We start from the raw sequence: 229,458 nt of genomic DNA, 5'->3' as shown, positions 1-229,458 counted from the left end.
ATTTTGTGCACGTATAAACTGGGAATTCGAATTTGGTGATTTTAATAACAAATAACTGATATTACATTTATTTTTAATAGTTTCTTTTATTAATTTTTATCAAACTCAGTGCACCACTTTTAATATAAAATTACCATATTATACATGTTTATTTTTTTTTTACTAATTAAAAATATGTTTTACTTTAAAACATAATTTCACTACTTATCACTGGTTATATGAAATTATTTTATGCTTATTCATAGAAAAGTATGTTTTTCATAACAGTACTACTTCCAAAATTTTGTTTTTCTATTTCTAACATTAGAGCATAATTTCACCACATTGGTCAAATGAAATCAACTTCCTTTTTTAATTAAAAGTTGTGTGTGTTAATTTTTATGAGTGTAGGTATAATCTTGTAGAGAAAATCGTACTAATTTCAAAATTATTCTATTTACTTACTTTATTAATTGAATGTTGTTCAGCAAATGTTAAACTACTTGTATATTAATTTTTATGAGTATTTTAATTAATATTCATTAATTGATGACTGGAAATTCTCTAATCTGGAAATCGAAAACTTTCTTAATTTATGGAAAGAAACGAGAAGAAAATCTCTAGAATTTTTTTTTTTTAAAAAAAAAAATTATTGTCTCTGACGTTTAGAATAGTCTCCATATAAATAAATTGAATTGTGTAATATGAAACGACTGTTGGCCATGTGTAAGTTCCAATATGTGGTTAATCCAATGTCAATTAATGAAATTTAAAACCGAAATTTTTTTTTTTTTCCTTTATAATCTAATCTATAAATGTTTCATATTCATGGAGTTTATACAGAAATTACGGATAAAATTTTTTATCGTTTCTTTCTATGAAAAAAGTTGTACAATTCTAATAATAAATAATCATAATCCTTTTGTAATAGCTTGCAGCCGCTTATAAAAATAGATTTTACTAATTAAACAAGTCCCAACCCGTCCCAACCCGTGACCGTGGAAAACAACACAGTGATGACTAATTGTGTTACAAATAGGATTTTGGCTAAAAACTTGTCCTAGAAACGCGAATGGGTGTGATGGTAGTGACAAATAAAATCTATTTTTAGAAGCAAGGACGGGATGACTGATCCTAAAAAAGTCGTATAAATCTGCGGTACCATGTGGTATCAACTGATTGTCCTTTTGGTTTGGTAACACTAATCACGCTGTACGTTGTGCGACTATTATGGAGGGAAAAAAAATTATAAAATAGAAACCTTAACAATTCATTTTCTCTAACTTTACTGTTAACTTATTATTATTCAATACGTTACGTTTGATAATATCAAAATGCAAGATACTGAGTATACAAATGAATGGGTCAATTGGATTGAGGAAGCTGTTGATAAAGAATATTTTAAATATTATGAATACAATCAATTTAATAATATCCAACCTATTGGTACTGGAGGTTTCGGAAAAGTATATCGTGCAAATTGGAAAAATTCAGAAAAACAATTTGCGTTAAAATCATTTTTTAGTCTTGATAATATCACCGTGAAAGAAATCGTCCGTGAGGTAATTTAATATAAAATAATGATTATATTTATTTAATATATTTATTTTTAAATATTTGAATTTTATTTTAGTTAAAAATTCAACGAGATGTTGATTTTCATGATAACATTATTCGTTGCTATGGGATAACAAAGCTTGAGTCAGGTATTATTGACCGAAGTTATCTTAATAAATATAATATTCTTGTTAATCGTAAAATTCAAAGAAATGCATTTTAATGATTTTTTTTTTTTATTCATTAGATAATCATAATAATTATTGGTTAGTAATGGAGTACGCCGACGGTGGTAGTCTTCGATGTTATTTGAAGAAAAACTTTACCAAACTTTCTTGGGACGACAAATATAAAATGGCATACCAGTTATCTTGCGCTTTATCATGCTTGCATAACGAAGGAATAGTACATTGTGATTTGGTAATTCATTTAACATTATTTAATCGTTAATAATATTATTCTGCATATTCATTTGAAAATGTATTTCTTTCGTAGCATTCTGGTAATATACTTGTCCGTAATAATACAATCAAATTAGCAGATTTCGGATTATCAAAAAGAATTGGAGCATCATCCAATGTTCAATCTAAATTATTTGGTGTGGTTCCTTATATTGATCCAAAAAGCTTTAGTAAACGAAGAAATAATAATAATAATAATGAATCAACACAAGCGTACTCATTAAATGAAAAAAGTGATATTTATAGTGTTGGCGTATTATTATGGGAAATATCTAGTGGGCAACCTCCTTTTTATGTTGAAGGTGAACATTATGATATTAGTTTAGCTTTGGATATTTTACAAGGTCTTAGAGAAACTGTTGTTCCTGATACTCCTGATGAATATGTTAAAATTTATACCAGTGAGTAATATTTTAAATTTTAAAATTTTGTAAATGAATATTATTTTTATTAATCTTTAATTACATTTGGTTATTAGAATGTTGGGATGGGGAACCAGATAATCGTCCAACAATATATCAAGTTGTTGATTGGCTAAATGCAAAGATTGCAAAAATAGATATAATAATAGAAAATCGTCAAATATCAAATGAACAAGAGGCTAATTTAAGTACTAATAATTCAGAATTACCAGGAGATTTATCTCAACTTATTCAAAATTTCGATAAAATGAATACAAAAGAAATTGATTCTCATCAAATAACAAATGAATTAGAACTTAATGAGACTTCTTTAAGTACTAATAATTCAGAATTACAAGGAGACCAAAATTTTGATAAGATGAATACAAAAGAAATTGATTCTATATCAATATCAAGTAAACAAGAAAATCATTCAATTGAAAAAGATTTTAACGTTATAATCGATGAAATAATTGATTTTATTTATAAATTAAATAATAAAGGAATTGAACGGAAATTGGAAAAGAAGCAAGTTATTGAATATTTTAATAATCATAATTTAAGTTCACAAGAATTTTATAATTGGTTATTAAATAATCAAAATAATTCAAATTCTATTTTTATTCTTGGATATTTCAATTATTTTGGAATTGTAACAAGCGAAAATGATAAGGAAACATTTAATTTGTTTATTAATGCATCAGAAAATAATCATACATTAGCACAATATTTTGTTGGTTTGTGTTATAGACATGGATATGGAACTATGAAAAGTGAAAAATTAGCCTTTGAATATTATAAAAAAGTAGCTGATAAAAATTTATCAAATGGACAATTAAATATTGGTTATTATTATGATTTTGGAATAGGTATTAACGAAGATTTAAAAAAGGCTTTTTATTGGTATAAAAAAGCTGCAAATAATGGAAATCTAATAGCAAAATATAATCTTGGTAAATGTTATGAAGATGGGATTGGTGTTAAAAAAGATTATAATAAAGCTTTTGAATTATTTAAGCAATCAGCTGAAGGAGGATATTTAGATGGAATAGTAATGTTAGGATATTGTTATAATAATGGTATTGGAACAAAAATTGATAAGAGAAAAGCATTTAAATTATATAAAAATGCTGCAAATTTAGGAGATGATGTAGCACAAAATAATCTTGCTGTAATCTATAGAGATGGAATTGGAATTGCAAGAGATGTAAATAAAGCAATTTATTGGTTTGAAAAATCTGCCAAACAAGGAAATGAGAAAGCAAAAAATAATTTAAAAAGACTTCGAAAAAATCAATAATTTTAATAAAATTTTTTTGTATATTTATTTTTTTCTAAAAAATTATTTTTATATATCAGATATATTTTCTTTTATTCTTAAATAAATTTGCATCCATCATTATAATTCGCCACTTTTAAGATTCAAATGCATGATCGTTTTCAAATATATTTAATATATAAAAGGTTTAATAATGATGAAATATTCTTACTTATTATTGTGTGATTATAAATTTCACTTTGCCCTATAAAAAGAGTTTGTGCTAAATTTGTGCCAAATGGGTTAATCATACGATATTTGTTTAGAATTTGTTCGAATTTTATATTATTTTTTAGTACAAATTTCGAATAAATGTTGTATGATTAGCCCGTTTGGCACAAATTTAGCACAAACCTTTTTTATAGGGCAGGAAAACTTTTTTAATATATTTACCTTTTTACATTAATAAAATTAATTTTCAGAATTGTAAACAATGTTTTTATTAATTTTAATACACGTCTATAATCGTCTAATTTAATCGCGCAAAAAAAAAATGTATTTATTATTATGAACATCCTGGGCGATCATCGCCTTTACCAGCATTAGGATGGAACTTGGGCAGAATTAATAATATGAATGTAACTCCGCTAAAAATGCCATCCTAATGCAGTAAGGGCCAGGCGATGTTTAGCAATTAGAGTTGGATTAGTCCGGACCGGACCGGACCGGACTGGTCTTTTGACCAGTCCTTAATGTTTTTAAATTATCTTATTTATAACAGCGGTATTCTTGGGTTGTCAACAAGATAATGAAATGCAGGTCGCACTAAAATTATGACATTAATTTATTATTTATTACCTTTGTTTTCATTGTAAACTAAGTATTACCCAAATAAAATCTTAAAGTTTAAGAGTAAAAATACTGGATAAAATTTTAAAACCTTATACAACTATCGAATATGAAAAAAAATTGTAATGGATGCTGATCATGTAACACAGAATAATTGCATATACGAAAAAATTTTGTTTCTCGTACTTTAACGCATCAATGAGAAATCAAATGATATTGATATTTGAGAATTTTGATATTTCAAAATGAAACTTTATTAATAATATATAATTTATCATTTTTATATAATTATATTAGATAACAAATTTTATATAGTCGGTCCCGGTCCGGTCCAGACTTAGACTGGTCCCAAGACTGATACAGGACCGGTCTTTGCTAGGACCGATCCAACCCTATTAGCAATACCCTATTATTATTGTTCTAAAATAATATAGTACACTTATATGTAGACAAAATTTATACAAAGACGCGAAAAGATTATTGAAAAAATCAAAATATTATTGTTACGTTCATTAATGTTTTATGTCGAGGAATAAGAGTTTAAAGTCGCCTGTTGCAGCTTTAAAAATTTCCAATTAAATAATTTTGCAACATAAAAATTCGTGTAAATTAACTGCCCATAATATTACCTGTTTTACCATTTTAATAATAAAAATTCAAAGTATGTTCCAATTTTCTCAACCTAATAAATAAGCTGAAAAATAAAACAATTCTTAGAAAGGTGATTTTAGTTATCATAACCTATTTCATATTTACTGCATATTAATTTTTTTAGTGCAAATAATGTTATTTAATTTCCCTTCATACATTATTTTCGGGTTTCAATTAGTTATTAGTCCTGCTCAGGTCACTCATAATGAGGAAAAAAAGACAAAAATAAATTCTTTATTATTATATTTCTTTCTTATTAAGTTACCAAGTTACCTAATTTTAAAAATTTTGTTAATCGTTTGATCAAAATTAGTTGAATCAATCGCTTTTATCGTTAAGTTTATTTTTTATTAAGTAATAAACAAATAAAATCAGTAAAATAAAACTAGACAATTAATTAAAAAGCATAATTAAATAAAATAAAGAAATATAAGTAAAAAACATAAAGATTAATTAAAGCAATATAAAAACAAAGGATAGATTAAATAAAAAAGAATATAATCCGATTACACTGTTACGGTTAGGCGTAATTATAAATAATTTTTCCATTTTTCCATTTTTGATATCACTTTCAAAGATTGTATTGTACTACTTAAAGAAATCTTAAGGGAAATAAACTGAAAAACTATTAAATTCATGTTTACTCATTATTATTAACATTTTTTAATAGATCTTTTATATTTCAAACAACATTTTGTGAGATTTTCCATATATTCAGTTAACTTTTCAAGAGTAATAAATGAATTAATCAAATGTGTATTTGGTGATATTATAAACAATTGTTAAAAAAAATATAAAAAAAAAAATTTTTTGCATATTTTCGAATATTCTGTATTAAAAAAAATCTTTATTTTCATTTTCAACTCTAAAGTTTAATATTATATTCTGTCCTGAATATCGAATTTTGATTGGATAATATTAAATCTGAAAATTTATCATTATCAATTGTTTGAGGAAAGTTAAAATTTGATAACAATATACTGTAAGTACTATAATTCTCAAAAAAAAAAAAAAAATATTTTGGGAGAAATAAAATTCGTAACGTCAGAAAGATGACGATTTATTTATCAATTCAAAAGATTTCAAATTTCATTAATACAATAGAATTAAAAATTTGTCTTCATAATTTTGATTATAATGAATAAAATGTTAACGATAATAGAAGCTTATTTACCAAAAACTTCAAATCTTTCTTTACTAAATTTTAGAGGTTAAAGATCTGTCATTTTTTGCTAAATTAAAAGAAACCACAAAAATTCTCCAATAGTTCTTAATATTTTATCTCATACGAATAATGCCAATACAACATTGTTATTGCGAAATATTTCTTCATCATCAATCGAATAACATACTCAAATATTACGGTATGAAAGATCGTTTTTTCAAAAATAACATTTATTACATTTATATTAAATCAAATTATATTTTAAATATTCTAGATGTAAGGATACTTTTAATAAATTAATATATTCTTATTTTTCATCGTATAACAATACATTTTAAAACTTCAATATGTTGTTGGTATTATTGTAGATGAGATGTCTTGTTCAATTTTATTCAAATAACATCCTCCCTTTAATAAAAAAATTTTTTAACTTAATTGTTATGTAGTATATATTTTAATGGTACGTACTCTCTCAAAAATTTCATAATGACATCATTGTGTATATATTACATTTACTGCGTGCGTTACTGACTTTTTTCTTTGTTTGGTAATACTAAAATTATTAAATTACGCTGTACGTTGTACTACATCAACTTCATATAAAAAGCATACACAATTAAACTTTTCTTTTTTTTTTTTTAACTTTCTGTTAACTTATTATTATTAAATACGTCAAAATGCAAGATATCGAAAATACAAATGAATGGATTAATTGGATTGAAGAAGCTGTCGATAAAGAACATTTAAAATTTTATGAATACCAGCAATTTAATAATATTCAACATATTGGTACGGGAGGTTTCGGAAACATATATCGTGCCAATTGGAAAAATTCAGAAAAATTATTTGCGTTAAAATCTTTTTTTAGTCTTAATAACATCACCATGAAAGAAATCGTTCGTGAGGTATTTATAATGTATAATACACTTTTTTCCTGTCTGAAATTTTATCTAATATCTTTATTTCAAATATTTTATTTTTTATTCAGTTAAAAATTCAACGCGAAGTTGATTTTCATGATAACATTATTCGTTGCTATGGAATAACAAACCTTGAGACAGGTATTATTAACATCACCTTGATAAATATGATATTCTTTTAATCGCAAAATTTTTCAAAAGTTTATTTAGTAATTATTTCTTTTATTCATTAGAAAATTATAATAATTATCAGTTAGTAATGGAATACGCCGACGGTGGTACTCTTCGAAGTTATTTAAAGAAAAATTTTAACAAGCTTACTTGGGATGACAAATATAATATGGCATACCAGTTATCTTGTGCCGTATCATGCTTACATAACGAAAGAATAGTGCATCGTGACTTGGTAATTTACTATTTAATCATTAATTATAATGTATTTTGTATCATTAATTTAAAAAAAAATTTGATTATATATATGTTTCTTTAATAGCACTCCTGTAATATACTAGTCCATAATAACACAATCAAATTAGCAGATTTTGGATTATCCAAAAGAATTGTAACATCATCTAATCTTCAATCTAAATTATTTGGTGGTGTGGTTCCTTATGTCGATCCAAAAAGCTTTAGAAATAATAATAATCAATCAACACAAATGTATTCATTAAATGAAAAAAGTGATATTTATAGTATAGGCGTATTATTTTGGGAAATATCCAGTGGTCAACCTCCTTTTTATGTTGAGGATGAACATTATGATGTTGGGTTAGCTGTGGAAATTTCACAAGGTCTTAGAGAAACTGTTGTTCCTGATACTCCTGAAGAATATGTTAAAATTTATACTAGTGAGTAAATTTTAAAAATTTAAATCCTTATATTTTATAATTTAAAAATATTATTTAATTAACCTTATTTACATTTATTTCTTAGAATGTTGGGATGGGGAACCAGATAATCGTCCAACAATATATCAAGTAGTTGATTGGCTAAATACCGTAATTACAAAAACAGATGTAATAGTAAAAAATCACCAAATGTTAAATGAACAAGAACTTAATGAGGCCTCTTTAATTAATAATAATTCAAAATTATATAGAGATTTAATATCTCAATTTATTCAAAATTTTGATAAATTAAATATAAAAGAAATTGATCCTATGATAATATTAAGCAAACAAGAAAATTTTGATTTCAACATTATAATTGACGAAATCAATGATTTTATTTATAAATTAAGAGATAAAGGAATCAATTGGAAATTAGAAAAGAAACAAATTATTGAATATTTTAATAATCATAATTTAAATTCACAAGAATTTTATAATTGGTTAATAAATAATCAAAATAGTTCAAATTCTATTTTTATTCTTGGATATTTTAATTATCGTGAAATTGTAACTAGTTTAAATTATAAGAAAGGATTTAATTTATTTATTAATTCATCAGAAAAAAATCATATATTAGCACAACTTTTTGTTGGTTATTGTTATTTTTATGGATATGGAATTATAAAAAATGAAAAATTAGCTTTTGATTATTTTGAAAAAGCTTCAAATAATGGAAATATAGTTGCAATATATGAACTTGGACTTTGTTATAAAAATGGAGAGGGAATTGAAAAAGATTATAATAAAGCTTTTAAATTGTTTAAACAATCAGCTGAAGGAAAATTTCCAAGTGGAATAATGATGTTAGGATATTGTCATAGTAATGGTGTTGGAACTAAAATTGATAAACAAAAAGCATTTGAATTATATCAAGATGCTGCAAATTTAGGACATGATATAGCACAAAATAATCTTGCTGTATTGTATGAAAAAGGAAATGGAATTACAAAAGATATAGATAAAGCGATTTATTGGTATGAAAAATCTGCCAATCAAGGATATGAGTTAGCAAAAAATAATTTAAAAAGACTTCAAAAAAATCAATAATTTAATAATAATTTTCTTTAATTAGTATTAACTGAAATTGTAAAAACTTTATATCATTTATTTACAGTATTTATTATTTCTTTAATTTACAAGATAGTAAATACACTATTCTAAAAATACCTATTTATGTAATTTTCTTATATATATTTTCTATTATAAAATAAATTTTCATCTATCGTTATATCATAAATTATCTTTTCACATCAGCAATATATATATATATGTACTAGAAGTTTAATATGAGATGTTATTTTAAAGAATTTTATGAGATAAACGAGATAAACTCAATTGAAAACCGTAAAAAAGTAACAAATAAATAAAAGCGTATAAAATAAGAAATAAGGTTAAGAGAATTTTTATTTTTATAACTGTAATGCGAGAATGATAAACGAGAATTAATTTATTTATAGTAATTCAACTTCCAGATTTTATTGCAAACTAATTTTATAAAGCATCAATTCAATAAGTTTTAACAAAATAAAAATTTTTTTAATTAAACCTGCCTTGCCGATAGTACATTATTTATAAAATTCCATTTATAAATTTTTTACCAACAGGTTATCATTCGCCATAACTTGAACGCAGATAAAAAGTATAATTTTGTATAAAAATTTAAACTTATATTTATTTATGAAATTTATTCATCATTATGGTACAATGAAACTACAATTAATTCCCATCCATCAAACTATATAATGGGAGTAATCATGCGTATCTTAATTTCAATATCAACAATTATAGTATTTACTAAAAAACTTTTTTAGTTGACAGAATGACAGTTGTCAATAATCATGAAATGATCGACGACACTCCAAAATGATGAAATATAAAAACTAGATATAAAACTTTAATAATAATGAAATATTCTTATCGTCTAGCACTGCATAAAATACCTCTCTTTGCGAATATCCCCACTTTAAAAGACCCGGGTATATTACATGGCCTAAAAATCTTAATTCTGGTAGAATTAGGCTAATTTTGGTCATATGTGGTATATCTCACAAAGTACCCTCACTACCCTGGTTATTATTCAAATTTTTAAATCAGGTATTTTGTAACCCGGAGTATTTTATGCAGTGCTAGACGATACTTCATGATTGTGATTATAAATTTTCATTCTGAAAAAATAATTTACCTTTTTACATTAATACAGTTTTCAGAATTGAAAACTATTTCGGAATTTTGATTATTTTTTTTACACATCTTGTAATATATAAAATGTCTTATTAGTTAACAGTATGAAAATTGACGCTATTCTCCTATCGTTTATTAATGCCATTTTGCGAATCATTACTTGGTATTATTGGTTCCAACAAACCATAATTTCAAAGTCACTTATGATTGCTTTATTGTGGTTTGCATAAATAAAAGAATTACGAATCTGGACAATTCACATTTCAGAGTTTAACTTGTTTATTAAGGACCAGTCACTTATCTTATGCATGAAATCACGAGTCACGACATATTTGGTTAAAATAATTTGCTGATAAATTTTGCTGATATACAGTGTAACGAAAAAGTTGCTATTTAAATACGTTTAATTTCTTTCTATTTAACATATTTATAAAAAAGTTTTAAATATTTTAAATATGCAAATATATTTATTTTATAAAACAATGGTTAATAATAATATTGTTTAGCTTTTTTCAAATAAATTTTATTTATATTTATTGTGACATATGCGACATTTTGTTACGGCGATTTTTTTCGCTACACATTATAATTGTTTCATTGTTCTTAATCGTTCTATTAACTATTCTTTGAGTTCATCCATATTTATCTGTTACAACCGAATTGTTGACAATATCAGTTTCTGTTTCTTTTCTGTCCTTGTAATTTTTTCCTCGAGATACTCATTATTTTTTTCTATATTTATAATTTGCGTGCATCTTTCTTCCACATTAGTCCCGCGAATTATTTATACCGCGGCACATTACTCTTTATTACTAGGAAACAGGAACTGTTGGAGCGAAGCGTTATAATCACATGATCATCAATTACATATTACAAAAAAATTAAAATTGTCTGCAAAAAAAAATGTCTTGCTAAAGTTAAAACAAAATGTATTGGCGTATTGCTAAAAAATGTATAGTTAAAAAATGTATCGCTAAAGTTATAGTTAAAAAATGTTAAAAATGTATAGCTAAATAATCTAGTTAAATTCTTCGTTGTACTACGTTACAGATTTTTGATTTATTTCCGAAATGTTGTTCGATAAAAAAAAATTTTCACACAAAAAGCGTTTTGTTTAATTTTTGTTTTAAGCTACGATTTCAAATTTTTACAAGCAACGATTTATTAACACTTTAGAAAGCCAACGATATAATTTTATTATAATTTATACAGTCAAACCTCTATGTACCGATCCCCGGTGTACTGATAATTTCCTGTACCGATAAATTTTCATTGTCCCATTTCACGTATAATAAAAAAACCGCGTTGTATCGATATTGTATATAATTTCGCGATGTAACGTATACCGATACTTTTTCTTGGTCCCTTTTCAATAACATATAATATTAAGATGTACCGATATTTTAGCTACATTAGTATTAATTCGGGCCAGCACTATAAAGTTGGCCCGAGTAAAAGATTTAATTTGAACTCTTTTGCGGTTTATTTTGCCGAAATTTAATTATTTTGGCCCATTAATCGGGTGGTGTCTGTCCGCATTATGTTACTCGTAATATATTCAATGTATTGATATTAGAAGCATCGGTATCAAGGTCTGACTGTCCGCTAATCTGATAATAGACGTGATTTACAATACCGATAATTCAATGTACCGATACTTTTTCCCTAATACAACCTCATCGGTACATAGAGGTTTGACTGTAATTCGTAATTAATGATAAGGATCAATAAAAAAAAAAATCAATTATCACTAATTTATATTAAAATTTTTTGTATTTTTCTATAACTTTAATATAATAATATTTACCAGTAATTATTTTATTGATTTTTTTATTAAATAATTTTTGGTTAGATTTCCACATATTTCCACAATATTCAATGTGAATTTCCAACGTAATATAAATTCCATCGTATTTATTTTTATTTTTATTTTTAATATCCATGTGAACAAGATTACAGAAAGATAGACAAGAACTAATTAAAATAAAAAGTCAAACGCTATCTAAACTACGCTATAATCAAACCGCCCGAAAGACAGCGCCACCCTGGTGCGAAAATTTAATAGAAACCGTGGAGGATCAACCGAAGCATTTCCTACCACCTTACACTAGAGAAAAGGTTAAAGGAAGAAAAAAAATAATAAGAAAAAAATGTGAACTATGGGGATCTAAGAAAAGTGAAATCTGGTAAATAATTGCAATCCGCGAATAATAGAGTATCTCTATAAGATTCCCAAGTACCACTATGTAAAAAATTACAAGAAGTCCACCGAATACTGGCGGAATCGTCTATATTGACGATATGCTTAAAATAGGGAAGGGTTTTGTTATAATAATAACCCGTATAATTGCCTCGAGAACCACTCGAGGGTATATAAATTCCATCGTATAAGATCTGTATTTATAAATAAATAGTCGTTCGCACTAACACGTGAAAATAAAGAGTGACGAAATATATGTGTAGTCACGTGTCAGCCACTTGGCTAGGGCTTTTTATCCGTCACAATGATCAATCGAATTATACGATTAAAATAACTTTTTCAAATATTGAAGTCTTACCAACTTAGGCATCTTTGAGGAATTATTGAAATCTAGTTCAAAAATAAAAAAAAATCATTACTCAATGCTCATGTCAACAAAATCATTTGGTAATATATTAATCAAATTATCAAAAAAATTTATTGATTATAAAATCATCAAAACCATCATCTTTTTTTAATCAATATTCATTTAATTGGAAATTTTCTTGAAAATTTCTTAATTTTATGGAATTTTTCTAAATAACATTTATTACATTTATATTAAGTCAAATTATATTTTTAATATTCTAAACAATATAAATGAAATGAATACACGTTGACAATCGTTAAAATTGTCTAAATTAATCACAAAAAATCAGGCGTAGACCGATATTAGAGAATTATTATCTTATATTAAGTTCATTATATAACATATTTTTAACCTCTATTTGAAGGTTTCTCATAATAATAGTAATGTTTTATGTTGAGGAATAAGAGTTTAGAGTCGTGGATTGTAGCTTTAAAATTTCCAATTATTAATTTTGCACATAAAAGCACATAAATATTTGTGTAAATTAACTGACCATAATGAAATAATAATAAAAGAACTCTTAACTGTTAAGTAAGTGATTTATTTTTAACAATAGACACGATAGAAAAGTGTTTAATTATGATGATACTCTTTTTTACAAATTTATTAAATCCCGCATAAAGCTCGGGCACGTGATTCACTGATTCATGTGTAGAGTTGTCAACATTTAACTCTAAAGGTAATCTTTCAGCCATTCAGCCTACCCTAATCCTATGCTTAAAACGTCAGTGGTACAGATTTTAATTTATAATTAATTTAAATCTACTATATAATAATTGTTTTCCTGTGTGACAGTCACGTTTAGATTACATATTTATATCTGTGATCCCGTAACGTTTAGACTACAATTTATACCTGTGTATCCGTAACGTTTAGACTACGAATTTATACCTGTGCACCCGAAAGACTGTATAAAATCGCGTATAACATTTGACCGTCGTACCAATCACGTGTATGTTTATCTGACGTTGCGGAGCAACGGGGTTCAACGGCTAGTTACAATTAAAAAAAACTAAATAAAATAATTTACAATGGTAAATTACTGTATTAACAAGTGTTATATTAGTATGGCCTTCCATGTTAATGAATACTGTAGTACACTTTTTTAAAATTTTTCAACATCCTCAACTAATTTATTAATAGGTCTTTACTGCTTTATATTACTGAAGTTTCTGTTCTTCTAGAAGTGAATAATTTTCTGGCATTCAAATAGAATTCTATTATCAAGCCAACTTTTCATTTTAAAAATTCTTGGTAATGTGGACTGCTTGAATAATAGCTTAAATGATACACGAAATATGTTACGCTTGCTGCATCATCACTATCGGGTGAACTACATCCATATGGACTTTGTCGTATATGATATGCTGCTGTTATACTTTGGAACCTCGTCGTTCCATACTGCTTTGTGATCTTCGCTTATCACCGCTGCTAAAATATCCGCTATCACGTGAAACCATCACCACCTGATTCTAAGTGGAAACCCATGCTTATTGAACTACTTTGTCGATTATGTGCAAGAATTGTTGACCCATCACAAAGCGAACTTCGTCGTGAACTTAAAAGTTGAACACCAGCTCTGGCACGTTTTAAATGTTGGTCACTGGATCTAGTACGTTCCAAAGGTTGACTAATGGACCTTGTACGTTCTAAAGGTTGACTATTGAGTGATTTTGTGCGTTCTAAAGGTTGACTATTAAGTGATCTTGTACATTCTAAAAGAGAAATGTTTTCATCTTATGGTGTAGATGGTGTAGATGGTGTAGATGGACCATTAGATGGTCTCTTTAATCTTCGACCATTTGAAATCCTTCTCTTTACATTATTATTGTTATCACCACTAGATTCACTATTACCAGAATCTTTTCTTCTTGGATTTGTTGGAACATCTGGCATCGTTTCATTAGTTTGTTCGAGCACATTTTCACGTGGTTGAAGATTTAACCAAGCGGGAGGTATTGGTGGTCTTAAGAAATTTGCACTATTATTACCAGTATTCATTGGACTTGCAAACAATAGTGAAGAGAAGTAAGCTGCATCATCGTCAAAGAGATATGAATTGCGTTCCCAGTTGACCAGAAGTTCCAAGAGTTCCTGCTGATACTGCAGCTTCGACTTCTGCATAAGCTTGATCTAATTTATGATCAAATAAGGAAATGGCATTGAAAGTACTATTTTCAATATCATCCATCTGCAATTCTCTCTTTTCCAGAGTTGATGGACTTGGTGATCTTTCACCGAGACGTAAAGCTTCTTCAAGTTCTCTGTTTTTCTTTTCATATTCACTTGTTGTAAGAACTGCAGCTCTTCTCATGGCCAATAAAGTTTTTCTTAAATCCATAATTGTCTTTTCTTGTTGTTCTAAGGTCATTCATCAAGACCAATCTCCAGTTCGAGAATCAACAATTTCCTTAAAGAAGGATTCCAATATTGTATAACTTTCATATTCATCAAAATTTCGTTCAATTTTACTAGACTTGATACTATTCTTTCGTGATTTATCTTCAGATTCTTTGCTATATTCACCGGCAATACTTAATTGTAAAGAATGAATCTTAGCATTAATATAAGCAATTTCCGAGGTGATCATCTCAATCTTATCATCTAATGCTTGAGCATCTCCTCCTAACTCATTTCCAATTTCACTAGTAATTATCTTTTCACGTTCTACAAATAATTCATCCTTCTCCTCTTGTAATTATTCTTTTAACGATCCATTCATCCATCATCATTGTCAATGTTTGACGATCACTAATATATTTATAGATTTCTTCATCAAGAAGTTTTTTCTTATCATAACCACTGGCAAATACTTCATCATAGATAGGACTAAAATCATCAGAGGATCGTCCCGATTCCTTTCTGTCTTCATCATTTCTAGATATTGATTGTTTTCGTATGTGATTACGGAAAGCCTTGGTAAATGACTTTGGAGTAGTGGTTCGTTTGAGTAATTCCATAACTGATTTAAGTTTAATGTTCGTTAGTGAAACTTCTTCCTGTCTCTTTTCAAGCATAATTTTTTTGCATTTCATTAGTTCTTACTTTTGTTCTTGGGCAGCTTTTTCTTTACGACGAAGACTTTGAATTTCACGTTGATTATGTTCAGTTATTTCACGGACACGTTCAGCTTCATCTTTCATACGCTTCATCATTCGCATCTTTTCACTTTTTAGTTGTTTAATTTGAGCACGCATACTCTTGAGTATTGTTTCAATTTCGATTCCACGTTCAACAGCAGCATGTTCTATTGAGCTTTCATATTAGTATATTCTTGTTCAGCACGTTCCAATTGTGAAACGAGTTGTTCTTTAATGGCAATATCAGCTTGAATTTGATGTACCGTACGGGTAAGATCAATAACGGTATGTTCTTGTTGAGATTAGCAGCCAGTGCCACCTTGAGAATATTTAGTTGAACCATTGATCGGAGAAATCAATTTTTTCTTTTTGATGATTGCGAATCAATTGATCAACATAACTTTCACTCTTAAGTAGTTCTCCTAGTTGATGAGGGTTGTTTTATTAATTGACTTAAATAGGACCATCATGTAAAGAGCCTTCACTCCTTATTATCATGTAATCTCGTCTGAGTTGTTCCTTGTCCTTTTCAAGCTTATCTCTGGTCTTTGCTACGTCTTCTTAATTTTTGAGTTAATTTGAATAATTCAACTTTCAAATTTTCATCATCTCCTTCTTCAGCGTTTTCTTTATCATCATATTTTGTGAATAAGATTTTAGTTTCTTCCAAATTTTGATCATTGACGACATGTCCAAGTTGATGAGATGAAGAAGGACCAATAGGTGAGATTTTAGTAGAAGTCGAATTGGAAACTAGGAAGTGACCATCAGATCTTATCTTACTTTCCTTTGAAGAACGTTTCTTCTTCTTTTTTACCTTTCTTCTCAGCATTCTCTTTATTATTATTATTATTATTGTCATCATTATTATTAAGACGATGAATAACATCATCAAGTGAATAAATATGAGGATCGAAGAATCTCTTCCTGGTGGTGTTCCAGCCAAGGAAGATTTACGTGGATGATGAGAAGCTTCTAAAAGTTCAGAAATCTGATTTTAAGATTTTTAATTTCTGTTTCATAACCTTGAACGATAAAATGAGTTTTAATTCTATGTTCACGGTCAGTATCTGATCATTAAAACTAACGGTATTATGATAGCAATGTATATTCTTAGTATATGTTATAAAAATGCAATAGATGTTGAAAAAGATTTTTGAATTATTTACAACTGAAGAAGAGTATTCAAATGGAATATTGATGTTGGGATATTGTTATGTATGATGAAGGTATCGGAACTAAAATTGACAATCAAAAAGCATTTGAATTATATCAAAATGCTGCAAATTTAGCAAATGATGTAAATCTTGCTTCAATATATGAAAAAGGAGATGGAATTACAAAAGACATAGATAAAAAGCAATTTATTTGGTATGAAAAATCTGTAAAACAAGGAAATCAGGAATAAATCAGGATGCGACGATTGCGACGCGTAGTCTCATGTAATCATATTTATATTGATCACAAAATAGGTCAAAAAAATCAGCAATTATTAATTTACAACGCTAATTTTTTAAAAAATTCAAGATAATGAATACATTACCTCAAAAACATAAATATTCTATATATCTTTATTTTATAATATATGAATTAGGGTTGGATCACAAAAGACCGGTCTTTCAGCCCAAGTCCTTTATTTTATTTATAATGGCGGTTTATAGTTGATCAGCAAAACAAAAGAAATAAAGGTCACAATTTTTGAGCTTAATTTATTATTGTTTTCATTGTTATCTATAAAGTATGGTTCAAATGAGAATAAAAATACTGGTCCATTTTAAAAAAAAAATTGTAAATCTGCACATATCGGCGGATATGTTCGTTTGCATGTGATAATTTAATAGTGTTTGATTCCCCATTACTATGTATGCAATGAGTCATATCGGCCCATACGAATGGTTAAAAAATTATTTTATTTCTCGTACCTAAACCTGAAAATCTTGATATTCCAAAATGGCCGAAACTTTGATTAATAATATGTAATTTGTCATCATATAATTGGTCTGATGACTGATGATCAAACCCTACTTATCTTTTGGAAGAAATTTTTAAATATAATAAAAAAAAAGTAAACCGCAAATCTAAAGCAAAAATAAAAAAAGTCAGTTGATATCAAATGTTTTTTGATCAAAAACAGTTCCGCCTCTTTCACTTTTCCCTACTCAATAAATAAATAAATAAAATTTATTTTAACATTAATTACAATTATTTTTATTACAAACAGATAAAATGTAATGTTTACTGAATTATGATCGAATACTGTAATAATAATGTTACTAATTGTAACTTTTCATTTATTTCTTAATTTACAATTTAACATTTAATTTTTGAATACTTTTCTTCGCAGGTAATTTAATTTAAGAGTTTCATAACTAATTTAGACAAAATAACATAATATATTATCGTATATACTGTAGGTTATTTTTTAAAATCAATTTATTGGTTTGAAAAATCCGCCAAACAAGGAAATCAAGGTGCACAAAATAGTTTAAAAAAAATCAATAATTTATATAATTATTAAATTGTAAAACTTTAAACTATTTTATGTAAGTAATTTTTCTTATATATATTTTCTTATTATAAAATAAATTTTGTGTCTATTATTATGTCATTCATTTTAAATTAAATCATCTTTCCACATCAGTAATATAAATATGTAGAAGTTTAATAAGCTGTCATTTTCAGTGAAAAAAAAATAAATTAATAGAATTTAATGGGATAAACTCAATTGAAAACTGTAAAGGGTAACAAATAAATAAAAACGTATATCGAAAACTAAAATAAGAAATAAGGTTAAAATAACTTAATATTACTGTAACGCGAATGATAAACGAAAGTTAATTTATGGATAAGTCAACATTTCGGATTTTTTTGCAAACTAATTTTACGAAACATCAATTAAATTTTAACAAAATAAAAATTTTACTATTTATGATTTTTTTTTTCAACAGATTGTCGTTAGCAATAGTAATAAATGATCGAAACACCCATGCGCCACTTGCGCCACTTTGTAGGATTAATGATCATTTTTCAAAATATAAAATGATATAATTATTTAATAATGATGAAATATTCTTATTTCACAATTAATAAAATTAACTTATATAATTTCACTACTCGTATTATATAAAATATGTCTCTACATTTTGACAATCGCTAAAATCACAAAAATCTAGACCGATATAAAAAAAATGTATTTATTATTCTAAAATAATATATGCAAATATGCGAAAGGAAATGAAATTATCTTAGTATATAACAAGCTAGCAGCAAAAGTTTAGATTCTGCTATTAAGAAAAAAATTCGAAGTCAGGTGGTTCTAGACAACGAAGGTTATTGATTTGTTGGAATACTAGTTAAGAATCTTTCCAAGTTTATTTACGTTAAGTATTTTTAGAAAAATTTAAATTTTTTTTTTGTTTACGGAATTTGGTTTCAATTCGTGGTAGGTTTTATCATCTTTAGTTAGATTAGAATTTATCGCGAATAATAACTTTCATATCTTGTTATCGTATGCAAACGAAACTTTGTCGTTGAGATAATTCTAAGTGTATTATGTTGGGTACGTTAGAACTTTGCTATTTATTTAATTGAAAGAGTAACTTACCGTTTACATTGTTATTGTCGTATATAGTTAATTGGTATCAATATTGTTGGGACAGATTTTCAAATCTTTCAACCAAGATAAATTTTATTATTGGAACATTGCAATAACGATCTCTATACTCATTCAATGTCTTATAATATAAAAATTGAAATAATGTACAGTCATTATACAATATATATATTTTCTGTTTACTTTTTGTTATAATTTGTAATGTTTATTAATATGTTACTATATGTTTAACGCATTTTGTTCTATTTAGGACTTCTTTACTCAAGCTAATATTATAATTTTCTAAAGTTCTTGGAATATCTTACAAATAGAAAAAGAAAAATCATTATCGCATACATCAAAATTTGAAATTTAACTTAGTTAATTGGTTTAAAAAATATTTTACATTTTATCACTTTTCATTATGGAATATATTTTACAATAAGTCCTACTTCATATTGCGTCGATAATTATAGGAAATAAAAGTCTGCTTTTATAGTTCATATATATTAACCAATTCTTCCAGGTAAAGAGGTGCGCCAAATATATATAAGTCCTTCCCAGGTGTGTCATTAATTCCAAAAATCGCCCATATAAAAGGTGTAACATTGCACATTTACGCAGTGCAAGAGTTCTGGCGAAATTTCTGAAACCTGGATAATTGCACAATGACTCATTATGAAACCATAAAAATAAACAAAATAATATGCTGTGAAAGAAACATAGTTTAGTTTTCTATGTTTGATACCTTATTTATAATAAACTCTTATTTATTGTTGCATTAGTAGAAATTTTGTTTGAAAATTATTTATAATGTTTTTTTTTATTGAGCAAATCATTACTGAGATCGTAATTTCGGTACTGCAAAAATTACGTGTCCCTTAAAAAAAAAAATACTAAATGCAATTATATTTTTACATGAAATTAAAGACTTATGAAAAGATTTTCTAATTATATTCTATCAACTTTACTTTTTACCATATAACCTTGATATATTGTAATTTTTTGAAGAGTAGAAAACTAACAATAAAAAAGGAAATTACCCGGCATTATCAGGTACTATCCTGTTGACACAACTTACACAACTTTTACATGCCGTTGCATAATCTGAACTATTTTGGTATCCATATCCGTGATTTGGTGTTCCATATGGTGTTCCGTGTCCGTGGCGGCACAACCATTTTTCTTTCGAAATATATAAAAATATCTGTCATGATCCTAAAAATAAAAATAAAATATATATTATAAAAATAAACGAAAAGTCAGTATTGTTCATAATCAGTATAAGTTTTTATATGATCAGCTCCTTTTCAAGTGCATTTTGATCTCCAATGATTTTTCTAAAAGAAAATTTTAAAGTGATTTTTCATTCTGGTTAATTATATGCTTTAGTAAAGGCGGTTAATAAGGAAATATAAAGCACTGCATATTTACCTGTTATTTAAGAATTTTAATATAATTATTCAGCAATGGCTCAAAGTAATGAGAAAGGTAAAAGCATATAACATGAATTTAGATATTCGACACAAACTGTAATCATTCTAAAATTTTTAAAACAAAATAAAACTAGTTTTAAGCGCCGAGGAAGATAAAGGTAAGTAAATTTGTTTAAAACAATTCAGTCAGCTCTCCATACATGCACTCCATCGGGACTGGGCACAGGTGAGCATAAATTTATCATGGGATTTATTTATATAATAAAGTCAGTTGGATATTAAATATAATATTCATTTATTATTAAATTACATTATCTACATATATATATATATGATATTTATGTTATTTATTTGTATAATTAACAAGTAATTTCATCATTATTTGGCAATATTTATTATGAGTAGTAATGAAAAAAAAACAGGTCGCACAAAATCACGTGTGTGCATTTGTAGAATTATTGCGTGTAGTCGTGGATTTTCCTCATCCCATAATTTATCATTTTTCTACAAATCAGATGACAGTTTCATTTCGTGATTACTATCACGACTATTTATATTTATCAACCAACTAGTCAATGCTGTACAGGCATATTACTAAAAGGTGTGGTATAAATCTAAGTGATTTGTTTAAGCGGGTTGGGATTGGTGAAACGTGATAATGTACCGTTAATTTCGATGTGTGCTATGAATCAGAATTATTCAAGCGGGTAAAAAAAACAAATAAATATTATTATTGTAATTGAAAAAGATATAGTAAGAAATAACTATTTTATTTGATATACGTAGAACAACGAAGTATCTCTTGTTTACTAGTATCTAATTTGTTTATTTAAATTTATATTTAATGTCTAGCTATAGTTTTCGCTATTATTACTATCGACGCGCTAAAAATTTCTTTTGATCACCATTTATTAAATTTTATAATAAAATAAACATATCTGAAAAACTAACAAACAATAGTATTTTATAAAATGCGAGTATGTGATGAAATTAAAAAATGATCGGCGTTTATGTGATAATTAAGTAAGCCCAGAGTATATTATATTGTATAGTACGATTTTGTAAGTTAGTATCATGTTTGTGGAATTTTACTTTGTATGATTTTTTATGGTACATATACTTATCACAATATATAATAATATGTATGTATGATAGTATTTATTTAAAGATAAATGCACATAAATAACGATATGCTAGTATAAAAAATAAAAATATTAATTTAAATTTTTATTTTCATATTTTAAAAAAGGAACGAGCGCCATCGAAAAAGTGTATGACGAGGCTGGTAAAAAAGTATGATTTATATACGTGTATATGATTTTTTTTCACTACATACGTACAATTTTTCTATATTTAACAATCAAAGTAGTACGTACAATTTAAAATCATACGTACTAACAAAAAATGCAATATACATACTATTTTACAAAATCATACTACTATACTAAGATCGGATACACCGAACATGATTGATATGTAGCACGATGATATAGATACTAGAATTCTAGATTTGCAAATTAATAAAATTAATACGAAAAAGAAAAGATGAAACAAAGTAAATCTTTTGGTTGTTGTTTTTTTCTTATAAAAGAAGTAACTGATTTAATCCGAATTCAAAAAAAAAAATAAAAAAACATTTATTTTAATAAAAATCTAATTACATGAAAATTTAAGTAATCATGAGTCGAATTTTTATTTTGGCATTCCTTTTATTTGCTACGCTTTTTGCGGTCAATGCAGCACCACTTGAACTTGAAAAAAGAGAAACTTAATTTCAACCATGTCCCAATTTGCCACCAGATGTAGTGGGACTCAATATAAAAATGACACCTGATCGGCTGATCCTGTCGTTCCTAACACAGAAGAAACGTTTGACATTAAAGGAACAATGAAAAAGATATTGTCGCTGGAGATTGGCTTGGGATTGCATTCGTCGATGTTGTCGCGAAAAAACTAATAGGAGATACCCATTTTGTGGATATGCCTGGAGTTACTTGTCCGATTAAAGCCGGAAAAGCATTTTCTATAACGCAGAAATGCACTACACCAGAATTGACAATACCATACGCTATTGGAATTTTAATTGGACATCATGAACAAACAAAACCATACGCCTGTTCAGTTGCTTTTGATAATTCTTCTGCTGTACCTGACTTTTGGAGTTTTTTATAATTATTTGATGTACCTATTTTAATTTACGCGAATTTTAATTAATAATAAGTAAATTAATTAGTTAATTAATTAATAATAATTTTATTGTTATTTAAAATTTTTTTTTTTTATATTTATTAAATTTGCGTTTAAATATTTTAAATGTGAAACATTTTATAAATATTATCTCGTTGGTACTCGGTATCTGAAAAGCCAATTACAACGCGTCAACACCAAAATTATTAATTTAGGAAGATAATTTTGTGATCGTATAGTGTAATCACTAAATTCTCTAGGCACTATACTGTACTATACAGATGCTATTATTCATTTAAGTACTGTGTTCTTACTTATTTTACCCAAAAAAAGATATATGCAGTTTTTGAACTAGTGCTTTATCCGAATGTATTATATACCGTATTTTTTTATGGTATCCGATCAAAATCTCGACAGTCACTTGCACGAGCACAAGACGACAACAAAATCTCGACAATCCATCGACAATTTTGTAAATCTAATGATGAGTGTTCTAATAAAATAATTTGTTGCAATATGTAATATTTAGTTAAATGTGGTAAATTTTATAATTTTGTTAGAATAATCAACTTGTCGGTATAATGATTTGTCGGTATATTGACTTGTCAGGATTTTGACTTGTCAAGACTTTGGATTGTTGAGATTTGTTGTCGGTCTTGTCTCAGTCGTTTCGAGATTTCGTACAAAAACCAATTAAACATATTTGGTTTATTCTGCTGATAGATAAATTTTAAAATGAAAAAGAAATGAAACCTACCTCTTACTCCTAAATTATAGTCCTAATTTTTCTCTTGTTTTAGTTAGAAATAATTTTTTTAAAAATAATTTCATATGCTTTGTTATTAGTATGTTAGCTGATTTTTAAAAAGATAAAAATTTTTTACTGATCTACAAAATTCAAATTTCTACACTCCTCCCATATCCTTTTTTAAATTCTGACGGCTGAAATTTCATCATTACTTCTTATGTTATAAACAAAGCACAGCCGCTTTCTTATCTAAAGAAACAACGACCAGATATGTCTAAAAATTTTTTTTTTTAAACAAAAACGAAATTAGTTAAGATATCCAACGCAGTAATACATAATTATTATTTTAGTATGCCCTATAAAAAATATACTATTCGGTTTTTTGTTCGGAAAATCGCGGATCCCATTCCGAACATTTACTTGACATTTATTGGACGTTAATCATGATATTGTACGTTTTTTATTTATGTGTTAAAACTTCTCAGTCTCCGCAACCCCTATAAAAAAACTTCTGGGAAAAACTTTAATAAATGATCATTTTTCTAGTTTTTATTCCAAAGAAACTCAGACATGTGATCATTTTTCTGAAAAATTTTTTATAGGGATCTTGTATTAAATTGTAACAAACATTGTATAATAGCGTGCGAGTGTCCGGAAAATTGACCCCATTCCGAATATTTATCGGACAAACATTTTTTATAGGGATGATTTTCTTCTAACATGATTGATGTATAGCATGATGATATAGATTCTAGATTTCTAGATTTGCAAATTAATAAAATTAATACGAAGATGAAACAAAATAAATCTTTTGTGGTTGTTGTATTTTTCTTATAAAAGATAATTATTTTAATAAAAATCTGATTACAAGAAAATTTAAGTAATCATGAGTCGAATTTTTATTTTGGCATTCGTTTTATTTGCTACGCTTTTTGCGGTCAATGCAGCACCACTTGCACTTGAAAAAAGAGAAACTCAATTTCAACAATGTTCCGATTTTCCAGATGTAGTGGTACTCGATGTAAACATGACACCTGATCCTCCCGTTTCTAACACAGAAGAAACGTTTGTTATTAAAGGAACAATGAAAACCAATATTATCGCTGGAGATTGGCTTGCTTTTATATTCTACGATCTTTACGAGCAACGACCCATAGGAGATACCCATTGGTTTGATATTTGTACAAGACCTGGAGTTACTTGTCCGATTAAAGCCGGAAAAGCATTTTCTATAACGCAGAAATGCACTACACCAGAATTGCCTTTATTATACACTATTGGAATTTTAATTGGACATCATGAACTAACAAAACCATACGCCTGTTCAGTTGCTAAGATTATTGGTGATAGTGAATCTTCTGCTGTACCTGACTTTTAGAGTTTTTTATAAGTATTTGATGTACCTATTTTACACGAATCTTTAATTAATAATAAGTAAATCAATTAGTTAATTAATAATAATTTTATTTTTATTTTAAATTTTTTATTTTATATTTATTAAATTTGCGTTTAAAATATTTTAAATGTGAAATATTTTATAAATATTATCTCGTTGGTACTCGGTATCCGAAAAGCCAATTACAACGCGTCAACACCAAAATTATTAATTTAGGAAGATAATTTTGTGATCGTATAGTATAATCACTAAATTCTCTAGGAATTATACTGTACTATACAAATGGTATTATTCATTTTTAAAGTATTGTGTTCTTACTTATTCTACCCAAAAAAAGATATATGCAGTTTTTGAACTAGTGCTTTATCTGTTTGGTATCCGATCAAAATCTCGTTGCACGAATTTCGATAATCCAAAATCCTGACAATTGTTGCAATATGTAATATTTAGTTTAAATGTGGTAAATTTTATAATTTTGTTTTAAAATTGTCAGAATAATCAACTTGTCGGTATAATTTATTTTGACTTGTCAAGATTTTGGATTGTCGAGATTTGTTGTCAGTCTTGTGTCAATCGTTCAGATGATTTTCGAAATTTCGTTTAAACATATTTGGTTTATTCTGCTGATAGATAGATTTTAAAATAAAAAGAAATGAAATTTCTTTATAAATATGAAACATTGACGAAAGAAAGATTTGAAATTGAATAGATACCATTCTAATTTTTAAAAAATAATTTCATATGTGCTTTGTTATTAGTATTGTTATCATAGAGTAAAAAACAGACAATAACCTTTTTCCTATTTGGTAATCTGTTGTACTCTTTAAAATACTGTATTACAATTTTTTTTTATATTTTTTAATAATATAAAGTGACCCAGGTAAACGATCGTCGGTCGTGATCTACATGAAAACTTTGCTCGCGAATTTAATATCTTAGATTTAGATTATTGGATTTAGGATTAGTTTAGTATTTTTGTTTATATAGTATTTCTATAACTTGTATCAAACTAATGGCATATTTGTAATTTCTTTAATAAATAATTTTGTTAACCGGAAAAAAAAAAGATTATTGGATTTAGGACAGCGCCAAATGCTATCGTCCATATGAGAGAATTATATAATCTGAAAAATATTAAAGACAACCAAATTCAATCCAAGTTAACTAATTTCGGCCTTCAAATTAATGATCAAGAGATATTAGTGAGGTCAAATCACGAATATAAGATTGTTTAATATTCAAGAATTGCTTTTATTAAGAGATAATCCACTGATAGTTTTAACAGTCGAAGATATTAACCAATACAAAAATATTTTGAAAAAAGAATTAAATAATAATTTCATTGTTGATAATATTAGACTTATGAAAAAAAATAATTTTAATATAATAGAAAATTGCAAAACTAAAAAAATGGAAATTTCAGGGGGGAATATATATAACGTTAAAGGAGACATTAGTACTAGTAATTCACTTTTCTTTAGAAATTTTTTGTCCCTAGGAAATTAAAAATAATATTTTTAGACCTAATGATAACGATTGACGGTAAATTTATGTTAACTTTTTATGAAATATTTCAAAAGAAGTTCGTTGGATTTAATTCATCTAGAAGGAATTTGATTGAAAAAGCCTGGATGGATCTAGAGTCTGAATTGATATAACATTCTGAGGTGGATAGGAAAATCAAAGAATGTATATTTATAAAATTGACGAACAATTTTATTGAAGACTTAAAAGGTAGCGAATTACAACAAGTATCACATGGGCCTTTGTTGAGGAAAAAATATTTTAGCAACGATGAAAGAATTTAATAATGGTCCAAAAGTAATGGGAAAAAAATAGATGTAGATCAAAATTGGAGTAATAATCGTAGAAAATATTATGATCGATATGTGTGTTTAGTATCTGCCGTGACAAATCGTACTTTCAGTTTTATTTAGAAAAGCAAAGAAGAACATCGTCGAATTTTAAATTGATTTATAATGATGCAATAATAATTACGGAATTTAGTCAATATCATTTCGAAAAAACTATGCATCAAGATTACTTGTTTTATAGAAATCCGGGATTATATAAACCAGATGATTATAGAATTAAGTATGAGTTGATTGATGATACGTCATCAAATTCGAATTTAATTGATCAATATATATTGTTTAATAACAATAAAAATATTGATAAACTAAAAGTATAAATATGAAACTTAAACAAATTTAAACAAATTAATAGAGAAAGTAATATAAGTATATATATAGATGGATCTGTAATTAATAGCGGTAGTGAAAATATAATGGGTCTTTGGGAATAAATATTTATAACAAGAACTAGCAGTTACCGTTGCTCCGCACCGGGACCAATGAGTTTGTTTAAATAGAAAATTTTAGTATTAAAATTATTAAAATGTAATACTAAGTAAATTAAAGATGGTTACAGCAGTTTTTGTTTATAATTAGGAATTTAATATAGGTAATAATTAGTTAACAAAAATTAATAAAAAATTATAATTATAATATTAGAATGATATAAATTATATTGGGAATGGGTCTTCGATCATGCGGCAAATTTAATATTTTTGATTGGCCAGATTGGCCACATGATCGCGTCATATTTATTTTGTTTATCGAATCTCATTTTCAAGGTTCGTTTTCTCAGCTATTTCGGTCTCGAGGTATTTTTCTTTTTTTCTATTTATTTTTATTTCTAACTTACATCCTTACACTTTGTTTCTTACTAACTCTATTTCATTATTTTTAGGTCTTTTAGTCCTTCCGGTTCTGCAATTAAGGTTCAGTTGTTTTCACTTTACATTTCGTTTCTTATTTTTTTATTTTTTTTTATTTTGTTTCTGTTTCATATTTCGTTTTTCACTAATTTTATTTCATTTTTTTTAGATCTTTTAGTTCTTTCGGTTCTACAATTAATAAAGGTATGTTTTTTATTTTTTTATTTTGTTTCTATCTTATATTTCGTTTCTTACTAACTTCATTGTTTTTACTTTATGGTTTATTTTTTACTTGGTTTCCTATCATTACCTTTTGCTACCCAACCTCCTATCATGATCATTTTTTTATTTTTTGTCTCTCATAATTTTTCCCCTCCTATTACTTCTCATTATTCCATTCTTTTCGTCTCCCATTATTTTCTATTACATCTTTTCATTTTCCGTTATTTCTTTTTCTCTCCTGTTTACTTCCCATCATTTCTTTTTGTCTCCCATCACTCCTTTTTGTCTCCCGTCACTCCTTTTCGTCTTCCATCACTCCTTTTCATCTTCCCATCACTTCTTTTTGTCTCCCATCACTCCTTTTCGTCTTCCATCACTCCTCTTCGTTTTCTCATTATTCCTCTTCATCTTCCCATCACTCCTTTTCGTCTCCCATCACTCCTCTTCATCTTCCTATCACTCCTATTCATCTTCCATCATGCCCTATTTCTCCTTTTTGCTTCCTATCACTTCTCATTACTCTTTTTTACTCCCTTTCATTTTCTATTACTTCTCATTACTCCATTGTTATTTTGTTTTTTTATTAGCATCTTTTTTCTTGATCATTGTAATTTACTTATCTTTTCTTTTATTTGTATCACTTCATTAAAAAATAAATACAGTGATTTTTTTAAATGTGTGATTTAAATTTTAATATTTGCAAATAAAATTTCATTAGATAAGATTATTTTGGATAAATATGTTTGTAAAAAAAAAATTTTTTTAAAATATAAAAATTTTTAAGTTTAGCCGATCAAAATTAGCCAAGTTTGAAAAAATCAGCCGTCAGCCAATTAATAGTAAATTTACTCTTTATATATTGTACATCATGTGACATATTTAAAAAAAACTCAGGCGACAATCGCCCAGGCGACGTTTAGCATTATATTTACAATAATGTAGCTATTAATATTAATGATTTGACGTTTAAGTTCTTTGCCTTTTAAGACGTGTACGTGTTTCTGTGTACATAAAATAAATTTTTTTATTAATACAATAAAAGATAAATACAAATTTGGGATGCGAGCTACGCTCTTTCTATACGACTCTACAGTGTCTGATTTTACTGTGATTATTCGACACCCTTTTTATTTACTTTTCTTTATCTACTTTAACAGCTGAATCCGCCTTTTGTGACTCCTCTAACAGCCAGATAATATGACCAAGGACCTTCTACGCCATGTCTTTCATACTCGCATCATCATACGATTCAATCTCTGGAAACTACTCTTACGGAATTTAGCTAAAATCGAAAAATTTTATATAATCTGTGTAGGTGAGAGTGATTTAGATTGGCGAAATTTCGTAGATATAATTCATTTCGTTTTAGTAGAAAAGGAGATGGAATCTAGCTAGCAATAGTTACAAGAACAAAACAAATAGTATACAATAAGCCTGAGAATAATTGCACTAAATGGCCTAGGATCCACGTACTCCCTCCCTCTTTGATAGCATCATACAAATTTCTCTTGCTACTCTACCATTCTTCACTTTGTAGCTTTTGCTAAATGTTCCATTAGTTTTTATTTTTTCCGCTAAATAATTTTGATTGCAAAAGTGAGACAATAAAATTAAATAAAATAAAAATTTAAAAAGGTGAAAAAAAAAAGCCTAAGAAGGGGTTCCGAAAAGTAGTCAGTACCCTCAGAAAAAATTCTTTTACATATGATATTAAAAAATTTTTTGCATGTTAAGAAAAGACTGTAGTAGTTATGTAGATTTGTATTTAATATTAGACTAACAATTTAATTTTAAGAAGACATTGTATAATTCTGAACATACAGTAATTTATATTTACAATATTTACAATACAATAATGTGAAGTGTATTTACAATATGATGAAATTAGAATGATTTAATATTACAATAACTTTATAGTACAAATATTATAATATTAAACAAATGTTTGCAGTATTATAGAATTTATGGTTTATCAGACTCATCACAAAATCAATTCTGAATAATTAATTGTTACAAAAAAAAATAATAAATTTCTCATCACCAAGAAGACATCAACTATTACCAATTAATATTAGTAAACGTCAGTTACCGAACATAAAGAAAGGGCAAAGTCCGATCTATTGTTGGAAAAAAAATTAAAAAATAAAAAAAAAATTCTAATGAAAAAAAATCCGACCTGTTAAAAAAAATTTCTAAATTGAAAAATCCTAAAAAAAAAAATAAAAAAAAATTACTAAATGAAAACAAATTCCGATCCATTGTACAAAAAAAAGTGTAAAAAAAAATAATAAAAAAAGTAAAAAGAGCGATAGTTTTAAAAAATATTAATAAGTTTTACCAAGAACTTAAAAATAATTGGATTTGCTGATCAACTATATGAATACGGAATACATGATTACGTAAATGATCATCATTTTTTTTGAAAAGAATCACGTTTTTTTAAATATATATTAACCTGCCATCTGTAGAGAGGCTAACTGCGGATCCAATACTTGAAGCTTGAAGCTTGAAGCTTATGCTTAAGCCTACACTTAAGTATATGCTAAGCTTCAAGCTTCAAGCTTAATATAATAATGCTGGAAAAGTTTAAGTTATATTTAACTATATATTGAATTTCATGGTTAGTACGATCAACGAATTTATTAAAATAATACTACGATTAAAGCTAGACACATTACACAGGCTTTTGGCATTCTTATGATTCTTATCTCCAAGCTAATTATGTATCACGTGATTAATGTGACAATTTTAACAGATCAGCCACTTTTTTTTTTAAACCTTTTTCCTTTCTCACAATCTCACCCTTCTTTTCTCTTCCTCTTTGTTTCACCTTCTTCAGTTTAATAAAATCTTTAGCAGCAACATTTTGATATTTTCTTTATTAGACAAAATCATTGCATTATGCAATGAAAATTAAGAGTTCATAATGATGAAATTTTTTTTCTTAAAAAAAAAATAAGTATATTATAACTTAAATGACAAAATGACTTCGGTAAAAAAATGGATTGAGAAAAAGCTAGAGAATGAGTATATTCGTTATTTTAAATATGATGAATTTAAATTGATGAAGAAGAAATAAGTAGAAAAAGGGATATCAGGATTCTGGTAAGATTTTTTTCATTTTTTTTCATCTTTATTTTTTTAATGAACGGTTCTAATGGTTCATTTTTTTCTTTCTTTAGATGGTTCAGTTCTTTCAAGTTACTTTGGAAGACATTTGGTAAAATTTTTTATTTATTTCTTACATTTTTTAACAAACGGTTCCTAACAGTCCATTTCTTTATCTTTTTAGGCGGTTCTTTTGTATTTCTTGCGGTAAGTTAAATTTTTTTCATTTTTATTTAACGAAACGTTTAACTAACGTTTCATCATCTTTTTTCTTTTTTTAAACAGTCATGTCTTTTTCTAGGTTCTACATTTCAATACTTCTCAGATGTCCAGACTTTTTGACATGTGAGGCTTCAGTGCGAAAATTTGACTTTTATTCTGGATACAGAAGAGCGGATACAAGAACTTAAAATGCTCCCTCATCGCGAAAAATTATTTACTTATAGGTTCTGTAAAGTTTCGAATAGCGGAATAGGGTATTGGAATCTTGAAATAGTAAGTTATGTTTGGAAACATCCTTACTTTTTACTTTTTTTTTGTAGTTATAGAAGGGCTTTGATAGATTTGAGACGGTAAGTTTCTTTGCAAAACTTACTTTTTATTGTTTTCTTTAATTAGAAACATTTTTAATGTTTATTTTATTTTTTTTTTAGATCTCAGCTTCTTCAAACCTTCTTGTTATTGGACAGATTGCTTTTTGAAGTCCTTAAACGTGTAGAATTTTTGTAGGAGGCTCCCTTTCTTCGGATTATTTCGTTTAAGGAAAAGTTTCATTTTTTTGGACTTTTTCAAATTACCTTTAGCGAAACATGTTTATTAAATAATTTTACTTTTATGCATAATAATGTATAATTTAATAGTTAGCTAGCGTAGTAACTAGTAATGTACTAATATATAACATAGTTTGCTTTATTAAATATATATGCAAATAAAGTGTGTTTACAATGTTGTAAAAAATAAATTACAATAGTAAAATAGGTATAGTAATGGTGATACATTTTCCCACCTTTGCAACGCGTTCGTATGACGTTCAATAATGACGCACAAACGACGGTAATCACGTGATTTTGGCGCAGTGTCAACGTTGTTTAAAAATAATATGAAGTTTCTGCAATGTTTATAAATATTATCTCATTGGTACTTGGTATCCGAAAAGCCAATTACAACGCGTCAACACCAAAAATTATTAAATTTAGAAAGATAATTTTGTGATCGTATAGTATAATCACTAAATTCTCTAGGCACCATACTGTAATATACAAATGCTATTATTCATTTAAGTACTGTGTTCTTACTTATTTACCCAAAAAAAGATATATGCATTTTTTGAATAGTGCTTTATCCGAATGTATTATATACCGTATTTTTTTTGGTATCCGATCAGTCACTTGCACGACTAACTTAAGATCGACAACAAAATTTAAACAATCCAAAATCTCGACAATCCAAAATCCTGACAAGTCATTTATATCGACAATTTTGTAAATTTAATGATGAGTGTTCCAATAAAATAATTTGTTGCAATATGTAATATTTAGTTGATTTTGTTCTAAAATTGTCAGAATCATCAACTTGTCAGTATAATGATTTGTTGGGATTTTGACTTGTCAGGATTTTGACTTGTTATCTTGGATTGTCGAGATTTGTTGTCAGTCTTGTGTTAGTTGTTCAGATGATTTTCGAAATTTCGTTTAAACATATTTGGTTTATTCTGCTGATAGATAGATTTTAAATTATAAATATGAAACATTGACAAAAGAAAGCTTTGAAATTGAATAGATACTACCATTCTACTTCTTATTCCTAAATTATAGTCCTAATTTTTAGTTAGAAATAATTTTTTAAAAAGTAATTTCATGTGCTTTGTTATTAGTATTGTTATCATAGAGTAAAAAACAGACAATAACTTTTTCCTATTTGGTAATCTGTTGTACTCTTTAAAATACTGTATTACAATTTTTTTTTATATTTTTTAATAATATACTATAAAGTGACCCATAAACTCCCAGGTAAATGATCATCAAAACGCACAATTGTATTTTATTTGTCCGGAAGAATGGCTGGAAGGAAGTAAGAGGGAGAAAAATATGCGATATAGTGTTACAGAAGAGCAAGTCGAATACAATCAATAACTTAAATTCTTTATCTGTGGACGTATCTAAAAATTCAGTTCAGAGAAAGATCAATCAGGTGATTGTTCAAATCACGTTCCCACCTTGTTTATAGTTGTGTTACCAGGGGCGCTATGTCACAACGCGCTTAACAATCCGCAGCAATCCAATTATAATAAGAGGAATTAATTTTTAGACAATTTGACAATTTTACATTAGATAATGGATTTGTATTGTACTGTATTTTATAATTAAATTTACAATATTTTACAATTAAAATTTAAAATATGTGTTAATAATATATAATAATATTGGGTTTGGTACGAAATCCTGAAACTCGAAATCCTGAAGGTACATTATCCCGACACTCTAAATCCCGAAATGTCAAAATCCAGAATTGCCATAATCCTGACATTTCATAAGTCCGACACATCATAATCCCGAAATTCAAATACTGACCGAAATGAAAATCTTGAAATTTATTAATAAAAGAAAGAAAATCAATATGATTATGGGTCAGGATTATAAATACGGGATTATGACAATTTGGGATTTTGACGTTTCAGGATTTAGACAAGTCAGGATTTTGACATTTCGGGATTTAGTGTGTTGGGATAATGCACCTTCAGGATTTTGAGTTTCAGGATTTTGGACAGATCCCATATTCATATTATATATTAATAATAATCTATATCTATAAAAAAAAGCATTGTGCGACCGTGACGTTAAGACTACCCTGCATAAAAAGGCGGATTTAAATTGGATCGTCCATCATCATGTGTCTGCGCCCTGTGCTACAGATTTTTATATAGGGATTCGGAGTGGCGCATCATTTGACATTGATTAGCAGCTCTAATCCTTGAATTAGGCTGCATAAATGATTGGCGTAAAAACAAATTATAGCAATTAGTACTAATTGTAATATAAAATATAAAAAATTTATTGAGCAATCATCATTGTTTTTTTTTAAAAAAAAAAGTTTTTTGGATTTTCCCATACGACACATTTTCTTTCTTTTTTTTTTTAAAAAAAAATATTTTTCAGTTTCTGAATTTTCCCATATGATGAAAAAAAATCCCTTTCTTTTAAAAAAAATACACCTTTTCTTTTACATTTAATTTTTAATTTCTAATGCCTGCACAGCTCTCAAAGTAGGATTTTACCAGGGGAATTGAACATTTCTAATAACAGCAATTACAGGTATTTAATAACTATGCAAAAAACCAAAAAAAAACCCAAAAAATAAAGCTTTCTTTTTTTAGGTATCAGTGGTTTTCTTGGTTTGTCTTCAGACGCGTGGAAATTTGGTAAGGAAGGATTTAATACATTTCTTTTAATCAAACATTTCTAACAGTTTGATTTTTCATTTTTTTAGATAACTGAATAAGGAATAATTTATACACGAACAGAATTGTGGTGAATATTTTTTCTTTGAAAAATTTTTTATCAAAACATTACTAACATCATGTTTCTTCCTTTTTTATATGGTTTGTTCGTGATTCTGGACATGTGAAATTTTAGTAGGTTCTTTTAAAATGCTTCTTTTAACATAATGTTAGTTAACAAAATGTTTACTAATGTTTATTTTTGCATTCTGTAGGGTGGTTCTTTGGCTTTTTCCAGACATGGAATTTGTAAGTGTTTTTCATTAATTTTTTTTATTTTTTAATGAAATGAAACATTAAAACTAACATTTTGTGTTCTATATTTTGTAGTTTAGACAGTACTGCAACACCTTGGACAGATGTAAATTTTGGTAAATAATATTTTCCTAACATTATTTCTTTAACAAAACATTATTGATGTTTCATTCTTTTCTTTTTTTTAGTAGATGATCAATTTTTGAGAACTTTGGGTAAGTTCTGAAAATGAATTTTAAACTTTAAAAAATGTCCCTAATTTAACTTTTTTTTTGTAGGAAACAACCCTTTTCTCTTTTTTAGGTTTTGGAGGTACCTTTCAGAGTGAAGGTTAGTTTGAATTATATTTTTAATTTTTTTAAAAAAATTCTTTTTCATAATTACTAATCATTTTTTCTTTTCTTTTTTTAAATTTTGGTACCTTTTTTTAGGTCTAATGATTCTTTGAATGTTTTTTAGGTTTGCCGGCTTCCTAATGAACCACTATAACTATTATAATAACTATTATAATAAAAAATGTATTGCATATTATTTATACTGACACTCATTATCTGTTATACTTTGTAATGATTAATATTCCTATTAATATGTAATAATTTTTAAAATATTTCGCAAGGATTGTGAGCGCTGTAAAATCACTTGCCATACACAGCCTATGATTCCCTATTTACCACAAAATTCCAAATTAATGCTAATAACCATTCTAGACTTTATATAACAGCTTAGCAGAAAGGTATCTGATTTTCATAATTTTAATTAGCCAGGCCCGCGTGAAACGCGGGCATCCAGCTGGTATATAATAATATATATGTTAATGAACAATTAAAGTTAACTATCATACGATGATTAATAATTTACAATGATTAAAAAATTATGTAATTTATTAAAATTTAAATAATTAATAATGAGCATCTTATTATGGTTTGTATACAACTTATCACCTCTTTATATCAGATATGAAATGAAATGATAGAATCTATAATTCCATATTTTTTTATGTTTTTTTTAAAAAAAAATAATCATATTTTCCAAAATTAAAAAAACAATTAAGGTTTCATATTACCTCCATGTAGCTAGCATAAAGTAGTGAGGTAGAAATTAGACAGTCAAAATGAAAAAAATGCCACTAGCAGTCCTATAGTCACGTGATAGTCACATGCAAACAACATTAAAGTTGCTAAATCAAAGGTTTCAGCAAAGCCGGTAGTAGGTTTCTTACATGCTTCATAGGTAGGGACTCTTAAACTGTGAATGTTTAGGTTGAAGGACAAGAAAATGTTGGGTATATGTTGTTGTAAAGGTCAGGAATTTTATTGAATTTTATGTCTTAAACATAATAAACAATAAGTAATGACTCTAATAAAATAATTGTCTATGGTTTACAACCTTTATTTCTATTATTTTCAATTTTTATTTTCAATTTGTTTCATTAAAAACTTATTACATATTATATACTCTAATAAATATTTTTTTTTAATATCTCATTTTATTACATAAAATTCCTAATAAATTAAAATAAATTTACTAATTTGTATACGTTTGCCTAACAATCTGCATGTTCTTACAATTGAATAATGCACCACCTAACATAAATTGTTCATCCACAACTTGTTTTTATTAATAGTTTCATATTAAATTTTCGCAACAATTCCTCTGCCATCATACCTTTCTAGTATAACGTGCGTGGCCGTTGAAAATTTCACACATCCAAAGGCCTGACCTGTCTAAAAACAAAGAAAGAAAATGAAATGATAGTTAACATCTTACCAAAATAAAAAAATTTAATTCAAAAGAATTTAAAAAAGTAAAAGAAACCAACCGTTGGAAATTTCACACGTCCAAAGGCCTGACCATCTAAAAAAAAGAAAAAGACAAGAAAATATTTTAGTTAACCACCAGTTAACGTTTTGTTAAATAAAAAAAAGAAAGAAAAAAAATTTAACTTACCACAAGAAATACAAAAGAACCGCCTAAAAAGAGAAAGAAATGAACTGTTAGGAACCGTTTGTTAAAAGATGGAAGAAATAAATAAAAAACTTTACCAAAATGTCTCCCAAAGTAACTTGAAAGAACCATCTAAAGAAAGAAAAAAAATGAACCATTAGAATCGTTTATTAAAAAATAAAGATGAAAAAAAAGAAAAAAAATCTTTCCGGACCCCTTCCTCTACCAATTTCTTCTTCATCGATTTTAAATTCATCATATTTAAAATAATGAATATACTCATTCTCTAGATTTTTCTCAATCCATTTTATTACCGAAGTTATTTTGTCATTTAAGTTATAATATACTTATTTCTTTTTTAAAAAAAAAATCGTTATGAACTCTTAATTTTCATTGCATAATGTAATGATTTTTGTCTAATAAGGAAAATTTCAAAATGTTGCTAAACGTTCTGCTAAAGATTTTTATTAGAGAGAGTGAAACAAGATGAAGAGAAAAAGACGGGGAAGGGAAATTGAGAAAGGAAAAAGGTTTGTTAAAGTTTAAAAAAAAACGGGGCTGGTTTGCACGTTAATCACGTGATACATAATTCATATAAATAAGGGGCTTTTCCTTGAAATTTGATTTTTTTTTCCTGCTTGACATACTGTAAAATAAATTTGATTTTTGATATGTATATCCATTAGTGCCTATAGGGAGAATATAAAATAATAAAAAAAACAAATGGCATTCAGAAATATTTTAAGAAATTATTATTAAGTTTTTTTGTCTTACATTAGCTGATACTTAAGTATAAATATCTGCGCAATAAAACAATTGATTATTCAGTATAATATAGCATCATCATCGTTACTATGCAATTATAAGCATTGTAGTCGTATATTCAACATCAATATTATGAAAATGAAAAAATAATACTTAGAAAATTTTAATATAAAAAAAAGCCATATTTATGATATTGTCAATGTATCAAACAACGCAATCACAGTATTGAAGATGTATTGCAATTTCGTATTAACGGTATCAGAACATTTCGCCGAAAGCCATTTCGCCGAAAAATAATCTCTGGCCTGAGTTATTTATAATTCTGCATAATGTTGGCCCTATTTTTCGGCGAAATGGCTTTCGGCGAAATGTACCGTAACCCGTATTAACGTACAATGCATTGTTACGTTACTAAAATAACAACGTGATACTATAGTGGAGGCGATGTCATAAAATCACAAGTTTCAGCAATGTTAATTAATTAATAATAATTTTATTTTTATTTTATTTTAAATTTTTTTTTTAGAGAATTACTAAACTTAACCTGGGGGAATTTTCCTCCTTTATTTCAATTTTTAATTAAAATATTGACTTGTATAGTAATCTAAGAATAAGATTACATGTAAATTTATGAGAAGAAAAGGTTTTATTAAGTTAAAAAAGGTAGTTGTTCAGATGGTTTTTGAGAAAAGTACATAATTTTGATTTTTATAGTTAAATTGTATTTTTCATGATAAAAAAGTTTATTTTTTTTAAATTTTTAGGGGGGGAGGAATTATCCTCCCGGTTAAGATTAGCAATACTCTTTTTTTATATCTTTTTTTGCGTTTAAAAATATTTTAAATGTGAAATATTTTATAAATATTATCTCGTTGGTACTCGGTATCCGAAAAGCTAAGCAATTTCACCAAAAATTATTAAATTTAGATAGAAAGATAATTTTGTGATCGTATAGTATAATCACTAAATTCTCTAGCTAGGCGCTATACTATACTATACAGATGTTATTATTCATTTAAGTATTGTGTTCTTACTTATTTTACCTAAAAAAGATATATGCATTTTTTGAACTAGTGCTTTATCCGAATGTATTATATATACACTGTATTTTTTTTTGGTATCCGATCTGTCGGTCTTGCGTCAGTCGTTCAGATGATTTTTCGAGATTCCGTCCAAAAACCAATTAAACATATTTGGTTTATTCTGCTGATAGATAAATTTAAAATGAAAAGAAATGAAATTTCTTTATAAATATGAAACACGAAAGCAAGATTTGAAATTGAATAGATACCATTCTACTACTACTTTGCTCCTAAATTATAGTCCTAATTTTTTTCTTGTTATAATTAAAAATAATTTTTTTAAAAAATAATTTCATGTGCTTTGTTATTAGTATTGTTATTATTGTTATTATGATCATCATTTTACGTTAGCTGATTTTTAAAAAGGTAAAAATTTTACTGATCACTGTTGATGGCTCAAATTAATACACAATAAATGTGCCACAGGAAAGACTCGCAATTTTACTATGAAGTTTAAATTTATAATGTTCATATTTAATTAATATTTTATTTGACATAAAATAAAATTAATTTTAATATTAATAATTTTCACGTTTTCATATGAATATTAATATTGATAAAATGACATAATGACAAAGCAACCTCCGGACGATCATTATTTTGAAAAAATTACCCAAAAATCGGGATTAAATTCCAGAATTATGCAGATTAACTATTTAATTTCTAAATTTATTTATTTTTTTTTTTACATAAATATTGTATAAAAAAAGAAATTGGTTACCTTTTTAAGAGTTTTGCTAATTTGCCCTGGTTAAATAACCAACCCACATTTATCTTCCCCGCATCAAAAATCTCGGGCATGTGATTTTGCTAAACTCTTCATTCCTGGCCGAAACTTTTGGAATCTATCTAGACGAAACTTATTCTCGCCTGGTATGAGTTTTTTAACCCTTTCTAACGTTTGAACGAAATTCGGAACTTCTTTATTATAATCATCAGTGTTTGAGAATAAGGGCATGTGGAATGCCGAATGTTACATTGAAAATCTCGACATTTAGAAAAGGCGATGGGACAATATTTGCCATTATAACTCTGTTTATGTCTAAACAAAAGATTCTCGTGTAAGTTTCCAAGAGAAACATGATCAAATAACCCGTTTACCTTAGCACTATTATTCCCCCTCGGGATACTCTCGGGATCATATGGTGATGCCTCTTATGTTAGTATGCATTCGAATAAACCTTACGATTTATTTTGAATGACATAATTTCATTTTAAAATTAATTTTAGAATGAAACTTATGGCATTATTATCCCCCTATTTTTTATTTCCTTTTTTATTTTTTTTATTTTACTTTTATTATAGACAATTTATTTCCTTTTTAATACAAGCCCCTGAAATTTGTATTCCTCACGTGATCTCAAATTTCTACACTCCCCATATCCTTTTTTAAATTCTGACGGCTGAAATTTCATCATTACTTTTTTATTATGTTATAAACAACAGTCGCTAAGAAACAAAGACCAGAGATGTCTAAAAAATTTTTTTTTTTTAAACAAAAACGAAATTAGTTGATATCCAACGCAGTAATAATACGTAATTATTTATTTTAGTATGATTTTCTGATGTATAAGCATGATGATAATCGTCTAAAATTCTAGATTTGCAAATTAATAAAATTAATACGAAGAAAAAGAAAAAGATGAAACAAAGTAAATCTTTTGGTTGTTGTTTTTTTCTTATAAAAGAAGCAACTGAATCCCGAATTCAAAAAAAAAAAATAATAATAATAACAAACATTTATTTTAATAACAATCTAATTACAAGAAAATTTAAGTAATCATGAATCGAATTTTTATTTTGGCATTCGTTTTATTTGCTACGCTTTTTGCGGTCAATGCAGCACCACTTGAACTTGTAAAAAGAGAAACTAAATTTCCACCATGTCCCAATGCGCCACCAGATGTAGTAGGACTCGATGTAAAAATGACACCTGATCCTTTCGTTCCTGGAAAAGAAGAAACGTTTGACATTAAAGGAACATTGAAAAAAGATATTGTCGCTGGAGATTTGCTTGGTCTTGGATTCATCGATCTTGTCGCGGAAGCACCCATAGGAGATCCCCTTGTTGTGGATATTTGTACATTACCTGGAGTTACTTGTCCGATTAAAGCCGGAACTGCATTTTCTACAACGCAGCAATTAACTGCACCAGCCGCTTCAGATTTACCTAAATCATACGCTATTATAATTGCAATGGAACATGGAACACCACCTGATGTTGAAGCATTAGCCTGTTCAGCTGCTATTTTTGGTGCTGATAGTGATTCTTCTGCTGTACCTGACTTTTGGAGTTTTTTATAAGTGTTTGATGTACCTATTTTACACGAATCTTTAATTAATAATAAGTAAATTAATTAGTTAATTAATTAATAATAATTTTAATTTTATTTTATTTTAAATTTTTTTTTATATTTATTAAATAAATAAATAAATTCTTTTTTTGCGTTTAAAAATATTTTAAATGTGAAATATTTTATAAATATTATCTCGTTGGTACTTGGTATCCGAAAAGCCAATTACAACGCAAAAATTATTAAATTAAGGTGATCGTATAGTATAATCACTAAATTCTCTAGGCGTACTATACAGATGCTATTATTCTTTTTAAGTACTGTGTTCTAACTTATTTTACCAAAAAAAGATGTATGCAGTTTTTGAGCTAGTACTTTATCCGAATGTATTATATACCGTATTTTTTTTTTTTTATTTAGATGATCAGCGAATAACCTGATACTAATTCGAAAACTGCTTAGAAGCTCCAATTGATCCAAACCGAGCATTTAGATCGTTTTTAAAGAAATTTTAATACATTTAAAGGTTTATTCTTATGCATGAAAATCTGTTTCACGAAGATTTTGCTGCACTCGATATTTTTTTATAAAACAGATACCTCCTAGAAAATCTTCTCAACTATGGAGTATACGGCGCAGTTGTGGCAACTGATCTACTAAATATTTATTATTTTCCGATGTCGGACAATAATGGACATTATACCGACATGTTAGTTTTCCCGACATGACATTATCCCGATATGATTTACAAAAAGTAATTTATTAATAAATGTATCATGTTTATAAATATAAATATAATTCTCTTACATACTATCACAACCAAAAATTTCAAAAAAGATTAAATTTGTAAGAAAACAATTTGAAAAAAAAACAACAAATCTTGACACAGAGATCCTTTTCACGTCAAGATATGTTGACCCTTTAAAAAAGCCATTTTTTTATATATTCCATTTTATTTCCGTAAAAGGCTCATATTTCTAGAATTAATAACCTTGTTATATCACGAAATTTATCGAATTATTTACATTTTCCGTGAATGGATCCGGGAAAGGCTCATTTTTATGGAGTTTTTTTTAGAAATAATAGATAAAATTTTTTTTTATAGAGGCAACTTTTCAAATATTGAGAAATTATCATTCCAATTTTATAGAAGAATTCGTGAGATACTTAAATAAGAAGAAATCACTATCAAATGTTGCTAAATCACTTTATAGATGATGAAATAAGAGATAATTCTAATTTAATCATGAATTATTATTTAATTATATTAGATATTGTAAAATTTGGAATTATGCGATATAAAAAAATGTTAAATCATGAAAAAACTGTTATAAATGAAATAATTAATAACTTTATTCAAAAATACAAGAATTAAACAAATATTATTCATATTCTTAGTATAAATTACGTGCAATGGATGACTTTGATAATTTCATTGCTATAAAGTTAAATTTTTCCACAATGATTAATTGAATTCATATGAAATCCGTTAATAAAAGATTTCCATCCCTGTAAAAAATCTGATCCGTGTTTTATCTTTCCATGTTTTTTCCGTGAATGTATCATTTTCATGGAATTTATAGCCTTAAATCATGGAAATTTTCATCTCGCTAACACGGATATCCGTGAATGTATCATTTTCACGGAATTTTTACGGAAGACACGGAGAAATAATGGAAATATTCGGATAAAAATTTTTTATAGGGCATAAAGGGAAACCAGTATCTTTATTAGAAAATAATTAAATTTTTGTCTTACGAAAATTAAAACTTCATGAGGTTTTGATTACAAAAATGGTAATAATAACAATCTTTTAATTTTAGGAATTTGTTTGATAAAATAATTTACTATTATGTGATTATGGGGAAGAAATTTGATTGGCTTTAGATAGATAATTAATTGCTAACAGATCATCTGTGATTAAAGAAATTTATTTTGACCCCCGTTTTATTTATACTTTTTTTTTTATCTCTACTTCGAAATTTTACGGATTTTCAGATTTTTGGAGTTTTTCACTTATCCATTTTTTTAAAATCCAAATGAACCGTATAGTATGCAATTTAATAAATGCAACTAAAATAAATTTTTTAGGGACGCAACGAGTTGCTGCTAGTTATTTATTAAAAATTTGCACTATAAAAATGAAATATAGAGCATACATGAAATTGCGAATTTTTAATAAAATAAATATATGAATAAACAAATAAAAAAATTTTCTCCATATGTTTTATTTCAAATAGTTGAGTAATCGCTCTTTTTTTTCGCGTCTACATTACCAAGAATACAAAATTATTTTTTAAAATGAAAAAGTTGACTTGATTTCTTTATAATGGAATTCTATTTTGAATGCCAAAAAAGTATTTTCTTCTACTTCAGTCGGTAATATAAAGCATAAATTAGTTGGGGATATTGAAAATTTTTTTAAAAAAGTGAATTATACCATTAACATGGAAGGATCATACTAATAACACTTTTTAATACAGTAATTTACTATTGTAAATTATTTTATTTAGTTTTAAATACAAATTGCAATAATTCAATATTATATTTAATTTTAATTTAAATTTAAATTGCTTTACTTATAAATTAAAAATCTATATAGAATGTACCTGAAATACAGAATTATATATTACACTCCGGGAAGCTTATTGTAGAAAAGTTCGAACAGTTTCCAGCGTATTCATAAAAAAAAGTTAGACACGTGGTTCATTTGACTGTGGCCAAGTGTTAACTCTCACTTCTATGTTAATGATATAGTTCACTTTTCTTAAAATTTTTTGACATCAACTAATTTATTAATAGGACTAAATGATTTTTTTATTTGGTGATTTCCAAGATGTTAGGTTGTCAGCAAGTTTTGACACCATAATAATAAGTAAATTCAAATAATCATTGTAATAAGCATCTTTTAAAATAGAGTCCTCTTGTAAACATTAAATATGTAGATCAGTTGCCATAACTGCGCCGTATTAACAAAATCACATGCTCAAAATTAGTATCACCACTTTTTCGTGTCTATTGTTGTTACACCACTAAAATATATATATATATATATATATATGTACATGTCATACAGTTCAATACTGTCGACCCACCCCTAGTACCCGCCAAGTAAAGACGCGCCCATATAGTATTTTTTCTTTTTTGTAAAAATTGTGGGATAGTGATTTTAAACTATCTTCAATAAGTTAGTTAACTAAGAACAATTGTAATTTATTACTATTATTGTATTTTTTTTTTAAAAAAATATCTTAGATTTTTTTCGTCATAAAATTAAGCTAAAATGACCATCAATTATGCCAAAAATAATCATAGAACTTTTCTCAATTAATTTACATAATCTTTATTAACTAAATTAGGTAATTAAATAATAGTATATTATTCTTACAATTCCAGTTTAACTAAACAAAAAAGATAGTATGAGTTCTCTTAAAAAATTTGTAATCCAATGCTTATAGAAGAATGATCGGCATAATCATGTATTTTATACGATCAAATATAAATCCTTTTACTAAACCATTAGATCAAATTTAAATTTTTTCACTAATAAAGAGAATGAGTAAAAATAAAAATATTGATTAAAAAATTTATGATAGTTGATTTGAAAAATTAAAAAGTACAATGTGATAGATTTTTTTTTATCAAATATGAGAATTTTATCTGCAAAATTAATGATAAATCTTATCTAAGATACTGTATTATTTATTTAAATAAAACAAAAGTCAATTATTATAATTGTATAAGATCTTTTTTTTTTTCGTTAAAGACATACTAAAATGATCAATATACAGTTATGAAAGATTTTTTCAATAATTTTAATTAAACAATTAAAAAAGAACACAATAAAATAGATTATTTTTTTATTAAATATGAGAATTCTTTTCTTGAAATTAATAATATAAAACTATATAAGATTTTCTTTATTAAATTAATAAAAGGTATAATTATAATTAATTTGAGATCTTTTTTATTCGTCAGAAGTCATATGATCAACATACAGTTACGAAAGATTTTTTCAATAATTTAATTAAACAATTAAAAAAAAACACAATAAACTAGATTATTTCTTTATTAAATAGTATGAGAATTTTTTTCTTAAAATTAATAATAAATAATTATCTAAGATTTTTTTTATTAAATAAATATAATTACAATTGTTCAGATCTTTTTTCCATACTAAAATGATCAACATGATACAGTTACAAGGGTCTTTTTTTTTTGAAGTAATCTAAATAATTAAAAAAAATACAATAGAACAGATTTTATTTTTTTTTAATATAAATATATATATATAATTATCTAGGTTTTTTTATTAAAAAACCAAAGGCATAATTGTTTGAGAACCAAGATTTTTTTTTCATCATAAATTTAAAATTGATCAAGTTCAATTTTACTTCGCATAAGTTAAACTAACTGAATTAAGTAAAGTAATAATTTTTTAGTACTTAGATTTATTATGATCTACTAAACTAAAAAAAGAAATTAACTTCCTTTTAAAAAAAAATTAGTAGTAATCCGGAAATAGCCGTTTGATTTAACATAATATATTACTTTTTGATTATTTACGTAAATAAAATTTTTTTTTCATAAATTTAACTACCTAAATTAAGTAAAATTAAAATTATTTTTTATAACATTATTATAATTCCAATTTATCTAACCAAAAAATGAATTATCAGAATTAGTAATCCATGATTGGCATATAACTACTTTAATCATAATTTTTTTTTATTGGTAGAAAAATTTTTATTATTTAATTTTTTTTGCAAACAAATAAAAGATAGAGATTAGAAATAATTGACTATATTCCTTGCCACATTTAAATCGTAAATATTAATTTAAGACTTGTGATGAATTATAAAAATTAATTGAAATTAAACCTTGATGAAGAGATTTTTTAAATATTTTTAATAATAGATTATATCATCATTTGGATTTTAGTTTTATAAATACAAAATTTGACATTTCTTAAATCTTAATACAATGTATAGTTATTTATTAGAATTATTCATACAATAAATATTCAGTTACAAGTTACAACTCCTGTTTCTAATTTCGAATAATTGCCTCACAGTGAACAGTTTAGAACGCCCCGTCAGGGACTAAGACAACTTGTTTAAAACAAATATATTATTCAAAAATAAATCTAATAATACTCTTCCCTTCTTTTTTTCCTATAATAAATAAAATTTTATCATTATTTCATATTAAAAAATAGAGAAAATTTGATAAATTCAATAATAAACAAAAATCTTATTGGGTGACCGACCTTATTAACTTAATAAAAGCTGTTTCTTTTGAAAAGTTACACCTAAAAATAAAATATTTATTATTAGTTAAAGGATTCTCATTAAAATTTATTGAAGTAAAAATTCTTTTTTTTATTAAAAAATCAATTTTTTTGTGTTTATACAAAAACTACCCGAATAACTACCATTAAACCCTTAGAAAATCTTTTTTCTCTTGCAAAATTACATATATTTTTGCTATTAAAACTATATATTTGTCCAAACTTTTAAAAGGATCTCAAAAAAAGTTCATTTTTTAACGTAAACTTCTTGTATATGCGAAAATGGAAAATTAACTAGTAAAGCACATGATGTTCTATCAAATTACTTAATTTGTATGGGAGTTACATATTAAAATTGACGGTTTATCATAAAATGAAGTGACTCAAATATGGTTACACGAATTTTTTTTAATATGAAAATGATTTGCATATTACATGCGCGGTGATTGATATCTCACAAATGTATCTGCCTTTCTAAAGTAAAAATAAAAAATAAAAAAAAAAATAAATGAAGTGCCTAATAACGGTTATAGGTTATATTCCTGGTAGCTTTACGTGATCATGATGAATTGATCAATCTTGTTTCCAGCAATAAATGACGTAACATGCCAGATATGAGCAAAACAATTGGTATCATGATCTTATGGGAGATATAATACTCTAATAATCGTTAAAAAATAACAATTTTTCATTCAAATTGAGGTTTAAATAAGCAAAAATGATTATATTATGATTTTTATAGTAATTCAGATATTCTAAAGAACTAATTTATTGATTGTTGGATCTTCAATAATAACAAATAAATGAAAACATATTAGTAAATTACAAAGTAAATTAATGTAAATAAATTAGATAATTGTGAATGTGCCTTCATACTAGTAAATATCCGTATTTGAAGATGATTGTTAAATTTCTTATTCATTTTTAGAATCTAAATATGAAATAAAATTTTTTTTAAAAAAAGACTTTAAATATAACATATCCAATATACAAACGTGTATAAAGCAAAATTTATGACAACTATTTTGCGAAATCAAAGGATGTGGAAATTCTTAATTCATTAAACTTGCTTAATATGGTTAATCCTTTTATACCTTAAGACTAATTAACCTCGTTAGTAGTGCTTCATGGGACTACCACACAAGAAAAATTAACAAGTACAATTCATGATGATGCAAACATGGCTAAATTTAACCATATCAAGCGGATTTGTTTAGAGATGATTTTTTTGTAAGGTACAGTATGTTACTCGAAATTATTTGTAATACAACATTACAACTAGGAAACGAGACTATTATTAAATCCGAATTGTACACTACCGCGTGTTGAACGGCATCCAGACATTCGTACAGTATACTTTGCGTAGTAGTATTAGATAGTTTTTCATTCGCTTACTACGGACAGTTTCCCGACAGGACATTTCAGTTAGAAAAAAAAATTGTCCGATAGATGATCACCCGGTTTAATAACAAAAATCTAGAGTCTGAATCCGCTAATCCAGATATCTGATTTGAGTTTATCCGTTCAATCCGGATAAAGAATAATTTTATCTCTATATAAGAACGAGGTTTGGCTAAAAGAAATGCTTAAGAGGTCCAAAATAGATCTTGATTTCATTAACGAAGTAATTCAACGCGCTTACAAATCAAAGCTTCTCCTAAGATTTGAAGTTCTATATGAGGCATTTATTATGAAATGTATTTTAGGTTAAAAAAATATAATATGTTATCTGTGTGGTGGCGAAATTATATATAATATCAGTACAATAAGATTTTTTTATTAATTGTGTAATGGGACATAGCGGAAAATTTATCAGTCGTTGCTACAACCTTGGTAACAACTGACGAATGTTCAAAGGACGAAGAAGAAAAATTATCAAAGTTCTTGGACATATCGCAAAAAGTAAAGGCTCGAAAGCTGGAAAAATGAAATTGTTATATATTGGCATATTGCTATTGAGAATTCAAGATTCGTAATTATGTAAAAATATATTCTTAATAATTTTATTTTCGTTTGTTCACAACTAATTACATATAATGTTTTAACGAGTAATAAAACGTTATTGCTAATTCATGGCTGAATTTTTATCGACAACTGAAATTGTCATATGACTTAATTTTTACTGACTTAGGTTTAACTTATAAAAAATTTAAATCATTATTTTCCAGGTATGTAATACGAATGACCAAAAATTTCTATAATGTGTCACCTGTTAATCATTAGTTTTTTTTGCCTAGCAATAGCGAAAGAAATTAATTTTTCTCAGGTCTACGAACGTCTTAAAATAAAAATTATTTTTCATTAACCTAAATATGAAAATATTTCGAAATAATTTTAAGTACAGTAAATTAATTATTACAAAACTATTATATGCCAATTTTCATATCTTCCGTTAATAATAATTCAAACGATGTTAACGTGTTAAAATGCAACACCAAATTTACATTAGATTTCTTTTTACCTTTGTTTTAACAATGATAAATAATCATGGTTTAACTTGTAGTATATAATTACTTTATACACAATACACATAAAAAAAAATAATTAAAATATATTTTTTTAAAAGAATAATTTTATTTTACTTTGTTTATAAATTGTGAAGAACAAAATTTTTTTTAAAAAAAAAAATGATCGTGAAAATGTTATTTAAATGAAATATTATTAGTTCTTGTAGTGTCTCTAAAAAAAAAACTATATATTAAATGTTCGAAAGTGACATTATCTATCTAATTATTTACTTGAAACTAAATGAAATTGTTCAATAAATCATATCCTCCTTGATTATGGACGAGTATCCTCTTATGCTTTTTTACTGATATCCATATCGTATCTTTTATTGTCATATAGTTTAATTCCCTTCGTTTCCATATCTTTACGAAGTTTTTCATATGTTTTCGAAAAATATTGAGTATATATATATGACCTAACACCAAATGGAAGCAACCAATCACCATCCCTATAAAGAAGATCTTTTCTTAAAAATTTTTGACTAGAATCTAATTCTAATGGAATAGTTCTATCTTTAACCAATATGGCTGGAAAAATAGAACTGATATGATCAAATATATAATTCATAAGGTTCCAAGAAGGTCCAATATCAGGAGAGAAACGATTACGATAAGTCTCGATATCATCATGCATTAATAAACCGCCAACTTCTACGATATTTTCTATCATCCACAAAAGAGTTGCATTAGTTATTCTTTCATTACCTTTAAATGATAAAAAAGCTCCACCACCTATTTCACTATGTACACCCGGAAACCAAGTTTCTTTTACGATAGTACCAGATTTGTTCGGAAGTATACGACAAGGTCCAAAGAAAGCATTGTTTTCATGAGTAGCTAAAGCTTGACAAGCATTTTTAACTATACTAGGTACAGTTTGATCATAGAATTCCAAATATCTAAAACCATCACCAATTACATAACCGGGTAAACCATGAGCGCCAACAGTATCCCATAATCCAAGGAATTTTATAATTGGTTTTTTAGAATCAGGATAACTGAAAGATTTTTTAAATTCTTCAGAAGCTTTTGCTTTCGGGTGCTTAGCTAAATCTCTATCACGATAAAAACCATAAGCGAGATCAACACTTTTGTCAATTTGATCAGGGTTGATTTCTCGATTTAATATTCCACAATTTCTTAACATTCCAGCAATACATCTCGCAGTATAAGCGCCACGACTAAAACCAAAAAGCCATATATCATCATCAGGATGATAATGATCAACTATAAATCTGTAACCTTCTTTGATTTTATTATCAAGACTTAGAGCCATAGCTCCATCAACGATAAAATTCCAGGCCAATTCACCAATTCCAATTCCGTCTATATACAAAACATGTTGTTCATAATCTCTCTCAATTAATTCTTTATATAATGTAAAAACGTTTGTTTGGGAATTTGGATTATTCCATGTTCCATCACACATTACGACAATATTTCTACCCATTTTTACAAAATTTTCTTGTTTTTATTAAAGATTTGTGGTTTTTTTTTATATAGAAGAAATAACACTGAAAAGAAATATGAATGGTTTTTATTAAAGATTTGTGGTTTTTTTTTTTATATAGAAGAAATAACACTGAAAAGAAATATGAATGGTTTTTCTTGAAGGTTTGTGGTTTTTTTTTTATTTAGTAAAAATAATACTGAAAAGAAATGTGAATGAAATTTAAAACGAAGAAATTGGGGTAATATTTATAACATTTGAAAAAATAACAAAACTTATGGTTTTACGAAAATACTTATGATGATCACCCAAATGACGACAGACGGAATTCAAATTCCAGTAAAATAAATTCCCTGATTTGTTTCAAATAACGTTTTTTCATTCAAAACTATAATTAGAAAACGGCAAATTTTAATTTAATTGTCTTTTCTGAAAAAGTTTAAGTCTATTTGAGTTAAAAATAACTTTAAAGTTGAAACAACAAGATTAAAAGGATGATCACTAACAAAAATCAGATTATTGATTGAGAATGATTATCCTTTATCAGTTTAGTCAATTTTTTATCGGCTTAGTTGAATTCATTGGCAAAAAAAAAACAAATCTATCTTTTTTCTGATTGGTTACAATTGTTTATTTTTATTTATAAATTTTTTCTTAATCCGTTTTTAACCATAATTTTTTTTTTGGCGTTATAATATAATTTCAATCGAAAAATCGGTAACTCGTGCGACATAAATAAATCAATGAAAATATGATTATCATATGACATCGTTAATAATTAAATAAATTATTTGGTTATATAAAGTATATTAAAATTAGTAATTTAACCTTTATTCAAATTATAAGTTAACTTATAACTTACGAGCTAAATATTTTTAAGAATGCAGTTAGTTTAAATTTTAAAATTATATGTAAATATAATTTACAAAATGTAATACAGTCAATTCTCCATAATGCACTCACACCTACAAATGCACCATTCTGTTTAGGGACCCCATTAACCATAATTTAACTATATTTGGAAAATGTTCATCAATTCCATACGGAATTTAGCTGCAACATTATTATAATTCGGAGTGATGGTCATTGAATTTCCAATACTGTAATTTTCACTTGGTGGTTATATTATACCACGTGATCGATGCGCCGCAGTTTAACGGGGAAAAAAACTTAATAAATGATCACACAATGAAATTCGATATAATCATAAGTAAAATCTTGATATATCGGAATTGGGTCTGGAACGGATCATAACGTATAATTAATTTACCCTCGATATAACGGAATTCTTGATATAACGTATTTTTGACAAATTTTTACTAATGGAACGGATGGTTCCATTATATCGAATTTCACTGTGTATGCCCAGCGTACCCTTCAAAAATGTCACGAAACGGCCGGCATTAAGAAATTAAGAAATTAACTATGTGACGAATAAGGGGTGACGAATAAGTTTTTACCTACTCGATAGAAAATGGAAACAAGGAAAGGTGTGACGCATGTGACAAAAAACAGTCACGTGGATTTTAATGACATTTAATCAATGCAGTTAAATGATTCTTCTTTTACAGTTAAATAGACTGTATAAATAACAAGTGAATAACTATGTACAGTCGGCCCTCGATATAACGAAGTAGGCGTCTGGGCCGATCAGGCCTTCGTTTCGTTAATACTATAACGAATTATTCGGTATAGCGGGAAAATTTGGTATAATGCAGTAAAATAGAGGAAAATCAAAACATTTGTATGTCATGCTTATGTAGGCAAAGGAAACCTCGAAACATAAATCATCCATTGATTGAATTAAAAGTGGTAAAATTATTTGAGAAAAATTCCATAAAACCAGCATCAAACTGCCCTTTATAAATAAATACCAACTTACCTACGCGTACCATTTTTCCCCAAAAAATCATTCTCATAGGTCTCATAGGTCTCACAAAAAAACTTCCTATCAAATATCACCTCTCGCGAATATAATTAATAAACCATGTCAAAAAATGCTGTGTCATCAATAAATACAATAATATTTCTTTCTAATTTAATTCAACATACCTAAATTTTCACTGCTGCTGTCTCAAATTTATACGAAGAATGTCATATCGTCATTTTAATTGAATAAGGCAGAAATAAATACACCTCCTTGAGGTAAAGTTACTCAAATTGGATATAACGGCATATTAGGTTATTATGTTATTATATCTAAATTGATCAATCTTTTTTTATTCTTCATGAAGATTTCATTTATGAAAGATTCAAAGTTATTCTAATAAACAGAAAATATTATATGTATCAAATGATATTGAAATTTTTATGATTCTTTTGTAATAAACTAATAGAAGAAGGCCGACTATATAATAATTCTTTTCAAATTGAATAAATTGAGTAATAATATTAAATTGTTAAGAATAGAATAAGTAATATATTGAGTGATCCCAGCAAGTTAGAAATAGTAGATTTTTAGTGATATCATACGTAAAATTATCATAAATATGTTTCTTATTGGTCATAATTTTATACAAATATCGAATTTAAATTAAATTCTTTATATGAAACGGAAATGAGACACAAAACAAAATAACAAAATTTAGGAAATTTTAAGTGCAATATTTAATGTTAAAATTATTCGTATTTTTCTTTTCTTAACTTTTTAATCTTTATATTTCTTTCTTGATCGTATTTTTTCCTTTTTTTCCTTTTAAATTGCGTATTTGTTGTATTCATAAAATACAAATTAACACTGGTCTTGTAGAATAATGCTTTACCTGTTTCCTAGATTTATTGGGTTAGATCAAGCTGCGGATTCAGTAATTGATCACATGATTTTTCTCACGTCCTAACTAATATTAATCGTTTTTTTTTTTCATATTTCTTTAGCATTATTACTCAAAAGACAATTGAATTATTTTCATTTTCTTTTAGGTTTAATTGAGAAACAAGAACATACCGAAACAATTTGAGAAATCGGCAAGTATAAAATATTTTTCTATTTTTTTTCCATTTTTTTAATTGATTACTAATCAATTTTTTGATTTTTTTAATATATTTGATTTTTAGATTTGGCCAAGATTTGTAAATGATATAAAACAACATAATGCGGGATGTTATTAAACGTTCTTCTTCTTATTTTAAGGGGTTGATAAATAAAAATAAAAGAATGGAAAGAAATTTAAAATACTGTATCCACAACTAAAAAATAAAATAAATATATTGAAAAAAAATATTTTTAAAAAAAAAGACATTAAACCTTTTATTTAAAGTATGAAGTGTAAAATATAAAAGAATGAAAAGTAATAAATTCGAACGTCAACTCCACTTTCAAAATCTAGATCTTTATTTTCTCTAATTCAATTAAAACAAATATTAAAGAACGAGAACGTTTAGTAATAGTATTGATATATCATTATTAAATATAGGAAGGTATGGTATGAATGTACTGGGTGTTATTACTTATTATTGGTTTTAATAAACTGAGTTCGTAATTTAAATATTATAATCTATAAAAAAATTTTTTAACGTTAAAAAGTGATCAGGTGATCATCAAATTGACGTTGATAAATCATAATCCCGATTTTTTTTTGGACGTAATAATCTATTAATATTCCTATTAATATGTAATAATTTTAAAATATTTCGCAAGAATTAATGTTGAGTAATAGCCAGATATTTTATATAATATGAATTTTAAAATATTTTCGCAAAAATTAATGTTTTTATTTTAAAAATTCTATTTTGAATTTAATAACTTTATATACATGAGGATGAATTTTCGGGATAAGACATAGTGATAAGTTTTAGGTTTTATTAACTAAATTAAGTAATATATCATTTTTTTACTATTTTATCACTTTCTTTTTTAATAAAGTAGTAGATATATTTATTTGTCTTATATGATCAGATAAATTTTTTTCAACCATACGATCAAATTTAAAAAATTGAAAAAGGTTACAAATTGATAAAAAACTATCTATTCACATATTATGTTTAAATAATTAAAAAATTTACTTAGAATTCCCCGTTATGGCTAACTTGTTTTATAATAAAGGATTACCGAAATTTGACAATTTAATTAAAATACATTATATTTTTAGTAAACCTGACAAGAAAATTTTTTATATGAAAGATTTTCTGATGATTGACACATGATCATCGTCAATTTCAACCAAATCAGATGATCAGTGCAGTGTATCACTTCGGAAAAAATACGGCTTCATTACGGAAACCGGTTTTCCTTAATATGCAGTAACTGTATTGTAACTGCATCGTAGTCATACAGTAACTACAGCATAGAATAGTAACCGCATAGTGAAAATATTGTAAATACGCAGTTACTGCATATTAAGGAAATTAAGTGTAATTTTTTATTATCGCAGCGCATTTGTAATTTATTAGTATGACCAAATAAATAAATAAATTAAAATAAATAAAAATAAAATAAAAGTTTTTTTTTTTCAGTAAATTTCTAAAATAACAAAATGGAAATCGAATTTAGCGAATCAAATATCTCAAATAAAGATACTAACACCAAAAATTGTTCATATTGCAATAAACCTTTTACTGAAGTATGGTGTAAAGAATGTATTAATTCTTTAGAAAAATTAGCAGAAAATGGTGATGAAGAAGCAATGTATAATTTGGCCGTATGTTATCAGGATGGAGAAGAAACAGAAGAGTTTTCAGAAAAAGCTTTTCATTGGTATCAAAAAGCAGCAGAAAATGGTTATGAAGAAGCAATGTTTAGTTTAGCCTTATGTTATCAGAATGGAGAAGGAACAGAAAAGAATTTAGAAAAAGCTTTATATTGGTATCAAAAAGCAGCAGAAAATGGTGATGAAGAAGCAATGCACAATTTAGCCTTATGTTATCAGAAAGGAGAAGGAACAGAAGAGAATTTAGAAAAAGCTTTTCATTTGTATCAAAAAGCAGCAGAAAATGGTTTTGAAGAAGCAGTGCACAATTTAGCTGTATGTTATAAAAATGGAGTAGGAACAGAAAAGAATTTTAAAAAAGCTTTTCATTTGTATCAAAAAGCAGCAGAAAATGGCTTTATTAATGCAATGCTAAATTTAGCCATGTGCTATGAAGATGGAGAAGGAACAGAAAAAAATTTAGAAAAAGCTTTTTATTGGTATCAAAAAGCAGCAGAAAATGGTGATGATGATGCAATGTTTAATTTAGCTTCATGCTATGGAAATGGAGAAGGAACAGAAAAGAATTTAGAAAAAGCTTTTTATTGGTATCAAAAAGCAGCAGAAAATGGTGATGAGAAAGCAATGTTTTCTTTAGCCATGTACTATGAAAATGGAGAAGGAACAGAAGAGAATTTAGAAAAAGCTTTTTATTGGTATCAACAAGCAGCAGAAAATGGTGATGAAGGAGGTATGTTTAATTTAGCCGTATGTTATGAAAATGGAATGGGTACAGAAAAGAATTTAGAAAAAGCCTTTTATTGGTATCAAAAAGTACCAGAAAGTTATAAAATAAAAATAAATTCTGAAATTGGAGTTGAATTATGTGATGAATGCAAACAACCATATATTGATTACCTGTGGTGCCAACAGTGTAATACTAAACGATTTCAACAAGATATTACAAATTTGGCTAGTAAAAATGAATTTATTAATAAATTCATTGAAGAAGCACAACTGGAAGCCAGAAATAGTTATGAAATTTTAGAGTGGATACCTTATAATAAATTGGTAAATATTAATTATTATGGTAAAGGGGGATTTAGTGAAATATATAAGGCTATCTGGTTAGATGGACCTATTTATAGTTGGAATTTTGACAATCAACGATGGAATAGGCAAACAAATTATGAGGTCATTCTTAAAATTCTTAATAGTTCATCAAGTTTAGACAGTAAATTTCTGGATGAGGTATAGTATTTATATTTATATTTAATAGCAAATATTCTTTTTTGCAAAAATTTAATAATTTTTTATTATTCAAATAGTGGAAATATCATTATAATTGTCAAAAAAAATCATTTTCAAAATTTATTCAATTCTTTGGATTTACCCAGGATCCAGATAATTTAAATTATATGATAGTGATGAGTTATGCAAAAAAAGGAACTTTGAGAAAATGTTTGTCTGATATAAATAAATTTAAGTGGCAAGACAAATTAAAATTATTAAAATTAATTATATTAGGACTTAAAGTAATTCATGAATCAGGTTTAACTCATGGTGATTTTCATGATGGTAATATTTTAATGTCAGATGATTTCAATGAGGTATTTATTATTGATCTAGGATTATGTAAACCTATAAGTGATTTACAAGATTCTGTTAATGAAATTTATGGAGTTTTACCTTACATGGCGCCTGAAATATTAAGAAGAAACCCCTATACTCCAGCAAGTGATATTTATAGTTTTTCAATGATAATGTGGGAATTTACATCAGGTATTCCTCCATTTAATCATGAAGCACATGATCTTGACCTTATCTTGGATATTTGTAATCAAGAAAAACGTCCTAAAATTGTAGAAAATACACCAAAATGTTATATAGATTTAATGAAAAAATGTTGGGATTCAGAACCTTCCAATAGACCAACTATAACAATGCTTGAAACTATTATATCTGAATGGATTAGATGCATTAATGAACATTATAGAATGAACAGTGATGAAAGTGATATCTATGGTAAAGCAGTACCTTATATTGATAATCAATTAGAATATGATATGACGGAATTTTTAAAAGCAAACGAAGCTTTAGTACAAAAACAAGAAATTTCTTCTATTATACAATCTCATCCACAAGCATATTATATAAGTCGCAGATTTTCTGAACTTTTAGATAAGTATGAAAGTGTTATATATAGTACTGTAATTCCAGATAATACATTTGAATATTGATTCAAAATTAATAGTTCTATTGTTATTTATTCCTTTTATTTATTAATTATTATGTAGAAATATATATTTGTATTATGTATTTTTTTGATTTTTACAATAAATGAACATTATAACTAATGATAATGCAAGTTTAATATCCAAATCCATACTTCAAAAATTTACTAATAGTATTATTGCCTTTAGTTAGTGATTTATATTTTTGAAATTTATATTATGTTAACGGTCCATGGATTAGAACTGATTGGTCTAATAGGACTGATCAATTATAATTAATTATTTGTTGTATAATGATGGCTCTGAAATTATAATTTAATTTGTCAAAATTTTCAGCAGCAACTATTTCGGCTAGTCCAGCCTGAATTAAAGCTAATCCTAGCCAAAATTTTATAATTCCGGCTGAAATTTCATAATTCCGGCCAAATCCGAAATGTGCTGAAGAGGTTGTACGATATTAACGTACAAATTGTACACCCCCACTGTACGTGACGCCCAATAATGCTGAAACGCGTATCTATGGAACGAGTAACACCAAATGGATATGATCAACATTAACATTTTGTGTAATGTTTTTGACTTACGCATCATGTGTACGATATTAACGTACACACTGACCGGAGTTAAGTTTAACGCTATCACGTGTAAGTGCATAACTCCTAAACTCTGGTGCGATACGTTAAGGAACCTTTGTGTTTTTATTGGCTAATTGCTTTGGTATTTCAAGTTCGACTAAATATTTCAGATTTGGGGACCATCTTTATTGTAATTTATAATTTAACTTACTAGAAAGAAAGAGTTTTTTTATAGGACCGCAGTTCAGACCTCAGTCTTATGTCCTGATCCTCAGTCCAGTCCCGGACTGTAGACTGATGAAATGGACCAGGCCGGACCATTAACATTCCTAATTATCAGCAACTATGACTTAACCCCAGTCCCGTAAAAAAAGCTTGGGCACGTGACTGATGTGGCTGTGCATAAATATTTTTTTTTCATAGATTCTCTAACGTTGTCTTCTTTTTTATGTTTTTGTTTTAGGGACGCATTTTTTTCCTATTCTTCTGAACATTAATTATTTCTTTCACTTATAAAAACACTTTGAAGTGCTTTTTAGAGTAAATTTGAAACACGTTTATTTCTTTTTTTTTTAATAGTCTCTTTTTCTGGAACACTTTAGAAATTCTTTTTTCTAAAAAAAATAAAAATATAAAATTTTATTATTATAAACATTAGATGAAGTTAACAAGTTATAAGCATTTTATACATTTTATAACAGTACAAACTTGTATTCAAATTTTTTTATTTTTTTTCTTATATATATAAAAATTTGTTACATTTAATATTATTAAAAGTGTAAATTTTCTTCAATAAAACGTGAACAAAGTTATTTTTAAATACAAGACACCATCTTTACTATAATTTATTAATTTCCGTTTAAGCTTTGCGATGTTTTGTTTTTCAATTTTTTCAATAAAAACGAAGTTAAATGTTACGCAAGATAAAGCCAATCAAACCCGGACGCCACATCACAGGTCACGTGCTCGAGCTTAGTTATGAATGAGCATGTGACTTATCAAATGATCAATCCCTATAAAAAATTTTTATCCGAATATTTCCATTATTTCTCCGTGTCTTCCGTAAAAATTCCGTGAAAATGATGCATTCACGGATATCCGTGTTAGCGATATGAAAATTTCCATGATTTAAGGCTATGAATTCCATGAAAATGATACATTCACGGAAAAAACATGGAAAGATAAAACACGGATCAGATTTTTTACAGGGAATTATTGGTACAAATCCGAAGAAACTTTTTTCTTCTTTATATAGAACGAATTTAGATAATTTAATTCTTAACTCGTTATTGCATGATTTATATGGTTCATCAAAATTTAAATCTATACAATTTTTTTTTTAAAAAAAAAGAAAAAAAAAGGGATCCGATATAAAACTGCTAACAATAAAAAAGAAAAAAAAACTTGACAAAACAAAAACATAAATTTTGGTTATTTTTAATTGTTGAAATATTGTAACGTAATTATTGAATGCATGCATAATCCGTTTAAAAACAGTTGTCCATGAGTGATCACACTAGTCGAACTAAGTTATATGTATTAAATATTAAATTAATCAAAACACATTTTTGCAAGCGAATATGATTGCGACTAAATCAAAATCGGGACGACGCGATTTTTGGCACATTTTTTGTTTTAGGATAAGTTTTTAATATTGATTTTCTTTTATCCTTTAGTTTTATAAAATTTACTCTTACGATGTTGTCAGCCACCGTAATGTTTTATTTATTCTTTTCAAAAAAAAAAAATAATAATTTTTATGTGGTATCACTCATTATCCTACGTTCTATAAATTGAGTGTTAATCCGTAATATTACGGAACTTAATTATCAACTTTCCTTTGCAGTAAATACGCATATATTAAATTAATAATTCGATTAACAAATTATGAACTACTTCATCGTTATATTGTTTATGGATTCATACAATGCTACTATTTCTTCTTTGAAAAACTTATAAATTGAGGCTCTTTCAATAGTTATTTCTTATGGTTAATCTTGTTTTCGCTAAACCTATTTTTGTTAATCTTATTGTTATTTTTAATTTTTTTAATATTATTATTTCATTATTTTTTGTCACTTTCATTATCTTTTTGTTATTTCTTATTATTTTTTTGTTATTGTTTTAATCTTTATTTCTTATTTTTTCGGTTGTTAGCTACTATATAATTTAAATGAAAAAGGACTGTATATACATTTTTTTTTATTTCACGAGTGATTTTTTTTTTGAGGCTGAGAGGGCTGAGCTTTTTTTATAATTATCATCTATTTTCAGATAATAAACTTTCTTATATTAAACGTTCTTCTAATATTGATTATATTGATCATGCGATCATGCATATTTGTATTTCTAAGAAGTCCAGATAATGGCTAAGATTTGATTCTCCGCCATATTTAAGGCAAAAAATGATGATTGTGACTAACCGATATGGAAATTTACTATGGTTTGAACTTTGAGCTACTTGTTATTTAACGTATTTATTTCAAAGAAAAAAAAAATTACTATGGTTTTAATACTGTCGTCAGAGTCATACGATAGCTCGGCTACTAATTTCTCTAAATCAGAGTTAGTAAAGATGACTCATAGACTATTTCACGTGATAAGAAAATAATATAAAAAGGGGATCTCTTCCTAACAAAATAGGCCACTACCTAATCAAAAAAACTCTCCTAACAAAAAAAACCTCGTATGATCATGAACAAAAGGCTAATAATAATGTTGTTTCCGAGTTCTAAACTCTCCTAGCAAAAAAAAAAGATTACGGGACGGTTCATACGAACAACAAAAGGCTTTTATGGATAATAACGTTGGCTCCGACCTAACTGGGAGAAAATAATAGAGTAGGGTTTGCATACAAAAGTCTTTTTTGAGTGGAAAACGGATCTTAGAATGTTCGTCAAAAGATAATCAGAATAATCTTGAAGTTAAAGCCTACTGCCTAACAAATGTTACTGTCTACTGGAATTTTTAAAGAGGTGGGTTAAGAGTATTCTATCACCCACTGGCCATAATCCTTGACTGCACACCGCGAAAGCAACGGGCGAAGGTTTATGAGGGCTGACCGGACGGCTTTAAAGGGTTGCAAATAGATGACTGGGGCCCATCGTACGAGAACCCACCCCAAGGTTATATCTTTGAAAGTGGAGCCTTGATTAAGGTACCTGAATATAAGTCATCAGGTTCAAATTCACCGTCTTGAAGATATAGTAGTTGGTCTTCCAAGTGCTCTGGAGTCACTCTTGCAAAGGATCTGATAGTCATAATAGAGAATATAGACGGTGGTGAAGTATGCTTATCCCTAAGGTAGTTGGGTTATGGTGTACAACCACTTGTCAAAATGGTTACTGTTTACAATACCATTTTGGTATTCACTATTATGACCTGAAGTGAATGAGCTAGAACTAACATAAGCTTTCAATGTTAATTTATAGGAACCTGTGGAATGGCATGAGTGGAAGAAATGCAACAAAGAGAATTCCACTTCCACTGTATTTTATGGAGTTAAACAATGTACTCTATCCAATTTATTGGACACTATGGACACTATAATACTTATGTGCAGAACTGGATGTTAATGTTTCTTCTTTACTTAATAATTTGTTAAAATTAATTTTTTTTTCTTATTAGGATTTTTGAAGATCTTATTAATATAAGCATAAAATTGGAGACTAGAACTTTGTAACACTGGTAATTTGCTATTTTTCATAATCAATTCTTTTTGTTTTATGTTGTAATAAAAAAAGATCTTGAGTAAATAAACACAACGGACTTTAATGGTTAAGTATATCCTATAAGTAAAAGTATATTAAAAAGCAAAAAAAAGGAATATTTTTTTCTGTTTTTAATCTCTTTCCTCTTTTTTCTTACCAGTTTAAACAACTTCAACAAAAGAATCAAAGAATTAATAGTAATAAAAAAGTCCATCAATAATCTTTTTTAATTATTATTTGGAGACATATTAAAGTATTAAAACACGAAGAATACTTCTGATATACAATGGACTGTTTTTACTTTAAGGCGTGTCTCAATTTATGTAAGTGAATACGCGTTTAAAAATATATATATATATATATATATATATTTCTTTTGACGATAATTCACTTCTTTCTTTCTAGTTGTGCTTAGAAATTTCTTCATTAGCAATTTTTATGATAGTATTATAATATTTAGATGTCTGTTTGACGTAAGATACGCCGGCCTACATTATCGGCCTGATATTGCTCAATATTATAATGCTTGGTAGTAATTGAGCTTAGAATAATGATAGACAGACCCGATAACTTGAAAGAATGTCAGTAATAACAATTTTGTTTTTTTTCTTAAAAAAAAAAAAATAGGTTACATTTATACATATTTTAAACGTAAAACACTAAAAAACCAGTTTCTTTGTTTCTTTGGTCACATTCTTCATAAGTAAATACATTGATGCATTGGAAGTTTTTCATATGTATATCACGTGAACCCAAAAGATGAAAATTATCAGAGTAAATATTTCTGTTTAAATCTCTGCAAAGTGCAAACACAAACAAATGCTATAAAAAATAGACTAAATCATCGAAAACTTTTTAAAAATTATTACTACTCTCTTTCAAATTCTTCGTCTTCTTCAGTATTATCTTTTTTACTAATCATATCATGTGACATAATATTTGTAAATTTCCTGCGCCACGCGTTGAAATCTCGAAAATTATTTGAACGACTGACACAAGACTGACAAGTCAAAATCCCGACAAATCATTATACCGACAAGTTGATTATCCCGGCAATTTTAGAACAAATTATAAATTTACTCCATTTAAACTAAAATATTACATATTGCAACAAATTATTTTATTGTAACTAACTAACTATTCTTTTAGGGTTTGGTACGAAATCTCGAAAATTATTTGAACGATTGTTGAGATTTTGGATTGTTGAGATTTTGGATTGTCGAGATTTTGAATTGTCGAGATGAATTGTCGAGATTTTGTTGTCGATCTTGTGTTAGTATCGTGCAAGTGGCTGTCGAGATTTTGATCGGATACCGATTTAATTGATTCAGCACCCTTTTGTGTAAGAGATTTATGAATAAAATCTACTATATAACCACGTTCAAAATTTTCCTCTTACATTTCTACTTTCTTGCTTGGCAAGTACAATTTTGACCATATTTATTTATACAATCTAAAAAAGTAGTTTACATAGTTAAATTAGTTTATATGTTTTATTTTTATTTTTATTATTTTTATTTTCATTGCTAAAGTGAAAACAGCATCAGCAAAGAATACATAGAAACTTTATACAAGAATCATAAAGTAGTACATAAAATAGCTAAAGGCTCAGACCACTTCAATTAGGTGGTGTGTGTTAAACATAATATATTATATCACGTGCCCCGAGAAGTTCACAAAACAGCCGTAAAATCTAATCGGCTAATCAGCCGATTAGTCAAGTAATTTACGCTATCTTCGTATCCGAAATATAGGGAGCGGTGCTCATCCTACTCTCATAAAAAAGGGCAAAACCAATAATTCAAGGATAATATTAATAATGATATTAAAGGGACGATATTAATAAATTATTTTCTAATATTAGAGCAATTCTAAAAGCGGAATTTACCGAAAATTCTACCAATAGTAAAAAGATGTATGAATAATATTAATATTTTTTAATTACGTAATTAGTTATTTAAAATGTTTAATATGCAGGAGTTAGTATACTTCGTTAGATGTATTATTTTATTATAAACTTTAGAATAAAAAAAATGTATCAGCCGAACTTAAACTCCTTATGTGAAAAGTTCAGTTTTTTTAACCTGATTGTTGAATACCCTATTGTTTTTTGTGGTGGTGGAACTGTGGAAGTACCGAATTTCATGATGTATTCCTTTTAAACCGCAATTCTCCGGAAAAGCCAACGATAGACGATTTGCATTGCGTTAAAATAGTTTTAAAAAATAGATGATTTTTTTTTTCCACAGAAACTAATAAATCAATATGTAACCTATTACGTCTTAAAAATTAGCAAGAATATAAAATAAATATGTTTCAAGTTTCGAGATTTTAGCGAAGTAGTAATTCTTTGATCGATGGCGCAGTAATGAAATGTTCGTGAATGTTTTCCCGATATTATTCTTAATATTTACAATTGTTCTCGGCTTCTTGGCTAAGGCTAACTTTAAAGTTTAATAGGGGTAGATTGTTAATAATATGCGTACTCTCTTGGCTCAAAAAGCGTTCATGATCTTTGTGATCTACAACCGATCTACAATAATATTTTGGTTCGGAATAAAATTTACGCAGACCTAGACACCCTTGTACATATTGTTGGTAACCATATATAGACAAAAACACGATTTAATATACACAGGGCCAAGAAAATGAAAAAAATATTGGTAATATCGCGTTAAATTTGACGCGAAAGCAATGTAAACAATGTCAAAGACGATTGATCGATTTCTTTTATCCACAATCTTAAAAAAGAAAATTAATTTTTAAAAAAAGAAAAACATTAAAATATTACATACGCCAAGGCCCAAGTGACTTGATTAATAATTTTATTGGATTAATCATGAAAAATTATTTTAGTTCTTAAAAGGACTTTACCGATAAAATACTAATTTTGATTTTAGTAAGTTATAACATATATAGCATATTCAATTCTTATAACGAATTTTTATATAAATACAAAGCTTCTTTTCCTTCATTTTTTTTCAAGTCAATCTAATATCTTGATAAAAAAAAAAAGTTTTGTTTTATATATTACAACAACTTTTATATATATATTGTATCTTTTTGTAAAATATTTTTCTAGTAAAAATCTCGTCTAGTAAAAATGAAGTTCTCTTTCTCTTTAATTTTGGCTATAACTTTAGCCTTTCTCGCTACTAGTTCGTTTACTACACCAATTGATAAAACTGAAAACGATATTATTAGTAAAAGAGAGGAACATAACCATAAGAATAAACCAAAAATTCCCCCACCTCCTCATGGTAAATCTCTCAAGAAGCCAAAAAAACATGACCATGAGAAATTTAAACGTGGAGAATCCGATAGTTCAGAAGACCCTAAGGATATTGGGAAATTCGATGGTCCCAAAGATGGTCCCAAAGACGGTCCAAAAGACGGTCCAAAAGATGGACCAAAAGGTCCTGTAGATGGTCCTATGGATGGTCCAAAAGGTCCTGTAGATGGTCCTATGGATGGTCCAAAAGGTCCCAAGGATGGTCCAAAAGATGGTCCCAAAGATGGTCCTAAGGATGGTCCCAAAGATGGTACCAAAGACGGCCCAAAAGATGGTCCAAAAGGTCCTATAGACGGTCCTACAGATAGTCCAAAATTTCCTGATTTTTAATTTAATAAGAATTTTATAATATTTACTTATCATATGCTAGATGTTTTAAATGTATCCCAATTTATCATATTATATTTATATTATTTATATTTATTTATTTTTTAATTTTGTTAAAATTTTTGTAACTACTTATCATTTATCTGTATAAATTTAAATTGCAACAATGCAACAATAAATAAAATTTATAAAATTTGAAATTTGAACTTAAATTACAATAAAGTAAATTTTGATTTATACAAATGATTTAATATATAAAAGTATCCCAACGAGAAGGTAAGAATTATCATATAATTTTACTATTTTACTATATGTATATATATACTGTATACTTAGTTAAACAAATACAGTCAAACCTTTATATAACGATATGTCGGGACATATATGAAATTTTTAGAAAATATCGTTATATCAAAGTTATACCGATATTTATATGTCCTCACATATAGTGGGAAAATAAAATTTTATCGGTATAACAAGTTTTTAATAGTATATCGGTATATCGAATATCGGTATATCGAGGTTAGACTGTACACCTTACTCGGTTACTCCTAAAAGAAACTATAATACAAATAATCATAAAAAAAATAATACACGAACGCCGTAAATATCTTATTATTGTGTCGTTCGATTACTATTATTTCTTTCGACTACTAACTGAAAACTTTTACATCCTACAATCAACCTATAGCGTACCCCGATAATCCATGTGATTATTATCCATATAAGAAATAAATAAAACTTTATATATATATTCTTTTACAATTACGTTGTTAGGAGAGAAGTTCATTATGATATTCTCCAATTAGTATAATGGTTGTTCCTTCAAAATCTTTTATATCACAAATTTGTATTCTATAAAATTACTAATACTGCAATCCATTTTTTATGACAAACGTAAAACCAGTTATTTTAATTGAAATCATCAAAAAAATATCTTTCTACTTTTTGCCAAACAATGTTGAAAAATAATACCTAAATCTCCATAGATCTATAGGACATAAATCTCAACAAGCATAATGACGATTCTTTAAAATTCTGGTAGAATATGTAAATATAGTGTCTGCCTGCCCCACCGATACAACATTTCTTCTGAAAGTCAACGATATTGAGAGGGAGAATAAAAATATCAACCTGTTATACTTAAGAAGTAAAACGACGTTAATTGTCGCTTTAAATTTTACTTTAACCTCTAGTTGATGTTTGACCCTGTTGTTACATCAATCACATCATCACAATTTTACGCCTTGTAATACACAGTATTTAATTACCTCTCATTTATCACAATTTTAATTAAAATATATAATTAAATCAAATTTAAAAAAGCAAGACTTCCCCAAAGTAAGTACAGTATATCACGGACCATAGTACCCGGGTATCTCAAATTTTAGGGGGTTGATTGACGCTATTTATTTAGGGGTGTAAAGGGTTTTAAAAACTTGTAGGATATCCAAAAAATAATAACAAAAGAAAATGGAGATTTTTTTTTTCATAAAAAGAGGGGGTTACTATACATACTATACATGGGTACGATGACTCGTGATATATGGTAATTACGTAACAGTAAATACAAAATTAAAATCATTTTTATTAAAATATTTAAAATATTAACTTTTTTTGGTTTTTTTTTTTTTGCGAATTTCAAATTTTATTGATTTTAATTTTTCGACTTTTTTCCCCAACTTTGAACTGCAAATCATTTTGGGGTAAATGGTTGTAGTATTATGATGGCGTTTTTTGTCCTACGGAACCAATTTTGGAAATTACTCAAACTCGAGAACTGGGGCAAATTCCAATTTTGGGACAAACAATTGTCAATCTGTTTTTTAGATCTTCAAAATGTAAATGTGTGACATTCCATTATCGGTAGTTGAAGAGAATGGGGTAACTTTAGTACAAAATTTATTTTATTGATGCTGAAAATCAAAAAATTTCTGATGCAAATTTGCAAATTTATTTTCGTACAATATCAATGTACAGTATATATTTACTACTAATTGAAATGGCCATATTTGAAATCATTTTACATCACACAAATATAATCTCTGATTCCTTCCTTAAGCAAATAGAACCGCAAGTGATCCTCGTTATCCGACAGAGAGGGAGTTTACCCAACATTTTTTGACCTACATTAAAAAATTAATGTACAGTAGGTCAAAAATGCTGGGTAAACTTCTTATCTGTCGAACCGGCGAAACTCTATAACTCTTTTTAACGAAAAATATTAAATTTCTGTCTCTGAAAAAAAAAATGATTTTTGACTTAATTATACTTATAATGGTTTCTTATAAACTGAAAAATTTTATGAGAAAATTCTTATATTTATTTTAAATAATCGTAATCGTTTAAAAATTTACTATGTATTTGTTATTTTTTCATGAAACATAATTTTTCCAATCCTTAACTTTGTTTTTTTATCCTTTTGATAAAATATTAATTTAAAAATATCCATTATTAACTTATATTATTATTATACAGGGCGTATTATATACACTGTAGAAATAAATGTTTTCGATTATGAATAGTTATAAAATTATAAAGTTCCTGACATCGAAATTTCAATAATCGATAAGAAACTCTAAACAAAACACTTTTTTTTTGTTCTTTTTTATTTCACGCTTGGCCTCATTTAAAAAAAAAAGAACTTCATAATGCCTTTGAACATCATTTCTAATTAAACGAAAGTATCTACGCAAACTAATGTAAAATAATTGGTTTAAATTTTTAATTTGGTATAAAAGTTTCGAAACAAACAAAAAAAATCTTCCAAATTCTTTAAATCAAAGTATATATGTGTATTTATCGTGGAACTTATTTTTTGATAATTTTTTTATGACGAAATCACTACTTCAAATCACCATCACGGCTTTAATAATTCTTTAGGGATATAAACAACGACTTTTAACTTTTAGTAAAAAAAAATTATCTAATATTATTTATATTATATTAAACCATGTATATATTGACCGGAATAACCGAATAACCACAGCGAAATAAATCATGATATTCGAATCATATATTATCTTGTTAGAATAATCATAAATTTTGATTATTTAACATAGAGGTCAGTTTATTTATAAGCGACAACTAATGTAATTAATATAAACGAGAGATATTTAAGATTGTCTTTAATAGTCGTATAAATTCATAAAAAAACTAACAATACAAATTGTAATATAAGTTTTAAATTCCATTATATTTATTATATTTACAAGTTATATATAGACTAGTCATAGCATATTTTACTTTAACGATATGTTGCCATCTCCAGAAGATACTTTTTTAAAAATATTTTTTTTTTAGAAAAAAAAAATATTTTTAATTAAACACTTAAAACCAGGTATTCAATATTCTCACGAAAAAAAAAGTCATGATGACATGATCATGGTAATAAAATAATAATTGGAATATTTATTGGCAATTTGGCATAATAAAGAAACCTACTTCAAACTACTATCGTCCGATTTGATCTTAAAAATCACGTGACAAACTCCAAGAATCCCAATATTTACCGAGATGCATAATAGAACGGCTTAATAAAGATAAAACAATTCTCTTCTTATAAACTGGAAATTTCTTCATGGATTATGGATAATTATCAACGCTTTCTTAATGTCGATATGTTTTATTTTATTATAATATTAATTGATGAATCTTACATACGGAATATTCATTATTTAACAATTTGATTTTTATTTATTAAATTTAACTGTACATTATATATACATCACAATATATCATCTAAAGCATTATTAAAAGGTTATAATTCTATTAATTAGCTCTGTCGCCCACCCATCAAAATTCGTTTAGCAACGTCACTCATGGAAGGTCGTTTATCTGGTTCATCGTCCCAACATTCTAAATACAGTAAATAAATAAATATATATCATTAGTAAAAATTAAATATAAGAATAAAATATTATTATTATTATTATTATTATTATTATATTTACCGGTATAAAGTTCAGAGTAATAAGTGGGAGTATTAGGTATTACTTCTTCTCTAACACCACTTATTATTTGTATGACCAATTCAACGGAACAATCATCACCGAATGGTGGTTTCCCACTTGATATTTCCCATAATAGAACTCCAACACTATACACATCACTCTTCTTATCAAGTTGAGATGTTACATTTACTTTAAACATCTTGGGATCCGTGTAAGGGAAAATGGAGGAATCAGGTTGAAATTCTTTGATTTTTTTATTCACCTTATTAAAAAACTTTAGTTTCACCGTATTCTGATGAACCAATATAGTGTTGGGATTCTATTATAAAAAAAGTTAATAAATAGTAAAAATATAAATTATTTTTTTCACTATAAATAATAATATTAGTTTTAAATTACCAAATAACCATGCACAATTTCTTCATCATGTAAGTCTGATACGACGGAAACTAATTGAATCGCTAAATGGTGTTTATCTTCCCAAGTTAATCCTTCAAATTTTGCTTTCAGATATTGGCGAAGGGTACCACTGTCAGCATATTCCATCACCAAATAACAACGTTCATTTTCTGATCAAAAGAAAGAAAGAATAAAAAAATAAATATATATAATCATATTTTTTACAAAAAAGAAACTTTTTTTTTAAGATAATTATTTCGGTTTATACCTGGTTCAAAATTTACAACTCCATAAAACTTTAAGACGTTTATATGGGCATTAAATTTACGTCTTGTTTCAAGCTAAAAAAAAAATAAATAAATTTTAGAATTTTAGTTTATTTTTTTTAAAATATTATAATACATATTAAACATAATTACATCTTTAATAAGATCTTTGACGATAATATCATTAGTATTAACACATTTTAACATATAAGATCTGGTCCCCGAATTTTTATTTGCATAATAAGCCTTTCCAAGATTCCCGTCACCAAGTTCTTTATCATTGTGAAATTCGTTAATGTCAAAACATTTAATATTCTTTTCATTAACCCACTCGTGAAACATAGTTTATGTATATATATATATATATATCACGTATTAATAATTTACGTAAGAAGTTACAGAAAATATCTAGAATAAAAGAGAAAAAATCTCAAAAAAGCACATACCGGCAGGCTGCATATTATACGCACCAAGTTTGAATACATAATCATCACGTTATACATATTGATCGGCAACATACTTTTAAAAAAAAAAAAAATTTTACAAAAAATGCAAAGCTCTCACGAACCCTAATTCTGAAAATAACATATTTTGGTAGAATCAATCTAATCTAAGATGAAGTTTTGATAAGAAATATTCCATCAATTGAATCATAAATAATCATAAATAATCATAAATAATTACAAAAATTAATTATAATTCATTGATGGTCTTCCTGATAAAGAATTCATTTGAAAAAAAAATTAAAAGGAAACATAATGAATTTGGTTTAGTGCTTTATTTTCTCACACAAATCGAGGTATATCATTCGTGTTTTTTGCATAATTATAGTTACATAATTCTTATCAATAGATTACTCTATATGGAGAAATGGCTTTATCATCTCATCTTAAATCAGAAAATACTATTTATGATCTACCTATCTCATGCTCTAGTTCGGGAACTTTCTATGCAGATTTTACCAAAAGCTTTTTCTTTAAAAAAAAAAAGAAAGAAAGAAAAAATTATTATACGATGATTATCTAATTATTTATGAAAGAAAACCAACGTGAAAAAAGCATGATTTCCTTGATTTGATCAAAGAAAATTTCAGTGACTATTGGTACATTACATTAGGTCCAACACTACCTCATTAATCATATCGTGATTTTTGAAATAGGTGTTGTATCACGGGAACTAGTTTTACCCAGGTAAGAATTGTTCGCACACACAAAGTTTCTTTAATAGTAGTTCACGCAATGGGATAATAGCTTACATTATGCTTACATTATCGTTCGTTTTAGCAATCTAAGTTGTGGGAAATTCCAAATACAAATTTGGGTGATAAGACACCCAACTAAAATTGGCAGTGAAAACGAAACTATACAGTACATTTCGTCTATTTTACCGGTAAAAACTCGACATTTCCATAGGACCGCAACTAAAGAATTGATGGATCACTAAGGCAAACAACAAAAGCGTTTGTGAAATTCTCATGCAACGAAAAGCGAATCGTGACATCATTTAACTTTAATAACTAAAACTGCTGCGCTATCAATGGTATGATTTACAGAAAAATTAATGGTTGTTAAGGAGGGACTAACAAGTAACAACTTATATTCTAATATTTCCTTCTTGAATAGTTTCCGTTACGTAATCAATGTGCAGTTATTCTACGGAACTACATGCACGCCATTTTTTTATTTATATCAAAGATTTGATTTGAATGTCTGGGATAATAAGGGGTAGTTTATAGAATTTGTATAAGGATGTGGTCTATACGATTTCCGTATTCGGGATGAGAAGCTTTACGTGTGACGCATACTTAAAGTTTAGAATCTAATATAGGTATATTTAATCATTAATCTTGTTCTGATTTCTGAACTGATTAATGAATCTTATTTCAAGTTAATTAATCATTTTTGAAATTATTTTTTATTTATTTATTTATTTTTTTTATAGCAATTATATATTTACCTGTCGTACGAGAATGTCATTGGTTAGTATAATTTCGAAATACATTTATTTTTACCGAATTGTTGAAAATATTTGATGGGCATGATATAGCTGATAGGCTAATTGATGTGTTTACTGTTATTCCCAGGCTATTAAACAACGGAACTTGATCGCTGATCAAATTACTCGCAAAAGGGGTAATTGATTTGCGATCATAACAAAGCGAGGAAATTACAATTTCAATTAAGAGTGACATGTATAGTATCAAGGTTTATACCATCATATCACGGAGATGATGATTTGGTATAGTTAATACTCTCAATATCTCTAACATTCTTTACATTCCTAATTTTATACTCTCAAATCTCATTATTATTCTACCCTTTATGTTGTAAATACAATGATTATATTTTATTTCAATAAATTAAATTGATCCAATGAATTGAAGGATATACAATTATGCGTGATGTTAAATCATATGCTCAATTACATAATAAATATATGAATATGGTTTATCATATATTATCATAGAGTAATCAATTATTTATTTTTTGATCTTGAGATATTTGCAATGATAAAAAAGATAAATAAATTTAAGTTATTTTAAGTAGATTTTTTAAATTAAAATTAATGTTCATTTAGTCTTTTTTGGGTAAGGGTGTAAGGGATGTTTTAAGGAGTTATATTTTTGGATCATGAGAAAGAAATATTTTATGGTATACATTTTCAATAAGGTTAAAAAGGGGGGGATATCAAATTGATTATTTATAGATAATTTGAATGATATACTAGGCAGTATAATTCCATTTTGGAATTTGGATACATGAGGGAAATATAATGAACGGAACATTCTTCTTAAATGTCAATTTTTATTTGAATAAATCATTAATTTTTCTAAACTAAATCAAAATTGCATTAAAAGAAAAATCTGAAAGTTAAAATTTATAAAAATAGAATTATAGATTCTTGATGGTTATGATAAAATATATTTTTTTTTTCAAATTTGGCCTTTGATGTAAATTTTTTTTAAGAATTCTTGAGAATTAATTTTTTATTACAAACATTACAAACTATATCCTCTAGAAAGACTTTTTTTTTTTGATGAATCATCTCCTTTTGTTAATAAGCATTTTATCATCCTGATTATATATAAGTCTAGTGATTAAAAAAATTAACATTAAAATTTTTTGATCGCATATTTGATCGCATATTTGTTCTATATTTGTTCTATCATACTTGATTATTCTTACAGTTAACTCGCAAAGCTCGCCTGATAGTTAAAATAACCCAAACTCGTTATACTTTTATAACAAAGAATTTGTTTATATCATCAAAGATTCGTTATAAAGTAGGATGACTATAATTTGATGGAGGGATAATTGAAGGTAGAAGGACAGAATAGGTAGATGATTCATGATGGTAAATGGTATAATACCTTCTAAATTCTTTTTTTCTATGATTTTGGAGGTGGATTCAACTATAACTTTAATTTAACACAACTATAACTTAATATAACACATTGTAACCCTATTTTTATAATTTCCCGCAACGTATAGGTCAACGGATCTGCGTAATAAGGTGCCTGTACCCAAAAAAACAACAATGCACAATGCAGAATCTGTAATTAATTTTAAAAAAAAAAATCAGAAAATCAAAGGCGTAATAACTCTACGTACAATATAGTTAATTGAAAACGGAGAACAACTGAACAAGACCTACCTATTCAATGAATTAAAAATCGCATTAATTGAAATCCTAAAAATAAATGCGTTTCCAACAATTTTTAAAATTTGATCGCTAATATTTTTATAATGCAATGAATAAATTTTGAATGATCTTATTAATTCCAACTCTTGTGAATTCTAATTACTCTAACACTTGAGCAGAATTTTTTTTTTTAAAAAAAAAAAAAAATTACTTAACATATATTGTAAAAAAAAGCAATAAAAACCGCCATAGAGTTTTTGGCAAACAATTTCTCTCACCTCTCACAGGGTCTTGTTACTCTTGTATTCCATTTCAAAAGAATATAATTTGCTTGTTTAAGATTTTCAACAAAGAGAATATAATTATTAAAAATGTATATTAAAAAAGGGGGGAAATCTCTCCGAAAATCCTCATCGTATACAAAAGTTTTACAAAGATTGTTTTAAAACCAACAACAAAATAAATAATAATAATAATAATAATAATAATAATAATAATAATTAATAATCAAAAAGATAAGGTCTACTAAATAAGAAGAAATGAATATTCAGTAATTTACCTAACTTGTGAAATTTGATGAGGAGAACACTTTTTTTGTTAGATGATCATGTAGTACAAACTTGTGGAGAATGGATTTAAATCGAACTAACCGAAATAGTAAATATGTGTGGGGTATTACTATATTGACATACGAAAAACGATATTACAGTATGAATGACGCTATTCTCCTATTCGTTTAATTATAATGACATTTTTGTGAATTATCACTTTATATTCCGGTTAATTGTATTTGGCCAGTCATTGTAATAAACTAAGAAGTAAGAACTAAGAACTTCCAAATTAAATTAATTACATTTTTGGGTTTTATACGTTTTTGATTTTATACGTTTTTTTTTTTTGATTTTAAAACGTTTTTGGTTTTAAATCAAATTAAATTAAAATCCAAAATCAGCTGATGAACAAAAACCGTTAAAACTGGTTCACCTCTTTCACCTATTACATCTCATTCCCCTCAAAAATAATATACTTAAATAATGTAAATAATGTACTAATTATTCTAAATTATTGAAATTCTGGATTCTGTTTTTCAAATTATGAATTTTCTTTTTCTGATTTACAAACATTTAATTTAACAAATTTTCGTCTTATACAAAATTAAAAATATTATTATTATATAATTTCGGGATGAATAATAACATCTAAATTGATTTTAAAATTAAATAATCAATTATTATTCGTTTTTACCGATGGAATTTTATTTTTTCTAATTTAGCATCTTATTCAAAATATATATACAGGTGATTTTATAAAGGGAAGATAAGGTAGATCAAATTTCGGCGAAATTAGGGTACAAACCAAAAAAAAAAAAACACTATAAAAAAAGCCCATATTATTTTTTAATTTAAGATTATCACGGAATGATCAAATAAAGAAATATGATCCGATTGCACAATGTGATATAAATTACATCGCGCGTAATACGGATAAGATCTGTAATCTATAAATAAACGTTCGTTTCTTCGTTTTTTTTTTTTTTCCAACAAATAATATTTTTTTTTTTTTTTTTTTTTTTTTTTTTTTTTTTTTTTTTTTTTTTTTTCATCATCTTAAAAGAAATAAACAAAATTAGAAGAATGTCACTTACAGAAGATTGTATTAGAGAAATCTTGGAATATCTTTCAAATGATAAAAAATCATTATATTCATGTTTACTTACAAACAGATTATTTTTTCGATTTATTGTACCAATATTATGGAGAGATCCATGGATAAATATTAATTTGGAAAGTGTTAATTTAAGAGAACAAATGTACTGGAATTTTATTGGAAGAACGATATCAAAATGTTTTTCACAAGAAATCAAACAATTTCCAATTCTTTTAAAAAATCATAAACAAAATTATTTATTACAACAACAACCATTATTTGATTATATATTATATATTCAAGTAATTTCAGCAGGAGCAATTAATAATTTAACCAAAAATATATTTGAAGATAATAATAATGAACAAATTGAACAAAAAATTAATAAACAATTTTGGACATTTTTTATGAAAAGATGTTTAAAAATCAAATCACTTGATATGCCAAATTTTAATCTTCTTTTATATCCTGAATCAAAAAAATTCTTTTCAACAATTTCTACTTTAAAAATTTTTTCATCTTATCCAAAAGATTTAATTCTTGAATTATCAAAAAAAATTCATACATTAAATCGTATTGTATTATGTTTAGATAATACAATAGAAAATTCTAATGATGATAATAATATTAATAATTTAATTCTTTCACAAAAAAATTTAAGAGAATTAAAATTTATACATAATACAAGACAAATATTTCCTTTTAACAAAGATTCTATTAATTATCTTTCAAAATCTTTAAAAATTCTTGAACTTTGTAGTTGTGATTATTTACCTATTCAAAAAATTTCACCTTTTATTAATTTAATTGAATTAAAAATTTGTTTTCGTATTTTATATGATGATGAAAATTTTAATATAAATTTTAATCAAATTTCTTTACCAAATCTTGAAATTCTTTCTTTAATAAATGTTAGAGAAAAGGATTTATCAACTTTCACTAATTTAATAGAAACTACACAAGGTTCTCTTAAAATTCTTAATATTTTACTTAAAACAAGATCTTCAACTTCTTTATCATCTTTTTCAATTTTATCTTATCTTCAAACAATTAAAATGATATGTCCAAATATTGAAGTTTTACCTATATGGTTAATTTCTGGTATTCCTTTAAAAGAATTTGAAGATTTATTAAAATCTTGTAAAAAATTAAGAAAAATTATTATTCATGCTATAATACCACTTAATAAGACGGTAGCAAAATCAATTTTATATTTATTAGCTACAAAATCTTCTTCTAATTATTTAAATAATATTCATTTAATTGGTAGTTGGAATTTTTCTAATTTAGATCAAGAAATTTTTGATTTATGGAAAGAAAAGAAAAGAAAACCTTTGGAACTTATTTTAAATAATAATAATATTCATTCAAATTATATTATTAAATTTTTAGTAACAAATGGTAATAGGAATGTATATAGATATAAATGTAATACTTGTTTTAGAGTATTTTGTCGAATGGAACATGTTAATCGTCATATTAGAATTCATTTTAGACATTGTTTACACAAATGTTGGAATGATTGCGAAACCTCAATATTGAATTATTAATTAGTTGTTTAAAATTTAATTTAATTTTTAGTTTGTCAGTTTCATCGTACAAAGTGGGAGCGTAAGGAAGTAATGTAATTCGTAATCCGTAATTCGTAATTCGTAATTCGTAATTCGTAATTCGTAATTCGTAATTCTACAAGTATTACAAGTATTTACCAACGTGTCATGTATTTTATATAATAGACTTTTTAACTCCTCTTTATAATTAATATATGTAAATGTAACAAAAACTTTTTAAGAATTGAAGGAATTTTTTATTTAATTTTTAATTATTATTAACATTTATAATTTTCTATAATATAATAATAATAATAATATATAATATATAAAATAAATTATTTGATGAACCAGCTCTAATTTTTATGGAATCCCCATCAGAATCATTATCGCACTATTTTTACAACCTTGTTCACCCAAATTTTTAAGGTCTTCGAGAACACTGGGATTTTGGCTTAAAATTTTCAAATTCCTGTGGGCAACATCATCCCCAAGGTCGGCTGCTTCTTTAAACCAGATAATCGCCCGTGCCAAGTTCTCTTTATTTTCATCGCTATCTTGAAATAACATTTCACCCAGATTATTAGCAGATTTGGAATCTCCTAATTTTGCCGCCTTGGTGTATAACTCTTCCGCTTTCTTAAGATTAATCATAGTTCCAAGTCCATTTTCATTGCAATATCCCAATGCATTTATTGCTTCTACATATTCTCCTTCCGCCGCTTTTTCGAGAAACTTAATAGCATTTTCGTAATCTTTCAAACCAAGATATTTATTTGCAAGATTATACATTGCCATAAGATTTCCATTTTCTGCAGCTATTTTATACCAATAAATAGCATCTTGATCTCGTTTAAGGCGCTTATAAAGATAGCCTATCTTAACCTGCCCCATGGCAATATTTTTCTTGGCCAAGAATTCGAAATATTCAAAAGCTGAGTTCTCGTTTTTTTCAACCCCATGTCCATTTTGATAACAAAGTCCAACATAATATAATGCTAATGTGTGGTTTAATTCTGATGTAAATAAATTGAACGCTTTCTCGTAAGAAGCGTCTACTCCGATTCCATAATAATATAAATACCCTAATAAAAAAATAGAATCTGAATTTGGCTGATTATTTAATAGCCAATTATAGAGAGCTTTTGGTTCAATTTGATTATCATTAAAATAATTAAGAACGTACGCATCAAACCTCTTCCCCTTCCCGAGGTTTGTAATTAAATATATATTATAAATTATATTACTTATTAAATTACATTTCATAATAATTTTTTTTAATTCCTCCGCAACTTTTATCATAGTTGGTCGTTTATTTGGTTCACCATCCCAACATTCTAATAAAAAAATTACACACATTAAGTAAAATATCAATAAATTTAAAACAATGATCGTGATTAAAATCTTACCTTGATAAAGGTCATAATAATCTTTAGGGGTACCAGGAACTATGTTCTCTCTCTGGCCTTGATAGATTTTCAGTGCTAAAAAATTGCTATTTAATTTGTAAGGCCCGTCTTTTTGGAGAAAGTTAAGAGGTGGTTTTCCACTTGATATCTCCCATAATAGCACGCCAACACTATATACATCGCTTTTTTCATCTATCGGGTACTTTTGGTCAGCTAATCTTTTTGGTTCAATATAAGGAACCAAATCAATTGATTCCTTAATCGACATAGCTTCCCTAAGCTTTCTCGACAACCCAAGATCGGCCAACTTGATATTACCCCGATGGACCAATACATTACCGGAGTGCTAATTAAAATAAATAATTTTAATTTATAAGTAAGTAAATTATAAAAAGTTAATTAACAATTAAATAATAGTTGAATAAATAATTACCAAATCACGATGCACAATTCCTTCATAATGTAAGTATGACATAACGTTAGTCAGTTGGTATGCCAATTGGAATTTATCTTTCCAAGTGAGTTTATTAAAGTTATCTCCCAAATATTGTTTGAGAGAACCACAGTCGGCATAATCCACTACTAACAAATATTTCTTAATACCTGAACCTAAATTAAAAAAAAAAGAAAAAAATGTTAATTATTTATTTTAATTAAAATTTTTTTTATGATAATAGCAGATTAATTTATACTTTACCTGAGCACGCCTCACTTACGCCATAGAAGTTGATTATATTATCATGAAAATCAACTTTACGATGAAGTTTAAGCTAATTTTTAATAATAAAATAAATTATTAGTCCAAGAGTATTCTAACCTACGGGCCAAAAGGTTTAGCAAATACTAATTAATTATTAAATATTACCTCATTAACAAGTTCCTTAACAGTGGTGTCATTAATATAAAAAAGATTTTTTAACCCGAAAATTTGCCTCCAATTTTTCCAATTAGCGCGATAAGTAGTCCCAACATTATCGCAAGTACCAACCGATTCAATATTCTTGAACTCCTCGAATTTATAATATTCAAGATACTTATTCGAAATAGCTTCTTCAATCCAATTAACGCATTCATAGTTAGAAGAAGAAGACATGTTTTTTATTAGAAAATGTAAAAAATGGTATATATGAAAATTTTAAAAAAATGTGAACCACAGTGTCGGTTTTTAAATATAGGATTATTCGGTTGGTACTTTATTTTATTTTTATTTTTTTATTTTTTTTAACGAAAAAAAGAAAAGGGAAAATTTTTGAAAACTTTTTTTCTATCTATTTATAATAAAATTATTGATAAGACATTATTCCCATGTATGAATTTTGTACCACAAATTCAAAGGTCACGATAATATTCTTAATTTTTTGATGCATATCGATCATATGTGATTATGAACAAAACTTCTTTTCTCACGCCAACACTGAATTAGAAAATAATCAATTTCCATATATTGGAACTAAAAAATGACAAAAAAACGTTATTCATTCAAGTTGAATTTTATTTGCCGTACAACAAACACTGGGTACGACTTACAACAACGAACCAATGAAACGTAGAAATTTCTTTGTTAAAGAATCTTAATCAAAAAAAGACAAATTGAAATTAAAATTTATAATCATATTAAAAAATAAAATGATAAAGTTTGATAAAATGAAATAGTAGATCATACCCATTGTTAACGGATGTGATGATTTGCCGATAATCATAACGTTGCTCGGGTTGTCCTATCAGGATTTACTGCGAGTCTGCGACACGTTAGATGGATATTTCGACGCTCACTATACTTTTTACAAACTTTGATGATTTATTAAGGCACTCTTTAAAAAGAATTAATCTTTTAATTTTATTTCAAGTCAATTTTTTTTTTATTATGATGTAGTTAGTTCGGGTGTTCTTATTGTGATGCTCTGGTATTTGTTTTACTTTATTTGGTAATAAAAGAAATGTGAAACTCGGCTTTATTATATGCCGTACAAATGTAATTGTTATGCAGAGATTATCTTACGATTTTGTTTCACATGGATTGATTTATCGTTTCGTGGTTTTTTTTAGACATTTGTTGCGAGTAATCGATCAATTAAAAACAGGAGCAGAGAGCGAACTGCGAACGAGAAAGGAATAAATTTCGTGAAGAGACTGAAGAGACTTTGAAGATAAGCTCAACAGCACATCTAATGAACGAAAAAAATATTATCGCTGATCATTGTGATGGGAACAAATGGTAAAACGGTAAAAAATCAAATTTTAATTAACGTTTCATCACAGGATGTTTATCTTGATGAATTGAATTGAAACCGGTAATCTTTTTATTTTTGTGGCACCATTTTTTTCTTTGTTTTTTTTCTGATTGAAAATAATTTATCCAAAAGTGTTTTTAGTATTGGGGAATTGGGGAGCCTCATTTCTATAACAGTGCGATTCTTTAAAGAATATTTTCTTTTCGCAACACACATTTTGTAATTTATATTATCAATTTGCGTTATCTGTTATTGCATTTATAAAGAATTTTCTTTTTTATTCTTTATTAATAGCTTCAATATATTTTATTTAATATAAATAATAATATTTTAGTAATTAGATTAAATAACAACAAAGAAAAAGTAATCGGAATAATCGGAGATGAATAATGAAAATGAAACCGCAAAATTAATTGATTTGTTTATAGATTTTTATTTATATATTTATTATCGCGTACGATCCGGTTAGCGATTTAATCTTCAATGAGACCAAAAATGGTACTTTAAAATATGACTGGTTGTTTTAAATTTCTTATAATACTATTTTTTATTTTTTCATTGATATTAGTCTAGCTAAATTATGGTAAATTTTTTTTCTAATTTTTTTTTTCTTTTTAATAGGAAAGGTTGGATGTTCATTATCATTGAAAGATATGCAATAAACAAGTTTTTAAACGCCGTCGTAACCAAACTTTAAAAAAATTTTTTTTTTTTTCTCTTTAAAACATGAATTAGTAATCTTTTTGTTATCTTCTCAAATTATTTTGCAAATTACGTTATCGAAGTATATTTGGTCCAAAATTTCAGGGTCCGCGAGAGTACAGTAATAGAGATGTTGTAAGAACTTTGATTATTACTATTCATGGTTTATAGTGTGATGATAATAAATATGAATTTATAAATTGTTAAAATGATGAAATTTTTGGAAATATTATTATACTACTGCAGGTCTTCTGATCAGGACAACTTTTTGACCTACATTATCTATTCGATCAAAATACAGTCACACTAACCAAATGTTCAATAAATATAGTATGTTACTCAGATTTTAGTGATCAAGTGATCCAAGTGACCAGGATCCAGGAATCATTTTTTTTTTAAAAAAAAAAAAATTTAAAAAAAAATCTTTCGTTTTATTTTTCGTACATTTAAAACTTTCCCACGTATATCTAATTTAGGGTTGCAGACATAAGAACATGAAATAACATAAGTCATATAGGTTAATTCGGTAGTTAATATGTCGTTCACCTTTGACTTGATAAATGTCTGCAACTCTAAATTATTCTTTACTTCTTACATTGCAATTCAAGAAAAAATTCGCAAGAATTTGGTATTAAAAATACCTACAATATATTACGTTAGCATGATAAGGTACAGTATATTTCACCATATTGTTTGTGCCTTTTTTTGAATGAACTCTTTGACTGAAACCTTGACTAAAAATCATTTTTTTTTATAATTTATTAGATTAAACGTCATTATGAGCGTTGATTATTGTGAGCGTTAATTCTGTTTAACCTCTTTTTATGAGATTAAAAATTTTTATGTAAAGGTACAAATTATTTTGTAATAATAAGTTATTATTATAAAGATTTGATGAATTTCAACTAATAAAATTTTCTCATTATTATTATATTTCAGAAAATCCAAATGATACAATTGAAAAATTACTTATTAGCAGTGGGATATGCTGACGGTGGTTTTCTTTATAAATATTTAAAGGATAATTTTAACGATCTTTTTTGTAAAAATAAATATAATTTAACATTACGAGCTTACTCACGCTATATCAATTTAAAGAATTTTTTTCATCGTGATTTGGGTAATTATTCATTAAATAATTGTTGAAATTAATTATTTTAAATTTGTATTTATTTATATTATTTTTATTTATTTTTTTACTTTTTTATTTTTTTTTTAATAGCACTCCAGTTCAAGTCGGGTGATTGATTTTCAGAGAATTGAAGAAGCGTCTATGGTTTCATTTTATTTATTCAGTGTAATTCCTTACATTGACCTAAAAAAAAATTTCCTAAACATACCGTTTAAAGAAAAGAATAATGCTACCTTTTCATGATGGTAGTTTAGTTGTGTGATGGTAAATAATATTTGAATTTTAGTTCTAGTTATTACTTTGATTAATTAATAGTCTACTAAAATATTCTCTCCATTCTCTCCTTAGATATTCAATCATCTATGTGCGAAGTTACTATAATCAAGTTGAGAAACTAAGAGTCAGAAGAATTCTTGTGGCAAATGTAGATTTTGTCGCTATTGCGATATAAAGTATAATATATATATATATTGCCCTAAAGATTCCTCAACATATAAAGAATTCTTGCTTTAGATGTTGGGAAACGATATCTCTGAAAATTTATCGACAACAAAAATGGTCAAATCATAACAATCTTTGACTATGCTACATACAAAAATTCATTCTTATTACTCTTCCTTAATTTATCATTTAATTCCTATTACTTCCTTTAACCAAATTTTAAAAAATTTCATTCATTTATAAATTAGAATTAGAAATGTCGAACAATAGTTATAAAACCATATATTATTTACTATTACTCGTAATTATTAAAGTTTATTTTTGTCCGGTGGAGGGGGATTTTAATTTTATAAATACTTTTCCTGCAGATACTAGTCATAAGTTCTTATAAAATTATTGGCTTTATAATGAACTTGTCACCTGATAGCATCACCTGGTAGCATCACCTGATTATTTCACCTTATTGAATATTTCTTTTTGTTATAATTGAGCATATATTGGAACAATATTATACTTGTAAATTTTATTATTATGAGTATGAAAAAGGTTGTGAATAATAATAGCGTTTTAGATTTATAGAGTTCATCGAACGAAAGATTTCGAAATATTGATGATATAGTTCAGATTAATTGTTGTGTCTAAGATATATTTAATCTTCCAAAAAAAGTATTTAAATTTTATTTTTAAAATATTTATGAAGATAGCCACCATCAGCATATTCCATTACTAGTAAATCATTTCGATTTTCTGAAAAATAAAAGTTTTTATTATTTTGAAATATGTTAATGTTTTTTGTGTGATAAAGTAATATTTAATAAAGTACATAGATTAAACGCAACGCAATAAAGATAATGGGATGCATTCAATTCATTCCACCGATAAACGTTTCGTCGACAGGAATCATCTATATGGTAATTTTTATAAAATTAAATATAAATTTTTTTTTTTAACATATATTAAAAATAATAACTTTTTTTTTTAATATTGTCCTAATTTAGTAATTATTAATATGTAACCTCAAACAAAATATTAGAAAAAAAATTAAAAGGTGATTGACAGTGGAGTAATTGTTAACCAGGCCCAAAGTAAGTTTAATACTCGTTACATATATTATTTATTGTTCCGGTTTTTTCCAATTTTTTTTAAATAGTAAAGTCATTAAATATTTAAATATTTAAATATAATTATTTAATAACAAAACGGATCTTCTCCTGATAGTTATATACTGTATATACATACACATGAATAAAGATACAATTTTGATTCGAAGAAAACGCGTATTTCATTTCGATCCTTAAAAAAAAAAAGGTATGAAATCGAAAGTAAATGTATAAGAATAAAATCGTCCTTCTTCTAAAAATAACTTTTTGTAAAAAAAATAATAATAATCGGTCTTAAATACTTAAAACAAACAACAATAAATAAATATAAATGATCAGATTTTATCCCAATTTTTTTTCCATCGATCATCTTATATTTTTATTATATACTTTAAAAAGAAAATATTGATTTCTAAAAAAGTAAAGTCTTATCAGAATTGTTAAAATTTTATCGTTAAATGATAGCACATGAAAATTGATATGAGCCATAAATTTAACTTTAAAACGACACATGAGAGAAATACTCCAAAGAATCAATTCAACGGGATGATAGCCAAATCAGTCAACCTAATTCAATTGTTTTTTTAGTTGACAATGATTTTTAGTTGACAATGATAAAAGTATAAGGACTGCTTGATTTATTCTGCCAACTTCTTTCATCATACTAATATTTAATATCATTATAAAACCAAAGCAAAGACCTTCTTAAGGATCGTTTACTTGAACAAAATCCATCTTAAGAAGGAAAAAAAACTTGCCAGAGTCCGTTTAAATAATGGAGAAGTTATAGATCTCTAGGACCTCATTCAATCACGCCGGCTCAGCCAATAATGATTTTACCTAGCTATTAAAATTTATCACTCTCATGCTGGTCAACATAGTGGAAGCTTAGGAAAGTGCCTCCAAATATATCCACCGTTTGTGGATGAATTGGAGATAGATGTGCGAGGACAATTGACTGACGTTATAACGTATCTGGAAAGGAAGAATAATGCAACATTCAATATTGAAGTAGGAGACGGCAGCACTGATATAATACGCAATCCCAACCCAACTAGGGTATATACTGTACAACTCCACAATATTAATTAATTTAGGTATCACTGATATTGAAAGACATGAATGTGATTTCATCTTCCGATTATCTCAGAGAACTAATCGTGACGACCTCTGATATAAGCCAGATAAGCATGCCACTTGATTGAGTAAACGCGGAAAAATTTGAAAGAAAGAAGCACACTCATTGCAATACTCTTAATATGCCAGGAACAGATACTTCTATGTTGAATATGCTGAATGCTGTAACCAACAATCAAATAAAACCAAGTTCATACTATTGTTAGACAAGAGTATTTTTTTTTCTGATACATAAAATTCAAAAAATATTATTAAGTATAGTTTATAATATAAAGCTATATTGCATTAAAAATTGATTTGAAAATTCTTTAGATCATTATTTAATATTATATTAAACGTTATATTATAATAATAATAAAAATCAATTGTAAGTCATGAATTCCACTACTTTATACTTAATTACCAATACTTTATTCCAAAGTATATATAAGTATTATTTATTTCATGGGTAATAGGGTTTTTCCCGAATGAAAAAAACTTTAGTGTTCCCCTACCCATGAAATAAATGAATAAATGGGTAATCTCCCGGAGCGTGTCACATAAGTATATAACATGTGATTACGTAACTAATTAACTATTTTAAACTAAAATTAGAGATTTCCCGGCTATCTATATGAGACTTGGGAAATATGTAAACGATTCCCAATCATTTATAAACTCAGCTAATCACTTATAATTTTCATGAAGGTAATCATGAGTAACACACTTAGTGCAATTCTATAACTTCATCGTATATTAGTGACGTAAAGATGAGAAAATAAGTCTTACGTGATACAGACCTGTATATGGAAAATTATGGAGCAGCAGAATCGCGTTACAAGCTCATATGAATTCGGTATCATGCCAATCCATCCAACGTCAAATTGTACTCTTAAATGAGTGCGCCAAACATCTCTTACCTATTATATTTTATCCTTAGGCCCTCCCTAACTCTAGTACTGTTGTATATTTAAAGGGAACGGATAAAAAAAGAGTATGAATCAAAAATCAAAACTTATAAAGCTAACTAACAATCCATCTGACCACTAATAAATGATTGTATTCGATCAGATGATCATAAAGTTCAAACATCTATCGCGTTATTTAGTTATGTCAATGCAAATCATTTTCAAGTTAATAATGGAATTTTTGATCGGCTCATGTTTATTTGTTTGATTGTAAAAAAAAAAAATCATGATTCGTTTCCTGTTTTTTTTTTTTAAAAAAAAATTTTTTTTTTTTTTTTCTCCTGTTCTTTATTTATTTATTTATTTTTAAATAAAATAGATATTTACGAGTTACAAATATCCAAATATGAAAATTTTAGAAAACTAGAAAAAAATAAATATGTATATATATAATTATTATTTATTATTTATTTTTTTTAAATATCTTACTGTGTAATATTACTGCGGTATATTAACGATTATTTTTTTTTTCATTACATTGTGTAATCATGTGTTTGAGATGATATAAATAGATTCAGTTTTTTTTTAAACAAGCCATATTTTTCGTTTTTTTTTTTTCTTTTCTTTTTTCCCTTCTTCATTAAATCAATTAAATTCTTTAAATAATTCAAATTTCATAATTCTCACTCAAAAAAAAAATGATACTTCCAGAAGATTGTATTAGAGAAATCTTGGAACAACTTTCGGAAGATAAAAGAACATTATATTCGTGTTTAATTACAAACAGAACATATTGTCAATTTGTTGTACCAATATTATGGAGAAATCCATGGCCAACATTTAATTCATTAACAAATGAATTAGAAAGAATTTATTGGAAAATTCTTGGTAAAACAATAATTAAATGTTTAACATTAGAAACAAAACAAAAACTTTCAAAACAATTTCAAATTTATTTAAATCCTTCATTATTACAAAAACCTTTGTTCAATTATGTTTCATATATTCAAATAATTCCTGTTGGTGTTATTAATCAATTAATAAGAAACAATTTTGAAGAAATAATAAATTATAATAATGGGGAACAATTAGAACAAATATTTAACAAAGAATTTTGGGAATTATTCATTAAACAATGTAAAATTAAATCTCTTGAAATACCAAATTTTAATATTTTTGAATATCCAGAATCAAAAATTCATTTATCATCACTTTCTATTTTAAAAATTTTTATTTCTTACCCTAAAGAAATGATTATTGAATTATCAAAAAATGTTCATACTTTAAAACGTATTGAAATTTTTTTAATTTATATATATGAAGATACAATGAATGATATTGAAAATTTATTTATTTCACAAAAAAATTTAAAAGAAATAAATTTTATGTTCATCGCTGGACAAAAATTTATTTTTAATAATAAAAAATCTATTGATTATCTTTCTAATTCTTTAAAAATTCTTGAACTTTGTAGTTGTATTTGTTTATCTGCTAATATTATTTCTTCTTTTATTAATTTAACTGAATTAAAAATTTTTTATCATATTAGTTTATATCATGATGAAGGTATTGAAATTTTATCTAATGTTATTTTACCAAAACTTGAAATTCTTTCTTTAGTAAATGTTAAAGGTGAACATTTATCAATTTTTACTAAATTAATAGAAAATACTAAAGGTTCCCTTAAAATTCTTTATATTCATATTCAAAAATCTTCTCCAATACCTTCTTCTTCTATTGATTATTATTTTAATATTATTAAATCAACTTGTCCTAATATTGAAGTTTTACCTATTTGGTTAATTTCTGTATTTTATTTAAAAAATTTTGAAGATTTATTAATTTCTTGTCCAAAAATTAGAAAAATTATTATTCATTTTAAATCTATTTTTACTCCAAATAATAATTTTATTCCTATTGATATTGTTTTAGCTAAACCTATTTTGATTTTATTATCTTTAAAATCTTCTATTCATTTAAATAATATTCATTTAATTGGTAGATGGAGTTTTTCAAGTTTAGATTTACAAGAATTTTTTGAATTATGGAAAGAAATGAAAAGAAAACCTTTAAAATTTGTTTTTAATAATAATATTTATTCTCATTATATTATTAGAGTATGTGAATATTATCATCAAAAAGGTGTTATTAAAAAAGGTACCATCAATTATACAACTCCATGTACTTATTATGATGATGTATGTACTACTACTATGGATATATTATCTTTGTAGTTATAAGATTTCTGTATATATACATTTTTATATACCTTTTATAGAGTAAATAAAATATTTCTTTTTTTTCTAAACACATTGGTATTTTTTTTTTAACCTGTCAACGTAATTAACGTTTAAATCGATCAGTTGGTTGCCCGACCTCCACGGAACTACGGAAATGACGGAACTTAATGGACAATCCGTCAATTCCTTAGGCTATTACACTAAAGGAATTAACAAGGGGATATTCGCCATCCGGAACATCCGCCATCCGTCAATTCCTTAGGTTATTACACTAAAGGAATTAGCAAGGAAGCATCAAATTGTTGACACCGTCATAGCACGCCACCATATCTGATGTGATTCAAGATTGACTAGAAAGTGGTCCTTTGGAGAGAAAATATTTTATTTTCTTATCAAGTAATGCAAACTTTTATCAAAAGTCTCTTCATAATATCGCATCACATAACATGTTTAATTTTGAAGTCCCTTGAGCAAGTATCACGGGAGATAATCAGTTGCTGTAAATTCTTCGGCTACTACTCCGTGAAAATTAAGAGTTCTTTTTCCCATCAGGTAAACGTTTTCGGCGAACAACAATTTTACTTTTCTACCTTCCAATTCTTCTTTCCACTTCTGTAATCAACACTCAAATAATTAGTTCATGATGCCATTAATGGAGCATATGCATTAATAAATTGTAATTATAAATTCCACGATTACAAAAAAAGGGAACTTCATTCTCGTGTAAGCAATTGCTCCTTGGTCGAACTTGATCAAGTAGCCATGGTCTACTCTTAAATGTATGATGATGCGAGAATCTTATTTTTTATTTCAATGAAAATAAAATGTACTGTATATGTCCCTAAAAAATTTATTCCGTGTTTTTATTCCACGTACATGTATGGAGTTTTACAGAAATTACGGATAAAATTTTTTACAAGAGATGTACAAGAGAAAATAGAAAAAAAATTTCATGTTGATAGAATATTTTATTTATTGAAATGATTCAATCAGGTCCACCAACAGTAACACCCCTCTAAGTGCACCCCCTTGGGGACCATAGTAAAAAATGGTAGAATGTGCACTTAGAGAGGGTGTGCATTTATAGATAGAGAGTAAAATATTAAGAGCTCTTATAAGTTGGGACCACGCCAACAGTGCACTTAAAGAGAATATATATAGTGCGTGCACTTATAGAGGTGTCACTGTATTTATTACTACAAAAAGTGTAAGGAAATTCACGTGATATGATGCGGCAAATCCATGGAATCTTTTGAGTCTAATCAAAATATAAAAATGATGTTTTATGTATTCCACTAGAATTAGCTGATTAATGTAATCTAGGACACCCGTATTAAGTAGCTAATATTATTAAATTTGTGGTTGATTTATTTGTACTTTAACGTCTAGTTGGATCCGAATGTATTTTATTCATTTACCTTCACTTCTTTGTAATTAGTTTTAATTAAAAACTAGGACTTTAATTACTAATTTTGCCAACAGAGCCCGTCGGGTATAGCATATAACACAGTATGAATTGACTATAAAATAAAAAATTTATTTGATTTCAAATAAAGAAATATTTTAAAAACCGCTCGATAAATGTGAGAAAAATAATTTAGACGCTATTGTACATACAATTAATCGTAAAGTATTTCCCAAGGCAAGTGGCCTTATTCGTCGATTAACATACAATTTATTATGTACGGATCAAGGTTCATGATTATATCTATCATACTGTACTTCATTCAAAAAAAAAAAATCTTCACGTCCCTGTTAAAATTGAATCTTGCGACATCACAGTGAATTTATATTGATATTTTTTAATTATCGAGTCCTTGACTTTTAGAATACTTATAGAATAAAAAGATTAATACTGCTCACTTTCGTCAATCTAACTAGCCCAAACTTAAATATGTTTTCTGTTAGGTAAGAATTTTTTTTAAAAAAACAAAATTAGATTCTGTTTTTCATATTTACGTTTACTAAAAGTTTTGGAAGAAAAGAAAACCAACGGTGCTCTAGCGCAGTTACAAGCAAGCATATTATAAATAGTTAAAAAATGTCACCATAAATGGCTTGCCATAATAGGTTGTCAAAGGAAAACGAACTAGAACGATAATGACTGCAACCATAACAAAGGAAGTTAAAACAGTAAACAGTTCAAAGGAAACAGCTATTACAAACCTAAAACACCAAAAAATACTATGACTGACTAATCGAAGACAGGGATCTGCTATGTTTCTAATAAACAAAAGTTATCTACAACCGTTTTGCGGTCTATGAAAGGATAAATCAAGAAAAAATTAAAATTTCTATTACATTTACAATATTACATTTATTCAAGTTGCTTTTAATAAAATCAGCCCTCTTATAAACTCTTGTTTTCTTGTCGGTATCATTATTTTTAACCGATCTTTTAACATTTGAGCAAATTGAACGTTCATCAATCTCATTTTTTTCTCTTTTCCTTTCTAATGATGCTTCAATTTCTATCATTGTATTTACAATGATATCTTTTATGACTCTTCTATGGTGTATCTATTTTCCAAACTTTATCCAGATTTCTTCTTCTTTTTGACATCTAGGGTAAATTGGTGAATCTAGATAATGATGATTTAATGCCTTCAATTTTGGATAATAAATTAGACTATTACCGGCTTAAACTATAATTACCTTTTGTATTAACAAATAATCACAGTAACATTTTAGCATGCGAGTCTACACTTGGGAAGGTAGTGACCATAATTGTAAAAGAATAATTGTCAAGCGATGTTTCGTTTATTAAGACGTGCTGATAACGGATTAAGCATTACTATCTTTAAAGATTACCGAATTTGTTCTTTACGGTAGTTTATATAAAAGGATATTATAAATATTATATCGTATTATCTTAAGCTTAAGATATTCCATCGAGTATAGTTGCGTTGCTGTGGCACAAGAAAACTATTGCCGCGGTACAAGTATGATCATGTGATTAAGGGGCTCAATATTTTATATTTAAGCCGAGTTTCAAAAAAAAAGAAAAAAAAGATGCTAGAGTCCGCTACATAAAAAAAGATTACTTTGTAATGTGCTATAAACAATATTAAAATTTTATTTATAATGTTAGAAGAAAAATCACAAAACTTTTTTTTGATAATATTTCAAATTACAGGTTACTCGAATTACATTGAATCCGAAGATTCATCAATGTAACAAGTAATCTCAGTGAATTGCCAAATTAATATAATGTTAGATATATATATATATAACTTTGTCACATTTGCAAAGACTGTTCTATCCTTCACTTTTATGAGTTGCCGCTTAGAGACCGTATATGTATTCATGTTATACTTTTCATATATATTCTAATAAACCGGTGATGGAGTTAAAGAATTAGAGAATTTTAATTTTGTGCTTACATCTATGGTCTTTATGGGTTCGAGAAATTAATATTCTATATATTTTATACTTATGGTCATCATCCGATTGGCTTGAGTTATCAGTTTATACATGTTAGGCTTGTTCTCCTTTATTATTAATATTATTCGAAAATATTTTGATGTCTATAGGAACAGATGTTGTCAAAAAGGTATGATCAATTGCATAACACCATTGTCCTTATACTTTTGTTAACAAATAGATGAACAGTTAAACAGATGATTCTCGCAACCATAATTATAATAATTATCGTAAAAAAAAAAAATTTAATCATCTCGTTAGAACACACACATTGGAAGAAAACACACAAATGTATCTGGAATTACCGCTGGAAAGAATACGCGGGTTCAAAACAGATGTATTTTCGTTATCAAAATTTGATACAAGTTTAACATGAAGATTACAACTTAATCTGTATGACAAAAACACAATTAATGAATACTAGATCCTACTTTTCTTACGATCAGAAGATTGTTTAAGAACAATTTATTTACAATTTTTCATCAGTAAAAACATGAAACTCACTCTTTATAATGCATTTTTTATATTTTAACGAAATTGATTGCATTTTAGTATCCAGTATATGTAATATAATGATTACTGTATGCCTCTCTCAATTTTTCATATATACAAATCTTTCAATCGAAGAAAAGAGATAGTCAAAGTCATAGTACAAAAAATAATTTTGCAATAGTAAATAACTCGAGCTTATTATTAATGTTATAATAAATTAATAAATTATAGAAAATATTTTTAGTTAATTTAAAATTATAACATAACTCGGATCAAATATAACGTCTGAATATCTGAACAATACGAGATTCAAAAATCTTACATGCTAATATTTATTGTAATCAATTTTCTCGTGCATTCACGAGATTAGAGAAACTTATTTAAAAAAATAAGCCTCATTTTAAATAGAGAAAATAAAATAATGCCATAGTCCTTGTAATATTGAGAAGAAAGGAGTATGAAAGATTTAAAAAATGACATCTCCCTGATGATAAAATCAATTGGAGTCATGTTTAAACTTTCTCATTAAAATATTATCGTGTGGTATTAAAATTGCTTACTAGACATCTATAGTGCAGTTAAGTGCAACGATCTAGATCTTTAAATTGGCACAAATGTTTTCTATGATAAACACTCATCATAATTCATAATTTAGTAAAAATTGATTTTTGCACTAAATATAATAAAAAATTTAGTATCATTGACAATGAATTTATAATATTTATAAATCAAACATTCGTTGAAACCTTTAAAGTAATAAAATGTGTTTATTATGTGCTTTAGAAGAATTTCTAATGATCTTAATTTATACTTGGATAATCCCGATTGAATGTATTATTTATGTTAAGTATTTTATTAACCAAACACTATCATTTTAATTAGATTTGCATAAACATGGCACATGATGCAATTCCGCCCATTTCGGCGGAAAAAAAATAAATTTAGTTTATCATTTAGATTACATGAATCAAGCCGAAAGTCGCCGAGTCGCCGATTCGGTCATTTGCCAGGCTATTTTTGAAAGCCATAAACCTAATCTATGCTTTAAAAAAAAACTCTAATATAGCATGATTTTATTTTAGTAATTTATTTTCTTCACACGTGAATCTTTTATATTTATTAGCCAAAAGAAAATTGACATGAGTAATTTTTATTACTGATAGACAAGGGATCGACCAAATTCATTATTAATCGTACTTATTTGTGGATGTACGAATTCCGAATGTTACATATAAAAAATTACATATATAGAAAACAAATTCTTTTCTTTCTTTTTCTTTTTTTTCAATAAAAAATATAAAAAAATTTTTTTTTTTAATGTCATATATAAAAATCCCCTCTCATCTTGTACCATCCGATCCCCAAGGGTCGGATTTACTAGCTTTAGAAAGAGAAAAGGCTACATTTAATGTTAAAGAGCTTACACTCGCATTATATGGATCAAAGGAATTGGAAAAAGATAATAGAATCTTAAAAATATTAGAGAATGATCCAGTATTTGACAAATCGAATTTATATTTTATGGGAAGAACAGAATTATTTGAAAATGCTTTGAGAAAAGACAAAAGACTCGTACAATTAATTAAGTATGTAATCCTTTATTTTTTAAATTTTATATTTCATTATTATTTAAAATTGATTTTTTTTTTAGAGAGCACAAATGGAATATGGAAGAAATTCAAGCAGCAGTATCGTTTATAGATTTACCAGGTCCCGTAAGTACTAATAAAAAGATTTTATTCCTTTATTGTTTAATTGATTATCAATTTCTTATTACATTCACAGTATGGCCTTCACAGGGGAATGTTTATCCCTACAATATTTGGTCAGGGAACCGAAGAACAAAAAAAAAAATTCCTAATCCCAGCACTTAAATATGAAATAATTGGGTGTTACGCCCAAACGGAGTTGGGACATGGGTCTAACGTTCAAGGGCTCGAAACAACTGCAACATATATTCCGGAAACAGATGAATTCGAAATAAATTCGCCATATTTGACCGCATCAAAATGGTGGATTGGAGGTTTAGGAAGAACAGCGTAGGTTTAATTTGACATTGACGTAATCATATCACGTGATCTTTGGATACTAACCTTTTTGATGTACGCAGCAACCACGCAATCGTTATGGCACAATTAAAGAGCAATGGAAAGGACTATGGTCCCCACCCATTTATCATTCAAATAAGAGATTTAGAAACGCACCAACCTTTACCTGGGATAACAGTCGGTGACATCGGTCCTAAATTTGGCTATAATGCTACTGATAACGGATTTATGCTCTTTGACCACGTGAGAATTCCACGCTTTAATATGCTTTCTAAATTCTCTCAAATAAAAAAAGGTACAGGCGAATATATAAGCCCGCCGAATGATAAATTATCTTACGGTACAATGGTATTCATTCGTGCCATGATTGTCACAAGTGTTCGAACTTCACTTGCACGCGCTGCAACGATCGCAATTCGTTATTCGGCTGTAAGAAGACAATTTGTTGATAAAGATCAACCAAAAAAATCGAAAGACGGGTGAGTTAGAAATGTATATAATTTTAATTTAGTTTTTTTTTCGTTTTTACTAATATGCATTTCTAAATAATTTAGACGTATAGTAGAAACGTCAGTGCTTGATTACACAATGCAACAGTATCGATTATTCCCAGTAATCGCTCAAGCTTATGCGTGTTTTTACACAGCAAAAGCAATGATTGACCTATATATGAAATATCTTAAACAGAGTTCCTCAGGTGATTTCTCCCTGTTAGCAGATTTACACGCATCAAGTTCAGGATTAAAATCCTTAACTACCACGATGGCAGTAGATTCAATTGAAGAATGTAGAAGGGCATGTGGCGGCCATGGCTATTCAAATTTTGGCGGGTTTGTTACATTTTATCAAAATTATTTGCCAAATATAACTTGGGAAGGAGATAACTATATTTTAACACACCAAACTACTCGTTATGTAAGTAAAAATTTAAAGCTTTCTCGTTTTTTCAACTTTCTTTTAACAATTTTTTTTCTTATTTAGCTTCTAAAAACCTTCCGAGAAGTGGTGTCAAATAAAAATCCCGAAATATATGCCTCTCAATCAAAAAAGAACCCAACGTTAACTTACATTCTTGATTATATTAATAATCCAAATCAAGTTTGTAACGCAACAACTTCATTGGATTTTAAAAATAATGAACTACAGTTAAGGGCATTTGGCCATCGTGCGGCATACCTAATTGCAAATGCAGTAGATCAAATCGATAATCAAAATAAATCATGGAATTCGATGTTGATCGAAGTAAATAGAATCTCTCGAGCTCATTGTCAATATCTTTTAGTAAAAAACTTTATAACAGCAATTCAAGAGCAACCACAACCAATTACAGATGAAAAGTTGCGTATATTACATAGTAGTCCAGCATTGAAAAAAGTTATGGAATCAGTATGTAATTTATTTGTATTACATACTATGGAAAAAGAAATAGGCGAATTCTTTGAATGTAGGTTTATAACAGACTCTGAAGCTAAGTTGCTTAGGACTCAAGTATACGATTTATTACAAGAAATAAGACCAAATGCTGTGAGTTTGGTTGATGCGTTTAACATACCAGAATTTGTCCTACAATCAGCTCTTGGAAGATATGATGGAAAAGTATACGAGACGATGATCGATTGGGCTTCTAAAGAGCCCTTAAATGGGATAACTTTGGATGTTAATCCTAATAGCGAAGTTTTATTTAGAAATAAGAACAAAGCTAAACTTTAAAAAAAAAATTAGAATTAAATATAAATTAATTAAAGTAATTTATTTCCTTTACATAGAAATATATTTAAATAAAAAGTTTTAATAGAATAAACCCTCTGTTTTATTAGTAGTAATCAAGATCTTTGTTCTTGTAGAAATTTCCGTTTTAAATATTTGCATTTTCTATATTTTAATTCAATGTGTCAATGTAGTATCGATCTGTTTATTGTTTTTGATTTCTATTTTGTAGTTTTATAGCGCATTTGTTTATTATTTATTATAATTCAAATTCTTTTTAAATTAAAAAAAAATTTTAATCGATTATATGGACGTTGGCGTTCGTGTCATCATATACACAATATCAAAATGAAAGAGAGTAAAAAACAAAACAGGATGAGAAGAGCTAAGAAAAAACACTAGAATACAGAATGTAAATTACAGAATGTAAATAAACATTTTATGAAAAATTCAGCTAACTATATTATATTTTACCATTACATTATTAGAAGAACAAAAGCAACAGATTATTTAATACAAAGTGATAACAGATATATTCGATGATACTTTGAAGGAGATTTAGTAAAGATATTAAAAGACTCAGGTTATCATTCCGAAGAGTGGGAAGAGATGGATGCTGATGATGATGATATAATTACCGAAGAATCTGTTGACAGTAATTTAATTTATTTATTAAGCTTTGCCATTTGTTACATGAACAAAATTGCGTTTATACTAATTGGTTCAATCATTCATTTTTGTTGTTAAATTAACTAATCGATCAAATAATCCTTTTTCTTGCGTCTTGCTGACTCATATGCACTGTCTACCCCAACGAATTAAAACAATCCTTTTACCTCCGCGGATGGCATCATATCTGGCTGCATCCCAAACACTTTTGCTAATAATGCAGTTCTCTTCCCGTAACTTCTATAAGCCCGTTGGATGATCGTTGCAAAGATTCCTCCAAAAATTCTTTCAAACCTTTGATTCAAACATTGTAATGTGAGATCTTCCTAATTTTTTCATATTTTTCCGTACAGAATCGAAATTACCAGTTCTAATCATTTCTATGATTGCTTACAGCGATTTAAGCAGCTTATAGCGGTTTTAGCGATTTAACAATTTATAGCAGCTTTATCAATCTTATACTATAAATTAGACGGATTCATTTTTCGTTATGATACAGTGATCAGAAACGATAATTTATAACAGCCATATATATATATATATACATAAATCCCGCACTCGTACATATGTTTTGATTACATGTATAAGGAACACACTAATTTTTGATTGCCAAGCCCTAACGTTCTAAACTAGATCATAAACGGCAATAATCATGTAGTGATTTATGTTACGAGAGTGAAACGAGGAAGTAACGAGGATGTAAATTTGTGCGCAGTAAACGTCATTGATTTTCCTATAGACCGGCCTCCGGAGCAATGATCAACAGCTCGGAAGAAGTTTGTTAAACCGCTGTATGCATTCTCGTGCCACAAAATGATCACACGGCAGATCTGTGCATTGTGCAATAGGTTACTTTTTCCACTTTTAAAATTTTTCACACTTATCCTCGTATTAGTCGTATACAGCTGTTTAGCCAATAACATTTCGCAAAAAAACAGTATAAAATCCGATAATGTCTATCACGTTACTCTGCCTAAATACACTCGCGAACGCTTTCCCTGTCTACATAGAATGGAAATAGTCTTGTTGGCGACCTCAAGGAGGCTATAAATGTGAAAAAGGCACCACGTTTTAATGATATTGCTGCCGACGAACTCAAGCTATGGAAGGTGGAAATTCATGACGATTGCGACGATCTCTTGAGCACTCTCACACTCGAGAACAATGCAGAGCTGTTAGCAACAAAAAAGATTTCGAAGTACTACACCAGCCGGGGAACACATTCATGTCTTAGTTGAACCGCCTGCTTCGACCGCCACTTCGAACCGTGAACAGGAATTACTTGACCGCATCGCAGTGTTGGAGGAATCACTTAGCAAGTCCGTGTATGGTACGTATATTTTGCCAAGAAATTTGGGCGAACAATGCTCGCTGAAATCTTCAAGTTATGAAAATACTGGTAAAGGAGAAGACAACTAAAAGGTCAGAAATTGATCAATCTTCAGATTAATTTGTTATCAAACAACGCGTTTACAAGTTATTTCACAACGTATTATAATTTGGGGTTATCCTTTGCTGAGTTTGACCAACCAGTATACATTATTATATACTAAGGTATTTATCTGTCTTGCAATTTGTAAACTAGCTAAAATTGAACTGTTTGCTAACTTGCTTTCAATTTTTTTCTTTTCATTAGACAAGAACGTGTTGGAATTCGGTGAGTTCTTTGTTTTTTTTTATTTTACTGTAACGAAACGTTTACTAACGTTTCGATTTTTTCTTTTTAGATGGTTTATTATTCAGATTTCTTTAGATTTGGTAGGTGAAGGTTTTCTTTGAATCATTTTTCTTTGAATCATTTATTTTAATGAAACGTTTTTTAACGTTTCAAATTTTCATTTTTTTAGATTTTTTTCATTATCTGCTTTATTGGTGACAGCTTATGGTAAGTTTGTTTTGTTCTTCGTAATTCTTGTTTTTGTTTTTTATTAACTAATTTTTTTTGTATTATTTGTACTTACATTTTTTTTTTTTTTTTTAGGAATTTCGCAACTAAAACTGGAGGATGTTTGAATTTTTGAACTTTAACAAGCCTCCTTCTCATAATTTTAATTACATAAGGAAATTTAAGTAAAGTTCCACTGTCCTTTTTTTGGCAGAATTGGTAATTGAAAAATAGAACTGTTTCGTTTATTAAAATATTTCGTTTTAAGATTTAGATTATGGATTTGAATAGGATAGTGAATTACATCATGGCATGGTTGAATATTTTGAATATCGAAGTTTTTTTACTATTTACAAATTTATTCTTAACATTTTGTGATAAAATATGTTAGATTAGGACGTTTAATTTAATAAAATATTTTTTTCTAATTGAATAATAAGTTGATAAATTATATAAAGCAAAATAAATATTAGATAAAAATTATGCGGCTTAGTAAAATTTTTTGATTCGCTGAGGTGGGAAGGATCCACACGAATCTTTACTATTTACAGATAATAAGGATTTCACGTGGATACTGATGTTGATAACAGATTAAAACCGCCAAAGGTTCGATTCTTCCACTAATAAATCAAAATGAATCGCAATATTCGATGAACATGATGTTGAAGTAGAAATTAGTAGTCATACGGAGGTATTTTGGTATTGACTATATAATAATTAGGCTCGTAAGTCGAATTTCCGTACTGGCATATCATATGCGTTGTGATCTAGTTGAATTTAGCAAATGTTGATACTCCCGATTATGAGACTACAACTTGAGAATGTTCAAGTGACGAAATGGGCGAATCTAGTGTAATTATCTTATTAAGGATTTATACCGAGATAACCTTGGATTACCTTGCTGAATATTTTCGCTCTTGCAATGACAATGTTATCAGGAAAATAATATTCCCAATGATAGTGATTCCAACGAAATAATAGAAATCAAACATGATGATCTAGAAGAATTAGAACAGCAAATAATATTCAGTTCATTAAATGAGGTATATGGTAGTAACTGAACTTTAGATTCCATTTATTGTATTTAAGTTATATTATTTTTGCGTTTTAGTGGGAAGTAGGCATGGAGAAAATTACAGATAAATTCTTGTTAGTAGCATATCATTTTACTTTTTTTAGTTATACCCTTAAATATATAAAAATTTAAGGAGTATCAAAGACAATTGATAGCAAGTGTTAGGCGGAGAGAAACAAATTAATGTGGAATAACACATTCGAATTGTTGAAAGTATTCCAAAAAATATCTGTTGTGAATATGTACTGAATTAATTTCTCCATTATATTTTAGATCCCTACTCTGAATGGTGTCAAGTTCTTAATTCGAATCCACATAAAATTATACAACCTATTTTAACGGATTCACTCTTAATCACCTTCTATAAAGCAACAAACAACTTTTCATTGGATTGAATTATAACTTTGTAACTAAACAATGATGGTGAATTGGAAAAAAAAGCTTATCGCATATTTAACTACATGTAAGCTTACAGAAAATTATCAAAAAAACATAGGAATTATCTGTTAGAATAATAATAAATTTTATTTTCTTTTCTCTTAGTAAAGACAAGCTTCTGGTATCATCAAAACAAAAAGAAACCAAAAATAAGCATAAGGTTTTGGTTTTGGACAAATGTTTATTACTTAGATCCATTTATAAAATTGTTTTTGGAGGAGAATATACATCTTACACTCTGGAATTAAATAAAGGTGTAAATGAAAAAAAAACAAGAAAATTCTAATCTATATTCATACATCAGTAAATTTTTTGGGACATGGAACCCTAGGAATTCCAAAAATCTTATAATAAATAAATTAACTAATAAATCTATTAATAAATAAAAAAATATATAATGATAAATATCCTTAAGGATTCCTTAATGGTAAATTTGGGATTCTTAAAGATCCCTTAAAAAGATCCTCATTTATTATAGATTTAATAATGTATTTATAATATGATTTAATTAGAAATAACATACATTTTTAGTTGTATTAAGGTTATTTTAATTAAGATAAAATAATATTTTACATTTTAATGGCCTTTTTAATATATAAATATGATGTTAAAAATATATTTTAATAATAATTTAATAATAAATCATCTACATTTTAATAAGTATTTAATAACATTTTTAATATATATATACAGTAAATATAACATTAAAAATATGGTTTAATTATATTTTAATAACAGTTTGTATATATATTTGATTCTATATGAAATGAAATAAATAAATTTTAAAATATAAAAAAAAAATTACAATTATACAATTATTAAAAAAACTTATTTTGATATTTACTATATAATAATAAGAGGCAAAATTTATCAAAAAAATATTATACAAAAAGATATACTATTTATATGAAGTAAAAAGATATAATTAGTAATATTATAAAATAAAAATAACTTTATAAATCTTATCTACAATATATATATATATATATATTAAAGATTGATAGATATCTATTGAATAATTTAACCTTTATTATTCTTTAAAATACTTGTTATTAATAGACGCAAAAATTACATTCTTGGCCCTTCTCATATTATTATCTTTTCAACTTTTTGAAAAATCACCTATTTCAGTTTATTAAGATATTTGCAAATAAGAAGCATTATGTTGTATAATATATATTTCTTCACATCTGCTTCTTTTCTATCAGCCATTCTATTATATTATGTAAGTTAAGAAAGTAAGTTGTATAGATAGGGTCAAAAGATATTTTTTGCCTAACAAATATATTTATAGTTGATCCCAATTACACTAAAATTGAAAATAATATAAAACATGAGGATATATTTTAGCGTAATACCTGTTTAATAAACTATTCTACTGTAAAAAATTCTTTCTCAAAAAAATTAATAAATAAATATTGTTATACTTGTTTACAGCTTTATTTAATTATGTAGAAATACATAATTACATATATATTTAGATAAAAATATGTATCATATTTAAGAAAAGTAAAAGTATTTTATTAAAGTAATAAAGTCCTAGAAGAGAAAAGTTTAAGGTTGAAAAAATAAAGAATAAGTATTGTGAAAAAATGAGAAAGAAATGAAAAACAAATAATAAATGATAAATATAAATAAATTTATTATCTGTATTTAGTTATTTTTAGATATAAGTGACAATATATATTTATACTAAGCTATTTTTAGATATCATAAAATAATAAATCTGATTAGCATTAAAAATCACAATTATGTAATTAAAACTTAAAGTAAATTTTTCTTTTTGTTATTAATTATATTTTTTTGTTAAAAATTAATAGTTAATTATATCTAATATGATATTATAATTCTAAAAAAACTTAAAAAGTGAATTTTCCTTTTTGTTATTAATTATATTTTTTGTTAAAAATTAATAGTTAATTGTATCTAATACAATATGATTTATTATTATTAATAATTTGAGTTTTTTTTTCGAATATTAGTTAATTATCTTGATTTAGATTTTCTACTTCTTTTTCTTTAAATATTATTCTGATTTTCTAGATTATTATTATGTTATTTTGATCTTACCTATTTTTATTATTAGTGGTTCTAAAGGTCAAAGGGTGAAGTTTCTGATTTTTCTAATTATATTCTTGTTTATTTATATTATTATATGGTTCTAAAGATTAATTATATGATTTTAAAGGTCATATGAAAAAGAAGCTCTTTTGATTTATTTTTTAAATCAACTTTCTTTTTTTTTCAAATAATAATCTATTATAAATAAAAAAACATGAAATAATGGAAATAAACTGACCACCAGTACCACCTAACCTGCATCTGTTTTGATTAGCATCTCTTTTATAGCTAAGATTGAGAAGAAAAAGGAAAAAGCTGCAGCTAAAAAACAAAAAAGATCATATATTCGGCAAATATATGAAAATCGAATAGCCTAATTTCTAGTAAGTTACAGAAAAATCTGGCACTTTTTTTTTAAACTGCAAATTGCAATATAATAATAAAGTTAATTTTTATATACTTTTTTTAAAAAAAAAAATTAAAATTTAACATTAATAAATTCTTTATTAAGAAAATGTCTTTTTATAAACTTTTCAATAAAAATTAAAAGTTTTATTGTTTTCCATTTTTTAGAATAAGTAGAACACAATAATGAGATTAACTTTAAAATTAGTTAAAAAATTTTTCAGAAGGTTATTTTCTTAGCAAAGAATCTATTTACAGCATAAATGATTTGTAAAATTATCATGTATTTTTAAAATCTATAACTGAAGTTAAAATTAACATTCTTTTTATAAAGATTTTCTCTCATAGTTTTCTATTATAAAAGAATAATAATAATTAAAAAAACAATTTTATTTATTAAAAAAAGTAATAAATAATTATCAAATATAATAGCCAACATTGTTTCTTATTTTTTAAACCTAATACTTCTGTAATTTATATTTATTTTTGAGCTTATATATCCACCGATTTGCAGAATTTGCTAATCATTAGTTATGTGATATAGTACTAATTAAATCGATTAAAACCCATTTTTACATAAGAAAAAATGTCAAAAAATATATAAAAAAAACTTTTTTTAAGACCTCTTTCAAAATATTTACCTCTTTAACCTAAGTTAGTTTATTAAAAAAAAAAGAAAAACTTTACAAAATCCAGAATATTTAAATTGTCAATTAATCAGATCATCTAAATGATTCTATATAATCAGATTGACCAAATAATCAATTAACAATAAATTTAATTGATTTGGACCTCTAGTTATATTATTATAATATGCCATTTATAATATCCTTATATCTTATATATACTTGTAATGACAAAATAGTTTCAGTTGATATAGATAGTGTTAATTCTATTTATTTCATTAATTATATTTTGTCCATAAGTATATTTGTGAAATCTGACATTGAAAATATCAAAGTGGAACAGGATAATATAGGTCAAATTATTTGTATTTTATTTTGTAATACCAAAATAAAAATAACAAAACCAATATTTGAAGAAAAAAGGGAAAATTTGGTAAGATAGAATTGCTAAGGAAGAAGCAAATGAATTTAGTAAAAAGCAACATAAGATTATAAAAAAATACCTATAAAATAATACTAACCTTATTTTATACCACATTTATATTTTATCTAAATTGCTTACTTTTCTTATTTAGTATTTAAATTTCTTCTTTGCAAAGTAGGTGGTTGTTACCATAGATACATATTACTAGTTGTAAGAATAAAAGAAATTCTGTATCACATTGCTGAGTCAAATAAAATTGGGTCATTTGTGGTTTACTATGCAAAACATATTATGTTAGACTCTATTATTACATAGTGCTATTCCTTTAGTATTGTATTTTAATGTAAAAATTTTAACATAACAGAATAAACACAGAACTTCCACATGATGTAAATTATAGTCAGAATTTCTGGAAGGAATTCCCAAGGGGATTTCGAGATAACACCATATTTTTCCATGATTATATTGATACAGTACAAAAACTAGTAATTCTTGAAAATATTTTCGAAATAAGACTATATAATATTTATTAACTAACATGATGGGATTGATATTTAATATTTTGACGATATTTATTCTGACAAATAACGTCATATCTAGGGTAGTAATTTCGTTGACAAGAAACATATGGGAAGACATTATTATATTTTACTGATTCTTGTATATATCTAAATAAGCCGTCATAAAACTACTACTAACCAACATATTCATTATGTTTTAATGATGACACTTGTAATGTAGGCATCATCATTTTTTTCGTTACAGTTAATCGTTCGTTATGACCAACTTCGGATAAACTTAGAGAATAATGAAGGCGTTAGCGATAATCAATAGACCATAATGTGGCCCAGATTATAGTTTGTGCTAAGCCAAAACTGACCGGAATTAAGATGGCGCAAAATTTTTTAAATTTACTATAACAAAATATCGGTACATGTTACTTATACATTATTATAAAGAGACAGAAGAAAAGTATCAGTATATGATACATTGAGAGATTACATATAACATCGGTACAATGAGAATTTTTTTTATTAATTGTGAAATGGGATATGGAAAATTTATCGGTACATGCAATTTTTGGTACATAAGGTATCAGTGCATCGAGGTTTGAGTTGTAATCCTTTAATTAATCCACCGCAAATAAATTTTGCCGCGCCTACGTACAAATTTTATTCCATCACGCTTTGATACTACGCCACAATAAGTATTAGTTATTTACTGATCTAGTAGTATATAAATGGGTTATCATCCGAAGCCTACATTAACTTTAATTCTTGGAACTAAGATTTTTGGGGTGGTACATCTCCGTATAAAACAAATTGATCAACTAGGAATAAAAATTTTCCGTGGTCAAGATTACCATTAATATTTTGACGAAATGTTGAAATTGCCAAGAAATCTCTTGGCCGTAGTTAAATGCTAACATCTTGTTCTTTCAAGTTCACAATACCCCTTAATATAATTTCTTATAATAGATTAGTTATCAACTCATTTAATGTATCTGTTCTAAAACTGGTTACATATTATTAGTATGATAGTAATTAATTTCGTTTTTAAATGTTATTAGAATTTGGATAAATCGAGTTAACCAATCGATATAATATAATATATATATGTATGTTTATACTTTTACATACAAGTAAATATCAGCAGTATATTTTATTGTCAATATTATCAATATAATCAATATAAAAATCACAATAAAAGCGAACGATAGTAATATGTACGTACATATATATATATACGGTACAGTATATATATATTTGATAGAGATGGGCATATAACAGTTGTATAACACATAAACCGTTACGTAACGTCGTGTTATATAACAACATTATATAACGTGTCATTATATAACATTTGTTATCAATTTTGTGTTATATAATATCACAACTCTACAAATTGTAATTGTAAATATTTCATTAAATTAAGCATATTTTTTCGAATTCTTCTTTATCAGATGTTGAACTAATTTTAATAATTTCGCCTTTAGGTTACTTCAGGAAAATGGAACCAACTTGGCAAATTTTGAAATGGTAGTAAACTCTCAGGAACAAAGTTTTTGCGATTATTAAATGCTCATTAAATTATTTCATATTCCATATTACTGAAACCGTTTAAAGTAATCTGTGATACCTGATGGTATTCTAGCTCCTGTAACTAAAGTGTAGCTAGATCCGGTTTATTCAAAAGGAGTGGATAAAATTCCTCTACATAACTATTTTTTTTTAAATTGATTAATTAACAAAAAGAAAATATTTTAAAAACAAACTTACCAAAAATGAGGGGTAACACTGACATTATTCTATTGTTCAAGTACATCATACAAATGATCAAACTTCTAGAACAAGAAATTGCGGGATCAATTTCTCATCTTTAGAGGTTCCACGCTAACGCATGATAAAAAACGGCAGATCACGACAATCTGATTTCTCTCCGAAAGTATTTCCATATTTTTATTTAATGCTCGACTAAAGTGCCCTCAGGCGCTACCTCGCCATGGTTGAAAACTTTATATGAAATAATGAAATTATGTTTGTTGAAACTTTAACTTTAATTCGATATTTTCTTCTGAATACTTGTGTAAAAATTATAGAGCATTCAATAAAACCAATCATTGTCAGCAGTTATTGAATATCAATCAAAAAAATGCAATTTATGTCATGTGGATACTTGATAATCAAAAAATTTGAAATAACAGATAACAAATTGAATGTAAACTGTGATATGACAATCAAAAGTTTTTCTCAAAGGTAAGGTACCACATTAGACTATTATTTGATATCATAGGGTTAAATTATTTCAATTTACAAAGATGGTTTGACTCATTCGTTTTATTGGTTCAATAATTTCTACTGCATAACATCAATTGATTTACATTTGGACAACAAAAGTTTAATTACGATCAAGTATGATGATCAATTAATTCGCCTACATTCACTCTAATTTTGGACCAAAGATTACATTTATTGATCAACTAGAACTAGATATTTTCTTGCTAAAATATAAATTCCGTAATCAAGATTTCCAATAATAATTTTATTAAGATTCCAGTTGCATGTTGATACTTGGCTGTTTGGCCAGGCTTGGCCAAAACTTTTATATATTATTAATACCAATGTTTAAATATTGTATTATTAATAGAATTGGATAAATTGAGTTAATCGATCATATTTGATAAACCAATCGTAATATACTTTATATATAGGTATCAAGAATATATATCAATATAAATGATATTTGCTTTATTATTTTAATTTAAGAAACTAAAAGAGTGAACAATATATACGTACAATATATGCATAGTATATTGTAATTGTAAAATATTGTATGTTAAACTAAGCATATTTTTTTTCGAATTCCTCTTTTTCGGTTGTTGAAGAAATATTAATAACTTCACTTTTAAGGTTACTTTTAGCTATCTTAGGAAAAATTGAACCAAATTTCGAAGAAGAAGTAAGTTTATCAGAACTTTTTCCCTCAGAAACAAGTTTTTTATAAGTATCATCATCTTCAATACGATAACTAATTAAAAGCTCATTAAATCTAACCGCATTATTTCTTGTTTCATATCGAGCAACTCTACTGATACCGTATAAAACAGTCTGAGAGATTCCCGTAATACCCGATGGTATTTTTTCAGGACCAATTTCGTCGACGAGGCCACTAGCTCCCGTAATTAAAGTGTAGCTAGATCCAGGTTTATTCAAAAGTAGTGGAATAAAATTCCTATACGTAACTAATTTTTTTATAACAATAGAAATTAATAAACAAAAAAGAAAATATTTCTAATTTTATTTTAATAAACTTGCCAAAATGGGGGGTAACGTTAGCATTCATAACTTCATTCCATTGTTCAAACGTAACATCATACAAATGATCAAACTTCCACCAAGGTCCAGAACTGGAAATTACGTGGTCGATTTCAGGCAGCGTCTTTTCACGAATTTGATTCGCAACTTTACCAAGTTCTTGATCATTTGAAATATCGACTGTAATTGGAATTAATTTTTTGGTGGGAACTGAATTTTCTTGCAACCTTGCCGTTAATTTATCTAATGATGCTTTGGAGCGAGATGTTGCAATAACACTTGCCCCTAAAATTTAATGGCCCATTATTAACTTCTTCCGCTAGACATAATCAATTAACAGTATCTGAAATACGCAATATGTGACAGAAAAATACCTTGTTCCAGGAATTCCTTAACCGCGGAAGATCCAACGTTTCCTAATTAATATAAATACAGACAATTCATCTTTACTGAGAAATTAAACGTAATAGCGCAAATATAACGTACCTGTAGCACCAGTTATGAGGATGGTTTTTCCATTAAATGCCATTCTTTACTCAAACATTCGTAAAAAAAAAACTTTACAAGAATCCTTGCAAATTGCGCAGATTAGAATCTTTTACAACAAATTTTTTTTTATATTTGTATTTTAACGTTGATTATTAATATTATTAATAAAAGTTCAGTTGGTAAAATTATGATCGATTCAGATAATCTGTGATCTACGTTTCTCAATCAAGGAATAGTAACGTCCACAAATCTTTTGTTCTCCAAACTTAGTTTAAATAAAATGAATTTCTTCGGTAATATTATATTAAGCTGACAAATTAATGATAACATAAGTGTAATAAATAATTTTGGAAACTTGTATTTCTAATAATATATAAACATTTAACTGCAGATCCTCCTCTTTTTTGCAGTTATTATTAACATTAAAAATCATATTTATAATTAATTCTCCATAAAGCTGAATAATCAAAGGTACACTTTGTGTCTTAGTCCTGACTCCTGATTTCTGACTCCTGACTCCTGAATAGATAGTTCTTAGAAAAGAAATTTAGTATGTATTTCTCCCGCAATTTCATTTTTGTCGCTATTTATTCGTAATATTCTTTCAACATCGAAAATTTTCAATAAATTCTAGACCCTGCATTCACTTCCACGTGATCATATAATCGTAAATCACGTCACAGCCGTCACACCCCTCCGCTTATTTCCGAAGACAATTTTTCGGGTGAAACCCTATTTGTCACCCGTCACATACCACATTTCGATCGAAACATTTATCATTTATAAGAAGTTTCCAGTCTTTAATATAATGTTATTTGACAAATGTTTATGATCAAAATCTTAATTGCTAGGCTAAAATTTTTTCAGAGGTTAAAGGTGTGAATGGAAAACTTTATATAAATTCGACCAAAAATTATTCAAAATAACTTCGTCATGATGTCTTCTAAAAACTTGTGTAAACATTCAATAAAAACAAATCACTAAGTATTATAAAAAGACGAAAATAAAGCAGTTATTGAATATCAATCAAAAAATGCAATTCATGCCATGTGTATAATTGATAATTAAAATTCGAAATAACAAATAGAGGTAAAACTGGGATCACTTCAGTGACAATCAAGACTTTTCTGAAGGTAAGGACGCTATTATTTGATATTGTAGGTTATAGACGCAGTTAAATTATTTTTAATCTTGCCATTCTTTTGTTAAATTTCTACTGTATAACATTAATTGATAGCGATAGGCATTTTCAAGAAAAGAAAATCAATCAAATATGATCAATTAGTAATTCATTGCAAATTTTTGCCACACCTACATTTACTTTAATTTGGAAAAAAGATTAAAATATATTTATCGATCAAACTAGGCTAAAGATTTTCTTTCTAAATATAAAATTCCGTAATAATAATTTAACTAATTTTATTAAGATTCCAGTTGCTTGGCTGTTTGTCCATTGGTCGTAGCAAATTGCCAAGAAATCTCTTAGTAGACGAATTACCTTTAAGTTCATAATGCCCCCTTGATATAGTTCTTTTATCGTACCTGTAAAAAGTGGAACTGTGGAACAAATATTATCGGATTGACACCATTAATGAATTCTGTTCTAAACTTGTATGTATTATTAATATCAACGATCCCACTACGTTTTAAATACTATATTATTAATAGAATTATTTGGACAAATTGAGTTAATTAATCAACCAATCGCAATATACTTTATATACGGGTATCAAGAATATATCAATATAAATAATATTTGTACGTCTTTATTATCAATTTAAGAAGATAAAAGCGTAAAAAGTGAACGACAATATATATGCATAGTACATGTAATTGTAAAATATTTACATTAAACTAAGCATATTTTTTAATGAATTACTCTTTTTCAGTTGTTGAAGAATTTAATAACTTCACCTTTAAGGTTACTTTTTAGCTATTTTAGGAAAAATTGAACCAAATTTCGAAGAAGTTTATCAGAACTTTTTCCTGAGAAACAAGTTTTCTATAAGTATCATCGTCTTCAATAAGATAATCAATTAAAAGCTCATTAAATTTAACCGCATGATTTTTTGTTTCATATCGAGCAACTTTACTGATACCGTATAAAGTAGTCTGAGAGATTCCCGTAATATCCGATGGTATTTTTTCAGGACCAATTTCGTCGACGAGGTCACTAGCTCCGGTAACTAAAGTGTAACTAGATCCAGGTTTATTCAAAAAGAATGGGATAAAATTCCTAAATATAACAAATATTTTTTATAATATTAATTAGTTATGATAATTTTTTAAAAAAAAGAAAATATTTCTAATTTTTATTTATAATAAATAAACTTGCCAAAATGAGGAGTGACATTTGCATTCCATTGTTCTCATACAAATGATCAAACTTCCAGAACTAGAAATTACGTGGTCAATTTCAGGCAGAGTTTTTCACGAATTTGATTCATAACTTTACTAAGTTCTTGATCATTTGAAATGTCGACCGCAATTAGAATTAATTTTTTGGTGGGAACTGAATTTTCTTGCAACCTTGCCATTTAATTTGTCTAATGATGCTTTGAAGCGAGATGTTGCGCCCCTAAAATTTAATGGCTTATTATTAGCTTCCTCCGTTAGACATAATCAATTAACGGTATCTGATGGCAATATGTGACAGAAAAATACCTTGTTCCAGGAATTCCTTAACCGTGGAAGATCCAACGTTTCCTAATTAATAGATACCAGTAAATATATTTAATTCACTTTTACTGAAAAATTAAACGTAAATAGCGCAAATATAACGTACCTGTAGCACCATTTATGAGGATGGGTTTTCCATTAAATGTCATTCTTTACTCAAAAATTCGTAAAAAAAACTTTACGAGAATTCTTGCAAATTGCAGAGATTATATAATGAAGAATATGAAATTCCGATTAATTTTGAAAGAAAAAGAGAAACTAGGTTTAAAGAAACAGAAATGAGAGTGTAGATTCCTTCTTTTTATATTTGTATTTTAACATTGATTATTAATATTATTATGTTGGTAAAATGATGTCCCGATTCCCCGACTTTAGATAGTCTGTGATCCACGCAAGGAATAGTAACGTCCACAAATTTTGTTTCCAAGCTTAGTTTAAACGAACGAAATAAATTGCTCCTAAAGAATTTCGGTATTAAGTTTAATTAAGCTAATAATTGACATTAGTGTAATAAATCTAATGATAGGATATAATATTTAATTCCTCGCTATGTAATTAATGACGTACTACCATTTTATTGTAGATCCTCAGTTATAGCAATCACATAATTCTCCATAAAGCTGAATAATCAAAGACACTTGGTGGCTTAAGCTTAGAATAGAAACTTTAACATGTCACCCCTCCGCTCTATCTTTACTATTCTAGGGACAATTTTTTCGATGTGTGAAATCCTGTCTGACTGTCACATACTTCGCCACTCTTAATTCCAAATGCCATAATTCCGGCTAAAAGTCACATGATAGGGAATTTTTTTATGCGTATTTGATGTTATGTTGCAGATCACACGACAATCTGTACGACAACATAATAGTTTAGAGTGTGCGTCACATTTTGGTTCATATGAAGTTTCTGGCTTTTAATGTTATTTGACAATTCTTATTGTCGAGATCTTAATTGCTAGGCTAAAGTGTCTTCAGGCGTTACCTCGCCATGAATAAGTGAAGGCGTGAATGGAAACTTTATATAAATGCGACCAAAAGTTATTCGAAATATCTTCGTCATTGAATACTTGTGGAATTTTCAATAAAGCCAACCATATCATGAGTGCCCCGATCATTTATCAAGAATATAAGAATCCATAGATTAGTAACGACGAATCAATAGACGTTGTAAAATCGGTAAGAGGTCTATATATTACAATATGACATTAAATCATGGTCCAAACTACCTTTTCGATCAATTCATAATTATCATAATCGTGAAACAACTTAATAAGATAAAATGGAAACAGATATTGATAAATGATGTAAAAAAACTATCAAAGCGAAACTGTTGATTTCTTTTAGGAAAAAGTTAAAGGGTTATATAGCAATGAAACTAACCTTGAATGGTAGAATTCCCAATAATCATGGTGATGTTATCATTCTTGATTAGGAATTTGACGTAAAGAAATTCAGAATCATACACAAGTACCAAAGAAATATCCGAGTGCCGGTAGTTAAATCAATTCGGCATGAACATCATGACGTATTATGACATGTCAGATATTTGTGCATCATTTCAAACACAAGGTTCGTGCAATTTTCGAAATGTTTCTAATGATATCGCCACAATTTTAGTTGTGATTTAATCAAAGTTTAGGTTATAGTCGTATTCAGAGGAAAAACACCTAAATTCAGATTTTGTCCAAAATCAAAATAACCGTGCTTAAGTCGCAATTTTATATCTCGGATTATAGATCATGAAAAACTAATTTTAACGGACGTCCTGATAAAGGTGACATTAACAGAATCTGATGGCTTGCGTAATAGTATGTTAATTTATTTTAACTTCCATCATTTGCCATATATTCGAGTCTCTCTACACACCACTCCTAAAGCAAAACGTATGATGCATCGACATCAATATCATTATAAGATCAGACTTCGATTTACCTTAACTCAGTCAGAGAGAATCATTAACACAGTGTTGGTTACAAAAGTGGAGTTTATAAGAAAATATTGCAGGAGGGAAGGTGAAATATTTGTTACCAAAAAAATTTTTCTAAAAGTTATAAACGCTCACGGAGTGTTACTGGAGAAATCGAAGATGGATAAAATATAGCGCTATAGTCAGTTGTAGATTTGAATTTTAAAGCCAAATTTATCTAGAGAGAACACTATGTGTTCAATTCACCCAATAATTGAATGTATGGATTGGCCGCAACAGCCTATTGAAATACTTTATTTTACATTGACTAATATTAATCCTTCTCAATCTGTCAGTTTACCACTGCCAACTGGATATGCATATGATTTGTCATAGGCGTATTCAACAGCTTTTTTGGGATTGAAAGTATATCAGCAGGAGAACTGCTAAATATTGCATATGCTGCCAATGTCCAGTAATAGATAGAAGATCCTCTTTGCATTCTATCGTCGACATTATAGGTTTTGGATAGTCTTACTCCATAATTATGAAGATAAAATTTCAATGTGTTGAAATTCATAGGGCTGTCCCGAAAATGCTATCAATGCGCCGGTGCCATCAATATTTCGATCGCAAGACTTAATAGTTTGTTGATGAAAATATCTACTTGCTCAAGTTACGCAAATTGGAACAAGACAGACTTATATTAGCAAATGGATTCAACTTGGATCTTCATAAAATAGAGAGAGTTTCAAGTGACAAAATCTATTTTTATATTTGAATATTAAAAGTGGGTTAATGTTTTTTGTAATTTATTATTAAAGAGATATGTTTAAGGACCCTTTGATTTGTTATATTCTCTCCTGTTAGTATAATCTTTTTCTCAGCAAATTTTTTGTATAAATATTGCTACCTATTTAAACATAGTATTAATAAAAATCAAATATACTAAGAGGCCTATTCACCCCAGTATCACCGCAATTCTATCATATAAATTATTAAACCAATAAAACCTTAGAATTTATTATTATATTTGTTAAACCATTAATTAATTAACGAGATTTCTTACCTAGTCATAATTCATTGTTGTTAAAGTAAATAAATACTGCAGAATTATTTATTTATTTAGTTTAATGCGTGAGAACTTGTAACGCAAATTCTTTTGTAATCAAACTTGTCTCTACTTAAATTAATGATGCATACGGTAATAATATTTTTAATATTTTTTAATTTTTTAATATTAAATAATAATAAATTTTCGAAAATTCTTCGATAATAATTACCAATCAGCTCGCTATGTTGTGTACCTTATAAACAATTTCAATTCGTTATAAATAAAACACTAATTAAAATGAATTAATAATTATAACATATTGTAGTCATAAATTTAAGACAAATAGATAACTAAGATAAGCATACCAATAAATCAAACATTAAATATAACAATGTTAGAAATAATTATAAGATTCAAATTAGATTACGAAAGGTAATCGTGCTTGTTTTATTTAAGATATCAATTTTGAATTAATTTACTTTTTTTAAACAATATAGTACCAAAAAATCAATGAAAAAAGGAGAGAATGAAAAAACAAATCTAAAAAAAATAATATATATATATACACAAAAAAGAAAAATAAAAGAATGAAAAAAATTATTTAACAAGAAAATAAAAAATAGGAATCTACAATGTATTAATAGAAATAGAACTGAATGTATAATTTGATCATTTTCGCGTTGATTCGCATATAAATATTTAAATACTACATGTAGCTCCAAATAAAGATAAATATGAATAAAAAAAAATAAAAGAATGAAATCTAATAACGTACAAAAAAGTCTATTAAAATCAATTCCCACAATTATATTCCCAAAATTATAAATATAAATTTATTTTTTTTTTCTCAATGATTTGAAGGTACTAGATAAAAATAATATACATACTTTTGATTTTTTTTAAAAAAATATAAACAGTTTAAATTGTCTTTTTGATTTAACGTTTCCATAAATGGAAACCATGCAATTATTCAAAAAAAAGGAAAAGAAAATTTTGATTTCTGTCAAATTTAAAATGAAAGAGAGAATGAAGCTAATATCTTTGTGGTGTAGATGTATATATCATCCCTTGTATTATAGTAGATGAAGGAATGGGAGGAGGCAATACCATCTGATGATTATTATAACCGCAGTATGGTGGAACAAATTGATTGACGCCAGCGTCTTTTAAAGTGTTTGATTTTAATGAAGGTTGAAAGTTTAATTGTTGTTGAGATAAATAAGATTGTTGAAGGTAATATTGTTGTTGATAATATTGTTGATATTGCAGTTGTTGTTGTTGTCGTTGTTGTTGTTGTTGTTGTTGTTGTTGTTGTTGTTGTTGTTGTTGATGTTGTTGTTGTTGATGTTGTTGTTGTTGTTGATGATGTTGATGTTGATGTTGATACGCCTGCGCTGATATGGGAGTAGCTATTGAAGATGATGATGATCCTGAAGAACAACTTGAAGTCGAAGAAAGCCTTCTTCCAAATTGATCTCTTTTAGGTTCAGGTGGAATAAATTGTTCAAGTATTTCATCCATTGTAATTGTAGTTCCATCATCTCTTTCTTCATCAGTATCCATATCATCATCTTGACAATAATCGTCAATATAAGATGCGTATGAAGGTGTAGATCCATATGATGGAGTATTTTTGTTTGATGATGATGATGATGAAATTATTGCGGGTATTGACATGGAATTAAGTCCTGTATTATAAATTGAAAGTGAGGAAGTAATTGAAGTCTGTGAATCTTGTTGTAGAGGATAAGAATTTTGTCTTTGAGGAGGGGTTTGATTTTTATGATGTGTTGTTGGAATATGTGGATTTGAATAAGTGAGATGATGAATGTGTTGAGGAGTTGGAAGTTTTAAAGTATCCATCATCGAATTATTATTGTTAGGTTGTAAAAATACTTTAAGATGAAATAATAGATCTGACTCTTGAACTCTAAGATCGTAGTCTAATAAAGAAAGTAATTGTCTTTCCATTAGATTAACTTTGGCAACAGAGTAAACGCCAGAGAATTTTGCCCAATATTTGTTTCTTGGTGATGAATCGTTTAGATATTTTCTAGATAAGATAAAAATAGGATATGGTTAAAAAATTTTTTCTTATGAAAAAGTAGGAAAATGGAAATATCATTCGATGCAATAACATGCCATAAATAAATGTAACGACGTAAAAAAAAAAATTATGGCATGTTACACAATAAACAAATAATAAATAGACGGTTCAAATTATAAGAAGAAATGCCGAAACTTACGATGCGACTATTAAAGTAGCAAGGAAAACTCTATGACGCGTACAGTGCATTCCTATAAATTCAAAGAAAGAAAAAAAGGTTAGTTAAATTCTGGGAAATAGCCATAATAACCAGTAATAAACCAGGTTGTCAAAATTTCATTAAACACAGATTTGGAAAAGTATCAATAACACGGAACTGCACAATTCCACAGAAGGAAAAATAATATGCAATACTGTCACTCTTATATATATAAATCTCATATAACTATAGCATAATACCATAATACAAACTCATTGAAACAATGAGCCTTAACCAACTCTAATTTAATCATTGTTGATATGGGAAATTTTTTTTTTTTTTTTTCAGACCATACTCCTGTAACCCCCGTCATATTTTTTTTTTATCATTTCTCTTGATTTAAATAAAATTCGGCCGATGTCGTGTTTCATGATCTAAAAATTTTAACATTATCCGTGACCACCAATTAAAAAACTCCATGTGTGTCGATCAAATGGGCTTTTTTTTACTTATTTAGTATTAAAATAAGGACCGCCACCATCACATGACCAACACATGATAAGATCAATATATTCTTTGAAATTTGATTCGTAATTACAAAAGGCCGTGTTTAATGAAATTAATTGACAATAGTAAATTATAATGAAACATACCTCTCGCAAGTTTTGGTAATTTTGTTCGTAAACGATCCAAATAAACAATTGTTGTAAGAAAAGTTGCAGTCGATACGTTTGATTTTGTTACCAAACGTTGTATGAAATTGTGTAAAAGAGGTAAAGGTTGTTGATCGTCGTCACCGATGTTTTGAGAATGTGTTGTTGACATATTAAGTTGTGTTGGTGGAGGATCGCAAGGAATGACTGACGCAGCCTTTTTAGCAATATATGCTAAAAGGATAAAAGAGAAAAAGAAATTTTTTAGGAACAAAATTCTTTCTGAGCGTTTAAGAAATAATAAAAAAAAAAATTGAAAATTTACCAATCATTTGAGGAGTAATAGGACCGCTAACCAAATTTTTTAAAGAAGCACTTGCCATGATTAACTAAGTTTCTTTATTATAAAAAGTTTTTTTTTAAAAAAAAAGTATAATAAGAGTTAAAAAAAAAGAAACGAAGTAATATCAAGGCAGTGAATTTTCTTTTCACAAAAAAAGTTATTCGTGACAAAATTGTAAAAATTTTTTTTTTAAAGAAAAAAAAAAGGATATTGATATCACCAAAAGATTGTAAAGTAAATTAATACTATACAATACAAAAAAGTATATCAATAAGATTTATAAGTTATAATATCGTGAATGAGTAAAGAATTACTTGAAAAAAGTAATTATTTATAAAGAATTTGATTAAAAAGAGAATCGCGTAGTTTTCAAAAGATGTTTTTTATCGCGATTTGAAAAAGAAGCGGGGTTTTATATAGAATTTACAATTATAAAGATTATATATATATATAATTGTCTTAAATAATTATATAAAGTTTATCTTTATATAAAAAAACCAAATAATAAAAAAAAAAAAAAAACTTTTTAAAGCAATTGAGATAAAAAACCAAGGAGGGCCTTTATATTAAAAATGAAAAAAATGAAATTGATATTTTTTTTTTGTTGCTAAGACCGGAAATCAGGAGAACCTAAAAGTATTTATTTTAGTCAGTTCAATTGTAAAAAGATATACTGTGATACATATTATGATGATAGATTATTTATAAATAAATATATTTAATATACAGTATAATAGTATAAATAGTTTAAAATAGTTTAATATATTTATGTAACAAAATCGGTAATGAGAGACAAAAGCAAAGTCACCTACTTTCTCCTTTTGTTTCTATTATACAAAACTCCTTTCATACAGGGAAATCATCATATAAGGAAATGAATACATTAAATCGAGTTAAATCACTTTATTTTATAATCATATGAACCTATTATGGAAATAGATTATAATTTTATTATTTCATTGGCATAATTCAATAAATTAATTTGATTATTTTAAATGGCCGCTTTTTGCCGTAGTTTTCAATAATCACTTGGCATATCGGCCGCAGCACAACATTTAAATAATGGTTCACAAACTAATTTAATTTTTATTATTTTTATTATTATTATTTATTTTAATAAATTTAACTCTCATCCTTTGTCATAATTTTGTGACTTATTAAATTCTTATTGGAAACAAATGAAAAAATAATAATAAATAAAGAGTAATATAATTTACATGAATACCATAGGGAAAAGGAATGAAGAAGACGGGTATGCAAAATTATGTACATAAGACTTGATATGATTTTTTTTTTTTTTTTTTTTTAAGATGAACTATTAAAAAAAGAATCATTAATTTGTGTAAATTTATTTTAATTTTTTTATAATAAATTTCCATAAATAGAGGGATGATAATGGATTTTAATGTATTATAATGTATTATCAATATTAGAACTCTATTAGAAACATGTGTTATGCTGTTTGTTAAGCTTTTTTGGGTAAAATTTATTGTTCCCCAATTTATTTCAGGATTAAAAATGTGAAAAGGAGTTTTGTGACGGAACGGAGCCACAATACAACGGTTCATAACAACGGCAAATTTCTTTTTATCACTAAACAAGAAGATGTTTTGGTTCGGATGGATCCGAGACTCGCATAATTTCTCTTACTTTTGATTCCTTATGATTTTTATGATTTTTGTATTCAAATATCACACGGTTTGATTTATCATAATGATGATTACTATTTCTAATTTGAGAAATGCTTTGCCACATTTAATCAATTATTAAATATATCTTACCCAATTATCATCAAATCCTGCATTAGAACATTTCAAAAGAATTAGGAAAGCGCCTAAGAAATTTCTACCGTTCCGTCATTAATATATAATTATACTTAATATTACCGGCCGCAATATCCTTAGCCTTTTTACTTTAGTAAGAAACCAGTTAGTGTCATTATTGCCAAAATTATGTTGCATAATAATTTTCACTATCTTTAGAATTATCCGATTGAATTTTCCACTTTTTCTAAAGGCTGCTGGGCAGGGCCTGGGCTACTAAGAAGAAAGAATTCTTAACAAAATGGTATCACATTTGTTTTTCATTTTAATAATATTTTTAAAACTTATTTTTTACAATTTGGCGCTTTCATCTTAATAAAAAAAGAATAATTAAAAAAATCCTTGTTTATTTTTCAAAATTAGGATTAAAAAGAAAAATACCTCACATACATAATGAAATTAAATATCCGAACCTCGGTTATAACATTTAATTCCTAAACATGGTAAAATTTATTTTCTTTCCCCTCCTTTTCCCCCTCAAATATAGTTTATGTGTTTAGGAATTTTTTTTTCTCACGTTTTTTTCTTTGTTATCAAAATCTCAAACATTTAAAAAACAATAGGTGAAACTTTTGAAATAAGCGCAGAAAATAAAAAAAAAAAAAAGGAGAAAATGTGTTACAGATCAAATGATGTTTATATTAAAATAATTAAATAATTTTTTGTGAGACCTTTTTAGAAATTGAAACGTATTATTTATTATTTGGGCGGTTGGATTAGATATATAAAATTTCTTGTTTATGTCACAAACATATTTTTTATGTAATATTGCGACAATTTGTAACATAAAAAATAACATATGACTCAACGATCGAAATCCATTTTTATTTCAATTTTACCATTTTTGGTTATCTTTTATTTTAGTTTCAATTTATTATTTTATTATTATTATTTATTGTTATTATTATTTTTATTATTTTTATTATTATTGGAAATTACGTATACTATTATTATTTTACTTTTTTCATTTGTACAATAACGAATACTCATTTGGTTTTTTCATTTAGTTTATTTAGTTTCCAAAAAAAAATTTTTTTTTTTTTTGTTATTATTATCACTTATCAGAGTTATCAGTTTGATTTCCGAATCGGAAATTTTACAATCTCTTGTACTACTTTATAATAAATTTTCTATTGTTCATTTTTAAAACATCTTTTTTTAATAAATGTTATACAACCGGAGTTGAGTTATCGATAACAACGGCTAATTCAATTTATCATATTCCCGCTTTATAAATTTTATTCTTATTTTATAACTCCGAATTGGGTCCGTTGGGGATAAAAAAAACAAACAAAAAGAATTTTCACTTCAATATTCCGGCCCGAATGTTTTTTATTCTCATTTATTTCATTGTATTAAAATAAATAGAATGTTACTTCGAGAAATGGTTTTTGCCGAACGGAATTTTCCTCAATGATAAATAAACTGGTTTGGTCAATATAATAATAAATAAATAAATAAAAAAAGAGTCCGGGAGTCCGTCCATTTTTCTTTTTTTTTTAGTAAAGGTACTTGTATATTTTCTGGGAAACATGTGATCACAATAATTCTGGTAGGCATTAAGCGATCATATTCACGTGATTTAATCGCTTTTTTATGAGCACCCTGTTTACATAACATCTTGAAATGACGCATTTTTATTGGTCAATTCATATCATGTGATATTACACAAATCCAAAATTTTGCTCCGGCAAAAATTGAAATTGAGTTACACAAGGTTATGCAATTTTCAAAAAAGGAAATTTCTTTGCCAATCACTAAACAAAAAAATGGTTTTTATCAAGTAAATTAAAAATGACATTCAAAACAACCTTTGTCATCTTAAGTAAATTTGCAAAAGAGGCAAAAATATATTTTATTACTCATATTATAATGTAATAGAAATTACATATACAGTCAAACCTTGATATAGCGAACCCTTGATATAGTGAATTTTTCAGATAACTATAATAAATTTCCCCTTACTATAACGAATTAACCAATCAAATCTCTTAAAATCTTCACTATAGTCTTATAGTGAAGTTGAGGTCTGGACCCTAGGGTTCGTTATAACAAAAGTTAACTGTATATTTATTCTCTTTATTATTTATTATTAAATATACAGTCAACTCTTATTTAATATAATGAACCCTAGGGTTCAAACTTCAACTTCGCTATAAGGTTATAGTAAAGATTTAAGAGATTTGATTGGTTAATTCGTTATAGGAAGGGAAATTTATTATAGTTGTTTGAAAAATTCACTATATCAAGGGTTTGCTATATCAAGTTTTGACTGTAATTAATTATAATTTTATTTTAAATTCAATTTTAAATCATTAGACCACTCCAATTTAATAGTTTGTTTAACGTTCTAACTTTATATAAAATTGAGGAGGGGAAGGGATCAAATTAAGTAAATATTTAAAAATAAACATAGTTTTTTCTTTATTACTTAATGCATTTTTAATAAAAATACATCTTAGTTTATTACAAATAATGCAATTAATAAATTTACGTATATTACTTTCATTAATTATACCACTAGGAATATTTTCTTTGGTAGATTCAAATGCACTGGAAAGAAATTCTTTTAAATATTATACAGATTGGTAATATTATTATAAGTTACGTGATATAACATATGTTTATTTATTTTTAAAAATTTTTCAAAAACAAGGGGGTGGGGTACATTAAACAAACTATTAAATTGGAGTGGCCTTATTTATAATTAATTTAATATAAAGAATTTGTATTATTAGAATATGATTAAAAATTAGAATTAGAGATTATAAAAAATTAAAAAATTAGAATTAAAGATTAGAATTGAAGTTACTTATTAAAATTAGTGAACCAAAATTTCCATCAATTTTTACACAAATATTGATATTATAATACAATTAGTTTGCTATCTGATAATCTAATTTGCATAAACTTTTTTTTATTTTATAGCCCCATTTATGTTTTATAAAATAAAATAAAAATTCATTGAAATTGGACTGCTAGATGGTGAAATAATTGCAAAAAAACTTGTTAATAAATAAATTACCATATATTATATATCTTCATTATCAAAATTATTAAAAATTATTTTTTTAGTATTTTGATCAATTTTAATAATAAAATAATTTTATTATTTCATCATAGTTCATGAAAAATAATTATGAATTCATATTACAAATTTTTGAAATGATAGGTGAAAAAAACTTTATAAGTTTTATTTTTTTTATTTATATATACATGCAGATTATAGTATACATATAAATACTATATAGAAATTCATTTGAAAATAATTACTTATATAAGATCAACAAAATATCTATAATAATTTATAAGTTATTTAAGAATTTTTATTTTTTTATAATTTTACAATATTTATAAAAATAAAAATCAAGTAAATATTTTAGATTATACTATGAAAAGTACATATACAAAAGTTGATGTAATATTAAAAGTCTATGGTGCATATCACCTAAACTCATCAATAGTCCGAATTTTTATTTTATGATGATCATTATTAAATTAGGATTTATTACTTCTAAATAAGGCAATAGTCTAACTTTATTTAGTAATTAAAATCTTGATCACAATTTATTATAACAAATAAATCAATATAATTGGTTATAATCAATATCACATGATAGAATAATTCTGAAATTTTCTCATTTATATATAAGTTAATATAGAGATATATAAAAATATGCTAACTTTAAACTTTAATAACTTTTGAAATATGTTAGATAAAGAAAAAGTAATCCAATAATTTGAAAGACAAAGTGTAATTTTATCGGTTTACATTTTTAATTATCATATAATTTTAACAAGTAGTTAGCTTTTTAAAATCACTAATTTTATTTGATAAGATTAGGTGATATGCACCATATATATAGTATTAAGAAACTTATTCAAAATTTTAACAAAGTTTAAAAATCTGTTTAAAATCTAATACTACTTATATATATATTATTATTGAAAGGTTAACGTTAAGCAAGAATCTTATAATATATTCAAGATGGTTAGTTATATCTATTCTAAATAATATAGTTATTTTACAAGTTATAATTTATAATTTATACAAATATAAACTATATTAATAAATGTAAATGTAATATTCATTTCCTAATAATATTAGAAATTGATACTAAAGAATAGGATTTTTTTGTAAATGCAAAAACTATAATAACAAAAGTAATTGATAATTGATACTATTCTAATTAAATAAACTAATCAATATTAAATAATTTACTGAAATATTAAAAAATCATTTTTCTAGTTAAAAAAAATTAAATAAAATACATTTATTCAAATAAAAAAAAAATTTATTTTGATAATCTAAAATATGTAAAACTATAAAAAATATAAAAATAACATATAACAAATTTAATAATATTTTTGATGATAATAATATAGTTAAACCTATTACTTATAATAAATACAATATATTTGTAAATTATGATGACTTCCAAAAATAATAATTTATAATATATAATTAAAACTCAATAAAATTTAACTTAAATTCAAAAATTTTAGTTTAACATAATTAATTTATAATTAGGCAGTTCCAAGCCAATTCTTTGTTTAACATAATATAGAGGATCCTAATCTAAGAGAAAAAAAGGAATAAAAAATAAGATATAAAATAAAATACATGGCCACTTAGAATTACCATTAATTTTGGCATTAAAAGAGTAAGTAAAAATTTTGGATAATAATTCTGACTAAGATTTAAAGATTTGTCTAATTTTAGCTTAAATTACATGTATTTTTTTTATATAAAAAATCCAAAAACAAAGGAAGGGAATATATTAAATGAAAAATTAAATTAGTGCAGCCTATACATGTAGCCAAAACTTCCATGAAGCTGGACAGGGTTTCGGACTTTCAGTAATTTAATTATAATAAATTATTAAAAACTATTCAGTAATCCATCCGAAACTCCAAAAACTTTATATTATAGTTTCGGCTGGATGTAGAGATTAATTTTTATCATTTTTTAATTTAATTTTGATTTAAAGACGTGGCCGAAAATCACGTAAAAAGGTTTCGGCTACAAGTATAGTGCAGCCTAATAATATATCATATATATATTAGATATATCAATGAAAATTAATAAATTATTTAGCTTTATTTTTTTAATATGTAATTTTTAAAAAAAAAAAATTTGCATATATACTATTGTTAATATAATCAATTACTAAATGATTGATATACTAAAATAAAATACATATAATTTTTTATTGCTAATAAAATGTGATATAAGTATTATTCTTAACTATATATTTATAAAGAAGTAAGTTAAGTAACTTCTAAATTTGCAAACCATTTTTTTTGTGCAGAATTCTCAAGAAATTCATTAATATTATAGGTAATAAATATTTTTCTTAACTAAAAGTTTATGATTATTTTTATATTTATAAATTTATAGTAATAAGTGAATTTATTTCTCATCTTGATGAATAATACTATTTCTCATTTAAATTTATAATTAAAAAAAAACTTTAATTAAAAAAAACTTAATAATTAAAACTCAATTTTTACTTTCATTTATTTTATAAATAAAATAATAAATTATTTATTTTACAATTAGTTATAAATTTTTAGCAATAAAAACTTATTTTAAAAAACATTAATCAAAATTAAGAAATATATATTATGTTTAACAATAAATAAATAAGATAACAAAAAATTATAAAAGATAAAAAAAATATAAAATATAGTGATCACTTTATTATAACTTATTTTATTAGTATCTAAGCTTAAAAAATATCTTTTATATTCCAATTATTCCTATTATGATATATTTTATTTTAATTGTCTTGTCATAAAAATTAGATGTATTTAAAATATTTACTGCAAAATTCATTTTTATAAAGCATTTATATATATCTGAAAAAATAATAGTAGTGAAATAAAATAATAAATGATAAGAAATGAAAAATATTAAAAAAAAAATAAGATAAAAAGAGATAATAAAAGAACAAAAAAAAAGATAAAAAAAAATAAGAAAAGAAAATAATGAAAAAATATAAAAAAAAAATAATAAAAGAAAATTAGTATTTTCAAAAGTTATTTATAAAATACATTTATCTTTTAAAAATCAATTAGGGTTATACTGTGACATAAATTAATTTATGTAAAACACTACTTAGGGAAATAAAAAAGAAGGAAAAGAAAGAAAAAAAATAAAATAAAAAAAATAAAAAAAGAGAAGAAGAAAAGAATATAAAAAATAATAAAAAGAAAAAGAAATAAAAAAGAATAATAAAAAAAGAAGAAGAAATAAAAAATAATAAAAAAAAAAATAATAAAAGAAAATAAAAAAAAAAGGAAAGAAAAAATGCAAAAAAGGAGAAGAAAAACAAAAAAAATTCACAAAATTTAAAAAAAAATGAACAATACTTATAAATAAAATTACGAAAGAGCTATAAAATAAAGAATAGAATATAATTAGTATTTAGTATAAAATAAAATATAAGAAACAAAAATAAAAAAAAGTAAAAATACACAAATTTAAAGAAAAACCTATTATTAATCTAAATTAAGATTTTTATAAAAATTTAATATTTTAGTAAGATTAATATTACACAAATCTAAATTAAATATGTATGTATTACTTATCTCCTGGCTAATTAGGAATAAGTAAAATTTTACTAGGATTGGATAAATGATCAGCCGAAAGTCCATTATAGTATAATCAATAGTTAATTTTTACCGCAAAATTTCCTAGAAACGGATAAATAAATACATATAAATTTTGCTACCCAGTAGATATAACTACATTTGCATAATCGTGTAAATGGTGCCGATCAGGGGATAATACATATTTATATAACTCAGATTTAATAAAAAATAATGAAATTTTTTTAATTAATATTCAAAAATAACGTTAATAACCACTTCTTTTTTCCCATTACTACCCATCATTTTTCCATCATTTTTCTATTCACTTTTATTAAATGTGATAAAAAAGTTTATAAATATATATAGCAGTTATTTTTAAGTGGTAAGTAAAAGAAAAAACTTAATATTTTATTTGTTTTTTCTTTGTAAAAAATATATACAATAAAAGTAATTATAATGTAAAATAGTTGTAAAATGAATAATAAGATATATACAGTATTTTTTTTTAAAATAACTAATTATATATTTGTTTTTTATCTTTTAAAATTATTTATTAGAAATATGGGAGGACTCTTTCTTGTAGATCTCATTTTCAAAATTTCACACGGAAAGCAGAATTGGTTTTTCAATGAAAGTGCTTAAAAAAAGTTGACGCAAGCAAAAAATAAACCACATATTTAAAGAGTTCAATATTTCAGCTTTACAACCATATTAGTATTAGATGTAGCAGTAAATTATTTTACTGAAGAAATTGAAAAAGAAGTGAAAATCCTTCTATACAGATAAGTAATGCTTAGACATTTTATAAGAAGACTTTAGTTCTATACTGAAATCCTTTCTAGAGGAAAAACACAACTCTTTCAAAGGCTCTAGTTCAAATACAGGTGATAATATGGAAAATAATATTTTTGCCCATATTTTTTCATTTTTCGAAGATTTCTCTATTGGGGCTGCTGCTACAGCTTTTTGACATATTTACCCAAAAATTGCTGGAAACTTCTAGCAGGAATAAGATCAACAAACCCAACCAATAAAAGAAAAGAATGATATGAGTTTTGAACTGGATTGTGATGACACAGATTCAGCTGATGATAACTTAGAGTCTCAGACTCTATAGATATAGAGCATAGTGGGCTTTCTTATTTATCACATTAATTTGCTGATCATTTTCCGATTTTATCACATGATATAAAATGCCGTTACAAGACATTGCATAAAATTCTACATATTAAAATGACTTCAAATAAATTTATTGCACTTTAAATTTTAATCATACAAAGTTTTATTCATTTAATGCATTTTACGTAATTTTTTAATATAAATAACTGGCAGATTTAAAAACTCACATAATAATCGTACTTTAAATCTTGCAAACTAATAAATATTAATAAAATATATTTGCAAAAAAAATTTTATTAGAATCTGAAATAAATTCAAGAATTTTAATATGTACCTTCCATATAAATTAAAAATCCATTATAATTCCTGTTGTAAAATCATAAATAACTCAACATATATGCATGCTAGAAAAATGAATTTATATTTATTTGAAAGGTGAGAATGAGATCTATCCAAAAAGTTAAAAATCGCATTGATTGAATTATTGGTTCATTAATAAATACGCTCAACACATTTACTATCAATTTGACATAAACTCTTGCATTTGAACGTAAATATCTTTTTATCTAATGATTCAATTTGCATGATTTTTAATTCCAAAATTAGAGCCCATTTACATCTTTCAAAGGAATATAAAATTATTCATTTAGCATATGTGTATGTTGATAAATTAACGATAATGTCATTACAATCAAAACCTGACACAAAATTTAAATTATAGTTCTTACCAATAATTGTAACCATAAAACTCCTTTCACTTTATTTAAAGGATGTTGTTTAAGCTTTTAATAGAATATACTGATGAAATTCATAAGTCAACTCCTAAAAAAGAGAAAGAAATAATTAGTTTATTAATAAAGGAAAAAAAAATTTTAAAAATCCTATCTGATACTTTAAATGGTAAGGAGTTCTATCAATAAAGAATTTTTTTGACACTAAACTTATTTAAAACTTTATAACTTACACTTAAAAAGAACCTGAAGTGACAAAATATATCTTTATTTGATTCCAACTATTTTTTGTCAAAAATTCTTTGTAAAGCCAAATAATATAAACGTACTATACTTATTTTCGTTTTATAAGAAGGTTTCAAGTGTTTATAACTTTTGGATTCCACCTCTAATAGCCAGATTCCTTTGTAATATGTTTAAATAAGACCTGACGAATCAATTTTTTTTATCGTCCTTCGCTATTAAATTTTTTGTGGCACAATTAAAATAAATTAGTACAGCTATCATATGTGCGATACATATGATACTCAGCCAATAAAATGCATATCTATATACAAACAATTATGTCAGTATTACATTATTTAAAAATTACTAGAAAATGTGAATTTTACTTATTTATTATGGCGCCATAACAGATAATTTATTAAATAAAAAACTAAAAATAACACATATGCTGATCATCATGTGATTATTCAAAAATCAGAAAGCCTGCTATGTTTAGATATAGTAATTTCTGATAACATATCGCATCAATCACAACATGTACAACCTTTTATAATGGTAACTACCATGCCACTTCAAACACCCTTTAGACGAAAATGTAAAAAAAATAAAAAGCTTAAACAGAAAGCTGAGACTGCTGATTTCATCAATAAAGCCTTTCTGGACCAGAAAAAGCTTTTCTTACAAAGTTCCCTAGAAGACTTGGAAGTAAGCGGATCTGTATCTAAGCCTAAACCTACACCTATAGCTAAGGTGAAGAAAAATAAAAAAGATAAAGATATAGAGGAAGAGGCAATGTACATAATAACGGGATATCAACTAACAGGACTGGTATTAGCCAATGTCAATGATATCATAATATATGATATTCCTTTGACTTGGAAAAATGTAGAGTTATTACACCATCTGGAAGTCTGGAATAAAGTTATCTTCATTAAAGTTATTTGGAAAATAAATCAACTTTGCAGACAAACATGAAATAATGGAGCCTGGTTAGCACCATTAGAAAATATTCCAGTGAAGTAGTTTCCTACCACTTAGTCTCTTTATGAAAGAAAAGAAAGAGAGAGATTTCAAGTAGCTCTCTATAACATTTTAGATTTAATGACAGCTGCAACACTGTTTTATCAAAACCAAACCTATCCAACTTTAACGGTAATTAACAGTTTTAAAGCATTTAAAGTTATTACAACAGAAGAAAAGAAGCACATTGTAATTTACCTGGAAAAATGAGAAGATCTTAACAATCTTATAGGTAAAATTTACAATATTGATGGCAATACTCTGGATTAATGCTGCCACGCTTCTTCATACTTTACCCAGAAATCTAAGGATAAATTAAGTAACAAAGATAAGTCCAAATTTCCCAACAACTTTTAGAAGAAGAATTCCAACCTTAAGGATAAAGCCACAGGTACCAACAGAATTCCCTAAATACTTGAACACAGATTGATCAAGAAAAAAAGAAAGACAACTCAAGAGATACTTCGAACCAGAACTGCAAATCTGAAGATAAAAAGGATATCTTTAAGCGAAAACTTTATAAAAAAGTAACAGAATTAAAGGAGATGCTAAAGAAGCTAACAGACAGGATCTGAAATGGGCAATCTACTTTTGGTCTATATATGAAGAGTTAGTTTATTATTTTTTGTGAAGGATATAGTTTTAATTTTTATTTTTTTTAGATAAAAATTTTTGTTTCTTTCAGAATCTTTATTTACTCTGTTTAGTTAGTATATGAATTTAGAATAGAGTTTTTCTGCTTTTACTGCTAGCTACTGATTCCTTTTTTTTAGCATAGTGTGTTAACTCATGGGATATATTTGCATGCGAGTAGGCAACTTTTTTGATCATTTAGAGTATATCAAAGATCTAGTCTTCTCTTTGTATTGATATATTACGATTCTTTTGAGTATAATAAATAAAAAAAAAAATTATTTTATTAGATTTATTCTACTAAAATTCTTAAATGACAAATAAAATCTTTTAAATAAAGTAAAAGAATTTGGAATTATTTTATGAAGGCATTTTTTGGTAAGAAATAAAATTTCAAATCAGACTTTATGCAGATGACAAAATCGTGTATTATTATTACTAAAGATATACTAACATCATTATTTTACAGTTCTATTGTAAGAATTAAAAATCAGGAAAATTGGATCACTGGATGAGACGTAGTGCTCTAAATGAGTCGAGTCAACCCGTCAAACTGAATCGAGTCAAGTCAAATTAAATAATATGATTTTATTCAGCTATGCTAATCATTTCCTTTTTGGCAATAGCCGTTTTACAAAATTCCATTATTGTAATTTCAAAAATTTTTTGTCTTAGATTTTGTGTAATATAATTTCCAAAAAAGGAAATTCCATAAATTTGGCCGGAATTATGTTTAATTCAGCTTAACTCAACTTGACTTGATTTTATTAATTTATTAACTTAACTCGAATCGATTCAATTTGATTGTAAATTTCAATTCGACTCAACTCGACTCGACCAACTTGTAAGTCAACTTGATTCGTTTCAGAGCACTAATGAAATGTAATTAATGACCAAAGTTAAATCAAATTTAATAAATATATTGGACATAATTATTCACAATTCAGTGATTCAATTCATTCAACCTTAATTTTCTCTTTTAAATGAATATAATTTCATTTATGTAGCTTACATCTACAGATATTTAATATATCAGATTTTATCAATGATTCCTGAACATCTACATATATTAAATGAATTATTTTAAATTTATTTTAAAGATAAAAGTTGGCATCACTTTAAAGAGCAAAGATCATTCAAATTGAATCACTACATGTGAAGTAATTAATGATCAAATTTAGATAAAATTCAATAAATATACTGAATGTGATTACTAAACAACTAGTGATTCAATTCACTTGATTTTAGATTCATTAGATAGATCTCGATTTTTTCTTTCAAATGAATATAAATTCATTGATATAGCTTATTTCTATGAAGAATTATCAATGATTTTATCATGAGAGTTATATTGATTTTTTAAATTTTAATGATATCTTATATTAAAAAAAAATTAAAAATTATATAATTAATTAGTTTTTTTTGCATTATCTAGTATAAATTTATTATTCTTATATAAATAATAATTTATATTTGCTTTAATAAAATTATTTTTGTGTAAAAAAATTAGATTCCAAGAATCAGCCCATATAAAAAAAAAAGAAATATTAGAAATAAAAAGCAAGAATAGTAAAAACTTACCTTTAAGGCTTTAACTATAAAGTTTACCATTTTCAATTTAGTTAAATTTACACTATGTTATAATTTTGTAAAGTAGCACATATAGAACTCGCTTTAAAAATGGCAAGTAACTTACTATTAATTGTGAAACAACTAACCTTTATATTAACAAGTAAACTATTAAGCTAGAATTATTATAAATACCATTTGAAGTCTATGATTTCTTATGATTATAATTCTTTGAAAAAAACTTTACTATATGATGATGAATAAAACTCCAATAGAGGTTTCTGTGAAAAATTTTAAATTTATTAGTAATTTTACTAGCCTATTATTTAATTGATCTAAAAAGTAATTTTACTAATTTATCTATATATAGTAAGATCTTTAAAATTCTTAATTATGAATTTTACTTTTAGTTAGATTTCTGATGACTTATATAATTAATATTTGTTAATAAAAGAAAATAAAAATTATTATTATAATAATAAATACAATACATAAGGGAAAACTATTGCAATTGAAATAATTAAAATGAATTAATTTAAATTTCACCTTAGGTGATTTTACTAATAAAAATTAATTAATTTCACCCTAGGTGAATTTAATAATTAAAAATTTAATTTAACCCTGGGTGATTTTTAAATTTTTTCACCCTAGGTGAATTTAATAATTAAAAATTTTTATTTCACCTGGGGTGATTTTCACCTTATTTTGTATTACATTTGTATTGATACAAATGCGTAAAAATTTTTTTCTTGTAAAGTTACTATTACCCCTATTAATATTAATGTGATAATTTACACGGTGATATTTTATATTTACGCCTCTTTCACCATAATGGAATTGGACTGGGAATCATTTATAAATTTTCCAAAAGATATTGAAGATGTTTTTACACCACCACCAAACTTTTTTATTGAAAGTGGTGTAAACTGTGACATAGAAGATACTATTATATCTCCTAACGATAATGTTTTTATTGAACTAGAAGTAGAACCTATAAACCCAGTTATTGATAATACAAATACTTTTAACTATTCTAATAATAATTCAAACTTTCCTATTTATCAATATAATCTTCATATTGGAGATATGTTTGATGACTGGATGTCTGTTGATAAGTTTATGTATAATTACTGTTTGGAAAGAGGATTTGGTTATCAAATATATCGAAATGATAAAGACATAAATGATCATTCTATTATCCATCGTAAATCATTTCGTTGTTCCTTAAATGGTAATTATGAAGGTCGAAAAATAATTAATCAAAATGTACATCGTTTGCGTAACTCTAACAAAACCAATTGTGAATGGCATTGTAATTTTAAATTACCAAAAACTGAACAACATATAAGATGTACAACATTAATAGATTCCCATAATCATGAATTAAACTCAGCCCAAATAGCTCATCTTAATGCTAGATATAGACAGTTTAATGATGACATGATGCAAGAATTAGCATTTTTTACAGATTGCAAAGTTGCGCCTATTGTACAATTAGAAATTCTTAAAAAAAAATACCCAGAACATGTTTTTCACAAACAGGACGTCTATAATTCAATTTACAAGTTACATGGAAATAATAAAGATGAAAACCTTGATTCTGGTTTATTACTTAATGTTCTTTTTGAAAAAATGACTAAAGATTCAAATTGGAAGGTATTTGTTCGGCATTCTGGTAATGAAAGACGTTTATCTGGTATTTTTTGGATGTCACCATTTCAACAGGATTTGTATCAAAGATTCCATGATGTGGTGTTAAATGATAATACCTGTAAGACTAACAAATATAATATGTATTTGAGTGTCTTTATGGTGAGAGATAATTATGGAAAATTTCAAAATGTAGCTAATGCTTTGGTAGAAGATGAGATGGCGTTAACATATATTTGGATTTTGAAATGTTTAATGGAAGCAACTGATAAAACAACTCCAAAAGCATTTTGGACAGATTCAGAACCTGGTTTAATTAATGCTGCATCTCATGTTTTTCCAACAACACCACACTTTTATTGCCTTTTTCATATTTGGCAAAATATTATCAAACATCTTAAAAATAAATTAGGTGAAGCATTTCCATCTTTTAGTAAGGCATTTTATTTATGTAGAAATACATTAAGTGTTGAGTTATTTGAACAATATTGGAAAGTTATGATGAGTACATTTCCAGAAAGCTGTTCATATATGACTAAAGTATTATATTCTAATCATTCTAGTTGGGCCAAATCGTATTCACCATTTCAATTCATGCGGGTATCCAAAGTACTCAAAGCGTTGAATCATTTAATGGTATTATTAAAAAGGCAGTAAATAGTACTAGTTCTCTTTGTGATGTTGAAAAAGCAATCAATAAAAGACACGATGATGAATCTCAATATTGTAAATTAGTTGACCTTAAGGCACAACAAACAACGGTTGGATTACCACATTTAGCTTCACAATTTTTCTCTAATATTGATGCAATTCTCAATCATTTTTTAACGCCTCTTGTATTATCCTGGCAAAGATTTCAAATTTCTCAATCACTTACTTATGAAGGTCAACTAGTTTTATCATTTGATAATGTAAGTATTAAATTTATTTGTTGAATTACATAGTATTTTATTATTGTTAATTAAGTTTATTTATTATATTATTATACATAATATATAGGTTTTAGAATCTGATACTGTTGATAATTATTTTATAGAAGATGTAGTTGATGAACCACAAATAATATTACAATCTTTTTTAAATGGTATTGATTCTATAAATATTATTGAAACATGGAGAATACGTCGTGTAGGTGGACTTTCAAAACGTGAAAATTTAGTAATATTATTAGATGATGGCAGTCATCTTTGTACATGTATGGAAAGTGTAACTAAAGGTATAATTTGTCGACATTTTTGGCGTGTTATGTTATATTCAGGTATAGCGAAGTTTCATATTAGTATTATACCAAATAGATGGTATAAAGATAGTATTTTAACAAACTTAGAGGGTAACGTTGAAAATTCGCCAATTCTTACTGCAATAGAATCAAATGATAATTCTTCATCATCATCATCTTATCAAATTAATTTTACACTTCAAAACATGCGACAATTTCAAGGATTAGATGATAATAAAAGTATTCATCAGCAAAATACTTCTCAAAGAAATCGATTTGGTATAGCATTTTCAATAGCAAAAACAGCTGTTAATATTGCTTTAGAAACTAATAGTGATTGTGAATTAATTCGGTTATTGAAAGAAGAAGTTGGTGATGATGATAATTTAGAAGAAATTAATGGTATAGAAAGAGCTGCACAGAATGCTAACATAATTTCATTACAAAAAGATTTAATTGATCAGATTACTGATCCTAATGTTACTAAAATTCGGGGAGCTCCTTCTAAAAGAAGATTAAAGAGTGTATTAGAATTGTCAAAAAGAAGAATTCCAATGCGAGAAGTTACAGAAATAAATGATAATCAAACTACAAGAGTACAGCGAAAATGTCTTTTATGTGGTCAATCTGGACATTACCAAAAAAAATGCCCAATTGGTAGAAGGTAGATGCGAAAATATTAATACAAAACATAGTATATGGATATTAATACAAGATATAAGGATATTAATACAAGACGTAGTATATGGATATTAATACAAGATGTAGTATATGGATATATACAAGTTCGTCAAGGTATTTGTTGATTTAATATCAATAAAATAATGTATATATGTGCGTTTACTAATTTATAATTTAATTGCGTCACAAATTATTTAATTAGAGCGAACACGAAAGTGTATAATGGTGCAATGCATTTTTTTTAATTTTTTAAGGGGTTCGGAAAAAACTATATAAAGACTATCTGTCTTATGGTGGGTGGGAGGTTTGGGAGGTTTGGGGAAAAAATATAAGTGTTTTTTTTTTACACAGTTACTTCTAATGAAAGTTAATCATTTTTTACTTAATAATTATAATAAAATATTCATTAGAAAGAGAAAAAAATTCTACACGTTATCAATTAATTATTTATATATTTTATTATGTAAAAATGTAAAGAATTTTTTAAATTACTTTTAAAATTTTAAGATTTTCCATATAAAAAAAAGTTAAACGAAATCACAAAATTTAAATCACGTGATCAGGTGATTTTCACCTGGGGTGAGCGTTAAAATTTTCCAATTAAAATTATAAATTATAAATATTAAAAATTTAAATCAAATGTAATAAATATTAGTTGTAATAATTTTATTTACCAATAGGTGGGTTCATTATTTAATTAAATTTATCTGTATTTAATTAAATTTACCCATGTTTAATTAACTCACTTCAGACTTTTAATAATTACCATTCCCTAGTTTATTTAGTTTTGAAAGCAAATTTATAATAGTTATAAATAGTGTTATCCTGTCAATGATTAAAGCTGACTGAAAATCTTTAACACTTTAATAGGTTAACTGGAGTTTAACTTAATAGAAAAATCTTAAGTTGATCACAAATAATTACGTGAAATAACATTAGATGTTCGTTTAAAGAAAATAGGTTTTTATTAAAATAATGTAAGATGATATGATGAAAAATATAGATAATCTCTTGGTTGCGAAATTAATTATCTTGAATTATACTAGAAACGGGAACCGTTGGAGCATCTGAAGCATTATAATCACATGATCGTCAATAATTGTACATAAAAATGTAACAAAAAAAAATGTATTACTAAAAAATATATATAGTTAAAAACATACATTGTGATATGTTACAAATTTCTGATTTATGTTACAATTTATTTTGATAAAAAAATTTTTCCACAGACAATTCAATACAATTATATAATTAACGCAAAAAATTTGTCTAATGTTAATTACAATATCACAGTAGTCGTTTTTTTTTTTTCTTTCTTTTTTTTACTCTATCACAACTTCCGATTCAGTGAATCCTTTCAAATGAAAATGGCTTAAAAAGAATGTTTTTCAGAGCACTAACCCATGATATTGCAACAAATGTGAGACCAGCAGAATATTCCTTCTTTCCAATATCTATAAAAGCTTTTGGTAGCATCAGTCCTTGGCTTTTATGTATAGTATTGCCCACGCAAGTGTGAGAGGAATTTGCAAACGTGAACAAGCTACCATTTTGATTTCCCAGGAACGTCGAATTAGTGTAATGGGGACAACTTTGTTACCCTTGGTAGATATAATTGTGAGACCATTATAATTATCAAATTCTACAAGGACAGCAATTGGAAGAGAAGGTGGACCTTGGTTTTCTTGGAAGAGTATATCATCAATCATTCCTACTGAGCCATTTACCAGCCCTGTTTTCACAGACAAATTTGCTCTAAGCATAACTCGTGCATTCTTGGACAACAATAATTGTGCTTTAAGGCCTTTTGCAGTGTTAGAATCTGCCTTAAAAGCATCATTTCCACCAGTATGGACAGCACGAACTCAGCATTTAACAATTTGAATTTAGCAAAGTTAATCTCATGAACGTCACCCTTTCGAGGAGTTATATGTATTGCATCCATAAATTGATTGTTTTCTGTAGTGGATGAATTATCAAAACATATTGCAAGTATCCTCCAATCATCTATTGTTGATTTGCCATCATGTAATTGCATCAAAATATCTCTAAAAAGATGCTGCTCAGGCAAATTTCCTGATTGACAGCAAACTGCGTCAAGCTGATATATCTCTCAAAATTGGTTGTATACATTCATACCATCATTTGACAGTGAGTCATGTCTAGGTTTCTTAGAATACATTGGCTCATCAATTACTGGAGGAAGTTGACCGAAATCACCTACTAAAATGACCGATCGACCACCAAATGGTTGATTTCGATGTTCAGGAAAGGCCGCACGTAAATGTGAGTCTACCACAAAAAGCATATGGCGGCCCAACATACTTTTTTCATCTATAATCACATAATTCACTCCATTCAATTTTTTTTGTAGGGTTTTCAGTCGTTCACCCTCTATACTAAGGTCAGAACTGTTTATCAGAATTGAAAAAGTTGAATGGATCGTTGTACCATGAATATTAAATGCAGCAACGCCAGTAGGAGCAAGAACAATCACAGGCGAAGTTTCAGCTCTATTATTCATAGCTATCTCTTGAAGACATGCTCAAATTGCGTTAATTAGATAAGATTTACCAGTTCCCGCTGTACCTATAATTATAAGTAGTCTGAGTGGCTCAACTTGATTATGGTTTGTAATAATAGCATTATAGTGTGTTTCAATTCTTCTAAAAATAATCATTTTTTCTCATTCAATGTTTGATAATCTACTATAATAGAATTCACTGTACTAACATCGTCTTCAATCCTAGACTGCTGCACAAAAGTGTTTAAGTCTATAGAATCTATGTTGGAATAGCGATGTCTGACACTGCCAAACCAATCATTATTTCGATCAACATCACGTAATCCTAAATCAGAAGAACCGTCAATAATTGCATTTGGACCCATTTCTGCTAATACCATCCAATCCAGACGTGTATCATCTCTAGATTCATCCGCTTCTTGCTGGCCTTCATTGTCATCACACTTATCTTCTAATTTATCAACAGATGGACCAAGTATATCTTTAAATTCATTTTCTGAATTGGCAATATTGTGATTAAAAAGGTCAGACCACGAGATAGAATTATTTTCAGTCAACTACTCCAAGCTTCGATGGGGAACATGGAGTATATATAACCTTTATACGGCAAAACTCATTCCATTGTAGACCATTGCGTTGAGGTGATGGTCTTGGCCAAATACGTACCACGTTCTCACGTTCATATATTTTCCATTTACCATTATAAAACTTGTATCCCAAATAGAGCTGAAACATTGAGAGATTTTTTAATTCAACAGGTCTATCCCAGTACTTTTGCAAAGGTGATCATTCCGTTCTTCCAATATCGCTATTTGGCATTACATTTTCGATTCCAGTTCCACAAAGCCACTGATGAGATTCATTATTAAGATTTAAAATAACGAACGGATGACTGGAATGGTATAGAGGTAATCCAAGGAGTAAATAACAGGTTTCTTAGGCGGAATAATTATGTTTCAAAACTGTATGAAGCAATAAACGTTGAAATGAAGGAAGAGAAGAACCAGATGAATCACTTTCGAAAAGAATCTTATTTAGAATTTCTGAAAATGAAGAATGCAGTTCTGATTTTGTAGCATATTTAGCGACGTACTGAAGGGCAGCATGGATATTAAGAACTGGTTTAAGGTCAACGTTCGCACGCCAACCTTGAAGCTGAACGTGATTATAGGAGTTAACATAAGGATTATTTCTTAACGTAATCAGCTCTGGTTGTCCACGATCATTTTTATGTATAAAACTATATTCAACATTATCTTTAGGGAAACCAAATCTACAATACTGCTGACCATTTTTAGTCCTAAGACAGTATGAAGGACTACATCTTGTATGTTTCTGTAATTTATTAACTAGTTCAATATAATCCTGTAAGTCATCACATAATTCATCATTAGCTTTTTGGCAAGGATGGTGAACAGGTACAGCTGTACAGGAGCATCAGGACATGGATTAATCGTAGTAACCAATGAGTCAAAATGCGACAAAATCCTGGACATCTCATCTTCATTATCTTTCATATTATCCCAATCAAACAAAGGCGTGTCTCGCATTATTCCTATTCCATGGACATGCACACTACCTCGGTGTTGCCACTCATACCTATACCAATAGTCTTCCAATCTCCACTTAGGAATCAAAATGGTTTTCAAAAATGTCTCAAAACGTTTGTCAAAAAACCAGGCAGCGATATGCGGGTTATTAATCAAATCTTGACATCAATGCTTACACCGATCCGTCGGCTGCGCTAAAAGTAAAAAATATTATCCCTTTTGCCCCCAACTGCTTGATCATGTCATATAATTCAGAGCTGCGTTTTTGCCAAAATTGTCTAGTGCCGCGCAAACCCTCACCAAAACGCATGACACGATCTACCATATGATTATCATCTTTCATCATTTCCTGAATATCCCCAATCGTCAGTTGACTACCATTTAGACTTTGCTTGACATAAATTTTCCCTTCCTGTAAGGCATGCTAACGCATCTGAGAATTTAAAGCAAAGTATCGCCATCAGGGATGATGAGCAAACCTTCCATCCTTATATTTGAGTAAATGCTGGAAGTATTCGGCTGGTTTAATGTCCCTGATATGTTCTGCTTGAAGGTCTGCACTACCTGTTAGATATAGACACGAGCAATATACCCAGGCGTATTAAATTTGTTAATAGCAGTATCATTTATGTTTGGCCACATAACAGGACCAGGTTCAGATTGCATATGAGCAAGGGCATCATCAATGACATGATTTTCACTACATAAAGGGAAAGGAGCTGGAATAAAGTTGCGTATAATCGTATTGTCAGTTTCACTATTTAAACGATTAGCATCGCGAAGTTCGTAATTAACATGATGGATCCTGTTCTCAGCATCACGAACTTGTGGAAGTAAATCATCAATAGATCCTTCGTCAGGCAACGTACGCAATACATTGTCATCAATAATAATATCGGCATAGTATTGATCAGCCAACAAAGTGCTTTTCTAACTTTGTCACGACGAACTGTAAAATCCCTGAACTTTCAGCAGAACTGTGATAGACAATAAGTGTATCTAACGTTGAAGGGTATTATGGAAGGCGAGATACAAACTCTCCTATATCCTGTGGAAAGTGCAAAGATAATAAACTGATATGATTGGAAAAGTTTGTGCGATCAGCATTTCTTCTATTTCGGTAAGATCCTTTAACTCTTCAGGTACATCACCAGGATCCATATTATTTGCGTGTGAGAATTTTTTTATCTTATTTTTATCACTGTAGCAGTAACGACACATTCCCAAAATGAGATTAATTGAAGGAAAAAGTTCATTGCACATGGGACAAATTTTATGTTCCAGCTTGTTCATTTTATCACGAAATTTTTGCAGAAGCTCACGGTCAGATTCAGAAAGAGGTTGAATAATATCGGTATGCTATTCATCATTCTGACGATTAAGCCGTTCATCAGCATTTTCCAAAACTCTTCATTGTCTTTCATGTTGCTTCTGCGCTCAGTTTCTATTCAAACGAGCTTCACGTTGATTTGAGGTTTCTAAAGACCTTTTTATTTGCTTATTTTCATAATCATTAGTAAGACGAGTTTCACGTTCATCAAGTGATTCTGCAGTTCTTCTTTTACGTTGTCTAATTGTGGCAGCAGTTTGGCTAAGATTCTTTTTATTTTTCATTGTAAATGACAATTTAAAACAATTCAAACAAATAATTTTTTACAATATTTTTAATAAAGCGAATGTATTTATTGTATATTTATTATTTTACTGAAATCATTGTATATTTATTTATGAAAAATGTATTTGTAACAGCCTGTTACATATCTTATTTGTAACATCCTTTTTTATTTTTTTTTAATAATAAATTTAATATGTGTTTCACAAATAAAATTATTATATGCAAAATTTAATTTGGAAAACTTTTACTTAATGTACTTAAGACAGTTTCATAGACAAAATTTTAAGTTATAAGCAATTTCTTAAAATTTTTTAAAAAATTCTTTTGTCTTAGTTACACGACCGATCTTTTGTTTTTGTTTACAATTACACCTGATCTTAAATTTTAATTGGATAAAATTGGGGTTGTTACAAATAAGACGCGTAACAGGCAGTTACAATTAGATTTATCCTTTATTTATTTCTTAAAATCATAATTAAAATCATATTTATTTATTGGGTATTGCTAAATATCACTAGTGGTGATTGTCACTACATGTAAAATATTTTTTGAATTTTCAAAAATTTTTGACTGAGATATTATTATAAATATCATTACTATATGTAAATTTATGGGTAGAACAAGTTTGCCTTAGATTATAAAGGCTGTTGTTTAGATAGTTTTTGAGAAAAATAGGAAAGTTTGATTTTATAAGCAAAATACAATTTTTTGTTTTAAAAAAGATTTTTTTTAGTCAAATTTTCAAAATTTTAGTGTGATTAGTATCTACTCAGGTTTGTTTTACACATTTATTATTTAAATTGAAATTTTTGAAAAAAAATTTACAATGTGTTTTTTAACTCTGGCCAAAATTATAAATTTCGGCCAGAATTAAGTAGTGTGGTGACGATCACCACTGGTGATATTTAGCAATACCCTTATTTATTTATTATAATCATATTTATTTATTTATTAAAATTATTATTTATTTATTTATTTATTTATTAAAATTATTAAAATTATCTTTAAAAGTAAAGTTTTATTTGCATATGATATCATTTTTATTAATGTAATAACACGAGTTATGTAATAAGTGACTACATTACACATGACTACATTACACGTGACTACATTTGTTTATAAGTAATACGAAATTTCATTCATTGATCAGGCTATAGTACAGAATGACATTGCATTAGAATTGCGTAGAAGTAGAATGTCTTCATGCTTCGGACAACTACTGAAAATGAATACTACAATACAATTCTTAACTATCTGTAAAACTAACTGTAAAAATTGGCTAACTGATAAACTACTCCTTCAACTTGATAAAATCCTAACACTATTTATAATAAAATAAAAATCAAGTATATTTGATAAAATAAATAAAATAAATAAATGAAATAAAATAAATATATCAAATAAATAAAATATAATAAATAAATAAAATATAACAAATATAATAAATAAAATTAATAAAATGGGTTGATCACCCTTGGCTCATTGGTTAGTCTGTGAGTCCCCTCATGAAGCCTGAGTATGGTGAGGTCACAGGTTCGATTTCCACAATCACGGAAATTAAAAGAATTTTACTGCGGACACTACTACCAATAGTGTGAAGGTACAGGGATTAGTGTAGGCTGGACTGCATCATGGTGAATTAGTATGTACCGGTCGGTAGCATATTTCAACAAAGGGCTACTTTTTATTCTACTCTATAAGCCCTTGGCTTTAGAGGGGGCTTGCCCCAGTTTCTTCTTTATTTTTACCCAGTTCGTTTGGGTTTGTCTAGGCGGCGAAGTTTCACCTGGGTCGAGCCTTTCTCTTTATCAAAGGGTGAGGTCTGGTGGTATGGGAATTTAGTTTCCAGTGCTGGATGAATTTTCCTACTCTAGACACGGTTTTTAGTTTAATGTATTTCGATATATGATAACTATTATTTGTACTAGTTAGGATTAACTACTCTTGGTGGAATAAAATAAAATAAAATAAATAAATAAATAACAAACGGATATATGATCTGAATAGGAGATCAGGGGTTTACTTTAGCGGATCACCCATCTTTTATCTTGTGATAGATGTTGATGTACCACAGAAGGACCTTGATAACAAAACTCAATGCATGCATAGACATCCTTTATTTAGATCTTAAGTATCCACTTTACCCAGAGTAAAATTAAAATTAATAAAATTAATAATTAAAATATTGTTCTAAAAGTTTCTAGTCTAAAATTCTATATATTAATAAATGTTTGTAAAGAAAATAAAATGCATAAAAAATTCTAAAGTAATAAAGGGAATCAAAAAAGGGCTTCCTTTAAAATTTGCCTAGAAACATTATTCTTTTCTAACATAACGTGTACACCCCTTTGGTAAAACCTTTGAAAAGTGATGTTACTTGTCCAATTTCCTAATGCTAAAACTGTTGATAAATCAATGCCTGCATTTTCGAACATCCAAATGCTCTGTTTTACTTAAAAAAACCTTTAACGTTGAAAAAGGACAAAGTAAAAGGTTATCTGCATAAGATCCTATAAAAATACATTACCGAAGCAATATTATATTCCTTTGGAGCTACGCAATCAAATGAATAACTATTATCCGTTGCTTGCAATGTCATCAAATCCATTCTAATTATATCAGAAGGATGGCTAGCCATTACAAAAAGCAGTCTTGACCGTTAGTTGTCGAAAAGACATAGATGACAATGAGATATCCAAATTATCATTTTGCTTAACTGTAAGCGGATTTAATATATGAACAGCTAAAATAGCCCTAGAAATATCAGTATTACGGAAAGGAGTGGTGTCAGGTTGAGGTGATGAGTATAGTATGGTGACATTTGGCAGGAGTGATACGAAGGTAAGACGAAAAGTAGTAGAGTAGGGCCGGTGTGTTGAGTAGAGTATTGTGATGTTTAGCGGTGTGTAACATAAAGGGTGTGAACTATACTCAAGTGATGAATAGACACCCGGCCAAAACGCTGGGCTGAGCTTGGGCTGAGGTGTTTATTTATCACTTGAGTATAATGCCACATCCACGTTATACTCTACTCAACACCTCCACCATACTCTACTACTATTCGTATCACTCAATGTAATTCTGTGGTAAGTTTTTTTTATGTAACTGTTAAGTATATGGTAAAATTAAACAGGATTTTAAAATGTAACTTGTAATTATAAAATTTATTACTAGTATATATTATTTTTAGCATAAAGTTTATTACACAGACACGTAAAATTTATTATACTATTTTTAGTTACAAGTTTATTACACGGACACGTAAAATTTATTATACTATTTTTAGTTACAAGTTTATTACACGGACACATAAAATTTCATTACACAAACACGTAAAATTTATTATATTATTTTTAGTTACAAGTTTATTATACGGACACATAAAATTTCATTACACAAACACGTAAAATTTATTATATCATTTTTAGCATAAGTTCATTATACGGACACGTAAAATTTCATTACACAAATACAGACACGTACAAATTTATTACACAAACACATAAAATTAAAAAAATAAATATGTAAAAAAGAATTTTTATGGATATCCATGTAATATAAAAAATTATAAAATAAAGCAAAGAACAGAAAGGGTAGGTGGGATAAATATAAGTTATTTTTTTTATTTTTTTTTTGCCAAAAAATATTTGTAACTATTGATCAATTTTGAACTTATTTTAAATAGGAACTTTTTACATTTTTTTAAAATAATTATATCTAAAAATTAGGCCAATTTTAAAAGAAATAAAAAGTACCAAATGTATAAAATAAATTATGTTTTATATAATCTATAATTATAAATGTTACTGAACTTGTAAGGTAAAAATATATGTGATTTAAAAATGTAACTGGAAAGGTGGTAAAATTACTTAGTAGAAGGAAAATTTGGAGTAAGATATTATTTACATATAAATCTTAAAATTTTACAGTGACCTCTATTAAAAGTAAGCAGGGTCCTGTTTGAACTGTTGTTTTTGGTGACAAGACATTCATGTGTAGGCTCGATATCATGTTCAATCCTATAGGTTTGAGTACACAAGTAGGTAGGTTTTATAAGTTGTGAAAATTTCTGGAAGAAAATAGCACTTTATACTTTTCGTCAAAATGACAAAATACTAATTAAATTCATTTTGACAGACGTAATGTATTTTGACAGACGTAATTAATTCATAGTAATTTTATAATAAATAGTGAATTGGTCCGTTCGCTGAAATACGACATAATTAATTAGCGGAGAAGTATATAGCACTTACCAATAGAATAATATTTTATTTGTAAAGGCCAGTTTTGTTCAATTTCATCAATAGACATAACACATCAATTATTTTGTTGATGCTAATGATTAATTGATATTATTATAATACATGAATTAAAATAAAATATTGCAAATACTGAAAAAAAATAAAAACAACTTACAAATCCATCAACACCTTTCCAATGTATCGTATCATGGTGTCATCAAATTCATTTTTTGCAGTATATAGACTCAAAATTTTTACCCTGATTTTCTTTATCGAGGACTGTAAAAAAGTATAATCATTTGACAATTATTTCTCATAGGTAGTCATTTTACTGACGTCTAGAATATTCTCTAACCACTTTCTCCAATCAACATTCTTGTTACCTTTCTCCTCTGAATTTTTTGATTCAATTGAGTTTTTATCTTCAGGTGAGTCTTCTTCAATAGTAAATTTGACTTTTTTCATAAACGAAATTATGAGGATACAATTGTTTCATTTCTGGTCGAATTACTGGTTTATTCATTTCTGATCATAACAATAGTAAAGCATTAATAATAAAAATCAATGATAATACAGGAAAATACTTACCCTAACAGGTATTTCAGTGACAGCTCAATCTACAGTAAAAATATTTTTAAGTAACATTGAAAGAACTACAAAATCATACTAATTAATAAATGGCTTACATTGGTCATAGTTGATGTTGAATGCGCAGAACTGTATCATGATTTGCTCAACAAGCTAGAATATAAAGCATAATTTAATTTTAGAAATCACGAAACTATAACTCAAAAATACGTGAAATAAATATACAGCTTTTTTTTCTTTTAGCCAAGTCTCCCAATCTCTTTGTAAAGTTACTTCCTATTTAAGAGAATAGACATTAAAAATACTTTGTTTTACGTCAAAATTGTCAACATACTTAAATACATACGTCATTATTCACAGCTCTAAGCTTATCGAGCTTATCGTCCTCACAATGATCCAAAGCAAGATTAAAACATTTCTTATATTTTTCAAACGCGCTGTTGGATAGGTTAATCAGAAAAAAGTGATTGGAGTTGGTTCCTGAGAACATTTTCTTTTTCTCCTTTCATTATTGCTTTGTTAAAAAAGAGATTGTGAGTATTATCATAAACAAAGGCGTCAAGTAGATAATAAAAAGTGGGCAGTTATTCAATTAAGACTGGCCACCACTTGAAGGTGACTCGCTATAATTAGCTTCTGATAGACCCAACTCTACACCAGACATCTTTCATGATAACAAACCCCATAATAGTCCTGATGCAACAAAGTCAGCCGGCCACCGCTTGATGGTGACTCATTATAACTGGCTTCTGGTAGGCCTCAATCCTACCGCAGACACTTTCTTCATGTTTAACAAAACTATCGATATAAGTATTACTTATATCCTGGCTAGGAACATGATCGGCCTATCGGCCGATCATTTATCCGATACTAGTAAAATTTTACTTATTTCTAATTAGCCAGGATATATTGATTTATCCCCTGTCATTTATGTAATCAAAGCTTACTAATAGTCTAATAGTCTAATATTGTATAAAAAGCCCAAATTTAATTTTAAAAGCTTATTTCTCCTTTTCTCTATATTAACATGGCTAGTTTTATAAAAGCTTCCGAATTATTGATTTTAAAAAATAATACTGTTATTTTAGACGAACTAAAAGAAAGTTAAGTCATATAGAAAATGCACAACTTTCTGAAATATACAAAGAACCTTTAAAATCATCCACTTTTAAAGAAACATATAACCGTCCTTGTATAGAAACTTTACAAAAGTATGCTACAGTTGTAAAACCTAAAAATATTCAACAAAATACACGTTTATGGTTTTCTAGATTTGACAAATTTGTAAAAAATACACAACCTGCTATAGATTTACTTACTCTTTATGATAAAAAGGTTATTGCACTACTTTTATGTGAATTTATAATAGTTATAAAAACAAGGGAGAATAAAGAATACAAAGCAAACTCTTTATACAATGGAATATGTGCTATAAATAGGTTCTATCAGAAAATATTTAAAACTAATGAATCATTTAATATACATGAAGATCATGAGTTTAGATCTGTACGTGATACTTTACATGCTAGAATGATTGAATTAGAAGAAATTAATAATGGCAGCTGATCCTCTTACTAATGAAGAAATGATCCAAATATTTGAACATCCTGATATGTCAAATAATATGCCAGATGGACTATTAAGAAGGGTCTTTTTATGGGTTGGATGTTGTACAACACGGAGAGGTGGATCTTACCATAATATTATAGCTGAACATTTTAAAGAACGAGATGATGGTGGATTTAATGTTATAACAATTCATGATAAAACTCATCAAGGCGGGTATTACCATAAAACAAATTCTAATCAACATCCTATACATAATATTCCACCAGATGAAATAGGGGTACATGGCGCATGCTGTGATATCAAGAAATATTTAAAATTGCGTCCAAGAAATGCTGAAGCAAATTTTTTTCTTCGCATAAATAAAGATCCTAAAGGTATTAATTTATTTCCTAAATTACACATTTAATAAAACTAGTAATCATTGATTAAAAATTATATTTATTGTTTAGAAATTGAAAATGGAAACTGGTATACTACTTCTTATATGGGTCGAAACAAATTATCTGGAATGTTAAAAGAGATCTGCAATATTACAGGAATTGATTGTACAAATAAAAGAATTGTAAATCATTCATTACGAAAATATACTGCTCAGAAATTAAATGACGAGGGATTAGATTCACAAGCAATAATGAACGTAACATTACATTGATCTTTAGCAGGATTAAATGTGTAAGTAACTATTAATTTATTAATTTTATGTTGCTACCAAATTATTAATTTGTCTTGCTTATTAGATATCGAAAACAGAATGAAAAACAAAAGCTAACTATCGCTAAGTTAACCCTCCCAAGTGTTTCTAAGGTTTATTGACTATATTGTTATTAACCATTGAAATAATTTTATTTAAATATTATTAATTATTTTGTATATTTTATTTACAAGGATGTGCCAGAAAATTTTAATACAACAGAAAATTCAAACGCGAAAAAATCCAATGCAAAAGAAAACCTTTAATGAAGCAGCAATTTCTAATGCTGAGGAAATTGATATATCATCTGAAACAGAAAGGGAACCACTATCTGAAATCCAAAATACAGTTCCTTCAAAACGTAAAAATGACTTACTTTTTAACAATAGTAAACTTAAATTTATTAAATGTAAAAACATTACTATTAATATCACAAAATAAATTATAGTTATTATATGTACTGGAAATGCATAAATAAATATATATGAATTGATCGTCTAGTAGGCATAAATCACTTGCATAACCACGTAAATGATGTCGATCAGGGGATAACTTATAATGAGAATTTATACTAAACTTACTTGGTAGTATAGTTGCGGGCTAAACTAGTTTTTGAATTTGGCAAAACGTCTAAACCTCAGTTTCGACAATTTTTTTATAAGAATTTATTATAGTTTCACCTTTTTATAGTTAGGTTTTACCAATTTATTATTAAGTTTTTAATATAGTTTTACCAAGTTTCGCATTTATTATGGAGTTTCGCCTGCAACCTTACAGTTGGTAGTAAAAAAAAAATGTTGAAATTGTAAAAAACAGTAGTTCAAACTTAGCGAAGGTAAAAATAGAGCAAAAAAATCAATGTTTACATTGTCAGATGAACACCTGCTGATCTGCGGACTGCATATGATGTACAGTCAACTCCCTCTATAGTCATTCCCGTTATAGTCACATTCTACTATATAGTCACACCAGTCAGATGTTCAAAACACTTTATTATTAAAATCTATCCTATATAGTCACAATCTATCCTTAAAAATCTTATATTAAAAAGTATCGTGTAGTCACATGAATATTTTTTACTGATATAAATTTGATTTCTAGATTATATAATGATAATCTTTTTTAATATCTAAAAGAAGTTTAGCATTTTTAATATCTAACACGTTTTTACATTATATTTTAGTATGCCACCTTCAAGACATACAAAAAAAACTCGCTCTTCTCTAACTAAAATACAATGTAAAAAGATTTGTGTTTATACTAGTAAGCATCCTGGAAAAAGTCAAACCGAAATTGCTTCATTTTTTAATATACAATGGGCTAAAAACATGGATAGATCAACAATTTCCAGGATATTAAAAAAGAAAAAGGAATTTTTGGCAATAGAAGATAATAGTGTTTATGCTCTTTCAAAATGTTCACGTCAAGTTAAAGTTCCACAGCTAAATGAAGCTTTGAGAATTTGGGTTGGTCAGGCTCTTAGTAGCCGAATGTTTATCTCAGACGCAATTTTAAAAGAGAAAGCTGTGTTTTTTGCACATGGTTTAGGATTGTCTGAAAATACTTTGACTTTTTCAAATGGCTGGCTCGTGCGTTTTTTTAAAAAAAAATGGCCTTTGATGTCGTAAACTTTATGGAGAATTGGCAAGTGCTCCATTAGAAACTTTATCTCAAGAAAAAGAATGGCTTCAGCGCATCTTAAGACAATATAATCCTGATGATATCTATAATGCAGATGAGACAGGACTATTTTTTCGTATGTTTCCTAATGAAACTCTTGCACAAGAACCCGTCAGTAGAACTAAAAAGGTTTATTAGTTTTCTTTTTTAATTTTGGGTTATTTCCGAAACGGAGTTAATTTAAAATTATAATAATTTTTGTTATTTTTATTGATAATATTTATCAATATTTTTTTTATCGATAATATTAGAAAAAAAAATTTTTTTTGTTCTATTTATTTTAATTTTTTTCTTTATTGATAAACATTGCTTTTTTTTATCCTTTATATTGATAAAGTATAAACATTTCTGTCTTTTTATTCTTTTTTTTATCAACCATTCTTTTTTTATCGATACATTATAAACATATTCTTTTTTTTTTATTATCGATAATCATTTCTTTTTTTATCAATAATCATTTCTTTTTTTATCTCTTTTTATCGATAAACACTATTTTTATTTCTTTTTTATCGATAAACATTTTGATAAATTAGATTTTTTTATCAACAAACATTTCAGTATTTTATTTGTTGGTAAATATCTTATTTTTTTATCGATTAAACATTTTATTTTTATAGATAAATTAGAGGAAAAAAAATTTAATTTTAAATTCTGGCAATCTTTTATTATTAATAAAACTTTAAGATTGATTATTATATTAAGATTATTACGATTTTTATTTTATTTTTCAATATTATTTATATTTACATTTAATAAAATAAAAGTTGGATGTTCTAAATTCAAAATTTATTGTTTATTTTATAGGATAAAACTAGGATAACTGTGATGTTAGCATTAAATGCATCTGGAAATCATAGTTTTAATTATTGATAATGCTGCATCACACAAATTTGTCATTTCTTCTGATAAAAATGATGAAATTGATGATTGTGAGCGATGATGATGATGGTGATTATAATGATGATAATGATAATTATAATGATGATTACAGTGATGATGATGAGAATGATTTTAGTGATGAATCTGAAGAATCTTCAAATCAAAATTCAAAAAGAAAAGAGATAATAGAGGAGGAAAAAAAAATAATCTTCAACTTACTAATATTCGAATCGTGTTTCTTCCACCAAATATAACATCAAAACTTTAGCCAATGGATGCCGGAATAATTCAAAACTTTAAGGTATAGTTATATCATGCATAGTTACAGTCAGCCCTTTCTATAGCGAATTTTGATATAACAAATTTCACGATATAACGAATCTTTAGTGTGGTACGCATTTAGTCATATGAAAAAAAATTCGGTACACCGAATTTTACTAATAAAATGCATTATAACGTTGAATGAAGAAAATTTTATGATTTCACATATGTAAATGACCCTTTTTATAATGAATTTCTTTTAAAACGAATTTGTTTTTTAGTATAACGAAGATTTTTGCAAGATAAATTTTAATATAAAAGATAATTTGATGTTGCTTTCATGAAATTTTTCCCAAATAAGCAATTTCAGTTTACCATTTTAATTCATTTATCAAAAGATGGATGATTTATGCTTTGAAATTTCTTTGCCTCCGTGATCTGACATTTTACAAATGTATTTGATTTTTCTATATTTTACCGCATTATACCAAATTTTTCTGCTATACCGGATAATTTGTTATAGCATTAGCAAATTTTCTCATAACGAAGGGCTGATTGGCCCGAACGCCTATTTATTTTATTTTATTTTATGTAAAGCCGGCGGGGGATATACAAATGAGCATGATTCCTAAGTAATAAAACCTAAGTAATACAACCCAACATAAACCTACCAACGATTTCCGGAGGAGCCGGAAGCCAACCCGAGCTAATTGGAAAAAAGTGACCTGTACCACTACCACGTCCGGTAAAAGGCCAGGTGAACGCACTGGGTAAAAAATAGGAGCGGGAAAAAAAGTGGAGAGGACAAGTCCCCTTTCCAAGAAGTTGTGGTGCTAAACATAAATCTATTCTATCCTAAAAAATAATACAATTCTGAAATTCGTAAAACCGCTAATAAAAGCGTAGGCTAAACTAGTTTCTGTAATAAAGTTAAAATCTCTGCTAAAACCGCCTTGTTATCTTTATTACCACCCTTTTTCTTCGAGGTATTCTTTGCCTTCTTCTGATTCTTCGGGTGTTTCTCCTCCTGGTTATTATTTTTCGGGACTTTCTTCGAGGATGAAGGTTTATCCTTCTTCTTAGGCTGATTACTTTCCAAATTCTTATCAGACTTACCTGATATTTTCGGATTCGGTGTATTTTTAGCCTTCGGTTTGTTTTGTGCTTTCTTCAAGGTAGGAATGGAGTGTCGACACCATTTCAACTCCTTACCATCAGGTACGAAAAACTGTGGCGTATCTAAGGCCCTTAGTGTGGTCTCCCAATTCTCGAAATAGGCCACAAGTTTCCTCCTTCCTTTGCTTGTTTGTATAATTTTAAATGAGCTAGCACCGCACTTCATTAAAAATTCACATGGTTTACGGTCCATCCACAAGGTAGCCATCGTCATATCCTCCGGAATGTCATGAATAACGGCTTGGAACTTTTCACGTTGTTTTCTTTCTCGTAAAGTCCAACTCGCAGGGAACCATCTAACGGGTATACCTCCCAGGTCTGTCGTCCAATATTTATTAAACTGGGGAAGGGCAAATGAGGAAAGTGCTATTTTGACTCGAAGAGTCTGATACTTATGTTGCCGTTTAACGGAACATTTAATAGCGTTCCCCCAAAATTTTAACTCTGCTATTATTTTCTGCAGGTTCCAGGTATACGGGATATCGTAAACTATAATGTCTCGGATTCGCTCTTGCTCCTCTCCGACAGCTTCGTATCCAGTCAGTATCTGTGTTGCCTCCAGTTCAGATGATTTCTTTCCCTTTTGGGAATTTTGGGCTGATGTTTTCACATCAGGTTTTGCCTTTGTTGATTGGTTCGCGACTTGTTTATCATCTGTAACACGCGCCTTTTGTTTATCTTTCTTCCGGGAATTTTTGGGTATCACAGTTTGATCAACAGGGGTCATTACTATATCAGGCATTGATGGAAGCTTGATAGGTACTGGATTTGGTGGTTTTTGGAATCCTCGGCGTAATAATTCATCTTCATCGGGCTCAAGCGGAAATGACTCATCCATTAGATAATCATCAGTATTCTGAGAACCATCGTCATCGTCATCATCATCAACACCCGTATCGCCAAAATTGAGATAGAATTGGGTAGAAAAATTATCCCAAGACTTGGACGCAGAATATAGCGCTATAGAAAATATTAGCGAAAGGGTAGTGGGTTGTATATTCGTAGCTTGAGCTTGTGAAGTGAAGTTCGTAGGGTTGGCTGTTTCGCCAAACCACTCTATCAGTATCTGGGCTTTATCCTTAGGTACTGAAGGGTTTTTTTCAAATAAGTCCTTAAGAAAACCGTCTGTAACAAAAGAACTTAAGTTGTGTGTAAAAGTTTGAAAATAAATTTCGTTAAACTTAGAAACGAAGTCTAAAGCTTCTTCGTTTGGTGTTAGGCTCTTATCTATAGACATTTTTATATTTATGTAATAAAATTTAATAAAGGGGATTATTTTTTAAAAAAAATTATTACGCAGAAATTTTCGTAAAAAATGTATTCGGGAAAGAGTTCTTAGGCCCGAACGCCTACTTCGTTATATCAAGGGCTGACTGTACGTGATGTGTAATCATGTGATCAATTTTAAATTATTGCATAAAATAGGTTAAATACAAGCAGTTATATGTTCGACATTTAAAGAAAAACTCTTTCCCGAATACATTTTTTACGAAAATTTCTGCGTAATAATTTTTTTTAAAAAATAATCCCCTTTATTAAATTTTATTACATAAATATAAAAATGTCTATGGATAAGAGCCGAACACCAAACGAAGAAGCTTTAGACTTCGTTTCCTTGTTTAACGACCAATATTTTCACACCGTTACATATCACTTGAGTTCTTTTGTACAGGACGGTTTCCTCAAGGACTTATTTGAAAAAAACCCCTCAGTATCTAAGGATAAAGCTCAGTTACTGATACAGAAGTTTGGCGAAACAGCCAACCCTGCGAACTTCACTACACAAGCTCAAGCTACGAATATACAACCCACCACCCCTTCGCTAATATTTTCTATAGCGCTATATGCTGCATCCAAGTCTTGGGATAATTTTTCTACCCAATTCTATTGCAAATTTGGCGATACTGGTGATGATGATGATGACGAAGATAGGGAATCTCAGGATACTGATGATTACCTAATGGATGCGTCTCCATTTCTTGATCAAGATGTAGATGATCTAATACGCCAAGGATTCCAATCACCACCAAATCCAGTACCTATCAAGCTTCCATCAATGCCTGATATAGTAATGACCCCTGTTGATCAAACTGTGATACCCGAAAATTCCCGGAAGAAAGATAAACAAAAGGCGCGTGTTACAGATGATAAACAAGTCGTGAACCAATCACTAAAGGCAAAACCTGATGTGAAAACATCAGCCAAAAATTCCCATAAGAGAAAGAAATCATCCGAACTGAAGGCTACACAGATACTGACAGGATATGAAGCTGTCGGAGAGGAGCAAGAGCGAATCCGAGACATTATAGTTTACGATATCCCGTATACCTGGAACCTGCAGAAAATTATAGCAGAGTTAAAATTTTGGGAGAACGCTATTAAATGTTCCGTTAAACGGCAACATAAGTATCAGACTCTTCGAGTCAAAATAGCTCTTTCCTCATTTTCCCTTCCCCAGTTTAATAAATATTGGACGACAGACCTGGGAGGTATACCTGTTAGATGGTTCTCTGCAAGTTGGACTTTACGAGAAAGAAAACAACGTGAAAAGTTCCAAGCCGTCATTCATGACATTCCGGAGGATATGACGATGGCTACCTTGTGGATGGACTGTAAACCATGTGAATTTTTAATGAAGTGCGGTGCTAGCTCATTTAAAATCATACAAACAAGTAAAGGAAGGAGGAAACTTGTGGCCTATTTCGAGAATTGGGAGACCACACTAAGGGCCTTAGATACGCCACAGTTTTTCGTACCTGATGGTAGGGAGTTGAAATGGTGTCGACACTCCATTCCTACCTTGAAAAAAGCACAAAGCAAACCGAAGGCTAAAAATACACCGAATACGAAAAAGTCAGGTAAGTCTGACAAAAATTTGGAAAGTAAACAGCCTAAGAAGAAGGATAAACCCACGTCCTCGAAGAAAGTCCTGAAAAATAATAACCAGGAGGAGAAACACCCAAAGAATCAGAAGAAGGCAAAGAAATACCTCGAAGACTAAGGGTGGTAATAAAGATAACAAGGCGGTTTTAGCAGAGATTTTAACTTTATTACAGAAACTAGTTTAGCCTACGCTTTAATTAGCGGTTTTACATACAAATTTCAGAATTGTATTATTTTTTAGGATAGAATTGATTTATGTGTTTGCACCACAATTTCTTGGAAAGGGGACTTGTCCTCTCCACTTTTTTCCCCCCCTATTTTTACCCAGTGTGTTCTCCTGGATTATTATCGGTAGTGGTAGTAATGCAGGTCTTTTATTTTCAAAAAGTTTGGGTTGGGCTCCAGCTCCTCTGGAATTCGATGGTAGGATTTAGTTGGGTTGTATTACTTCGGAATCACGCTCAGTTTTGTATCCACTGCCGGCTTCACATAAAATAAATAAATAAATAAATGTTCGACATTTAATTGAACAATTTGAACAAGGTTTTGATGTACATAGGCAAGTATTTATTTTTTTTTATAATTTTATATTTTTTTATGTTTACTGATAATTTTTTTAAGTATAGAAACAAATTAAACATTAAACAAGCAATTGACTTCGTTGCTGAAGCCTGGGAAAGTGTAGAACAGAAAACTATATGCAATTGCTGGAATGAAACCAGAATTGTATCTATTTCTGATTCTGAATTAATTCAAGAAACACAAGATAGTACTGTACGAGGATTGGGTGTACTTGTAGGACCCCGGATATCTCCAAAACAGGTCATAAGTCACACTTTCGGCAGATTGGCCCATTTTTCAGGGGCTCAAAAAATCGTTTTTTGTAAATATCTCAGCATCCAGTAGTTCAATTTTGATGAACTTTTTTTTAAATTGTAGAGCTAAATGAGGGCTACAAAATAAAAAAAGTTCATTAAAATTGAATTACTGGATGCTGAGATATTTACAAAAAACGATTTTTTGAGTTTCAGCAAAAAGGGGTGTTTTTGGCCAAAAGTCCATTATGACCTTTATATTAGATATCCGGTGTCACCGGCACCTGCCACGTACCGATAGACGAAATCTTAACATTTATAAATATATATGTATCCGTGCTTGGTTTAGATTTTATCATTTTAATTTATTCAAAATTTCAAACTTCGATAATTTCCCTTAGTGTTATCATAACATTATTAATTATCATTATATTTTCCTAAGTTCCCAATATTATTTTCAATTTCAAGTCGAAACTCCCTCTCTTCACTTAAGTCCAAAATCTCGATCTTAAATAACTTTTCTTATCTTGAATATCTTTTCTTATCTCTTGATCATCTATCTAAAACTTAACATTCCCCAACAATTTACTTGTTATTCCATTATACATTCCCCAACTTAACATTTTCATTATAAATCTGTATCCATGAATTATTTCCCCAACAATTGATTTGTCTGATTCCCTTTTAATTTATCATTTATAATTTTCCCATTCCATCAATTAAACTATCAAAGTCCTCCCAACGAAATAATAATCTATTTATGCTAGACTACTAATAACTAATCTAATAATATAAATAATTATAAATAACTGAATTATAAATAAATATTATTATAAATAACTAACTATTGTACAACTATAACAATGTATTTCTAATTATTTCAGTTAAATATTTTTTCGTCGGTTAAATGTTTATCCATATTCCATTCGGTATTTCATTCAGCCTTCGGATAATTATTCCTCTGTTCACGTGATTATTTCGATATCTAGGGTTACACCGGGGTCCTGTACTTGTTAATGAAATTCCAAATATCATTCCAATTATTTTTATTGATAATTATAATAAGGTTCAATATGATTTAATGAATTATATTAATGATGAAATTTCTCCACATACCGAAGAAATCTTGAATGATACACAAATTATAAATCTTGTGCAAAATGAAGAAGTGCCTACTACAGAAGATAATATTGATAATGAAGAGGAATTAACTCCATAAGTTTTACCAAAAGAAGCTTTTGATGCAATTAAAAAGGTAATTCTTTTTTATGAACAACAACCTATTGATAATAGTTGTAAAATGGAAGATCTTAAACGTTTTAGATATTATGCTTCTGATTTAAAATTTCATTATATTAATTCTTTACAACAGAAGTCAATTGACAATTATTTTTCTTATAGTTAAATACTATTAATATTGTATAAATTGATTTTAATAACTAACAATAATATAATTAGTATAATTAGGTTTTAAATTTTAATTTTATAATAAATTACAATAAATATATTAAAATAAATTATTTCCTACGTTTTTATAATATGTTTATTATTGAAATATGCAAAAAAAAAAAATTTTTTTTGTTTATAGTCACATCTCTTTATAATCACGGAAAATGGGTTGTCCCAAATGTGTGACTATAAAGAGAGTTGACTGTACTATGACGAATAGATTTTTATGAAATGGGAAAAATCTACACATGAATTAGAAAATGATAGAGAAGCGAATGAAATATATGATACTATTAAAGAGGTAGGGAGCACACAGATCCTAGGCCATTTAATGTGAGTCCCAGCATCAAGTTATTCCTTTGCTCTCTCTGACTTTTTATAAACTTCTACACCTAATTTATTCTATCACTATTGCTAACTAAGCGTTATATCAATTTTTTTATTGCTAGCACAATGCTGTGCCAAATTTTGTTGATGGGATAATAGGAAAGCTACAGCAATTTTTACTGTGCTGATGAGATACGTGGATTCGATTAGATTAGATAATATTCTCGTAATACTGCTAGTTATTTCACTGCGCCTATTAGATGCATGATAATAGTCAAAGATTTTCTTGGCAATGATTAAAATGCCAATATATAACAAGAAGATTAAGATCGTGTTAAGAAGCTAACCAAGCAATAAACTAATTATTTACTTTGCAGAACATTTGATTGTAAATATTGATAATGCAAATAATGGCAGTAATAATTTTATTAGAATTTTCATTTGATTTTTTCTTAATTCTTGCTTATATTCACACAAGGCAGATAAAAAGATTTACTAACTAGAACATCACCTTTTTATACAATTTGCAGGATCAATATTAAAACACACTTAAGGAAAAATTACGTATCACAAAAATCTGATCAACAGCATTTTCTTAATTTAACAATAAAGAATTTAACGCTATCTATATATAAAGATCATCAAGGGGCTATATATAATTTGAGAATATACGAGAAAATTTGAGAATAAATTATTTCAATTTCTTTTCATTTATTTTTGGAAAGTGACATTTATGTTTCATAATTTATAATTTAGGAACTGCATTCGATGTAAGATGATCAGACTATGCATTATTTAATTAATTGAACATAAAATAAATGGGCAGATTGAAATTTTCATTTATCAGATGATATTTTAATTCATTCCTAATTTCTCCTCACTTTCATTTTTGAAAAGAAAGTTTATTTATTAAATTATATACTGTATTATACTAGGACCCTGGACATTACATATACAACTTAGTGGCAACTTTTTCGCAGATTGACCTAAATTTCACAAAAAAAAATCAGTTTTTTGCGATTATCTTGGCATCCAGTGGTCCAATTTGTATGAACTTTTTTTGTTTTGTAGCTTACATCGAGCTCTACAAAATAAAAAATATCCGCATAAAATGGATCACTGGATAGCAAAAAATGGAAAATAAAAAAAAAGCAAATTGGGTCTTTTTTTGGTAAAAAGTCAGTTGTGAGTTCTATAAGAGATGTCTGGAGCCCTATTATACTCTTAGGATATCCTTAAAAAAAATGCTTTTTTATATTAATTAAATAAGCATACAACTGTCAAAATGTGATTATCTGTCAGATAACAGATTGGAACTCTATTATTTTGCACAACTACTTATTACCATAATACATGTAATGATTACTATAATATTACTGTGCATTTATTTATCAAGCTACAATAAAACTTAATCGAAAAATAGTATATATTATTTTACATAATTCCACATCCCACTCCATGCAAAAAAAAAATTATAGTGAATTTGCACTATTGCTTTATTGATCAAATTATCCAAGGACATTCATATCACTTACATATTCTTTCTAAGTGATGATCACATTCCTCACAAACCTGCTTCCATTCCCTAAATATATGCCATTTTTCAAAATAATTCTAATATTCTTTTGATCTGTTGATTTGCAGAAGATCTTTTGTTATATATCAGTATTTTGATCATTACTGACTATCATACGTGTGAAATTCCTCGACACATGTGCTGAATTCTTAAAACTTTGCGCAATGTCATATCAGCGATAGAAATAACTTAATACTAGGACTTGCATTAAATGGTCTAGGATCCTCCCTCTTTGATAGCATCGTCCCTCAAAAAAGACGTAGACAAAACCAGTTTCAGGAACCAAAAGCCAATAAGAAAAGCAATGAACCAATTAATGAAGGTGACATTTCTCCAGAAGACAAGATTTTGACAAAACTCTTTCCCGAATACATTTTTTACGAAAATTTCTGCATAATAATTTTTTTTAAAAAATAATCCCCTTTATTAAATTTTTATTACATAAAATATAAAAATGTCTATGGATAAGAGCCGAACACCAAACGAAGAAGCTTTAGACTTCGTTTCTAAGTTTAACGAAATTTATTTTCAAACTTTTACGCACAACTTAAGTTCTTTTGTACAGGACGGTTTCCTCAAGGACTTATTTGAAAAAAACCCCTCAGTACCTAAGGATAAAGCCCAGTTACTGATACAGAGGTTTGGCGAGACAGCCAACCCTGCGAACTTCACTTCACAAGCTCAAGCTACGAATATACAACCCACCACCCTTTCGCTAATATTTTCTATAGTGCTATATGCTGCGTCCAAGTCTTGGGATAATTTTTCTACCCAATTCTATCTCAATTTTGGCGATACAGGTGATGATGATGACGATGATGACGATGGATCTCAGAATACTGATGATTATCTGATGGATGAGTCATATCCGCTTGAGCCTGATGTAGATGAACTTTTACGCCAAGGATTTCAAATGCCACCAAATCCAGTACCTATCAAGCTTCCATCAATGCCTGATATAGTAATGCCCCATGTTGATCAAACTGTAATACCCGAAAACTCCCGGAAGAAAGATAAACAAAAGGCGCGTGTTACAGATGATAAACAAGTCGCGAACCAATCAACAAAGGCAAAACCTGATGTGATAACATCAGCCAAAAATTCCCATAAGGGAAAGAAATCATCCGAACCAGAGGCTACACAGATACTGACAGGATACAAAGCTGTCGGAGAGGAGCAAGAGCGAATCTGAGACATTATAGTTTACGATATCCCGTATACCTGGAACCTGCAGAAAATAATAGCAGAGTTAAAATTTTGGGGTAATACTATCAAGTGTTTTGTTAAACGTCAACACAAGTATCAGACTCTTCGAGTCAAGATAGCACTATCCTCATTTGCCCTTCCCCAGTTTAATAAATATTGGACGACAGACCTGGGAGGTATACCCGTTAGATGATTCTCTGCAAGTTGGACTTTACGAGAAAGAAAACAACGTGAAAAGTTCCAAGCCGTTATTCATGACATTCCAGAGGATATGATGATGGCTACCTTGTGGATGGACTGTAAACCATGTGAATTTTTAATGAAGTGCGGTGCTAGCTCATTTAAAGTAATTCAAACAAGTAAAGGAAGGAGGAAACTTGTGGTCTATTTCGAGAATTGGGAGACCACACTAAGGGCCTTAGATACGCCACAGTTTTTCGTACCTGATGGTAAGGAGTTGAAATGGTGTCGACACTCCATTCCTACCTTGAAGAAAGCACAAAATAAACCGAAGGCTAAAAATACACTGAATCCGAAAAAATACGGTAAGTCTGATAAGAATTTGGAAAGTAATCAGCCTAAGAAGAAGGATAAACCTACATCCTCGAAGAAAGTCCCAAAAAATAATAACCAGGAGGAGAAACACCCGAAAACTTAGAAGAAGGCAAAGAATTCCTCGAAGAAAAAGGGTGGTAATAAAGATAACACGGTGGTTTTAGCAGAGATTTTAACTTTATTACAGAAACTAGTTTAGCCTATGCTTTTATTAGCGGTTTTACAACTTTCAGAATTGTATTATTTTTTAGGATAGAATAGATTTATGCGTTTGTACTGAATTTCTTGAAAAGAGGACTTGTCCTCTCCACTTTCTTTCCCCCTCCTTTTTTTTACCCAGTGTGTTTGCCTGGACCTTTATCGGACGTGGTAGTGGTACAGGTCTTTTATTTTCAAGTAGTTAGGGTTGGCTTCTGGCTCTTCTGGAAATCGATGGTAGGATCTATTTGGGTTGTATTACTTCGGAATCATACCCTTTGTTATATCCCCTGCCTGCTTCGCATAAAATAAATAAATAAATAAATAAATTTCTCCAGAAGACAATATGGATTTGAATGACGATCCTGTTGATTTAGAATTCACATATCTTAACACAAATGTTAATATTGCAGATTCTTGGATATTAACATGGATATTCAAATATCAAGCAAGATTTTTCTTGCCGGATGTTGCACTAGATTCTTTGATAAAGCTTTTTTATCAAATATTAATGGATGCTAATCAGACGAAATTCAAGTTATTATGAATTGACAACCAATCTATGACTTATGCAGTATATCCAAGCTGTAATACATTATATAATATAGCTAAATGAAGGATTTAAATGTATACATATAGAATGAAAAATCTTGCAGAATGGAATTAAATGTGCAAGTACCGCATGGTAATGAAAATAAAAGATGCTCCAAATTGTTATTTCCATTGTAGAATTTGAAAATACAAATAAACAGTTTGTACCAGAGACCAGAATTCAAGCAATAACTACAAAATGGACCAATCGGGATGTAAATTATGGTATGTTAGCAGATATTTATGATGGTAAAATCTGGAAAACTTTTTTAGACACTTCAGATGTCCCATTTTTATACCGGAGACTGCAGATTCTCACTTAGAAAATATAATTAATCTTGATTGGTTTCAGCCTTTTGAGTCATACCATGTGAAATTAGATTTAAAAAAGAAAATATGTTGATGCTTGGTCTACTACCAGGACCAAGCAAGGTTAAGTTACACAAAATTAATCATTATCTCGCTCTGATTATTGATGAGTTATTAGAGTTCTGGGATGGGATTAAGATTCCCGCCGCTGAAAAAAATATCTGATTTGCATTAATATGCTGTTCAAATGATATTTCTGTGGCGAGAAAGCTCTGCAGTCACACATCAGCATCAGTGAGCTGCCATAGGTGTTATAAAACAGCAAATTCATATGGAAATGAAAATAAATCAAATTTTGGCGGCTTTGATGATATGGTTGACTGGTTTGTAGAAAGAGATATGGATGAACATCATGGAATGCTGAGCTTTGGAGACTATGTAAATCTGAGGAGGAAAGAAAATGTCATGTGAGTTCGACCCATGTTAGATGGTCCAAATTGCTTCGATTGTCATATTTTAATCTGATAAGGTACCTTGTCATAGATCTAATGCACTGTTTGTTTTTCAGAATAGCCCATTAGATAATTAAAAAATTATGGATTGATAGCAACAAGATCACAATATAAGATCTAGAAAAAATGGAAAAGCGAGCAAAAATTATACAAATACTTGCAGATTGAGGCGTATTCCTGAATTAGGTGATTATTTAAATAATTAAGATATTTAAATTGTTAGGCAGATTAACAATTTCTCTTTTTATTATATAGAACCTAAAACAAATACGTTAAAAAGACCTTTAACACAAGATACACAAAATCTGAAAGAAAAAATTACAATTAAAGGAACTAAAGAAAAAGCATCTATTAACATTTCTTAATTCTTAACTGCAATTTATTCAAATAAATGATACAATTATACTATTATATTTTATCTTACAGCAATTAAAGAAAGTAGAGCAGATAAGTGAAATTCTTGATGATAAAAAAAAAGGTCTGAGATATTAAATCATTTGCGCAATGTATTGTTCAGAACCATCATTTTGTTAATTTCACTAAAATAAATACTGTTTAAGTATGTATTATTTTCCATTGATTTATTGTTGAAAATTGATTGGTGTTAAATGATTAGTAAACATCATGTTTGCTTCTTATTTACTTGAATTAATTGAATTAATTAATAAATTAAATATACTTATAAGTTGATGATTCTAAACCAGAAAGAAATATACCAGAAAACAAAAGAACATCTTTGTCAAAATCACCTTCTTAAACATCATTTTTACCACCAGCAATCCAATCAAAAAAGCAAAAAACTAATGCTTTACCAAAAACAACTGGAAATAATCTTAGATCACAACCTATGATCATTTATCAAATGTCACCACCAATGCCACCAATGTACAATTCTTATCAACATGGTTATTATTCAACGAAACACCATTACAATCTAAATATAAAGAAAGGAGATTTTCTTATGAAATTTGGTGATTCTTTTCTAAAATATGAAACTAATTTTATTGATAATGGATATACTGTTGATTTGTTGGGTCAATTAAAAAATATTGGAGTTGACTTAGCTGGACATCGTATTAAAATTTTAGTAGAATTAGGAATTAAAATTCCAAATTGATCTTTTACTGTAGTTTATTTGAAACATTTTGAAATATATATTAATATAATAAACAATTTGCTTATTTTTTGTCCATTTTGATAGTTTGTCAGATACATTAAGGAGTCAAATAATAAATTATGCATAACTCACATAAGTAAAACATGCTTTAGCTTTATCTGATTCTATTAAATTTAAATGCCGTATTCAATACATAATAAGCATCATGTTCTAGAGGTTGGCATTTGCCCATATTTTAAAACCTGGCCCAGCCCGGAAATAATATATGAATATATATGCCAGTCCAGGCCTTAAATATATATTTTATGCCAACACAGCCCAGCCCGGATTCATAATATCAAAACCTGGCCCAATCCGGAATTCTTATAATTATTTAGTATATAAATGTAAATCATTTTGGTATAGTGATTTTGGCAAATTTATATACAAAAAATTCAATAATAATATTTATTTATATAAACAGTTGAAACAAAATTCACTTATTATTTGAAAATGTTGATATTTAATATAATAAAAATTGTGAATATTAAAAAAGTTTTATAATTATAACGTGAAAATATAAGGTAGATCACAATTATAAATTTTGTGTCACAGCTATTTGATAATTTAACCAACGCGAAAACTAGTGATTTGAAATAACAGATAATGTATTTATTTATAAATAAAAATTTTGTATAGTAATTTACTATTTTTTTTTTTAAAAAAAAATAATTTTATTATAAATAATTTAAAAATTTATTTATTTATTTTTTAGCAAATCAACTATTTTTAACCATTATTTTTGCTGATCGTAATTTGTATTATGATACGCGGTTTTATTTTTTTTTTATTAAAATTAAAATAAACACAATAAGAATTCGGAGCAAGGGATCTGAGTAGTGGTATACTTGGACGATGTTCTGATAATTGCGTCAACCAAGGAACAGGCTCTGGCACATGCACAATTTATGATTTCCTCTCTTCAAAGTCTGGGCTTCACCATAAATGAGGAAAAATCTTCTTTAATACCTTCTCAAGTAGTTGATTATCTAGGATTTCAGATAGATTCCAAGACTATGATGATAAAATTACCAAAACACAAGATCAAAGATTTAATACAAGAATGCAAGAAGATAAGCCAAAAGCCAGTAATTCTGATCCGCAAATTAGTTTCTCTTATAGGAACTGTGTTTCCAGTCAGATTACATTCTCGCGTACTGTTAAAAGACAAGAACATTGGTCTGAAGATGCAAGGTTGGAATGGTATTATAGAACTTTTCCCAGAAAGCATCGCACAATTGGAATGGTAGATCAAGAACCTATTTCTATGGAACAGACGAAGTCTTATTCCAGAGGAACCAAAGACAATCCTATACACTGACGCTTCAACCTCCAGATGGGGCATGTCCCAGGAGGATTATGTAATACATGGAAGATGGCTAAGAATGGAACAGCATCTTCATATCAATATTCTCGAGTTAAAAGCAATCTTGTTCGCTCTACTAGCCTTCAAGGATTTAAAGGACCAACTGATTATGATACGCACAAACAATACAACATGCGTTGCTTACATAAATCATCAGGAGAAACAACATCTACTTTACTGTCAAAGATAGCGGAAGAGCTATAGACAGTTTGTCTGGAGCGGAATGTTTACTTGAAAGCAGAACACATCCCAGGAATTTCAGAATTCAATGGTGGATCGAGCTTCTCGAATGAAGATAGACAGATACGATTGGAAGTTGAAGACCAATTGGTTCAAGATGTTCAATTGAATTTGGGGACCACATTATATAGACCTCTTTGCAAATCGCCACAACTCACAACACGCAACTGATGAGGTATTATTCTTGGACACAAGATTCCAGAGCGGAGGTAGTAAATGCTTTGGACACACATGAATTTATGGGCCAATCCTCTATAGATATTTATTCTGAGAATATTAACCAAAGTAATTAGAAACAAGGCCATGATAACGATATTAGTACCTTATTGGACGTCAGCACCATGGTTTCCATTGTTGTTAGACCTTTTGATTGCCCCGCCAATTTTAATTCGTTCAACCAACATTATGGATTTCAGGATTAAATTTCCTCTAATTTCTGAGTATAGTTTCGTTGGTATGAATCAAGGAATGTGGATCCCATTACTTGCAATTTAAATTCAATTTGTGAATTTTTTGATGATAAACTTAAGGATGGAAAAAAAGTATACATATAAACTGTACTGTACGGTTAGCTAAACTGTACTGTACGAAGTGAGAATTCACCAATCAGATTTTATTGTACGATAAATAAAAAATGAGTTATGATTGGCTAAAATATTTTCATACAGTACAGTTTAGCTGACTGTACAGTACAGTTTATCTATTTACCTATGGAAAAGTGGCTAATACTATCGCTGGAATTGTACAGCCATAAGTGAGATTCACGAGCTAGTTGATGGACAATCTGTAGGATCTCACCCAGATATTTCTAGAGTGCTATGGAGATGAGTGGTGTCAACTCAGCGTGATGAGTGAGTGATACGAATAGTAGTAGAGTATGGTGGAGGTGTTGAGTAGAGTATAACGTGGATGTGGCATTATACTCAAGTGATAAATAAACACCTCGGCCCAAGCTCAGCCCAGCGTTTTGGCCGGGTGTCTATTCATCACTTGAGTATAGTTCACACCCTTTATGTTACACACCACTAAACATCACAATACTCTACTCAACACACCGGCCCTACTCTACTACTTTTCGTCTTACCTAATTACATTTACTTTTTTTAATTTATAAAGAATTTTACCTTATGAATTCAACCAGTTTTTTTGACTTTTCTATGTAATTTTTACTTTAGGCTTGTGGGTGACCTCTATTAGAAGTAAGTGGGATCCTGTTCAAACAAAAAAAAGAATGAAAGTGGACATAGTAGGAGTTTGTATGTCAGATGGCCGTCAGGTTGTGTTTCTAGAAATGAGCAGTGCACCAACTGACTTCTTAAATACTCATACTATGGGAGATTTCAAGAAAGAATTGATTCGTTAAATTCTATACTCCTAACTTTTTGAATTATGATGTAAAATATGCGAAAAAAATACATTCATTAACAATCCAAGGAATCAGTAAGTATTATTTTTTTTGGTTAATTATTATTCAGATCATATCTTCTTTTGACTGTTATTTTATAGAAAATCGTTTTACACTCAAAACTATTTTCCTAAGAGGAAAGAAAGACTACGTTGATGAGGAAGAAATGTCTGTGGTTTTTCCGCTTAGTTGGGAATTGCTTTCAATTTCTTGAAGTCTTTGAATTTATGAAAAGTGTGATACAATACATTTTAGAGTACCCTAATGTCGTTAAAAAATTAATAAAATATCTGGCAAAATCATCTGAATTTTCCATTCGTCAATATATTTCATATGTTACTGACCAAATCTAACTATACTCTATAACATTCACTGCATAATAGTAAACCATTAATAATAATAATTCAATATGAATTTTTTAACTGTCACGAACACAAATTTTTTCTTGGCAAAAGTGATCTGTTCCAAAGTGGAACGGAAGTGTAATATAGTGCATTTCTATCCCAATTATGCAATATTTGAAGCATAATACTGCGCCTCATTCTACTGCACCCTGGTGACATCCTCAGCAATTAGTAAAATAGCATTTACATGTATTTCAAATATAATAATAATTTTATAAAAGTTTTGCCAATATCGTCCTGGTGACATGTGGCAATTAAAAAAATAAACACTGCGCCATGAGTTATGACAGTTATGACATTTCTTTTTTAGGATCTGATTAGCTGATCATCTCATGATTTTGAGAAACAACTTAGGTACCTGTCACCTGTAATACAAATTTATAGTTTAGCTGTTTACAGTAATCATGCCATCAGAGAAAAAATTATGAATCTGTTTTCACCTGAACAATCGAATAAAAATGAATCTGATATTTATTAGAGTATAGTATTGCTAAATCAGCTAAAATTGCTAAAAACAGTATAAATCAATAAAATCATTATATTCTGTTATAATCTACCAAAACGTTAATATGAATTTAGATAGTAGAACCTATTCTAAGCTACATCTAGCAAGCTATGGTGATGAAAACTTTGAAAAATATAGAAGAATAGTTGATAGAAATGTGGTGCTCTTGTATCCATGATTCATTTAGGAAAATACTTAAAGAGAATCCAAGAATCCTTTCTAAGAATGAATATATTACAATGTATAGAAAGTTTATGAAAATGATAAAGTCTACACTCATCCAACAAATTATATATATTGTAGTATATGTGACTCCTTAATTTTCATACCTGGAGGTAATTATAGCACCCATCTCTACCATGATAATCACTTGAAAAGATGTATTTCTGGAAATACTATTTTGAATGAACATGCAAGAAGAAATGAAATTCTCAAATATATTGATAGAAAGAAATTTCAGATCTGGCAATATAAACAATACATATTACAAGAAAAAGCTAAAATTAATCATCTTCGTTTAGAGTTTTTCTCTCAATTTACCTCACATTCAGAAAAGGATAAATTGGCATTGATATCATATGATTATGATATTTGTTCAATCAGCTATAAAGCTTATGCGCAGGCTAAAGTAACTATAGCAGAAAATACTATGCCAAATACTCCAAATTTTGTATTTCACCTGCCAGATGGGAAATGATTTCACAACTTCTTATCAACCATCAAATTGTAAAAGTAATACAAGCAAAATATTTATCTTGTCTCTATATGTTAAACAAAATAATTTACTAGGTCCTTTTGGGATCCTATTATTTATAAACCATCTTAATTGGCCTGTGTTAAAATTAAAAGATGGAACTTTTGTTAAAAAAATGAAAAAATAAAAAAAATTGGAATGTTAGCTAATGTTCTAATTAAAAAGAATGAAAAAATTTGAACGTTAGTCAATATTTTGATTAAAAAATAAAAAAAATTATGTTTCAAAACATTTTTTGATGTTTTATTAAAAAGGTAAAATAAAAAACAAATTGAAATATTAGCCAATATTCCAATTAAAGAAATTAAAAAAAACAAGAATATTTGCAATGTTTTTTAACATTTCATTAAAAAATGAAATAAAAAAAATAAAAAATAATCAAAATGTTAGCCAACATTAAACAAATAAAATAAAAAAATAATCAGAACGTTAGCCAATATTCTTATTAAAAAAAGATGAAAAAATATTTCAAAACATTAATAAACATTTCATTAAAAAATGAAATAAAAAAAAATCAGAATGTTAGCTAATATTTTGATTATAAAATATGAAAAAAAATGATTTTTAAAATGTTTTTTAACATTTCATTAAAGAAAGTACAGTCAAAACCCGATGTACTGATGCTACTGGTTTTGGAAAAAATTATCGGTAGATCGAAATATCAGTATAGTATAAAAATTTTATATACCGATATTAATATAAAATGTTGAATCAGTATTGGTACAAAAAAATTTTTATCATAATCGTATATAAACCTTCAAAATTATTGTTTTAATGTAATTCTTAGCATTAATATCCATTTATTATATTATTATTTGAAAAAATTGTATTACAAAATTTGAATAAAACTATCTAATGTAATCTGTTTTGAATTATCAATGTAAGATTTCAATATTCAGTGTCTCAATTTTTTTAATAAATTTAATTCAGTTGAATCACTAGAAATATTCAATGAATGTTCAGAAAATACAACAAGATCATCCAAATATTCTAAAGCCTCTCTTTTAGAAATTATTTCTAAAAGTTCTCCCTCATTTGGATCTGTTTCTGGTTTGTTATTATTTGATTTTACCATAGATATAACTTTTTCATCACTTAATCCTTCATTTCTTTTTAAAAAATCATCAATATGAAGGAATTCTTTTATATCCATAGGATCATCAAATAGGAGCTGGTTAATTAAATCTTGCAACTCCATTTCATCACGAACCGCTTGATCATCATAATCCTCAATTTTATTACCTATTTCATCCTATGCAAGGATTCCTGTATGCCGCCAACAATTATTAATTGTCTGTTGACTTACAGAGTTCCAAGCATTTGTACTGAAATTAATAGAATCATAAATATTCAAAGGAACAATTTCTCTGTTTAATTCTTGTGAAATTTCATATGCTTAAACTCTGTTTCTAACAAGTATTTTTTGATATTGTGCCTAAAAATCATTATGATTTATTAAAAAAGCATTATCTTGTAAAATTATTAATAACACTAACTTTAAAGAGTTAATGATTCCCGCATCACAGAGTTGCAAATATTATGCTGTAATATTTGAAGGCAAAAATTGTATAGTCACATTTGTTAAATTTAAGTCTTCTTTTAAGGCATGTACCAAAGCATTATCAACAAGTAGTAGAATGTTACGATATTGTAGTCGCATTTGTGTATCTAATTTTGTGAGGTAATCATTTCATATTGAAACTTACATCCAAGCAGTCAAATTCTAGTAATAATTAACTGGTAGATCTTCCTTTTTTTTCCCTCGCAATATCTGTGAATTTTCATACAGTGCGGTACCTCTATAATAGGTACCTCTTATATCTTGTGATCTAATGGTCAGAATTTTATAAAATTTTAAAATTAGATAGCTTTTAAAAAGATAAATACATTAAGCAAATCAATTTTTTTTGCTGACATAATATAAAATCACATGACTTAATATAAATTTGATTGGTTAATGCAATACTTAATGTTAAATAGAATTATGCATAATTTTTTATATATAATTTATAATTATTTAAAGTAATTTGATTAAGTATATCATCAGAACCTTTTCTATGGGATTTATATTTTTTTAGCAAGTTTTCCTGTAATTCCTTTTTGAGAAATAGGCATAATATAATTTGTAATAAATAAAAACTACCAAAATTTTTTTTAATTTTTTTTCAAAAATTTTTTAACAAAGTATGGGTAAGTTTATAAGCTAAAATGATTTGTTTGAATAAGCACTATCAAATGATTATCTTTTTTTTATGTTACACAAAAATTACTTATTCTCGAAATTTTCCCATTATAATAAATTACCTGAACTTCAAACTTATATAACACTAGCAAAATTTATTATTTTTTAATCTAACCCGATAAATTTAAAAGCTCTTGATATACTTTATTAAAATTATTGGTTAGAATTTTAAAATATTATTTTTTGCTAATGCGACATTTTTTTGAAAATGTCACATTATAACTATAAAATTGGGTTGGTTATAGAGGTACTGCAGGACCCTGGAAACTTCATATAAAGGTTACTGGTAAACTGGGTAAAGTTATTATAAAAATCAAAAATTGTTATTGCTTAAGTCAGGTAATTTTATTATAAACACGATTTAGGTTTTTTGTTAAATTGGGTAAGGGCCAGATTGTTATTATATAAAATGGGTAATGATCTTATGATTCATTTTTCGGTTGTTACTATAGTGGGTAACGATTATATATATATATTTTTAAGGGGGTATTTTATATATATCATATAAATGTTAAAAATGATCGAAAATTTTTTTTTTTTCATATCCTAGAAAATTAAAATCATTAGAATCATATTCATTATTGGGTAAAAATATTCTAAACTTGGAAAAGTAGAACTATTTTTAGAAATTTCGGCTTGCATTTTTTAAAATAAAATCAAAATTTTGTTAATTTCAGAATTTTTCCGAAAAGATGGTACTTCAGAACTAACAATTAGATTGCGAAAAGAAAGATGGATAGGAAGGAAAATTTTAGAAAATATTGGATTACCTCAATATATTAATGGTATATTTAATGAGTTTTTAATAGTAAATAATTTATTCTATTATTTATTAGATTTTCATTATAGTCCCAAACATTTCTCGTGCAAATATAACTGATAATAATCCATTAAAAGAAAACTGATTTATTTTATATATATCAAAGAAAAGTATATTTTTAGGAAAAATATTATCACTATATAGATCAATATTTATGCGATATGCTTATGTTTCAAACATAGATTCTTTATTTTACATTTCAGTTGCTACATTTGTCAATACCGATGGCAACTTATTTTCTCAAATATGTAAATCTGGTGGTAATATATTTGCTTATATAACTCCAAAGCAAGTTATTTATCATTTTGATAACAGTTGCTTGGATATAAATAATGTTGCAAGTTTACCTGGTTGTCTATGTTTAGAAGGAAATTCTTGGGAAATTTTTAATTTTTTTTCACAAAAACATGTAATTAGTGTTATAGTAACAATATTTGGTTAATTTCTATAATAATTAATAATAAAATCAGGTTATAAAAACTAAAACAGGTTATTTTTATTTTGGGTAACACTTATAGGAAAGATTTAAGGTTACTAGTAAACTGGGTAACGTTATTAGTAAATTTTTGGCTTAACTTGGGTAAAGATCATAGTAAATTTTTAAATTTTGAAACAACCTATATATATAGTTTCCGGGGTCCTGGTACCGCACTGTATGTATGGATAAAAAGTGGTTTTAACTTTTCAGTTCCGGTTGCATTATATATAAGAAGAAGAGTAACCCGCTTTTTAGATTTTTTTTTGCCAGAAAGTGGGCTGAAATAAATAGAAAGATTAAATAATAATTAATTATTTTTAAAAAATTAACCTTACCTGTTTCATCACAGATTCACAGTTGAAAACATTATTTAAGTCATAATTCTTAATAATTTTATGTAAACGTCTTCTTTCTTCATCTAATGTCTCTAATGACGCACTTTTAGCTTCACCTTACTTTACATATTCTTTCAAATAATAACGTTATTTAAATTTATTAATCCACCCATTTGAAGTCACAAAATTATCAATTTCAAATTCTCTTGCAAAAGTTTTTGCTTTTCACGTAAAATATTACCATTAATAACAAGTTCAGCTGCAAGTACATTTGTTGTTCATATTGCAAGAGCTTTTTCTACTTGAGAAAAGTAAGGGGCTCTTTCGCTTTGTTTATTCGCTTCTTCTGAATCAAGATTTATAAACAACCACTCATCTTTTTTTTAAAAAATATCAGAAATGGTATTTTGCTTGCATTTATATATGGCATCAAGTTCCTCCTGGATAAGCCATGATGTTTTTTGATAATCCAAACAGAGTTGATGCTTTTGCGTATGTGTTAAAACAACTCTTTTTTTTTATTGTGAAGAATCTTGAGTAGCCTTTCTTTTTTCATGTGATTGAGACATTATATGTAAAATAATAAATGCGAAAATACCTTTCTTAATTTATTGAACCTTTTTTTAAATACATATTTAAGAATGGTATAGGGAGAAAAAATTTATTTTATTTTATTTATTTTATTTTATTCTGCAGAGAGTAGTACAACCTATCTAGTACAAATAATAACTGGCATATATCAAAATACATTTAAGCTAAAAACTATGTCTAGAATAGAAAGTTAATTCAGCGCTAGAAACTAAATTTCTATACCACCAGACCTTACCCTTTAATAAAGAGAAAGGCTTGACCTAGGTGAAACTTCGCCGCCTAGACAAACCCATATGAACTGGGTAAAAATAAGGAAGAACTTGGGCAAGCCTCTCTAAAGCCAAGGGCTTATAGAGTAGAATAAAAAGTAAAAAAAATTCTGCTGCTAAAAATGCGCTATATTCTAATTAGAAAAATAACTATCTAATACTGGTATAGGAATTTAAACTAATTTAATTTATATAATAGGTCCAAAACTTCTGCTAAAATCTCTTTATTAACAATATTACGCCCTTACTCTTCAAGGATTTCTTTGCCTTCTTCTGAGAATTCAGGTTCTGTCCAGTATTTCCTGACTTCTTGTTCAGAGTATTTTGAGCCTTCGGCTTGTGCTATTTCTTCAAGTTAGGAATATAGTGTTAACACCATCACAACTCCTTATCATTAAGGAAAACTTGAGGCGTATCTAAGGCCTTGAGTGTGGTCTCCCAATTCTCGAAATAGCCTACGAGTTTCCTCAATTTCTTTGCTTGTTTGTATGATTTTAAAGGCACTAGTACCGCACGTCTGTAAAAATAATTGTGGTTTACAGTCACTTCACAAGGTAGCCATCGTCATTTCTTCTGGAATGTCATGAATGACAGCTTGAAACTTTTCACGTTGTTTTCTTTTTCGTAAAGTCCAACTTGCGGAGAACCATCTCACCGGTATACCTTCCAGGTCAGTCGTCCAAAACTTGTTAAATTGGGAAAGAGTAAATGAGTTCAAAACTATTTTGACTCTAAGAGTCTGATATTTGTGCTGCCATTTTACTGACAACTTGATAGTATGACCCATAACGTTAATTCTCCTAAGATTTTTTCAACGTTTCAGGTATGTAGAATATCATATACAATAATGTCTCTGATTTGCTCTTGCTGGTCATCGGCTTCTTTGTATCTTGTCAGTATTTGAGTAGCTTTGGGTACAGATGAATTCTTCCTGTTTGTGCACTAGGATTTGCTGTTGTTAATTGGTTCTTGACTTGTTTATCATCTGTAACACGTGCCTTTTGTTTATCTTTCTTCCAGGAAGTTTTGGATGTCACAGTTTGATTGACAGAGGTCATTTCCACATCAGGCAGTATTGGAGGCGTTTCAAGTACTGGATTTTGTGTAGTTTTCGTATTTGAAGAGCTAGTAGATGTAAACAATTTGTCATCGGTGGAGGGACATTCTGATTTTGTATCATCACCACGACTTGGACGAAGCGTAAAGTGCTATAGAAAATATTAGTGAAAGGGGGATAGGTTGTATATTCGTCGCCTGTGCCTGTATAGTAAAGTTATTTTCTCTACTAGAAGCTGAGCTTTGTTCATAGCCTGTGGACTCTTATCAAATAAAGTTTTAAGGAAACCATTTTCTACAAACGAACCGAGCTCTGCAGTAACTTCATGTAAATATTGGTATCCATTATACGAGATAAACTTTAAAAAGTCTTCTGCGTTATTGGGATTTCCAACTAAGTCTCCTATATTCAACATTTTTATTTTATGTAAAAAATTTTAAATAAAGTGAAAAAAAATTAAAAAAATTTTTGCAGAATTTTTTGTAAAAATGAAAAAGAGAAAGAGTTTTTTCCTGTCTTATAGGGAGAAAAAAGCATATTTTACATGCAAAAAGGTGTTAAATTATAAGTTGTCATGTGATTTATCAGTACAAGTTATTATGCATTACTATAAAGAGCAAAGGGGATTATTGGTATATAGGATGAAAAAACTGCGTAATAATTTTTTTTAAAAAATAATTTCCTTTATTAAATTTTATTACATAAAATATAAAAATGTCTATGGATAAGAGCCGAACACCAAACGAAGAAGCTTTAGACTTCGTTTCTAAGTTTAACGAAATTTATTTTCAAACTTTTACATACAACTTAAATTCTTTTGTACAGGACGGTTTCCTCAAGGACTTATTTGAAAAAAACCCCTCAGTACCTAAGGATAAAGCCCGGATACTGATAGAGCGGTTTGGCGAAACAGCCAACCCTGCGAACTTCACTTCACAAGCTCAAGCTATGAACATACAACCCACCACCCTTTTGCTAATATTTTCTATAGCGCTATATGCTGCGTCCAAGTCTTGGGATAATTTTTCTACCCAATTCTATTACAATTTTGGCGATACGGGTGATGATGATGATGACGATGACGATGGATCTCAGAATACTGATGATTATCTGATGGATAAGTCATATCCGCTTGAGCCCGATGTAGATGAACTTTTACGCCAAGAATTTCAAATGCCACCAAATCCAGTACCTATCAAGCTTCCATCAATGCCTGATATAGTAATGCCCCATGTTGATCAAACTGTAATACCCGAAAACTCCTGGAAGAAAGATAAACAAAAGGCGCGTGTTACAGATAATAAACAAGTCGCGAACCAATCAACAAAGGCAAAACCTGATGTGATAACATCAGCCAAAAATTCCCATAAGGGAAAGAAATCATCCGAACCAGAGGCTACACAGATACTGACAGGATACAAAGCTGTCGGAGAGGAGCAAGAGCAAATCTGAGACATTATAGTTTACGATATCCCGTATACCTGGAACCTGCAGAAAATAATAGCAGAGTTAAAATTTTGGGGTAATACTATCAAGTGTTCCGTTAAACGTCAACACAAGTATCAGACTCTTCGAGTCAAGATAGCACTATCCTCATTTGCCCTTCCCCAGTTTAATAAATATTGGACGACAGACCTGGGAGGTATACCCGTTAGATGGTTTTCTGCAAGTTGGACTTTACGAGAAAGAAAACAACATGAAAAGTTCCAAGCCGTTATTCATGACATTCCAGAGAATATGACGATGGCTACCTTGTGAATGGACCGTAAACCATGTGAATTTTTAATGAAGTGCGGTGCTAGCTCATTTAAAGTAATTCAAACAAGTAAAGGAAGGAGGAAACTTGTGGTCTATTTCGAGAATTGGGAGACCACACTAAGGGCCTTAAATACGCCACAGTTTTTCGTACCTGATGGTAAGGAGTTGAAATGGTGTCGACACTTCATTCCTACCTTGAAGAAAGCACAAAACAAACCGAAGGCTAAAAATACACCGAATCTGAAAAAATCAGGTAGGTCTGATAAGAATTTGGATAGTAATCAGCTTAAGAAGAAGGATAAACTTACATCCTCGAAGAAAGTCCCGAAAAATAATAACCAGGAGGAGAAACACCCGAAAACTCAGAAGAAGGCAAAGAATTCCTCGAAGAAAAAGGGTGGTAATAAAGATAACACGGTAGTTTTAGCAGAGATTTTAACTTTATTACAGAAACTAGTTTAGCCTACGCTTTTATTGGCGGTTTTACAACTTTCAGAATTGTATTATTTTTTAAGATAGAATAGATTTATGCGTTTGTACTGAATTTCTTGAAAAGAGGACTTGTCCTCTCCACTTTCTTTCCCCTCTTTTTTTTTACCCAGGTGTTTGCCTGGACCTTTATCGGACGTGGTAGTGGTACAGGTCTTTTATTTTCAAGTAGTTAGGGTTGGCTTCTGGCTTTTCTGAAAATCGATGGTAGGATCTATTTGGGTTGTATTACTTCAGAATCATACCCTTTGTTATATCCCCTGCCTGCTTCGCATAAAATAAAATAAATAAATAAATTGGTTATCAGTACATCGAGGTTTGACTGTGAAAGAAAAAAGTAAAGAAAAAAGTAAAGAAAAAAGTAAAAGGAAAAAGTAAAAGAGAAAAATAGGACAAAAGGATAATGAAAAAATGAAAGTAAAGAGGAGAATAAAAGGAAAAGTTAATATTTCATCTTTTTTCTGTAAAAGGCTAATATTTTCAGAATTAATAACTTTATATTACAGAATTTATCAAATTTTTTTTCCATGAATGGATCTGTGAAAAACTTATTTTTACAGAGTTTTTACAGAAATAATAAATAAAACTATGAAAGAAAATGGGAAAATGAAAAATGAAATAAAAGAAAAGGAAAGAACAAAAGAGTAATGGAAAAATAAAAGAAAAGAATGAATGAAGAGAAAAATGAAAGAAGAATGAAAGGAAGAATGAAGCAAAAAAAAATTAAGCTTTGCTAAAAAAAAACTTAATTTTTTTTTGCTATATCGCAGTCCATGACAGTAATTAGTAATCTAGTATCACATGATACATGTAATATAGAGTAGTGATACCTGGCTAAACTCTTTTTGCCAAAAATTTTGGTTTCGTCACCAACTAGTTTCGGTTTTATCATTGACTAAACTATATAGTAATATTTTTTAATTCAAATTTTATTTATATAAAATTATAATTTTATTATAAAAATATATTAAATTATATTATACATAAAATAGTTTTATAAATTCCTTTAAAAAATATTATATTTTAATATAAATTTATTATTTTTTTTTTTATAAGTAATTATTATAATTAAAAATCCATGGAAATCTATAAAAATCCATGGAAATACTATGAAATATTGAATTTTGGCATTTCGTCTTTATATTTTAAATGTCTAAACTATTTTGGTTTAGTTAAATGACTAAATATTTCAGTTTCGCCCAGGATCTCTAATATAGAGTATGCTAAACTCGTTATATATAATTGCACAGCAAAAGTCTGATGTAGTATTTTTTTGTTATAAGCATTTTCATGTGCCAAATTCTTGAAACTTTGTATATTATTGTTCTGGCAATAATGCTGAAAAATTAAGCAAACAATTCCTTGTACTAATCTTCTGAATTTATACTGTAGATTCAAAATTACTTTATCTCAAAAAAGTTCTCTTGTGAGAAATGATCTTTTACATAGTCTGTACAGATGATAGTGTTATAGATAGACAAAAATTCTGTAGATATGGGTGGGTAATTTATTTCTGAAATCTAGTGTAGATAAAGGTGAGAATCTCGTAGTTAATAATAAAGATAGAAATAAAACAATTACAGTCAACCCCCTTTATAGTTACACCTCTCAAGACTAAAAAAAAAGGTGTAATTATAAAAAAAGTCATATGTTGTGACTATAAAAGAGGTTTTTCTAATATATTTATTAGTACATTGGGCCAAAATATGGTGTGCGTGCTTATAAAGGGGAATTTTATATGATGTGATTATACAGGGGGTGACTATATAGGGGGTCAACTGTAATTATAAAAATTATTTGAGAGCAAAAAAATAACTTGATGTTGGAACTCGCATTAAATGGTCTAGGATTCACGTACTCCCTCCTTCTTTGATAATATCAGTTACATCATATATTTTACTTGCCTCTCTAGCATTTTCTGATTAATTATGTATCTAAATAAAGTTTCGTCCATTTCAGGATATTTGCATTAAGTTAAAGATTAGAGTCGTGATTTCAAAATATATCTGCGAAGTGCAAATCAATTATTAGTACGATATAAAATTATAGCTATATTGTTGATACTATTAATAATCTCTTTTGTAAATAATCTTTTCACTCTTATGTCTAAAAATAATTATTTCAATCGTACTTCTTTTAAATGGAGTATCTTAGGGTTTCTTGACGAGTCAAACATTGAGCCATTTGATTTAAAAGTTGATTTCTACATAAAATCTCTTGAAACCATTTTTGATTGTGAAAAAGGCGCTCAGAAGGAAAGAGCATGAGTTCTTCTTGATGGCTATAGAGAGACAAGTAAATTGTTTTTTACTGAATTTAAGTAGAAAAAAAGTGACGTGACAGGAGCTTACTGGGTTGTCGTCATTCAAAGTTATTGGCTGAGTCACAAAATCAGTACTGGAGCACAGATGGCTTATTGGGTTGCCTGATGTTCAAGACTACTGGCTGATCTAGTGGTAAGGTTACTTGTCTAAACCTCTTCAAAATCCTACGATTAGTTTCGTCAAAATTTTACTATATATTTATTATAGTTTCGGCAGAGTTTTGGCAGTTTCGGCATTTATAATAAGTTTCGGCAGTTTCACCTTTCTCCAAAGTTTCAACTTTAATATAGTTTTGGCAGAATTTCACTTTTCGGCGAAATGCCATCTTGCTTAAACCCCTAGGTTTCGGCAAGCAACCTTATCTAGTTGAATAAAAAATTGAAAAATGGATGATAAATTGTAGTTGAACATATTTTTAATTTTCCAATCGTTTGTACTAAGGTAATGATCAGAAAATCGCTAAAAACTGGGATAAAGAGCATATGTCAGGCAAAACGAATGTCCTTTCAATTAACATTAACCACTCAACAATTTCGGAAAGTGAAATTGGAACCATTGAACATGAAACTTTCACTTCTAAGAAAAAAGACCAGAAAGAGGTATATAAGAACCCTGGAAAATACTTATATAGGTAAGATCCCATAAAATATTTTTTATTAGTAGCTCTAAGCATAGGTTTTTACTATGATCGCTAAGCATTGTTAATATCTAACTTTAAAAATTATATAAAAATAAGCAAATCAATCTTTTAACCTAATTAAATTTTTATTATAACACATATAATTTATAAAATATATTTATTAATTAAATATATTTTATTAAATCCAATTTTAAATATGATCAATACATTGTGAAGCTAAACTAAACATAATATACAAGTAGATTAATAATATTCAATTAATAAAGTTAATAAACAGTAAAAGAAAAATTTGAAATTAATACTATTACATAAAATGTAAATTTCTCCATAAGTATTATACTTATATCCATAAATATTAATAAGTAGGTAGTTTCGATCTTGCTGAACAATTTTCAATTAATTTAGAAGGTCAATTTCATTTGACCAAAGGGGTGTAATTACGCTCTGAAGTTATAAACAGAGAAATGAAAAATTCAGAAGTTAGTACCATTATGAAAAATGCACATTTCTCCATAAGTATTATATCCACACTCATGAAAATTAATATATAAGTAGTTTCGACCTTATCAAACAACTTTCAATTAATTTAGAAAGTCAATTTCATTTGACCGAAGTGGTGTAAACACGCTCTGAAGTTGTAAACAAAAAAGTGATTCTGAGTCACCGAATCAAATTAAACAAAATCCAGTAATCTGATTTTGATAAATTTTATACCATTAGAATCATCTCATTAAGACAATTCTAATGGTAGTAAAATCATCTTTCTAGGTTTAATATTGACTGAGATAAGGATTAATAAATTTTATTAATTAATTAAAAAATTATTAAAAGATTTTCTATGCTAAAATGAAGTAAAATTAGTTATTTAATATAAAAATAATACTGAGAAATTACAAAATTTTTAAAAAAATTTATGGACTTATAATTTTCTCCACCCTTACCCCACCACCACCCTGATTTATAATTTTCTCTACCCTTACCTCACCACTACCCTGACTTATAATTTTCTCCACCTTTATTCCACCACCACCCTTTTATTCTAAAGTTCTTTATGTAAATTTTTGTCATTACACTATCACGTCTAAAATAATTTCTATTTTATCTAAATTTGTTCATATTTTAATATTTAAATTTGTTACACTGTCACGTCTAAATCTTATTGTAATTTTATTATACCGTTACGTCTAAATCTTATTGTAATTTCATTACACCGTCACGTCTTCTTTTTATAATTTTGTTACACTGACACGTCTAATTCTTTTTATAACTTCATTACACCGTCACGTCTAAATTATTACATGTTATTTATTACAATTAAGAGGTAAATTTTTGTGTTATATTTATTTATAAAATTAAGAATCTAATTTATAATATAATCTATAATTAATTTTACCTTATTATATACTAAAACCTATACAAATTATTAATTGATTTTACCTTATAAACCGGAAACCTATTTTAACTTTACCTTACATATCTGGAGACCTTTATTTATTATATATATAATTTTACCTTAACTATTAAGAGACCTAAAATTAAATTTTACTATGAATTTTACCACAGATTTTTGGACACCTATATTAAAAGTAAGCGGGATCCTGTTTGAGATCAGGTTTTATCTGCAGTAGCAATAAGTCTTTAAGGGCACTCATGGTGTAGATCAGAAGGAAGGAATTCCTCTAAGAAAGTATGCCTCTAAAGTATACTTACTCCCCTAGCTTAAGTCATTCACTGATAGTGTACACATGGTTATTCTGTTATGAGTTACCAGATTATTTAATTTTTAGTGTTTATTTGGGATTTTTGACTTGTTTTATATGTATTGTATTAAAATTTGTCTTTCACTGCATAAATCTTAATAAAGAATTATATGCACTGCAGTAAAAAAAAAAAATATATTATTTAAATATATTTTATAAATTTTAATGAATACTCAAATATATTTGATTTTAAACACTAAATATAGAAATAAGAAAAAGGTTATATAATAAATGGTAAAATATTTGACAATAAAAAATGAAAATAAAAATAAAGTAAAAAATACAAGTAAAATACTAACTAATTAAATACTTATTTAATTAGTAACTTTTTTTAATTGATTACTTAATTTACTAAATAAACAGAAAATTTTTATATTTTAATAATCAAATATCAATTAAATTAATATTTGATTAGTACTTTTCATGAACTATTTTAAGTTACTTAAAAAAGTTCAAGCTTTGCAAATCTTATTAAACCTTATTAATTAATTAATTAATTATAATTTTAGCTAATAGAATTCAGCAAAAGTTTGTAAAAGTTTGCTCTTTTAAATAAAACTTGTTTAGCTTGAAATGGCTTATAAAAAGTACTATATTTGATTAAATTATATAACTTCTGATTATTTATTCTTTATAAATACATATCATTTGTAATTGTATATTTTTTTCTGATCTTAAGAGGTATATATTTATAGTATTACAGGTATTTTTTCTTGGATATTTACTATATTATAAATCATTTAAGGTTAATGAATACTTTACTTTTAAGTTATTTTTTATTTTTGATTCAAATTAAATTAATATTATAATAGATTCTAGCTATCCTTTAAACTGTATTGCGGGCAAATTTACCCGCAATTTCTAAATTAGGATAAATGACACTATAAAAAATTCTTTAATTTTGGCCAGATCATCACATAATTTTGCAGCCAAATTGATCTACATTCTGGCCATAAATTATGAGTTAGATATGTGGTTGATCATTAAAATTGGATGAGAAATTAATCTACAAAAATAGTATCAGAATTTTTATATAGTAAAATCTTAACTTTCTTATCATATTTTTTTCTCTATTTGAATATTTATTATAACTTTTTATTTTCATTATAAAAATTTTGCATTATAATATACAAAATAGAAAAAAAAAAATTAATTTTTATGAGTATATAAAGAACCCTGCTTACTTATAAGATAGGTCACCCCTAGGCTTAAGGTAAAAATCATATATAAAATTCTTTGCAGATCCTACTATAAAAGGAAATTTTATGTTATCATTATGATTTTTTTCCTTTTTAGCTAATTAACCAATAGAATTTAAGAAAAAAGTAAGGTAAAAACTATTAGTAAATGGCCAATTTTCTACAGTGACTTTTATTATAAGTAAGCGGATTATCCTGTATATAATTAAAATGTATAATAAAATTTTCATAGGTTATATAAAGTCAAAATCCTACTTTTAAACATCAAAAAATCATATTAACAAAAGTTGTTTCTCATACCAAATTCTACATATTCTATTAAGCTTTTATATAGCTACAATTAATTATCAATGAAATCATCAAAGTTATTAAGTGCAAAGTTTTTTAAAATTTTATGATTATCTTAAAATACAACTTTTGACTAATAGGTAATTTTCGATTTCCTAATATATAATTAATAAATGATAATAATTGCTACACAATATATAATTTAAACTATTTTGGAAAAAAATTTTATTAAAATTGCTTTATTTTTCATAAAATTAGATGAGAGCTGAAATTTTGGTAAAATTGCAAGCAAATTTGCCCGCAATTGCTTATAGTTTAAGGGATAATAAAAATAGAATGATTTTAATGCTCACTAGTGGTGAAATTCACCCAAGGTAAAGTTTACCTATATTACATAATTTATTAAAATTTAAATTGTTTTGTTTTGAAAAAAATAATAATTTTATTAATAAAAATATTTATATAAAATATATAGTTTAAATATAATAATATATTATACAATAATTCATAAGTTAGTATTATTATAAAAAATGGATAAATCTTACAAGTATTAAGTAGATTTTATACTGCTAAACAACTTTCAATTAATAAAGAAAGTAAATTTCATTTGACTAAAGTGGTGAATTTACGCTCTAAAGTTAGTAAATAGAAAAAAGAAAAATTTGAAAGTTAGTACCATGATGAAAAACGTAGATTTCTCCATATGTATTATACCTATACCCACAAAAATTAATATATAAGTAGTTTCGACCTTGCTGAACAATTTTCAATTAATTTAGAAAGTCGATATCATTTGACTAAAGTAGTGAAATTACGCGCTGAAGTTAATAAACAGAAAAAGAAAAATTTGAAAGTTAGTACCGTTATGAAAAATGTAGATTTCTCCATATGTATTATACCTACACCCATGAAAATTAATATACAAGTAGTTTCGACCTTGCTGAACAATTTTCAATTAATTAGAAAGTTGATTTCATTTGACTAAAGTGGTAAAATTATGCTCTAAAGTTAATAAACAGAAAAAAGAAAAATTTGAAAGTTAGTACTATTATGAAAAATGTTGGTTTCTCCACATATATTATACCTACACCTATGGAAATTAATATACAAGTAGTTTTGGCTCTGTTGAACAACTTTTAATTAATAAAAGAAATTGATTTCATTTGACTAAAGTAGTGAAATTACACTCTAAAGTTATTAAATAAAAAATATAAAACTTTAGGAGTTAAACAGCTAGTAGTGTTATAAAAAACACAAATTTCTCTATAAATTTCATTTCTAATTTATGAAATTGAATTGTATGGGTTTAATAGTATGTTTGGAAAAAAAGTTACAGTTTAAAAAAATTCATAAAAAAATTTTTATTTACGTGTATGAAATTGTAAAACGTAATATAAACAAAATTAATATAAAACTAAAATTATAATATTACTGGTGAATTTCACCTGAGGTAAATTCACCCCTGGTGAATTAATTTTAAATTAACCACTGGTGAATATAAAATTAATCTATAAAAATATATTAATATAAATTTAATACCTTTATAATATTGATACAGAAAAATAATAAAAAATATCAAATCTATATTTTCATAATTATAGATCAAGTATTAATTAATATCACTTTTAAAAATTTTTAAAGCTTCAGTAAAGTAACTTAAAAATCTTTAAATCAAATTGATTTTATTGATAATAATATTACAGTTTTTTAAAATTACTTAAATAAAATGTTTAATAAAAACAATAAAAATTACAAATTATTATAATTTCACCTAATTATAAAGTAAAAAAGTTATTATCTAATTATGTCCAGTTTAACATCATTCAGCACTTCATTATTTACCTTTTCAATTATTTTTGAATCTTATAAAAATAACTGAATAAAATATAACTTTTATATAATTTTAAATTTGTAAAATTTTAAGAATTTTTTAAAAAAAAGAGAATTATCAATTAAAAAAACACAGTAATGCCGTATATTTTATTTTGTAATTTTACAATAATTTGAACTTTTTACCTTTGCAACATATTTTACAATATTCTAAAGAATTACTTACAAAAAATATGTGCAGTGCAGCTTTGCAGGAAAAAAGTATGTATTAAAAAATTTTTTTTTTTATATTTGCATCGGTTGGGGTAAATATTTTTGTCTATTATATAAGAACATTACCAGTACAATTGCTTATTTAGAAGAATGATGCGAATTGTTATTTTGCCTGTTTACATCACAAGCTTTACGTTGCAGGCTTTACATATGTGGACGAAAGTTATCAACAAGCCCTGCGTATTGGAAGCATTGAAAATTTCTAATTTTAGATTTTAAATATATCAGATTATCATTATTCAGATATTTTTTTTTTTTTTTTTAATGTGTGATTAAGCAATAAATGAGAAATTAACGCCAATAAAAAAAAAAATCATTTTTTTTTTGTTTATGTGTTTATGCAAAAAAGAATTTCATTGTTCTCATAAACCCAAAAACTGAAAACTCTTTTATTAATAGTGACATCAATTTCCCACCAAATTTGTGCAATTAAAGCCAAAGTATCGGAAATTTTGAATTTTAGTTAAACCAAAAAATTGGAAAAAAAAAGTTTTTTTATATTTAATAAAATATCTTTTTAAGTTGGCACGGACTTTATTTACAATAAACAACAAACAATAATGAAGTAATTTTAGCCGGGTCAAACAAAACGCCAAAAGTTGTGACAATAATAAAAAAAAAAAACTAAAAACGCCTTGATTGTAACTTTCAAAAAAACTTTACGATTATCTTAGGAAATTAAAAATAAAAAAACAAAAAAATTTGTAATTTACTTTTTATTTAATAAATAATTCTTAAATCTGGTTAATAGCTTTCAAAATGCAAGAAAAAAAAAAAATTTTTTTTTTTTTTTGTGCTGTTGTTTCTTTGTTATGCGTCAAAGTTTTGAATATATTAAAAATGATGATATATTCAATAAACACAAAATTGGGTTATGAGGTACAGTCTCTTTGTTTTGTTGACTTTTTATATTGCGCCATGTGTGTACGCGCATGCGCCAATCCATCAAAATCTTATCCAGTCCGAATAATATTTGGGGAGAGAATGACAAAGAAATGAAAGAAACGTATAAATTCCATTTATGTATTAATTTATAATATGACAACTAATAATGAGGAAATCATAATAACTCAAAATGGTAAATTTTTTTTTTTTCTTTTTGTTTTTTAAATGTTTCGAAAAGAATAATGGTTGCATTGATCGAAAAATCATGTGACCTCAGTGCCTCAGTGCCTCAGTGGCTGAACTTGGTAATACGCGTTTTTTTTTATCAAACATTTTTACATTTTTAGCAATTTTTTTTTAATAATACAAAATTTTAAATTAATTTTATTTAGGTGCCATTCAACCAATTTTGTTTTTTTATTATTGCCAATTCATTAGTTTACGAACCTTTTTTTTTTTTGTCGTGTAAATTAATTTCTATAAATATTATCATCTTTTTTTTTTTTGATCGGAGTTTACTACATTTGTATTTCGTAATGTATCTATAATACTTTTGTTTTTGGTGTTAAACCCTTTTTTTTCTTGCACATGTCTATATAAAGAAGAGAGATATACAAAGGTTTTTGAATTTTTTTTTTTAAATTATTGTCTATAATAGTGATTATATGGTAACGAAAGAAATTTTTCTCTAATAAATTTTTTTTTTTTTCCTCTTTAAAAAAATGCTTAGATCGATTATTTGAAAAAAAAAAATTATATGATTACGAGGAATGATTATATGGATTATATGATTATAGGGTGATGACAAGTTAATATTTTTGCGAAAATTAAATAAAATACGACGAAATTATTTTTTTTGTCATCAAAACCTATATCAATTTTGAAATTAGAATAGGTACGCGAAATTGCATATATTTATTTACCCTTTATGGGCAAATACTTTTTAAATATGTATTTCGTACTTGAAAGAAACGACCTTGTATTCAAGCATCCTTAAAGAGGAAAAAAAAGAAAGAAAAAAAAATTCCGATCGACCAATGAAAATAAAACGATATGAAATTAAAAAAAAAATCTCATCGAAAAAAATAACGTATTAATGATTTTTTTAAAATAATATGAAAAATGAAAAAAAAAGAGAAAAAACGCGGGAAATTGTCATGAAAGGGGATTTTTTTTTTTGTTTTTTTTTTTGGCATATAATCTCTTTTTTGGGGGTAATGAATTTATAATGTGAGAATATCTTACAGATGGGAGGGGGATTTATAAATATATAAAATAATATATTTTGTAATCGGCGTAATATAAAAAAGGGATATGCAATAAATTATTAATCATAATTTTTTTTGAGCTTATTAAAAAATTTAAATTAAATATTAAAACTAATTCGGGAGGGTAATATATATAATATTTTTTTGATTTTAGAAATTGTTTTTTTTTTTTAAATCCCTTTTCCGACCTGGCCTTTCTATCTAAAATAATGTAATATAAAAAACGAAATGAAAATGTTCGAAAATTTTTGATGCTTTTTTTTAAAAAAAAAAATTCCCATATCGTCCCAGCAATATGGATTTAAAGAAAAAACGATTTTTTTTTTCTTTTCGTGAAATATGTATTTTTATTTTTTAGTAATTGAATTCGTGAAACGTTGGTTGTTGATTTTTTTTTTCAAGCCATTCTCAAGGTGGAAGCAAAATATAAATCACGTTCGTTAGGTAATGTCAATGGAGCTTCAACAGGGGAAGGATAGCCGAACTTTTTGTAAGGATCATTTTTATTTTCTTTAATGACTGGTTTAAAAGCGGTAATTCGGGTACTAGACGTTAAACTAGATTCCATTGGTTGATATAAACAACTAATAGCTGGAAGTACATATCCTGATGTATTATGATGTTGATAATGGTAATCCGTATGGTAATCCGTATGAGGCTTAAAACAGTCAGTAGGAGTTGGAGGACTTGGTGGTCCATAGACACTCATTTGGGAATTGCAACCATTAGAAATAATTTCGGATGAATTCGGTTGTTTACGTGGTTCAAAAGCTCTAAATACGTAAATACAATGGTGATCCAATCAAAAAAGTTGGAATAAAAAAAAATAGTTTCAAAGATAATATGCGGTGTCACCAAAAACAATGGCAAAAGAATAATAAGGGAGAAAAATAAAATAAAATAAAATAGGTTACAACATATTCATTCGTTACAATAAATAAAATTTTTCATTCAAGAATAAATATTACATACGTATTATACTCCTTCCAGTGAGGATCATGAGATCTTTGGTGTCTAGTAAGAGTAGTACGTCTTGTAAAGGTTTTTCCGCATCCTGAATGTGAACAAACATAAGGTCTTTTCCCGGTATGAGTTCTTCTATGTCTAGCTAATGATGAAGACTAAAGATTGATGATGAATTTATAAATTGAAATTGGTCAATGAATGAAAAAAAAAGAAAAAAAGTAGTGAAATAAATGAATGATGAATGTATATACATATACATACATACATATATATATATATATATTATATATTATATATTATATATTATATATTATTTATATAATATTTATATGTTTATATATAATATATTTAATATGTATATATATGGTTTTATTTAAAACTTACGTCACTAAATGACTTGCTACAGTTGGGGTATTCGCAGATGTGAGGTCGTTCACCAGTGTGAGTTCGGTAATGAACTGTTAAAGCAGAACGTTGTATAAATTGTTTACCACAACCTTGCCATTCACATCGATAAGGACGTTCTCCGGTATGTATTCGTCGATGTCGGGCAAGATCTGATCTACGTGAAAAAGCTTTCCCACAAGCATTCCAAGAACATTCATATGGACGGTCATTGTCTACGATCGGTTCCGAATCAGTATTTGATTCGCTCGTAATGCTTGGAGTTGGACTAGTAGGCCCACGAAATTCATCATTGGTATTTAAAAGTGTTTTGATATCCATGAAGAAAGTTTTTGGTAATTGAATGTTCGTGTAATTTAAATGAAAAATTTTTTTTTTTATTTTTTTAATAAAAAAAAAACAAACCAAACGTAAAATCGGATTTATACTTGTGTGTGAAAGATAACAGTATCGATTATTGGTTGTAGAAATTTTAGGGAAGAGTAGAAAGATGATAGAATATTAGAGGCGTTAAAAAAAAAGGAAAGGTATTAAAAGTGAGATAATTTTTTTTTTAAAAAGGGAGGAAAAAAAATTAAAACCAAACGTCTTGTCTACAAATATATGCAAACGTTTAAAGAAACAATAATGAAACAAAAACGTCAACGATGAACAATCAAAGTTACAAAGTTAAAAAATATAGATGTAGATGTATGATGGTTAAAAGTAAAGGAACTTTGAGGTCGTTAACGTTACTGTTTAGCACACACAAGAAGCGATGAACGAGAGAGAACTGAACAGTAAAATCAACGAAGAAAGTCATAAAAAAAATTATTCCAGGGATTATATATCAAAAAAAAAAAAAAAAATTTTTTTTTTTGATTTTTTTATTGTTTATAGGAAAAACAGTTTTTTTGTGGAGCAAATAAGTAGTCGTAAACAGGTAGGCTTGCAGAAAAGGGTTGGGTTTAAGAAACGTGGAACGATAAAAATTCTTGGTTTTTAAATTAAATATAAATAAATTTCTTCCGAAATATAATATAAGCAAATATGAACAAGTAAAATTACCTTTTTATTATATTTTATTTATTTATTTATTTTAATGTATGATATATATATATATATATATATGTATGTACATATATGTAAGTATATATATAAAAAAAAATTTTTTTTTTTTTATTTTTTATTTTTTTTTTACATGCTTATATAAATAAATAATTTTAAAGAAAGAAAAAAAAATATTACTATAAATAGGTTGGATTATCGAAAGTTAACAATTATTATTTAAATAATAATATAGAATTTATATTATATTATTGTATATATATATATCACACAGCTGCTGCTGATCTAGACCGACTAGACATCCCGAAAAAAACTGCTTACATTTGCTTACCAATCTCAGGATGAGGATGAAGATATTTTCTTTTTAATTGATAATTGGTTCAAAATATATATAATGTCACTAGTGTAACAAATTTTTTTTATAAGCTAACCAAACTATTGAAATTTTCATTAATTATCTGGTCCGGGAAATCGTCCTTTTTGCATCATTAAATCACCCGGATTTTACCGATATTTATCCTATTAAAAAAAAAAAAAGAAATAATTTTTTTTTTAAGCCCGCTTTGCGAATTAATTAATTTCATATTACTTCAATGGTCCTGTAAAGCCTATAAGGTAGGGCTGTAGGTGAATAAATATAATAAATATATAAATGTATATTATAAAGAAAATTATATGTATATATTAAAACATAACAATAACACACATATCAACACATATTTGATTTTATTAGTTAAACCGTATTCGTTTATTACTTAATCGGTTTAAGTAATATTCACGCCACTTTTTTTTTTTTTGGTGTTACCAACTTATTCATTCGGGACTAACCTAATAAATATTATTATTATTATATAATCATGTGACTTGGTTTTTAAGAAAATCAATGGATGCCTGGAATATGTAAGAAAAAAAATAAAAAAAAATGTAACATTTTAATAATAAATAAATAACTATAATAAAATAATAAACAATTACATAAGAAAAAAATTTTTTTTTTATCAATTATAATTTAAATATATCAAAATTAATTACAAGTGGTTTTAAAAAAGTAATCTCACAACATATTACATAATATTACAAACAAATTTCCTTGGATTGATTACGTTAGTTCGATTTTTTTGCATTTCTATTTGTATAAATATTCATTTTTGACAGATTTCATTGAACTACTATACAAAATGCAAATACATGCACACGTTAACATATTCACGCATATACAAAAATGAACAAACAAATGAATCAAATTATATATATGTATATTTTTATATATCTCTCACGCGCCTGTCTACATGTCGTGTATATATTATTTTAACAAAAACACGCGCGGACAATTAATAACTCGATACGATCGGGATTTATTTAAAGTAATGTCAGATTGTTCTATCACATTACATAACTGATTATGTCACTTAAGGTTAATGAATTTGAAATATCCGAAGATCCGAAAAAAAAAATATTAAATTAGGCGTTAATTAATATTGGTTTTCCCTCGTGGTGCATGATTCACACCCCGATATATCAATCATTATAAACTTTAAAGGGTTCAAATAAAATTCAATTTCCGATAAGTTTGATTATCGGATGTTTAATTATATAATATTTTTGAAACAAAGAAATAATAATAATAAATAATAATAATGTAATTTTTTTGTGTCATGTTCTCATGTGTATTTCATTCTTTTTCAATTTATATTATAACCAACCAGATTTATCTTATTATGAATCTTAACACTTTCTGGTAAGTAGTTGGTCAAACTTATCATCATTTTCATTAACCCCTGCATGATTTTAAATCTTTAATAAATTTCGTCATTGTTCTAGAAATTTTGTGATACCTTATAGAAAGATGTTTAAAATGGAAATGAGTTGTTATAATAAATAATGATTTATATTCACACTAAACCTTTCAGAGAAAGGATATTTGTATTAAATAACCACGTTTTCCCGCCAAAAATTATTTGTTGTACACCTAAAACGCGGAATTTTTCTTGAACTTTATGTTGTTTGTCATTTAAAAAAAAAACATTACAAAATTTATTTAAATATTAAAAATTAATTATTTTATGATTATTAATATTTTTGATTTTTTTTTATTTTAAAAAATTTTTTAAAAAAAAAATTAATTATTTTATTTTTATTTTATTTTTATTTTATTTTTATTTTGTTTTTATTTTGTTTTTGTTTTGTTTTTTTGTTTTAAAACCTGTCAAAATCTTTTACATCAACCCATGTAATTCATGTAATTCATATATTAAAAAAATTATATATATATAATGTAATAATATAATAAAATGTACGTAATATATGTAATATGTAATATATAATTATATATACATAAATACATATATATATATATATAGTATACATATATAACATAATAAATATGGTATATATATATATATATTTATAAGATTTTTTTTAAGGTTTACCCAATCAAGAATGTTTCATTGAACAAAATTACTTTTAAAATAAAATGAGAAAAAGGAAATTTTCCAAAATCGGATAATTTCACGATATTCAATCAACAATGGGTTGTTTAAGCTGTCAACAGGCTGCTAAGCCACTCGATCAGCTTGGATAAATGAAACGTTACTCAAAACGATCTTTTATTTGGGGAAAATGTGTTTTTAGAGATAGGGTTAACAAGTTAAATAAAGAATGCGGTGTTTAAATGTCATGTCAAAGTTTCAAGGGGTGCATGCAGTGACAATTAACTCATATTACTGTAATAAACTAAATTACATATTGTATGAGTAAGCCATATAAATGTTGTTATAATAAGCCATATTTACAAGCTTAGTATTTACATATATGTTAAGCTGCCGCTAGCATACAGAGTTAATACATTATTACACATTTCATTTCCTTTTTCTTTTTGGTCTCCCCCACAATTTCATAAATTTTTTTTCTTCTCACCGATTTGTTATTATGCGAACGGACCGTTTTGGTGAAATATTTTAAAAAAAAACCAGGAAAAAAAAAAAAAAAAAAAAAAATTTTTGAATAACGATTAAAAAGAAACAAAGGAACTAAATCTCTTGTTTACAACCAATTAAATAAACTTGCACCATTATTTGAAAAATAAAGTTTAATAACTGCATTCGAATTAATTTAACCATTTATTAAAAATTTTCAAATGCATAAAAAAAAAAATAAATAAAGACAAGTATAATGCAATGAAATTGAATGAATGACATGCATTTTATTTAATGGTAAGCCAATATTCTCTGTGGGGAGAACGCCTCGCTTATGTTCTTACATTCGGACTTACGTTTTAAAAACTAAAGGAAAGAAAAACGGTTTAAATAGATGAAATAATGCATGATAATACTCTGCAGTTGCATAAGAAAACCTATTGGAAGGGAAAAAAGAAAAAAGAAAAAAGAAAAAAAAATTTTTTTTTTTATTACTGACGTCAAATTTGATTGGGTAAGAGAAAATCTTTCTTATTTAATATATAGAATGAGAGTAAAAAGAGGAGAAAAAGAAAGATGATCAAAAAACGTGCCATTTTTTGGGGGTATTATTTATGAAATATAATGAGTACCAAAAAAGATGATCCATGCCACACCACGGGATGTCGAATGAAGGAGAGTAAAAGTCAAATGTAAAATGATGTCAATATAGACAAAATACTTTTCTTATTGTTTTCAATGATTTTTCTTTCTTTTAATTTATAATGCAGGAGACAATGACACGTTCTTTCTTACTATTTTTACTTTCTTTTTAAAATTATTTTCTTGTGATCAAGAAACAAAATTAATTCATTTTTGCATATTAAATGTGGGGTAATAATAAATCTAGAAACTGTACTAACAAAAAATCGGAATAACAATGAAACTGTTGAAGTTAATTTTTTATCATGAGATTAAATAATTATTATTTGACGCCCTTTAACTTTTCGAGCATATTTTCATTTACCAAATTTGTTTATATTTGCCAAAGTAAGCCTTGTTGTGGTAAAATAGAAGTATTAAAATTAACTATTTACATATTTACTTTACTTCATGTTGCATTTTTAATTAGTTACTTTTTATGTAAATATTTTATATTTTTACCCACGTGATAATTTCTAAATAAATAAATAAATAAATAAAATCGTGTAACATTTACAATTTATTTTCATATATTCTGTGTATTAATATTTTCTGGATTTATTTGACAGGGTTATTATTAATTAACAATATTTTTTTACATTGCCAAAAAAAATTTAGATTTGCTAAAAAAAACAAAATTAACAAAATTTCAAAGAAAGAAAAAGTTGTTATATTTTTAAAGAATATCCCATCCTTCAAATAATAATTCGCCATCTCTCTCTTTTTTTTCTTTTTATTTTATTATTATCAAATTGGCGATTTTAGCGATTTTCCCCAATTACTTCACGATGAAATTTGTCTAATTTAGCTTCTTCATCGGGATCAATTTCTTGATACATCTCTTCGTTTCTAACGTCTTCTGCAGTAATACGAAGGGCTCTACCCGTACGTTTTTTATGGATATCTGAGGCTTTACGAGCAGATTCTATACGGGCCTCCATACTTCGATCCTATTTAATAAGAATAATAATAAATAAAATGACATAATTACATTTTTTTTTTTTTTCGGAAATATTGAGAAATAAATTCTCAACGATTAAAATATATATATATATATATATTTGAATTATTTTTTATTTGGTTCCTACCCCTCGATGACTTGCAGCAATATATGCTCGCTCCTGGTTCTCTAAAAAAAAAAAAAAATTGAAAAAAAAATCAATTAAAAAAAAAAAATTATAAATTCATTCTTAAGGATGAGTTTTTAATTTATTTTTATTTTTAATTATACCTTCGTGAGTTCTTTCTTGATTACGTCTGTTAAAACTTGACATTGTATTATATTTGTTACAAAAGAAAAAAAGGTCGATTGTAAATCTGTTTTATTGGAAAAAAAAAGGAAATTGTTTTTTTTTGAGAATTCAAAATGTTGATGATTATTTATTTATATTTTGAAAACAAGTTAGTTATTTGATATTTGATAATTTGATGGTAGGTAATTGTTAGTTGGAGGATTTTTCGAAATTTGAAATTTGTAATACAGTCGTCATACTGATGTCTTAGTGATGTATGATGTATTATACTTTCCCAATGATGTATAATTGACGTTATATAATCATTCATGCACTTACATAAATTTATTTGGATTTATATTTATACTTCGTACATCCCGGGGAACATCGGGAGGAAGTACTTTGCATGATATACCTTCGAATATAATTTTATCCTTGTTTTTTCTTGTTTGATTCCCACTACGATCATTCGTTAATTCTGCCGGAAATTAAAAAAAATTTAAACTTCATGCAGTTTATGCAGGTTAACCAAATTTGTTAATCAGTTTTGTGTTACTGAATTGAATGTTCAAAAAAAAAACTGAGCCGTTTCTTTTTTCTCGCGTTCTCTTTTTTTTTTTGTTTTTTTATTCCTTTGATAACAATGAAATGATTCTTTCTTATCTATCTTTATTTATCAAAAGGAAAATAACCAATTAATGTTTCTCATTTTTTTAAATAACTTTATAGAAATATTTACTTTCATTTTTTTTTAGCAAGTAAATTTTTTTTTTTTTAAAAAAAAAAAAAGAAATTAATAGTAGGTGTAGGTGATTAACGTGTTTTATCCAAAGGTAATCTGAAACATAGTTACATTTTTCACAGTTTTTTTTTTAAAAAAAAATTATATATATATATAATATACATTATATCTTTTCTTGATACTATTTTATTGTATTACCATACATTTTCATCATGTAATCATGTATTGTTTAATATTTTTATAATAATGATGTGATTCAGTGATTGAAAATGAAGGTTCTTTTCTAAGGTTGAATCTAAATACAATGATACGAAAAAAAATAAACATACTAATGTGAGATATTTGGATATCAATCATTTTTTACTAAGGTATTCATTTTGGTTATAGTTGTGTAACTAACCTAAAACCCTTAGTCTTAAATTTGTACTTTTTTTTTTTTTTTTTCTAATAAACAAAATTTATTAATTAGTAAATAGTGAAAAAAAAAGGAGTGTAAAAAAGACCGATTGATTTTTTCAAGAAAAAAAAAGCCTTGTTAATTCACTCGATAAAACCGCTCGTCAATATTTAAGCGTATAACTTATAAAAAAAAACAATGTTTTGGAGATTCGGTTTGAACCATTCTGCAATTGACGGTCTTCTTGATAAAGAAGATCTAACTTTAGAAGAATTATTAGACGAAGATGATTTGCTTCAAGAATGCAAAGCACATAACAATAAACTGATTGAATAGTATCCTTTTATTGTTGTTGCAAAGTTTTAAAATTTTTAAATTCTATATTATAGAGAAAAAATTAACCATTTTAGTCCTTTTAAAAAAAAATTTTTTTTTTTTTTTTTTGTTTATAAAAAAAAAATAATTTTATTATTAGTTAGTTATCATCCTTAACAATTCTTTTAATTTTACAGTCTTCGTGAGCCTTTAAGACTGTCACAATTGCTGAATTATATAACTAGGGACGATTTGGATGATAAACAAAGATTCAAGTAATGAATTTATCTATATTTGTCTGTTCAAGACAACCAACCTTTCTTGAATTATATATATATATATTAATTCATTAATTCTAAAATAAAAAAAAAGATATCCTTATGTTGCGTGCGAAGTTCTATCTTGTGAAATTTGGGCTATTTGTGAGGCCGTTATTGACAATGTAGATTTGCTTAATTCATTTTGGCAATTATTGGACCGTCCCCCACCATTAAATCCTTTACAAGCAAGCTACTTTACAAAAGTTAATGTGGTATTCATGCAAAAAAAGATGAGTGAGGTATATTAATTGATCAATTCATTTTTTATAATGATTTTCAGTCATTTTTTAACTCATTTAATTTTTTTTAATTTAAAAAAGATGGTCAAATTTATTCAATCAATCCCTAATGTTATTAAAAAAATGTTAACTCATATGGATACTTCAGCTATTATGGATTTATTGCTTAAATTAATTAGTGTTGAGGAGTATCCAGAAGGTGCTGGGGTTATTGATGTTAGTGGTAATTGTATCGGATTGAGATTATTTTGATATAATATTTTCATATCTTAATGATTATTTATTTTTATTGAACGTGGATTATATAGTGGTTGAATTCTGAAGGGCTTATTGAAGAATTAATTTCTCGGCTGGATCCGAATATTGATCCTGACGTAATTGAACAAAAAATATATCTTTGTTCATTTTCTTGTAAATTGTTGTAATCACGATTTAAAAAAAAAATATTTTATAAAATTATTAGGTACATTCAACCGCTGCACAGGTCCTTAATGATATTATTGCTATTTCTCAATCAACTAATCCTGAACAAGGTGGTATCGGCCCTAATGCTTTGAGTAGAGCGCTTTTCAGGTGTGCATAAATAAATTTTTTATCGTTAAAAAAGATTTATGACGATTTTTATTAATAAAAATTATAATTAAAGCGAAAAAATAGTAACCCGACTTGTCGATTATATGCTTCATCCGGTAGCTCCAAATTCAACTTCTACATTAACTAATGGAGTAAACATATTTATTCAGATAATTCAAAAAAATAATAGGTATATGCGGAAAAGAAAAATTATTTTTTTTTCCTCTTCTTTTACAGTTTTTTGTTACATTTATAATCTAAAAAATATAACAAGAATCTTATTGACTATATATATTTAATTCGCCGATAATATAGCGACTATAATGAGGAGGCAATGTTATCTTTGGCACCTCAACAACAACAACAGCATCATCATCCAGTGGTCGATTTAAGTGATATGTTAAGAGTCTTAGCTAATCGAATCGGAGAGTTTAAAGCTTTATTGGATAAACCTAAATCAGTGGTATTGTTATTTTAAAAGTCATTCTCTTTTAATTATTATTATAATATTTAAATGTTTAAATCCAATAGTCGGGTCAAATCGATACAACAATAGGTAAAATGGTACCCCTTGGATTTGAAAGATTCAGAATTTGTGAACTTTTTGCAGAATTGTTACATTGTTCAAATATGAGCTTGCTTAATACTATTCGACATGATACATCATCTACCAATGGATTCTTTGAATTAAAACATACTTACAATAATTATGAACAAGCATCAAATTCAAATGGTCCTGATGCAAATTATCAAGCAGAAAAAGTTGACGAATCTTCAACCGCCATGGATATTCAAGGAATTGAAAATTCAAAGCAAAAAGACTCGCAACAAGAAGAAGAATTAACTACCGAACAAACCATAAAACCTGTTTCTTCACCAATATTAATGGAAATTGTTGAAGAAGCACCAGCACCACAATCAACAAATTATGAAACACAAACTAACAGTTTCAATGGATCAGCATCATCTGAACTACCAGTTGGTGATTTATTAAAATCCAAATTTGTTGAGCACAAAATTATTCCAACATGTCTGGTAATATATATTTTTGATTCATAAAATAAATATTTTTTTTTTTTCAATTTATGATTAAATTTTTTTTTTATTTCTTATTTAAGGACTTATTCTTTAATTTTAAATGGAATAATTTTCTACACACCGTGGTTTATGACATGATTGCACAAATATTTAATGGAAGAATGGATATTGGATATAATAAAGCACTAGCGATTTCAGTAAATATTTATTAATTATTATATAATAATTGTTCACAGTCTAAACGTAAATCTCTCTTTAAAGGTTTTTACTGATGGTCATCTTACCAAACGTATTACAAACGCACAAAGGCTAAACGATAGCGAAGTGTATGTCGCATATTTCTTCGGTTCATGTCAGCTTTTTTTTTCAAATTTATTTAATCAATTATTATTTTCTATATCATTAGTGAAGAACCCAAGGGTGTTAGATTAGGTTATATGGGACATTTAACTTTTGTCTCGGAAGAAGTAGTTAAATTATTAGATCGATATGCAGTTGAAATAGGAGAGAAAGTGAGAGGTTGGCTTCATTACTTTGATAAAGTGAAATAATTTGACTTTTTAAATTTTTACTCACTCATTTCCCTTTTTGAAAATTTCCTTGTTGTATGCAAATTGTAGAATATATTGAGGCTGAAGATTGGCAAGAATATGTATCCAAAACATTACGCGAGACAAGAGATCGTGATCGTGCGGCATTAGGTGGTGCGCGTCCAAGTAACCACGATAGTATGTCTCCTAGTCGTGAAGAAAGCGAAGATGAGGAAGAAGAAGATGATACCATTGAAGCTGTCGATGGTGGCGATATGGCGAGCGATCAAGTTTGTATATTTTTATAATTTTTTTTCTACTTATTTTTAAAATTTGTTATTTTATTAACATATATTTTTAATTTTGAAGTTTGCGCGGTATTTATGTCAACAAATTACAAATGACTTACCAGATAAATTTGGTTCATCTGATGAGAGCGATGATGATGATGATGGGTGGATGGGGTAGGTTTAATATTTTTTATTTTTTTTTTAACTTGATTGTTTGAATATTTACTTATTAACGATTCTATATATTTTTAGTGATGAATTTGACAAGGATGAATTTGATATGAGAGGGAATTTCCCAAATACTAGTATGCTTGAGGTATTTGATGGGGTTTTTTTTTCTTTTTTCCTTTTTTTTTCACATTTTTATAAATGTATTTACCGATATTTTTTGGTATAGAATGATCCTTTTGATAATCGCCGCTCTTTAGGTTTAGATGAAGAATTAGGTGGTGATAGTGATGATGAGGTAAATTCTATTTAAAGTATACTAATATTATCTATTAATAATTGTTTTTTTTTTAGCTAATTTGTTTACTTTTACATTTATTCTATATTAGGATAATCCTAGCTGGCCGCAAGATAATCGTAAGCCACTTCTTACCGTTGCCGATTGGTCAGCAGATTTTCAATCAGGCTTTAAAGTATCAAATACAACACAAACTTCTGATGATGTAACAGCAGCTGTTACTACGATTACAAACCCAAGTACGAGTGAGGTATCTACAGAAGTTTCATCCATGAACCCAAAATCCCCTATCACAAATGTTCAAGAAATTAATAGTTCAGTGAACAATGTTAAGGATGAACACGAAAACGATTTAAATTCAGTCACTTCACAACCAAACGTTATTGATAATTCACATGAACAAGAATCAACAGATACATTGACATTATCAAAATTAAAAGATGGTGAAGAAGGAAATAATATGGACTTTGCTACCTTTGACAAAATGAGTGTTAGTGTAGATACTAAAGATATTATTGATGATAATCAAAAAGATGTACAGAAATTAAATGAGAATATTCAAGAAAATGATATGAAAACATTTTAGTTAAAAAAAAAAATTTCACAAAAAATTTTTTTGTTTAATGAATTAAGCAAATGATGAGATTAGGTTTTTAATTGACAACCTAAAAAATTTATTAATTCAAATGCATATTTTTTAATCAATCCTTTTTATTTTTATTCAGAAGAAGAAATTCAAATGATCAATTATTTTATTCATTTCATTAATATTATATATATATTTAAATGACATTATTATTCAAATTGTTCAAAGTCATAATAGAATCAATTATTTTTATTATTGTAGTCCTTTTGGAAACAATTCATTATTTTGTAATTATTCAAAATATATATTTTTTTTTTGCATTTACAAAAAAAAAAAATATTTCCAAACTTTTTTTTGGTTATATACTGTATATTTTTTGCCCAAATTTTGTTGTAAATCGGAATTGTTTATGTTTATTGCCTTACCGTAAACTTAAAAAGTTAAATAGTAAAAAAAATGTTACCATAGTTACCATAACAATTACGTTGAAACTGTTGGAAACACAAAAATGTGTTTATTTTTTTTTTTTTAAGTATTATACCCGATGTAAACAAATACAGATCATCTTGTAAAACTCTAAATAAAAAAAAAAGTTACTAGTACTAAAATAAAATAAATTTTTTGATATTTACATAAATAATTATTAAAAAAGAATACAAATTTTATTTTCAATTATCATACCTCTCATAAATTATAAATATTATAATAATTTTTCACAGATAATACTTTTTTTTTTCTAGCTTTTGTAAAAAAAAATAAGAAAAAATATAAAATACAAGAATACAAGGTATACTTTCAAAGTAAAAAATATAAAAAAGTCATGCATAATTTTAGAATAGATATAGATATCTTACAAACTTTTCAAAAAAACTATATATATTATACTCTAAAAAAAAATTTTTTTTTTTTTTAGTGTAACTTAGTAGTAATAGATGAGTATATTTAACAATTAAAAGTAAGGATGAATAAAATATAAATGTCAAGAATTTTGAGATAAAAAATTTTCAAGTTCATAAGTCTTTGTATATAGAAACAAGTATAAATAACTTGAAGCCTTCTAGTGTAAGTAATTAAAATATTAACAAAAATTATCAAATTATGATAAAATAATTTCATTATTTCATTACACTAGTACATCATATTAATTTTTTAATATTTTTATTAAAATTTTTCTATTATTATTCTTCACCAGTACCACCGTTCAGTACGACTATCCTTCTATCAACCCAAACGCCATTTTCATCCATGCAACTGTTTCCTTGTGATCCATCTTCCTCAATTCCGTATACACCAAAATCTAAAACTTCAAACCAAGTCACTGAATTTCTTTGAACAGCAGCCACACATCTACGTTCATCAAATCTGACTTGCCTGTTGTTCAATGTAAAATAAAAGATTAAATATTAAAAAAGTTTTAAATAAAATAAAAAAAATTAATTAAAACGTTCAACTCACCATACGCCGCTTAAACCATTCAATAAATCACGCACATGACGGCCAGTCTTGACATCCCACATGCGAAGTGTTCCATCCGAACCCGAAATTACCTTACTTTCATCATGTTGGAAACATGTAATTGCACCAGAATGTGTGGTTAAAACATGTTTGCATGTGCCATCATCGGGATTCCAAATACGGAGACTTGAATCGGCAGCGGCAGAAACAAGATAATCATGTGAAAGATCAAGAAGACCAACAAGAGAAGAATGTCCTATTGAAAAAATCACGTCAATAAAAAATGTTCAAATCGACTTCTTGATAAATACAATTTTTTTTTTGCAATATTTACCTTCCAATGTCCATATATTTGTTCCATCTTCTAAATTCCAAACTTTTACGGTGCCATCCATACTACCACTCATACATCTTTTGCGTTTAGCATCCAGTACAACGGAATACACTTTTTGTTGATGCCCGTGTAATCGCCAAACACAATCACCGGTCATAATGTTCCATACTCTTACCGAACAATCATAACTGCCACTAACTAAAGTATTACCAACACCCGCTAAAGCACGAACGGAATGTGTATGTCCAGAAAGTGTACGAAGATAATAAGGATTATCAGCATATTGCGTATTATCGGAAGGTGATGAAGGGATGGCAGGTTGAAATGGTGGATCGGAGTCAAGATTTGGTAGACGCCAGACTTTCAAAGTTGAATCTCTTGAACCAGTAACGATTAGCGGAATTGGTGGTTCCACAATGGGTGGTTCATTTGGATTAGTGTTAACATTTTGTGGCATTATAATTTGGAGACAGCGAACGGTACTAGTATGTCCTGGAAATACATGAGTACATTCACCAGTTTCAAGATTCCAAACACGTACAGTTCGATCTGTAGAACCTGATACTAATGTTTTATTTACATATTGTAGTGCCCATACACCTCCATCATGTCCCATAAGTCGATTAATCAATCTACCAGTAGCGGTTTCATAAACATTGATACATTGATCATCAGAACCTGAAATAATCTTGTCGGAGTCAAATTGTAAACAAGTAACGACATTATTTCCATGACCAGGAAATGAGATGTGTTTATGACGTCCATGAAGCCAATTTTGTCGCATAAGATAATGACGACGATAAATAGCTTTAAAAGGGTGGTCAGCTGAAGGCGGTAGAGGAAGCCTTTCATCAGAAAGTTCAGCTCGGTCGCTACTTTCCTGAGACATTGCGTCAACATCACTATCGTCACCGTCATATGGACGATCATCATCTTGATGAGGTTCTTGTTCGTCCACTCTAAAACTACTCCAATCCCCATCTGCTCTGGCTTTTCCCTTGTCTTGTTGTATTGAAGAATTAACGAACAATGAAGAGCTTACACCTGTTGAAGAAGATTGTTCATCAGTACCTGTAGGTGAGAGTGTGTATGAATCTTGTAAACCATCATTATCATTTTCATCTATTTCTAACGCATTATTATTATTATTTTTTTCGATTATTATATAATCCATATCATCTACAGCCATATTATTATTATCATTAAGATTATATGTAGTAGCTAATCTTGATGAGCCTTCTAATCTATTCTCTTCTGTAACAATTCTCATGTTATCAGTGTCATCATCATCAATTTCTACAACAGTCCTTTCTTCAGAAGATGACGTACCACTTTCATTATTATTACTGGTACCGTCTAGTTGCCTGCTTCTATTATGTGAACTATTTATTGAACGTAAAAGTCCCCAATTTTCGGCTATAGCACGTTGTTCTTCTGATTCATCAACACCAAAACCATCTGCCATAAGTCGACGCTGCCATGTTAAACTATCCCCATCTATTACATTTCTCCACCTTTTATTTACTTGAGCTGCTTTACACATACTAGGTGCATCTAAATATCTTACAATGTGTAAACTAAGCTCAAGTGGGAGCATTCCAACAAAATCTTTTCTTAATGCAGGCAAAATAATATTACTAACGTATTGAAGGGTATTTGTACGACAACGTCTAAGTAGTTGGAAAAGCATATAAGATTTCATCGAAGATGGTAAGGCATCAAATGTGGCCAACATGGTGTTCAAATCCCAAAGACTAGGAGTATTAATTGAATCAATCATCATATTATTTGTCTGCTGAACACTCCAATTTTCATGATGATTCACAGGTTCATCAACAGTTATGTCATCACTGTCCGCTTCTTCGTGGCCCGTGTGGTCAGCAAAGAAATTATCAAATTGATTTGTTCCATTTGAGGAAGAACCTCCAATGATAGGGGACAGAGATGGTGACGGTAAAGCTGAGGAATGAGTGCTTCTTGCAGTAGAAGGAGTATCCATTCCAAGGTTTGAAGCAGATATATTATTATTATAGTGCCTTGTAGAAGTAATTGTGGAAGGAGTTGGTTGAAGAGTCAATTCACTCTGAACATTACTCATCGGGGTATTTGTTCTTGGTATATTTACTTGGTTGGAACTGGCATTACGAAATTCTAATTCCATCAATTGTCGTGAGGCCAGCTCGTTGTCTTGTTCTGGTAAATTACCAACAGCTTTTGCACGAACTTTTTTATGTGGCGGAGATAAAGACCTACGAGAAAGCGAATTATTTCTACCATGAGAACCGCTACTGCTGCTATTTGACTGTTGCTGACCTGCAGAAGATAAATCAAACGATGAAGGCTCGTCAGGTGATGCGGGTCTTTTACGAGCACCAGATCCTGTAGTTTTAGTCTCCGAATAATTATCATTAAATGATTGATGAGTGGAACTCGTACTAGTTTTAACCGTCCTTGATGTCGAAGTAGTGGGCCCGGATGCTCGCATATTATATAGGGCTTCTTGGAGCTAAATTTTATATTAAAAACGCGAAAATTTTGTGTAACAATCAATATATAAAATAAAATAAATATTAAAGTTAATAAAATTCAAACTTGAAATAACTTTTCTTGTGGATATATACCAGATACCATCAAACATGGAACAAAAGAAAAAATTTTTTTTTCTGAAATCACAATTAAGGTATAAAGTAAACTTGATAGTAATAATTAAATTTTGGAACAAATCCTAACCTTGATTATTTGTTGCTCAGAATCTTCATCCTCGCGAATATAAGCTGGCTGACCATTTAAATCAAAACAAAACCGTTTTAAAGCAGGAGGAGTGGGAGTATCAGCAAGGGGATATTCTTTAGGATCTAAATGTTTTGGTAGAGGTGGTGGTTTCAATATTAGTGGTGGAAACGAAGTTGTCGTAGTAGTTGTAGTTGTGACCACAGTAGTTGTTGTGGTAGGAGCCAAAGAAACGTTAGCTACAGTAGGTAATCTAAATTGAGAAGTAAGGTTCTCTTTTGAAGAGGATGTCGAAGACTTTTTACTCGAGTTGAGAGGAATAGAAGCTGACATTGGCGTTGATGGCGAAGGTGATTGACAGCCTTCAGAAACGATATTTGTGTCAACTTTAAAAGTTGAAGCTTTGCTGTTTTTCATTATTAGTTTCGAAGTGTAAAACCTAAATCTACTAGTATAAACTTAAGTTTCACTGAAATATACTGGGAAAAAAATAAAAGTTCTTTTGTCTCGAAAAGATATAAATAATAACCTCAAGTAAAAAGATGAGAGTGTAAGATTTATAAAAAAGAACCTTACTATTACTACTTTTATTTGAATTTTGTAAAAGTTTCTAAATTATGAACAAGTAGTAAACTCTCAATATAAGATATTTTCCTATAAATAACACGAGACTGATAAAACTTTGAAGCGGAACTTTTTTTTTATCGTTCTTGTTATTATCGTTATTATTTAATATAAGTTTTTTTTTTATTTTATTTTACTCTGTCTAAAGAGAAGGGTTTAAAAAAAAAAGTTCGCAAAAAAGAAATAAAAGTTTTTTCGGCCCTTTGCGTCTATTTTTTTTTTTGAAAAAAAGAATAGTACGATGATTTAGTAAAGGGAAGGGATAGGTCGGCAAATACGAATTAGTGTACTGAATAATAATATTGAAATAAGGGATGGAGCATGGAAGGACAAGACAGGCTTAAAGTCTAGCTATAGAATGATGAACCTCAAAAAAAAAACCTAACATAATCTGATTTTGGAAGACTATGTGTTTGACTAAACCAAAAAGTACGTCATGTTATATAACATCACAGGCTTTTACACAACAGATAATTCGCGGCTAAGCAATATAGAAATAATTAATTATATGATTGGTTTACTGGGGTATTCGCGTGATTGGCGAGATTTTGAGAAACTTAAGATACGAATTACCCTTTCTATCCTTCTTTTTTCCGTTATAAGTCTATAATTATAGGGTTTCAAATAAGAAAAAAAATAATTTTTTTTTTTAGAAAAAAAAATGTGGTTTCAATCGCTTATCCATTCCTTATATAATTTCGAATTATCACGTTCATTTGGTTAAATTAAAAAAAATCAATTGTTATAAAATTTGGCAGTGAATTAGAAAATTTTGATAATGAAGAAAGTATAAAAGTAGTATTTAATAATTTAATTTAGCATACTGCCATACTGTACATGTTTGCTATTCACTTTCCATCTGCTCATCAACTAAGGATTCATCAAAGACTCTATCCTTTAGATTATTAATCTATTCGTACTACATAAATAAATGTGTAACGGGGATCACCAAATTTAGATATGCCGCGATGCCGCGTTTACACGGTTTACACGATAACACGAATATCACGTGCATTAATTGAGTTACAGACTACAGAGGCGTTTTGCAGACGCCCTTTACTGCGGCGGGCTGAACATCATAATTGTCATATGGCTGTGCAACTATTGTGATTTACAAGCCTAATACCTGCAAATTGCGTTCTATTACATAACAACAACAGGTTAGTCGTAAATGGTTGTTTCACTTGTTTGTCAGGTTATTAATCGTCAGACGTCGGTCAAGTATTCATGTAAAAATTAAATAACGCGATCTTAAAATTTTGCATTACGTGCATGGTCGTGTTAACATCGTTAACATCGTTATTTCATTAATTTATTTCGCGATTGTCACGTGATAGGTTGAATTGCGCGACATATCATTTAGCTTATATTCCGCATTTTAACTTTTAATAAAAAACTGCTAACCATCAATTTATATTAAAGGTTTTTATCTAAAATGTTCTGTTTTATTACTTTATAACAAGGATCTCTCTTGTACAAAAAGGGTTTATTTCGATTTTATTAGTAAAAACTCCCATAACCGTTATTTATGAAATGTAATAATTCCATAAAATCCATAGCAGATACCTTTGTCTTCCTGCTGATCAATTAGGTCAATTTGGTGTTTGGGATCATGGCTCTATTTAGATTCTTCCGAATTTCGCTTCTTTTTGGTCTGTCTCTTCTATATCTCTAAACAGACAATTTTTTTTTTCTTGGCGGAAAGCATATCTAATTAACTAGTACGGGTATATTTCTATATCTGATATCTTCTTACAATGCAATATGTATGTAATGTTGATCTTTGACCTTGTCCAACATTAAAATTTTTTATACCAGTCCTCAAACTGAATTGTTAAATATATATCGATATATATTGTATATATACTTAAAATGAATCAAAAGAAGAAGATATCATTTAATAATCTTGCATATTGTACAAACTACTGATTTTAAAATTACAGGCTATACTACAAAAAGTCTGTTTTTATTTATCGCTTTTTTTGAAAACTTTCTTTTTCAACAAATCTCTTATCATCAAAGTCAAATCCATAACTAATGACTAACTAACTACTAATATACCTAAAATCAATAATAAAAACTAATACAAAAGCTAATGATATTCAATTAAAAAACACGTGAAATGCAAGGATAAATAAATATTAATACCACTGATATACAAAATTGTTTTTAGAGTGATGATGTTTATGAAAAATTGTGGAAAAGAGGCAGGTACTACAGGACAAGTAACACACACTTACATACAGAAATATATCTATCACCATTATAACCAAATTACAAAAAAAAAAAAAAAAGTCCAAAAAAAAGAAAGAAAAAAAATATTTGACAAAAGAAAGAGAAAAATTGTTTATAAAAAGAAACATTTTTGTATATTACAAGAGTTTTTTTTTTTTGATAGGCCCGCCTTTTTAACAAAACTTTTTCTTTTCAGTTCCTCATTATTTAGATTCAAAGGGTCCATTGTTCCATAAACTTTTTTTTAATAATGCAATTTTTTAATGCGCATCTTTAAGGTCAGCGATCGAAGATTTCTTCATAGAACTAGCACCACTATTACTACCACCTACGCTACTATTACTGTTAGTATTATTACCAGAAGATAATACATCTCTATTTACATCGCCCAAAAATGAAACACCTTTGTAAACAAAGGCGTCAAAGTCTGAATCATTGATTCGGGTATTTCTTGGCTGGCTACCAATATGTAATTTATCAGCATCGTACATTCCAGCATTTAGTTCTAAATCATATAACGTTGGTGATCCGACAATTGTTGAACGTCTTGAATGATTAAATGTTGATGGTGAAACTAACGCAGAAGCAGGCTGTGTTGTCGATGTGATAGGGGTCGCGGACGATGAACACGATGATAATAATCCTCCATCATTTGTACCACTGCTAATTGAAGGCTTCCGTGATTTACCTGCTGTTAATTTTAATAAAGAAGGCCTACGTTTTTGTTGTGGTTTTACGGGTATTTGTTGTGCTTCTTCTACAGGTAATGGTGGTTTTAACGAAGATTGACGTCTTTCTCGAAGATGCGTATTAATAGTTAAATCAGGTTTATGTCGAGAGGGTGAAGGAGGACCTGAATTTAAAGGTAGACTTTCGATCGGTTCAGCAGTAACAGTATGTAATAACAAATTAGGTGTTCCCGCATTATTGTTATTGCTACCGTTACTATTCCCATTTCCACTAGCAAAACCGTTCATTATATCAATATCATCATCATCGAATAGTCCAGATCTACGATCTCCTGGTGTAGTTACTTTTCCCGTAGCAATATCATCAATATTACCTGACGATAATCTTCTAATATCAGCTCGATTATTACGAGCTTCAAAATAACTCGTATCTTGTTCATCCTCAGGATTTGGCACAAAAGGTGCAGGTTGTTGTCTTATATGATCCCAATCAATATCTCTAAAGAAAGGATGAGCTTTAATTTCTGATAATGAAGGTCTTTTCTCAGGATCTTGATTTAATAATTTTGTTATTAAATCTTTTGCTTCTGCTGATAAAAATCCCTCAGGTGGCCATTGTATATCATGATTTAAAATATTTTTAAATATTGATTGTGGTGTATCGTCATTAAACGGTGGATATCCTACTAAAAATTCAAACAAACATACTCCTAATGACCACCAATCAACAGCTGTTGTATGTCCTATACCAAGTAATAATTCTGGTGCAAGATAATCTGGTGTTCCTAATAAAGCTTTAGAACTTTGTCTAGTTTGTCTTTTGAATAATTTTGATGCATTGTTCGTCGATGGTTTATCATTTATTGTTGATTTCGGTGAAGATTTCCCATTATCTAATCCATGAAAATTCACATGTCCCACTTTCTTAGGATTTTCATTTGGAAATACTGCAGATACTGGACGTGAATGAGATGTAACCGCCCTCGAATCTATGCTGCCTGATCTTAAACTTTTTGCAAACGATTTTTTATCATTGCCATCACTTTCTTTGACAAATGATAAAGAACTTTTTTCTGGTATAGATATTCTTGATAATCCAAAATCTGTCAGCTTTATATGTCCTTCCGATGTAATAAGCATATTATCAGGTTTTAAATCCCTATGTGTTATACCGTTGTTATGCAAATATTCAAGAGCTAATACAACTTCCGCTGTATACATTTTTGCCATTTCTTCCTCAAATCTTTCAAAATTTTGAAGCAATGATGACAAATCACCACCAATTAAATATTCCATAACCTAAAAACAAAATTTTTGTACAAGTTCACGTTAATACACTAATCATTAAATTGCAATCTCTAATAACTTCCCACAGTAACTTACCAAGTACAAGTAATCTTGACTTTGAAATGCATAATAAAGTTTTACGACAAACGGAGTTCTTGACAGACTAAGTACCCTACGTTCTGCTAATACATGATTTACCATATTTTTACGTACCATATCAACTTTTTTCAGGATTTTTATCGCATAAAGATCTCCCGTAGTTTTCTTTCTTGCTAAGTAAACTTTACCAAATGCGCCTCTACTGATTGGTTTAATAATTTCGAAATCTTGTATACTTGGTATTTTAGTTTTTGATCCTATTTTTTCTCCATTTGTAACTGGTGTACTGGGTGTTACAGAATCTTTATTAAGGGGTGAATTAAGATTTGAACCACGACTATTTCCTCCACGTAACATCGCTGCAAAAAGTGATATTAATTTTTTACCACCTTTTGGAGGTGGTGGAGGAATGTCGGAATCTATTTTAAGTAAACGAAAAAAAAGTATTTGTTAATCACCTTGCCTTTAATAAGAAAAAGAGAAATTTTATGTAACAAAGAATATAAAATTATATCATACCGATTTCAAGATGCATCTTACCGTATGACATTGAACCGTTGCTGTCTTGTCGTTTATGAGATGACGCAGTACTACCATCTTTATGACTACTATTGCTGCGATTACGATCAGATCTTGTTGATTTATAGCTTGTCGACATTTTGTTTGTTGCTGAAGTTGATAAAACACGACTTGACATCGATTGCTTCCTATTAACTTTTGCTGGTATACGTAAACCTTCTCTTTCAATTCCAGCAGTAGCAGCAGCAGCTGCTGCTGCGGCAGCGGCAATCGCGGATGATGTGCCGGCATTCGACAATGCGCTTGTTGAGCGTAATTTTTGATAATAGGATCGGAGAGTTTCATGTTTCTCTTGAACCTGAATTTAACAAAAAAGGAATAATTATTTAAAACCCTTCTTTTCTTTCTTTCTTTCTTTTTGAAAAAAGTGCTACTTACCACGTGGAGTAATCTCTTAGCGTAAATCGAGATATTTTCATCACTATTAGCGTTTTTTTCCATTTCATCGACTAATCGTCCTAATTTATTTGAATACTTTTCGATTTTTCGCAGAGTATCACGACGATTTGATGTTTCTTTAAGTTCAGCAGCCCTATAAAAATAGTAAAATATTTTAATATTTCAAAATTTTAAAAATCAAAATAAGGTAACTTATAAATTTATAAAGAGAGCATCTCACTTTAAGCCAATTTCTCCTAGTGTATCGGCATCTTTTACACTGTAATAATCATTATAAGGGTTATTTTGCTCCTAAAAATTTTGAAATTAAACTTAAATTTCCCAATAAAAAAAGATAATAAAGTAAAGACGATGAATGAATTCATACCAGTATCTCATTTTTTCTTTTAGCTACATCACCCAATAACCTACGTAATCTACCATCACATTCTTGTAATTTAATAGCATAATCTGTGGTGATTGCGCAAATTTCAGAATGTGCATCCAACTCATGGCTTGGCATCATTTCTTCACAAATACGACAAAGTATATAATCATGTGGTATTGAAAATCCTGCATTTGTCGTATTAGGTACACTACTTGCTACTAAAGGGGCAGGAGTATGATGATTTTCGCCACCTTTCAATGATATTGAAGAACTTTGTCTCGACAATGTTTTGAAAGCATGTGAATCAAAAGAAAGTGATCGAGATTTTTCCGGTAGTGGCGGCCTTGGTAAATGCGCATTACGCATAGGACTAGATTGACTAGGAGATCCTGTAGGAGATACACTGGTTGATGATGTCGGACTATGAAATGCATTCTTTAATGATTTGAAAAAGTTGATAACTGGTCTTGACTATATATATAAAAAAAAAGAATTAAGTAACAATAATACAAGTACATTTAGTTAAAATTATATCATTTGGTGGGCGATACAATAATCCCAACCGCAGTCTTTTTATGATAAATAATAACAGCAATAATCTCTTTACCTTTTTAGTCTTTTTCCTCGAATCAGGTTCAACATCCTCTTGTTGTTTTTTAAGTATAATGCCATAGTCAATTTCTCTGTTCATCTCCTCGTGAAGCAATTGATCAACTTGTCTTCTAGTTAAGCTACTCCAAGTTAATAAATTATCGTCCATACATGGACGAGGAGGAGGTACGTACATTATAGGGCTTTCAAATATAGCCTCATTTGCTGATGCACGCCTTTGTTCAAGTGAAGCTCTAAATGATGGATGCTGCCTTGTAATTGGTGGTGTAGAGACGTGATGTGCTAGTGGTGAGCTATATGGTGGTTGTTGCGGTGGTAATAATGAATTACTATTAAATTTTGCATTAGTAATTTCATTTTGTGATCTTCTTTTTTCGTTTATAAACGAAAGCGGAGGTGAATACGACGATGGAGTCAATGGAAGTAAAGGTGAAGGAAGAGGAGAAGGATTTGAATTGGACCATTCTGATCCAGTAGTCGGCAAATCATCTTTGTTGGCACCATCTCCAGATAATTCCGGGTTTGTTTCAGCATATGAATGGTTCTATTAAAGGAAAAGCAAAAAAAATTTTTTATTAAATGTATAAACATGTAATTAATTACGATATTTTTAATAACTTACAACTGCTTCTACGGCTCTTGTAACATCAGCAAAGACATAAACTAACTTCGTTAGCAGTTCTTCAGCATCCGCATTTCCTACAGCCATATTTCTTTGTGATTCCATAAGCTCTTGTAATTCTTTCATGATTTCCACTGCAACATTAAAATGTAATAAATCATGAACTGCCGTTTTTAAAATGCGACGGGCTATTCGGTCAATTCGAGTCAACAAGAGAGTGTGTGATGATGCTAATAATAGAGTAAAAAAGAAACAAAAATTAATCGTTGTCATTAATATTCTAATTTTTTTTTCCTCGTGCCATTAACCCGTGAAAAATTTAAAATAAAAACTATTTTCTAAGAGAATCTTTAATTCCTTTTTTAGAAATTTTTTTTCTGTTTTATCATAACCTGCCTGAATTAAAGCAGTAAAATTTCTCAATTTTAACGACTTACAAATTCAATTCATAATTAAAAAACAACAACAAAAAGGTGATCAAATCATCTCCTTAAAATATCAAAAAAGTGAATAAATTATGAGAATCCCTTCCTTTTGTGTACTCTCCCCCTCTTTGTGTATATCCACTTTAAAATATTTAAAAAAAAAACACTTACTCAAAATAGATGGGGGCCAACTATTTGAATGAATTAATCTCCTTTCAAATGTTTTTCTTTGATTAAAGAGAATATTTTTAGGTTTAGCATCACCATGCAAAGACATAGACTCCATTTTATGCATAAATTGTTTATTTTTTGCATTTGATATTGATGATTTTGTTGAAACCAATGATTTTTTATTATTTGACGGTAAAGCAGCTTCATCGTCTGTATCACTAATTAAAGTGGAATTATTATTATTATTTTGAATATCACCACCATTCTCTTCATTATTATTATTGTTATTACCACCAACAGATTTACTTAAAGTCCTTTGAGAATTATTTCTACGAATAGCTATATGAGAGGATTGTTTATCATCATCATCACTCCAACCGTCATATAAAAGTTCACTTAATAATTCTTGATATTGATGTGATTGGTACCAATTTTCTAATATTATCATAATACTTTTATCAGCACGACATTTTGCTTCTTCAAGATCCTTTAATAATTTTCGTTTAACTTTAGGAATAGTAAATTCTGGGGAACCTTCATCAATAATATGTAGATTACTTAAATGATTTTCTTCAGCATCAACGGACAAATCAGGAAAAAATCTAAGAGTGGGAGATCTTTGAAAAGAAGGCCTTCTTTTTACCGAAGAAGGGAAAACAAAAGATTGTTCGTCATTTGTAAAATAAGCATCTGAATCAGTCTCTATAGAATCAGTTTCAGAATCTGAATATAATGAAGTAGGATTTGAAGGATAATTTTCGGATTTTATACTTAGCAAACGTTTAAGTTGCGAACTAGCACCACTTGGGCGACGCTGAATAGGTTGTAAAGGTAATTTTTGTTGACAGAGTGAAGTAGCAGTAGATGAATCACTTCCACCACCACTAACCCCCGTTGTTGAAACTGAATTCGAACCTGAAGAAATTGAATGTAGTTGTTGTTGTAATAGGGAAGAAGAAGGAGACTGTGATATTGAAGTAGAAAATTGTGGTTGTACAATCGAGGAAGAATTTTGGTTTGGATTATAAATTTGACCATTAGTCGTTGAAGTATTCGATAATGGTTGATTTCCTTGTAAATATGAGTTACTTGATTTTCCGGAAAGAACAAATAAAGAATGGTGTCTCTCTCTTGTATAAAAAGGAAAAGCGGTTTGGTTTATCGGTGAAGTATCAGAAGATGAAAAAGAAGCTAAGAGAGGAGAATTTAAAGAACTACTACTAGAAGTTGAACCTGAGTTTGTTACTGTAAAAGGAGTACTAGGAGAGGAATAATCAAAGTCTTCAAAAGAAGACCTATTACTTGCATCACTTTCAGTAGGTGTTGGGGGATATGAAGGTGAGTTGTTACTGCTGTTGTTGTTACTATTGCTGTTATTGGCGGGGTAAAGATTTGATTGAGCACGAGGTTTTATCGAAAGGGACCTCTTAAGTAAACTTTGACTCGAATAGGAAGTTGAAAGACTTCTACGAGTTCTTCTCAATTTAGCAAAATTATCTTCAGCTATATTAGTACTATTAACGTTGTTATTGTTGTTATTTTGAACGGAAGTAGAAGAAGACGATGGAGACGAAATATTTGAAGTTGTGGTGTTAACTTGTTGAGTTGGAACTGAAAAGTTATTTGTTGTTGTATTAGGTAAAGAAGCAGATAAACTATTTGGTGCGGTATGTTCACCAGGTAAAGAACGCGATATGAACGGCCTCCGGGCTGTTTCTTCGTGCATCGTATTTTATTTTTATTTTATTTTTTTATTGAAAAAAAAAGAAAGTCTATTTTTTTTATGAAGAGATCTCGAGAAAAAGTCTTAGAAAAAAAAGAAAAAATCATGAACTTCACAAAAAAAGTACCAAAAAAAAGGGGGGACGAAAAAATTGGGGGTAATTAAAGAAATATAATGTAATAAAAAGGGTAAACTAAGAAAAAAAAAGCCAAATTTTTAGTGGAATCTTATTTTTGCCCAATATTGTTAACAAAGACATACGACAAAAAGTATTTTTTTTAGTGGGAAAGAAAAATGAAGAAAAAGTATTTACTAAAAAAATTATTATAATTTACTTTTTTTAAAAAAAATAATAAAAATAAATAAAAAAATAAAAAAGCTAAAAAAACGGTAAAAAAATATATGTATATTTTTGTATTATGGAGATATTCACAAAAAAAAAATTTTGATGTAAGTCATTAAGAAGTTTTTTTTTATTGTATAACACAAAATAAAAGATTCCGCAGTGTTTGTCGGTAACACTAATTTTTTTAAATTTTTTGCAGCGGAGAAAAGTAATGATTGATAAGGTTCTCTCCCACGAAGAAGAAATTATTAAATGATGCTCAATACTTTTTTAATAATAGTGGTTTTATAAAAGATCTTGTTAATAAACTTGATTTTAAAGGCACAGTGCAGAAAAAAAAAAGAAAAGAAAGAAATAAAGAAATTATAGACTGGGATGATAGTTAGATGGATTTGTGGCTTGCTGGCGGGACAGATACCAAAGAGAATTGATTTAGAGAGAGAAAAAAAAAATACCAATAAAGATATTTATGGCTTTTGAGTAAACTGCACAGACACAACAACATTCGTGTCTTTGTTTTGGGTGATGAACTGAATTTGGATTATAATATAAAGAGAACTGCGGAAGAATGCATATACATAACATATTACTAATTCATAATAAAGAAATGGTTTGAATGTAATACATTTTATATTGGTCACGCGTGCATTATGTTCTTTCCCCTTGGAAGTAAGGTTTTTATTTATGATCTTTGAATAGTACAAGTATGACACCTTCCAGTTAACATTTTAGAAAATAAAATAGTAAACTTTTTGATCTTCGCCAAATAAAAAAAAATAACTCTAAAACCGTTCCGGATGTATTATCCTATTAAAGTTCGGTTTGCTCTCAGAAAAGTATCGTGCCGAAATTTCTCCGCCAATCAAAATCGTACTAATAACGGAATATCATCGATCCATTTATAGGAAATCCGAATAATTTAATCTGGGAAAAAAGAAATAAACCATCAATTTACCATGATTTGCTGATGCTTTTTAAGTGTGTTATGACATGACATTGCATGTATCCACGTGTGTGCATTTATTTTTTGTTATTTTTATACCGTAATTTTTGTTATAGCGAAACCATTAAATTTTTAGACAAATTATATAATTATTCCTAATTTGTCCAACAATATTTTATATTTCTATTGGTCTTTCTTTCCCTAATTTCCTTCACGAAATACGAAACGTTTTTTTTTCTTATCGAATGTCAAAGGATTGTTTCTAAGAACAATTAGATAATTTAGATGCGTCACATGCATATGAATAAGCCGAGTATGCCATAAAAGATTTTTACCAGCCACTTTTAAGAATATAATATCGTACAAAAATTTGTAGTATCTAATTTCTTACCCTTTTTTGCTTTTAATTTATTACGGTTTAACTATGCCGCATCATTTTATTCTTCTTAGCGGTTTTCTTTATTAAAGTTTCTTATTTACTGTAACGCAAAGAAAAACTTACTGATACAATTTTTTGATAGCTTTTTTAACGGACAAATTCGGATTACTCATAGTTCACATATTGTCATTATTATGCATATGTTCATCACCCAAACTACATTTCATCAAACAACTCAAATTTTTTTTTATTTCAATTTCAATATTTTTTTTTTACAATGTTATCCATTACTACTATTATATCTGCACTTAACCCATATAAAATTTTTTTCTTTTTTCTTATATAAAAAAAAAGGATATTTTTTCATTCAAAAAAAAAAAAAATTTTTTTTTTCAGATCTTTTTTTTTGTAAAATAATAGTATAATAAAATAAAAAAAAATGAAAAAAATCTCCCACTACTCCAAACCCTGTTAAATTAGAACAACAACAAGTTATAGGAACTACTTCAGCCATAAGTAATTCAACTGTGGGAGGGGTTATACCAATTCCTCTTCTTGATCCAACTATGTCTGCAACTATGTCTGCAACTATGTCTGCATTTCCTCGTATTAGTCAACCAATGGGTCCACCTTCACAACCTCCCGTTGGTTATAGATCTACTGTATATAATACTACTAATCCAATAATGGTTTTACCACGTAGTAAGTATAATGTTGAAAACATACAAGAAAGGAAAATTTAAGACTACTTTTTTTATTATTGTTAATTTGTGTTTTCTTTCATTTTACCTTCTTTCTTCCTTTCACTTCTCTAGTAAATACACAGACAGGCAATCCTTTACTAAGGTATTTCTTAAAGGACTTAATTTTTAAAAAAAATTTTATTTAAATAGTTTTTTTAAAATTAATAAAGTCGGAGGTCGACTGGACCAGCTGTACCTGGTACAACGGGAGCAGCTGATGAAAAGGCTAGCTATGACGACGTTTTAACCTTTACTGGGGTTGACCTAAAAGTATGAATAAAAGTCAATCTCCCAATTTAGTTATTTCTCCTTAATAACGTTTTGTAATATATAGGAAGAAACAGATAATATTTTAAGAGAAAATGAATTATTGGGAATTCGACAATCTACTTTTACAACACAACTTCCAGATCGTTCACGGACGCAGAGTTTCTTGGATCAAAGAAATCTCTCAAATGTGGTTACATCTATAGGTAACTACTATATTAAAGGAAAAATTTTATTAAGGGGGAAAGAAATTAACTTTCTTTAAAATTTTTTTAGCTATGCAACATAAGTTAGGCGTAAGTCCTGATGTGATGACCTATCTAGCGCTTGCTACACAAGAGAGAGTAAGATCGTTAGTGGAATCAATGATTGCTGCTAAAAATCATCGAATACACTCGGAACATATACATCATCCAAGTGTAACCGATGGTGATGGTGAGAATTTACCAATGTATAAAGAAGCTGTTAGCTTGGACGTGAAATCACAATTGCTTGCAATTGAAAAAGTTGATCGTGAACATGAACGTAAAAGAAAAGAAATTCGAGCAGGATTAAAAAATGATAGTAAAACGGAAGATAAAGATGATTCAAAAGATCAATCAGAGACAACCACTGCACCAAAACGTAATAAACGTCAAAAAAAAGATACTTTACCTATACCAGCTATAAATAAGCTTACAGTCGACACAAAGAATACTAATATGACAGCTTTATCAGCAGCTGGTGGTAAAACTAAAAGTTGGATGATTGATATTCAATCTGAAGTACCTTCAACTTCAGTTATTAATGGTGGCGATACTGCTGCTACGAGACCATCACGTGGACGTTCAAGATCGACTTCAAATGCTAAAAATTTTTCTACCTTTAAAAGGGGAGAAACTCAACAAGGAGGAGGTTCAACCTCCAGCATCACCACTGGACCATTTGTGACTGGTCAACAGCAACCGTCTAATGGACCGGCTCCAACAATAACGGTAAAAGATGCTCTCTTTGTATTAGAAAGAGATCGTGGTGGTGGCGGTGGTGCCGGAAGTGGCCGTGAAGTATTAATGAAGGTATTAAATGGAATTCGATAAAAATTTTTTTTTTTCAAAAAAAAAACTTTGTTTCCTTCATAATTATTTAATCTCCATAATTATAATAGGGTTATGTCAAATGGCTTAGATGAATAAATTTTCATCAAATGGCTGGGATTTCAAATTATTTTTAACAGTAAGTACAAAATTACTTGTGAAAATAAGTGTAAATGAAATATTATATACTTTTTACTCTGCATATAGTTTCTAGCAACTTATTGTATTAAAAAAAAACAAGATGAAATTTTGTATATATTTTAATAAATTCAAAAAAAAAAAATCTTTTTAATAAGTTGGTGTACGAAAATGAACCTAAAAGACAAATCATGAAATTTCTAACCAAATCAAATCACTTGATTATTATAAAAAGAAATTCTCCAATTCTTTGCAGAAAATCAATGTACATTATCTGATCCGTACAGATTTTCAAGATACTATAAAAAGTGTTAATCTACCCCATTATAATTATGAAATAATACCGTATTATTCAGGATGTTTGAATCTTTTCACGTATAAAAATGGTAAAATTTATCATTTGAAATTCTGTTCTCAGACTTTGTAATAAAGTTTGTAAAAAAAACCATTGAAAGGCTGATGAACAAGATAGATAATGGAATATAAATTAAAAAAAAATTAGATTATGCAAATTGTGCATATGTAACGATTATGCATATTTTGTATAACAGTACGTTGTTACATTTCATGTGAGGGAAGTTACAATTTTCTAACCATGAGATACCTATCATTTTTGATAATATAGAGAAATAGCAGTACTTTCATAAACAATTTATCTGAATTTCATTTACCATTTGGGGCGTTGTTATTATACTAGTCTCGTAGTGTTTTATTATTTTCTAACATCATTCATTTAAATAGATTATAAGTCTATTATATAAAAAAATAATTTTACGAGATGTACCATATGCAGGGTTAGAGTCGATTAGAGCCCCCAGATATTTATATACATGTCATGTCATAAAAAATATTAATACGAATACGATTTGCTGCGATAATTTTCCCGTAACATTGATACTACTACTACAAATTATAAAAGTAAGGTGCGAATACAATTAGTGCCTTGACTTAATATTTTAATTAGAATATATCGATAATAACATACCTTAGTAAAGATTATTACTGTACATCTGAGCGTTGACCATCATACGCGTCGTGTTCGTCGCGTTCCAATATTATTAAAATTTTCTTCCATTGCAATTTGAAAATTTGGTTTTTTAACGGTAACGTCATGCTCAAAGAACGACAGATCGAAGTTCAACTTTATGACAATGCAACCAACAGAAATCTAGGAGGTGGCAGAAAATCCCTCCCTCCTTGATAGTAGCCAACAAGAGAATTTAGGTTTAGAGTTAGGGTTAGGTAAGGAAATTAGGGAAGGAAATTAGGGTTAGTATTAGGGTTAGGATTAGGTTAGGATAAGTGGATTAAAGATGTCAAACCTTTCAGTAAATAATTGTCGGTGAAATGATTGTTGGTGAAATGAACCAGGCCCATCTCAACAACCTCATTATTTGATGCGAAAATGGTTTCATTTGATGATTATTTAAACCAAAATAAAACAGAATCCAAATGGAATTTAAGAGATGGTCTTTTATTGCTAACACTAAGACTGCTGAGGGTATGTCCACCCTTTGGGCAAAACATGGCAACACATTAATATGGAATGAGGGAACTTATTATTCAGCTTGGCAGGCTTCTAAGATCTTAAAACAGTTCAACAAAGTCTTTTGGCTTTACAAGTGAAGAATGTTCTTAGCGGGCTTTCCTTATCCATTCAATTGTTGGAAGGTAGGATAAAACATTATGATCTTACCAGAAAAATTCGAGAGAAAGAGCGAAAACTTGGTATAGCATAAATATAAATGTAAAAAACAATTAAATTAAGTCGATAGAACCAATGATGAAACCATAGACGTATCGGCGAATCAAATATGTGCATATCACTTTAATTAATTTTTCTGAATTAACCCGATATTTTTATTACGTTCAATGGCAAGAGTTTCCGAACGTGGCTTTACTCAAAGTATGTAATATTAGGGTTTTTTCCCCGCGTATTCATCTGTGTTAATAATAATTTAACAACATGAAATTTATCCTTGATCCAAGTGATCGATGAATGGCGAAAATAGTTTTGAACGTAAAAAAAAAATGCGCATATTAACTTGAATCAAATATATGGGATTACGATATCCACTAACCCCTTGCTACTATTGATTAGGGTTAGCAATATTACTCCCATCACATGATCACCGTAATCACCACAGCTGGCGTGTGAAAGAGAACTCGAATCAGATAAACTAAATAGATCTCCTGAAGATTGATAAAAATTCAAAGTAAACTTGTAGTGTATGTATTATAAACTATGTAATTTTGTTCCTCATTCCTAGAAAAAACGGGATGGAATTTATTAATGCGTGTTTTGAGTAGTTTATCTCGTTGGGATTGACAATTTTGAGATACCAATACTTTGCAGGACATTGACAAGTTGGTGAACTTGCAAGGTAAAGAAAACACACCCTTCCTAAGGTTTGAGAAGACTGAACGGCGAGATATTCCTATATATTTGGAACATAGAGGAAATTGCAAATTTCAGGAAAATGTCAATAGTTTTAAAATGTCCAATGTCCAACAACCAATTTCAACTCTAGCTATCGTGAAGAAAATGAGTTACTGATAATATTAAAAAGGATACAGAGTTGAAGATAATCTTATTGACAGTGAAGGCCGAAGATATTGTTTGTGTTTAATTTTTAAATACTGTCATTGATTTTACAATAAAGGGATGACTGGACAGATAATGAACAGTAAATTTGAAGGTAAGTTTCTTGTCTAAAAATTTGTCATTTTTGAAACAGAAAAATACTAAGTAATATTAATTCAATTAGTCAATTAGGTAGATAAAGTAAAGCAGGATGCAACAACTAGTAATCCCAATCATACCATTTAGTGTTGCCGGTTCTTTTACGAATTATCTGATTTAGAAATTGTTAGTAAGAGTTTCCTTGATTCCGAAAATTATCTTTGTTCAAGAAGTTGTATTATCTTCAATAAATCTTGGTAAGTTTCAAAATTTGTTTCTTTATATACATCTTAAACTCACATTTTTGACCAACATCTCACATTTAAACATTTAAACAGAATGGATCCAACTAAATGACTGGAATTAAATTTTTTTTTTAAAAAAAATAAAAAAAATTGTCATATTCCAAATGGTTCATTTAGTTTATTCAGTGATTTTAAAATTATTACCGTACATACGACGCCTACAAAAGTTCACCATGAACAACATTCTAGGTTGTAAAATTTATTGTAAATGTCAATAAAATGAATATAATAATATCTAAAAATTGACCTAAATAATATTCGTTGTAATGCAAAAAAACTACTATGTAATTAATATATAATATATTCTTTGACATGTATATAGTAACTAAATAGTTTAACAATTTATATTAATATAATAAATTTTTTTTTTAACAAAAAAAAATGTCTATAAATTATTAAAATTTCATTGATTTAATATTAATAAGAAAATGTCAGATTTAATAAAAAATTTCTATAATAATATCTAAATAAACCATTATTTTTTTTAAAAAAAATAATAGTCATTAAATCTGTTGTAAAAATATCAATTGAAAACACTTCAATTGTTTTTTTAAAAAATTGTTCTAATCAATAGCTAAATAATTATAATGAATAAAAATAATTCAACCGAGTTTAATTATGTCTAACTGTTGAAACTAAGATATTTAAAAAAAAAAGAAGTTATTATTAGAATCTTAGCTAGTACCTTTTCATTCACGGGAAAATGAACTAACTTACCAAAATAGCAGCCGTCAGCATTGGTCCATGAAACATAATTCCTGTCTGGAGGATAGGAATATTTAGTAACTTTTAAAATCGATTCTGGACCATTACGATTAGCGCCAGTTCTAAAATCTTTAAGACTTATAATCTTTGCTCCTTCTTTCATTTCTAAGAACAATCTTGTAAGAGCTTCATTTGTAGAGGAGGCAAATGCATAATTATTGGTAAGAACTACATCCGCCTTTCTTAACAAGCGAACCACATAATCGCAATTGAGAAAGTCGGCTTTCATTACTTCAACTGTACCAGTTTGATCTAATCCCCAGAGACTTTATAATAAAAAATTTTTGTTTGTTAATTCTATTGTTATAAATACGAAATTTTTAAATCAAACAAATCACTTACGCCATTCTGCCTTTATATTCATTTATTTGTCTATCTGCTATTTCATGTCGAGCTTCATTCGACTCTACACCGTAGGAATCACACCCAACCCTAGCATTTACGTGAATCACCACATTTCCAATACCGCAGCCTAAATCAACAAAGATTGAATTTCCATTGATTCCTGCTTCTTGAATCATTTCTTCCACAAGAGCAAATCGCAATTCACCATAAGTAGCATCAGAAAAGGCTAAAAGTATTAATATAATAAAACGTAAATAAAATTAAAAAAAAATTGATTAAATTCAAAATATTAATAAATTTACATTTAGCCTTTGTAATGTTCGGTAAATCCGTTTCGCTACAACAACGAGCATAAATTTGTTCTAATATAAATTCTAATAAACAGCCCTCAGGTTTCCTATCTTTAAGGAATGGATCTAGATCATTATTTTGTACTAAGTAATCCATTTGACAATTGAAGCTTTTTATGGCTTCAATGAATCTATCTTTACGTTTGGTTCTTATAGAAGATCGGAGGTTCCTGTATACTGAATTTTGGTTTCTTAATCCGCCCTTAGAATAAGTAAACCGTTTTTGAATGTCAGTGTGTGACTTTGGATCCGAATGTTCATCGACTTCGTCATCTTTTTTAACTCCATTATCGATAAAATAAAAAATAAACGTTTCTACAAATCTAAATAATTCATCTATGGGGTCGTATTCAAACTTTGTAGAACTTGCTAAAGCAAATCTAATATATATAAAATTAGATTATATAACAAAAAAGAAATAAATTTTTTTAAATGAATGGATAAATTACTTCTCTCTTTGTCCACCTGGATAAATGATGTCTATAACAGCATAATCATCATCATCATCCGAAAAATCTATTACAACAAGAAGTTAATAAGAAATCGTTTATTTGAGGTAATTAAAAAAATACATATAACTTACATTTGGTGTAAAGATAGGTATTTTTTTTATTCTTTTGTTTTGAACTGCTTTGTTTAGCAGAGTTATTTATTTCTAATACTAAATCACAAGAATGCAAAAATAAACCAGGACGGTTCGACAAAATATGAGAACGACATCCATTTTGGTTCTCTTGGTCGGCATTCGGTCTTCGTGGAAGTGCATTCTTTTTTTCACCATTTTTTTTTTCGTCGTTTTTCTCAACAAGCTTCTTTTCTATCCTTTTTTTTTCATTCTTTTTTTCGCTTACATCCCGTTTATTCTTTTTACTACCAAAATTTTCGGTGGAAGTAGGATCAAGTCTTTTTCTTTTATTATTCTTATCTCCCATTTTTAAAGAATTATGCGGGAAAAACGAAAGAACGAAAAAAAAAAGGTGAAGATCAAAAACTTAAAACTCTGAAGTGGTTGTTGGCATGATAATATCATTTATTTATATGACTTGTTATATCCAAAAAATGACAAACCCATCCTGATTCGGTAATATCAAGATCGTCTAAACAGGATATGTAGGCTAAGAACTATCGTAGATCCTATATATTTTTTTATATGCTAGTTTATTTTTAGTTTGTCTTTGTTACTTTTATTGTACAAATTAAATGATCAACACACATTATACATACCATATATTAATACTTATCCTACCATATATAGTCTTAATTTGAATTTCCGATATTCCGGTTTCATTTACTAACTGCTAATGATTAATTGATTGATTGAAGCCTCCTATTTTATTATTACAAAGGGAAAAGGGAAACAAACTTTAATCTTTAAACTAAATATATTTATAAATTATATTATTATATATTGTAATAGTAACTATAATGGAGATTTATTTAGCCAAAATGTTAAAATGTCTATATATAAATTGTAAATTTAAAGAAATACCATTATATGTATAATTTTATAATTTTGCAGTTTAATATTGAATATTTAACTATTTAAAAATTATCAAATTTATTAAAAAAATTATAAAGTATATATTTTATATGCTATATGATTGTTTTTTAATAAAACTTGTTATAAAATACAAGTTTCTTAAAAAAACAAATTATTAAATATTATTAGAAAAGTAAAGTTCCAGATTTTTTTTTAATAATGCAATTTTGTTTATTTATAATAAAATTTTAAAGCATATATTTACATTTATTTAAGATAAATACAAAGTAAATTAGTTATATATAAAATAGTATAAACTATATAAAATAAATTACTTTCCGATTAAAAAGTATTAATTAATTACTATATAAATTATAATAAAATTCCAATTTAATGAATGAATAAGTCCATTATTAAGTCCAAGTTAAATTGATGAATCAGACCAAATCAGACTATAAATAGGGTTTAGTTTGGTTTAATTTAAAGGTTTTTAAGTCATAGTTTGATTTAGTTTGACTTGAAATTGATAGATTTGATAGGGTCAATAAGATCAATGGGATTAAGTTAATATGATTAATGGAAGTTGATAAATCAATTCCATTGATTTAATTATTAGCATTACTAGTACTTTTAATCAGTTTAACAGTAACTTTAGATTAATTTTGGAATTTTTAATTAAAATAAATTTTAATATAAAGTACAATAATTTTTAAATCATATTTTTTTTAGTAAAAACTAATATACTGCAATAATTTAAGTTTTATTACTTCAATCTGATATTAAATTATTTTGAATACCATAAATTTAATTTGAAAAATAAAATTGTTAAAGGTCTCAAACTTTAATAATTAATATATAGTATGTAATTTGTATAATATTTAATTATTAATTATTATTTAATTTATTTATATTATATTTTAGAAAATTACTATATATGCATATGTAAGCGCAGAAAGTACTCTTATAGCCCAAATTCCACCTGACAGTGTACACATTTAGGATGATGAGTGGTTTAAGTTTTAATAAATTAGTTTATATAATTTATTTTCACTTGTATGATGTATTATAAACTCATTTATTCTAATAAAGATTTAAATATGCTGCAACAAAAAAAAAAAAGGAAAATTACAAAATAGAAATTAATACATTTAATATAGTAAAAAATATGAAAAATATGATTTTTTATTTTAATTTAATTATTCATTTTATTTTTCTTTTATTTGTCTTTTTTCTTTTATATTTTAGTATTATTATTCTTTTAATAAAAAAACTAGGTGATTCTAATACTTGTTTTTTATTAATAAGTTCTTAATATTTTTTTTTAAGCATTTAGCTAAATCAATGCCTATTATAAGTATTCTTTTAAATATTAAACCTATTTTGAAATCATTTATCTTATATAATTTGAAATTGTATTAATTATAAATAAATTTGGTGGTTTAATGAAAAAAAAAATGTTTTTTGTGATGCTGGGCATTTGATATATATATAAGTTTTGGGATTCTTTAATTGGTATCAAAAAGCAGCAGAAAAAGATAATATTGATGCAATGTTTAGTTTAGTTTATGAGGTGATGAAGTAGTTGTTTTAAAATCAAGATCAAGAATTTACAAAACTGGTGGAATGAAATTAATTTAAAATTTTATTTGTAATTGTGTATCATTTCAGTATTATCTCCCGGGGTAATTGCGTCTTGGACTAGAGTATTATTTTGAAAATCTTGTCGAATATTTCCGTTACTATTTTTACTACTTTTACTACTTGATGGAAATTCGGATGATATACAAGTTGATAATAATAATGATCTTTCACATAAACGTGTCGTGGTGTTGTCTTTCTAGCATGTATGACAACTAATTGCTTTATTACCTTGTCTCAGGTCTTAATACAAATGTCCTTCTTTTTCATAGCATCTACAACAAATATATCATGCACTATAATTTGATTGTACTTTTAATTACAGTAGGATCAAGATTGCTTTACGATCTTTTTGACATAGTAACCCCCCGGTCATCATATTTATATGATCCAATGACACATCATGTTCTTGATTAGAATATTACCATTAGCGGTCTCGTCCTAGGAAGTGACGTTTACATAGATTTGAACATTTTCCCAAAAATATTCTACGTGACCGAAAAGTAATAATTAACCCAATTATATAATCAATGCCTATGATACATTAAACTCTCTGAAACGTCTCTTGATTTTTTTAGTACCTTTTACAAACATAAAATAATTATATCATACCCCTAATTTCTGCCTACACCTCTACACCTTCTACTATTGATTGATCTGATGTCACATTCCAATTAATTACCATAATCCACGTAAATTTCTGTTCCGCCACGACATTTTATTCCCATTAAACACGCCTCCACTCACAAAACAATTCATGCTAGAATCTCCTGCACGGCCTACAACTTGGGTCGCAAGAAATGGAAACGATCATGAAAATTTCATCATCATTCTACAAACTCAAATCTATGATGCTTAGTAATATACTGAAATGATCAAAAAGTAAGTCGGACCGAATTCTTACTTTATAAGGAGGTTTTGTGGAGTTTTTACATACGGTCCAATTAAAAACATATCCAAAGTCCTTTCAGAGTAACGATTTCCATTGAATATATGAATCCAAATATTACTATTTGCAATGCCCATATATAAGTTTATAATGAATATGAAAAATAATAAAAACAATCATATAAAAAAAGTCTTAGTACGCGTCTACTAAACATCCCTCAATATACATCGTATCATCATCATCATCATCATTTATATTGTTTACAATTTCAAGAAATTCTTCTTGATCGTCATTCTGTTCATTCTGTTGCAAAGTTGAGCAAATAAATTTAAAATAGATTTATATGCAAGAATAATACAATATAAAAATCAACTTACATCACTAAGTACTTTCTCCATCTACATACACAACCAAGATATTCCACGTGCACCGTTTTCTTTGGCAAGTACATTGAGGCTTTCAATTTTTGATAATGATAATGCTTTTAATAAAGAATTAGCTGATTTGCCAATTTCTTTTTTTTTCCTCACTAATAACATTTCTTGTCAGAGTATTCAGATGACCGATTTTCTCCGCTGAAAAATATCATTTGGCACGAGGAAGGTCAGGAAATGGATTTAAACCTTCTCTCTTAGATCAAAAATTCCCCACCAATCGACGAAAGTATAGGTAAAATTAATATAAGGAATTTAAAATTGTAAACTAAGTAAAATAACCTACTTACAATGCGCATTTTACGTTTGCATTAACCGCTTTAATGTATTCATCTTCTGTATCTGTTTGAAAACTATAATAATTCTTTAATATTTTATGAAAAAGAATTTTATAAGCATTCCAATTAAAACAAACCATTTTTTTCTTTAGCAACAATCTTGTCCTAAATATGCAATAAATAAAGATTAATGAAGAGCACTCAATTCATTAAGCATTGGTATATTTCATTAATATATCAAACTTAAGTTTCTTTTACAATAAGGACTGATTCCCTTATTTAAAGAAACCATAGATTATCGCTGATCAAGAGCTACACGTGACAATTTTAATTAAGTTTCGGAAATTTCGCCAGTTCCGAAACGTTTCACAAATCACAAAACAGTTCGCTCGAAACTTTAAGTGTGTTCAGTTTCGACTGGCTGAATTCTTCAGGCAATAGCATAATGATGAATCATTTAATTCTGGAGAGATTCAACCCAAAGCAATTATTTTTACTATTACTATTGTTGTTTATAGATGCAAATTGTATAATCATATCATAACAACTTAGTCTATATCCTCTGGTACAAGTTTTAGATTGTAAAAATAGTAATCATCAGGTAATAGCAACCATACCTTTTCCCTAGCCGAAGAATACATTTTTTGCAGTAATCTCTCCTGATTTGTAAATTCAGTTCGAATTGTCATAAAAGAAATTGAAAATTTTTGTATAATAATAAATTGCATCGAATGAAAATGGAATTAAGCATGAAACAAATTCAACGGCAAGAAACTTCTTTTTGTCTAAGAGAGAGACGGAAAAAAGTGTAAGACGGTCCCCAATTATTTGAATATTGTAAGTTTTTATTTCTTTGACAACTTCGACGCTGCAATCTAGGTCCTAATGTTCGACAGAGGCTACATAATGACATCATCAGTAGTTTGTTTGCATCCCCGACCGTTATGTTCTCGTCAATACTATCAGTTACTGCACAGGCTGATTATTTTACTTTCTGATGAAAAAACTGGATTAGGAATTTCGATTTGTAAAAAGTGAAATCACCATCATATTCAGGTACATCCTGAAGATTTCGGAAATAGATTGAGTATTAGCAAAGCCTGCCGTCATTTTTTCAGTAAATTTGATTAAAAAAGATTTATCATTATTATTTTAGAAAAATCATAGTAGTACTACAAATATAAGAATAATTTGTACGTTGTAAACCAAACAATTTGTTTTTGTATTTAATATATCGTTCAATAACTAGCTATTATTGTGCATATTGAATGATTGAAGATTATAAGTTTATAAAAAACGTTTTTTAAAAAGCTACGACAAAATGATCGACATACATATATTATTTGATATTATCGGCATGCGGTCATCTCTTTGAAGAAAAATAGGAACCGTTTAAGCGAGTTTTTGACTCGAATAAGGAAGATTGGGATACTATGCTGTGAGATGTGAAATTCGTGAACTTACCGGGGAAAAGAAACTGGGAAAACTTTTATTATGATGTAGGGGATCCAAAGTTTAGAATAGTAATGTTAATTACGAGATGGTAGATAGTAAAGAATTGAGTAGTAATTTAGATAATAACTTAGATAATAATAGCGGGGAAGGAGCTGCCATCATAGGCTCGGCAAATTCTCCCTTAACTTAGCCGACTGGCTTCTTTATTATATGTTTCTTTATAAAAAATATAATAAAGAAATGATGAACTTTGTTTCGAAATTTAAAACAATGTATATTTTATAAATGTATTAAATGTATTCATAATAATAATCTTTTATTCGGTTGATTTTTTAGCAAAGTGATCAATCAATGTCATATAGACGACATTCCATTGCGCGTATTGACGGCTTGTTCATCGCAGTCAAGATTGCTTCATTTGGTGGATCAATGATGTCATTAGCATAATTATTGGTTGGTCGACGGTGTAAAAGATCATAAGTAATAAGTGATCTAACTTTTTCAACACCAATTTCATTAACTAAATCCATTTCTTTGATATAACCTCGATCCTCCGCCTCAACAATAGCTTTCATAACTTTGATAAAATCGTCCTTATTCCAGAGTGGAGCAGGCTTACCCTGAAATCTAACAGGATTAAGACCAAATGATAAATTATCATCTTCTAACCTGAAAACCGAAAATTCACTATCTGTAAAATAATTATTTATGACATCAAATTTAAGTCAATAGAAATGCATATCTTCTAAAGGAAATAAATACCTTTAAGCTTTCCTTTATTAATTTTGTACTCTTTATCATGTGATCAAATTTGCCTTCGAGTTCTTTGCATTCTTTTTAAATAAAAAATACCCATCATGTAAGCTCTCAGTATATATAAATAGATGGGTTCAGTAAAGGCATACCATAGTAAGGAAGAACATGCTTTTCAAAATATTCTTTTGCTTCTTCTTTGCTCAAATCTCCAACAATATATGGGGTTACATGTGGGACATTTAATTCTATTAAAACAGACATAGTTTATTGTATTGATAACAGACCTTTATATTACTACCAAAAATGATTACAAGATGGACTTACGATTTACAATCCAGTTCAAAAAAAATGAATCAGAAGAGGTAAGCACTATATTAAAGCGATTTTCTTGTTTTGTATAATTGTATTTAATACCATCCAGTTTAGAAATGATTTGAGAAGAGTTGGATCAGAATTTCCAAGTTGGTCAAACATGTTTGCTTCATCAATTATTAAAATAGGTAAAGGTATATTGTAACTATTCCAAATAGTCTATTGTTGAAGACAATTCTTAATATCATTAAGTAAACTTCTGACATTAATAGAGGAAATTTCTTTGGTATTACTAAAATTAAATTCTGTTTCTAAATGACTATAACTCATTTTAAATTTACTTCCTAAAATCCTTTCCAAAAAATCCCTATGAGCTGTAATAAATGATTTGAATTCTGATTTAATTGAATTATATACATTTGCTGGTGTATCAAATTGTCCTGCACGGCCATCAATAAAAAGAGGAAAGAAGTTTTTATTTTTAGTCACTATTTGACGAATCAAGGTGGTTTTTCCAGTACTAGGAGGCCTTAAAACAATATGAAGTTAAGGTTCACCATTGAATACATTTCCGAATTTGATAAGTTCTTGCTTTCGGTTAAAAAAGAAATCTACTTTTGTATTATAATGAGTAAAATAACTGTTATTCAGTATATTTGAAATACAACCACTACTGGTAGACAAGTGTTTAAAGGACTTGAAAATAAACATAACTGAATTATACAATAATATATAATACCAAATTCTCAATTGTGCAAATTTAATTTATTTTTAAATTATGTCCATAATATCTTTATATAACTTATTTAACTTAACTAGTTATGACATATGATTTATCTAATTCTTTACTACAGTAAAGTATCATTTTTTATAATTATGATAAATATTATTAATTATATATTATTTATTTTAGAATTATGTAATCAAATAGTACAATTGTTTATTTTTTTACATAACATAATGAGATTAATGAGATTATTATTAATCAATGAATTATTACTAAACTTTTGTATATTACTATAATACAGTATACAAATATGTATTATAGTATATCAATCATTTCCTTTTATTTTCCAAAAAAGAAAAATCAATAAATAGTAATAGGTTGCAGCCCTTACTATTATATTTTTTAAAAGAATATTGCTATATAGTATATGCAATATGATTGCATCTTTTGATATATACATTGTATATACAGTATATAGTCAATTGCATCAGTATTAACCAATTGTAATGAAAAAGTGAAAACCACTGGAAAGTGATGTTTTGGCACTTGTTGCACAATCTCATATTGTGGCGAAGTAGATAAATGCTAACAAAATTTTGTAGCTAATTCAAACAACAGATATATGAACGATATGGAACGCACAAAAATATAATATTATGCCAATTCCTCACAGTTGGTATACCTAGTTTGAAATATTCTCCCTCGGAAGCGTTATATAGCGTACTAGTTACAACTCGAACAAACATTGTTGAAAGGAAAGGAGTAGACGATATTGTAAAATGCAATCAAGTGCCATAGGACAGTTTATATATATGGTGGCAATTATCCAA

At 27.5% G+C, this 229,458-nt stretch overlaps 41 protein-coding genes across 41 annotated transcripts; 24 read left to right on the top strand and 17 right to left on the bottom strand.

Annotated features, from left to right (window-relative positions):
* Positions 1–1,313: 1,313 nt before the first annotated feature.
* On the top strand, positions 1,314–3,698 carry OCT59_024136 (uncharacterized protein; the record flags this gene model as incomplete). Its single annotated transcript, XM_025330150.2, has 5 exons — positions 1,314–1,541; positions 1,613–1,685; positions 1,784–1,956; positions 2,032–2,398; positions 2,476–3,698. The coding sequence occupies 5 exons, from the start codon at positions 1,314–1,316 to the stop codon at positions 3,696–3,698; spliced, it is 2,064 nt and encodes a 687-aa protein (XP_025183845.2).
* Positions 3,699–6,998: 3,300 nt separating this feature from the next.
* OCT59_024135 (uncharacterized protein) lies at positions 6,999–9,178 on the top strand (the record flags this gene model as incomplete). Its single annotated transcript, XM_025330149.2, has 5 exons — positions 6,999–7,226; positions 7,310–7,382; positions 7,475–7,647; positions 7,735–8,089; positions 8,175–9,178. 5 exons carry the CDS (start codon positions 6,999–7,001, stop codon positions 9,176–9,178), a joined length of 1,833 nt encoding a protein of 610 aa, XP_025183844.2.
* Positions 9,179–14,367: 5,189 nt separating this feature from the next.
* OCT59_024134 (uncharacterized protein) lies at positions 14,368–14,922 on the bottom strand (the record flags this gene model as incomplete). The annotated part of the gene is made up of 2 exons (XM_066135204.1): positions 14,368–14,636; positions 14,694–14,922. 2 exons carry the CDS (start codon positions 14,920–14,922, stop codon positions 14,368–14,370), a joined length of 498 nt encoding a protein of 165 aa, XP_065991251.1.
* A 43-nt stretch (positions 14,923–14,965) lies between these two features.
* On the bottom strand, positions 14,966–15,262 carry OCT59_024133 (uncharacterized protein; the record flags this gene model as incomplete). Its single annotated transcript, XM_025315045.2, has 1 exon — positions 14,966–15,262. The coding sequence occupies one exon, from the start codon at positions 15,260–15,262 to the stop codon at positions 14,966–14,968; it is 297 nt and encodes a 98-aa protein (XP_025183843.2).
* Positions 15,263–15,295: 33 nt separating this feature from the next.
* On the bottom strand, positions 15,296–16,344 carry OCT59_024132 (uncharacterized protein; the record flags this gene model as incomplete). Its single annotated transcript, XM_066135203.1, has 5 exons — positions 15,296–15,612; positions 15,674–15,779; positions 15,850–15,883; positions 15,967–16,176; positions 16,265–16,344. The coding sequence occupies 5 exons, from the start codon at positions 16,342–16,344 to the stop codon at positions 15,296–15,298; spliced, it is 747 nt and encodes a 248-aa protein (XP_065991250.1).
* A 192-nt stretch (positions 16,345–16,536) lies between these two features.
* Positions 16,537–16,833, bottom strand: OCT59_024131 (uncharacterized protein; the record flags this gene model as incomplete). The annotated part of the gene is made up of 1 exon (XM_066135202.1): positions 16,537–16,833. One exon carries the CDS (start codon positions 16,831–16,833, stop codon positions 16,537–16,539), a length of 297 nt encoding a protein of 98 aa, XP_065991249.1.
* A 5,976-nt stretch (positions 16,834–22,809) lies between these two features.
* On the top strand, positions 22,810–23,201 carry OCT59_024130 (uncharacterized protein; the record flags this gene model as incomplete). The annotated part of the gene is made up of 2 exons (XM_066135201.1): positions 22,810–22,831; positions 22,927–23,201. 2 exons carry the CDS (start codon positions 22,810–22,812, stop codon positions 23,199–23,201), a joined length of 297 nt encoding a protein of 98 aa, XP_065991248.1.
* Positions 23,202–24,850: 1,649 nt separating this feature from the next.
* Positions 24,851–25,342, top strand: OCT59_024129 (uncharacterized protein; the record flags this gene model as incomplete). The annotated part of the gene is made up of 1 exon (XM_025329609.2): positions 24,851–25,342. One exon carries the CDS (start codon positions 24,851–24,853, stop codon positions 25,340–25,342), a length of 492 nt encoding a protein of 163 aa, XP_025183841.1.
* A 15,391-nt stretch (positions 25,343–40,733) lies between these two features.
* On the top strand, positions 40,734–41,255 carry OCT59_024128 (uncharacterized protein; the record flags this gene model as incomplete). The annotated part of the gene is made up of 1 exon (XM_025310287.1): positions 40,734–41,255. The coding sequence occupies one exon, from the start codon at positions 40,734–40,736 to the stop codon at positions 41,253–41,255; it is 522 nt and encodes a 173-aa protein (XP_025183839.1).
* A 7,824-nt stretch (positions 41,256–49,079) lies between these two features.
* On the bottom strand, positions 49,080–50,712 carry OCT59_024127 (uncharacterized protein). Its single transcript, XM_025315042.2, has one exon. It carries the CDS (start codon positions 50,490–50,492, stop codon positions 49,335–49,337), a length of 1,158 nt encoding a protein of 385 aa, XP_025183838.2. The 5' UTR covers positions 50,493–50,712; the 3' UTR covers positions 49,080–49,334.
* Positions 50,713–54,964: 4,252 nt separating this feature from the next.
* Positions 54,965–56,374, top strand: OCT59_024126 (uncharacterized protein; the record flags this gene model as incomplete). The annotated part of the gene is made up of 1 exon (XM_066135200.1): positions 54,965–56,374. One exon carries the CDS (start codon positions 54,965–54,967, stop codon positions 56,372–56,374), a length of 1,410 nt encoding a protein of 469 aa, XP_065991247.1.
* A 686-nt stretch (positions 56,375–57,060) lies between these two features.
* Positions 57,061–57,357, top strand: OCT59_024125 (uncharacterized protein; the record flags this gene model as incomplete). The annotated part of the gene is made up of 1 exon (XM_066135199.1): positions 57,061–57,357. One exon carries the CDS (start codon positions 57,061–57,063, stop codon positions 57,355–57,357), a length of 297 nt encoding a protein of 98 aa, XP_065991246.1.
* A 3,514-nt stretch (positions 57,358–60,871) lies between these two features.
* Positions 60,872–61,501, top strand: OCT59_024124 (uncharacterized protein; the record flags this gene model as incomplete). Its single annotated transcript, XM_066135197.1, has 3 exons — positions 60,872–60,905; positions 61,004–61,083; positions 61,358–61,501. 3 exons carry the CDS (start codon positions 60,872–60,874, stop codon positions 61,499–61,501), a joined length of 258 nt encoding a protein of 85 aa, XP_065991245.1.
* Positions 61,502–64,739: 3,238 nt separating this feature from the next.
* OCT59_024123 (uncharacterized protein) lies at positions 64,740–65,258 on the top strand (the record flags this gene model as incomplete). Its single annotated transcript, XM_066135196.1, has 1 exon — positions 64,740–65,258. One exon carries the CDS (start codon positions 64,740–64,742, stop codon positions 65,256–65,258), a length of 519 nt encoding a protein of 172 aa, XP_065991244.1.
* A 3,772-nt stretch (positions 65,259–69,030) lies between these two features.
* On the bottom strand, positions 69,031–70,215 carry OCT59_024122 (uncharacterized protein; the record flags this gene model as incomplete). The annotated part of the gene is made up of 5 exons (XM_025315039.2): positions 69,031–69,113; positions 69,209–69,527; positions 69,608–69,777; positions 69,876–69,948; positions 70,027–70,215. The coding sequence occupies 5 exons, from the start codon at positions 70,213–70,215 to the stop codon at positions 69,031–69,033; spliced, it is 834 nt and encodes a 277-aa protein (XP_025183835.1).
* Positions 70,216–70,743: 528 nt separating this feature from the next.
* Positions 70,744–71,316, top strand: OCT59_024121 (uncharacterized protein; the record flags this gene model as incomplete). The annotated part of the gene is made up of 3 exons (XM_066135195.1): positions 70,744–70,807; positions 71,033–71,063; positions 71,157–71,316. The coding sequence occupies 3 exons, from the start codon at positions 70,744–70,746 to the stop codon at positions 71,314–71,316; spliced, it is 255 nt and encodes an 84-aa protein (XP_065991243.1).
* Positions 71,317–76,852: 5,536 nt separating this feature from the next.
* OCT59_024120 (uncharacterized protein) lies at positions 76,853–79,347 on the bottom strand. The gene is made up of 4 exons (XM_066135194.1): positions 78,987–79,347; positions 78,555–78,891; positions 78,122–78,467; positions 76,853–78,049 (listed from the first exon to the last, which is right to left on the bottom strand). The coding sequence occupies exons 2-4, from the start codon at positions 78,594–78,596 to the stop codon at positions 77,076–77,078; spliced, it is 1,362 nt and encodes a 453-aa protein (XP_065991242.1). The 5' UTR covers positions 78,597–78,891; positions 78,987–79,347; the 3' UTR covers positions 76,853–77,075.
* Positions 79,348–81,715: 2,368 nt separating this feature from the next.
* OCT59_024119 (uncharacterized protein) lies at positions 81,716–82,584 on the top strand (the record flags this gene model as incomplete). Its single annotated transcript, XM_066135193.1, has 7 exons — positions 81,716–81,723; positions 81,820–81,826; positions 81,884–81,904; positions 81,994–82,032; positions 82,277–82,351; positions 82,441–82,450; positions 82,535–82,584. 7 exons carry the CDS (start codon positions 81,716–81,718, stop codon positions 82,582–82,584), a joined length of 210 nt encoding a protein of 69 aa, XP_065991241.1.
* A 3,865-nt stretch (positions 82,585–86,449) lies between these two features.
* OCT59_024118 (uncharacterized protein) lies at positions 86,450–87,985 on the top strand (the record flags this gene model as incomplete). Its single annotated transcript, XM_066135192.1, has 1 exon — positions 86,450–87,985. The coding sequence occupies one exon, from the start codon at positions 86,450–86,452 to the stop codon at positions 87,983–87,985; it is 1,536 nt and encodes a 511-aa protein (XP_065991240.1).
* A 5,207-nt stretch (positions 87,986–93,192) lies between these two features.
* OCT59_024117 (uncharacterized protein) lies at positions 93,193–95,966 on the top strand. Its single transcript, XM_025315036.2, has 6 exons — positions 93,193–93,492; positions 93,558–93,621; positions 93,692–93,945; positions 94,017–94,433; positions 94,509–94,869; positions 94,936–95,966. Exons 1-6 carry the CDS (start codon positions 93,224–93,226, stop codon positions 95,662–95,664), a joined length of 2,094 nt encoding a protein of 697 aa, XP_025183831.1. The 5' UTR covers positions 93,193–93,223; the 3' UTR covers positions 95,665–95,966.
* Positions 95,967–106,439: 10,473 nt separating this feature from the next.
* Positions 106,440–107,664, bottom strand: OCT59_024116 (uncharacterized protein). The gene is made up of 4 exons (XM_025315035.2): positions 107,546–107,664; positions 107,434–107,475; positions 107,060–107,344; positions 106,440–106,986 (listed from the first exon to the last, which is right to left on the bottom strand). Exons 1-4 carry the CDS (start codon positions 107,586–107,588, stop codon positions 106,586–106,588), a joined length of 771 nt encoding a protein of 256 aa, XP_025183829.1. The 5' UTR covers positions 107,589–107,664; the 3' UTR covers positions 106,440–106,585.
* Positions 107,665–109,486: 1,822 nt separating this feature from the next.
* Positions 109,487–110,376, bottom strand: OCT59_024115 (uncharacterized protein; the record flags this gene model as incomplete). Its single annotated transcript, XM_066135191.1, has 4 exons — positions 109,487–109,784; positions 109,955–110,009; positions 110,213–110,254; positions 110,334–110,376. The coding sequence occupies 4 exons, from the start codon at positions 110,374–110,376 to the stop codon at positions 109,487–109,489; spliced, it is 438 nt and encodes a 145-aa protein (XP_065991239.1).
* A 3,219-nt stretch (positions 110,377–113,595) lies between these two features.
* On the bottom strand, positions 113,596–115,618 carry OCT59_024114 (uncharacterized protein). Its single transcript, XM_025310286.2, has 2 exons — positions 115,436–115,618; positions 113,596–115,242 (listed from the first exon to the last, which is right to left on the bottom strand). Exons 1-2 carry the CDS (start codon positions 115,483–115,485, stop codon positions 114,222–114,224), a joined length of 1,071 nt encoding a protein of 356 aa, XP_025183827.2. The 5' UTR covers positions 115,486–115,618; the 3' UTR covers positions 113,596–114,221.
* Positions 115,619–127,490: 11,872 nt separating this feature from the next.
* OCT59_024113 (uncharacterized protein) lies at positions 127,491–127,901 on the top strand (the record flags this gene model as incomplete). The annotated part of the gene is made up of 1 exon (XM_025310285.1): positions 127,491–127,901. One exon carries the CDS (start codon positions 127,491–127,493, stop codon positions 127,899–127,901), a length of 411 nt encoding a protein of 136 aa, XP_025183826.1.
* Positions 127,902–130,979: 3,078 nt separating this feature from the next.
* OCT59_024112 (uncharacterized protein) lies at positions 130,980–131,896 on the top strand (the record flags this gene model as incomplete). Its single annotated transcript, XM_066135190.1, has 2 exons — positions 130,980–131,804; positions 131,888–131,896. The coding sequence occupies 2 exons, from the start codon at positions 130,980–130,982 to the stop codon at positions 131,894–131,896; spliced, it is 834 nt and encodes a 277-aa protein (XP_065991238.1).
* Positions 131,897–133,223: 1,327 nt separating this feature from the next.
* OCT59_024111 (uncharacterized protein) lies at positions 133,224–133,685 on the top strand (the record flags this gene model as incomplete). The annotated part of the gene is made up of 1 exon (XM_066135189.1): positions 133,224–133,685. One exon carries the CDS (start codon positions 133,224–133,226, stop codon positions 133,683–133,685), a length of 462 nt encoding a protein of 153 aa, XP_065991237.1.
* A 12,986-nt stretch (positions 133,686–146,671) lies between these two features.
* Positions 146,672–146,917, top strand: OCT59_024110 (uncharacterized protein; the record flags this gene model as incomplete). Its single annotated transcript, XM_066135188.1, has 1 exon — positions 146,672–146,917. One exon carries the CDS (start codon positions 146,672–146,674, stop codon positions 146,915–146,917), a length of 246 nt encoding a protein of 81 aa, XP_065991236.1.
* Positions 146,918–147,660: 743 nt separating this feature from the next.
* Positions 147,661–148,104, top strand: OCT59_024109 (uncharacterized protein; the record flags this gene model as incomplete). Its single annotated transcript, XM_066135187.1, has 1 exon — positions 147,661–148,104. One exon carries the CDS (start codon positions 147,661–147,663, stop codon positions 148,102–148,104), a length of 444 nt encoding a protein of 147 aa, XP_065991235.1.
* Positions 148,105–155,077: 6,973 nt separating this feature from the next.
* OCT59_024108 (uncharacterized protein) lies at positions 155,078–155,389 on the top strand (the record flags this gene model as incomplete). The annotated part of the gene is made up of 2 exons (XM_066135186.1): positions 155,078–155,099; positions 155,160–155,389. 2 exons carry the CDS (start codon positions 155,078–155,080, stop codon positions 155,387–155,389), a joined length of 252 nt encoding a protein of 83 aa, XP_065991234.1.
* A 4,438-nt stretch (positions 155,390–159,827) lies between these two features.
* OCT59_024107 (uncharacterized protein) lies at positions 159,828–160,028 on the top strand (the record flags this gene model as incomplete). The annotated part of the gene is made up of 1 exon (XM_066135185.1): positions 159,828–160,028. One exon carries the CDS (start codon positions 159,828–159,830, stop codon positions 160,026–160,028), a length of 201 nt encoding a protein of 66 aa, XP_065991233.1.
* A 1,712-nt stretch (positions 160,029–161,740) lies between these two features.
* OCT59_024106 (uncharacterized protein) lies at positions 161,741–162,010 on the top strand (the record flags this gene model as incomplete). The annotated part of the gene is made up of 1 exon (XM_025324909.2): positions 161,741–162,010. The coding sequence occupies one exon, from the start codon at positions 161,741–161,743 to the stop codon at positions 162,008–162,010; it is 270 nt and encodes an 89-aa protein (XP_025183823.2).
* A 4,023-nt stretch (positions 162,011–166,033) lies between these two features.
* On the top strand, positions 166,034–166,666 carry OCT59_024105 (uncharacterized protein; the record flags this gene model as incomplete). Its single annotated transcript, XM_066135183.1, has 2 exons — positions 166,034–166,137; positions 166,315–166,666. The coding sequence occupies 2 exons, from the start codon at positions 166,034–166,036 to the stop codon at positions 166,664–166,666; spliced, it is 456 nt and encodes a 151-aa protein (XP_065991232.1).
* Positions 166,667–167,618: 952 nt separating this feature from the next.
* Positions 167,619–167,921, bottom strand: OCT59_024104 (uncharacterized protein; the record flags this gene model as incomplete). Its single annotated transcript, XM_066135182.1, has 1 exon — positions 167,619–167,921. One exon carries the CDS (start codon positions 167,919–167,921, stop codon positions 167,619–167,621), a length of 303 nt encoding a protein of 100 aa, XP_065991231.1.
* A 24,083-nt stretch (positions 167,922–192,004) lies between these two features.
* OCT59_024103 (uncharacterized protein) lies at positions 192,005–192,517 on the bottom strand (the record flags this gene model as incomplete). The annotated part of the gene is made up of 3 exons (XM_066135181.1): positions 192,005–192,193; positions 192,332–192,372; positions 192,475–192,517. 3 exons carry the CDS (start codon positions 192,515–192,517, stop codon positions 192,005–192,007), a joined length of 273 nt encoding a protein of 90 aa, XP_065991230.1.
* Positions 192,518–193,812: 1,295 nt separating this feature from the next.
* Positions 193,813–198,340, top strand: OCT59_024102 (uncharacterized protein; the record flags this gene model as incomplete). Its single annotated transcript, XM_066135180.1, has 17 exons — positions 193,813–193,949; positions 194,127–194,204; positions 194,302–194,488; positions 194,570–194,704; positions 194,797–194,862; positions 194,952–195,061; positions 195,135–195,251; positions 195,377–195,524; positions 195,593–196,096; positions 196,180–196,296; positions 196,361–196,425; positions 196,506–196,618; positions 196,720–196,919; positions 196,999–197,093; positions 197,172–197,235; positions 197,317–197,385; positions 197,477–198,340. The coding sequence occupies 17 exons, from the start codon at positions 193,813–193,815 to the stop codon at positions 197,969–197,971; spliced, it is 2,700 nt and encodes an 899-aa protein (XP_065991229.1). The 3' UTR covers positions 197,972–198,340.
* Positions 198,341–198,882: 542 nt separating this feature from the next.
* On the bottom strand, positions 198,883–203,732 carry OCT59_024101 (uncharacterized protein). The gene is made up of 4 exons (XM_025315031.2): positions 202,491–203,732; positions 199,761–202,266; positions 199,427–199,682; positions 198,883–199,342 (listed from the first exon to the last, which is right to left on the bottom strand). Exons 1-4 carry the CDS (start codon positions 202,905–202,907, stop codon positions 199,150–199,152), a joined length of 3,372 nt encoding a protein of 1,123 aa, XP_025183816.1. The 5' UTR covers positions 202,908–203,732; the 3' UTR covers positions 198,883–199,149.
* A 1,510-nt stretch (positions 203,733–205,242) lies between these two features.
* On the bottom strand, positions 205,243–212,521 carry OCT59_024100 (uncharacterized protein). The gene is made up of 9 exons (XM_066135179.1): positions 210,600–212,521; positions 210,004–210,233; positions 209,377–209,925; positions 208,770–209,240; positions 208,623–208,693; positions 208,382–208,535; positions 207,944–208,301; positions 207,422–207,843; positions 205,243–207,337 (listed from the first exon to the last, which is right to left on the bottom strand). Exons 1-9 carry the CDS (start codon positions 212,323–212,325, stop codon positions 205,610–205,612), a joined length of 5,709 nt encoding a protein of 1,902 aa, XP_065991228.1. The 5' UTR covers positions 212,326–212,521; the 3' UTR covers positions 205,243–205,609.
* Positions 212,522–214,307: 1,786 nt separating this feature from the next.
* OCT59_024099 (uncharacterized protein) lies at positions 214,308–216,365 on the top strand. The gene is made up of 6 exons (XM_066135178.1): positions 214,308–214,692; positions 214,806–214,836; positions 214,904–215,003; positions 215,068–215,206; positions 215,277–216,055; positions 216,145–216,365. The coding sequence occupies exons 1-6, from the start codon at positions 214,557–214,559 to the stop codon at positions 216,166–216,168; spliced, it is 1,209 nt and encodes a 402-aa protein (XP_065991227.1). The 5' UTR covers positions 214,308–214,556; the 3' UTR covers positions 216,169–216,365.
* A 3,156-nt stretch (positions 216,366–219,521) lies between these two features.
* Positions 219,522–221,676, bottom strand: OCT59_024098 (uncharacterized protein). The gene is made up of 6 exons (XM_066135177.1): positions 221,243–221,676; positions 221,109–221,175; positions 220,612–221,039; positions 220,307–220,535; positions 219,917–220,230; positions 219,522–219,834 (listed from the first exon to the last, which is right to left on the bottom strand). Exons 1-6 carry the CDS (start codon positions 221,589–221,591, stop codon positions 219,812–219,814), a joined length of 1,410 nt encoding a protein of 469 aa, XP_065991226.1. The 5' UTR covers positions 221,592–221,676; the 3' UTR covers positions 219,522–219,811.
* Positions 221,677–224,587: 2,911 nt separating this feature from the next.
* OCT59_024097 (uncharacterized protein) lies at positions 224,588–226,067 on the bottom strand (the record flags this gene model as incomplete). The annotated part of the gene is made up of 8 exons (XM_066135175.1): positions 224,588–224,609; positions 224,682–224,786; positions 224,893–224,969; positions 225,044–225,064; positions 225,290–225,296; positions 225,391–225,442; positions 225,516–225,543; positions 225,996–226,067. 8 exons carry the CDS (start codon positions 226,065–226,067, stop codon positions 224,588–224,590), a joined length of 384 nt encoding a protein of 127 aa, XP_065991225.1.
* A 1,110-nt stretch (positions 226,068–227,177) lies between these two features.
* Positions 227,178–227,850, bottom strand: OCT59_024096 (uncharacterized protein; the record flags this gene model as incomplete). The annotated part of the gene is made up of 2 exons (XM_066135174.1): positions 227,178–227,524; positions 227,739–227,850. The coding sequence occupies 2 exons, from the start codon at positions 227,848–227,850 to the stop codon at positions 227,178–227,180; spliced, it is 459 nt and encodes a 152-aa protein (XP_065991224.1).
* Positions 227,851–229,458: the final 1,608 nt, after the last annotated feature.

Source organism: Rhizophagus irregularis, chromosome 4 (genome assembly GCF_026210795.1).
Source record: "Rhizophagus irregularis chromosome 4, complete sequence".
Classification (NCBI taxonomy): domain Eukaryota; kingdom Fungi; phylum Glomeromycota; class Glomeromycetes; order Glomerales; family Glomeraceae; genus Rhizophagus; species Rhizophagus irregularis.
Note: the sequence above shows the minus strand (reverse complement) of the source record. Positions and strands in the feature narration are given on the sequence as shown.

Excerpts from the sequence above, each read along its gene's own strand:
- OCT59_024100 (XM_066135179.1), bottom strand. The coding sequence starts at position 212,325 with ATGCACGAAGAAACAGCCCGGAGGCCGTTCATATCGCGTTCTTTACCT. Across the intron at positions 210,234-210,599 it reads TTGGCCCCCATCTATTTTGA|CATCATCACACACTCTCTTG; the intron begins GTAAGTGTTTTT and ends CTCTATTATTAG. Across the intron at positions 207,338-207,421 it reads GTCAAGATTACTTGTACTTG|GTTATGGAATATTTAATTGG; the intron begins GTAAGTTACTGT and ends TTTTGTTTTTAG.
- OCT59_024120 (XM_066135194.1), bottom strand. The coding sequence starts at position 78,596 with ATGTCATACTTACATTATGAAGGAATTGTGCATCGTGATTTG. Across the intron at positions 78,468-78,554 it reads GAATTGTGCATCGTGATTTG|CACTCCGGTAATGTATTGGT; the intron begins GTAATTATTTAT and ends TATTTTAATTAG. Across the intron at positions 78,050-78,121 it reads TTATTATGACCTTTATCAAG|AATGTTGGGATGGTGAACCA; the intron begins GTAAGATTTTAA and ends TTTTTTTATTAG.
- OCT59_024098 (XM_066135177.1), bottom strand. The coding sequence starts at position 221,591 with ATGGGAGATAAGAATAATAAAAGAAAAAGACTTGATCCTACTTCCACC. Across the intron at positions 221,040-221,108 it reads CCAGGTGGACAAAGAGAGAA|ATTTGCTTTAGCAAGTTCTA; the intron begins GTAATTTATCCA and ends TATATATATTAG. Across the intron at positions 220,536-220,611 it reads GAACATTACAAAGGCTAAAT|CCTTTTCTGATGCTACTTAT; the intron begins GTAAATTTATTA and ends TAATACTTTTAG.
- OCT59_024117 (XM_025315036.2), top strand. The coding sequence starts at position 93,224 with ATGTCATATATAAAAATCCCCTCTCATCTTGTACCATCCGATCCCCAA. Across the intron at positions 93,622-93,691 it reads TTATAGATTTACCAGGTCCC|TATGGCCTTCACAGGGGAAT; the intron begins GTAAGTACTAAT and ends TTACATTCACAG. Across the intron at positions 94,434-94,508 it reads CCAAAAAAATCGAAAGACGG|ACGTATAGTAGAAACGTCAG; the intron begins GTGAGTTAGAAA and ends TAAATAATTTAG.
- OCT59_024116 (XM_025315035.2), bottom strand. The coding sequence starts at position 107,588 with ATGGCATTTAATGGAAAAACCATCCTCATAACTGGTGCTACAG. Across the intron at positions 107,345-107,433 it reads TAAGGAATTCCTGGAACAAG|GGGCAAGTGTTATTGCAACA; the intron begins GTATTTTTCTGT and ends ATTAAATTTTAG. Across the intron at positions 106,987-107,059 it reads TAACGTTACCCCCCATTTTG|TTACGTATAGGAATTTTATT; the intron begins GCAAGTTTATTA and ends TAAAAAAATTAG.
- OCT59_024127 (XM_025315042.2), bottom strand. The coding sequence starts at position 50,492 with ATGGGTAGAAATATTGTCGTAATGTGTGATGGAACATGGAATAATCCA.
- OCT59_024101 (XM_025315031.2), bottom strand. The coding sequence starts at position 202,907 with ATGAAAAACAGCAAAGCTTCAACTTTTAAAGTTGACACAAATATCGTT. Across the intron at positions 199,683-199,760 it reads AAATATATGGACATTGGAAG|GACATTCTTCTCTTGTTGGT; the intron begins GTAAATATTGCA and ends TTTTTTCAATAG. Across the intron at positions 199,343-199,426 it reads AATGGTTTAAGCGGCGTATG|GCAAGTCAGATTTGATGAAC; the intron begins GTGAGTTGAACG and ends ATTGAACAACAG.
- OCT59_024099 (XM_066135178.1), top strand. The coding sequence starts at position 214,557 with ATGTCTGCAACTATGTCTGCAACTATGTCTGCATTTCCTCGTATTAGT. Across the intron at positions 214,837-214,903 it reads ACAGGCAATCCTTTACTAAG|TCGGAGGTCGACTGGACCAG; the intron begins GTATTTCTTAAA and ends AAATTAATAAAG. Across the intron at positions 215,004-215,067 it reads TTACTGGGGTTGACCTAAAA|GAAGAAACAGATAATATTTT; the intron begins GTATGAATAAAA and ends TGTAATATATAG.
- OCT59_024114 (XM_025310286.2), bottom strand. The coding sequence starts at position 115,485 with ATGCACTGTACGCGTCATAGAGTTTTCCTTGCTACTTTAATAGTCGCA. Across the intron at positions 115,243-115,435 it reads GCTACTTTAATAGTCGCATC|AAAATATCTAAACGATTCAT; the intron begins GTAAGTTTCGGC and ends TATCTTATCTAG.